The sequence below is a fragment of the Grampus griseus genome, assembly GCF_964374135.1.
Source record: "Grampus griseus genome assembly, chromosome: 4".
In the NCBI taxonomy this organism is placed as follows: domain Eukaryota; kingdom Metazoa; phylum Chordata; class Mammalia; order Artiodactyla; family Delphinidae; genus Grampus; species Grampus griseus.
The window spans coordinates 24,627,904-24,916,261 of NC_138997.1; the positions used below are offsets into that span (position 1 = coordinate 24,627,904).

A 288,358-nucleotide genomic window follows, 5' to 3' on the forward strand; every position below is an offset into this window, starting at 1 on the left:
ATCAAAAGGTCCTTAACCACATTAGTAATCAGGAAATGTAAATTAAAACCACAGTGAGCTTACTCATGTCATCTTCCAGAAAGGTGAAAATTAAAAACACCATGAATACTAAGTGCTGGTGAGAGCGTAGAACAATGAGGTCTCTCATGTACATCTGGTGGGAATGTGCATTGAATTGTTTTCTTTAGAAAAACTGTTTGGTCTTGTTTTCTAAAGTTGATGCTATAGATTTCTTAGGACTTAGCAGTTTTAAGTATATACCCAGCTGAAAGGCATTGTCACACGTGCACCAAGAGACATGTACAAGTATGTTCATAGCTGCATTTTTCATAATAGCCAAAAAACTGAAAAGAAGCCAAAGGTACGATATGTACTAGTCATCTACAGCAGAATGCACGGACAGTGCTGTGATCATACGATGCCCGTGTGAATGAACAAACTATGGTTACACCTTGTAATGACACAAACATTATATTGAGCGTTTTGAGCCAGATGCAATACATATTGTATTATTCCATTTACGTAAAATTAAAAAAAAAAACAGTCTAAGCCCAACTATAGTGTTGGGTATATCTGCCTGGGTAATAAGAAATATAAGAAGCAAAGAAATGATTCCCAAAGAAGTCAGGAAACTGGCCCACTGATTACCTGCCTCAGACCTTCTGCCCCAAACCTATTGGAAAAATAATTACTGGGGTTGGGCTCAGAAATGTACATTTAAAAAGTAATACCCTCTAGTGATTCAATCGCTGCTGTTGGTTAGGAGAAGAAAGATACAGGGTGGGCCACCAGCTGTCATCTCAGGAGTTATTAGGGCTAGTCTGTGGGCTGAATACATGTCCAGGAGCATTTTAGAACTCTTTAGGCTGAGATAATTCCCCTCGATCCTTACCTCACACACACATTCCAGGTCCCCAGAGCTCGGAGACCCTCCTCCCCCCAATCAGAGGCCCTAAAACGATGGCCACCATGTGTCGCCCTCTAGAAATTGATGACTGTGCTTCCCGCCAAGCCAACTGCTTGCCTAAAACGAGTGTCATATCTGGATTCAGGGAAACTGAACTACAGATATGTTTTGAAAGAGAGACACAGCATCTGTGAATCCCCAAGTTACCGCATTGCTACTAAGTTTTCCTGGGAAACCAACATAATTACCGTAATATTTCCTATTCCATTCACAGCACTTATCTTATTTTGAAAACAACTCTCTAGCGAAAGTCTCAGAAATCCTGTGAAAACAATTTTGAACTTAATGTTTGAGATTTTCGTGTACAAAAGTTGACCCTTTTATGACAAATCAGGGACCAAACAAATCACTAAAGACAATGAGAAAGTCCAACTTGGGTTGATTTAATGAGATTTTACGGTTGGGAGTGTGGAAAGAGAGGAAGAGAAGAAGCGTCGAAGTTTAAGAAATCAAATGAAAGGGTGAGTGAAAAGCCCTGTTAAGTCCATAGTCTGTGACTTATAAACCCATAAGCTTATAATTTGTACTTGCTCTCTTTAGGATGTCATTGCCAAACGGCTTTGCCCGCAGGGCTGGTCTCCAAGAGACCACAGATGTTAAAGGTAAGTGCAACATGATCAGTTCTGAGCACAGCCCTTTGGCCAAGTTTGCTGTCTTGATAACTTTTATATACTTGATTGTCATCCAGATGGTTTCCATTTGCCTACTAAAGGCAAGGCTTCTCTAGCAAGAAAACGAGCATGTTCCACTCTGGATCTGTCGCTCTTAAAAATAACAGTTATTCCAGGGCAAAAAAACTTCCTCCTCCATGTTAGTCCCAAATGTACCTTCTGACAGAGCTTGGAGCTCTAGGTAATGGAATCTGAGCTTTACTGGGTACATCAAAGAACTGGGAAGAAAAAACAAACTATTATAAACGACCAATTATAGTAAACTAGTAAATGGAGGAAACTCCATTTACTAATCTATACCCACCTCCACCCAGTTTTAGTTAAATCAGGATAACACTAGCTGCTATAATAGATAAACCTCCACATTCCAGTTGCTTAACACGTTAAAACGCAGTTTTTTCCTTCATCTAAAGGCCCAGGAAGGTGTTTTGCAGACAGACCTTCCACAGGGTGATCTAAGGACACAGACTTCCTTCATCTTGGGGTTCCACATCCCCTGGGGCACCAGAGTCCTTTCTCTCCATCCAGCGGGAGGGAATAAAGGGTAGGGAAGGCACCCCTGCTTTTTCACCATTTCAGCCTGGACATGACTCGCATCTCATATGCTCACATTCCAGTGGGAAAAGCGGTCACAAGACCCCACCTACATGCCAGAGAGTTTAGATTCCTGGGTTGGGTAGACTCTTCCCAGTAACAACTGCACACTGTGGAAGGGGACAGCTGGCCTTCCTGCCACACACTCTGATTTTGGGGGAAGAAACACAATAGGTTTTTCTCATACAATTTCCACCTCTCAGGGTTCAATCTTTGAAGGTTTAATAAGACTAAAGATTATCTCAAATTAGGATTTTTTTTTTTTTTCAAATTAGGATTTTTAAAGCACCTTATAAAATATTCTGTTAATACTTTTTGTAGTATTTGTTGTTCAATATGTACCCATGTGTTGTGGGAGGAGGGTGGATGGTGTCAGGAACCACCCTGCAGCCTCATGGGGTTCTCCTAAATAATGGCTATCACCATTCTGCTGGCTTTCTTAATAAAATTGAACTTTATGGGAATAGTGCATTTGAAATGGGTTTTGTGTGTCCCTGTATGGTTTGTTGAGGCAAGAGACAGCACAGCTAACCATCTGTGCTATTGTGAAAGTCAGGAAAGACTTTCTTTCCCCGTTTGCAGTAATAAACATAAAACTGAAACACACTACATAGCTCCGAGACAAGTCTGAGCTAGGGTAAGGGAAATTAAATTACTTAACCCCTCTACCATAGGAATTGCTTTGTTTTCCTATATCTCCTCTCCTGTCTTTATGGTAAAGTATTAGTAGAGGAAAGGTAGAAAGGACATAAATGTTGTATTCATAATGATGACTTACTAATGGACCTCGCCCATGTTGCCTTTTTCATTTTCCTCAAATGGTCATTTATTTTTTTTGCGGTACGCAGGCCTCTCACTGTTGTAGCCTCTCCTGTTGCGGAGCACAGGCTCCGGACGCGCAGGCTCAGTGGCCATGGCTCACGGGCCCAGCCGCTCCGCGGCATGTGGGATCCTCCCGGACCGGGACACGAACCCGTATCCCCTGCATCGGTAGGCAGACTCTCAACCACTGCGCCACCAGGGAAGCCCCTCAAATGGTCATTTTAATTTAACTGATGACTACACTCTTCATTAAGAGGTGACAGTACATCAGAGTAGAATTATTTAATTTGGCCAGAGGATAACTTCCCTTTGTGCCTCTTTTCAATGTCCAGGTCTAATTTTTGGATCATCAACTTTGTGCTAGAAGCTTCTAATGAAGGGAATTGAAACACAAAGCCAAGGATCAGATTGTCAGTACAAGCCCACTGGATAAATTTGCTCACCACTAGCGGACATTGGTCTGTTGACTGTCTCTTTGTAGAAATGTGTCCATTGGGACTTCCCTGGTGGCGCAGTGGTTAAGAATCCGCCTGCCGATGCAGGGGACACGGGTTCGAGTCCTGGTCCGGGAAGATCCCACATGCCGCGGAACAACTAAGCCCGTGCGCCACAACTACTGAGCCTGCGTTCTAGAGCCCACGAGCCATGACTACTGAAGCCCGTGTGCCTAGAGCCCGTGCTCCGCAACAAGAGAAGCCACCGCAATGAGAAGCCCTTGCACCGCAACCAAGAGTAGTCCTTGCTCACCGCAACTGGAGAAAGCACCCGCGCAGCGATGAAGACCCAACACAGCCAAAAATAAATAAAATACATAAAAATTTTTAAAAAAGAACGAAGAAGAATTGATAGCAGATGAGAGATGTCATTAAAATTTTTTTTTAAAGTGTCCATTCGTAGATATGCAAATCAGACAGGCTGTTCTTAAGTGTGATTCACATCATCAGAGGAAATACGTTCTCAAATTCTTTTTCACGACTGCCTTTCACAGAGTTCCATCTTATTTGTTCTGCCTACACTAAGGTGGGTTTTCCTTTTGTGCCACTATTAATTTTCTTTCCAAGTGATGTGGTTGTGCCTTTTCCCTTCTTTGGCCCCTCATATGCTCATCTCTCATGTTCAAAGAACAAAGCAATAGCTAATAAAAACTAAAATCAAGGATCCTAAAACTGCAATACCACAGACAGTAACTGTTCAACAATTCAACTTTCTCTGAGACAGATTCTAGCAAGTTTTGTTTAATTAAAAAGCTTCCCTCCAGCAGAAGCAATTTATGAAGAGTGAGGTGGGATGCGGGGCAGCTGGGGTAGCTCTCACGGGCTGTTCCTTTCCCTCTTCTCGTTCTTAAGGCCATGCCTGTGTCCCTCCAGGATGAGTCCAACTTACCCTTGCAGAAGGGTACACTGGGCTCTTTGATTCTTGTTCTTCCAGGAGACGTATGTACTAGGGAAGAGGTTATCTATAGAATGACCACATCAAAGCCCAGATGTGACAGCATGTGTAAGATCTTCTTGGGATATTCCCTAGCCACACATAACAAATTCCAAGTCCCTAAAGCAGCTACTTGGAACTCTATGGTATATGGCCTTTTACAAGGATGACAGGATCCAGGAAGATATTTACAAGAACCAAATAATATTCTAAGAGGGCAACATGAATATGGTTTGTCATGTTACTTCAAGAGTGTGTGTGTCCATTTTTAACATCTTTTTTCTCCTATTCTTTCACTCTCGCTTTTATTCTCCTGCAAAGCCTTCTCCAAACCTCAAGAGACTTACAAAAGTAAAAAGAACTCAGCAGACCACCCATAAGTCATGCCTTTACACAGGGAGATCTTAAAGCATAAACAAGTCATGTCTTTATCTTAAAGCATAAGCAAGATGATGTCACTTCTCTGTTTCCTGTCAAACTTGCAACCAAATCCTAACTCCTTACCAAGGCTGTAAGGTCTTGCACAAATGGGACCCTGCCTATCTGTCCAGTCTCATTCCATGCCTTTCTGCTTTTGATCACTCTGTTCCAGTTACATTGGCTTCTTTCAGAAACTTGAAACTGCTAAGCCATTTCCCACTTCAGGACCTTTGCACATACATTCTCTTTGCTGGAATGCAATGATCTCAGCTCTGCTGAGCTGTATCCTTCAAGTTTGAATTTAAATGTCACCTCTTCAAAGAGGTTTTCCCCGGCCACTACATTTAAAGTCAGTTCTTCACACTCTTTCCATTTTTAATTTCCATCTTAGTTCCTAATTTGCCATGTATTATTGTATTCGTTTACTTGTTATCTCATTCCTCTTCTAGAACATAAGCTTCATGAGAGAAGGAACTTGTCTGTCTTCTTCGTCTCTGTAACTCCAGCACCCAGGACAGGGCTCAGTACAAACCAGATGTCGTTTAACTGTATGTTGAACAGTGGTTTTTATGGACTTTCCATGGTTGACTTTTTCTTTCCCACAATATATTTCCTTATAGAGGCAGATTGTTACATAGAATTTGCCTTCCCAAAGGGAATTCATAAAGTACTTTCAAAAATTAGAATATACTTTTTACTGAAGCAACCTTTCAAAAACTTGTGTTTCCACGACCCAGCAATCCCACTACTGGGCATATACCGTGAGAAAACCATAATTCAAAAAGAGTCATGTACCAAAATGTTCATTGCAGCTCTATTTACAATAGCCAGGACATGGAAGCAACCTAAGTGCCCATCAACAAATGAATGCATAAAGAAGATGTGGCACATATATGCAATGGAATATTACTCAGCCATAAAAAGAAACTAAACTGAGTTATTTGTAGTGAGGTGGATGGACCTAGAGTCTGTCATACAGAGTGAAGTGAGTCAGAAAGAGAAAAACAAATACCGTACTCTAACACATATATGTGGAATTAAAAAAAAAAATTGGTCATGAAGAACCTAGGGGCAAGATGGGAATAAAGACAAAGACTTGCTAGAGAATGGACTTGAGGATACGGGGAGGGGGAAGGGCAAGCTGGGACAAAGTGAGAGAGTGGCATGGACATATATACACTACCAAACGTAAAATACCTAGTGGGAAGCAGCCCCATAGCACAGGGAGATCAGCTCGGTGCTTTGTGACCACCTAGAGGGGTGGGATAGGGAGAGTGGGAGGGAGGGAGACGCAAGAGGGAAGAGATGTGGGGACATATGTATAACTGATTCACTTTGCTATAAAGCAGAAACTAACACACCATTGTGAAGCAATTATACTCCAATAAAGTTGTTAAAAAAAAAAACAACTTGTGTTTCCAATGGCAGGCTTTAAAATCCTCTGTAGTAGCACATAAAATTGTAATACTTTAAAAATTGAACGAGGGAATTCCCTGGTGATCCAGCGGTTAGGACTCCGTGCTTTCACTGTCGAGGGCCCAGGTTCAATCCCTGGTCGGGGAGCTAGGATCCCGTAAGCCAAGCGCGGCCTGGCCAAAAAAAAAAAAAAAGGAATGAAAAATAGCGTTCCAAACGGCACTGTTGCATTCGGTACGTGGTTTTAGATGTACACACTGCGCCACCCCCCACCCAGGCTCTGTAACAGGCTGAACAAGGCACAGCCAGGCGAACCCAAATCTGAAACATGCACACGCAGTCGTGTAAACCCGTGATGGTGAACACAACTGGGGATGAGCGGGAGACAGGAAAGAGAGCGGGAGGAGAGCGGGTGCCTGTAGGGCCCGAGGCAGGGCAAGTACCTTCCTCTTCTTCGTGATGTGGGTGTCCTGTGGCTTCCAAGCTTTGTTCACCTTGTTTCCATAACGTCTCAGGGATGTGCCCCCTTGTGCTGTTCTAGGAGCGTTTCCAAGGCTTTTGGCTTCTGGAGGCTGGGGCCCCAGAGTGAAGGTGGGGGCAGATGGGTGAGGGCATGCCCGAAGAGAGGGACTTTTCCTGCCGGTGTGCTGGTCAGCCTGGGGAGGGAGCAACAGGCCAGCCCCGGGACGGAACAGTAAAGGGGTAAGATGGTCACCAAACCAGGCAAAATCTGCCCCAGCTGTCCTGGGAGAGACTCGCAGCTCGTCATCCAGGCTTCTCTACATCCAAACCAGCATCTCCCAGGCAGAGGCATCTGGAGGGCCGTCCCTCTCCAAGGCATCCTCTTTTCCTAAGGCCAGAATTTGGGGCCAAGAGGAAAGACTCCCCTCCTCTGCCTCAGCTACCAGGAGAAACCCCCAGATGAAACTTCCCACCCCACCAAACAGAAACCTAATTCCTACCTATCTCCTCCTGCGTGTGAATTCACGCCACCTTGTGCCTGTCACCTGAGTTGTTTATCCCTGAGGTTCCACACTTTGCACTCCTACCACCCGCACTGAGAATGTTCTAGCACTTTCTCCACCCATCCCATCCCCCCCCACACACCTGTTGCCTGATGGGGACTGATATGACTTGTTCCTGGATTCCTCCTGGTGCAAGCCCTGCAGGTCTATTCTGCTGGGGGAGAAGAGGACTCCTCAGGCTTCCACATGAATATCCTCCCTGGCTGTTCCTAGGGCCACTCTTGTGTGCCTTCCATTGTTAACACAGGCGAGCTGCCCCTGCAGGACAGCTGAGGACCAGCAGGGCCGCCGGGCAGGCCACTGCCTCACCTAATCCTTGCCCCGCCCCCTTCTTCCCACTCCCACCGTGGAGCTCGACAGCGCAGCTGCCCAAGGAAGGGAGCAAAGTGGCTTAGAACAAGCCCCACCCACCACGGGGCTCCCGACTTCACTCCTGGTGTGGGCTGTCACAGCAGAGGGACCTTCTAACGCCGGCATCTAGTTTGTTTTCTGGTTAATTTGTATGCCTGGCTGTGGGAAGCGCATACATTTCTTTTAAACTACAGAAAGAAAAAAGCTTATATTGGCCACCCACCAATCCAGGCAGCCTGGGAAGCGTTTTGCCTGGGACTGAGGTCCTCACCACACTCAACATGACAGATACGCCGGATGATGGCCAGCACACCCCAAAGAATCCCAGGATGGGCCCCCAGACCCACAGAATACCCGTGTCCCTTTCAGGAATTGGGAATTTTGTTTTCCTCTATTTGAAATCAGGCAACAGTCTAATAAATGGTTAAATGTGTTTGTCAGAAAATATTCAAGTGTAAGGCAAGAGTTTCCAAATTCCCTGCAGAGACTGGACACAAGGGAACATTGGCAGCTGAGCCTGTTATTAAGAAGGTCACAAGATGCCATCTGTTACTGTGCATACTTTGCTGTTCAAGCAAAACATCGACTAGGCGGTGGCTGCGATTGCTTTTGCCCGTGAACTTAAAAGATAGCACGACAGTGGGCACTACCGTGATTTCAGGGGCTTGTGTGAACAAACCATGGGTCTGCCTACGGAGCGGGATGGAGCTATGTGGGGAGAAGATGGGAAGAAGACACTGTTTTTAGGTCTGTCCTTGGTTATGGCTCCAATGTAATTTGGGATGCTGCTGCCTGGTTTTCTTAATCTTTTTCTGTCTTTTTAGCCATCTATAAAATATGATACTAGCACTTCCTTGCCTATAATTATGAAATTAAGGCAGATAAGTGAATGCCTTATTATACACAATTAAAGATTAAAAAAAATATTTATTTATTTATTTGGCTGCGCCAGGTCTTAGTTGCGGAGTGCAGGATCTTTAGTTGTGGCATGCGCGAACTAGTTCCCCGACCAGGGATCGAACTGGGTCCCCTGCATTGGGAGTGTGGAGTCTTAACAGCTGGACCACCAGGGAAGTCCTAATTTTTTTTTTAATTCATAGAAAAGTTGAAGGAATTGTACAACCAATATTTGCCTACTCTCTGCCCAGATTCACCAATTGTTAACATTTTGCCACATTTGTTAACATACAGCTTTATCTCAGTCTCTCCCTATTGATACTTGTATATAGTACTTCTTTGCTGAACTACTGAGAGTACATTACAGGCATAATAACAGTATATCCTTAAATACTTCAGCATGTACTCCTAGGAATTAAGAATGTTCTTTTAGCAAAAAAAAAAAAAAAAAATGTTCTCTTACATAACTGTGATACTATTATCGCACGTAAGAAACTTAATATTGATAGAAAAATTTTTACCTAATATACAGACCATTAAATACCTTATTCTTAAAAATCTGTCAGGAAAAGATTCACTCTGTCATCTATCCCAATGGTTAGCAATTCTCTCTTTGAAATACCTTATATTTTTGAGGCACTCTGAAAAGCCTGATGAAAGCTCTGGGCCCTATCTTCAGAAACACATCCATTGAGACCCTTCTACAAGCCAACAACACGTACCTCTTGGATCCCTCCAGGGTGTCCATGGACTCTTGCTTAAGTGTTGTTAATCTTTGATCTAAATTCTCCTCTTTTGTGTACATACAATTTGAGACCACAGTACTCCAAAAAGGCTAAAAACTATTTTTCTTCCCTTTCCAACATTATGTTTTGTGTTCATGAAGCTTCATTTCAAGGAACTCAAAGTTTCAAGGACCTCAGGGATGGGTAGGTAGGGGATCATATGATCCCGTAATCTAAGCTAAGAAAACGGAATCACAAATACAGCTGAGAGCAGTACAATGACAGATACCCAGCAGGTGGACTACATGATTAGAAGACCAAGAATATTTCCAAACTTGAGCTTCTCTGATTCTGAAAGAGCGGTGCTCGCAAACCCACACTTGCTTTCTTGATAATTCACTTTTAAAACCAAATACCTGTGGCATTCCATCAGGGTTGGGGCAAGATTTATGGACCTAATATGTAAGGTAGAATTTGTTGGCCGTTACTGACATTGTTAGTTTCATCAACAAAATTGCCCAATTTGGTTGCAATTCTAGGAGGAGGAAGTGGGAGCAGGGAGGTGGATACACAGTAGCAAATTAGGGTAATGTTAAATGTCCTTAATTAACAGGCCAGTTGAAACTGCCAAGGTCAAGTTGCCCTGTGGGCTCTATTTTGTCAACTGTTAACTTGCAAAGAAAAAAATCGTCAGCTGACCGAACTCCAACATATGAGAGCTTGCTGGTGTTCTTCTCCATAAACAGACTGAAGAAAATGAGAGATGTTTCTAACTCACAAGAATGACCAGGTTTGGCTACAAGATGAGCATAAACGTGTAAATCCCTCATGCAGTGGTCTAGCACAAATTCTAATGCCTGTTTTCCCCCTATAATCCAACAAACGCCTCAAAATTACTTTCTATAAAACTTCTATATTATAAAATCATATAATTTAGTAATTAATGATTATCTCATATAATTCTTGCAAGGAAGGGTGACAAAAAACGACCTAAAGCCTCTGGCAGGCCTATGGGATTTATAAAAGTCTTATAGAGCTTCGAAAAGCTAAGGATTTACAGCCAATGGAATAATCATAGCTAATTATGCAGGATCAACTTCTAATCCACATGCTTTAACTGCCGCTGTGAAAAAGTGAGTTTTTCTTGAATTTAGCTAAATAATTATTGAACTCTTTATTTGACTTTAGCTTAAGATAGCTTGTTTTTTAAAGTTTATCAGCATAAAATAGCACAAATAATGAGTATCTCCCAAATGCTATTCCTCTCCCTTGACTCATCCCTGTTGACCAGGCCCCATCATTTTATGCCAAACCAGACCCTCTTTACCTTTTTAAATCAATTTTTATTTACTTTTAATCAAATTTAATGTTTTCATCTTATAGGAAATTTATAACTTATAATTTTTTCCTCATAACAATGGCTATATTCACAAAGACAAATGTTGGTAAGGATGTGGAGAAACCAGAACCTTCATTCATTGCTGGTGGGAATGTAAGGTAGCACAGCTGCCTTGGAAAACATCTTGACAGTTTCTTTAAAAGTTAAACACAAATTTACAATAGGATCTAACAATTCCACACCTAGGTACCCACTCACGAGAAGCGAAAACAAATGTCTACACAAAGATCTGCACGTGAACGTTCACTGCAGTATTATCTATAGTAGCGAAAATTGGAAAGAACCCTTACATTCATCAATTGGTGAATGGATAACAAAATCTGATATATTCATACAATGGAATACTAACTACCCACCAATAAAAAGAACGAAATATGGAATGTGGATGAACCTCAACAAAATTGTTAAAAAATACACTAGAGCTTCTTCAGACCTTGAGAAAAATGTATAGCTTTAGCATTTCAGCATAGTCTTGGTTCCCTCCGATTCTAAGAGTATAAGCTGTGTATCACGGAAGAATGTTCCAGGCATAAATTTACCTTGACTTCTGGCTTCCAGTTCTGCATGTAAGGGGCTTGAACGGGTCCACTCCATCCTCACAGTGTGGTAAAAAGCTGAAGAGACTGAAAAATCAACAACTCTTCTTAGATCCATAAGAGAGGGGAGGACACAGGGAAAACCGCCACCCCCAAGACTGAAGAGACAGACAGGTGAATTCAGAGAGTCACCACTTAGCAGAGCAGAGTCTCACAAGTGGAAGCCACTACGGGAACCAGTGCCAGGGCTGGAATATCTGAACTGTAATTGCTGACAAACTGCTGGAGGCTCAATGTAGACGAGTCTGAGAGCGAAAAATTCTAAAAGGACCCAGGCATAGGGCAACCCCTACAGTACTGTGAGATTTACCCCAGGAACTCGACCAGGTACCCACGGTAAGTATCAGAGAAAAATCCCCTTGTGCTTCTGGCGGGGGGAGGGGAAAAAGGAACCATTTTGAAATACTCCAGAGCACTATATTCTTCTTAACAAGGTCTACCCTCACGAGAAGCTAGTTAACCAGAGCCTAATCTGCCAGGGTTGTTATCACTGCCTAACTGACCTGGGAGCAGGGAAGTACCCAACTCCAGCGTACCCAAGCTTTCCATGTGGGAAAAGAAATACCCAACGCCAGTCCACTTTAGCCATTCTGTTCTACCTAAGCAGGGAGAAAAAAACTTGGAAAAACTTGTGAAGTTCACAGTCCAGAGGCACAGGCTCACTAAATGGCTGAGACCACATCATAGGACTATAGAATGCTTCCCCTCCCCCTGCAACTTACCACCACATTATTTAAGGTCCTATTTACAGCAATTCCTTTTACCTGGTACAACACGTTCTGCTATCAAGAAAAAATTACAAGGCATGCTAAAAGGCAAAAAACACAATTTGATGTAACAGAGCAAGCATCAGAACCAGACATGGCAGGATGTTGGAATTATCAGACCAGGAATTTAAAACAACTATGGTTAATATTCTAAGGGCTCTAATGGATAAAATAGATAGTATGCATGAACAGATGGGCAATATAAGCCTACGTGGAAATCCTAAGAAAGAACCAAAAAGAAATGCTGAGATCAAAAACAGTATAACAGAAAGAAAGAATGCTTTTGTGGGGCTTATTAGAAAACTGGTCACAGCTGAGGAAAAAAATCTCTGTGCTTGAGGTTACCTCAATAGAAACCTCCAAAATGGAAAGGCAAGGAGAACAAAGACAGAAAAGACAGAACAGACTGTGGGACAATAGAAGGTGTAATGGGCACACCAGGAAAAGAAATAGAAAAAATATGTAAAACAATAATGAATGAGAATTTTCACAAATTAATGTTGGACACCAAACCACAGATCCAGGAAGATCAGGGAACATCAAGAAGGATAAATGTAAAACAAACAAACAACAAACTCTACATAGGCATATCATTTTCAAACTACAGAAAGTAAAAGTTAAAGAAAAAAATCCTGAAAGAAGCCAAAGGGAAAAAAACATCTTACCGATAAAGAAACAAGATAAGAATCATATCCAACTTCTTCTCAGAAACCATGGAAGCAAGAAGAGAGTAGAGTGAAATATTTAAAATGTTGACAGAAAGACCCCACTAACCTGAAATTCTATACCCTGTGAAATTATCCTTGAAAAGTGAAGAAGAAAGAAATACTATCTCAGACAAACAAAAACTGAGGGAATTTTTTGCCAGTAGAACCGCCTTGCAAGAAATGTTAAGTTCTTTAGCGAGAAGGAAATAATATAGGTCAGAAACTTGGATCTGCATTAAAAAAAGGAAAAGCATCGAAGAAGGAGTAAGTGAAGGTAAAATAAAAACTTTAATTTTTCTTATTAATTGATCTAACAGATAAGTTTGTTCAAAGATAATAGTAGTAACAATGTATTCAATTATGTATGCTTATGTATATGTATATGTCTTACGTATATACTTATATACCTATGCTTATATGTAAGTGAGGTGAATGACAAAAATAATACAGGAAACAGGAGGGAGGAAATAGGAGTATTTTATTATTATAAGGTATACTTGTGAAGTGCTATAGTGTTATTTGTAACTACACTTGGATTAGCTGTAAATGTATATTGAAAACTCTAGGGCAACCACTATAAAAGTAAAAAAAAAGAAGTAGAATTATTATACTAAGAAAGGAGCAAAATACAATCATATAAAATGCTCATTTAAAATGACAGAAGGCAGAAAAAGTGGAAGACAAAAATAGGAATAAGGGCAACAAGTAGAAAACAAAACAAATACGGTAGATGTTAATCCAACTGTATCAATAGTCATTTTGAACATCAATGGTCTAAATACACTAATTGAAAGACAAGAGGTTATCAGTAGATCAAAAAACAAGACCCAATTATATGCTATCTACAAGAAACCCCATTTGAATATAAAGACACGTATAGATTGAAAGTAAATGGATGGATTACTTGATTTTCAACATATGTAAGTTTTAGAAATACCATACAAAGTTAAATGAAAATAAATGCTTACAAAAAAAGAAAATAAATGCTTACAATGCAAACTAAGTAACTGAGAAAGCTTTGAGATGCTTGGTAGTATGAAAAATTAAAAAAAACACTTCAAATCATAATAATTGCTATACAAAAAGTAAATAGATGGAGAAAAATATACTATGCTAATACCAATGAAACATAAAGCAAGAATAGCTCTATTAATTTCAGACACAGCAGACTCTGAAACAAGGAAAATTATCAGGGATAAAGAGGGCATTAAATAATAATAATGATAAAGGGGTCAATTCTCCAAGAAGACATAATAATCCTTAACATGTATGTACCTAACAACAGAGTATCAAACTACGTGAGGTGAAAACTGATAGGATGGAGAAATAGATGAATCCACTATCATAGTTGGAGATTTCAACACCTCTCTATCAGAAATGGACAGATCTAGAAGGAGGAAAATGAGTAAGGACATAGTTGAACTCAACAACATATCAATCAATTGGATATAATCAACATCTATTAAATAACTTCATCCAACAACAGCAGAAAATACATTCTTCTCAAGCTCACATGGAACATTCACCAAGATAGACCACATTCTGGGTCATAAAATACACCTTAACAAATTTAAAAGAATAGCAATCATAGAATGTCTGCTTTCAGACCACAGTAGAATTAAATTAGAAATCAATAGCAGAAAGATAACTGGAAAATCCCCAAATACATGGAGATTAAACAATACATTTCTAAATAACACATGGGTCAAAGAAGAAAGGTCAAGAGAAATTTTAAAGTATTTTGAACTAAACAAAAATGAAAACACAACTTATCACAATTGGTGGAATGCAGTAAAAGCAGTGTTTTGAGGGAAATTTATAGCACTGAATGCATATATTAGAAAAGAACAAAGATCTAAAATCAATTTAGTTTCCACCTTAGGAATCTAGAAAAGGAAGAGCAAATTAAATTCATAGTAAGCAACAGGAAAGAAACAATACGTAGTAGAGTAGAAATCAATGAAATTGAAAACAGGAAATCAAGAGACAAAATAAAGGAAACAAAAAGCTGTTTCTTTGAAAAGATCAAGAAAATCAATAATCCTCTAGCTGGGCTAACTAAGAAAAAAATTGAGAAAGGACATCAATTACTATCAGAAATAAATGAAAGAAGGGAAATCACTACAGAGCCCATGGACATTAAAAGGATACTAAAGGGCTTCCCTGGTGGCGCAGTGGTTGAGAGTCCGCCTGCCGATGCAGGGGACACGGGTTCGTGCCCCGGTCCGGGAAGATCCCACATGCCGTGGAGCGGCTGGGCCTGGGAGCCATGGCCGCTGAGCCTGCGCGTCTGGAGCCTGTGCTCCGCAACGGGAGAGGCCACAACAGTGAGAGGCCTGCATACAGCAAAAAAAAAAAAAAAAAAAAGAAGATACTAAAGGAATACTATGACCAATTCTATGCTGACAAATTTGATAACCAAGATGAAATGGACCAATTTCTTGAAGATACAAGCTGCCAAAACTCACACAAGAAAAAAATACACAATCTGAATAGGCCTATATCTATTAAAGAAATTGAATTAATAATTAATAACATTCCCAAGCAGAAAGCAATAGGCCCAGATGGGTTCACCAGTTAATTTTACCAAACACTTAAGGAAGAAATTATACTAATTCTCTACAATCTCTTTCAGAGATTAAGAGGTGAAGGAATACTTCCTAATTCATTCTATGAGGCCAGCATTACCTTAATACCAAAGCCAGACAAGGACATTACAAGAGATATACAGATAAACATACCTCATGAACACAGATGCAAAAATCCTCAACTAAATATTAGCAAATAAATCCAACACTGTATAAAAAGAATTATAACCACAACCAAGAGGTATTTATTCCAGGTATGCAAGGCTGGTTCAACATTCACAAATCAATTAATGTATCCATCACATCAATAAGCAAAAAACAAAAACAAAAAACACCCCACACGATCATATCAATAAATGCAGAAAAAGCATTTAACAAAATTCAACACCCATTCATGATAGTAAACTAGGAAAGGTCTCAGTAAACTAGGGAAAGACGAGAACTTCCTTAACTTGATAAAGAAAATCTACAAAAGAAACCTACAGGTAACATATTTAACGACAAACTAAAAGCTTTCCCACTAAGATCAGGTACAAGGCAGGGATTCTCCTCTCACCACTCCTTTCAACATAATACTGAAAGTACTAGCTAATGCAATAAGACAAAAAAAGGAAATAAAAGGTATAGAGATTGAGAAGGAAGAAATAAAACTGTCTTTGTTCACATACAACATAATTTTCTAGGCAGGAAATCCAAAAGAATTGACAAAAAAAGTCCTGGAAGTAACAAGTGATTATAGAAAGGTTGCAAAATACAAGGTTAATACACAAAAGTTGATTGCTTTCCTATATACCAGCAATGAACAAGTGGAATTTGAAATTAGATTCAGTGCAAACCCAATCAAAATCCCAGCAAGTTATTTTGTAGGTATCAACAAAGTGATTCTAAAATTTGTATAGGGAGGGATAGATAGGCAGAGCACAGAGAATTTTTAGATCAGTGAAAATATTCTGTATGATACTATAATGATGGGTGCATGCCATTATACATTTGTCCAAACCTATAGAATGTACAACATTAACAGGGAACTGTAATGGAAACTGTGAACTTTAGGTGATTATGATGTTACAATGTAGGTGTGCCAATTGTAACAATGATTAACACTCTGGTGGGGGAATGTTGATAATGGGAAGGCTATGCATATGTGGGTGCAGGTGGTATATGGGAACTCTATGTATCTTTCTCTCAATTTTGCTGTGAACCTGACTGCTCTAAAAAATTAAAATCTTTAAAAATGTAGAGCATTTGAAAGGTTAACTTTTCTTTTATATGGGGGAGAGGGGACATAAAGAATTATTTTGTAGCTGAATTAAAATTTAAGAAAATTAATAAAGACTGAAGCACAGTCCCTAGTTTAGACTTACTTCAGGAAAACCTCATAGAGAAAGCCAAAGGACATATAAAACGGAATTATTCTGATAACACTTTTTATTATAGACTCAATTTCAATGTCTTCTTAGCTATTACCAGTATGGTTTTCTTTTAAAAATAATATTGAAATATGTACTATAAAAAACAATTTTACCCAGCCACCCCAGAAGCTCCAGAATGTTTACTATGACTTAACTTTTAGTTATAGCTTTGTCTTACCTCTTACTTTTCTGTTGGTCAGATTCTAAAGGGAAATAAGTGATGTGTATACAATTTGTTGGTATAGCCTAATTGGGAATGTAAGAAATTTTATTCTAGCACTGGGCTTGATCCTTGAAGAAGGTTTTCCTTCTTCATTTGCACGCAGGACTATTCCCTCATATAACCAGCTCCTTTAAAAATTCATTGATGTCAAGCATGGAGTGGTAAGTGCAACGTTTCTCAGTGATCATTTACATGTAGAGCTTAAATGATTGCATACTGCATATTATTTATTAAAAAAAAACTGGAGGGAGTTGGAGTTATTGTTTAATGTATTCATTCATTAAACATTTATTCCTGAGTGCTTATTATGTGTGTAGCTTTCCTCTAGATGATGGAGAAACAGAGATAACCAATATTATAATTGTGAACTGATGATACTGTACTTTCTTTAATAGTCACCAACTTTTCCTCTTTCCCATGTGTGACAGTAACGATACATACTACACTGACAGTTAAAAACAAAAACAGCTTTTCTCTGATTGAAAACTTTCAAATAGAAATAGAGAAATAGAGACAAAAGTAAAAGTCACCTGAAATCCTTCCCCTCTCCCCAGGGATAATCACCACTAACATTTTAGTGAACTTCCTTAGAAACTTATCTCTATACTTATGCATACATAAAGATGCGCACAGGCATACACTTAGAGTACATTGATGGGATCCATAGTCCTCTGTAATCTGCTTTAACCACTTAATGTTTTCATGGGCATCTTCAACGTTAACACAATCATTATTTTAATGGATACATAATATTCCATTGACTGGATGTATCAATTTAAAAATATGCCATGTTGCTGGGCATTTAGGTTTTTAAAATTTGTAGCTATTATAAATAATGCTGGGATCAGTAAATTTGAATATAAATTTTTATAACTGTACAATCATCATCTCAGAGTCCTTTCCCATAAGTAGAATTCTTAGGTTAGAAGGTATGCTTATTTTAAATTTTGATGTACAGCCAAATTGCCTTCCAGAAAATTAGCCTTATGAACTAGCAGTCCACAAGAGTGCCTGTTTTCCGATATTTTCTCTAACACTGGCTTTAAAAAATAATTTTGATAAAGATATTTCAATCTCCTTTTAACTTTCATTTCTTTGATTATCAGTGAGGTTAAGCATCTTCTGTGTACTAGTTATTCATAGCTCTTTTGTGACTTATAGTCAATTCTCATTATTCAAGGTAGTTATCTTTTCTAAAGTCTCCACTAACACTGAATCACTGAATACTGAACTATTATTGCTCCTAAGGGAAATGGAGGGTCAGGTTCCTGTGAGCCTCTGGTCATACGGTTTTCACCAACTGATCAATATATAAATTTGTTTTATGCATGTTTCTGGTTAACAGTACCTTATTTAATATATATTGTTGATCCATTAACGTTGAACTTACAGCACTATAACCTGTACCTAAACAAAGCTTATCTAACAGACGTATTTTCTCTGTAAGGCACATCACAGCCTTCCTGCACTTAAGAAACACTAGATAGCACATCAGCACTGCACCTGGGGGCCATCTTAAACAGTGAAGTCATTAACAAAAAAACATGAGAACGCAGAACATGTGGCATTAAATTGGCTGCAAAAAGCATACTTTGTTTACTGTCTGAGAGCTGAAACAAGAAAGAGTGTGCTCTTGTTGGACCTCCATCGAGACTGTGCACGTCAGGTGACTCAAACTGTTTGCCACTTTGGGCATGTCCTTGAACAATCTAAAAAGTGCTGCGAGTATTGACTTTGGGGTTACATATAAATTTTAGCAAGCAGGCAAATTCTCAAATATGGAATCCATGAGCAACGAGAAGTGATTGTATTCACTTCCTTTGCCCATTTTTCTACCAGGGTGTTTAGCTTTTTCTTATTGGCTTGTGTAGGCTATTTGCATATAAGGATAGCAATTTTATAAATATTTTCTCCAATTTTGTCTTTCTATTCTATTGCTAGTATCTGTTAGTATAGTGGCTGCTGACAGCAGTATCAAATGCCTTTTGAATGGGGAGGATGACACAGTGGAAACACAACAGTGGAAAAGGAATTTTATTAAGTTTCTATTGTGAATGTGGTTGGTTTTATTTTTACCTCTCTTTCACAGGCACACCAAATTCTGTCTGGGGATTTTCCTCTAGCACCTCCAAGTTATGAAAGAACCTGTAAGTCCAATCCCAAACTACCACTTTACATTCATGTTCTGCCTTTATTGTAATTATGATCTTTATCTGATATCTTCATCCATTCCAGAGTCTGAAGTCATTTAAGGCCTTTTGCATTTTTGCCTCCTTCCTCCCATCATGCACTTTGTTACGTCATTGCACGTACCCCTCCTAACTGTAAGGATGGTAGGAAGCAGAAGTAAACAGTGGGGGGATTCCCATAGAGGCACTGCTAGCAGCAGCTCTGAAAAAGAGTGCACCTGTGAAAAGGCTGTGATGGTGACAGAAGCTGGGGGTCGGGGTGGGAGGGTAGCATGTGTGTGTGTGTATATGTGTGTGTGTGTGTGTGTGTGTGTGTGTGTGAGGTAGGTAGTGTGTATGAACTATTGATTAAAAAATGGTTTAGGAATGTCTGTACAGTTCATTTATTTATACTATGATAGACTCTACCACGAGCACTTACACACTGGCTGGCTGTCTCTTCATGCCAGATGTGAGAATTAAAAAGCCAGCATCTGAGAACCTGACGAAGTACAGCTGACTAAGGAGAGAGTTCCTGAAGCATGTAAGAATCTTTTCACTTGTCACCCAACAGTGGATCCCTGGGAGTGTCAGTAATTTTGCACAGTGTAGCCGTGAGGGTGGAGAGGTGTGTGTGTTTAGAATTGGTGTGAAGGTAATCCACAATTTACAATCATGTGATAAATAGAAAAGACTATAGAAATAGGCTATTCTGATAAGCAGTCTTCCCCAAAGCATCATGAACATTTCTTGTTTAGATCTCTACAGTTATTTTGGAAACAAGCCTCAAAGAGGCTTTTAGGGACTGGAATTTCTCTCCTACGGTCCAAATTCTCATCAGTGACATCAGGGATTTGCTGGATTCCACCTCTTGTGAAAAAGGCAGTAAGTTCTCAGATTGTCCTCCCCTTCTGGGGACCCACCGTGGGTGCCCAGGGTCCTGGGCTCAGCTTCCTCATGTGCCCGTTCTGCTACCCAACATCTCCTGTCCCTGCTCCCCCTGACGTGGCCCTCCAGAGCAGGGGCTTTGTCTTGCCTTCTCAGACATTCTCAAAACCCAGTAATTTTTAACAGGATATGAAAATGGGATTCTTCTTATATCTTAAGAGTTCTGGCAGAGACTTCTAGAGAAAGAAAGAATAAAAACTGGTTTCTACAAGCACCCTACTGACTTCACCTCATTTAATATAAAAGTTACAACGATTTCTGCTATCCTATTTTGCTTACAAGATTTCTCTTTAAATTGACTTAAAAAATGTGGCCTCACCCTAAGTAATTATATTTACAATACCATGGGTTTGGTATGCTAGTTATGTGCATTAGACAAAAAAACCTGGACTTCTCTGGTGGTCCCTTGGTTAAGACTCCAAGCTTCCACTGCAGGGGGCATGGGTTCGATCCCTGGTGGGGGAACTAAGATCCCGCTTGCCGCACCACGGCGAGGCCAAAAAAAACCAAAACCTGACCATTAAAATAAAAATGTTACTCAACTACCATCTAACATTATCGTAAGAACCACCAGTATATATACATATCACTTTGGAAAATCCTAGTCTGTGGGCACCAACAGGCTTATCTGATAAATTTCGCTAATGGGACAGGGTTGAAACGGCCCACCTCCGTTCCCAGGTAGCTAATCTATTTAATGGTGGCCTTCCAGAAAGTTACCAGGTAACCTTCCTAGCACGGGAGGGCAGGGCTGTGGCAGGCAGTGGAGGGAGTTATGTGCGGGCATTTGAAGCTGGGCAGTCCACTGAATGTTTTATTATGCGGGCAGCCAGGGACCTCCCTTCCCTGTAGGGTTGATGCCTGCTTCTAGGAAGGGTAGCTGATTTCCTGAAAGTATATTTACTGCTAGCTGGCCTCCTGGGAGTTGCTTGGGAGAATCATGAACTATTGTTAAATAAATAAATCCCTCTTGCTGCACAGAGTTGTACTGATGCCAAGCAATTCCGCTGCCAGTGTCCGCAGCTGTTCCAGGGAACAGTTGCCTGTCTCTTCGAGGTGCTTCCCCGACCCCCTCCCCTAAAGTGAATTTTCTATACTCACAGTAGCTTCTTTTTAGTCAACAATTACCGACAAATTAATGACATTACATCCTGCTCTTGTTTGTACGGTGCAACAGGCTAAAAGTACAACACACACACACACACACACACACACACAGGCACACCCCACACAATTAATATGGGGTGCTTGTTTGGGAAGCCTTGGGCCTAGGGTTCTGAGTAAAGAATAAATCACAACTTGTAATTTATAGGCCAAGGCAAAAATCTTAATTTGAAAAAAAATAGGCATTATATTTGGGGGAATGGGAACAAGCACTGAGATGTAAAATGTACACATTCCTGCATCAGCAGCAAGTAGGGACTGAATGAGATTTTCAGCAATAAGTAAGGACTGAATGAAAATTTCAACCATCATTAACAGTATTCTCACTTTAAAAAGTATCTGCTTGGTGTCTAATGCTTTTGGTAACCATCTTCTGCATATTTATATTTCTGGGTCCTGTTTTCAAGAAGTTCATGATGTAACACTGGAAAGCAGAGACATCCACACCCAGGAATGTCTGGACTAAAGGGATGGTAGGGAAGACAGGGGGAAAAAAATCTTACCGCTAAAGGATGATTAAGGGGCAGTAGAGAAGCAGTGAATGGTTCGGTTATTGATTCCAAGAGTTCTTGCCTTTTTTTCCTCTCCTGCTTATTGATCTGGGCTTCCTGTCACAGACACAATACATGAAATAGGAAGGTTAAAGGAGGTGGAAGAAAATGCAGGAACAATCCCAATTCCTGCTCGTTACCGATGTCTTGGCAATTTAATTCCCAATTCTGTTCAAAAAAGTAACCTTAGCGTTTGGGCGAGTGCTGACAACCAGGCCATTTCTTTTTTCCAGCTTCGGGAACCATGTAATTCTACAAGCAAGACTAGCTCATCTGAAGACTCAGAAGCTGATCAATACTCCGTTTACAGTCTGGGAAGACCATTCTCATCATTTAGCTGAGTCGGAAAACGAAGCCACAAAGCTGGAGGCCCAGAGCTTGCTTAATTAACGCCTTTGAGGTATGAGAGGGCCCGGGAAGACCCGGACCCGGGCAGGTTAGCTTTCTTGGGCACTTGCCGGGGCTTCAAACGCCTTCATCCCTGTTTGTTTTTTCTCTTAAATTGGAAGAGGGGACAAAAGTCATCGTTATAATCATTATTAAAATTTCCTTTAAAATAAATACTTGGAACCACACTTCTCTGCAAGAACCACAGAAATGGTGGTGTGGCCCCGACAGCTGTCGTCTCCAGCGTCCAACGAGCCAGCCCCTTCCGTCCGGGGGTCCCGGGCCGGGAAGGGCGCAGGGGCGTGAGAAAGGCTCTTTTGTATTCAGAGCAATAGCCGGCAGAGCTGCAGCCTTGCACCGCCAGGTCTTCCTCCGCGCGAGGCGCCGCCAGGAAGCAAGCTGGCGAGGAGGGGCGGTCCGCGTCGCGGCGGGGGCGGAGCCTGGGGGCGGGGCGAGTCGCGGCCTTTCTCGCCTCGGCTCCCTCCGGAGTGCCCTCAAGCCTCCATAAGCCCCTCCCACGTCCCGCCCCGCCCACGGCCCGGCCCCTCCCCGCCGCCGTCTTGGTCTCCCGGCTCCTCCCGTGCGCTCGCCTCCCGCCTCTCCGCAGGTCCTCCTCCTCCCTCCAAGATCCTCCTACCCCGCTGGATCTAGTGTCCGGCCCCTTCTCCTGCTCTTTCTCCTCCGGCTCTGCGACCCTCCTCCCCCTGCATTCCCACCGCCATCCTCCTGCGCGCTGCCCCCGCCCGCGCCGAGCGCGCTGGAGGGAGGGCGCGGAGACCCTGCGTGCGGGAAGGCAACGTCGCTGTCCCGGGCGCGAAGGGCCTCCGCTGCTGCTGTCCCACCGGGGGACGCCGAACTACGTGTGGTTACGGAAGTAGCTGCCTCCTGCTACACCTCTTCCTCCGCGCCCGGCTCTCTGCCCGGTGCCCCGTTTACTCCCATTTACCAAGCCGTCCTTCTCTGTATGATTTCTGTTAAATAGAAAAGGTAATTAAAAGTCGCATACCACCCCTACATACCCATGCCCCCCCCCCCCCCCCCCGCCTTCCCAAACCTCCTAGTGGTTATTTTTGTTCTTTAGCCCAAGTTAGGCTAAATACCTTCCCGGAAAGCCATCTGGTCTGATTCCCGGGATCCCTTCGTATGGTTTTTTTAAGGTCTCCAAACCGTGCTTTGGAATGCTGCCTTGGAGCCACTCAGAAACCTTCAGGGTTTTGCCCTGGCCAGCCTCGTGGAGAGGATCTCGGGCAGAGGGAGGTGACGGCCTCTGTTGAAGGTCTAAATACCTAAGGGTCCTGGTCTTGTGCTGTAATTAATACGTTTTACTACTCCAAGAAAACACAGTTCTCTATGTTAATAGGTATTTATTCATTCTTTCTTTCAGTGTTTGTGTTTGTGTTTTTTTTTTCCCGGGATGCAAAGCATAGCTTAATAGAATACTCTTTAAATTCTAAAACCAGGTGTGAACAGCTTTACGGATGATTTTACAAAATAACCTGGCCACAGAAATTCAGTTTGACCAGAAACATTTATACGGTTGGGTCTACACCTTCTCCCTTTCTGTCCCCCATTCCTCTGCCCCCTAAAGACAAAAAAACAAATGTTAGCCTCTGGAAAAATATTCCCATACACATGGGTTGGGGTTTGTGGTCTAAGAAAAAAGGGAACAGATAGGTTCGTAGAATCATAGTGTTGTAACTGGAAAGTTCCTTAGAATTCGTCAAAAAGAAGTCTGTCAGTTTATTGAGGAGACTCAGAAAGTGTAGGGGTTTACAGAAGATCCCATGGTTTATGAGTAAAGGACTAACTGAGACCTGGGGCCTCATTTGGGGAGGAGACTGACGTCATGTGCTTTATCACATACAGAAAAATGACTGATCAAATTCAGTTCAGTGCTAGCACATTCCCTGTCTCTCTCTCCCCTGCCTTTTACTCTGCCCCACTCTCTGTCCTGCTCTGGGTCTTGCCTATTTGGGGAGTTACAGCCCTTTCTTCCTTCCCCTAACCTAGGCTTCACTCCTTTCTTTTTTTCTTTCCTTCCTACCCCCCCCCCACCCCACCTGAGCCCCGACCATGAGATTTTATTTGAATTTTTAAAATGAAACCAGGTGCTGCATAAAACAAAAGCAAAGTAATAGCAAGGAAAGACTATCCAACGCGTAAGGAATGTGCTGAGTTTTATGACTCAGGCTGTCCTGGCAAAGAGCTGCGACTTACACGGAGAGGTGGGTGGCACAGAGCGAGGACCATACATGGCAGCCCCAGCCTCCCCAGATAGGCATGATCAAGGCGGCCTGAGACTCATTGCACAAAACCAAAGACTCTTGTTCTGGTGAAACAAGATTTCCCAAGACTAGAACCAAACGATCATCAAATTTTCCCAGAGAGGCCAGTTCAGGCTGACATAGCAGAGGCCACCCTGAGGTTTGGAGGGGAAGGGAGCCCGGGCAGAAGGCCAGCCCTGGGAAAGAAACTGGCTTGGTGGACTTGGGCTAGGGTTTTGGTACATTGAAGAGATGAGTAAACTGCAAAGTGACATGAAAATTAGCATGAACTGTTGTGGAGACAATGGCTCCCGAGCTCCAGGTGGCAGGATTGCCACAGTGCCTTGGAGTAGGGGAGTATGACAGCGCTGCTGGGAGCCCAAGGGGGGTTTGCTCTTGGCGGAGGGTGTGAGGTGAAGAGCGCAGGAAAAGCGGGTCAGATGCTGGCAGGGTTTCTGGGGTGCCCTGCTTCATGCAACCAGGAGCGGATAAAAGCAGGAGTGGTGGACTTGACATGCACACTCCCAGACACCCAGACACACATCCTCACGTTCTGAGAATGCTTCTCCAGTGAGCAGAGTAGTGGGCTGAGGTGTACATTTTTTCTGTTACTAAGGCGGGCAGAGAGAGCTGAGAGCAGTAAGGAGCCGGTCTCACCTGGCAGAGGTGGTGGGAGGGGTCTGAACTTGGGTGACGTGTATCTTCTTGTGCTCCCTTCATCACACAGGCCTGGGCCGAAGGAGTCCAACAGAGCTTCCTCTGGTTTCCGCCACCCCATTGACGGCTGTCACTTTCTGAATGAGAATGAACCTGGACTGGCATAAATGAGATCTCCAAGCAGAGCCTCCTGGGAAGGAGCCTTATTTTTTCCTTTTCTTCTTTTTCTTTTCCTTTCCGTGGAATACCCGTTGAAAAGCTGCAGCGACTATTCTGTAATGGCGGGAAAAGCTCTGCTTAACTTTTTCATTAAAGTCTACTTACCTGGAAAAATAAAGTCTTTTAAGGACCATGACTACATAAATATTTATCGTGTGAAAGGCGTCGCTCTGGTTCCGCAGGAGAATGGGCTCCTTCAGTTTTATTTATGATATGACACTTGGGTGAGCGACATCTATCATCTGGGTCGGCCCTACACTCTGGTCCACTGAAGCATGTTTCTGGAGTGATTATGTCTGCAAATACTTGCTGTATTTAGTCCCTCTCTTCCCTTAACCCCCTCTTAGCCCTTTTAACTCCCCAAACCATCAAACAGCCAAGCTTATGGTCTCAGGAAGATTTGAACCCTAATGACAAGGCACAGGGGCTGGAACAGTGCTGTAGAAGCATTTGATGAGTTGGGAGGGAATGAGAGTGGGAAGGATGAGTTATTATAGCATCTCCACACTAAGTTGGTTTATGGGGCCTGTGTCTAGCAGGTGAGGGCTCTCAGCTGGGCATGATGGGTTTTGACAGGGGATGGCCACAGCCCTGAGTGATGAATGCAGATAGATCCTTATGAAACTTTCCTCAGTAGGGAACTTTCTCTGGACAGGATCTCACAGGCCCTCAGATCCGTCACCGTGCACCCCAGGGCTGTGAGGGCAGGGGTTGGTGGGAGTTCTATGACCTCAGCTGCGTCAAGGTTTCTGGTGTAACCCAAGTCTGCCGCAACTGGTCCCTGGCTGGAGGGCTGGAGCTGCCCTCCATCAGCTGTGGAGAAGGGAGGGCCCCCTCTGACTTCTAGCTTTACAGCTGCACATGGCCGCACCTAGGCATTCCAGGCTGGACCTGGGGCTCAGTGCCTGCCTCTGATCAGCTTGGCCACCTATTGTTTATCCTGGGAAGGGCCGGGTCTTGGCACAGGGGGCTGAAGTGTTGCCAGCATTTTATTTTTAGAGACAGGAAAATGTTTGCTTTTCAACAGCTGCTCTTTCTCTGGCACACACCGGGATGGCGTCAAAAAGTTCAAGCGAGAGATTCCAAGCCCTAAATTCATCGTGTGTGTCATCATAGGCAATAGCACCATAGACCTCTCAACAGAAGCCTTTGTGGAGCCTAAGATCTTTTATTAGCAGGCCTCTTGCACAGAGTGGGTCCCTTTGGCTACATCCTGGCAGCGAGAGGTTTCTAGTCCCCAGCCCTCATAGCCTGAGCGCCTAACGAGTCCCTTTTCGGTGCACCAGCTGGTCTGAAATTTTATAGTTCTTACTTCTGTTGAGCTCCTTCCCTACCAATTCATAATCTAGTCCAACTTGGCAGGCAGAGTAAGAAAAACAGTCTGCTAAACCTGACATTCATCACCCCTCCTCAGAGCCACTATCATTATCCTCATGATGATTGGTGCAAGGCAGTCAGCTTCCATGGCAAGAAGAGCATTACCACCCTCAGGAAGGGCAATTCCAGGTTTTATTGGAATTATTATTTGTTCCAACATGGTTCCTCTTAAAACATATTTTTGTAGGTCCTGTGATTGTGGCTGCTGACAGTTTATCTGAAAGCATTTTGTAAACTGTGACGACATATTATACAAAGGTAAAATGGAATGGATATAAAAGTAAAGAATTAAGTTGTATTTCCTATTTTTCTTTCTCCCCAATCTTTTCAAAAGTTACTTTTTAATTACAGAAATAAAAAATGAATATATTCTCCTGGATTCATTTTTCTTCTGGCTAGAGTACATTCTCTGGTAGGTTTTCCTTTGTTCTTCTCCTTTCTCCACCAGAGAGTGTCTGTGGATAATAAATTTTCCTGAGAATTTATTTTCATCTCCAGTGTTAGTTTGGCTGGTTATGGAACTCTAAGTCCAAATTCATTTTTCCTGAGCATTTCTAAGCTATTGTTCCATTATTTTCTTGAAACTTCTGTGGTTGCTCTCACTCTCACTCCTTTGTAGACTCTTTTAGCACTGTCTTTTCCACCTTGGTGTTCTGGAGTTTTATTATGATGTCTCTATGTGTGAGTTTATTTTTTAAGTTTATCCTCTTTGATACTGATAGGCTCTTTCAATCTGAAGACCCACACCTTTAGTTCCAGGATGTGGGGTGGTGAGGAATAAACCAGAAAGGTTAAATCGATGTATATAAAAGTTCTGAGGAGGAGAGAGAAGTGGCTATGTGGCCTGAACATTGGGCAGAACTTTAAGGGGTTCTAGAGAGAGTGAGAAGAGTAGGTTTGGAGGAGTTTGTCAATGAGGTGAGGAAAATGTCCTAAGAAGATCTTTAAGATCTTTGGATATACATCAAGAATGTACTCCCTTCTTTGGTGTTTTACTTGAATTGCTGTTAATTATATTTTTTCTGTGGGACTGTTTTTCTGGGATTTGATGCTGAAACTGAACCATAAGACTGCCTTGGGTTAATATGACTTATAGAAGACATGATTATTTTTATAAATTTTTAAGCAAATATCTTTGTTTCATTCTGTCTCTCTCTCTCCTCTCTGACCTTCCCCCACCCCGTACATGCCACGGTTTCTTCTTTTATATAATGAGGAAATGAAACTAGATGCTCCAAATTCCTGCCATTTCTCTGTAACTCTCATTCTCTCTCTCTTAATCATCCTTCAACTACCTACCTAAATATTCCTTTTTATGACGAATAGCTTACAAGAAGCATAGGCAAATAGTTTGTCCCCTCATTCCTGTAATCTAATTTGTCACTCAATGAGCTGTCCTGAATAGATCATACATTTGGACAAATGTGGCAGAACAGCGACCAAGCTTATAGCAGGTCAGGACCTTTAGCTTAAGGTCTGGTGTATGAAGCTCTGCCGTCCCCCGCCTCACCGCCCCACCCCCAGAAGCTTACTATTCTAGCCTGAGGAATTCATTCCATAAATTCTCTCAGTCCACCCATTGGAGTTTGTATGTGGCATACAGGAGAGAGGTTTAGGAAAGGCTCAACCCAGAGTATCTTTGAGCAAAGGAAAAGCAGAAGATGCAAACAAAATTATTCTTCCTGAAACATAATCATTGGGTTGGTTTTTACTTACCATGTGCGTGTCTTACCTTTTGCAAAGGACTACAGATAGTTATTAAACGTTTAAAAATATGAGGAATGCAGGTGTTGACATTGAGGTTCCGAATTCTCCTAGGAGATCTGGGTTGCATGGGGGCCGTTTCTTCGACTTCTAATATACACACTAAAGTGTTTGATGTGAAGAGACAGTAAGAGAAGAGAATGTAATCTGAATTACTCACTCTCCTAACTAAAAGGTAATTAGGGCTTGAGTAACCCCAACTACCACGTAGCCTCAAAACCCCTGACAGATACGGAGCTCCTCATTGATAGATGCTGGCATTCTCACTAGCATGTGAGACAGGCCTAAGTAAGTAGGAAAGCAGTATATCCTATTAATATCGTTTTGATGTGTCATGTGGCCCTTTTCAGATGACTCCATACGTAGCAATTGAACTTTGGTAGGTGGATGGCTGGTGGTCTTGAGTTAGGGCCAAGATGGGAATAAACTCTCAAGTACTGGAAGCCCATTGGGGTCGGCTCTGCTGACCTCCGTTATTCTAGACTGAGGAATTGTTCTTCAGAGATTCTCTAGGACTCCCCACTGGACTTGATTTGTGACATAGAGGAGAGAGATTTGGGAAGGGTTCCAACACAGCACTGATAGTCAACCAACAGTAGCACCTTGGAGCAAGTGAAGGCAGAAGATGTGAACAAAATTAAGCTCAGAGTCTTCTGAGAATATAGGGCAGGCAGATGAACACGGTCCGCATGGATCCTCAAGGGAATCAGGCATTTCTTCAAGCTGCCATCAGCGTTTCTTCTTTTCTGGAGTGCAGGGTTTCTTCCACTTTGTGTGCAACCAGTGTTCCCTCTGTCTCCAGAGACGGGGATGTTTTCCAAATTATAGATCTCCCCCTGCCTTCCTGCAAAAAAGTGACAGTGTGAGGTTTTTAAAACTGCATGAAGAACCATGCATTTACTTTATATTTTCAGGATTCTGTATTTTCAATTTTTGGTTCATCTATAATTGTGTCTTCTCTTTCCTACATTTTCCTTCATCTTCCCTCCCACATTTATGTTAAACAATGAATGCTCTATATATTTGCAGGTATATACTCTTCTGGAATTTGGTACCCAAGAAGAGAATCCAATTTTAAGGGGAGAGGTTCTGAAATAATCACTACCCCTTGTTTTGAAAATTTAAGTTTTCATATCATAGCATTTGTACAAGCTGGCCCACCTCTAGAGAAACACGTGATAAGTATCTAGCAGATGTCATGATGTCATTACTGCAAAGTACTCCCCTTAAAAACCCTTCCATTTTCACTTCCTCTGGATTCACTGCTTTAATGGAAGAGCCCACCAGGGTGACACATACACTTTGCTTGTCAAAGTGTGGTCTGTGAGGCCCTGCCAGATGGTCTCCTTCAGAATAAACGCTTTCAATATGATAATATTTATATTTGTGTTTCTGGCATGAATTAATAATTTTCTCATGATATTTAATAAGAAACAGATTATTTCACTTCCAGCTCATAAAACCCCGTACCTTTCTTTCCATTATGTCTGACGAGGGTTATTTTTTTCCTGTTGGTGAGCTGGCAGCAGGCATGGGGGGGGGGGATCACTGAGTTGTAGCTCTTTTAGCCCAGCTGAGTGGTGTGCATCCCAGAAGGGTTGGAGACCCACTGCTCTCCACAAAGGTGGGGTTTGCAACGCATCAGAAAATGACAGTCAGGGTAGCATGAGACCAGGGCTCCAACATAAACAATCACGTTTAAGCTTCAGGATTTACCCCTGAGGTCTAATCTTTTGGAATTTGGTGACTGAGTCTGTCCTCTCTGGCCATATCCATCACGTGGTTTTTTTTTTTTTTTTCAGTTGGGCTGCACTGCATGTGGGATCTCAGTTCCCCGACCAGGATCAAACCTGTGCCCCCTGCAGTGGAAGCGCGGAGTCTTAACCACTGGACCATCAGGGAAGTCCCTCCATCATGTCGCTTAAGAGACCTATCATATTCCTTTCTAAGCCTTCATCTTTTCACACTGGAATCCTTATTATTTGATCATTCTGGCCACAGTAGTGGGGGGTGGCTTTCCATCCCTTGACTATTTTTCTTTTTTTGCAATTCTCCAGACTCTTGTATTTAGAAGTACCACTAATTTTTACCCATGCAGCCCTTTTCCTGCAGATGTCTTTGACTGACAGAAACTGGTCCAGGCAGATAGCAAGAGCAGGGATGGTGTGAAGACAGACCACATGCACTTCACAGGATGAATTATACCAGAAATGATGAGGAAAATTGGTTTGAAGCACGGCTGGGATTGTAAGGTCAGCAGCTTTCTCTTCTCTTCGAAGGACTGCGAAGTAGGGATGGGGACAGGTTAGATCTCCCTGAGAGGGAAGGGATGGTTTGACATCTTTGGGCAAGTATGAGGCACGCATGATTTTTTTTTTCTTTCACTACCAAACTTCATACAAGAGTAGACTTTTCTCCTTGTCACCAGCTGCTCACCATCAATTCATTCTTTAACCTGTTGGAATTTGGTTTCCACCCCCAACCTGTCACTGACACTGCATCCTGAAAGATCACCAAGGACCAGCACATCGGTAAAGGCTGTGCAATTCAACCTTGGCCTCCTCAACCTTCTGTGGAATTGCATATGTGGCCCTCTTCCCGCGGCTCCTTCTAAGTGCTGTGCTTGGCCGTGACTTCTCTGATCGTTGTTCCTCGGTCTCCTGTGTGGCCTCCTCCTCCTGTAAAGTTGGCGTCTCCCAGGGTTCTGTCTTTGGTGCCTTTGTTGTTGTTGCTCTTGCTGCCATCGTGTAGCCACCTTCGCCGCTGGCTCCAGATACCACCATTGTGTCTACAAGTCTGATCATGAACTTTCTTCCGATCTCTAGAATACCTTCTTCACAGGCTTTTCTACCTGAGAATGTCCTGTTCAGAGAGGAAATTATTGTGAGACACCTGGCAAGGATGCCGAGGACCTGCGCCAAGATGTGAAGAGGGGAAATACAGGAGAGATTCATACAAGTCTTGGCAGATAAAATGAACAGGAATGTGATGGATTCGCGGTCCAAAGCAAGGGAGGAAGAGAAAGGAAGAGGAGAGACAGAAGGAGGCAAAGCTGACCCCAAGTTTTGGAGCTCGAGTAACTTGGAGGGTGGGTGTGCCCTTATTGGTCTAAAGAACACATGGCTAAGGGGCAGATTTAAGGGAGAACATGGTGGCTTCAGTTCAGGATATTTGAACCTACCACATCTCTCTGGTTCATTTTTGTCTCTCGAGTCCTCCTTTTGCAGCGCTGCTAGAATTATCTTCCTAAAACACAGGTCAGATCCTGCCATTCTCCTCCTCAAAATGTTTTCTTAGCTCTTATTAACTAGAGAGTCGTTTAGATGTTCAGGCTCCTTAACAAGGGATTCGAAGCCCTGCACAAGCTGGCTTTGTTTGGTTTCATTATAACCTTCTAGCACAACAGAACCCACCATGCAGTTTCTCACCTTCTTGCTTTTCCTCAAGCTGTTCTCTCAATCTGGAATGCCTTCCCCACTTTTCCCGCCTCTGAGAATCCTACTCAGCCTTCAGATTGCAGTTGGCATGCTCCGTCCCCCACAAAGCCTCCTGTCACCCTGGTTGGAAGTAGTCACTCTTTATTCAATATTTCTATAGCAATTTATGAGTACTTTTTCCTGGTATTATAATGCATTTGCTCAAACGTGCATTTCTTCTATGGGTTGGTAGATGTCTTAAAGCTAGGGAATGTATCTTACTTTATCTCTGTTTCTTACCAGCTGCCAGCACATGACTTTCCGCATATTGGTTGCTCACTTAATAATGAATGAAAAGGAGAGAAATTGGTCAAGGTTAGAGTGGAAGCGGAGTCTGGGGTTTGCGGGGAGAAGTGATTGGTCGGATGGGCTTGGGCTTGCTTTAGAACATGGCAACTGGGGTGGAAACTCTGGGTTGTGGAGAACAGATGCAGAGAATAATAATGAGGGAGGCGGTGGATTATGGGTAATGTGAGGAGCTCATATTTAAAGGCAGGATCCCGTGACAAAAGATCACATGTAAACACAATTTAGCCTTCCTCACAGGCAGACACGCCAAATTGTAAAGTCCTTCATCAACGGGAAATTATTATTCTGCCCATTTAAAAAGACACATTGGCCTCTTTGCATAACCAAGATTCCTGCATATTCAGTGATTGCTGCCATGTCTATTGTCTGATGCCATAAAGACACGGGACCTTGACCGATAGTATGGTGATGACCCATTGCTATGCCCGTTTATTTAATTGTAGAAAAGATGGGCAAGGGCATATTCTGATTAACGAGATTTCTTTGACCCTTAATTATTCTTTTCATATGTTACTCTTTCATCAACCTGTATTTATTTTCAGCAGTACAAAGGAAAAATGAAAAGTACTATCTTTTAATATTGTGAATTCCAGAATAAGAAAATTCATGGTCTTCCTTCTGGATGCTCTCACACAAATGCATATCTATAATGTTTATATCTGTACTGTGTGTGTTCTCTATGCAGTCTCTCTATGTTCTATGTAACCACGCTTAGCCAAATCTTCCATTAGTGAAAGGACTGCCAGTTGTGGGTTAGAGATGGAAAGAAACAGGTGAAATATCTGAATATTTCAATTTTCAGTCAGTTGTTTTCCATGAGGACAGATACCTCGCTGTTCAGCCCCAGCTTCCCCTGGGAGATACAAGTACAAAGAAAATGCCAGGCGAATGTAACTTTTTTTTCCTCAATGAGTTCCGGCTACCAACCCCTTTGCTGGGCCTGCATTCACGAGAAGTTGGGACCTAGGAGAGCCACCAGGATGCCTTTTGCTTGGGCTTGAGGTGGCCACCAAGTCTGGGGGATGGCCCCTCGCCGCTGGCCTCGTTCTGGGCTCTCACGGGGCTCTCCCAGGTCAACGAGGCTCTCTGAGGTGGGAGACAGCCCATGTCCCTGTCAAGTGATTTCCCCTTAATCAAGTCCTAGAAGGGCTCAATCTCATTAGAAAAATCAAAAAGCAAACCCCAAAGGAGGGAGGACTCTAAAGAGACTGCGCCATACAGGTGAGGGGGCCTTTATCTGCTTCTCATATGCCACATCTTCCCTTCCGTAGCGCCAGGACCCAACACTGCCTTGTCTCTGCCCAGCTCCCAGTGGAGGAAAGGAGAAGAGCTTCAAGCTAACCTAATAGGTTGGATGTGTAGCCAACGTTGGTTTAGAGGCTAAAGTGACGCCAACCTTTAAGCCAAATATGACCATTTTATAAGACACCTATTGTTCTGCGTCTCACAAACTCACCTTCTGACTCCAGCCTTTGCTGTAGCCACCAGCTACGGTCAGGTGGGATTGACAGCACCTTCCCTCGGCTTCACCAAGCAGCTCTTGCTTTCTGCACCACTGGCTTCTTGGCCACCTCTGTGGCTGTCTGTGGGGACCGACTCAGCCACTGCAAATCATGGGCAAAGCTGGAAGTGCAAGGGAGTTCACACTCTCTGCGGCTACTCCGGCTGCTTCTTCCTTCTCTCCCTTGGGCTGTCAATTCTGAAATACATTTACACAGCTCCGCCTGAGGTTTCCCAGACGGGTTGCATCCCAGTTGTTCACAACGATGACTAGCTCACCGATGTGCCCTGGGATTGGCTTTCCCCTCTTACTTGCTTCACTCATCCAGTTTCCCACCTTTATTTCTGGAATTTCTTTCCAAAATAAATGTCAGGGTTCAGCTTTTTAGTGGAACCCAGAAAAGAGAGAGAGAGAGAGGCTACAAATGCTGATTAAACCCATTGCATGGAGAACGTTCTAATAGACATTCTGTTTGAAGTGGGACATAAGGGGAAAGGGGACTTGATGGTCTGTTTTTTTTTTTTTAAGATTTTTTTTGATGTGGACCATTTTTAAAGGCTTTATTGAACTTGCTACAATATTGCTTCTGTTTTCTGTTTTGGCTTTTTGGCCACAAGGCATGTGAGATCTTAGCTCCTCGACCAGGGATCGAACCCGCACCCCCTGCATTGGAAAGCTAAGACTTAACCACTGCACCGCCAGGGAAGTCCCTGATGGTCCTTTGTAATACACACTGAGAAGTCTGTAGACCACTAATTAGGAATTGCAGTTAAATAAATATGAGAACACTGAAGCCAAGTGATGGCATCTCTTATCTAGAAATCTTTGAGACTGGAGAAACATCATTCTAGAATTCAGGCTGGAGGATGCCTAGATAAATTTCTCAGGTCCTAGCCCAGTGTTTACTCTTTTAGTTTTGCTTGTCTGATGACGGGGACCGATCAGTTATTTTCCTGTGTCTCTGTAAGACACATGGAGCCTTTCTATCCAATGGAAGCACCTGGAAGCTTTGATAATGTGCTTAGAGTTCTTGGGCTGAGAGTCTGTCTCAAAAAGTGGCAAAATGAGAATAGTATCAATATATTCTTTCATTATGTTAAAACTAAAATGTCTTTCATTACCTGTTAAAAGAAACCATTTGCTCTTCCCCAGAAAAACATCTGAAACATGGTCGGCAGGAGCTTAGCGGGCACAGCTGCACTTGAGGAGGTTGGAAGCAGGTGGTGGGAGAAGGAGGGTGCAGAGTTAGAGAGATGAAGATGGGCAGGGCAAGACCTTTCCATCCCCGCCTGGCTACCCGCAACTCATCTCACCAGATTAAGTACCCATAATTTGGTAAAATATGTTTAAGCCACGCTCAAGATGACTGCAGGGAATCCAAGCATGATGACTTGGTGTTTAATCAGAAGAGACACATTTTAGGCCTCCCAAACTCTGAAGCGGGCAAAAAAGTATTTTTAGTCATTGTTTTCTCCCTTAAGTCTGTTGTGGCTTGAAAATGTTGAGGTGTCATTTTTCGCTATAACTGCCCTGCAAGGATTCTGCTTTGCGACCACTTTTGCTTCAAAGACTACTGACTTTTGCTTGTTTAGAAAGAGTAGTGGAATCTGCGTATATTAGATGTTATCTGTTAGGGCGGAAGGGGTCTTAGACACCATTTAGTTCGATCTTTCTTTTTATAAGGTGCTTTCGAGTCAGACTTCAAACTCAGGTGATCAAACTCCACGGGAATGTCTTTTGTGGTTGGATAACATTATCTGTAATCCAGATATTCTCACTAAATAGGGCAGAAAGCCACCTGTAGGGGAAAATACTTTAGAAGTATGAACTGAGATAGATTCTGTGTTCTAGTTCTACAGTTCTATTGAAAACTGACAACGAATTAACTATACTTACCTTAACTCCATCAAAAAAGGAATCCTAAGGGGATACAGCAATTGATTTTCCTTTTCTCCTTTGCAGCTCCTATGAACATGAGCAGAATTTACATTTTCCTCTTTTACAGATCCAGCTATCAAGAAAGAATGATGGGGCTTCCCTGGTGGCGCAGTGGTTGGGAGTCCGCCTGCCGATGCAGGGGACGCGGGTTCGTGCCCCGGTCCGGGAAGATCCCACATGCCGCGGAGCGGCTGGGCCCGTGAGCCATGGCCGCTGAGCCTGCGCGTCCGGAGCCTGTGCTCCGCAACAGGAGAGGCCACAGCAGTGAGAGGCCCGTGTACCGCAAAAAAAAAAAAAAAAAAAAAAATAAGAAAGAATTATGAAGGGGAGAACTCCTACCTCATAAAGAAGAGGCCCTGATTGATAACCTCATATCATTCAGACCTTGGACGGGAGAAGAATGGGCCCTTAGGTCCCCAGAGCCACATTTTATTTACTCCAGGGCCTGCGTGATGGGTATTTGCTTTCTTAGTGAATTGTAATTACTTGCAAAATAAACCTCACTTTGAGTGGGATTCTTGTTTTGAGAGAGTTCTATAAGTAAAAGAGTGTTGGCTGGGGTCTCTTGAACATCTGTGGTTGACGGCTCCTTGGAATGGAGTCCGAATCCCAAGAGTATTCTCTGATCCTGCGATTTTGCTCACAGGTTCTAAGTCACCGTTGGGAAAGATTCCAGCTTTACATTCTCTGAGTGAAAAACTGATGAGATCTTGTTTATTTTGCACGAGCCCCCTGACCGTTTATGTCCCACTTCAAACAGATGAAATCACTCAGCTGCTGTCCCTTTCCGTCCCTCCCTCCCCTTTTGTATGAGCTCCTCCCCACGGACTGAAAGCACCGAGGTGACTTGATTCTGTGTTTTGGCCACTAAGGAGACGTGCCTTCCCCTGCAAGTCCTTCATGAGCCCCACGTGACCTTTGGCAAGCGAGGGTTCTAATGTGACGCCCTGACTGTGGGTACGGATGTACCGGTGCTCATCAAGCCTTGACATTTCTCCTTGTTCCCCTGTGACCAGCACTGCGGCTCTATGAAACGGTCAAGGATGGTTTCTGGTGTCCACCAAATGGGGCCAATCAGCTGTAGAGACGTTATAGAAAACATGGCCTTGAGTCTTCGCTTACAGTCTTATTTATTTAACAAGACAGTAGGAAAAGTATATATGATCTGGTATTAAATTCAAACAGGGGCCGCATAACTGCCTTGGAGTCCACATGCAGCGCTCTCTGGGTAAGTGAAGGAGGCGGATGAGGTCTGTCTTCTCATGGATGGCTCCCATCCCAGCCACTCCTCAATGCCACTGGAAGCCCATTAACAGGGGAAACAATTGCCAAACTGATGATTATTTTCTTTCTACTTCTGGCTTTTTTCACCCAAAGGGAAAATGTGAGGTAGGTGTGGAATCTAAGGGAAAAGAATACGTACACAAGATGAGATGCCATGCCTGCTGTAGTGCTAGCAAAAAGCCAAGAAGTCTGACTTACTTTAATATTTTCAATAAATACCAGCCATCCCCAAACAAAGTGAGTATTTGAATCAAGTGAGAGAACTTGATTCAATCACTTAAACACAGTTACTGGATGAACAAATGAAGGGGAGAATAGTGTCTGATAAGTGACTGGCCATTTTCAAAGTGGGTTCTCCTACATTATCTCATTTTATAAAAAGCAAATTTGATCTTTGTGAATGTTAGAGTGAAGCAGTTCATAATTTCTTCCAACAAGCCAAGGACGTTATACTTAGAAGCAGGCAAATTGTGAACCAGGCAAAGTATTCTCTTTTGCTCCTTTGTATGTTTCACCAGCCATCAAGGATTCATGGGGAAGTTCTCTAAGGGACAGAACTTTAAAATGGATTTAAAAAAAAGTTGTTTCAATGTATCAGTGTGCTTTCTCACTCTCTCTCTCTTTCTCTCTTTTGGGCTCAGTTTCTTTCTCTGGTACCTTCCTTTGAATGGGGAACTCTTACTTGCATTTGGATAGATTATTATTTAGCTTGCAAAGCATATCATTTTCCCCCTCATTACGTCTCACAGTTGCCAGACTTCATTAAGACAAATGGAATTACTCATCTGTTTCCCCCCCGCTATGGCTATGGGGTCAATAAAATGCTGTTAAGCAGGAGAGGGTAAGGCTGGTGAACACTTTTAAATGTCACTAAGTATTTTCAGGAAGGAGCCGGCCTGCAGCTGTACTGATTGATGGACATGCTCTCGATCCTAATGGCCATGAGTGATTTACATAATACCAGTTTGCGTTAGAACCATGGTTGTTCAAAACTTGCATTTTGCAATAGTTATAACTAGTAGTGGACACTTCCTGAACGTATCTAAAATACACTGAAATGTGAAAATCAGAACAAAGCAAGACAAAACCGTGAGATTAACAAGTAGCCAAAGACGGCACCCAAGAAAGAAAAAGAAACAAGAGTATAGCCAACCTTTTTTTTTTTTAATTAGAGTATATTATACTTCCAAACTGGATACACTAGAAATTGGCAATGCAACATAAGATGCAAAGGAATATACCAGTTACTGTCAAAATGACCCTGTACAGCCTTGTAATGCAAAAAGCTTTATACAATACAAATTTTCAGTAATGTACATAAACCTTGACAGTATGATCATCTGAACGTAATATGAGGAGTTAAAAAAAGGAGAGAAGAAAGTGCTGAGAACTCTAACTGCATTACTATATGGAAAAATAAGCTAGCTTTCATTGAAGAATGCATAGTGAAAACAGAATTGAAGTTAGTTGGCAGGTGACTATCTCAAAGACATTAGTGTTCTACACGGAAAGGATATCTATGGAATACATCCTTCCCTGAGTATCAAACTGCAAACCAAATTCAGGGGTACATATTACTTCGGTGGAGTCTGAAAAATGCTGTAGATTTTTCTTTATTAATAACAATAATAATAATATAAAAAGTCAAACAAACTCCAAACACACCTTTTCTCACTCAGAAAACTTTTATAATTTACCAGAAAGATTGATGACTCTTTCCAAAGTGCTAAAAAAGTTGCCCAATTACATTAAGCATGACTAAGTCATTCAAATACAAGTTCAGTGGCAAGCATCTGAGCGGCAATTGTCTCCTTCCGACACCCTTCTTGATCTTGAAAGTTTCACCCTAGGACCTCGTATTGCACAAGTGGCATGCTGTAAAATCCGCAGTTTTAATTGTCAGGGCCACCCTTCAGGTTTTTAACCTGCTGGTGCTCGCGTGGGATTCGCCCTCCTGCCAGCCTCTGTGGGATCACCATGGCCCTCTTTCCTGTCATCACTGAACTTGTAATTGTGAAAGCACATGATTAGCCAGGTGGCACATTCTCCATCATATGGGGAAAAGGACGTGACTTTAAAAAAACCAATCCACCCATAAGCCCAGTATTCTTGGAGTGTATCGTCCATAACTGTCTATAGTGTCTTTTACTGTGACATTGATATGGCGACGTTGAATGACGTTTCAAACGTGGCCAAGAACAGATGTCTCTGCTGGAAGATGACCCAGGGTGCGGGAGCTTCCTGCCCTAGCTGGCTCAGCCTCCCTGCCCCTGGAGACATCTCCTTAGTGTAAACAGGTTGCCAGGGCTGGATGACTGGCAAGGGAAGTGTAGCACACCTGCTAGGTCTGGGGGAGGAAGGGTGGGTATAAGGGAGGACCATGGTGTGGACAGAAGACTTCTGGACTTCTTCCTGTAGAACGGTACCAATCTCAAGGGGAGCTTTCAGTGAAGCAAACTGACTAGAGGAAGAAAATTAGGGATGCTTTTATTTTCCCCCGGTGGAATAGATGAAAAAAAAAAATCCCAACCCTAGGATAACACATGATGGAAAAACAGCAACGCAGTAAGAAAGCATTCCTCCTGTACACCAGTTCTTCAATAGATAAATAATATATAAACTTTTATATTCCAAACTTCTCATTATTATACAAAGCACATTTCTTCCTGCTCTTCAGCCTGTTTCATACTGGAAATTCTGTTGTCTTAAAAAATACAAGCCATTAACATGTTTAGCCAAAGATTCTTTTCCTTTTCTTCTTTTTAAATCACCCATTACTTTTTAAGAATAGCAAAGGGCTGTACAACCAATCCATATCTGCTTCTTGCCGCGATAAAGTGCTGCACATAAGTTGCCATTTTAATGACCACAAAATAAGAGCTTTAAATAAGTATAAAGTTAGCTTCCTAGCAGGTTATATCTACCAGGTGTTAACAAAATGGAATACAGAATTATTAATAACATGGAGAATACCGCTATAGCCTGACGATCTGCAAACACAATGGAAACGTCTCAGGGGCATAAACTGAACGGTAGGACAAAACAGCACCTTTTTGTTGGGTCGTTATATGTCAAAGAGGTTATGACAAAAGTTTCAAACATACAGTCTACTCTTTCCATAAAAAAGGTACATTTTCTTCCTTTTATTTTACTTTTCTTTTTTGCAGATGAGAAACAAAAACTAGTGCAAGACCAAAAGCACTGTGCAAAACTGCCATTTCTTTTTTAGTCTGAGCATTTATACCCAGAATTTATCCAAACCCCTTTTAATCTCCTTGGCTGGATTTATCAACCATAAAAATTTTCACTCATACAGTTTTTCTTTTCCTGCAAACAAATGGTAACCACTGACTTAATACATCACATACATATATATATATAATCTGCCCTTAAAAAAATGATGCACTGTGTGTGTGTACCATACACACTGCATACGTATGGACACACACACAAAACACACTTAAGTTTTGTGATGTTGGCTGCAGTGCTGCAAGCTATTTCTCCCAGATGGGGCTCTCAACGGCTCGCATCTTCCTAACCAGAGATGCGAGCACGAGGTCTCCAGGACTCTGTCGGAAATCTCAGGCAGCACTGAGATGTCTACCATTCCTTCGTCGCCTTAGCACCAGGCCCTACCACTCTGTAGCCACAAAATAGAGAGGGAAAGGTAATGAAGGAGCTCGGGGTGCGACTGTAGTGGATGCACCACCCAGGAGGGCCAAGAACGTTCATCCCTGTGAAAGAAGCCAGTACAAAGGATGTGCAAATGTTATGGCACACGACACACGGCTGTCTCTTTCCAAATCCACAAACGCCCACACGCCCCGTTCACTCAACAGAAAACAAAATGCACCGGTACAGAAGCTTACAAGTGCTGATTGCTATTAAGGACACTCTCTTTAGGGTTTAACAAGACGAATTTCCTTTCAAAGTACGGAGAAGGGCTGAGGGTGGGAGTGTGTGGCTGGGGAGGCATGCCTCTGAAGGTAGACGGATGCAGTAGGTCACCTCTCTGAAGATTGGATAAAGCAGCTTTCAGGTCAATGCAATAGGTATACACACAGAGCCAATTCTCTATTCCTCACTAAAGATATACAGTACACGTGGTCAGACCCGGGCGGGTCTGTAGGTTTTGCAGCAACGTACACCTGCTGGGGTTGTGTTTAAGTTTTGTGAGTTTTGTATTTTTGTCTCTGTCTCTTGGTTTTTGGTACAGAGCCCGGCTGCCCTCAGACAGTCTCCGCTCTCTCTCTCAGTCCGAGATAGGCGAGGAAGGAGTGTTTGGGGGACGGGATGCTGGGCGGCGCAGTCTGAGGTCGGGGAGGGTGGAATGTGAGATCCAACTGGTTCTTGGGGTATAACATCGTCAAGGGAATGAGATGGGCAAAATCCGAGTTCCGGTACTTGTCAAAGCGCAAAGGGGAGCCATTCAAGGGCAAGGCCTTGAGTGCCAGGTTGGGCTCGGAGCCGCCGCCACCACCGCCGCCGCCGCCGCCGCCGCCGCCATGGGCGGCCGACAGGGCCACGGTCTGCAGAGCCTGCGAGGCGGACATGACCGACAGGGGAGACAGGAGGTGGCGGGCGCTCCCGACCACGAGGAGCGGGGCCCCGGGGCCGGCGGCTTCCTTGGGGGCCGGAGCCGGGCCCTTCTTGTCCTCCTCGGGGCTGTCCGCGCTCTGGTGCTTCTTGACGTGGCGGCTGAAGACGAAGGGGTGAGTGGTCTTGAACAGGCACTCTTCGCAGCTGAAGGTCTGGCGCGGGGCGTGCTTCAGCTTCTTGTGCAGGTTGAGATTGTCCTTGCGTTTGCAGCTGTAGCTGCACTGGTCACAGTGGAAGGGCCGCTCCCCGGTGTGCACGCGCACGTGCTCGATGAGCTTGTTGGCGGTCTTGGACAGGTAGCCGCACTGGTCGCACTTGTAGTGGTTGCCGAGGCGATGCTCGCGGGTGTGCGTCTCCAGCTCCAGCTGGTTGGCCTTCACCGTCTGGCAGATCCGGCACTTGTACTCCATCTTGTAGTGGGTCTTGAGGTGGCACTCCATGGCGGCGGGGCGGTTGGTGGAATAAATGCAGAATGGGCACCTGTGGGCGGGGGGCGGGGGGGAAAGCAAGGACAGGGGAGGGTCAGCCATGCGGGCTCGGCGGCCGCCCGGCTGCTCCCCGCCTCACCAGCCTGCCCTCGGCCGCCCTCCCAGCTCCGAGGCCCGGCCTGCCCCCTGCCCAGCCCGGCCCTGCCGCCTCCTGCGGGGGCGACGAGGACCCTCTTCTGGAGCCGTCCCTCGGCCTGCTCGGGGTCTCCTGGCTGCGCCCGCGGACGCCGGCCCCCAGGAAGGGGAGCAGAGCCAGTGCGGGAGGGGGCGCCCGGCTAAGCTGTTCTCCCCTCCGTCCTCCCCGCCCGGCCCCTCGGAGCCCTCCCCGGCCCCCCCAGTGGCCTCGGCCGAGGGCTAACCCTCACGACCTCCCCTCGAGATGGGAGCAACACAGAGAATCGACTTTTCATGCACCACACCAAGCACACGCAGAAAGGCTAAGAGTTTTGAAGAACAGCTTATAGGGGGAGAGCTACCTCCAGCAAACAGAAAGTCGTAGGGGTCAGAATCGTGCTGATGAAAGGGTGGTTAGGACGAGAAGGCCTGGGTGTGTGTGTGGGAGTGTGTGTGTGCAGATGCAGAGACCTGTGCTCCTAAAACCTGCCTCCTACAGCCCTGGGGTCTCCATCAGGGAAGGGAGGGGAGGACCAGGGGCGGGCTCGGCAGAAGGAAGCCCACCCACCAGCCCGGTTAGGAATGGGGGATGGCGGGAGGGAGGCGACTGCTATCTGGAGCTTGAAGACATTATTAATGCGTTATTAATGATTAATGTTATTACATCATGGAAATAATCATCATCCAAAGGGATCATAAACTCTCAGCGGGCAGGACCGTCTCCCCCTTTTCTTCTGCGTTCTCTGCAGTGCTCGGTAGAGTACTCAGCACATGGTGGGCGCTGATTCATTACTGGACTGGTCTCTGCAAGTCACTTAGGCAGAGTCTGTCTAGAAGGGACGGTTTCAGTCCCAGCTCTGCCACCTTATCGGGCTGGCTGTGCCCTGGGACAAAGCCTGGGTCTCTCCATCCTAGGCAGTGAGGCTACGCTACCCGCAAGCCTCCCGGCTGTCCAGAGGGGCGGGGAGAACAGAGAGGGCAGGTTTCGCTCTGTAGAAGCTGCCGGGCTCGAGTCGGTGGCTGATACGCTAGCTGTAGCCTGTGTGTGCTCTCTTTACCAAAAGAATGCAAATGCAAAAGTGGCTGCCTCGGCTCTGGCCCGGCACCTGCAGGGCAGGGCCAGGGAGTGAATTGTCCTCGGAGGGTTTGGAGAGGTTTTCAGCAGAGCCCAACACACCCAGTGCCCGTGCGCTGCGCCTCAGCACCAAGCCCGCCGTTAGCCTCGGAACCTCAGCTCACAGAAGAGTGCACACGAGAGAAATATAAAGCCCATTCCCAGGTCAGGTGCACACACAACCCCTACGCCAAGCTGGGCCTTACCTAGAGGAGTCTGAAACTCACCACTGTCCTGAGCTACGGCAAAAGAAAAATAATAGTATAATCTTATTTGATCTGCATTATGAACAGGATATAGAGTACAAGCAGTCCCATCACAGAAAAGCAATTTAGACATCGGCAGTCTGTTTCACGTTAAGGACATTTCTGTGACCCACGGCTCAGTCTTTCCTTCGCTGCTCAGGCAGAGTGCTAAGGGTTTTCCGTGCTCCCGTTACTTATGGTAAAGACACTCTCTCAGGCAAATTAGAGCTCTGATACGGCCAAGGGAAAACAAAACAAAACAAAACAAGACTCACTGTACAGCCAGAAGGCTTTAGCAAGTTTTTCAAAGTATTCCTCTACTTGGTCATCCTAGAACATAAACTATTACATAGGGGACCATTAGTACTGTACGGGAAGTGTCTGTACCCGCAAAAGCATCAGCGTTCACTCTGCATCCTCCCCAGTGGGTCGGAGGCTCGGGACTCCTTAGGTTCCCGAAGAAAGGGGGCCTAACTGGCAAAGCCACAACTGGCAGGGGCCGCGGGTAATGGGTGTGACTGGGCTTCTGGGCAGGGCAATGAGTGTTAGTCTAACCACGGAAATACATGGCTTTTTTTTTTTTTTTTTTTTAAACATGAGTACACAAATATTTAGAAAGGGACAGTGGGAATAAACCAAATCAAATTCCCAAATAAGCTCGTGCTAGGCATTTCCCATTTACTGGTGGTCGGGAATGATAATCGCCCCTCCCCCCATCCCATTTACCCACCCCTCCCCCTCCCACCTAATCATCCCCAAGGGTGAAATAAAATGGGATCCAACAGTAGGTGCTGCTCCTCTGGGCAAGTTCTTGAGGAGGGTCCCCCTGACCCGGCAGGAGCCCGGGGAGTTCACCTGCAAGGAGCCCCCCCGACTCGACTCCCAGGCTCCTTCTGGGTCTCTCCACCCCTCACCCATTCAGGACAGTCATGCCACTTCTCTGGCAAGTTGTGAGTTTCAAAGATAAAAATGTTTAAAAACAAAAGGTTTTTTGTTCTTATATTAAGTACAATGTCATTTTTCATTCTTTTAATAACAGGATCATTTCAGCTAAACATGAATAATTATGCTTTGAAAGTGGTATGTCTTTCTGTGCCCAGTGACAGATGCTTTTCTCTTTACTAGACCATGAGTGCCTCCTGAACAGGGACTCTGATTTCAGAACCACTGGGAAGATTAAACTCTGATTGTGCTCGGACGTACATTTCCCAAGGGTGGAAATTATATTTTATTCCTTGTTTGCCCTTTAGCACCTATTATCAAGCCAGACACACAGTGCATTTGATAATAACGGATGGGTCTCTCTTCAGACCAGAGGGCTTGTTGCAAATATTGGTTAATGATGATGCTCATTGTCTAGGTCTTTGGGGATCTGTGGAGAACATGTGACCGGAAATGTCAGATCTCACGAAGCCTACACCAGGGAGATCCCAATGCCAGCTCCTGGGAAGGCGTAAGGCATATGTGCAGGAAGACACGAGGCACATGATCTTTGCATGAAAAACGGTGCCTCTTGCCTGTTCACACTGGCAAGGATCCGATATTTGGGGGGTGGGTGTGTGTATGGGGTAGCTGTAATGCTTATTTAAAAGACTTGCGGCAAATCATCTAAAAAACAGAGGATGAAGTGCAGTGTCAGTGTAATGATTTACACCTGGGGACACAAACCCCCAAGTCCCTTAAAATCAAGTCTGAGTGAAACTCAAGCCGTGTAGGATGGGTCTACCCTTGCGTGCCTGTGCCAAGCTGCTTCAGCAAGTCGTCTTGTGAAATGGAGTCTCCTGCTGATATCTGCCAACCTCCTGGGGGGCAGATCTAATTCCTATCCAGCTAAAGGCAGCAGAGGTGCCTGACTAACCACCCCCCATGCCAAGCCCCCCTTCTGCATGACCCCAAAACCTTCAGGGGAGGGGATGGGGTAGGGATGGGGAAAGGGTGTTTAATAAACAACACAGTAAAAGGTTCTGTACTTGCTTTCCTTACTTGAGCCCACCGGTGGGGACAGTGTGGCATTTCTTATGCTCCAGCAGCTGTTCGGGGGTCTTCATGAACTTGTGGCACACGTCACACTCAAACATCCGGGTGATGAGGTGGATCTGCAGATGGCGCTCAAACATGTTCTTCGTCTTGCAGACAAAGTTGCAAAAAACGCATTCGAACCCTGAAAGGACCGAGGCTGGGTGTACGGGTGCATGGGGCAGAGGGACAGGAGGGCAGGAGTAGGGCAGAGGGACAGGAGGGCAGGAGTAGGACAGAGACCCCCCACCCACCAGCTGTACCCTTCCAGGCACCGTTCCCTGCATCTCTGGGCTAAAAGGTGTTAAACATACAGCTTCAGAATCAATGTCACACTCCCCATCTTTCCACCCCATATACAGATGCCAAGCAAGCCAAAAAGCACACGTAAATTTTAGATGCTACGTACTATACTGTTCCCAGGCCTAATATCTGTTTTCCAACATCACTTCTGTCAAGGGCTTATTCTCAAGACTGGGTCATCCCCCCCAGAGTGGGTAGGGTTGAGTAGACCAGCCCACCTCCTCCCTTACCTTTCTCTGGCTTTTCCTCACTATTCAGTGAGGGCTGGCTCCCAGGCACGACAGAGATGACCAGCAGGTTGTTTCCGCTCTTGTTTTTCTGGGAGCTGTCTGAATCGTCTTTGCTGTTGGCTGAATCACTCAGAGCTGAGAGGGAGGATGAAGAGGGGCTGTTTGATTCACTGGGGGTCTTCCTGTCTTCCCCTGAAAAATGAAACAAACAAACAAACCCAGGTCTGTTATTTAGGAGATGAAAACCCTAGAATAATAGCAATTATGGGTGGGGGATTTGGGGCCTCATGTCTACATCGTCATTCAGGGAGCACAAGCTGAGGTTTCCAGCTCTCCCAGTGCTGGATCCCAGGTCCCAGTCACCTATGGTGATGACACTTGTGGTTCTCGGGCCAAGAGTAGATACTCAGTTGGCAAGTGTTTATTGGAGTCTTATAAGAATTAAAATAAAATGACAACAATAGCTAAGATGAATGTGTTACCAAGTTCTAGAAACTTCAGATGCATTAAATGGGTTATCATGCTTTAAATGCGCTATCTCATTTTCTCCTCTCAAAAATCCAATGAGGCATGACTATTATCACCCCCATTTTACAGACTAAGGAAGGGAGGCACAGCCAGGTTAACATGGCCTTGGTCACGTGGCTAGGAAGTGGTGGAGCAGAGATTTCACTAATGTCCGTACTCTTCATCAGGGCACTGGACTCTCCCTCAAAACCAGGAGTAAACAAGTCAAGAGGCCATTGAAATCTAGTGTCAGGAGACTTCTGCTACCATGCAAGATGGAGTGTCAGAGACGGGATTTACCATTGCTATTTATCAACTGACAAAAAACAGACAAAATTTATCAAACAATAGTTTTCACAACATTGGACATGAGGCAATAAAGAGGAGTGACCCCTGAGAGAGAGGAAAGAAAACAGGCAGGCTCTAGGTTTAACCTGCTTCCTGCCTTGAGAGATTTTACTTTCCAGACTGCAGTACAGGGTTGGGGAAGGGCCTGGCAGACTCACTGAGTTGAGGAGATAGAGCTGAGGGTCTGAGGAGATTGGACGTTGCAGGACAGAACACCAGAGAGGAAAGAGCAGCACAGGAGAGGAACCCGGAGACCTGCAGAGGGTCCCTCAAGGACCTTCAGCAGGGTAGGGGTCAGAGCATGTGTGTGAGGAAACTACCCAAAGCTAGAGGGAAAAAAGCCATCTGAAAGGCTTAGAGAACAGTGTCTGTTTCCACTGGCCAAATTAGAAAAACTTATAATTCCCAAGGCATTGAGTAGAAAACTGAGGAAGATCTTTGAATCGTGGGTAATGATTAGCCCTCCATGGAGCACTGCGCCAGACCTGCCTAACAAATCATAAAAGCAAGACCCCAAAAAGATCAAAGTTGCCAAGTAATTAACTGAATCCTAAGACAAAGGTCAAGACTATTTATAGGGATATAAAATGTACAGCACCTGACAAGGTAACAATCACAATGTCTGACATCCAAACGAAGATTATCAGCATGCCAAGAAACGAGAAAACACACCCCAAACGAAAAGAATAATCAGCCAATCAAAACTGACCCAGAACCGACAAAGCTGTTAGAATTTGCAGACAAAGACATAAGAGCCGTTATTGGAACTGTATTCCACATGTTTGGAAAGTTAAGTAGAGACATGAATGATATAAAAAGATCCAATCCAAATTTCTAGAGATGAAAATTACCATGTCTGAGATGAAAAATGCACTGGATGGGATTACCAGCAATTTAGACATGGCAGAAGAAAAGATTAGTGAACCTGAAGATATAGCAATAGAAATGATCTGAAATGAAACACAGAGGAAAAAGAATCACAAAAATGCAAAGGGCATCAGTGAGCTATGGGACGCCTGCAGGTAGCTTGATATAAGTTCAACTAAAGTCCCTAATGGGGTAGGGAGGGCAGAAAAAATATATGAAAAGGCCAAAATTTTCCCCAATTTGAGGAAAACCACAAACCCACAGATCCAAGAGACACAATGAACCTCAAACATAAAGAAATCTATACCAAGGGACATCATAATCAAAATGCTCAAAATGAGTGATTAAAAAAAAAAATATCCTAAAAGCAGCCAGAGGAGGAAAGCTACTTTACGTGCAGAGGAACAAAAATAAGCATGACAGAAGATTTCTCACGGGGAGCAACGCAAGTGAGAAGTAGTGGAGTAACGTCTTTATAAAGTACTGAAAGAAACAACTGTCAACCTGAAACTTTATACGCAGTGACGATATATTTCAAAAATGAAGGCAAAAGAAAGTCAAAAGAATTCATCACCAGCAGACCCAAATTACAAGAAATGTTAAAAAAGAATTCTTCAGGCAGAAGGAAAGTGACACCAAATATAAAAAAATGGATCTACACAGAAAGAATGAAGAACACTGGAAATGATAACTGCATGGGTAGATAGATGAATTTTTCTTTCTATTTAAAATCTCTTTAAAATATAATAAAAGTAATTTTGTTTAAAAAATAATAACAAAGTATTATAAGGTTTATAATAGGTAAATGTATGACAACAATAACGTAAAGGCTGGGAGAGAAGAAGTTGTTGTGATGTTCTTATACTACATATGAAGAGGTATAATATCACTTGAAGGTAAACTGTAATAAATAAAAATGGACATTATAAACCCCAAATAACTGGAGAGCTATCCATTGTAAATGTTCAAGAGACTCAGTATTGTTAAGACATCGATTCTCCCCAAGCCAATTTAATCCAATTAAGCCCATAGTTTTAGGCTAGGGTTGAAAATGTAGGGAGACTGTGCTTCCATTCCCTTCAAATCAACCAATTAAGTAATCTAGTGATTGTAAACTCTAGAAACAAAGTTCCTTTATTAGGAGATTAAAAATATAAATCATATTTTATATATAGGCATAAAAAATCCAGAAGTAAACAAAACTGTAATGGTGGCTACATCTAGCATATGAAATGATCAGCCTTATGCCTGTTTTCTTTTATTTGGGTTTTCAACATTTTCTGGAGTGACCATAAATTACTTGTCTAATTAAAAAAAATTTGTAAAAAGAGGAAGGGAAAATATTTACCGGCTTACAATGTTTTCAAGTCCAGTTCCTGTCAGAGCTGCACTTATGCCCAGAGCATCCAACCCTTACTTCAGTTGACAATTTTAATTTTCCTTTTTATTTTCCTTTTTGGGCACGCCCCACGGCATGGCATGCAGGATCCTAGCTCCCCAACCAGGGATTGAACCCGCATCCCCTGCATTGAAGCTCGGAGTCCCAACCACTGGACTGCCAGGGAAGTCCCACGTTGACAATCTTTAAGATCTTGTTCCTTAGCAGAAGTGAACTTGGTTCCTGGACAGACAGTAGGTGATCTCACTTACTGACCCACGAGAAGGGATGGAACACGCTTTTAGGATACATTCCTCCCTTGGTAAAAGGAGAGCCAGCACCATGATTGCCAGTCTCTTATCTAAATATTGAACCAGTTCAGTCACAGTTTGGAGACAAATAGAATATTTTCAGTGGGGGCCCTGAGTCCCTGACATTGCTTCACCAAATCCATCCTCTAAGACTAGTCTCATTAACAGAATATTATGAGTGATTATTTTAAATGAGTTCTTAGAATTAAAACAGATAATTTTAATTACCATCTTTAAGAATAGCTTCAAGTACCCTCAGGCTTACGGCACTGGGGAGAGCTCCCTAAATTAATACATGTATAAATATAGAGGTGCCGCGGCAAATGCTCTGGGCTACAGCATGGGGAAACAGCCCAGCCCACGCTCTTTATAATCCCTCATCTACACAGCTTCCTCTCCCCTCAGTTCACATCTCCCCTCGCTGTATCTGTAGGGAGTGAGCCAGGGTGCCCTTGTCAACCCAATCCAAGGCTTACTGCAATCCAAGCCATCACTGATTTTCAGCATCGCAAAGATTTTTGGTGAAGGACACCTGTGCACAGGTAATGCAACCTCAAACACTGGGACAGCCAATTGAAGAGAACGTTAAAACCCTAAATATTTCGTAATTTAAAATGACACAAATTGAGAGATTGAGACCAGAAAAAAGTACCCACCCTCTTGCTGCCTCAATACAAACAGCATTACATTTTTGGGGTTCTTTTTTTATTTTTGAAAAAGTAAGCATTTTTATTTTAAAACTGTTGTTGTTAACTGCATAGTGGTTAAGAATAAGTATTTAAGACAAATATCACATGATATCACTTATATGTGGAATCTAAGAAAAAGGGTACAGATGAACTTATTTACAAAACAGAAGTAGAGTCACAGATGTAGAAAACAAACCTATGGTTACCAGGGGATAAGTCGGGGGAGGGATAAACTGGGAGTTTGGGATTGACATATACACACTACTATATATAAAATAGATAACTAATAAAAACCTGCTGTCTAGCACAGGGAACTCTACTCAATACTCTGTAATGACCTATATGGGAAAAGGATCTAAAAAAAGAGTGGATATATGTATATGTATAACTGATTCACTTTGCTGTACACTTAAAACTAACACAACATTGTAAATCAACTATACTCTGATAAAAAAATAAATTAAAAAATAAAGAATAAGGACTTAAGATCCAGAATACCTGAGTTTGAATGCCATCTGTTCAACTCAGTAGCTGTATGACCTGGGACAAGGTATGTACTTTGTGCCTCCATTACCTCATCTAAAAAATGGGGACAATAGCAGCACCTGCCTCATATGTTTGTGGTGAGGCTCAAATGGGTTTTTACATGCAAAGCACTAAGGACGATGCCTGGCTCATGGTAAGCATTATTGAAGAATATATTATTATATTATAAAATATAACATATAATATTTATAAAATATAATAATAATGATAACTAACACTTTGTATTTTCCCATGCTGTTTTATACACCTGGCAGACAGCTGGTGCTCAAAAAATTTATGAAAATAATTATGAATTAATACTTTTAAATGATATTATTATATCCATGGGGTAAACTTATCCTACTCTACTTATTTCCTTAAAATTGCATTTGAAGTTAAAATTAATATTCCACTGGCTGGTTTTTTTTTTTTTTTTCCCCTACAGATAAATTCCCAGAAGCAGGATTACTGGGTCACAGCGCATTACATTTTCAAGGCTTTTGGTATATACTAATTAGTTTTCAAAAGTTCTACCACTTTGCAAGGCCATGGCCACAGGCGGATCAGCAGCTTCTGGTAACAGTGGGTAACATTATAAGACGTGCTCCTAACTTAACAGGTGAAAGATAAGCCACTTTTGAGTTTTAGTTTGACGGCTAGCGAGGTTGAACATTTTCCTGATGTTAAGTCATTAGCTTTTCTTTGTTTTATTGTGACTTGACTGTTCATGTCCTTTGTGAATCCTTTAATTGGAGACCTAAAGTGTTTCTTACCAGTTTATATGAATTTTCCATGTTGTAAATAGATTAACATTTTGTCATTTTTACAAACACATTTTTTTTCAGACTGTGGGTTTTTCTTTTCCTTCTCTTTTGCTTTGCTTTTGCAAACAGGAGAAATTTTCCTGTGTCAGATCTCTTGATTCTTCTCCTTCGTGATTTCTTCTGTCACTTAAGCTTGTACAAATCCTTCTCACTCTGGAAGTTTGAAAAATATTCTATTTTCTTCAAGCCTTTCTAGGGGTGATTTGTAAACAGGGATTGGGTAAGTCATGTGGCATTTATTTTGGTGTCAATGTGGCGTGACATACAGATGGTTGTATTTTCCAAATAGCTATTCAAATTCCTCAATGCCATTATTGCAACATTTAAAGACTGCAGCAAAATTTGCATTTAGGAAGCACCAGAGGGAATATTTTATCTTGCCGATGTTCTCTGCAGGGACAAGGAGCCGTGGAGGAAGAGAGTAAGGGAGAGTCACTGAAGAAACACTAAACAGAGGACAGTTCCTCAGATACCCGCTCAGCACTTCATTCACAGGGTGCCTCGGGTAAGAGTAGCCAGTAAGGAAGTATGAAGAAGGATGTGGATTCTAAGAGAGACTGAGTAAAAATCTGCTGTTCATTAAAGCTCATCCCGTAGATCACAACTTTACTAGGTAACAAGAAAGCACTTCAGATCTCCTAGGGTACTGAAATAAAAGATGCCCATTCCTACGACAGGTAAGTCAAATGAGGGAACAAAGGCTCACAGAATTAGAGAATCTCAGGCCTGTCTGGCATCTCCTACTCATTAAAAAAACTCAGGGAACAGATGGAGGCCCAGAGAAGTTAAATGAGTTCTTACATTCCCAGAGCTATTTACAGTAACATGGGGTCTAGAGCCAGGATCTAGAATTCAACGTGTGCTCTCCTCCATCCCAAGTAACGTCTTCCACATAGAGTACAGGCAAACCTCGGAGACATTGATGGTCCGGTTCCAGACCACACCAACAGAGCAAATATTGCAATAATACAAGTCACATAATTTTTTTGGTGTCCCAGTGCGTATAAAAGTTATGTTTACAGTATACTGTAGTATATTAAGTGTGCAACAGAACTATGTCTAAAAAAACAATGTACATAACCTTAATTTAAAAAGACTTTATTGCTAAAAAAATACTAACCATCATTTGAGCCTTCAGCAAGGCTTGATCTCTTTGCAAGAGTAACATCAAAGATCACTGATCAGAGATCACCGTAACAAATATAATGATAATGAAAAAGGTGGAAATATCGCAAGAATTGCCAAAATGGCACACAGAGACATGAAATGTGCAAATGCTGTTGGAAAAATGGCACCATTAGACTTGCTCGACGCAGAGTTACCCCAAACCTTCAATTTGTTAAAAAAAACCACCCCAAACCTGCAAAGCTAAATAAGGCAAAGTGTAGTAAAGCGAGGTATGCCCGTATATACATAAGTTAGTGGACTCTAAGGTCAGGCAAGGGCCACGTTTCAGTAGTTTTCTTACTTGGCGTGCACATGTGTGTGTAGATGTGCTTGCACACTTATAGTCATTCACTGGATGAAGGCTTACTCCCCACCTACACTGTGCAGCCACTGCTCCAGGTGCTGGAGACACAGCAGTGCCTTACATAAGCTCCTTATTCTCAGGAATATATATTGTTATCTATATTATATCGCATACATACTGCTTTATATCATAACTTTGCAATTACACAGATTACTGATTACAGACGTAGGCTGACATATTTTGGGTTAAATTCTAACCTCAAAGCAGCAGCTAAATACGAGAAACCCAAACTGTGGGGCCATAAGCTTATAACTGGGGGTCAGCAAACGATAACCCTTGGGCCAAATCTAGCCTTGAGTTTTTGTAAAGCAAGTTTTAGTGGAACACTGCCACGCCCACTCATTTGCATATCACATAGGCTACCACGCCCACTCATTTGCATATCACCTACCGCTACTTTCCATCCAATGGCAGAGTTGAATTGCAGTGACAAAATCTGTATGGCCTGAAAAGCCTAAGACAGTTACTATCTGGCCCTTACAAAAACCTTGCTAGCACCCCTGGATTATAAAATAGGATAGAACCTTATTCCTTAATAGCAGCAGCACTAAAAGCTTCTACTGTGTTACAAAAGAAACTTCTTCAATGCATTTCACTCTGGGCTGTCTGTGCTAACAAGCAAGAATGTTCTTCCCAGCTAGAGCAGGGGTCCCACCATCTCAGAGGGAACAAGATCTTCACCGTGTTCCCTGTGGCAATTAGGAGGTCAGTGACTTTGCGTCGGTTGCTTGTGAATGTGAAGTTTCCAGTGATGACAATTAAGTGGTTCTAAGTCCAACATCTTTCCAGCCATATGGTTTCTATAGTTTCCTTGAGGTGGGGTGGAGAGAGCTGTGGATAGGGGAGGGAGGAGAAAAGTTCTCAACAGGGTTTAGGCATACTTTGGGGTGGAAAGAGTTAGAAGAAAGGAAGTGTAACAGACAAGAGAAAAAAAAAATCTGAAAGCCAGTGGAAATAGAAGAGAGGCTGGCCTTTCCCTCCACTGGCTACTCCAGAAATGCTGAATTTCATTTGTCTCCACGTGGGTTTCCCAGCTCACCCGCTGCCCACAGTGCTAACATGGTTATGGTGAGACAAGTGACTGTAAAAACGGCACCTCCTCACTCAGCATAACGGTTCTCTGCAGACCTCCGAGTCATAGCTGCTCCACTTACTGACAAAAGCAAGCGTTTATTGTTGCTGGTACCACGGAGCCAAAGCGGCCAGTAAAGCACAGAGAGATGCTTCTCGGCCGTGCACATTGTCAGCACAACTGCCAGGGAATTTCCCCTTCCCGAATCCTTCAAGGGCCGAGGATGCAAGGGGCTGATCCACCGCCCAGGGCTGGCAGTCAGCAACGTGAGCTCATGACTTGTAAGCAAAACGCAGGGGGAGCTCCTCTTCACTGTCACTTAATGACGCCACGCTGGTGTCATTTGTAACCATTACTTGGGAGAGGACGATTGCGTGGTGAAGTCCAAATGTTGACATCATGAAATGGATGAAGTTAACCAGTATGGCCGGAGCTTTATAGGAAAGGAAAAGTGCTGGCAAAGTCTTGGCTGCAGGCTAGAGAGCCACTGAGTTGTTTCAGGAGAAGCTGGCTTTCTTTGCCCCTGAACAGAGCCGCCATGCATCATTCTGGAGGGGGTCAGGGCTGCAGTTTCAGGGAAGAGGGGCAGAGCCTGCAGAACTAGGTGCACAGGGCTCTGGCCCCACAAAACAGAAAGGGGCAGCCCTCTGCCCAGGGTTGCCTGGGGCTGTCAGAACAGCAGGGTCACAGAGAGTGGCTCTAGCATGAAAGTGTTCTGGTCTGAGTATCTGGAGTCACTTCCTGGTTGTAGACCTTGGAGAGAATACCTGACCTCTGTTAAGCTTCCGTCTCTCACCTATATGGTATGCCCACGATGGTACTGACCCCAGAGGGTTGTTCTAAGACTTCAATGAGATCTGGGGCACAAAGGTGCAAGCCTGGGGCGTCATAAAAGCTCCATGACTGTTACCTACAATGATGATATCAGGATGAGGAACAAGCAAACAGCCCTCACCTCTCCACCGCACCTGAGCCGGTGAACCTGTCAGATGGGCGAGGCGTAAGCCGGGCCAGGCAGTGGCCTTGTGGATACAGAGGGATGTGGCTCTGCTACCCTGAGAAAGTCCCTCCTTCGGGAAGGAAGTGTCAGCGTCGCATGGCGATGAGGACGCCCATGCCAGGTGGGGCGGCGGGGGATGGAGGAGAGACGGGTGAGAAGGGCAGACAGGGAGGGTCACCTGTGTGCTTGGTGCCGATGTGCGCCTTGATCTCCGTCTCCTCCATGGTGACGAAGTCGCAGGCCGTACAGCAGATGGAAAACATCCACTGTTCCTTGTCCACATGGAGTGACATGTGGCTGACAAACTGGACGTTGAGCTCCGTCTCAAATCCGCACACGTGACAGCTGTACGGGACGAGAGAAGAGTGAGCTTCTAAATGGAGGCTACCCAGTTGCACGCGGTACACTCCGAAATCTGGACCTTGACACGTGTCTTCCTCCCACCAAAAGGCTTTGCGTTAGAAAATTCCTTCACTTTCTGGGACACCTCCGAAGTGGTCACTGTGCCAGACAGGCTGAGTGCCAGCATGATGTAACAATCCCATTCATGCTATAACTATGCTAAATAATCATAAAGTTAATTAAAAATTACAGATTCCAGATGCTGTACATTAACCTAACTGACTCCTTCGGGCCAAGAGATGCGGGGCAGCCTTGCCAAGATATCAGCGGAGCTGGTGCGCTGATACACTCGGGCAGGATTCGAGAGCAAGCCTGAAAACTCGGGATTTTATAGCAAACAAACCAAATATTGATTCACGGTTGAATATGGAAGAGAAACATACCATTCCAGGTACTAAAGGATAGCACAGCCAGGGGAAAGTATGCAATACTTCCAGGGCTATTCCCTCAGGGTTCTCAGATTCATTTCTCCTTAGGATAATTCTCAGGAAGCAGCAAGGTGCTCAGTGACAAAGGTGGGAGCTTCCCAGCTGCCCAGACCTCACAGCTCATCACCCCTGAGCCCTGCCACTCTCTGGACTCCGCTCCACAAAGCCACCTCTAAGACCTCCACCCTTTTAATTAACTCTCCCAGGGCCACCCAAGCCAGGAAGGAGTCAGTGCCACACAGGGTTCAATCCAAGCAAAGCCAATATTGAAAGGAAGCTCAGCCCTGTGACTGAGAAAAGACACTTTGTCACGTGTGCCCTCGCAGATGGGCAGGGAGTGTTCAAGAAATTCTGGGCAGCCTGGACCAGCAGGTTCCACTGGCGCGCTCACCTGTAATAATAAGGGTGCTTCTTCCCATCACTGCCTTCAGAGGTGACGGCGCTGACGATGTCCTCGGTGTCCGTACTCACCAGCTTCACCGAATGGACGGTCAGGTGCTGGTTCAGGTTTGCGCGGCACTTAGCAGCATACGGGCACAAGTGGCATTTGTATTTTCTTTCCTCTGGGGGAGAAGGGACAGGAAAAAACCCAAACCACTCTCAGAAATGAAATCCCAACACCTTGCCAAAGACCACTTAAGGGTATCAGGAAAGGAGGGTTCAAATCTCATTTCCAATGGGGACAAAGGGAACACTTTGGAATTTTAAATATCTAAAAAGTCTTCACGTGGCAGGTCGCTTCTGCTTTCAGACTTTCAAAGATGAAAGAAAGTTCCGGGGCAACTGGACCACCTGCTTTTTCCTGGGTACCTATAGGCCCCTCTTCCTGATAACGTGAGCTCCATGCAGGCTACAAGAATAATTTGTGTGTGTGTGTGTGTGTGTGTGTGTGTGTGTGTGTGTGTGTGTCCAAGCCCTGACATGTGTCAGTCCAGGGTGGGTGCTGAGCTGAGGAAGGGGATGTGATCAGCCTTCCCAGGACTGGTGTGTAAGAGAAGCCCCTCATTTTTCCTAAGCTCCAGGCCTGAGTTAGCCAAGAAATAAACACTAATGACATTAAAGGGACTCCAGATGACATAACTTAATTGGAAATTTTCATGCTACAGAAATAAAATAAAAAACCTTTAGTTGATTTCTTAATAGAAACCCTTTCATAAAACTGACGATGTTTCAGGGCTGTTTCCAGAGTGGCATTCTGAATTCATTTGATTAATTAAGGAAATTAAAGGAGCAGGCTTTGCTTTTAGGTACAGATCAAGGTAACAGATGGTAGCAGAGGAAGGAAAGAACAACTTCCTTTTCTATCCTTAGTTCTGAATTTGTAATAGTGGGCTCACCTTAAAGAAAACACCTGTCTTATCTACATCACGGGAAAGAGTGTGGAAAAAAATTTGTCTGCAACAAAATGTAAGGCATCATTATTGTTATAGGTGGTCCCCAGCATCCGAGGTGCTGGTGGCCTGGGCTTTGCGGGGTTGGGGAGGAGCCCTACGGTACAGATAGAAGAGAGTCTTTTCTTTAGAATTTGTGCATTTGTATTAATAAGTGAGGTTGTTAAGTTTTGGTGTTAAGGTTATGATTTCTTCATAAAGTGAATTGTTGAGCTTTCTTTTCCTATCATTTGGAAAAGTTTAATAATATCAGAATTTCCTAGTCTCAACAAGTTAAAAAGAACCCAGTTGGGGGCTTCCCTGGTGGCGCGGTGGTTGAGAATCTGCCTGCCGATGCAGGGGACATGGATTCGAGCCCTGGTCTGGGAAGATCCCACATGCCGTGGAGCAACTAGGCCCGTGAGCCACAACTACTGAGCCTGCGTGTCTGGAGCCTGTGCTCTGCAACAAGAGAGGCCGTGATAGTGAGAGGCCCGCACACCGCGATGAAGAGTGGCCCCCGCTTGCCGCAACTGGAGAAAGCCCTCGCACAGAAACGAAGATCCAACACAGCCAAAAATAAATAAATAAAAAAACAAACCAATGAACTGACATTAAAAAAAAAAAAAAAAGAACCCAGCTGGGAAAGTTTCTGGACCTGATGCTTTTATTAATAGTATCTCCATCATCTTTCCAAATTCCCCTTTGGTAACTGATTTACTTAAGTACCACCACCTCCCCCCTACCCTGCTTGGGTCAATTTTGGAAATTTTGCTTAAATTATCTATGTCTTCTAAAGTTTTCAGTTTTTGTTTTTTTTGCCATAGAGTTGCCCTTATTCTCCAATAATTCTTTAACAGCATCTGTATTAAGAATGAGCCTTCCCAACCTAAATGTCCATCAACAGGTGAATGGATAATGAAGATGTGATACATATATACAATGGAATACTACTCAGCCATAAAAAAGAATGAAATCTTGCCATTTGCAGCCACATGGGTGGACTTGGAGGGCATTATGCTTAGTGAAATAAGTCAGACAGAGAAAGACAAATACTGTATGATATCACTTATATGTGGACTCTAAAGAATACAGCAAACTAGTGAATATATCAGAAAAGAAGCAGGCTCACAGATATAGAGAACAAACTAGTGGTTACCAGTGTGAGCGGGGAGGGGCAATACGGGGAGGGGGAGAGGGAGGGGGAGGTGCAAGCTGCTGGGTGTAAGATGGGCTCAGGGATGTACTGTACAGCACAGGGAATAGAGCCAATATTTGGTAATAACTGTAAATGGAAAGTAATCTTTAAACATTGTATAAAAAGAATTAGGCTTCCTTTTTCATTGCTAATTTTGAATATTTCAGCCTCCTTTTCATTTCCCTTTTTTTTTTTTTTGCTGTACGTGGGCCTCTCACTGTTGTGGCCTCTCCCGTTGAGGAGCACAGGCTCCGGACGCGCAGACTCAGCGGCCATGGCTCACGGGCCCAGCCGCTCCGCGGCATGTGGGATCTTCCCGGGCCGGGGCACGAACCTGTGTCCCCTGCATCGGCAGGCGGACTCTCAACCACTGCATCACCAGGGAAGCCCTCTTTTTCCTTTCTTAATCAGACTTAAAGTGATTTATCTATTTTATGGTCTTCTTCCTAGATTTTGTTCTTCTACGAATTCTTTAATATGAGTGCTAAGTTCCTTTATTTTTGTTTTTCTTCCCTTCCAATTAAAATGTTTAAGTCTATAAACGTCCCGTGGACCAGAGCTGTAGCTATTCATTCCAGGTTAAGGATGAATGTTCCCCTTTCATTCCTCTTAGATGTCTAGAATTTGTGATCCTTTCCTTTGATACAATTAGGACATTTTATGGCTCCTTGGTTATTTTAAATTTCATTTAAGTATGCTCAGAGAATGTGGCTTATAGAACCTCTACTTTTTATTTATTTATTTATTTTTTTTTTTGCGGTACGCGGCCCTCTCACTGTTGTGACCTCTCCCGTTGCGGAGCACAGGCTCCGGATGCGCAGGCTCAGCAGCCATGGCTCACGGGCCCAGACGCTCCGCGGCATGTGGGATCTTCCCGGACCGGGGCACAAACCTGTGTCCCCTGCATCGGCAGGCGGACTCTCAACCACTGCGCCACCAGGGAAACCTCCTCTACTTTTTTTAACATGTGAAAGTTTTCTTTGTGGTTAAGTATATGACTAAATTTTGTCTTTAGTGGTTTAATAGTTAAGATTAAAAATATTAAAAAATATATATATATAAAAAGAAATTAATCTTGCCATACTAATACTGTCTTGCTTTTTTTAACTTTGTGTGAGATACAAAACTTTTATTTTCTTTACCACTTTGTTTTGTGTTTCCTGTAAATAAGACACATTTGAATTTTTAACAAGGCTGATCTACAGTGTAAAAATTGAAATAGTTCATTTTTTATTTTCCATCTTGCTTTTTGTTTGCTATTGATTTTACCTCACTTCTTATTGTCCTTGCTTATTATTGCTGCATTGATTAAGTTACTATTTATTCGGGTTTCCGCTTCCCAGCACTCAGAATCAACCACATTTCTCCATTATTATATGTAAATAAAGACAGAGACTGTTTCTCCATCAAGGTGCTCTTTTCCCCTCTGCTTCCACCTACCGCAATGAGATGAATCCAGTAAGATGGGGTGCAGCCCCATGCCCTGCACCCTCAAGGTGACAGCAATAAACTCCTTAGAGTTCAGTAATTTTACCTGAACACACCTAAAAATGTGTATCTTTTCTCATCCATCATCCTTGAACTCAATGGACCCTTTCAATACAAATAAAAAACCCTTTCCAGAGCCTTATTTGAACATGCCAGGTAAAATGGCTTGAAAAGGTCCGGATAAAAACATTTCTACCACTTCCTGATTTAATTCTCTTAGAGACACAGCTTCCTGCTCATGGAGAAGCTGGTGGTCCAGGGAGGGAAGGCCCGGCAGGGAGACCCTGACTCACCTGTGTGCAGAGACAGATGTCGGGACAATGTCTGCTGTCGGCCAAATACTTTCCCACACACGTCACAGGGAAAAAGCTGGTCGTTGAATTTCCAAGAGGGCAACCCATTTCCTGCCTCGAGGACTATCTTTTCTGTTTCTGGGCCAAAAGAACAAAGCAGCATGAGGAATAAACAAGGCAACGTGAACACATTTCAGTTTAGTCAACATTCAGGACTTAAGCAAAGACTTCCTTCTGAAGAATGTGGCCCGTAAACTGCAAGTATTGATAAGTCCAAGTAACCTCTGGTCTTCACGCTCAGCTCCTGTCTCTAAGAAGGCCATTCTTGAAAGCTGTGGTGGCACATGGATTCCAATTTTAGTCAAGTCTCCCGTGGTTTCTCTCCTTCCTCACTGAAGGTTAGTGGACCTAACCCTCCAGCAGGTTGACAGCTTGGTTTAGCACTGTGCTCGGTATACAGTTGGCACTCCACAAATAGGTGCTGAATGAGTGAATGGTTGAGTTGCACGTTAAAATTCCAGAAATGCAGACTCTCGCCACCAGACAGTAAATCAAGGGGGCCGAAGCTCAGATTCTGATGTAAAAATAGATGCTTCCATCTCTTGAAAGGAAATACACTTTCACTGCCCTTTATGAAAACAGACTTTGCCCTATTTTCTGGGTTGTGCAGAATCCTTAATGAGGAACTTAATGTTACACAAACTCAGGGATGACAACTGCATACTGCTGGCTATGGTCTGAATGTGTGTATCCCCCTGAATTCATATATCGAGACCCTAGTGCTCAAGGCTGTGGTTTTTAGAGGTTGAGTCTCTGCGAGGTGATTAGGTCATGAGGGTGGATCCTCATGAGTGGAATTAGTGCCCTTAAAAAAGAGGCCTCATGGGGCTCCCTAGCCCCTTTGCCACGTGAGGACACAGCAAGGTGTAGGCAGTTTGTGTCCTGGAAGAGGGCCCTCACCCGACCATGCTGGCACTCTGATCTAGGGCTTCCAGCCTCTAGAACTGTGGGCAATACATTTGTGTTGTTTATAAGCTACCCAGTCTATGGTATTTTGTTACAGCAGCCTGAACGGACTCAGACACTACTCCACATAAAACTCCCTAATGCAAGAGTACACAACCAGAATTTCCCCCAAAGTCTCATCATATTAGGGAAAATGACGAGAACCACAAGGTCTTCTGTACCTAATTCATAGCCATGAATGATCTAAGTGGGCGTTAATACCTTCTCCTGTCATCTTAAAAAGTTTTTATTTTCTTGTCATCATTCATTGAGTTACCTTTAATTTTCTCACGCTTATTTCTTCTCCCTGAACTGTAATGGATTCTACAAACATTCCTTCTACAGTAAGATAAGGAGAGAGATGACAGACTACCAAAAAGAGGGAAGGGGACACTTCCACGAGGACACTTGTCTGGGCCACTAATAGGGCTTTTGGCCTCAACTCTGAAGAGAAAGACAAATAACTGACTGAGTCAATATCTTGTCCTTTACCTCAGTAAATTCTTGTGAATGTTCCTACAGCACGGTAGTGCTTTATAGAACCAGATACCACGTGGAAAGAACTTTTCATAAAAACCAAGCAGATGAAAACATTCAGACCACTGGGCAGAGACAGCATCAGAACAAAGAATTTGATTTCACACAATTTGGTTAAAACTGCTTCCCATATACAAATACAGGCTTCCACCTGGATCTGGGTGAGTCAGCTGGATCAATTTTCATTTGAATTCAGGCTTGCCAGATAGTGTGATCTCAGGAAAGAAGTAAATACGAATGTATGTTTGGAACGGGGTGGGGGATTGATGATGAAATTGCAACAATGTTTGCTGTGAGGCACCTGCCAGCAATCCTAACACTGATAAGGCACATTTATCGATTTACCTGTGTTTGTTAAACGTAACTTTTTGGGCCTCAGAGAGAAGAGCTAGTCTTCTTATTAGAGTAGGAATGTGTGACTACAAATGTCTTCAGGGGAAGGGGCGGAATTCTGGGGGAAGGAAGGTGAAAAGGGAGGTACAGGGCTCTGAGATGTGCGGACAGGAACCACTCTCAGACGACTGCCCTTGAGTCCAAGCCATGGGCATTTCCACCGCACGGCGCAAGACGGTATTTTAGCAGCTCCTTTGAAGTGTGTAATCAAAACAGTGCTTCAAAGGAGGATGATAGTAATAATTATAAGGAGAGATCAAGAGGGTACAGGGTCTTCCAATACATTCACAACAAGAATGAACTAATTGGGTCACAGACTGCAATTAAAAAGAAAGACATCTCTTAATAATATTAGTCACACGCTTGAGACATTGAAGCATCATGAAAAGTCCAATTTCCCTCCAGTGGCCTAAAAAATGGTTTGAACCATGAAGGCTGTGCTGCGGGCAAGCAGAAGGCCCACCTGCAGCCGCGGAGGCAGGAGAGGCACCACGGGGGCGGCCAGGCTTGGTCAGCCACACCCCTGGGCTTGGACCCCAAGGCTCACCCCGCTTGCTGTCTGCATTTGCTACGGCCGCCCGTTGTCATTTCACACGCAGGAGCAAGGCAACCCGGCCATAGGAGCCTCATCCCAGAACACGACTTTGAAATCACAGCGGGGTGAGGCTGGAGGTGGAGGTGCAGGGGCGAGAGGGGAATTATTACTGCCTAAACAAGTACTAAAGTAAAAGGCCTGCTCTTCTTTTCCCGGAGCTGAAATGGAGCTCAGCAGATGCTACGTTCTCCCACATTTCCTGGAGATGGTGTCAGCCACATGCCATGGGAGAAAAACACAGAATTTTTTGATTCTTCCTGTCTCTGTGTATGTACCACCAAAAGCTGTCCATCTGGTTCCAGAGTGATATCTGAATGTGATGGACACCCAGCAAGGCCAGGCTTTAGAACGACCACAGCCTGCCTTGTGGAAGCTGGACTGGCCCCATCACCGTGGAGGGCTGCCAGCTGGGACACCGGCTCTCCAGGAAGCATTCTGGAAGACAGCAGCACACTCTGTCTGCAGCTCTTGAGGATCGAAAGTTGCCAAAAATACTGAAAACTATTTAAATTGTGAACCTATTGATAAATGTTTATAAAAACAGATGCGTAGGCCTGTACTAATCTCTAGGCGTTAGCAATACAGACTAAGCCTACATTAAGCAAATCACTGCACGGACAGTGGCGAGTGTCCCCAGGGTGTGCTTAAAGCTCAATTCATAGTCACAGGTACTGTTCTCCATCTCCTTCTCGGAGGAACCGAATGCACTGGCCTGGTTACCTCTGCAGTCACATGCTACAGGTTTAACAAAAAGATATCACGATGTGATTTGTGTGTGTGTGGACACTGTGAAAGCTAAAATTGCCATATTTTAATGTAAAGGTTTCCTGTTCTTTGATTTTTGATAAACTTTGGAAACCAAAAAAAAAAAAATAAAACAATAACAAAAAACCACAAAGACCTCAAAGATCTTTCTGGAATCCCACTGCCTTAACTGAGTCATCATCACTCACCAGGACTTGCAAAAGCCTCCTAAAGAGCCTCATGGGTACCATTCCAACAGCCCCTCTCTCAATTCCAACAGCCCCTCCTCACGGGTTCCAGAATGATCTTTCTGAGGCCCAGGTCAGGTTATGTCTCGTCCTGTGTTCTAATGGCTTCCCCAGGCCAAACTCCTGTGCATGGAGCCTGAGGTCCTTCATACTCCGGCTCCAACCATCTCCCCGCTTCAGCTCCCCACTTCACCTCCCACCATCCAAGGGCTCCGCGGAGTGAGCGACTCGCCTTTTCGGGAACAAGCTAGTGCCTTTGGAGACGTCAGTGCTTTTGAACAAACTATGCCCCCCCCGCCAGCAGCCACTCCCCACCTTGGCACCTCTTTCTGCACACAAACTCCAGCTCATTTTCAAGCGCTATCTCAGACTGCATCTCCTCGGTAAAGCCTTCCCAAGTTCCCCAGGTAAGGAGTCGTTTCCAATTCTCTGTCCCAAAGCACTTTTATGAATGCTCTATTGCACCACTTTACCTGTTATATTATTTATTTACGTATCTTCTATATTATATGCATTTTTTTTTTTTTTTTTTTTTTTTGCGGTATGCGGGCCTCTCATTGTTGTGGCCTCTCCTGTTGCGGAGCACAGGCTCCGGACGTGCAGGCTCAGCGGCCATGGCTCACGGGCCCAGCTGCTCCGCGGCATGTGGAATCCTCCCGGACTGGGGCACGAACCCATGTCCCCTGCATCGGCAGGCGGACTCTCAACCACTGTGCCACCAGGGAAGCCCTATATGCATCTTTTTAATACGGAGTACCCAGCAAGTCCAACATGCGGTGGTGCTCAGTAACGATGTTCGCTGGCCTCCTCTGCCTGTTCGAAGGTGACTCATTGAAGGAGGGGGTTCTGCAGGATTTATTTGTGCATCCTCGGTATGGGCACAGTGCCTGATACATAGCAGGTGGGTAGTAGATAGTTGCTGAAGAAATGAATGACTGAATGAAAGGATCCAAGCGAGGCAGGGAATAAACATTATTCTTATATTATAGTGGGAAAGACTGAGCCCTGGAAATACCATTGGTTAAGGCTAATGGCCAATTCAGGGTGAAAAATAAGGCTGCTTGCCTTCTGAATGGTGTCTTAACCCAAGGAACAGTGATTTTATGATTTTATTAGTGGAAATGTTTGCAGTCCTGAGCCGTATGCCCAGAGGTCTTCTGTCCTTACTTCCTCCCAATAACTAGCCACAGGATTATTCTCTTCAAGACAAATTCTGTGGCAGATGCTGTGTTTTGATTAACCCAATAGTCATTCTCAACTTTCCTTCTCCCCTGTCTATTCCCACTGTACAGGCAGCTGGGGTGGTCATGTGCTAAAATTCTGGCCAACGAGAAGGCTTTTGCTTTCCTGACAAAGAGAAATGTAGGCTTGGTGTTGGCCCTCTTCTCTCTTTTTCTTGCCTTGATCACAGAGGAAATGCCTGGGATTATGGAAGCCATTTTGTGCATATGAGACCTGAGGATGAAAACCAACCTGCCAAGGATGGAGGAAGGGAAAGATGGGAAAAGTTTGGGTCCTTGATGGCATCTTCCAGTAGCTGAAAAAATGGCAGAAACTACCGCTCTGGACTTACTTCTTATGCAAGGAAAATAAACCCCTGTTTCTTTCAGCCACTGTTAATTGGGTTTTCTCTAACTTATGACATTCTTAATTGAAACCCTCCTATGGTTACTCTTGGTCTTGGGACTTTGGAAGTTAGGTCTGGCCTTTGACAAGCTTTATTCCAAAACACCTGCATCCTGTGAAGAACTCTCCATGTTCACTGTCAACAGCAATAAGTTTACAGACATCTGAGCCCATTTCCATCTTAATTGTCTTCTTTTGTTCCGCTCAAAAAACTTAAAAAGTTTTTTTTAAATTATTAAGGAATATACTTTTTAAAAACTTCTGATTGAAGCATAACACATCACAGAAAAATTCACATAACACTAACTCCTTTTCAATCAGTCCAAAGTCACGAAAAATTTTGGAATATAGGTATTATTTTTTTTAATTTGCTCTTCTTGGGCTTCCCTGGTGGCGCAGTGGTTGGGAGTCCGCCTGCCGATGCAGGGGACGCGGGTTCGTGCCCCAGTCCGGGAAGATCCCGCAGACCGCGGATCGGCTGGGTCCGTGAGCCATGGCCGCTGAGCCTGCGCGTCTGGAGCCTGTGCTCTGCAACGCGAGAGGCCACAACAGTGAGAGGCCCGCGTACCGCAAAAAAAAAAAAAAAGAAAAAAAATTTGCTCTTCTTCATCTTTATTCCCATATCCTTTAATATTTGTTTCATTATCTTAAAAAGATGCAAATGATTTTCTTCATTTCTTTTATAGCAAAATACTTATTTAATGATTATATATTTTTTATACAGTGTCTCAGAGGATTCTGTCTCCTACAAAGCATTTTATTTCCCTTTATCCTCCTATACTCTGATTCCTGAGATAGCCATAAATTTTTCCCATAAATTCCTCGCTACTTGGTACTATTTCATTAGATGTTTTTCTCTCTACTTTTCCACTCACGGTCTTTGCTTTGAATGCCATTTGGGTCTTTGCCTCTTCTTTAAATACATTTTTGTTTTAAACGAAGTAAATAGGTGTGCAGGAGCAAGCACTTTTTTTTTTTTTTTTGCAGTACGCGGGCCTCTCACTGTTGTGGCCTCTCCCGTTGCAGAGCACAGGCTCCAGACGCGCAGGCTCAGCGGCCATGGCTCACGGGCCCAGCCGCTCCACGGCACGTGGGATCTTCCCGGACCGGGGCACGAACCCGTGTCCCCTGCATCGGCAGGCAGACCCTCAACCACTGCGCCACCAGGGAAGCCCCAGGTGCAAGCACTTTTATCCCCTACAGTACAGTCGGGAATATGGGACCAGCGCATTTGGAAAGTCACCTCATCTTAGTGGTCCCAATGCAAGGCTCTTAGCTCCTCCCCTTTTTGGTGAACTGAGGCCCCTCATTCATAATGGTGAGGCCCAATAGCCAAGAGACAGGATGCCAAACTCCTCCTCTTGTGACCTAGTCATCCAAGGGGAAAGGTCTCATTTCATGCACAGATCCTGGGAAGATGAAACCCATCCATCAAGTATTTCTCCAAAAACTTCCATGAAAGAAACCCATCTGGTACATTTGCGGAGGGAGCTCCATCAAACTCTACGTGACAGAACATTGGATCCAGTAGAGGACTCAGCTTTTTTTTTGAATCCAACTCCTTCATTTCCATAAGGATGAAACCGAGGTATAAAATTCCAGGACCTCTTCCCCCTCAGTGCACCCCACAACCTGTACAGAATTGAATAATAGAATCAAGGTTTCCAGAGTCACGAAGGCTCCCTCCTGCCCCAAACCTTAGTTCAGGGAGGAACCCGAAGGATCGTCTTGTTCAATGTTCTCTTCCTACATATAAGGAAACCGAGACCCAGAGGACTGAATTGATTGCCCAGGTAACCTGGCTAGTGACGCTGGGAGAGGAGAGAGCAGACCATGGGTCTCACTGACGCTCCTCCAAGCCATATGGGATCACTGCCAAAGGTGACCACAAACAAGGAAGGGACTTTTCTTTCTCCTCTTGTGTTTTGGCCCTGAGTTTAATTTCTTGGTTACAAGTGGACATGTGTAGATTTAGCAAAAATTCACAGACACTAGAATTTCTTTCCGTCTCTCTTCTTGAAGGTGTCAGCCTAGAGTATTTCCAGCCACAGAGAAATTAGAAACTGTAATATGTCATGAAGTAGAATAAGGAAGGAACAAGAGGAAGATCAAACGGGAAAATCCTAAAAGCCAAGCCCCTCCGAGGTAAGCTAGTTATTACTACAGAAAGTTCCCTTGGGCCTTTCATTGACATTTGGGGAACATTTTTGTTAAACAAACAAACAAACAAAACGAGGGGCAAAGGAAAGGACTTGAATTTGCTTCTTCCGGTTTTAACATCTTTTAGCTCCCTGACTGGTATATCATCTGGCTTTGTCGCTGTGTTTTGCTGTGTGAGAAGATCCCTGTATCTCCTGCCAAAATAATCCTCTCAAAGAATCATCGCTCAACCTGACTTTGGCAAGAGAAACGTGGAGAGAGAAGGCTTTATTTGGTTAAAGCCATAAGCAAAAGATTGGCCAAAATGTGACCTCAACACATAAATAACTGTCCAGATTGACTAATCTGCATCAGCTGCTCAAGGAGGAAGAGGCTCTGGGGCCACATGGGTTTTCCATTATGACAGATGGTATTTTGAATCTTTCCTTCTTTCATCATCAAGCCTGGAGAGTTTCGAGGCATGTCTCAAATGAACTTCTGAAACCCTCGGCATTTAGAGTCAGTACTCTTCTATAGGGTTAAAACCTATCCAATCATTTCCAGGCAGGGCGTGTGATTTTTCTGGTTAGTCCTTTCCCTGCTGGCTCTATCCTTTGGTTTCAGGGGCTTAAGACAAGCTGCCGCCCTCTGAGGGCTGCTTGTGAGTTAAGGAGTCAGCTGTGGTTTAGGACTCTTTGGGGGTTAATATCTTTGCTCTAGTGTTTGCAGTTCTATATCCTTTACAAACTCCTTTTCTTTCTAAGGGTCACTTCAACTTAGGGGAATATGGCAGGTCCTAACACAACTCTTAGGTTCCCTATGACCACCTCTCTGCAGGTCTTAGTGCAACCAAATTCCCCTTTAAAGACCATTCCAAACACTCTGCCAAAATATAGGATTTTCTGCTGGTTAAGATGTCAGATCAAGGAACAGCTAAGATCGCAGATTTTAGTAAGAGTCAATCTGTGCTCAATTAAAAATAGTGGGTAGAGATTTTTAGGCATAAAAGAGTTCACAGCCTTGATCTTTTTTGGCCTCATTTCAAACTTTAATGCTTAACATACTTAAGCATTAAAGTCCATGCATAGGTCCAAGAAGTATTTCTCCAAAAGTTTTCATGAAATAAATCCATCTGGTAGAATTTGGGAGGGAACTCTATTAAACTCTACTTGACAGAACATTGGATCCAGGAGAGGACTCGTCTTTCTTTAACCCTAAGTGCTTCCCTTCCATGAAGATGAAACCAAGGCATAAAATTCGAGGACCTCTCTCACCGCAATGCACCCCACAACTTAAAATTTACACAGGGTTGAGTAACAGAGTCAAGGTCTCCAGAGTAACTACATCTCCATCCTGCCCCAAATCTCACTTCAGGGAGGAACCTTAACAATTATCTTGTTCAATGGTCTCTTCTTATTCAATACATATAAGGAAACCAAGGTCCAGAGAATGGAAGTAACTGCCCCACAGGCTCACTCAAGCTCCTCTCAACCATAAGACTTATGCCAACGTCTACAACCAACATGGGTTTGTGGAATTGGTTATTAGTAAACATCCTGGGATCAACTTAGAAAAAGTCTTATGGCATTTTTTGCATAATTCTGGGCAAGAGTTAGCCTCAAAGAATCCTTACTAATGGACTTTTAATTTGGTAAAGAACCATAAATGTTTTCTACACCTGCTTTTTTTCATTTAAAATCAATAGAAGAAAACAGAACCTGGATTCCTCTGGTAATGGAAAATGGCTAGGACTTGGTACCCCTAATTCCAGTGAGGCTGATCACATGAGCATCTTAGGGAACTTCTGTAAGCATCCAAAGAGAGAGTCACTGGCAGAGTTTAGCCAATAGATGTCTGTCATCTCTGTATAACTTCAGCTTAACAAGAAATCCATTGGGAATTTGGATGTTGCTTCTATATTTTCCCTCTACTTGTGTTTCCAAGATCAGTGGACCTTCAATAAATGCTTACTGAATAAATGAGACAGTCACATCACCAAGATCATGACTGGTGAACTAAATGGCAACCAAATTTTACATTGCAACAGGGAAGCAAACTGACAATATTGATTCAGGAGTGACATCTACAGGGCTTTGGTTATTATCTTGCCACTTACATACACCGGTAACCACTTCTCTTCTTAATGATGATGGTAAGATGTAAAGTCTTAGCAAATGCCCTCAGAATGTCCCAATGTTGAGAACATTTATAAATCTTTGTTAGAAAACCATTAGGCCTGGGACCTGTGTCATTCTTATGTCTTTGTGGAAGACACTGCTGATTACTTACTCAATATCCAACAGAGTGACAACTTTTTTCTTTAGGGTAGCACTGTGCCTTGTTAAAAATCATGCACTTCCCTTCACAACTTCCACTGCTGTTAGGGCCTTGCCCTGAAACATAGTTCTGGCCAATGAGATTCACCCCATTTGGGCAGCATATCTCCATTATGCAAAACAATATCAGAGTTTCTTAAAAGTATATTAAGGATTTAAGTTTAATTCGGTCCCATTTGTTTATTTTTGTTTTAATTTTCATTATTCTAGGAGGTGGGTCAAAAAAGATGTTGCTGTGATTTATGTCAAAGAGTGTTCAGCCTATGTTTTCCTCTAAGAGTTTTATAGTGTCTGGTCTTACATTTAGATCTTTAATCCATTTTGAATTTATTTTTGTGCATGGTGTTAGGGGGTGTTCTAATTTCATTCTTTTACGTGTAGCTGTCCAGTTTTTCCCAGCATCACTTATTGAAGAGGCTGTCTTTGCTCCATTGTATATTCTGGCCTCCTTTGTCATACATTAGGTGACCGTAGGTGTGTGGGTTTATCTCTGGGCTTTCTATCCTGTTCCACTGATCTATATTTACGTTTTTGTGCCAGTACCATACTTTCTGGATTACTGTAGCTTTGTAGTATAGTCTGAAGTCAGGGAGGCCTGATTCCTCCAGCTCCTTTTTTTTTTTTTTCCCTCAAGATTGCTTTTGCTATTTGAGGTCTTTTGTGTTTCCATACAAACTGTAACATTTTTTGTTCTAGTTCTGTGAAAAATGCCACTGGTAATTTGATACAGATTGCACTGAATCTGTAGATTGCTTTGGGTAGTATAGTCATTTTCACAATACTGATTCTTCCAATCCAAGTACATAGTATATCTCTCCACCTGTTTGTGTCATCTTTGATTTCTTTCATCAGTATCTTATAGTCTTCTGCATACAGGTCTTTTGCCTCCTTAGGTAGGTTTATTCCTAGGTATTTTATACTTTTTGTTGCAATGGTAAATGGGATTGTTTCCTTAATTTCTCTTTCTGATCTTTCACTATTAGTGTATAGGAATGCAAGAGATTTCTGTGTATTAATATTGTATCCTGCAACTTTACCAAATTCATCAATTAGCTCTAGTAGTTTTCTGGTGGCATCTTTAGGATTTTCTATGTATAGCATCATGTCATCTGAAAACAGTGACAGTTTTACTTCTTCTTTGCCAATTTGGATTCCATTTAGACAGCGCTCAGAATGGGAGAAAATATTTGCAAACGAAGCAACTGACAAAGGATTAATCTCCAAAATATACAAGCAGCTCATACAGCTCAATATCAGAAAAACAAACAAACCAATCAAAAAATGGGCAGAAGACGTAAATAGACATTTCTCCAAAGAAGACATACAGATGGCCAACAAACACATGAAAGAATGCTCAACATCACTAATCATTAGAGAAATGCAAATCAAAACTACAATGAGGTACCACCTCACACTGGTCAGAATGGCCATCATCAAAAATTCTACAAACAATAAATGCTGGAGAGGGTGTGGAGAAAAGGGAACCCTCTTGCACTGTTGGTGGGAATGTAAATTAATACAGCCACTATGGAAAACAGTATGGAGGTTCCTTAAAAAACTAAAAACAGAACTACCATATGACCCAGCAATCCCACTACTGGTCATATACCCTGAGAAAACCATAATTCAAAAAAACACATGCACCCCAATGTTCATTGTAGCACTATTTACAATAGCCAGGACATGGAAGCAACCTAAATGTCCATCAACAGAGGAATGGATAAAGAAGATGTGGTACATATATACAATGGAATATTACTCAGCCATAAAAAGGAATGAAATTGGGTCATTTGTAGAGACATGGATGGACCTAGGGAGTGTCATACAGACTGAACTAAGTCAGAAAGAGAAAAGCAAGTATCGTATAATAACGCATATATGTGGAATCTAGAAAAATGGTATAGATGATTTTATTTGCAAAGCAGAAATAGAGACAAAGACATAGAGAACAAATGTATGGATACCAAGGGGGAAAGGGCTGGGGAGGGAGGAATTGGGAGACTGGGATTGACACATATACATTATTGATACTATATATAAAATAGTCAAGTGATGGGAACATACTGTACAGCACAGGGAACTCTAGCTAATGCACTGTAGTGATCTAAATGGGAGGGACGTTCAGAAGGGAGGGGATATCTGTATGTGTATGGCTGATTCATTTTGTTGTGCAGTGGAGGCTAACACAACATTGTAAAGCAACCATACTCCAATAAAAATTAATTTAAAAAGTATATTAAGGAGATAATGCATAATTAAAACCATAGGCTACAGGTAGAGAGGATTTACCATTGTGCCAGGCACTCTATTATGCATGTACACATATTATATTGAAACGTATAATGGCACTATGGTTAGATACTATTGTTACCACTTCCATTTTACAAAAAAAGACGTATCAGGCTCAGGGAGGCTGAACAATGAATTCAAGGTCACGCAACTGGTAAGTGACAGTCTATCCCAAACCCAAGTCTGACTCCAAAGCCCAAACCCTTAACCATTCGTTACATGATACTACTGTACAAGATCAAAGAAGAAAATCCAAGAGTTCTGATTTATCTCACCAAAGACAAATTTATCTGCTACAATCTCGATTTGTTCCAATTTAAATTTTCCTGTATTCACCAGCCATGAAGAAGAAGCATCCGTGATTGCATAAATTTAAAGGAGGCTTTACTGGGGCGACCCAAATGCCTACCCCAGGACCTAGATGGAGAGAGAATGGTAGAATTTGGAGCCCGCCAACTCCCTTCTCTTGCCTCATTCCTCTCGGGTCTCCTCCTAGGTTTTTACGCTGATGGGTTGCTGGATATCAAAAATCTGAGCACCAGTTATGTAAATTTTAATTAAATCCTTTCAGGTCAGCTTTCAGTGGTCTTAGAATAAGCCCCTCTAATGACTGTTCTTTCAACTTTTCCCAGCGAAGTAAAAGAACAGGCATTCAAGTGTGGAGCTACCCCATGACTGTATTAGGTAATGGTGAATCTTTAAATCAAAAAAATTTTCTTCTACAAATTATTATAAAGTATGGGCACATATGAAAACACCTTGAGGGAAAACACTACCACTCCTTGGGCAAATGGGAGAATTCTCTTTTTCCCCTTGTAAATTGCTGAACTCGGTGCTCCATATTTATTTATTGAATAAAGGAGGGGATGAATAAACTAAAAGCAAATCACCATTGTTAAAAAATTTAAACTTTATAAAATATTCTAGACTGTGAAAATTCAGACCTTCTAAACTAACTTCTAAAATACTAAAAATGTTGATGTTCATTTACTTCTAATATTATATGATGTGCTATGCACCACACCTATAGAGTATTTTTAAAATATTTAATATGTTTCTTTTAAAATTCAAGTCACAGTCATTTCCAAATATTATTCAAGTAAGCCCCTAGGGATTCTGTAGTTCCCTTCACTGAATTGGAATCCGTTGGTATTCTCAATTATTCTAGTTCTCTTTTCTTATGGACAAGCCTTGATCATATCATCCATTCCTTTAAAGATTTCTAAATTTCCTTAAAGCCCTTATCAGCTCCCAGACACTGCAGTATTCTTGAGTGACTACATCCAGTTTCAAATTTTCGGTCTTCTCTCTCTGTTTCCTAATCTATTGAATTCTGTATTAACAGAAAATATAACTCTTCCAGTTTGCCTTTCTCTTGACCTTGGGTCTTAGCACATTATAAAATTTGCAATAGTTGATGGTAGATTTAACATTTGAAGGCAACACTCATCACAAATATTTTTCTCCTGGACCCAGAAATACTATCTATTTGATTAAGCTGAGCTGTATGTTTTTATATGGTGAAGATTTCTGCTTGTTGGTTTCTTTAATTATTTTTCCCCATGGGTTTGGGACATACCTTGTTAATATTTTCCTATGAAAGTGTGTCTGAATGATTGGCAACACTGATAATTTGTTAACAACAATAATAAGTAACACAGCTGCCAAACATTTTATTTTTAAAATAAATAAAACAGGCCATCTCCACAATAATATTGTTGTCAATTATTTGAATATACATGTACTTTCTTTAATGGGAGAGAAACCTGTGGATTTAGATGTAGCTGAAAGAGGAATTATACATACAACCAGTTAAGATTTACTTAGCACTTATGTTGTTCTAGGCACTATGGCTAAGTCCTTTACTTATATTATATCATTTAATCCTCAAAGCAACACATTAAGGTTGGTCTCACTGTTATCCTTATTGTACCGATGAGAAAAATCAATGCTCAAGAGGCTTAAGGAATCAGCCTGTTCTCACACAGCTGGTAAGAGGTGGAGCTGAGATCTGAACCCAGGATCCCCAACCTGGAAGAATACGTACACTGGCTTTCCTCATACTGCATGTAACACTCGGTGTGTCCATGGGATGCGTCACCCCTTTTTTATGAAGGATCTTTAATCTCTGTGTCAAAGTAGAAAAAGGCTGATAGCAGATTTTGGACTGGGTCCTAAGGAGGCCAAAGTTGTGTGTTTAATTTTTCTCTTTCCTAGATGGCAAGTGTCGCTGCATTTTATGGTTTCAGATGAAAGTACAACCTTATCAGCTGCCTTAAACACACATGTCCCTGTTAAAGAACAGAAGGTAGCTACAGCATGGAAGGTTTAATGTAAGTTTAATCCTACTCTAAACACATATCCTATGGACAAGGAGTCTGAGAATTGAACTTGAATTTGAAAGTTAAGGCATTACTATTATCAATATAACTAAATGAAAACTCGAAACCACTTCTATTTAATCATTTAAGGTTAGAGCAAATAGAGGATTTTCAGCTTACAAACCAAAAATGCAAATATCCAGTAGCCTAAGGATATGTTAAGGAACAGTAAATACTCAGTGATACAACTCCAAAGTAGCTGAGCGAGAGGAGGAGAAATCTAAAAAAAAAAGATGTTTTCCTTCCATTTCAATTTTCAAACTGAAAAGGAAATCAAATAAATTAAATACAAAAATATCAGTGCAATATTTTGGTTACAAATCAAAATAGAGAAAGATCAAATAATAAATTTGGAAGTGTGGAGGCACAACCTTAGTCCATAGTGGAAATGCAATATATTTTAACTATATGTCCTGTATTACTGAAGGTTGTATGTATGTATCTTTCTCATATATTCTGACTTGGTCATCTTTTTTTTATTCTTTAATTTTTTTTTTATTTGGTCGTGCCACACGACATGTGGGATCTTAGTTCCCCGACCAGGGCTTGAACTTGTGCCCCCTGTATTGGAAGCATGGAGTCTTAATCGCTGAACCTCCAGGGAAGTCCCTGACTTGGTCATCTTTGAAAGCATCTCTTCCTAGCTTCTTGTTTTACATAGATCTTAAATATAATAGACAATCGATAAATATTGGTTGATTTGATTAAAATTTCACTAATTATAGGCAACGGAGAGAAAAGCATTGATGCATGATATATGTAAATTAATGTAAATCACTTGCAAATAGATAAGGCTGAGAAGTCCTAGCCTGTCCCATGTTGCACCACTGCCTACCCCATAACAGAAAGTTACTACCTCAAACTATGATGATGGAGGTTCAACTTTCTTTGGAGACTTCGCCTCAGAAGAATCTTGGCTTCACCTTCTGTGAACCAGGGAGAACTGGGAGAAGGCTTCTATTACTGCTTCTAATTTATAGAGAACCTGAGGTGTGGGCCAGCTAATTGCCTGCCTGGAGTCATACAGTAAAATCCAGATTGGGAGTGAACCAGTCTTAGCTCAGTGCTCTACTCACCTCCTCCCCCTGCCTCCCCACAGGCTGAAGTTCAGGTGCTTAATCACACTACCTACCAATGGCTTTGCATAACTAATCAGTCTTCAACCTGTACACTGTCCTATAGAACACATACTACAGTGGAGAACAGATGTCACCATGATAATCTCATTTTCTATTTCCCAGTTTTGGCATAAGCACATCTGTAACCTTAACGTTGCATGAACAAAGATTCTTACATTTAATCTTAATATGGGAACTCACAAATGCTCCTCCCATCGGAATGCCGCCATATTCTGATTTCAACAGTGTACGAGCATATGATTTGCCTCAAGGTCCTTTCGGTGTTGTCTGAGATGAAAATGTGGTCACAGTCTAATCTCACAGGACATAATGTCAGGTGAAACTCCTAGAGATCTACATTTCTCATTTAAAAAACGTACACATACCCCAAACCCATAAAGGCCAATGGGAAAGCTCTTTACCTGTCAAGACCCAATTCACAGAACTATTTCTACTGTTAAGGAAACCAGTAATATCTCCAGGAGAACAGAGCACTGAAAAATGTCAAATCCCAAATACTGGTCTGGCGGGTAACCATGGGTAAAAAGCGAGTTTCCAAAGGCTTTCAAATGGAACGGCACACCTCTTTCCTCTTCCAAAGTAAAGGTTTAGCCAAAATGGCAAACTCTGATACCTAGACTAAGCCTACTCACCATCCGTGCGTGTCAAAGGATGTCAGAATCACTGCTTATGGGGAGTGACTGCGTCTGCTTCTCTCTCTGTGTTACTTATAGATAACATAACCATATTACTCCTGCACCAGGATAATCAGAAGTCTGCCCTTTTAACCCAATCATTTTTGCCCTAATTGATGGAATGTGGAAGAGCTAAATCTGATTTGACCAGGTTCATGTGTGGGGGGCAATGGGAACGATTGAAAGAAGGGAAGTGGAAGCAACTGTCATTCTTCTGAAATTCTTTGCTCTATCTGCTCAGCTAGAGTAGCGTGTCTTACGCCACTGACTCCTCCACTAAGGCTTCTAATTCCCCATCAGTGTAATTTGGAGCCAGTCAGCTAAGAAAGCATATAAAAATATGTAAAAGAGAATTGGTTGTTGATTCTGGGCACCCACATATTTGGCCCACATGCTTAAATGATCATGTCTCTATGTGGAGATAAAATGGCCTGCTGCATGCGGTAATAAGCTCCAGCGTGAACCGCCCTTTGGGGCCTCAGTGTCTACCCTGTCAAAAGGATCCTCTATATCCAATGTCCTCTTTAGCTTGTTAAATCAAGAAGGATGTAACCACTGGATTCCACAGGGTAGAAAAACTTGCCATTTGCAACCATGCAGGGAAGAGACTCTTAACTTCGTCTCCCTACTTCAATTATCAGCTTGAAAGGAGGTTCTTTATCCTTTCAAGTGGAGGGCTGTTCAAGAATAAATGTTCCAAAAATAAATATGGATACACGCAGATATACAGATACATTTTCACTTGTCTGTGCGTATAGTATCTCTGGAGGGATGCCCATGGAACTGGTAACACTGGTTGAGTGGCGGAGAAGGGGGAAGGAGGGGGAGAAGAGGGAGAAGGCAGGAGCAGGGAGCAGTGAAGTGGTGGTGGGGAGAAGGGTGGGGGGATACCTTATTTCATCAGTGGCAAATCGAATTTCTAACCAACTGTGAACATTTTTTTTTTTTTTTTTTGGGGTACGCGGGCATCTTACTGTTGTGGCCTCTCCCGTTGCGGAGCACAGGCTCCGGACGCGCAGGCTCAGCGGCCATGGCTCACGGGTCCAGCCGCTCCGCGGCATGTGGGACCCTCCCGGACCGGGGCACGAACCCGTGTCCCCTGCATTGGCAGGCGGACTCTCAGCCACTGCGCCACCAGGGAAGCCCCAACTGTGAACATTTAATATCATGTCTCCGTTTACCCTCTTAACACCTGGGCAGGAAATATGGCGGCAGCACCAATAATAAAATTTGCTACTGAGAGCTAGCAATGCATCAGGCGCTCTGTAAAGTACCTGAAGTGAATTATATCATTGGCTCCTCCCAACAGCCTCTGTGGTAGGTTCTGTCCCCTTTTCACAGATACTGAACCAAACCACGCATTCTGGGGGTGTCCTCCCAAGTCAGAGCAAGGTCAAAAGGCAGGAACCGTGTAGTGTTTTATCAAGAATTTTGGTCTCTTAGGGGCAGTGGCCCTGAGTCACACAATTCTGGGACCACATTTGCAACAATTATTAATCAATGGAATCCTTATATAATATCTCAAAACAAAACCCAAATGTCTTGAAGAGTATCCCGCAAGTAAACCGTATCTAGCTCAAGCCACGGTGTGCTGGGTACGATCTCTGTACTGGATAACAGAGACCCTACAGAACAAAGTACAGACCTTGCTTTTAGAGGTAAACTCTTTGCCTTTAGGTAAAATTATTGTGGAAAGCTTCACATTTGACCTTTACAGACACTCCGTCTACTGCTTTGATATAATAATAGCCAGAGGATTATCTTTTTATCAAGTTACAACTGTTCACCTAGTGACTCACATGAGTCTATGCTTCGTTCCAGTTGGCCAAGGAGAGGTTTGTGAAGTCCTTGAACTTTAAGAGATTCACAGCGGCTACCCCTGCCCCAAAATGCTGCATCACAGAAGTTCTTTGTCCCCTTTTTCTCTGGAGCTTGTTCACCAGTAAGGCTATTAGCCCTCATTCTCCCATGTTCCTTCTATGCCTTTCTGTTTCCTGTATTCATTTATTTTAAAAAGAAAGAGAAAAAGAGCGGAATCCTTCTGTTTGGAGGAACCCGCACTCTAGGGCTTGCTTCCTTAAGTCCTGAATAATTTTTAAAAGCGTTATACTGTAATATGCTGAGTTTTAAGAAACCAAAACTTCTATGGCAGAAATGGAAATGATTTATTCTGGAAATCGTTGTTGTATTTTTTTTTTTTTTTTTTTAGGGTTGGGCATCATTAGCTGTTGTATATTCACATTGTTAAACCCACACGCCCTCTTGAGTGCTTAAAGTTTTAGCCTGCCTAGTAAATATTTTGATACAGGTCAGTCTAAGTAACTTCCATTTCAGACTTCCCTGGTGGCGCAGTGGTTAAGAATCCACCTGCTAATGCAGGGGACACGGGTTGGAGCCCTGGTCCGGGAAGATCCCACATGCTGTGGATCAACTAAGCCCATGCGCCACAGCTACTGAGCCTGCGCTCTAGAGCCCACGAGCCACAACTACTGAGCCCAAGCACCTAGAGCCCGTGCTCCGCAACAAGGATGAGAAGCCCACACACTGCAACGAAGAGTAGCCCCCGCTCACCGCAACTAGAGAAGGCCCCTGTGCAGCAACAAAGACCCAACTCAGCCAAAAAACAAACAAACTGAAAAACCTTAAAAAATAAATAACTTCCACTTCCATGCGATTGGGTGAAATTGTTTTCTTTACCATTTTCTGTTGATACAATAATAAGAATTGCTATAATGAGTCACCATCATTCTTCCTCACTGAATTTAAGAGTAAATGGATGTAGAATCATCCATTAAATTTTATGTTGTAAGGACCAAAGGGACTTTGAGAAGAAAATCAAGACAAACGTTTGTGTACTGGAGTATGGCTGCCCCCACTAACTCTATATTCACATCAGAGTATGTTATAGCCTATAGAAGACACACCCTGCATTCCATAAACAATATACATGATTTGCATTTCTATTACTTCATATAGAGGTAAAATACTAATCTGCTTTCAAAATTTATACTAGTAAAAAGTAGGAAATGACCTAACAAAGAACATGCATGTCGTAGGGGCCAAACTATATTATCACCCACAGAGGATTTGCTCTAATACACACACGGATACGTATGTACATTCATCAGTTTAAAAATGTTCTAACCTTAATTTTAGTGATCTGCTCAGAATTCAGGGACGGATATCTGCTGTACGACGTTGACACATGAAATACTGTAGAAAGCATGATAATTACTGCCATTTGTAGATCTTCTGAGTTGCAATGTTTTTGCTGTGAGTTCGTGAATTCCTTTACTGAAAAGAATTACCTCGAGTTTAATGAAATTGATCGGATCAAAGCAGAAATCTCTGACATCTGCAGAGAAATCCACAGGTAGTTGACAAAGCCGCAGAACATTAGTTGTCTACTCTGAATTTCTAGCTTGTCCACCGATGTGACTCCGATGTAAAGTGCCGGCAGTCTACTAGTTCGTGAGCTGCCTCAAGCCCACATCAATCCTGGTCAGCTTTATTTTCATCCCAAATCAAATCCCACGTTTTGATAACTTTATTGGGGTGGGAGCTACGACTCAAAATTAGGTCAAAGCAACAAATCTGTATTAGGATTTTAAAACCAAATGTAATTGACAGACATGTATGTGTTTACTAAGTTAAGGTTCAGATCAGCAGATAGGAAATCAGCTAGTCGGGAGCAGGGATCCACCACAATGATAACAGTGTGTAGAAATCTTAGTAGGTCACTCTGATGGGCACTGGTCTGAGTGCCTTACGTGTATGACTTCACTAAACCTCACCCCAAGCCTGTGAGTTAGGTATTACTACCATCAACAATTTACAGAGGAGGAAATCCAGGCACAAAGAGTGGAAGGAAGCTTGCTAAAATCGACTCAGCTGGCAAGTGGCGGAGCTAAGATTTGAACCGTGGCAGTTCAGCTCCTGAGCTAGTACTGCCCTACGTGTGATTGAGGATTGATGTAACAGAGTGAAATAACGAGCCATTGTAGACATCATCACAGTCTGTGCCCTCTATCCTGACCAAAGGCCAGCTGGAATCATTAAGCAGTCTTTGGGTTCCTTGACCTTGAATTAACCGAAGACAAGATATCTGAAGCAGAGGCTGCTAGCTGTCTTCCCACACGCATGCTTTTCTTCTTCCTTTAATAAAGGAACCCCTGAGGTTTTGCTGGGCACATGTCTGCCCAACAAAAAAACTTTGTCAGTCTCCCTAACAGCTACATGTAGCCATGTGACTAAGTTCTAGACAATGAGATGAGCAGAAGTGATGTGCACAACCTCTAGGTCATGCCCTTAAAAGGAGGGCCATGCCCTTGACTTTCTTCTTGCCTTCCTGCCGTTGAGGATGTGGGCGTGATGGTGGGAGATGGAGCTGCCATCCTAGGTGGTGAAATGGAAGCTATATACCAAGGTTGGCAGAACAAGACAGAAGGAACCTGGCCACCCTGGGGCCACAATAACAGCCCCAGATTGCTCACACTCCGGCTGACATATCAGAGAGAAATAAACTTCTACCTTATTTAAGCCACTGTTCCTTTGGCCTTTTTTTACAGCCATCAAAACTTCATCCTAACTGATACATGTAATTTTTTTTATCATTTAAAGTAGGCTCAGGTACTTCACAGGGAATAGGACTCCCGTTCCATAATGCATATCCTCCATTTCCTGAGATTTTAAGAATTCACGAGCAAGGTCCTGTTCACGTTTGATGCTTGTTTTTCAGGCCACTGTTATAATGAAAGAGTGTCACCGTTGCCCAGTCGTCTACTATGAAACAAGTGCAAGTGTTAATCATACAGCTATTAAACAACAAAACCCTAGCTTAGAAACTTGAAAAATTTCCAGAAGTCTGTGTTTGTACACAGTGGAAGCAATACCACTTAATTTGTATATCTGGTCTATGACTTTTAGTTTTCAACATGCCCTTTAGGTACACACCCGCCAACAGCTAAGGTGGGGTTTCTCAACCTCAGCACTACTGACATCTGGCCCAGAAAATACTTTGTTGCTGGGCCTGTTCTGTGCATTGAAGGATACTTGGTAGCATCACTGGCTTCTAGATAATAGGTGCCAGTAGCACCTGCCCCCTGGTCATGGCAATTAAAAATATCACCAGGCACTGCTAAATGTCTCCTGCGGGGGACAAATCAACCCCAGTTGAGAACCGTAGATCTCATCCAGCCTAGGTCGCAGATTTTGAGAAAGCAGACTAGGACTTTAAATTCTAGCTGGGACACAGACAGGTAGGTCCTTAATATACCTTCAATGATAGTGGTACCCTGGTGATTACCAGGGGCAAGGAGCACGAGCTGATTCTTAAGTTTTGAATTAAGAAGTTCACTGAGCTTTCGATAAGAAAATTCACAAGGCAGTAAAAAAAGTCATAGGCATAATTCCAATCACATTTAACTATTAGTCCAACTTCCTCTATCCAAGGTTAAGATGGAAATAATTGCCTATGTGAAGTAAAAAAAAAAAAAAAAATCCTCCATGTCTGAATGGGATTCTTTTGTAGAAACTCTAACGACAGAAGAAAATTTGACCCTTTCAGAATGGAGAACATTGCCCTATTAAACTTCCAATTCCTTTAGCCTTTCTATGTTGTGGCACCATATTCTTCAGACATTTGGACACTGAATATGTGTAATAAGTGAGAATTATTTGCAGGTATCTTCCAATATGTAAGCCTTTTTAGCCCTACCAGTCAAGTTCTTCCACCTTAATAGCCTTCGCAATACTTCACATACATATGGATCTATTTTTTATTTTATTTTTCATTGAAGTAGAGTTGCTTTACAATGTTGTGTTAGTTTCAGGTGTTGTATCTATTCTTCTTCAGTTTTTTTTCCCTTATAGGTTATTACAAAATATTGAGTACAGCTCCCTGTGCTATACAGTAGGTGACAAATAGAAACTTTTCTATGTTCCACGGAATCAGCTCATTCCAAGCAAATAATATCTTCAAAATCTCTTTCCTATTAGAGAGAGTGAGGAGGAAGTGTACTGTAAAAAGATACGTCAGGCCCGTCACCTGTCCTGAGATGGGGCTTCGGGGGTGAGGTGAGGAAAAGGCTGTCACCTTACATTTCTTTCAGATCACTGCACTCATTAGGAAGGTCCCCAGCACCTTTGGCATAACTAATGATTGTCAGGGCGTGGGAAGCCAATCAACTTGATGTTCATTATCATCAACAGAGCAGAAGTAATACCCCAAGGGTGGGATGAAATTTCATTGTTTTAATTGAGAGAATTCTCTCTTTGCTGATTCCTGGAGTGGGTGGAATCCAAGACATATCTTTTTCTCCCTTTCAATACACATGCTTTAAAAAGCTTAGCTGATTACTGTAATCCATCATTTCCAGCAACCGAAAAACTCCATTATTTCAATCTGAGCCTTTTACCATTCATGGGGGAGGCGGAGGAGTGGGGGGAAGCCAGGAAGGGTGATCTGCTATTCATAGGAAATTATTTTTAAAAATGGAAACTAAAGGCAACATACTGCGGAGAGGGGGTCATTCAGCCCCTGTCTAACACACTGAATAAGAATCAAGGATGGACACTGTCATAGCTACTTATATGCAAGAAGGTACAAAACCAAAGACTGGTTTCAGATACTAAGGACTAGATTCAATTAATGGCTAAATGCAGAATTCAAAATTTTTCTTCTATCCTTTTCCTCCCACTTAAGTTCACTTTGCCATTATTTTAAAATTTTGAAAAGCAATCTAGAGACATTTGTTATTCAATGAGATTCACTCACATGCAAAACATCATTACTTTCCAGTTCCTACTGAGATACAAAGACCAATAGCACCAGACCACTCTGGGAAAGGTTTGGTTTCTCTTCTGTTTTGTTTGTTTTTAGTACCGTGGGGCACAGCTTCAAAGGTCTGGTTCAGGAGTGATCCAATCATCTCAATAGGATGGGAGTTTGGATCTGCAAACTGTTTGGCACAAACCAGCCTGTTGAGTCAAGACCAAAGGATTTGGGACTTCCCTGGTGGACCAGTGGTTAAGAGTCAGTCTTGCAATGCAGAGGACGCTGGTTCGATCCCTGGTCGGGGAACTAAGATCCCATGTGCCGCGGGGCAGCTGAGCCCGTGTGCCACAACTAGAGAGAAGCCTACGCACGGCAACAAAGAGCCTACGTGCCTCAACTAAGACCCAAGGCAGCCAAAAAAAAAAAAAAAAGACTAAAGGAGTTGGCACCTAGTTGGTCCTTCTTGACTTTGCCAGAAGGGAACTCAAAGGAGGAGAACACTCCCGTTATCCTTATCGGTTAGCCCAGTGATGATAAAATTGCTGGGTGTGACCCACCAGCAGATCATGAAATGAACTGGGCTCAATCAGCACTTTAAAAAAAAAAAAAGGTGAAATAAAATAGGATAGACTAGAAAATACCAGACATGGTACATGGTGAACATTGTGTCATTTACCTATCTTAATCGATCAACCAACCTATCTCTATATATTTTACACTGTCATTTAACACACACATATACATGCATGTTTGTAAACACATGAAACTTACTCTGGGTTTTTGTCCAAAAGTTTGAAGGCCACCAACTCAGTACACGTTTCCACCTATTTTGTTATGATCAAGCATTTTAAGAGTCCAAGTCTATTAAAACCAATACATAACATAGCTGCACATATCTTTTTCCTCGTGCATATTTAAAATTCTTTCTTTAAAAATCTCTTTAATCCCATCAACCTGAGCTATTGGAAAACAAAACAAAAAAGAGTCCGAGCTGGTTACCACCTTCAAGAGGGTAAGATAATCACTTCTTTGCTAGCGGTGTACTGGGATCACTCTCGTTCTTCAATTGCACAAATAAAGGTAGTCGTGTTGGAATTCAGCTGTTTGCAAAAGGATTTAGAAAGCGTCATGGATCTAATCTGAGAGGAGTTGATAGCATCACCTTGAGAATGTCAACCACACAATCTGACCTATGAGACCTCTCTGTCCTCCTTCCGAGTAGAGAGAAGTTTTTCCAGTTGATCAAAGGAATCCTTATGAATCAGTGTATATCACTCCCCAAGACTCCAAGACTGTAATAGAGACAGCAATATCATTTAGCTTGAGCCAGTAATGATTTCCCAAAGGTCTAACTGCAGCTTTATCCCAGCTCCCCAGTAAAATGAAAATGACTTAAATGTATTCAGTGCGCTAAGCACACAGGAACATCCTGGTTGGGTTATTGATGCACACACACAAAACAATCCAGTTTCTCAAAATGTATGCAGTTTTTCTCAAATTCATTTCCCTTTGTTATTACTTGTTCTAACCTATGGTGTGCTACCCTGAAAAGGGGCCACCATGGCTAGGGAACAATGAGTCAATTAAGAACTTTCTAACTATGAAATCTCTTAAGTGGACATTTCTATTTAAAAGAGCAAAGCCCTTAAGTCAGATGGAGAAAGACAAATATGGTATGATATCACTTATATGGAGAATGTAAAGAATACAACAAACAGTGACTATAACAAAAAAGAAGCAGACTCACAGACATAGAGAACAAACTAGTGGTTGCCAGCGTGTGTGGAAGGGCAACGTAAGAGTGGAAATTAAGAGGTACCAACTACTAAGTATAAAATAAGCTATAAGGATGTACTGTACAGCATGGGGAATAGAGCCAATATTTTATGATAACTATAAATGGAGTATAACCTTTAAAGATTCTGGATCACTGTATTGTACACCTGTAACTTATATAATATTGTACAGCAACTATATTTCAATAAAAAAACAATGCTTTAAAAAAGTAAAGTAGCAAAGCCCTTTTAGAGATTTTGACCAGTTTCCTCCCACACACCAAAAGAAAATGAACACACACACACTCATGAGTGTAAACAGATGTAAATGGACCGCTTGTAAAGGTTTCTCTTGTCTCCACCCTCAACCCTTCCCCCAGTGAATTCTGAAACCTGCATCACCCTGGAGGAAACTGTAATTCAGACTCACTCTTCAGCTCAATATTAAGTAGTCAACCTCACAGCTTGCCAGCAAGAAGTGGACTGCTTTTCTATCACTGAATCTTATTATCTCATTCCCTATCTCAGCAAACTGTCTCTGAACGACTTGACTGAAAAATTGTATGGTAACAGGTCTAGTCTAGAGAACCATCTACTCTATTCTGGTGGTTGGAAAGCACTTAAAACAAAAATTTAGCCAAACAATGTGTTTATATGATGCAAGTCTCAAAAAGTCTAGGAAGAATCTCCATTGCCTCAGATATTACAGATGACAAAATATTGTTAAAAAGGGATTTCAACATTTGAGGATTGCTGGAGAGAGGTGGGAAGAGGCACATATTTAGCGGGAAGGTCATCTCGAACCTGAGCTTTTTTTTTTTTTTAAAGGGAATTCCCTTATTTTTATTATTTATTTAGTTATTTGTTTATTTTTGGCTGTGTTGGGTCTTCGTTTCTGGGCCAGGGCTTTCTCTAGTGGCGGCGAGCGGGGGCCCCTCTTCATCGCGGTGCGCGGGCCTCTCATTATCGCGGCCTCTCTTGTTGCGGAGCACAGGCTCCAGACACGCAGGCTCAGTAGTTGTGGCTCACGGGCCTAGTTGCTCCGCGGCATGTGGGATCCTCCCAGACCAGGGCTCGAACCCGTGTCCCCTGCATTAGCAGGCAGATTCTCAACCACTGCGCCACCAGGGAAGGCCGAACCTGAGTTTTTGATGGTTTAGTACTTGGTCGTGTTTCTGAGAAATTTCCTTACTAAGTGCTATTTCCTTGAATGGGGAAAGGCACCCTCCCTGCTCCACACACACACCAAAAGAGTCATATTATGTACTAGCAAATATAAGCTCTTCTGCTTGTCAGTAATGTATGTAGGTAACAAACATTTAGGATTTCTGTTGTAAATAACGGATGTTATTGTCTTACACAATATAATTTGGTATAACATTTGTAAAGAACCATCATTAGTGGTTTTACGACTGTACATCACCTCTCCAATGGCAGAACTGGCAAGACACACATATACAATAGCCTCTAGGCATGCTTTGTGAGCATCTGTTTGAGTAATTTGCAGTTTTTATTGGTGAATTCACAGTTCCCTGACATAGCTCTTTATAAATAATGCTGGAACAATTCTTGGTGAAGCTAAATTCCTCTTTCTTATGAAGGCATTCTCTTTTCTACAATGAATTCTAAATAATGGATTTGTCTTGTCATTTTAAAAAAGAATTCTGATTTCAAATTCTGTGAGTTTCCAAGCGTTTTTTTATTATTGAGTTTTGTAGACTTTTTTCCATAAATATTCAGTTAACTATCTAGATAGTGATTTTAACTGATTAAGAAAAAACCCAAAACATTCAACTAAACATAATAAAATAAAAATATTTTGGGCTTCCCTGGTGGCGCAGTGGTTGAGAATCTGCCTGCCGATGCAGGGGACATGGGTTTGAGCCCTGGTCTGGGAAGATCCCATGTGCTGCGGAGCAACTGGGCTCGTGAGCCACAACTACTGAGCTTGCGCGTCTGGAGCCTGTGCTCCGCAACAAGAGAGGCTGCAACAGTGAGAGGCCCACGCACCGCGATGAAGAGGGGCCCCCGCTCGCCACAACTAGAGAAAGCCCTCGCACAGAAACGAAGACCCAACACAGCCAAAAATAAATAAATAAATTTATATATATAAAAAAATATATATATATTTTTGAGTTTTTAATTAAAAATTTAGTTTTAACAAATTTTTATTTTATTTTTTATTGCAGTATAGTTGATTTACCATATCGTGTTAGTTTCAGGTGAACAGCACAGTGATTCAGTTTTATACACACACACACACACACAGTGATTCAGTTTTATACACACACACACACACACACACAAATCTTTTTCAGATTCTTTTCCTTTATAGGTTATTGCAAAATACTGAGTATAGTTTCCTGTGCTATACAATCTCCCTTTCATAACTTAATAGTAAGAAAAATGAAATGAGATAAACATTGGGCAATATTCACCACCAATAATTAATTATTACAGGGATTGCACAGATTCCATCCACTATAAAAAGAATATCCAGCAAATTAAATTAACTTTCTCTGCCTCTCTTATCTTTATTCAGGGCCTCTCTGTTTCCATTAAGCCTTTCAGGGGACCTTATTAAGGCTTTAAAGATTAAACAAGAAGTCAGATTAACTTTTTAAAATGGAAGTGAGATTCTGTCATTTCTCTGCTCCAAACATTCCAGTGGTTCCTAGGATACTTGCAGGAAAGCCCAAGCCCTTGCTAGTCTCCTCCAGCCTCTGTAAGCTCTTCTCCCTCCCTCCCCTCCAGCCAGCCACTCTTCCTGCTGTCACTTCCCCAAGCCAAGCCCATCCTCCCCTCTGGGGCTTGTAGTAACTGCTCCCTTTACCCAGAACTGCACCTTCTCAGGGAGAACTTTCTCTGACCATCCTACCTTTGATGGTCCCTTTCCAACCCCCCTTACATAGCTTAGTTTTTTCATGTTATTAAATAATATAGAAATAAAATTATATATTCCATAAAAATATATATTATATACTTCTACAATGTTATTATATGTGTGTATATATTATATACACACTGTATAATTATTTGTATATCATCTGTCTCTATCTCTAGCACATAAGCCCCATAAGGACAAGGACTTTGTTCTGTTCACTGTTGTTCCCCAGACCTAAAAGGTACTCAGCGTATCATAGCTGCTTCATAAGTGTTTGTTGAATGAATACATAAACTTTCTTTTTACCCCAGGGGTACATACACCTCATAATAGCTCCTCAGACTGCTCATCAAATACTTAATGCTCTCAGATCCTTTTATATTTAATCCCCATTTCATAGGATCTCAATGTCCTCTGACGCTAATGGAGAAGAATGAAAATTATCTAAGGGGCAGTGAATCTGTAGCCATGAAGATCGTTTTTCTAATTGACCTCTTCTGTTAGGAAACTAAACAGATGCAACAAAAATGTGAATGCTCATTTTACTTCTTGATAAAACTACTGAAAACATTCTCCATCAGCAGCTATTATTTTGTTAATTATACCTAAGTGAATGATATTTATGAGACCAATAGTGCAATGTAACAGTACGAAGGGCTGTTCTATTAAACACCGTTTTCAGCGACCCAGTTAAATAAGATGGTGTGCACTTCTTCTCCAACAGCTGGTGCCCTAAGATAAATTTAATTCATTAATCTCCCTTGTAAGGTTGAAAATAAGGAACGATCCTCAAACTTCAATCATTCCTCAAGTGAACTTAGTAAGTAGCCAAACTGAAATATGTACTTAAAAGACTACGGTCATATTTGTATCTCATATGAGGATTTCACAGCCCTTTGTTAATAACTTACTGGATACGTAATTTAAAATTTTTGAAACAACTCTACCAATATTTATTCATTGTAACACAAGATGTTTGGGAGCCTTGGACAAAGGCCCATCTTGTGTGTGACCATGAGAATGACTATAGTGCAACTCAGAGCAACATGACTCTCATCTTTCTCCCTTAACAAACTTACTCCCTCTAATAAATTTGATTTTTTCTTTATAAGTGTTCCATGCTCATTATAGAAAACTAGAAGAACACAGACAAGTGGGGGGAAAAAAAAACCCCAAACCACAACGACAGTTCCCATCATTACCCAAAGACAACTGCTATGAACATTTTGGTGAACTTTCATTTTATTCCTTTTTCATGTCCAAATGCCTTTAAAAAAAGACATTAATTACTATGAAAGGCTTGTAATCCAAGGCAAGTCTTAGTATGACACCAGTGATGATATTTTTAAAATACCACATTTTCGAGTGATAAAAGTAACAGTTGGGAGATAGACCGGAGTGCTTTAAAAATTAACATTTTTCATAAAAATGAAAAACAATTTGGCCAAAAATAGTGTCAAAAATAACTTTCACATACCGAAAGCATGCCTACATGTTAAAAGCATTTGCAAGAGTACACATTTTTTTTTTTCCTGAGTAAAATTTTCCCCTGCTTTTCTTTTGGCAAGTACCTACACAGTACATACAAAATTAGTGAGCAAAAAAAGTAATTTGTATGAGTCATCTTGCCTTTAAGACAAAACAGTTACCTCAAATCCGCATAACCCATTAATTCCTGCCTCCACACTCCAGCAAAGATTGACAACCAGAGTTTGGACCTAATCTTTTTAATTAATTAATTAATTTATTTGTATATCATTCTACCTCTGGGTTATCTGACTCCCTAATTATTCTGTTTCCTGTTCCTATAATAGAGCTGATTTCCCTGATAACCTCACCACTGCTTTTCCTGGGACCTACTGATTCATGAATCTTTCAACTGAACATCCCAGAGTCTAATTCCATTCAAGTTAAAAGAGAAGCAACTGATCTGAGTGACTCATTCCTGGATACTTAAGGCAAGGACCTAGAATTTGCAGATGGATGAGTCATTTTGACTGGAAAGCCCTGCATCTACCTTGGGAAGAAGGTACCCAAGGGTGAATGTAACAGAGGATGAGGAAATCATGAAGGCAGGAGTTGCCAATCAGTGCAAGACGTGCGAATGGCTGGTATCCCTTAGTCTGAAGTGCTTTGATAGCTTAAGATAGGTTCTACGTTCCAAACATCCCTTACAAGACTTTTTCCAACGTTTTCATCTCTTGCAGCTGAAAATATCTCCGTTCACTTTTGTAGGTCTACCATTTTTTCTGGGGTCACATCTGAACATGGTTCTGTTGAAGTTGGTCTCCTTGTCCAAAGCTCCAGGCATTAACCTCATGATAAAAACTTCCAAGTGGTGTCAAGCATTCAGTATCAGAACAAACAAGATAGCTTCACCTTTGTTCAAATGATGTGTCTGATGATAAAAATAATGCATGTTTATGGTAAAAATGGAAGTCCATAAAATGTAAGTAAAAGTCACTTGAAATCCTAATTACCCTGAGATAACAGTTAACATTTCTATCCTTCCTGATTTTTCCCCTGTACGCACACAGTTTTACAAACCATGCGGTCACACCATTCATGCAGATTTGTAACCTGATTTACATTCTCATGAACTGTATGAAACACTCATTTAACTCTGGCCTCTAGCTGGGGGAGTTCACCGAGGGAAGATGGCTAAGAATCATTGCTTTATCCATATTTTTAGCAGTTCACTTAATTTAGAGATTATTCATTAGGGCTCCAAGTCATCATATGAATCATAGAACGATGGATTCTAAAAAAAAAAAATTGATTTGAACAATAAGTATCTCACTTTACTTTTGATAACTTTAAAAAATTATAAAAGTGTAAATTAATGGTAAAAAAAATAGAACAAAGGATACAAACTGAAAAATGAAAGAACGCCTCTCACTGACTATCCCTCTTCTCCCAGTCCTTTTCACTCCTGTGCTAATCACTGTTCAGAATTTATCTGTGGGGAAATTATCTCCACACATGCAAGCGTTTTACGTGCACATAAAATGTACCACCTCTGGCTTCCCTGGTGGCGCAGTGGTAGAAAGTCCGCCTGCCGATGCAGGGGACATGGGTTCGTGCCCCGGTCCGGGAAGATCCCACATGCCGCGGAGCGGCTGGGCCCGTGAGCCATGGCCGCTGAGCCTGCGCGTCCGGAGCCTGTGCTCCACAACGGGAGAGGCCACAACAGTGAGAGGCCAGCGTACCGCAAAAAAAAAAAAAAAAAAAAAAAAAAAAAAAATATATATATATATATATATATATATATATATATATATATACCACCTCTTTAAAAAATATATAAATGGGATCATGTCACACATATTGTCTGTAGTCAGCTTTTTGTTTTTTAAAATCTAACAATATATCTTAGACATCATTTCATATCAATTCTCAAAGATCTCCTTTACCCTTTTTTAATAGCTCTGGAATTTTCCATCGAATGTCCTATGGTTCATTTCACCAGTTCCCTACCTATGAACATTTAATTTGTTTTCATATATTTATGTGGAGAGCACAGCCTTGTCCATACACATTAGTGTTGCTTGCTCAAGTTTATTGGTAGATTAAATTCCTAGAATGGGACGTGAAGGTTAAAGTTCACAAAATAACAGGGAGCACTGTATTTCTCTGTAACTTAGAGAATTCATTTCTTATTGACATCTTTAGTAGAATATTTAACATAGGGCTTGCCTCATGTAAATCCCACAATGGCTCACGATAGAAAAAGAGAAGGAAAAGATGGGGATGAGACAGAGTGCCCTGGAGAAGACAGGTAGCTGAGGGCAGAAACGGCTGTGTATGTGTGGGAATCTCCAACTCCAGGGGGCTCATCTCAGTTGATTCTTGCAGAGGTGAGGAGAAAGGTGTAAGAGTAGGGAGGGGTGTAGCCTGACAGCTGTAGAAAACTGTTTCTCTCTTCAGGTGTAAGAAACAACTGAGGAAGTGTCAGAAAATTTGGGGGACATTTCCCAAGCAAGAGGAAAAAGCCATGTATCATTTTTTAATAATTTGCAAGAAAAAAAATTTCCCTTTCATGGGCTGCCCAAATTCCAGAGAGCGTCAGGCCTGAATTCAAATCTATCTCACACAGTTTCCCCTTAGTATGAATGAAAGACTCTTATGTGAACTTTTGCCCTATTTGGATCAAAATATAACACTGTCTCTCAATAAAATAATTTACATTAAAAGAGAAGCTTATCTCATAAAGCGGTTGGCTCACGGATGGGAAAACAATTCTATCTGAAATAATTCCAAACTTTTTAATATGAGACTAATGACGTAGGGAATTTTATGCCTGGGAAGTTTTATTATTATGCATGAAAATCAGTATTGGGTTTTCACATTAATTCCCGTGTTAACCTTTCACATCAAACCATCTAGTCTTCTTGGACCTCCACCTTCCACTCTCTGCCCTCAGAAATTTGTGGCAGTTAGATCTATACCTAAGGTGAAAAAAAATGAACACAATAGCCCTGCAATCTTTCTCCTGTCAAGCTTAACCGTTTAATTCTAAAAAGACAATTATGTCATGGCAGTTACCCACATTAGCTAGGGAGACCAACTGTATTTGAAAAAAGCTTTATTGCACACCTTACATTTATAAAGAGGTCCATTTTAACCTACAGTCAAAATTGGATCTGTGTCATAATCAAAGTCTCATCAGATATCTCTTAGAACATTTAACACTAGCTCTACAAACAACATAGTTGTTCAACAATATGCTTTCATCCAAGATTGATGAGCGATTACACTTGGTGGTGGCTTCTGGGAGATACCATGGTCAACAAGTCAGCTTATGCCCACCAAGGAGTTTACAGCTAAGGGAGAGGGCTGATGCTTAAATAAACAGGAAATTCTAAATACCCCAGGAGATCAAAGGAAGCAGCACCTAATCCAGTTTTGGAGTGGAAGGGGAATGCAGAGGCTATTAAAAAAGAAAACAGAAAAACAAACCTATAGGGAAAGACTGCAGGTGTCAGTTAAACTTTATCCTGAGGGCAATGGGAAGCCACTAGGCCTGAGCGTGAGATGATGAGATATGCCTTCTAGAAAGATTACGGCTGCAGGATGGAAAGACGGGACCATCAGGGGTGACACTGGAGACAGTAAGACCTGAGAGAGGCCACTGTTGTAACCCAGAGGACTAATGATGGAGACTCGAACAAGCTTATTGGCAGTTGGGAAAGAAAGGAAAATGTGCATTTAGGAGAGAGGTAAGAGGAAGAATCGTGCAGGGTAACTGGTTAGAAGTGGAAGGTGGAGAAGAGGCAGTAATGGAAAATGATGCAGCAAATACTGTCATTCCTGCCCCCTCTCCCGCCATCGCCTTGCCTTTATCACTTCAGCACCTGCCTTCCCACTGCCAGCATGTGCCAACATTTGCCAAGGGCTTCCTCTGGCCACGGGAGCCTGCTTTGACCACCTGTGTAGTAAGACCAGGGTGTTGGGGAATTGACTCTCCTGGGAGAAGCTTGAATCTCACCTCTCTCAGTCCCTCCAGTAGAAAGTTCTGAGGTGTGTGTCCTCCATGGCTTCCCAGAGTCCCCCAGTGACATTAATCTCCAGTTGTCTACATAGGTAACCTGTTCGAGAAGGAACCTTTTGTTGACTGTCTGCCTTTCCCTGGCACGCTTTCCCGTCCCTCTCCCAAGCTTTCCTCGTCTTGCTTCCTACAAAACTCCTTGCGTAAATCCTTGCCTTGGGGTCTGTTTCTGGAGGAACGCAAACAAATGGTATCGAACCTTATGATTTGTGCCATGGGAGGCGATGATGCTACTTAGCAAGGTAGGAAAAAAAGACAGAGCAGAGGGTTTTAATCAGTTTTAATTATTTGGGGAGGGGAGGGATGGAGAGAGCAGGAGTCGGGTGGGGAATACGTTTAGTTTGGGACCTGTTGAATTCAGAGAACTTGCGAGACCCCTGTGCGGGACGTCTCAGTAGAACTCCAGAGGAGGACGTGAGGAACCAGGGATCTCATGAAGCCAGTGCAAAGACTGTCCATACTTTTGCGCTTCTAATTCACACCTTCCTTTTCTGGATGATAGATGGAGAAGAGAAATGGTAAGGACTTTGCTAAAGGAAACACACTGCATGAGAGAGAACAGCCCCCAGCTGAAGCCCTGACAGTCATTCCAACAACCACATGGAGGAAGGGCTGTGGTGTGACGTGGGGCAGGGGTGTCTCTCTCACTGCAGAGAGGTCCCCGTTTGGCCTACATATGGGAATACAGAATGGATCCGTTTGAATGAAAAATAGATGGTCTAGTCTGTAAGCGGAATGGCTTTTCTTTTTTCTACACTGGTTACCGGAGGGCAGTTGCTGCCCTGCAAAGGAATAAACACAAAGAAGAAATTGCATGAAATGAGAATATGTATCTTTGATAGCAAAGGAATGGAAGAACGTATTGTATATACAGAAAAGGCCTTGTAGTTTGAATTAGCCGGTCCCAAACTGAAGCCAGGGTCACCACATGGCAATTTTCAAACAAATATTCTCCATCGTCCATTACACATACTCAAGAATTTGACCTTTTACAGCACTATTCATTCTCCAGGCATCTCAATGGTCTCTGCAAAAGTAAAAACACAACCACAGGCACCGCAGAGGCCTTATAAATGGCGTGCAGAAAATTTTATGTTCTGCTCACAGGAAGATATCAGGCCAGGGCCGAAGTGGTCACAGCCTCAGGGACCTAACCTGAGAAACACCTGAGAAACACAGTCCTCGAACTGGAGTTTTTCTTTTCCTGTATATTTTATTACAAGATATTGAATATAGTTCCCTGTGCTATAAAGTAAGTCCTTGCTGTTTATCTATTTTATATATAGTAGTGTGTATCTGCTAATCTCAAACTCCTAATTCCACCCCCCTTCCCCTTTCGTAACCACAAGTATGTTTACTTAGCCATAAAAAAGAATGAAACAATGCCATTGGCAGCAACATGGATGGACCTAGAGAGTATCATACTAAATGAAGTAACTCATTCAGAGGAAGATGAATATCGTATATCACTTATACATGGGATCTAAAATATGACACAAATGAACGAATTTACATAACAAAAACTGGCTTAAAAAAAACTAATTTTTTTTTAAATTTATTTTTGGCTGCATTGGGTCTTCATTGCTGTGTGCCGGCTTTCTCTAGTTGTGGCAAGCGGGGGCTACTCTTCGTTGCGGTGTGCGGGCTTCTCATTGCGGTGGCTTCTCTTGTTGCGGAGCATAGGCACGCGGCTTCAGTAGTTGTGGCTCGTGTGCTCTAGAGCGCAGGCTCAGTAGTCGTGGCGCACAGGCTTAGTTGCTCCGCGGCATGTGGGATCTTCCCGGACCAGAGCTCGAACCGGTGCCCCCTGCATTGGCAGGCAGATTCTTAACCACTGTGCCAGCAGGGAAGCCCAAAAAACTGGGTTTTTAAAAGGGCTTTTGGATGTCACCATTTCCCGCAAAGTACAAACACGAAAGAGTTGATGATTATCTTCAATACCAAGTGACTCAACCCCGGTGCTATCTGGGCATAGATAAAGGGACTTAGCACAGCGACCACAGTTTTGTCCTCTGTCTTCGTGGCTTTCCACAGATAGCTCAGGTGAGGCATCTAAACTGGAGATAAATTTCTCCTTTGGAAAGGTTACCACAATTAAACCCCTTCAGTATGTGAACACCACAACCGCTGGTCTGCAGAGACCTGATTAGTCACATTTTTGAGAAGGACTAACTCGGACACGAAGACCTTTCTCTTCAAAGAATTTTTAATGGAGTCAACAGCTCCCCTTTGGAATTCACCTACACTCTGACTGAGACCAAACTAGTCTGCTGAGGGACAGATGGAACTAGTTGCGAGCACATCATTTTTAGCCTTAAATAACATTATCTGGGTCAGGAAGCTGTGTAACAACAAAAACTTCTCCCTCTAGTAAACAGCTGGACAGACTACATAGCTCACCTTTTGTAAGTACATCAGAGAAATGCTATAAGCAGTGCAGAATACTTTCCCAATTTGAAACAGAACGGGAATCAGAGATATCAACCTATATGTCACTTAATTCGGGGCAATTTTGTGCTACGAATGGAAATGTTCCTATAAACTAAAAATTGTCTACTTGAAAGACAGCTGGCATCATCATCACTTTCGGTCTCTGAAGTGAAGATGCAGGCCACCTGGAGGTGGCCACGTGGCATCAAGACCCACCTATTTGTGAATAAGACAGTTAGCCCTAACACAGCTTGATGAATTTCCACAGAATTACCCATGCATGTAATCAGCAGCCAGATCAAGAAATGAAATGGTCCATCTTCCCAGATGCCCTTCTTGTGCCCGCTTCTCAGTCACTACCATCCCCAGTACTGTCCTTCGAGGATTATGTCCCTTCCCCAACTCTTAGTGGGTGTGGTAGAATTTCTAGTAGACTAAACTGCTGTTCCGCATACCAGCATATAGTTTTGGCTCTACAAGGAAAATAAAGAAACCTGAGTTGAGGTCACAGTACCACTACAGACGGCAGTTTTTGAAAAAGAGGGGATGTGGAAGAAGCTTGAAGCTCTTCTATTCTCTTTCTACTGGAAGCTTAGCTAGGGCTAAACCCGGGTTCTCCTGATTCCCAGTGGAGAACTTTTCCTTTTGCATCGCTGATCAGATCACCACTCACTTCAGTGTTATGTGTCTTATTTAACCAGGAGGTTTTAACCAGGTTCATGAAACTATTTCTACGGCTCAGACAATCCATTAAAGGTTACTGAAAAGCAGGCTTCCCTGGTGGCGCAGTGGTTGAGAGTCCACCTGCCGATGCAGGGGACACGGGTTTGTGCTCCGGTCTGGGAAGATCCCACATGCCGCGGAGCAGCTGGGCCCGTGAGCCATGGCCGCTGAGCCTGCGCGTCCGGAGCCTGTGCTCCGCAACGGGAGAGGCCACAACAGTGAGAGGCCCGCGTACCGCAAAAAAAAGGTTACTGAAAAGAAACATTGTTTCTTTAAGTTTCTTGACTGAAAGAAACATTCCAAGTGACTATGATTACTAGATATAGAGGCATTAAGGGAAAAAAGAAAAGAATTAAAAGGGAAGAGGACAAAATTAGCATTATATTAATAAACAGTACATTCTTATCTTGTCACTGCTTTGAAATATCTTATTTAAAGGACTACTTTTTATTCCTAACTAAAAGAAGGCCATCCATCAGTAATACTTCAAATGTCAACTGGGAGTACGTATGGGCAAACCCTGGAGAGATGTGCTGCTTTGCTCACTGCTGGTGACACATATCTGACTTAGGAGGCAGTGTGACAGGGCAGAAAGAGAGAAAATGCACCGTGGAGTTCTGGGTTTGAATTCACGGGCTGCCACTCACCAACTGGATGATTCTGAACAAGTTATTACAGGCATATCTCGCTTTATTGTGCTTCGCAGATATTGCTTTTTTTTTTTTTTTAACAAATCGAAGGTTTGTGGCAACTATGCCTTGTCAGATGATGGTTAGCATTTTTTAGCAATAAAATATCTCTTAACTAAGGCATGCATGTTGTTTTTTAGACATAATGCTTACTTAATAGACTACAGTATGGTGTAAACATAACTTTTATATGTACCGGGAAACCAAAAAAATTCGTGTGACTCACTTTACGGTAATATTCGCTTTATTGTGGTGGCCTGGAACTGAACCCACAATATCTCTGAACCCATGAAATCTGTACTGTCTCCGCAAAAGGTACAAACTTCCAGTTATAAGATAAATAAATTCTGGGGATGAAATGTACGGCACGGTGACTGTAGTTAACAATACCACACTGCAGGTTTGAAAGTTGCTAAGAGAGCAGATCTTAAAGGTTCTCACAAGAAAAAGAATTTGCAACGATGTGAGGTGATGGATGTTAACTAGACTTATTGCAGTGATCATTCTGCAAAATATGTATATCAAATCATTAGGTTGTACATTTTAAACGAATACAATGTTATATGTCAATTATATCTCAATAAAACTGGAAAAAGGGTATTAAATCTCTCTGAACCTCCATTTAGTCACCTGTAAATTGAGCATAATTCCTATGTCTCAATGGGTTGCTTTCAAAATTAAATGAGATGACACAGATCCCGGGCCTGACAATTTAGCAGGTCCTTGATAACTATTAACTTCCTCCTCTGTACAGGATGAATCTGTTTAATCAAAAAGGAGCTTAAGCCACAAAATGATACACACCAAACAACACCCAATGTTCTACTGTTTATCCATGACTTAGTCTGAATTTTAAAAGAATCTGCTGTGTTTGAAAAAGGATTGAAGAAAACACTTTGCTGTAATCCAGGAAAGCTTGGTATGTCTCTCTCTCGAGATATGAGTCGGGAAGTCTTAACATAAACGAAGGTGACATGCACATCTTTTAAACCCACTGCCTGAGAGAGGTCATTCCTATCTGGGCAGCTGCACGGCAGGCCAAGAGTCAGTCACTGGTGGCACTCTAATGCAAGGCACCATTAATTTAGATTTCAGAAAAGTGTATATGACATGGTACCACTTGTATTAGAGTGATTGGCAGAACAGATAGAGGAAAATGGATCAAGAATTGGCCTGGGGACAAGGCAGACCATTCTAAACGTGCCTTTTTATTTAACATCAAACCTGATTGGCATATCAAGTCTTGAACTAAATTTTGCCCATGTTCTTCTTGTTTGGATGTTATGAACAATAACAGCAAAAAGAGTTTCTTTTTTTAAAGGGAATTTAGCAAGTAATGGGTGAAGGGATTTACAAATACAATTGCTGACATGTTTTACATTGTCTGACTCTAAGCTCCATCTGAAATAACAGAAGCATCAGTGACTCCAAACACCGTGAAAGAGTTCCACGGAGACCTGCATTTTCCTTCACACCCGCTCTGCTTGTGTTTTTGTTTTTTGGCTTGATACAGAGCAAACATACTGTGACTTCAAATCATAATAAAACAGAATTGAAGCTCCACACTGCTTAAAAGCAGTGCCGAGACGTAAATCCTTCTCTTAATAGCCTTTGCTTCGGAAAGACGACGGGAAAACAGAAATAGATGCAGGTACATGGCAATGGGTCTACTCCTTATACAGAACTGCCCTTCGTGCCCTGAAACACACCTGACCTCAGAATCTCTCCTCTATCAGTGTAAATCTCTTACAAAGTGAGACAACTATAAATTAGACAAAGTACATTAAATTACACAGAGTCTGTAATTTTATCTCCCCCATAATAGGAAATCTCTTTTATTTCTTTTGTACAATCACCCACCAGCCCCGGCACTAGCCAGGGTGCACTCAGTCATCTATTCACGGCCTTCAGGTTATTTTGTCCTCACATCCCTCCAGCAGACGATGACAGCAGCTTTTAACTCATTGTTTTATTAAGGATTCCTGGTGTTACCTCCGCCTAAGACATTCACAGCAAGTAAAAATGTTAGGTCTTGGCTCGTGAGCATTTTTTGGTTCACAGGAAAGTCAGTCTAGAAATAGTGGCAACAACCGGGTCCAGGACACCGCAAAGCTCTGTGTTTATTCTGTTTCTCTGGGATGGTGGCAGCTGTGTGTCTTAGAGACCATCTGCCGAAGGCAAATGCCTAGTTAACAGTGCTATTCTCAATTTTTCCATGATCCGTGGTGCTACCACCTCTCCCCATTTTGCTCTCTCCCACACCGCTTGCTTCGTGCTCCACAGGCCTGAAACACAATCACAACCCACTGCGAGCGTCGCTTTGGCCTGGAGCTGCCAGGCCTTCAACGATACTCTCACGTGGTACACTCCCCTGCCCCGTGGTCTCACTCCAAAGGCGAACGGGAGAGGATTTCATCCCACTGATACAGGTGTATAAATAGATACCAATATCTATTGTTGAATTAATGCTGTGGGTTTTCAGCATTTGCAAGGGCTTTCCTGGATCGTAACTAGGCACATTAAACCTCATTAATTACGGTCTCCACTAGTTGGGACTCTGAGATCATTCTCCAGGCTGACATTTGTCTTGACATGATGTGTGGCAAGAAGTTTGCTAAGTAAATAAAGAATGGAAATAATATTTTAATGGTGACACTTAAATTACCCAAGAGAAGATGTCTAAGGATGCTGACGCTTTTATTTATATACTAACAACAAATGATTTTCTGCCTAGTCACTAAAGCCAGCTATCTCCTTCCTGGCTTCCCCATTTCTGCACAGCCACCATAGGTCCCTACTTCAACCTGCTGATGACAAAGCTAACCAAACTAGTCAACTAGCCCATTTCCTGCCTGTCCTATCCCCGTCCTCCTTTTCTCGAATCCAGGCCCTCATTAACAATGCTGTCGTAGTACTAGAGCATCTGCCTCGGACAACTCGTTCTTGCCACATCGTCAATGATTCAGAAATCTGCTGCCCACTTGGTCTTCCGAAATCTTCTATAGGAATTTATGATTCTTATACCCTAGAATCTTAAGACCTTTGGCTTCAAAATTTCTTTGTTCCCAGCGCTGCATTTAGCAGAGTCCTGGAACGGACGTATGTTCACCGTATCTATCTAAGACCCCTGGGGCCTGATGTATTTTGGGATTCATACTTTTCTGATTTCAGATGATAATATGGTGCATAGGTATTATTTGATGTAACACTCCGATGGGCCTTCGTAATCAAGCACATTGATATTTCTGCAACAAAAATGTATGGATTTCATCCTTGGCGTAATACATAAAGGCTATAAATAGCCTCCCATTAGGTTTTGCCACCAAACAACTTATTCAAAAAATTATGGGTTTCAGGATTGTGGGTAAAGGATTGGGGAGCTTGAGTAGGTAGTACACCATGGCCATTTATCACTGCCATTAACACGTCAAACACATGTTTTCTTGAAAAGTCTCCGTACTGCAGTCTTTTGTTAGTTCAGATTGGTCTTCTCCACAATTCGTCCAAATCATCAAGGTTTTCCTTACAAAATATATCTTCGGATTACGAGAACTTTGTGATCACCAGATTGTCCTTACCGCTTTTAATTTTTCTAATTTTAACTCCATTTCTAAAGCATTTTTACCTTGCTTGCTTTAAATAGGCCCTTTTTAGTTGTCTATTTTGGCAAAATTTAAATATAGTCATTTTGCCTATCCTCTACCTAAAGAAAGGCTTTTTCAAGAACAGAGACCGATCACCCCTCAAGAATGGTGCATTTACATTAAAAAAAAAATCCCGGCCATGCTGACTTCTCCCCCCAAAATAAGAGTTAACTTTTTAAGGGTGAGTTTATCTAATTTGTAATAAAAGTCTGTGAAGCGCATCATAGCAAGTTCCCCACCCGACAACACAACACACATAGTTAAACATATTACTTTTTGAGGGCGAGCTGTAACTTGACCAATAAACCCTTCGTAAAATATAGCCAAGCCGCACATTAAGCCAGCAATGCAGGGTTTCTATATACATCACGGGATGCTTGGCTGTATGGGTCACAGCATTCTGACAGGCAATTACTAGGCAGTTATTTTGACATTAGAAAGTCACAATCCATCAACTTAACAGCAGGGTGATAATTTGGGGAACAGGGAGATGGTTATTCAAAAAGACACTGTGGGAAGTAAACAGCAGTTCCAATAGCCCCTGTTTGAGAATGAAGGCATCAACTAACCAGAATTTCTTTCCACCTCCAGAACCAGGTATTATGTAACGTGTTTTTGTGTAAGCATGTTATTTATGGGGTTTGAATAGAAAAGCCCTGCCAGGCTAACAAGGCTGCAGGTACCTGGACTCTTTGGAGATGAGAAGAAATGGATCTGCCATCCCAAGACTAAAGAACGACAAAGAGTGGCCTCTTCCCCACTGTCTGTCACGGACCACTTCCAACGACCTGTGACATCCACAAGCCAGTATCTCAGAAGATGCTCCTTGGCTCTTTCCGGATCGTAAAACACTCAGCTCTGCAGCCGTTTGCACCTGTGACACGGGCTCCTTGCGTGTGAGGGGGACACTGGACTTTATTCTTGCAGGAATTCCTGGCCAACAACCCTGCTGTGAGCCCCTCGTGCACACATGTGGCCTTGGTCTCTCCTGGACACATGAACGGGTGTGGAGGCCACCAGGAGCCTCTGAAATTCTCTTAGTGACTGGGAGCTGAAAGCTTCCTGGCAGCTGGACAGGTGGCACTGGGGTGGGGGAGGGGTGGGAAGGGAGGAGAGACTCCAGGGCAGGGGTTCTCAAACGTTCTCATTTCATGACCACTCTGAGATGCACATGTTAAGTCCTGAGGGATGGCCATGCTGTTGGTAAGGGGACAGCAGGCACTTCTTTCTTTCTGCTCGGGAAGGGAGCAATGAAAAAGGAAGCGTGGATAGGAAATTGTGCATTGAGGCTGACGTGGCAAAAGGAAGTGGTAGATGGATCTATGCGGATCCTCTCAGAACAGAGGTGATATCTGGGTGCCAAGACTGTTGTAACAAGCTGTGTTGCTGCCATGGAAACCGAAGTGCTCTTTGTGGTGGCCCACCCCCAGGGTCATGATCTTCCCGGTCTGCGACTAGCGGTCTTGCCACCACCCTCCTACATCTTCCTGGCTGCCTGCCTAAAATACTGACAACGTGGAAGGCAAATTATTTCCAGGTTATACTTCGCTATTTCAAAGGAATTCACTCTGCGAATGAAACATCAGCCGATAAAGAACAATAAGCCCCCCGCAGCGGAGAGCTTTCTTACTGTCTGCTTTTTCTTCTAACAAACTTTTGTGGCTATTTAAATTCTCTCTCTTCTCAAAAGCCTAGCTTCAGATGAGTAACTTCAGCCTATAAACTGAACCAACAGTACCTGAGAATCCACGCATTCCAGAAAAGTAATTTTTAAGCAACCATTAGTAGAAGCAAAATCGACCATGTTTCCATACCTGGAGCTGATATTCTTCCGTGAAGCACAGATTCACTGGGCAGCAGGTCTTTTGAGTTGGAGGTGAATGGTGATTGTCTAAAGGTATCTTCTGAAAAGAAAGGGCTGGGGGTGGGGAAGGAGGAGGCAAGTTTAGTAAATCAAAGTTATTTAGGATACCCAGAGCATCTGGCCCCAAATACATACGTATACACAAACAACATGTGGGTCAACGTATTTTTAAAATGCTGTTTAGAGACTATAAGATTGTGCTTAAAATGGAGAAAGAGAGACTATATTACATCAGACAAGTACCATCTGCACATTCTGCCGATTGGTTGTATACTTAAGGTGAACAGATGAAACAACATCTTTGATACGTTGTTAAACCCACTGTCAGGACAGCTGAGCAGTAAATTTTACTTTTGCACTGTAGGATCTGGGAGGGAGTTGTGCCTGAATGAAGACCAAGCACATGTGTCAGATCAGAAAAGCCTGTTTTGGAGGTCTTTCCAGAGTGGTGACAGGTTTGCCCCAGCTCGCCCACACTGTGTCACCTGACCCCTCAGGGACCAATGGCACCCGTCCGAAGGGCAGATGGCTGGAGTCAGGGTCCGCCGAGCCGATGGAGACAACTCGCTGGTCCCCACGGGAACTGAGTCTGCATCCTACAACTGTCTTGGTTTGGAAGGAGTTAAAGCCAGCTAATGGGGCTGCCAGAAGGGACCCCGGGGAGCACTTTCATTTTTCAAGAAACTGAGGCTTTGACTTGAGTGATTCTAAGCTCCCCTAGTGACTCAGTGAGAACTAGACACCAGACACCCAGGCAGGGTTTTCCCCTTATACCACAGCCATAGTGAACACAAACACTTAGGCTGCTTTTAATCAGCGGATTTTAACCCAGTCATAGCCTCCATCTCCCATGCCTCTAAAGAAAACTATATTGCGATCACGTGTGAGAATACTGGAATACACAACAGAGTCCAACATGGAGCACGGGAAGCCCTATTGCTGTACAACAGAGCAAATTTCACTCGGTGCACAGGTGGTGGAAGGTTCATAGGCGCCAGCAGTGCAGCCCAGAGCTAGCAGGAAGCCACCAGCACGCTGAGGCTGGAGAGACAAAAGGCAGAGGTAAATGGAGCCCAGGGAACTGAGGTCACCTGGTGGAAGCTGGAGGCAAGGTGAGCCTGCCCAGCAGGGAGCTGGGACCACAGAGGTGCAGCCGTAGCAGGAGGCAGACAGGAAGGGCAGGGAGGGAGGGAAATACCCCGCCTCTTTCTTAAGCCCCACCCCCACCACATCAAAGGCTCTGATTGGCTGAACCTTCCCGGAAGTCAGAGACGTACAGCCTGCCGGATCGGCTGCTGCAAAACTGCAGATGGGGGAAGGAACAGATCTGGGGTCACGCAAAACTAGGACTCCCATGACTGGTGCTGCTTTTCTAAACATGCCAAGAGGCTACCGGTTACTGTTATTAAATATTAAAAAGGAAAGATTACCATAAAAATGGAAGACATATCCATCTTTTAAAAATAAAACACACAGGGGCTTCCCTGGTGGCACAGTGGTTGGGAGTCCGCCTGCCGATGCAGGGCACATGGGTTCGTGCCCCGGTCCGGGGGGATCCCGCGTGCCGCGGAGCGGCTGGGCCCGTGGGCCATGGCCTATGGGCCTGCGCGTCTGGAGCCTGTGCTCCGCAGCGGGAGAGGCCACAACACTGAGAGGACCGCGTACCGCAAAAAAAAATAAAAATAAAAAAATAAAAAAATAAAATAAAACACACAGTTAACAGTATAGTCTCACATGACTCAGGCTAGATTCGATGCAACTTTGTGTGGCATGCTTTCTGGTTTTTTTTTCGTATTGTTTCTGATAATAAAATTTTAATCATTACCCTTTCCTCAGGCTGTTTTATCTCTTTTTTTTCACACACACACTGTAGTTTATTTTTACAGGAGATAAATAAACTGACACCAAGCATTGTAAATGGATGGCCACAACAGAAGCAACAATGATTGCAATTACCAAACACGAAACACACCCATACTATGTCATAATATTGACATTCAGTCCAGTCATCCTCCACTGTAACAGCTCCTTTACTTTGCAGTGAAAACTGATTTGTATATTTTTTGCCTCTGAGTCCTTGTGGGTTTTTTTTTTTTATTCAAACAGAAAGTCACAAAAATTATAATCATCCTCATCAGTTCACTCAGTCCCATGTAATTCATTTTTTTTCTCTTGATCTTTCGTTGGCACCTTTATGAATTCATCAGTTTTCCATCAGAGTTTTGAAAATGTGTGGCATGCTTTTTATTTGTATCTTAAACATAAAACAATTTAAACAGGCTTAAAAAGTGAACTGGCTGTAGGCTAGTCAGTGATGGGGAGTGGGGAGACACGTTGTTTTGTGCCAAACAACTCAAAACCTGCAAGTGATACAGAACTCGTGAAAGGATATGGCAAGGCAGCATGGAGGCTAAGAGAGTGCACTTGAGAGTGGGCAGTTCTAGGTCCAAACTCCAGCTCCACCACTTACGGCTGTGTGACCTTGCACAAATCGCTTAACTTTTCTGAGCCTTCATTTCTTGTCTATAAAGCGGGACGTTAATAGCATCTATACCCACTCTAGGAGGACTGAGTAAGATGGTTCACGGAACGTGCTTTTCACAGTGTCTGGCAACCAGTAAGTGCTCAATCAGCGTAAGCTGTTTTTATCTGTATCTCTGTCTAGCTCAAAAGGGAGCATAAATTAATCAACCTTTCCTCACGAGTCGACAAAAAGGATAGAGTTTCCTTGCAGAAAATGCATGAAGAAAAGGTCACTCTGATATTGAAGGGTCCGTTGACCGCTGGAGAGATTCGGTTAATTTCTAACTCTTCCACAAAGAAAACTGTTTAGAATCAAAGAACTTCTAAGGAGGTAGAGCCCTTGGAGGATTGTTGGTCAGACCCAGAGTGTGAGATTTCTCGAATCCCACCTCCTTAGCTCTGAAGCATCTATACAAGGTGACAATGACATCCTCGTGTTTGAGTGGACAGTTCACATGGGAACCACCACCTGCTGGCCCAAGGGCGCAGGGTAAACGTCAGGCAATGGGCCTTCGGTTACCCTGGAATGACGCTAGAATCTGAGAGTTCAGGAAGCTCATGGAACTGTTTGGTCTGAAATGTGGAGATTTCCTTTGGGGACACCCAGATCCCCTAGAGAGGCCCCCTAAGGTACCTAGGAATATCACCCTTCTTGCCACAGAGAAAGGTGTGCACTGCCCTCCTTCCCTCAGTTTCGCAGTAACCATTTAGTGAGTGCTTGGGCATGCTAGACACTGGGAACATAAGGTCAGCAAAACTGGCTACGGCTGCAAATGTTAAGAGGGCTCAAAGACCTGCGTGGCTACCACAGCTAGACTAACGCTGTGGAAGAGAGGGGAGTGGGGTCGCAGCGTGGGCCTGGCCAGGAGAACCTTTTCCTGCAGAAGCCACAGCTGAGCTGAGACCTGAATGGAGAGCAGGGTTGTCAGGGTTCCCAGTGGCTGGGGGAAGTGTCCCCTGCACAGTGAGAGGACACAGCCAGTCTGCGGAGCTGGATGAGGCTGGAGTGCCGGGCAAGGTGGGCACACCGAGTTCAGGGATCCCGGCTTTGCCCTAACAGTCCTGGAAAGCCCGGCGGTGTGTTCAGTAAGGCGGGGACGCAGTATGATTTCAGTTTCAGGAAGCTCTGCCCGGTGGGTTGGAGAACCCAAGGCAGGTGGCCAGAGCAGCAGTCCATATGGGACATGGTGACTCTGGTGGCCAACACTGCAAAGCGGCAGCGACACAGGCAGATTGAAAAATAGTTTAAGAAATAGGGCAGGTAAAGACCAAAGGTATATTTCCAACCAACCCGAAGGTTTCCAGGTGAACCAGGCAGAGGCGGTCACGCTACGTGCTGGGAAGAGCACCCTAGGTTTTGCTAGCTCTGCATCGTCACATGTTCTCTTCAACAGGTTTTCACGCACATGCGGAGTGAAGCCCTATAACCATCTAGCCGCTCAGAAGAAACGGAGGCAATCGCTGAGGGAAACAACATTGCAAATAATTTTCTACCCTGGAGGCCAGCTTTCTCCTGTATAGAAAAGAAAAGATTTCTCCTGAAGAAGTGGAGAATTAGAAGGGAATCACGCTGGATACTAGAAAAGCACAAAAGGACTGGCAATGTTAGGGGCAAAGAGTCAATGGAGAAACTTTGACAAGTCAAAGCAGCTTTAGACTGGTGTAAGTTCTTATCTATAAAGAGAAGATACTATGTTAACAGAGCATGTCTCAGACCAGACACCCCGCTGCGATGCTCCGCGTTCGGATCCATTCACGCTGGGAAGTGAGAGTGCAGGGGTTTAGCACTGAGTTTGGAGTCAGAAGGATCTGAGTCTGAATTCCATATTGGCCAGTTAATGGTGAAGTGATCTTTGTCAACAACCTCCCTAGCCTGTTTCATCATTGGAAAAAAGCTTTTAAAATACCATCTTTAAAAATAAATAAATAAATAAAATACCATCTTTATAGGGGAGCTGTAAAGGGTTAAATAAGATATTTCATGTTAAAGTTCTTAGTACATCATACATGCTCAATAAAAATGGCAACAAACACGTGTATTGCTGACTAAGTATCTGGCCCTGCTCTAAAGGGCTTTGTGCATATTAACTCCATTGGATCCTCACAAGGACCCTCTACAGGGTGTCGACAATTACTATTATCATCCGTATGTTACAGATGAAGAGACTCGGGTACAGAGAAGGTGAGTAGTTGTCCATGCCCGTGGGCTGAGACAGGATTTGAACCCAGGCATGCTGGCATCGCATTTTGCACCCTTGCCCATTAAGCTAAGCTACACTGCCTTTTGCTTGGTCTCTTAACATCTAGGGAACACATGGACAATACAAAGTCATGGATCCTTCTTGGAACTGACAGAACAAAAGGAAGAGACAGTGGAAGAAGGGAGGGAAGTGGGGTGGGAGTACTGTTTCAGTACGCAGGATCCTAGGTCACCAAAGAAAGGCTTTTTCAATTGAGAAATAGAAGATGTGAAAAATGATTTGGTTATCTTTAACTTTCTGCCTGTGTTCTGAGAACAGAAGATGCTGTACTTATAACTTGGAACCAAGCACTGTCATTCTCAGAATGTGGAGACGGTCATCCTTAGGCCCCCTTTCTTTTCCTGTGCCTCACAGGGTCTGTAAAGTGCAGAAGCCCATCTGCTCTCAGAGGACGTCCAGCTCTGTGGTGAACAAACCGGCCCCTCGTTCAGGCCACAGGGACTGTGGGTGATGGGAGAGGGTGGCGGGCAGAGAGGGGAGGCCCCGGAGGTACCCGATTCAGGATGAAGCGGGTCTGCACTTTTCAGGGAGGAAAAGAGTCAATGAACTGCAGATTTTACGACGTACTAGACTCTGAAGCGTGTGTGTACCGTCCTTCAACTGCTTAGATAGTCACCAATTCTTCCAGGAAAAAAGGAGCAAGTTTGCGAATGCCGCATGGTTCGTGCTCCCTGACTCAATTTAGTCATTTTAGTGTGAAGAAGCCCCTCCACCAGAAAGAGAGCTTAGGAAGTGGAAAAGGCAAAATCTGTCCAGAAAATGATTTATTTCTAGTCCACAGTTTTCGGTAAAAAGTTGGTAGAGAAGCAGGTTGACTAATAGCTAATGGCGGAAGGGACTGTCACTTATTCTCATTTAACAAAATCACCACCTACCACAGTGGCTCCCCTTTGGTCCTGTACAACGACAGGCCACCTGAAGACTAGCTAACTCGTATAATCGATAAATACTCAGACACAGCATCTGGAAGATGTTGGTGTAGACTTAGAGCTGTCAAACACCCCCATTACTTTTCCTGCCTTTTGTTACTTGGAAAAGACAAAATGTTTATTTATTCGAGTTTCTTTTCTGAATAAAAATGAAACGGACAATGAATGCGTATTTTGATTTTTCTCCTGCAGAAAATCTAAGGGTTAAAATATGAAGGGGCACTGGTGTCACAGTGACTGGACAATTCCAGGCATTAGATGGCATGCGCTGTGAGGTCAACAGCTCAGCGCTGCAGAAAGAAAAGATTTACAATAAATAATAAGAGTCCATAAAAGATTATGGCTCTAAATAGGGATACATTTTGCTAACTGCTGACTGTGGCACAAACATTTCCACCTTTAACATCTGAGTGACGACAGGGAGTTCGGCTTCGTGCAAAACAGAAGGCCCAACTACTTACAAACCATCCCCCCCGGGGTGCCACCACTGAAACCAACACGTTACGGGAATTCTTGTTTTGATGGCAATAGCAAAGCAGAGCAAGACAAAAAAGGAAAAGAATAAGGTGGATATCGTATGTAAGAGAAAGTTAAGAAAAAACAACTTTATGCTTAGTAGTGGCACTATAATTTAAAAGGAACACCAAAGAAGAAATCATTTTTTTTTTCCTTCTAAAAGACAATAACTTTTAGGACTGAACTTGGGGATGGCAAATAGAAAAGAAAGATTAAATAAGACAAAAAGACTTTGCTCTGCAATGAATTTGTCCTCAGACTCTAGAAAGATCTACATATTTCAGAGTAGAATGAAATTCTATTAAATGTAAGCGTTTCGGGCAAATCATCCTGAAGTGATATTCCGACTTCAATCCGCACATAGACAAAATTTTCTTTAATCAGGAAAAAAGATGGTGTTTTTTTCAAGTAAAAGTACTTAATTATTTATTCAGCTATGTATCATATAACATAACAGGGCTTCTGGATTTTTTTCTAAGAGCTGGTTAAATACGTCCAAAAGAATGTTGGTTAATTTTTATTTCATTTCTTTTTATTTTAAGGAAATTTTAAGACCAAATTATCTGACTTAGATATTTCGGAGAAGCTATATATTGCGGAAGGAGAGCCAGAGCCCCCTTCTGAGGTGGGAAAGTTCTGTGGAAGCCAATGTTTTTCCTCTGCAGCCGCTACCTGCCTCCCAGCAGACCCCAGCCCCTGGGCCACCGCACCAGATGGCCATCTGTCCGTCCTGGTAACAGGACTGCCTCAATCTCTACTTAGCCCCAGCTCTCAAGTCAGGACACTGAAATAATTGTTTTCTGTATGGATGTATCAGGTTAATTTTTTTAAGAACTGAAATTCCATACATTTATCAACAACCATTGTACTGACCTCTGAATCACTTAGACCCAGGAGTGACACATTGCATTAACATTTTGAAATAAGCAGGAGGCGTTAGTCAAGAAAACAATCCTCTATGCCGCCAAAAGCCTCAAGCAGAGACAGGCGACAGACTAAATTCTTCCAAGAATAAATCTCACTCGAGTCCCAAGACTTTCTGACTACACGTTATACGAACGTTGCAGATTGAAATGGATACAGGTAACTTCCACATGGGATCTCCAGGTATACATCTTGCAACCAAAGGAAATGAGAACAAACTGGAAACATTGTCTTTGAACAAACCTACACCTTCCTAACAATAACAGGTTATAGTCCTTGACACAGAACACAAAGCATTGCGGTTTCCTTTTTTTTTTTTTAAAGCTTTTCAAACATATCCAGATAGGATTGTTCGAAAATAAGGAACAGGGGAAATATTTGGATTAGTTATAACTATCTTCTCAAAATTTCTTCAAGTACTTTAAGGTCAGAAGAAACTCTCTGAGAAGCTGTACTAACTTGCATGAAAATATGCTCACAACTGAAAAACAAACACACTTTATATTTAGATATTCCATTTTTTAAAAAAGATCAAATAACATTATTTCAAGTTAATTTTCATGATTAATGCAATTTTCTTTAGGTGGTGCTTATTTTTTTCTCAAAAGTTACTGTCCTTGGGTATTTGCTAATAATTTGTAATAGAATGATGAATGCTCACTCTTTCTTTTGTATATATTTACATATCTGTATGCTCTGAAACATATTTATAAATCATCGTATTTGAAATACATTAACTGCTTAGGTCTACCGATTTTTGTAAAAGGATTTTGAGCTCTCTTTGCAACCCGGGTAAGGTCCTTTTGCTCCAGTATAGCGATCTCTATGTGTCACTGCAGACAGCAGGTGGTCATCCTACCTGCCCGCTTGGGCCCTCATTTCATTTTGGATGACATTGGGTAGCTGCTTCTTCTGAAACGGGCCCAGATATCAACATTTTAGATATAAAAGTCAGTGCCAGTTTCCCTGTTAACTTTCTTGCAGTCAGTTAAAAAGGTGATCTATAATGAAAGAAAACACAGCTTTAGTGGCGCTCATGTATACTGTCCCTCCCGAGGACCCCTACTGTTGAATGATTTTATTTATTTACTTTTTTTTTTTAGTTTTTATTTTGTGGTACGCGGGCCTCTCACTCTTGTGGCCTCTCCCGTTGCGGAGCACAGGCTCCGGACGCGCAGGCTCAGCGACCATGGCTCACGGGCCCAGCCGCTCCACGGCATGTGGGATCTTCCCAGACCGGGACACGAACCTACGTCCCCTGCATCGGCAGGCGGACTCTCAACAACTGTGCCACCAGGGAAGCCCTATTTACTTATTTTAATAAAAGAACCCTGGGTGGCAGCTCAGGGGATGTGGCGGTGGAGCAGAGTGCTCGAGATTAAAAACAACTGCGAGTCCCTGACCTGAGGACAACCCTGAGCATCTGAAACAGCAAGTTCCCTATTCAAGCTTAAAAGGGACACAACAGAGAAGCCCTCTCATGACCCCAGGGGGCTAGGCCTGGAAACCCAGTCATCCATCATGTTGGGGACACACATTTTCAAAGAAAGAAGGACTGTAGTGGGTAAAGCTTGAATGAATAGTTATACACTGGCAAGCTTCAGCCGGGGCATTTATCTACAAATTGAGACTTGGCATTGCAGATTCAGTGGGTTTCTAAATGGGGCTTGTGGGCAGATGGAGAACCAAGGTCACTCCATCATTCGGCTGCGCATATAGGCACCAGATTTTCTTTAATGTTTGGAGGTCATAAGAAAGCCAAGATGTGCTTCTCCTCCTCATTGACAAGGCTGTACACTTATCAAACAGAACCTTCTTAGCAATTAAAAACCAATCGAATGTGTTGTTAATTTGTAAGGTATACAATGGTATTGCAGAAAATGTCCTTATTTTTTAGAGATATATATATCAAAGAATGTGGGAGTAAATGTCATGTCAGGGATGTGATCTAAAATATAAGGAAAAAAAGATTGGTGAAATAAGTGTAGCAAACGTTTGTTCAATCTGGGTGGTGGGAATATGGTGGCTTATTGCATTATTCCTTTCACTTTGTTTTAAAATTTTTCGTAATAAAAAAATCAATATCAACAATCAAATAAAAAGTTCAACCCAGACAAACCACCAGACAGAATAATAAGTGACGATTAAAAAAAATACAAGGGGCTTCCCTGGTGGCGCAGTGATTGAGAGTCCGCCTGCTGATGCAGGGGACACGGGTTCGTGCCCCGGTCTGGGAAGATCCCACATGCCGCGGAGCGGCTGGGCCCGTGAGCCATGGCCGCTGAGCCTGCACGTCCAGAGGCTGTGCTCCGCAACGGGAGAGGCCACAACAGTGAGAGGCCCACGTACCGCAAGAAAACCAAAAAAGAAACCAAAAAAAAAAAAACCCAAAAAGAACAAATAAAAATGTCTCTTCATGAATAAAATGCTTGATATCACCAGGAATCAATAAATGAAAAGGTTTTAACTATAAGATATACATTTTAACCTCCCAATCGGTAAAAAAAAATTTTTTTAATGATAAAGCACAGAGACCTTTAAAATATTCTCTCATTAGCTTCTGGTAAAATTGTAGATTCAACCTTTTTGAAAGTCAGTTAGACAATTCATAGCAAATGCCTGAAACCTGTGAATGCTTTCTTGAGTCAATTTATCCCAGAATTAGCAACAACTTGAAAAACCAAACCAAACCAAACCCTTGATATCCAATAATAGGAGACGTATTAAATAAATGATGACATGCAAATATGAAAAGAATAATATTGGGTTATGTTTACTGAAATGGAAAGAAATTCTTAATATATTACTAGCTAAAAGAGAACATTATAAAACTGTATATATAGTACGATCCAGTTTTGATAGGAAAGGATACATCTATAAATAGATAAAAATTCAGCCAGGATACACATCACCAACTTAGCAGTGGCTGCTTCTAGGTAGCAGGATTGATTATAAGTGGGTATTTTTTCTTCTTTATGTTCTCCTATATTCTCTGAAAATAAAAGTTTGTTTGTTTGTTTGTTTGTTTGCGGTACGCGGGCCTCTCACTGTTGTGGCCTCTCCCGTTGCGGAGCACAGTCTCCGGACGCACAGGCTCAGCGGCCATGGCTCACGGGCCCAGCCGCTCCGCGGCATGTGGGATCTTCCCGGACCGGGGCACGAACCCGTGTCCCCTGCATCGGCAGGCAGATTCTCAACCACTGCGCCACCAGGGAAGCCCTAAAAGTTATTTTTTAAACTTAAAACAAATGATTAAGATTTACTGTTCAGTATCCTTTATTTTTTAAAGAGACTCTTAGTCTTTTAAAGAGTAATCTGAAGGATGATATAATTGAAGGCAGTTGTAAAAGACACAGGCGGGGGCAACTGTATCTAAATTCTGATCCCATTCGTATCAGTCAACTTCAGTTGCAGAAGGCTGAGAGCCACGGAAGAAAAACGCTGTTTAAAATACTGTAGAAGAAAAGTAGAACATTTTAGGGAGAATTCATTTGGGTAATGTTTTTAAATTTTCTTCTCTGAAAAGTACAGATGCCTTCTATTTAGGGCTGTCCTAGAGGCAGGCCAATCCGTACAACCTAACACCACGTTTTCAAGGAACAATTCCTGTTGCTGCGGCTCGAGCATTCATCCACCGCGGAGCCAGGAAACTTCTCAGGACAAGTAGCACAATGCCAGGTCTTGTCGAGGGCGGCTGCGGCCGGGAGGCCAGACCTCGGGGAGCTGGAGCCAGGCGCAGCCGCGGAAGTGAACCTGCACGTCAGGATCCGTGAAATGTCAGCTCGTGGAGGGACCTGGATCTCCCGCAGGAATCTGACTTTGTACATAAACAAGGACAATGGGCTTCTGCCGAGGCGAGCAGAGCACAGATGAACTAACTCAGTCTTCTCTGCAGCGATGCGAGACCCTTTGTCCAGTGGAAGTTGAAGGTGACCCCAGTGAAATGTGGATGGGCCCTGGCCTGCTGCATCATCCACCAGGGCTTTCCCTGCTAAACAGAGGTCAACCCTGGAATATTGGAGATATTTCTAGTAACAACCATGGAGACACCCTTGAGAGAAAATCCCAGATTAGAAGAAGCTGGCATCTGAGCCACATGTCACACGTCACCTGTGCATGACCTGTCAAAGGAGGATGTCTACTTACAGAGGCTTACACATTTCTACCTCGTTCCTGACTGTTCTGAGCTGCACAAACAGATGGAACACAGTTGTAAGCCAGCAGAAATAAAGGTGGGAGAACCCAGGGAAATGAAGAAAAGAAAGGCACAGCCCTCTTTAGATCCTTGAAAAGAAGATTTAAACTCTTCACAGTGACACCGTATTAAAGAGTTCCGGAAGCACAGTGTCTCAACTATAACCGTTCAACGTAGAGGTCATGGGTGGGAGGAAAAACGGCAGAGCGTGACACCTACAGGACAATGGCGTATAGAAATAGAGAAAAGTACCGAGGAAAGTTTGGTGTGATAAGAAGGAAGAAACCTCAAATGGCAGCAATGCACAAAGTAGTTTGAGGCTATATGTATTTAAAAAAAAAAAAAAAGATCCACTGTTTAAAGGATGAGTTTTAACTTCTTCGAAAACTCAAAGATAAGTTGAGAAGGATTGACTGCCAGTGAAAAACTCTCCAGTCAACACTTGTGTCAGGGCAGCTACATACAGTGGTGCAGGCTGTGCACTGCACAAACGTACCTTACTGGGTGGGTGGGTGGGGGTGGGTACTTAACATCAGACAACAAAGATTTACATATTTATTATGTCAGTATTCCAGTAGATGGCAGTGTCTTGAGCAAAGGCGCTTTTAAAACTTTTCAATGGCCCACCAACCAGGTTTGACTTCACCAAAAAAGCACTGAATGTCCTAACTGGAGGGATTCCATGAAATTAGTAGCCATTTCCATTTTTTAGAAACAAAATTTTGTGCCTTTAATTTTAACGTTAGAAAATATAAAGGGTAAAGAGATTATAGGGAGAGCTACTCCAAAATCACCAATTTCATTTGCTCTGTTTCCTGTTTATTTTCTTAATTGCTTCCATCTAATCCAGTGTTCTTTATGTGTAATCTTTTACTTCTTAAGGTAATGGAGCATGGTTCTCTTACGCCTTCTAAAAAATGAAAAGGGGAAATTGCACAGATTGAAGCCGCACATCACGCTCGTACAAATTTGTGCAATTTCTATTACCGACTCATAAATATTTAAGGACAGGCACCCAAACAGTCACAACGGAAAATTCTATATTGGACACCTCCAAGTACGTATGTCTTTTAGTAAACTCTGTAAGTGCCATTATCTAAATCACAGAAAAATAGCCCACATTTCAAATTCTGAAAATTGGGCAAATTAAATGTGGGTCGGCACAGCACGATAGGACTCTACCTTTCTGATTTTCCCACTTCTGCTTTCTGTCTAGTAATGGAGAAAAAAACCAATTCAGGTAAATACTTCCTTGCTTTTGGAATAGAGCAAGCCAGGTGTGAGAAGTTTTTCTTATAGGCCTGCAATCTTATAGCCCCATGGACGCTGAATTATTAATGGGGAAGAGAGAGAACAAATAACCAAGAGAGGGTTCCTGGCAGCCACTGCTTGAAGTTCATGGTGTTACACAACATCGAGCATGTCCAATTCACCTGCCAGGAGCCATCTGATTCTTACTCTAGGGTTCCATTTTCCTATTTCGATCTTATCCAGCATCTGACTGGGTGATGGTCCATGTCAGAAGATGTAGATCTTCTTTTTATTCCATTAAACTTTGGGATCTGGTTATGATAGCATGCCTCATATATTTTCATCTACAAGTGATCATATTAGCTGGTTATCTGCTCCCAGCAGAACCTAGGGTTGCGCTGGGAAAGGAAATCGAAAAATCAAGATTGCATTAGTCTCTTAAGCATTCAGTCCTTCTGTTCTCATGGGACTGGGCGGACCTTCTCCCCATCTCATTTGTCAGGTAGAATGGCATTAAGAATGCCACCGGCTATCTCAAAGGGGACGCACAGACTTCTTTACACTTAGGTTGAATTTTCTAGACTCTAAGGTTAAACAGGCAGACGAACTGCCGTTTAGCATTTACAGTGAAGCTCCATCTGAAGGACTGATTCAATGGAGGTGCTCCTAGGAGGGCACAGACAAGGGTGGAAGGAAGGGAAAGGTCAAGGCATTGGTGAGCAGGACCATGGGACCCAATCATCCCGGCTGCTAAGTAGATTGATTTCTCTGCCTGGCCACATGGGATACCCTGGTGGATGGTTTTCTCCTTTACTTTTGGGAAGATGATCCTAACTGAAGCAGCTGAGTCTAAGCTCTTAGGATAATTTTTTAAAAAGGCGTTCTCAAACCAGTGCTTCCAATGATGTCTAGGATTTGCTTCAAAATAATCTACGGGGAAGAAGAACAAAAGGAAGGGATGGATGAAACATGAATTGATAATTATTTAAACTTGATCATGGGTACATTCTCTATTCTTGTATCTGTTTGAAAGTTTCCATTGTAAGAGTTTTTGAAAAATGAGGTCAAGAGCCAATGATCCAGAAACTTGCTAGTTATTAGTTTCAACCCTTAGCTTTACCTAGAACTTCTTTTAAAAAATGGCTAACGGGGCTTCCCTGGTGGCGCAGTGGTTGAGAGTTCACCTGCCGATGCAGGGGACACGGGTTCGTGCCCCGGTCCGGGAAGATCCCACATGCCGCGGAGCGGCTGGGCCCGTGAGCCATGGCCACTGAGCCTGCGCGTCCGGAGCCTGTGCTCCGCAATGGGAGAGGCCACAGCAGTGAGAGGCCCGCGTACCACAAAAAAAAAAAAAAAAATGGCTAACAAGGAATCAACATCATTTTCTCTTTCCATGTCTCCCCATCTTATAATCGAGGAATTAACAAACAGCAGAATGGCCAATGGACAGCTGTGACGAGGGAGGACTGGATGAGGACAGAGGTGCAGTCATCAGCCCTTATGGGATGGGGAGTTACCTGTACGCACATCCATGGGCTTCCTGTTGCCTTGGTGCCCGGGCATGGAAACCAGCACCCCCATATCTCATTGGTAAGCACATATTGGAACTGCCAGAGACAGAGTGTTTCACACTTGGGTTGCTACACTTTTTCTTCATTCTTGTGTTTGGCGTAAGAGTCAAGATTAATAATGATTAACAACAGTGGGGAAAGTTGTGGGTTGATAAAGGACAGAGAGAGAATTGGAGAGAATCAGTTTCTTTTTTCAGCATTGCACATCTCTTTTCTCCTCTGGTTCCCCTGGATCTCCAGATCCCAGAGGCAGATCTCACTGAGTGGAAGGGCTCAGGTACCCATCAGCATTTGGAAGCGCCTGATCTCAATACTGCGCTGAGGCCGGCATCCAAGGCTGCCCTTCACAAGTCAACTGTCTTAAATGTGCCCAGCAACTCTGAAACATGGACAATTCCGAACTTTGATTCCCATGATGAGCCATCGCTCTGGACAGTCAGCTTCTTCCAGGAAATGAAACGTGGGAGATCTGATAACGAACCAAACATCCCACTAAGGACTTAAAAAATCTGGAGGTATGGGAAGTTGGAGGCGCGATGTAAATCTTTCTGGAAAGTATCACAGATCATACCTTAAAACATAACCCCATTAGCTGACCTTGTGCAGACCTCTTCCAAAAATAAGAGTTTCTTCCGAAACGGGAATCAAAAAAGAAGAGAGTTGGCGTTTTTTCCCTTATTTCTGCTATCGGTTAACTCGGGTTAAAGAGGATGTCCTGGCACAAGGCAGCTTGATTCTATTCCACCTGAAGTAATGAGGTGAGAAGGTAAAAAGAGATCCCTTTGAGGAGAGGCTAATTGGGCAAGTTGCCCACTCAAAGGGAAAATAAAAACACACCAAGGATTTTGTAGAAGAAAAATAAACCAAGAAACCTATAACACGGATTTCTGCACACCACACTGTAGGGGTGGGGAAGCTCATAGGAAGCACCTCTTGTGTCGCATTGGGCAAAAGATCTGATTTGGATCTCTTCTTACGCATAATCTCCCAGCAACAGGAGAATTTAAGGATTGCTTCGTTTTTTGCCAAATGGCTAAAAAAAACCCCTCTCTTCTACCCTGTAATTATGCTTCAGCTCCAGCCAAGGCAACCGAGGCTAGGAGGTATTGTACATTTCACTTGTTTGGGGCTAGTTCAAACCTCCTCTTACCTCGTCCCAGGGAACACCTGAAAAGCATAATAACAGGGTCTCGCAGCATACCTTTCTGCTAGGTAAATATGATCGTGTAATCTTAAAGATCCGGCAGAAAGCCTCCATAGGAGATGGGGCTGGGGTCCTGCCCAGATCCCCTTTACCGCACTGGTGCACTCACCCTGCATCCCCAGGGGTGCCGGCTGCTCGTAGTGAGAACTGCCCTCCCCGTTGGAGCCCCCCTCCCTCACCTGGCAGGCTACACATCCCCTGATGAAGTTAGTGGATAATGAGGGGGCCCCCTTACCTCAAGGCAGGATTTACTCTGTGGTGCAATTCATTCTCCAGAATTCTCTGCGGGAGACAACCACCCCTAGAATCCTTGCTCAGCTCCCTTTCCCTCTCCAGCCCCATCCCATCCCTGCAGGTCCCTCTGAGAGCACGCCCTCCATAACACACCCACACAGGGATCCCTGTCTCGGGCTCTGCTTCTAGGGAACCTGACCTGTGACACTTCAGGAAGCCTAGGGAAGCAACTTAAAATGGACACCTCTTATTTTTAATCTGCCGTCTTTCGATGTCTACCAATCTGGCCCATTTCATGTGTTTAGACTCACAAACATAAGCATAGATACCAAAAAAAAAAATAGCCTTAGGATTACATGGAGAAGGCTGCTGGAATCTATAGTAGCTCACATCTCCTATTTGGGCATCCAACTGAACAAAGTCCCCTCTCCATCCCCCAGACCCATTTCCCAACACAACGCACAGACCAGATGGAAAGACTCATTCCCCATCTGCGTACTTGTACACGGAGGCAAGCCTAACACCATGCTTGGGTTAGAGTCAGGTTCTGTCCCTAACACTATATGAACCCTGTGCGACTCTGTTTTAATTACTGTTTAATATTTGATAGTCCCAAACGCCGATTCACAGAGTTAAAAAGAAGCAAAGACTCGCGTTAACAGTGTTCAAATGAACACCGTTCATGTGCCCGGTGATGGTACGAGGTCGACTCATATCACATCCAAAGGAAAAACACTGTTGATCTTCCGTCGCAAGAATTAAATCACAAAACCAAGCAACGGCTCCCAGGAGGAAGAATCTAAGTTTGCTCAGGAAAGTGAAGTTCCTTGACTTAAAGCCTGCCAAGGGGGAGACTGCCTCTCCCCTGAGCTCCCTTTCCACAGAGGTGGGTCTGCACTCGTTGGCACCTGCCTGCAACAGTTCAGGTCTGGGTGGTTACGAGCCTCAGGATGGGTGGCAGTACTGACCCGTCCTTTTCCTTTCAGGCGGCAGACTGATGGGCAGCCCAGCCTGGCTGACCTTCTCTTAAACTGCCTTTGGCAAATGGAAAGCTTCCTTAACCTACAGTTGTTAGTGATGTCAGCTTTCCTGCAATTTCTGAAAGCATTGTCTTTCTTCTGCTTTTTACATTTTTGCCCTCCTAACAATGCAGTGAGTTAAAAAGCTGGGATGTCCCTGGTGACAAGTTATCAGTCCACAGCTGCAAAGCTACTTAGGAACACAGTTCAACCTCGGTCTACCCACCGACTGAGGCTTTCCTGAGATACAGACCCAGCTCCCAAATACAGCCACCCACTTCAACCCTCCGGTCAGGAAACTTCTGTCAAGAGGATAATATTGTCTACTTCACACAATCATTGTAAGGAATAAACAATAATAGCATAAGGAAAACTCTCCAGCAAAGTGATACATTTAGATGTTTAATAACTGTGAATGGCCTTCCCCCTTGGTGTCCTTTGCGTTTTGTGTTGTTTCCACCAACCAAAGTTCAAACACAAAATGATGATAAAGGGGTGACTTTTGAACCCAGTGGGAGAGAACGGTTTGAGGAATGTTGCTCAAACTGTGACGTGGGCCTCAAGGCCCCCAGAGGGAGTCTTCCGAGGGGACTCCACAGTGGCCTACCTGGTGGTCGTCCGGATGGTGTTTTCTTTCGTGTGAGTGTGCTCTTTGCTCACCTTCTCTGTAAAGAGAAAGGATGAAACAGACACCTCTTAGGTTGTTCTGACTCGATTTGTGTGTTTAAGACTGAAGCAGAAACATCCTCCACATTCCTCTTTCTCTGTTGTGGTTTTCTTTTGGTTTCTTTTTTAAACATTCAAACCATTCCTGTCTTACTGGTAAAGACAGGCAACAAAAGCATGTCGATAGCATCCACCAAAATAGTTTATTAAAAACCAATCAAAGGGAAAGAATTACTAACAAAGTACAACTATGTTGTCTGATTTTCATCAGGCCTCAGTAAGTACATGTCCACACACACACACACACACACAGAGATGTGCATAAAGATAGTTATTTCTCTTATATTTTTCCCCAGCTGAAAATGTCTGCTTTTCTCTGATTCAGCATGAAAACTGCAGTTGTTGCAACTGTTCCGCTTCTGACTTGGATGACAACCTTTAAGCATTCTGTATTGTCAGGCCCCTTTGTGAGACGGGATATAAAAACAAACGTAAGACCTCTGGGTGCGAGAGTCATCGAGTGCACATTCTGATAAATGTCACAGGGGACAAAAAGTATCATTAGACAAGAGGAGGTAAACTCTGTCTTGAGGTCTGAATCTACCAGCTGTCAGAAATTATTTAATTAGCTTTCAGGAACACAAAAGTTGACCTCTGGTCTTCCCCGTCCAGTTCAAATGTTAGGATTCTGCCCTAACGTTCACAGCTCTGGGTGGCTTCTTTTAAGTCTCCAGAGGAAACCTGGCCACCTCTACAAGGGTTTCAGATTTCAACAGCAGGGCAAGTGAAAAACTCCTAATCTTACGGATTTGGGGGACAATTTTAAACAAAGATATACGCTGTCCCGTGTTTTTTGACACTGGTCTGAAGCTGCTGTGTGCATATTTGCGTGGACAATTCCTTTCTGTCCGTTCAACAGTGACAATGAGGGTGAATCTGGATTCACAGGCAGTGTTCTTTCAGAGAGCAGGAAATCGGGGCTAAATGACTTGCTTGAGGTCACCCAGGCAGTCGGTGACAGCGCCAGGGTGAGAACTCTCAGACACAAAGTTTTTAGCTGATAGTAGACCATGATAATGTACTGCTAGAGACAGAGACGTTTTTCAAAGAATCACACTGGCCTCACTCTTGCAGATTTGAACTGCTAAATCATTTTCAAAGTTATATTGTTTTTACAGATGCTTTCAGCCTGTTTTTTTTTTTTTTTTTAAAGCAAAGCATCTTGCACGTTTGGAGTTTTTTTGGAACTTGCAAAGATCTATGTGGCCTATTCAGTTTACTGACTTAACTCTTTCCACCTCTCTGAGCTCTGCACAAACACAGTCCTTGTTTGAGAACTCCGAGGCTGCCATTTTCGGCACCGACTGATAACTTTACAGCTATGGGGGCGTGTCATGAGGCCAACGAGAAGGTGAGCTATCACGATGCCTTGCAGATTCTAGCTTCTTTCCTCTTTTCTGGTATTTTTCTTAGGGGAGAAAAGTCAGTACTTAAATAATGAGGCATTTAATGGGTGTTTTAAATCTGTTAGCCATAACAAAACAGAGTTTATCAAATATTAGTAACAAACTCTACGGATGCCTGAATTTCAGTATGTAGGCCAATGCTTGACCAAGGACAAAGTATCTGTATTTCTATATAAGTCTGAATCTTCTATGAGTCTCTTTCATCCATCTCAATCACATTCAAGCAATAACAGCACATTAAATTTGACAAAGAGCCTGCAACAATGAGGTGATAAAGAGAACAACTTAGGTTCTAGAACCCTCACCTATTCCATCAAGACACTTAGCTGAGCTGGAATAGGTGATTCCTTAGCTTTTTAATAGGTGATCACTTAGCTGATTCCTAAACGTTGACTTCTGAGTATTTGAAGTAGAAAAAGTTGGTTTACAGGAAATGTCCTACTATGTTATAGCTGGAAAAGAGTCCTCACAGTTTCATCTTTTGCCTTCCCCTTTCCTTGATTTTTTTTTTGGCAAGCTACCGTAACATCTCATTAATTCCGACCACACTAATTTGGAATTCACGGTAACTCAGTCACTGTTGGAGTAAACTGAAGTTTATCTTTTGCACATTAGGAAAACAAAAAAAAAGGCTGTTAATCAGATCAACTGCCTAAACAAAATTAGAGGTGAGACGTTTAGTCCAGGCAACAGGGATCATTTGCACGCAGTTGAATAGGTTCCAGTTTCAAATGATTCTTAACTATTTACTAAAGAAAGTCTGGCAGGAGTCCTACCTGGCAGCCTTTGATGAACTCTTCGTTTGAGAGGTCGTATACACGTTAAAGTAACAAAATGGATTTCTGTCTAAAAAATCCTATAATGCTGGTGTTTTTACTTCGTTAGAGTGGCTTTCCCTCCAATTAGTCCCCATTATTGACTTTTTTTTTTTTTTTTCCTCGAGGAAACGTACCTGACAGTTGAAAAAGAAGCTCGGAAGCCATCTTCACAGAGATGTCCTGACTGAAGAGGTTTCTCTCTGGGGGGACTCTGCTTTCTGGCATCTTCTGTAAGGGTTCAGTTTTCTCTCGCCCAATTAAAGTGCTATAGCCAACACTGCGGCTGGGTGATATTGAGGCCTGCGAGTCCTGGATGTCCACCTCCATGGGTTCCTCTTTGATCTTCACCATCTGAGTGTCCTTGTAGCTTTCCGCTGCAAACAGGTGAATGAAGAACAAAAACGCCAGAGTTTCTTAATTCTGAACCAAACCCAGTTTCTAATCACAGAGAGAGCTACGAGCCTTGAGTCAGGGAGCAGTTTAGAAGACAGCGCCGTGGCACACTGGAACACAGTTTGAAAAACTTCTACTTTAATCGATCTGGTTTCCAGAAAAGGAAGGAACCTGAAGCTCAGAGAAATCAGGGGACTTGCCCAAGGCCACACAAATGGCAACAGAACCAGGCCTGCTGCTACAGATCTAGAACCAGGTTTCTTGACCAAAGTCTCCCAGTCACTCCCACACACTCCTTCCTCTCTGCCATGATGCTTCCAGGACTTACAGAGGACACAACGAATATCTGTCCTTGATTTATAATGTACTCAATTTCAGTGAATCAGTTAAGAGCCAGCATATTCATACTATGATTTTCTCCCTCTATTTTGAAAGCTCTGATCAATGTTTTTTCTTTCTCTTCTAGGGCACCTAAATTAATAAAGGATAAATAGGGTTGATTCAACTGAGACGTTTACACCTTGCTGGGAGCTAGTAACCCTCAAGACCACCTAGGATGTTAATTGCAGCGCAAGGATTAACACTTAGAAAAACAGAGATCTTACAAGTTATAATAACAGTTCAACTTCCTGACTGCTCTGGCTTTAGGTGTGGCCATTGAACGTTTCGTCTTTAGTTTGAAACATACGTTTACTTTGCAAGGCTGGAGTGTCTTTATGTTCATACGTTCCTTAGAGCTAATGGGAGAACATCTTGGAAACAAGGTGGGACAATTAGCGCATTAATTTGGGTCACTTTAAAATAAGGCCACACTTTCAAATTGGTAAGCATTTATTAGTTATTACTGTGTCCTCGGCATTCTGGAAAACACAGAAACCAAAAAGGATCTGATAGATGGACAAGACAGACAGATAGGGTAGTGGGTTGAATCGTGGCCCCCCAAAACGATATGACTATGTCATAACCCCAGGAACTTGTGAATGTGACCTTATATGGAAAAAAGGTATTTGTAGATGTGATTAAGGATCTCAAGATAAGATGATCCTGGATTATCCAGGTGGGCCCTAAATCCAATGACAAGTGTCCATATAATAGACAGAAGAGGACAAGACACAGACACAGTGGAAAAGGCCACGTGAGGACAGAGACAGTGCTGTAAGACTGACTGTCTGTGTCTCCCCTCCAAATTAATATGCTGAAACCTAATCACCAATGTGACGATATTTGGAAGTGGGGCCTTTGGGAGGTGATTAGGTCATGAGGGAAGAGTCCTCAAGGATGGGGGTTAATGCCCTTATAAAGAAGACCCCGGACAGCTCCCTCACCCCTTCCTGCATGTGAGGACTCAGTGCAGAGATGCCTGACAATGAACCAGGAAGAGGGCTCTCACCTGACCGTGCTGGCACCCTGACCCTCGACTTCCAGATGCCAGGACTGTGAGAAATACCTCTCTGTTGTTTACAAGCTACCCAGTCTGTGATGTTCTGTTACAGCAGCCGGAACGGACTAAGAGAGACTGGAGTTTTGCTGCCACAAGCTAAGGATTGCCTGGTGTCACCAGAAACTGGAGGGAGTAAGGAAAGATTTTCCCCTAGAACCTTCAGATTTCAGACTCCTGGCCCCCATTTCTGTTGTTTTAAGCTACGAAGTTTGTGGTAATTTGTGACGGATGGATGGATAGACAGACAGATATAACTAACTATAAGAGGCAACGTAAAGCAGGTGCTGATCTTGGGACAGTTAGGAGATACGACAGAGGAAATCTCATTGCTGTAAGCTGGGTAGTCAGAGAAAGCTACGCTCTCCTTGCCAAGGATGAGACAGGTGAAAGTCAAGTATGTGCGTACTTTATTGATTTGCAATAAAGAAGACAGTGGAGTCCTTTAAATTAAATGATTAAAGTTAATGTGGTGCTATCCGTAAGATCTCATGTAAGAAGTGTGCTAATTGTGCTTTTTTTCTTCCTGACATATTACACATGCTTCTCAGAGAAAACGACTTGTTTTTTGTCAGCAACTAAACTTCAGGCAACTGTTATATTTAATTTAAATCCTTTCCCCCTCCCTGTATTCCTGCCAAGCTGTTTTTTTCTTTTTTCTCTGCATGTCTGTGAAGCTCAGAAAAACCAAGTCCATTGATTCAATCATGCTAAAAAAAAAAAAAAAAAAAAAAAGAAGAATATAAAGCTTTCCAAGTTACATGCCTGGCTTCTCTGCCTTTATTTCTAGTCCCTGATTCTTTCCTGAGTACTGATGACACCCCCTGTCCACTTAGGGATTTGGGGACCTGACAGCCATCCTGACCTTCCCTTAGATCACCCATAGGTGCAGTCACCCCACACAGTGCCCTGTTTGTGTCCCCTCAAGCTACTTAGGATTTGGAAAATAAACAGTGGGGTCAGTGTCACAGGTACATAATGATGTCTCTGAACCTTGCAAGTCATTCCAAGGCCTGAAGACAAACACAAAGGGATACTAGAAAGAGATTCATTTTGTTAAAAAAATAAAAATCTCAACAACATAAAAAGAGCAAAGCTAGAAAGAAGCTCCATTATTTATATCCCCCAAACCCCCTTTCCCCCAGCTTTGCCCCTGGATTAAACACCACCTGGCTCCCTGGTGGCACAGGGGTTAAGAATCTGCCTACCAATGCAGGGAACACGGGTTCGAGCCCTGGTCTGGGAAGATCCCACATGCCGCGGAGCAACTAAGCTGTGCGCCACAACTACTGAGCCTGTGCTCTAGAGCCCGCGAGCCACAACTACTGAGCCCACATGCCACAACTACTTAAGCCTGCACGTCTACAGCCTGTGCTCCACAACGAGACAAGCCACCGCAATGAGAAGCCCGCACACCGCAAGGAAGAGTAGCCCCCGCTCTCCGCAACTAGAGAAAGCCCGCGTGCAGCAACGAAGACCCAAGGCAGCCAAAAATAAATACATTAATAAATTAATAAAAAAAAACCCAAAACCAAAAAACCCACCTGGCTATTTGTGCCACCGGATTTAATGAAATCTGTTTTTAAAAGCTACTTGGGATAATTTCAAATATGACTTTCCATGAAGTGCTTTCTGCTCTTCCTTATGACAACTCTTGACTTTTCAACTATGCACAAAACACTGATCACTGAGTGAAGTAAGTCAGAAAGAGAAAAACAAATACCACATGCTAACACATATATATGGAATCTAAAAAAAAAAAAAGTTCTGAAGAACCTAGGGGCAGGACAGGAATAAAGACGCAGACGTAGAGAATGGACTTGAGGATATGGGGAGGGGGAAGGGTAAGCTGGGACGAAGTGAGAGAGTGGCATGGACATATATATACTACAAAATGTAAAATAGATAGCTAGTGGGAAGCAGCCGCATAGCACAGGGAGATCAGCTCGGTGCTTTGTGTCCACCTAGAGAGGTGGGAGAGGGAAGGTGGGAGGGAAACGCAAGAGGGAGGAGATATGGGGATATATGTATATGTATAGCTGATTCACTTTGTTATACAGCAGAAACTAACACACCATTGTAAAGCAATTATACTCCAATAAAGATGCTTAAAAAACCCCCCAAACCCTTTAGCATTTGTAATCTACCCGACAGACTCCAGACTCACCGAGAAGACTTTTCAAACTGACATCTCAATGGGCAAGTGAGACATGATTCAATAAATATTTTTATAGTCCTTGCTCTTGTATGCAATAGCATCATTGCCAAGTGTTTTCTTGCCTTTTTTAAAAAAGCAGGTTTCTCAACCTCAGCCCTATGGACATTTGAAGCCAGATACTTCTTTGCTGTGGGAGGTTGTGCTGTGCACTGTAGCGTGTTTAGCACATCTCTGGTCTCTACTCTCTACAAACGAGGAGTGCCAGCCCCCTAGCTGTGACAACTACAAGTAACTCCAGACATCTCCAATGTCCTCTGGAGGGCAAAACCACAGCTGTAAAGTTTTTGCCACACTCTTGTTTTCACCCCTTCTCCTCTTCCCGCCCCCAATTAATCAGGACCCAAGGCAAAGCAGAAAGAGGCAGCTCCTCCTAAGTTCCAACTTGGTTGATCATCATCTCAGGCCAGCTGGCCGAGGATGCGGGAGGCAGCTGACTTGGGAACAGAGTTTCTGCTACAGATCCCACTTGGTCCCCAGGCCAGCTCGCTCCCTGTTGCCTGGGGCGTCCTAACATAGCAATGGTTGAATACCTCACTCCACTCACTCTTAGCCTTGACTCCCAGGCCACAAATAGGAATTCAACTCCAGTGGGCTCTACTGCTACTTCAAGAGAGAACCTGGCATGTGGGAAGAGATGAGAGAGTGTTAACAGTGCCTGATGCCTGGGAGGGGGTGTAGGTGACTGTTTACTTCAACGCTTATTTGTCTTCTGTAATTTTTCTGTGATGAATATGGATATCTTGTCATTCACCTAATTTTTTTTTAAAATGGAAAACACATACACCCATAAAAAGATGCTCTTTCCTCTTTAGAAGTGTACAGAACAGTGTGCATGTCTGGTAGCATTGGAAGAGTTGGTTCGTGGCTCCAACAAGCCCTATTCAAACTCTGCTTGGCAACAGAAGGGGAAGAAAGCAACAGGAATGCCATAATACTGTTTTCTTTCCTGCCTTCATAAACACAATATATATTAGCTATCAAACTGGATTATTTCATTCATCAGTCACTTGGCCATTCTGTAATCTTTTTTCTTTTTTTTTTTTTTAACATTTTTACTGGAGTATAATTGCTTTACAATGGTGTGTTAGTTTCTGCTGCATAACAAAGTGAATCAGCTATATGTATCCATATATCCCCATACCCCCTGCCTCTTGCGTCTCCCTCCCACCCTCCCTATCCCACCCCTCTAGGTGGTCACAAAGCACCAAGCTGATCTCCCTGTGCTATGTGGCTGCTTCCCACAAGCTATCTATTTTACATTTGGTAGTGTATATATGTCAGTGCCACTCTCTCACTTCGTCCCAGCTTACCCTTCGCCCTCCCCGTGTCCTCAAGTCCATTCTCTACGTCTGCGTCTTTATTCCTGTCCTGCCCCTAGGTGTAATCTTTTATCAATGTCTACTATGTACTCAGAACTATGATAGATGATTCATGGGATTCAGAGACAAGTAAGACAAGGTTCTTGCCCTCAAGCAGTTTAAATCCAAATGAATGTATGATCAAGACAAGTATCAACAGCCCTCTCACACAAGAAGTGAAATTAAAACACAGTGTGGGAAGAGGGGTCGAGGAAGACCACGAACCAAAGCACAAAGGTGGAATTGTACTCGACCGGGGGCGTCCAGGGAATAGATATCACACTGTCCGTTCGGCTGGAGCGCCAACGTTGAGAGGTGGAGCTGGCTCCGTGGGTGAGCGGGACTCGTGAGGTGTCAACGGAAAAGCAACTCTAGCTTTGTCTGCCGTTGTCTCTTTAAACCTGCCTGGTAGGAAAATGTTCCTCGCCTGGTCCTGGGTGAAATCTCAGTCAGGCCATAACCCGATAATTCTTAGGTAATACAAAGCCTTACAGCCCTTTAAACAGCAAAGGAACAGTCTTGATTCGGAATCCGGAAGGCCCAACCCCACAGGTTAAGCCCCAGTTCAGCCTTTCCGCGAAGGTGATCCCAGCTCTTCCCTGGAAGGGCCCACAGGTCGCCTGTGACTGGGGGGAAACAGTGGGTTCTGCACCCTCTCCCTGTTTTCTCACACCCTCCCCAGCACTCTAGCTGCCCTTCCTGAACCTACAACTGGAGAAGCAGGAGAGGGGAGGGGAGGCAAAGCTCTTCCCTCGCTGACCTGATCTAGAATGGTTTTATCCTCTGGAGGCAAGCAGACATTTCTCTCATGGGATTCTCCCATCGGGTCTTCGGAGACCTTTAACCTGGCGGTGATCTCTCCCTGCACTTCCTTTACCTGGCTGACCGGCCTCTAGCCTGGGCTCACTGATTTCCTCCACCACCTGTGGGGATCCACCTGTGGGCCTCCATCTCAAGGCAGGCAAGGGTACCATCAACTCTCTGTGCAGCACCCCAAGACAGCATTTAAGACAACACCCCTGTTGGCCCTCCTGTGGGAATCTGGTCCACACTGGGGCCTCCTTATTTGATCACACAAAAAGGGTGAGTTCAGGTCCCATGCAGCCCAGCAGCCTCTCTCTTCCACTCAGACACCAAGGCAATTTGCCCTCTCGATTCCCCAGGCTGACATCAGGCACCAGGCCACCAGGCTCCCAACTGAGGAAAACATGGGACAAACTTCCTGGATGATGTCCCTCAAGCCATGCTCTCTAGATTTGCGATGAGAGACTGGTACCCTTTCCTCCATCCCCAGTACCCTGCAGTGGGGGAATCACAGACCAGTTCTCTCCAAAAATCCCCTTGCCCTATCTTCAATAACCTCTCACTTTTATACTCTCTCCATTTGACCACGAGGTCCAAGAGGTGTGTGTGTGTGTGTGTGTGTGTGTGTGTTCAAATCTATATAACATAAGATGTATCTTTTTAACCATTTTTCAGCACACTGTTCAGTGGCATTAAGTAATTCACATTGTTGTGCAACCTTCTCCAGAATTTTTCACCTTCCCCAACTGAAACTTTACCCATTAAACACTAACTCCCCATTTCCCCCCTCTCTCAGCCTCTGGCAACCACCATTCTACTTTCTGACTCTAGGCCAGGAGTTTTTGTATTTTTAAAAATATTCTTCATGCGGTAACCTTGGTGCCGAAGCCAGATCTTCCATTTAACATACTGTTTAACAAAGAGCGTCAGATTATATTCCAGAGAAATTACACTGGAGAGGTAGGTAAGGGCAGAATATGGAAACTAAGATGCTGGGTCCAGAAGCCTGTCCTGAATGGGGAGCCGGCGGGGACCCAGCCTTTGGGGGGGTTTGCTTGGAGAAGCAGCATGATCAGATTACATTTCAGAAGGACAATCTGGCAGGGGCACTTGTACGGGATGAAGGGACTGGAGGAAACGGAAACGGGGCTGTTGATGGGGACTTGTAGTAATCCAAGCAACGAGATGCTGAGAGCCTGAACTAAAGGTCATGAGGGTAGAAAAGACTCACAAGATATTCCAGAGGTTGAATGCAGAGGCACTGGTGGTGGACCGAATAAGAGTCTGAATCAAGAATGAAGAGACCAATGTGAGAGTAATTGTGAAGAAACCTTGCGTATGGTCTGGACAAGGGAGAGGTGATATTAAAGGAAAATAACAATTCTCTGACTTTTAAGCCTCTGAGATTTGGAAAATGCTATCAATAAGAGTAGAAAAACAGAAAAGTTCGGTCGGGGAGAAACATGAAGGAAGATTTTCATATCTATTTTGGCTAAGTATCTGTAATTCCTGCAGGAAGTAGAGGTCATGATGGCTTAGAGGCAGTAAGATAAGAATCACTAGTGACAGACAGATTGGAAGTCATCTGAATCCAAGGGACTGGGTGAGATCAGCAAGGGAGGTTGAGTAGAGAGCGGTGGATGGGGAGGAAATGTTACCATCTACTCCTACAGAGGAGGAAGAAGAAAAGAAGCAAGGACAGGGACTTCCCTGGTGGCGCAGTGGTTAAGAATCCGCCTGCCAATGCAGGGGACACGGGTTCGAGCCCTGGTCCGGGAAGATCCCACATGCCACAGAGCAACTAAGCCTGTGCGCCACAACTACTGAGGCTGTGCTCTAGAGCCCGTGTGCCGCAACTACTGAGCCCACGCACTTAGAGCCCATGCTCCGCAACAAGAGAAGCCACCGCAATGAGAAGTCTGCGCATTGCAACGAAGAGTAGCCCCCGCTCGCCGCAACTAGAGAAAGCCCGCGCACAGCAACGAAGACCCAACGCAGCCCAAAAAGAAAAACAAATTTTTTTTAATTAAAAAGAAGTGAGAAGAAGCGTAGAGGGAGTGGTCCAGCACAGCAGCCGTGTGCATAGAAAGCCAGAGAGAAGGGGGGTGAGGGCAGAGGCACGACCCACTCCTGCCCCTGGGCTCCTGCACCCCTACAGTGATTCCTTAGTTCCTGCCCTTTGTAAAAGCCCAGCCCCACTCTCCCTGCAATACTGAACTACGCCAGCTGCCCGAATACGCCCGGCCATTCCTCATCTTATTCTCTCTTAAATACCCGGATCATTCCCTATATAGATTTCAAAATAACTTAGACGTCTCCTCTCTGAGCAGCCTTCCTTTATTTTCATCAGATGACACCTTTCCCTCCTCGGTCCTACCTCTAGATTGCTCAGGTCTTGCCAACATTGTACTGCGCTGTGGTTACTGTCTACAGATTTCATTTCCCCTGTGGACCGAATGCTCAGTGACAGCCTGGTTGTGATTCATCTTTCATCCCCAGACTTTGCACATTTGATGCGATTAATAGCTGTTTGTCACATGCATCACCTGAGTCAGAACACACAGTAGGTGTGCAATGCTCCTCTCCCTTCCCTGACTGCCGGAGACACTCTGTCTGCTGCAGACACTCACGTATGCTATGAACTTGAAACAAAATACGAAAGGAGGCAGCATTAAGTGGCACTGAAATAAAAAACAAACAGTGGCCATTCTCTCTCTGAACTGCCATCATGATCCTGAGCTGGTGTTTCTGAATAACAAGAAGCTTAAAAGAGCCTCTAGAAGCAATGCCAACGATGCCATCTGGAAACAATTCACTTTCTAGAGTGATACCCCTGTCAATCAGAAAAATTAAAAATCTTTTATCTCCAACTTGCCATCCTGAAAGATACAAAGTTCTGGGTTGGGCACAAAAACATGGTCCAGGTAAAAAAAAAAAAAGATTCCTGGAGGTGTCGGGTTCATTACTTAACACTTTGTGAATGACAATGCAGGTCAAAAGACCAAGTAAAGGGAAACAGATGACCAGGAACAAGAAAAGAGACTGCATGGTAACACCAGCCATGCAGGGCTTGGCTCACCGCTGGAATCTGATGAAGGCGAGCTGCTGTCTCCCTTTGCTTTCTCTTACTTAACTTTGTCCTTGCTAAAAACAGCTGCTCCATACTCTGTAATAACCTATATGGGAAAAGAATCTGAAAAACAATGGATATATGCATAGGTATAGCCGAATCACTTTGCTGTACACATGAAACCAACAGAACATTGTAAATCAACTAGACTCCAATAGGAAATAAAAATTAAATAAAAAAAATAAATACCCTTCGGACAAAGAGCGCATGAAGAGTTGGGCTGGGTTTCCTGGGTGGCACAGGGAAAAGACCGAGCCCCAGCCCTGCTCGAGCAGAAATGGAAGTGTTATTTCCCAGAAGTCTCATGCTCTCCATCATGCTTTGCATTCTCAGAGAGCAGCAAGGTGGGAGTGAAACAGCCTCTGGGCAGCCACGTCCTCACCCTATAACTGGGGCTGTGTCCCCAGTGCAAGGCACATAAACACAGTTCCGTTCTTGTTATGAAAATTAGGAACCTGATGCATAGATGCTGAGTGTGATTCTTCCTTCCCTCTCTCTTCTCCTATGCTGTCTCTCTTCAGGAGCCATCACATGGAACAGAAGGACACGAACATTGAGACAGGTCTTGAGTTCTTTAGAGGACTAGATTGGTACATGCTTCTGCATGGGAAGTTATATATTAAACTTCATTTGTCTGAATGGATAAAGGAGATGTGGTACATATATACAATGGAATACTACTCAGCCATAAAAGAGAATGAATTAATGCCATTTGCAGCAACATGGATACAACTAGAGATCATCATACTATGTGAATTAAGTCAGAAAGAGAAAGACAAACACCATATGATATCACTTATATGTGAGATCTAAAGACACAGATGAACCTATCTGTTCACAAATGAACAGAAACAGAATAACGGGCATAGAGAACAGACTTGTGGTTGCCAGGGGAGGGGGCTGAGGAATGGAGAAGGAGGCTGGGGTGAGCAGATGCAAACTATTATATATAGATGGATAAACAGCAAAGTCCTACTGTAGAGCACAGGGAACTATATTCATTATCCTGTGATAAACCATAATGGAAAAGAATATAGAAAAAAGAATGTATATGTATGTATAACTGAATCCCTTTGCTGTACAACAGTAATTAACACATTGTAAATCAACTATACTTCAATTAAAAAAAATAAACTTCATTTGTCTCTGCAGTGGTCCTTGGGGAGGTAAAAGGAAGGAAGGAAACCCATGCCTGGGGCTTATCCACGGCAGCTGCCACATCCCAGGAGAGGCAACACAGGCTCCTACTGTCCCTATCGGACACATTGGTCATCTGTTCCTGGGGAAAAAGAGAAGAAACGCTCTCCACAAAAGAAAACAGTGGTGCAGCAGTTTTTCTCTAGTTTTCCTAATACACAAGAACTTTCAAGAACAGCATTCCACTGCCTCTTCTTGGAACAGCACAATGGGAGACATTCTCCGGAATGAATAAAATGCATGGTCTCTGGACTTGAGGGTAACAGGCACAGCTGAGGGCACGGCTGCTAAATGGTGTGAGGTAGGGAATTGAATTTTTCCCCCTCAATTAAAAAAAAAAAGGAAAAAACAGTATTTTTCAACAGAAGAACCTTACAATGACCTCCACTACACACACACACACACACACACACACACACACACACGCACACACACATTTCACCCAGAACTGCACAGAAGGAACTGAGCAAATCATGAGACCAAGCCAGTATCTATGAGGAAAACACGCAAAGCTCTACACAAACTTAAATAATTCATTAGATAATTAATTGATTAATTAAATCAGACCATCTTTCCCAGGTGGTGAAACCAATCTGCACAGTAATCTAAACATTAGGAGAATCTTGTTTAAAATGATGAAACGATGGGTCTAGGTTTTTTGTATGCTTCTTCCTTCTTCTCTTTCTCTTTCTCTCTCTCTCTCCCACACACACACACACACACACACACACACACACGCACACACTCCACATTTTTTATTCCTATAACAATTTCAAAGACATTTTATCAGAATTGGCCCTTTGAATTGGATCAGCAAAACCATAAGAGAACTTGCATTTCCCCTCTTTATCAGTACACTACCTGGCAACTTAGGAAGGAGAATTAACAAATGTCTGAAGAGTGAGCTGTGCACACTAGAATTCACAATTAAGTGGACAGGGGTAAGCAGGAGGTCAACCCAGAAAGACAAACTAAGGAACACCCAGTGTTCCATTTTATTAGTTGTTCTGTGTCTGCAAGGAAAAATCTGCCCTAAAACAAACAAACAAAAAAACAACAGAACTCAAACTTTAAAGATCATAAAGAGTGAGTGAGACCTGGAAGTTCACTTTCAGGGATCCAAGAAACATATCATTTTCCATCAGAGCAAAGCACTTGAAGTTTATTCTTCTGAGCATTCTTCAATTAGTCTTCACCTCCCTGACATCAGCAAGCAACGTAAGAGGTCCTCGTCTGAGATAACTCAGCTGGGCGTTTGCCAGTGTTTTCAGACTGGCCATAAAACGGGACCCAGAGCTGCAGCACAAGTTCTGGAATTGATTCAGGGTATGACACTGCCCAGGGTTAAACTACACAGGGGGCTCCCTGATGTAAAGGAAGGTCCCTCAGACCGGCCATGGGGAAGGTGATCACAAGTCAGAATACGTCCATCACACATAACAAATGCTGCCTTCAATTTCACTTTTGTCCCAAGGACAAGAATTAAAATCCTTGAGTCACTGGGGGCTCCGGGAGATCAGCTTCTCCAACCAGCAGACGACGTGGAGGGGTCCAGTCATTATCTGTTGAACTCTGAGTGTCCCGGTGTTAAAGTAAAACCTCTCCCAATCGTCTTGTTTTCTTTTCATTTGATGATTTCACGAGGAATTAGCTAAAGATGTGCATTTAAACTATAGGTCTGCCATTTGGTAACGTTCCAAATGATCTCATTTTTAAAAAATTAACCTATTTTTCATCTAACGTCCAGAATATACTCTTCTTGTCTCACATTAAAAAAAGAAAAAAAGAAAGAAAAAGGGTCAATTAAAGTATCTGATCTAAGCCTAAAGCGATTTAACATCATTATCCTTTGCCATTTAATAAATCTAAGTCCTGTCCACCTCATCTGTTGTGATTAATAGGCCTTTATATATCTTTCTATGAACTTGAATGCAGGAAGGGTGGGGGGGGTGTGTGCATGTAGATTTTAAACAGAACTTCTGAAAGATTCAGCAGAATTCCTGCTGACATAAAAAAATGACCAAAAAGCAGGATCCATCTCTGTCCGGTGATGGGTTGGCCATTGCTTGATACTCAGGGAGGAAGAGGGAGTCTTTAATGCCCAAGGAAAGGAAGGAGCAAATGAAGAGTTTTATTTCAATAACTGAGAGTTTTACCAGACTTTTAAATATTTTCCACTAACAGATGGTAAAAGGGCTTTAGTATATGCAGACAAGTTTAAAATGCTTTTCTTAGGTGGTGCTAAATATTACTGAATCGTGTCCCAAGGATATCTCTGTTGAGAAGCCCTGACTGCTTTTCTTCCATCGGTCAGTGTTTCCAGCAGGCAGGGAAGGGCTGGTAAGATGGTGCAGAGAGCAGAACACTGCATAATAACAGAGACTGGGACCCAGGCACGACCCAGAGTAAGCACGGGCAGCTGTGGATGGGGTGGGAAGAGAACGCAGGCTCACGCAGGAGAGGACACTGTCTTGTTCACCTTGGTGTCCCTAGTGCCCCAAATGGGGCTTAGAAAATAGTAGGGGCTCAATAAATAGTGCTGAATGAATGAGTACATGAACGAAAACAACAACAACAAAAAGAAAGACCATAAAGAAGAAAAGGAAAGCTATGATGAGAAGTAGAGAAGAGCTAAGGTACAGAGTTCATTTAACCCCCTTTACAAACTTTTGCCAAAAATCAAAGCCCTCATGGCCAATGATACATGAGCCTCTGCTTACGATGGGGCAACATCCTTGGTACCATGCCTGTGGGAAACCTTGGAGTGCGGACCAGACCATGTGACGGTGGGAAACGTTCCCTCTGGGCTCTAATTCCTCATACTTCTTGGAGACATGGAGTACACGGATAGTCTCCGAATGCATTTTAGCTGGGTTTCAACCTTCTTTTCCAAATGTTCGAAAAATCAAAGCTACTTGCAAGTAGCGTAAGTGACTCATCTCAATGTCCCTTCCTCTCTCTGTTCCTGTGTCGTCTCTAGCGCAGGTGGTGAAAAGTGACAAACAGTGAACCAGGAGCATGGGGACGAGAAGGCGAGACTCCGAAGTGAGAAGTAGGCCCTCATGCTTGATCTCTCCCTGTTACACATGGGCTGAGGACTTCAGCCCTGTGCATCTCCAAGAAAGCTGAGGAGTCACGTAGGAACATCTGTCTAACGTGAACAACGTTTTGTAGGTGAAACTATGTTATACAGTATTAGGGTGGAATAAACATACACACTACAATGTATAAAATAGATAACAAGCAAGGACTTACTGTATAGCAGAGGGAACTTTACTCAATACCTTGCAGTAATCTATAATGGAAAAGAATCGAAAAAAGAATAGGGCTTCCCTGGTGGTGCAGTGGTTGAGAGTCCGCCTGCCGATGCAGGGGACACGGGTTCATGCCCCGGTCCGGGAAGATCCCACGTGCCGCGGAGCGGCTGGGCCCGTGAGCCATGGCCGATAAGCCTGCGCGTCCGGAGCCTGTGCTCCGCAACGGGAAAGAGGCCACAGCAGTGAGAGGCCCGCGTACCGCAAAAAAAAAAACCCGAAAAAACAAAACAAAAAAAGAATAGATGTACATATATATGTGTATAACTGAATCACTTTGTTGTACACCTGAAACTAACACAACATTGTAAATCAACTATACTTCAATAAAATGTTTTGTTTTGAAAAAAAGTTTTTTAAATAAAGGTAAATTTAAAAATTAAGTTGTTTTTTTTTTAAAGAATCAATTTTATTTATTTATTTATCTTTGGTTGCATTGGGTCTTCGTTACTGCACGCGGGCTTTCTGTAGTTGCGGCGAGTGGGGGCTTCTCTTGCTGCAGAGCACGGGCTCTAGGTGCGTGGGCTTCAGTAGCTGTGGCACATAGGCTCAGTAGTTGTGGCACACAGGCTTAGTTGCTCTGCGGCATGTGGGATCTTCCCGGACCAGGGATAGAACCCGTGTTCCCTGCATTGGTAGGCGGATTCTCAACCGCTGCGCCACCAGGAAAGTCCCCAAAATAAAGGTTTTAATACAAGTGATTGAAAGGAGACAACCATCTGTCTCGATTAAATTATCCCGAGTTCCCAGTTTTCTTCTTTATTCTACAGCTTTCAAAAAATAAGTGCAGACGGGGCTTCCCTGGTGGCGCAGTGGTTGAGAGTCCACCTGCCGATGCAGGGGACACGGGTTCGTACCCCAGTCCGGGAAGATCCCACATGCCGCGGAGCGGCTGGGCCCGTGAGCCATGGCCGATGAGCCTGCGTGTCCGGAGCCTGTGCTCCGCAACGGGAGAGGCCACAACAGTGAGAGGCCCGCGTACCGCAAAAAGAAAAAATAAGTGCAGAAGAAAATTATCTACATAACACACAATAGGTTGGCTATGTAAGCACTGATGAATCCCAAGTGAAGATTTCTGCCACTATTTAAAGGTGGAGTGAGGCACAATGATTCTGCTTCCAAGGTAAGTCCCACAAATCACTGCCATTTCACCTTTAGTCCCATTAATCCTTCAGCTCTGCTAAGGGTCTCTCTCCCTCTCGACCAGAGGGCGATTAAATATACATTTGGCAACGTGGACGTGGACCACAGGAAGCCTCCAGAAAGGCTGTCCCCCTGATTGCTCCGACTCCAAAACAGTAGGAAGAGTTTTGGTAGCGACAGGAGAGAAGCAAGTGTGTGTGTGTGTGTGTGTGTGTGTGTGTGTGTGCGTGTAGCTGGGTTTACGGGGCTAAGGTTGGCAGTCAGAGGACATAAGGAAACACATTCGTGATGTATTCTTTAAAGAGTGATCCTCACCACTTGATTTTGGACACAAGATAAGAGATGGTAGGTCACGTGAATATCCTAACATTGCCCCCCACCTCTCCAGCTGTGGAGATAAGTGATACAAGCATGTGGAAGCCATGAGAAACCAGGAAATGTGCTCGAATCCAAATGCAATCCCATATTTAGAAAACAGGAAGTAAATCAACTCACAGCACGAACTCAAGATGGCCTCAAGATGGGGAAATGGATACATGGGTGGAGTAAATAGAAGACTTATTAGGAAGAAGACCAAGAATGTCATAGGTTCTTGCACTTTGATAATGAGAAAATACCACTCTTCAAGCCTCCATCTTCCTATCAGAGTAACAGAAGTCAAAAGGGAGAAATAGTTCTCTTCAGGAAAGTTTTCCATTCTTGGGCTAATATAGACACTCCCCGGCCCAATGGAAATGGGTTCCATCAGTCTCACCCTGTGTGTATCTTCCGGTGCTCAATGTGGCTGATGGGCCCGAGTACCATCACCCAGTTGGGCTCCAGGTGGGATGTGGCCACTCAGCAGCAGACAGAGGATTCCCTTCTCCAGAGGTAGGGCTGTGATACCAGCCTGTAGCCAGATGGGCACAGAAACCATGGGGTTTAATTATACATGCAAATGTTCCCCTTCTTTGACATGGATAAGTTAAAGGTTAATATGGCAATGAGAAGAAAAACCATCGTGGAATGAGAATGTTTTAGATCTCTCACTGAGGAAAATAATGACCGTGCTCTCCCTCACAAGACCGTAACTGTGGTAATATATAGCCAAAGAGTCTGAGGGTAGGGTAGGAGCCATAAAAAGCAAAGAGTGGTGTAAGAGATTCTAATGCAGTGACAAGATGCACAGCTTCTACCTGGCAGGGAAATTTGTCCTCTGAGAGAAAAATGGAACAGAGTGTTTGACTGGTTACACAAATATTTGCATTCACACTGCAATCGGCTCCCTCAGAAAATAAAGCTTCTTGTTAAGAGTTGTCACCATCAAATAGTACTTACTAATGGCCTCTCTGTGCTACTGTTTGTGTCATGTCTGTAGAAATGTGTTTTTTATTTCTATCAGAAGATGACACAGGAATACGGGAGACGGGCACGCTAGGCCAACTGCGATCACATCTCCTAGGTGCCATTCTCAGTTATTTTGCTCAGTATTGTAAAGGATCTGGAACCCCTTCACCACGCCCAAGCCCACCTTGCACCCCTTGCCTTACAGCCTTCCATCCCCCAGTCCAGCCAAACAGAAACGGCATCTGTAATGAAGCTGGAGCCTATGAAATTCCTTTCTGAGCTTTTGCCTGGTTTCTGAAACACAGGCCAATACAAATTTTTGTAGCTATATTAACCTATGTGCTCTGCACCGGGGAGATGATAGTAAAACAAGAGCCCTTTTGAGTCCGGCCTTTCTGAGGCCCAGGCCTCATTGTGGGAGGTGAAGGAAGCCAGGTCAAGAAAGCAAAAGGGTGGCCAAAGGGTGAGGGCTCTAAGGGGAAAAGGAGGCGCAGAGGCGCTGGCCTGGGGTGTGAGCCCAGAGAGCTCCCCGGGAGGTGCGGGAAGCAGAAGCCGCCGCTCAGGTATATGGGCTCGGGGATTCGGAAGCTGTGTGTGGAATCCCAAAATAAGTAGAGGGGGGCTTACTAGTCAAGGAGTGAAGGTAACACCAGTTATGGTGGGAGCTTCTGTTAGAAGCAAGTCCCCTCTTCTTGCTGGGAAGAGAATGGCCCTTCCAGAGCTGCATACAGCTATTTCCCACTCTGTCCTGTCTAAACAACCAGATAAATAACACCAAGGTATACCCTCTGAGCTTAACAAAATCTAGACCTTCAAGAAAGGAATTCTCTGGATATATACACAGGTTACATTTTTATCTTATTAAAGTGATCTATTCCGTTTATGTAAGAGTTTCTGCACTCCAAACATCTGCAATTCTCACTGAGTTTTCAAGCGCTAAAAAAAAGAGCCTAATTGCTTATTTATGATTTAACTCCCCCAGTTATGGGTTGCTGTGTGTGTGTGTGTGTGTGTGTGCGCGCACACACACACACGTATATCCTGAGAGTAGCTTAGGATATATATGGCAATGACAAAGTGATCTCCTCATTAGTTGTAAGACCACTGTTGGTTATATTCATTAAAAGTCATTTAAAAAGTGGACATATGGATATCCTTTGCCATCAGCTGAGGTACAGAATGCTATAGCAAAACCAGAAATCAGGGAGGTCAAGTTAGCTTTCATAGGCTTTATATCTGAAAACTAAATATGCTGCTAATATACATAAAGACAGGTTTTCGTGTTAATATTAAACAAGTCTTCATTTTTTACCCAATTTTTGGAATTATGGAAATGCGATAATTCCTTAATTATCACAAGCAACAAGCAACGAAAGGAAAGAGAGATAAATTAAAACCTTTTGCGCTGCAAATACCATCAAGAAAGTGAAAAGACAATCAGCAGAATGAGAGAAAGTATAATATTTGCAAATCGTACATCCGATGAGAGACTTACATCCGGAATATATAAGGAACTTTTACAACTCAAGAGTAAAAAGACAAATAACTCAATTAAAAAGTTGGAAAAGACTTGAGTAAACATCTCTCCAGGAAATATATACAAATGGCCAATAAGCACATGAAAATATGCTCACCATCATTAGTCATCAGGGAAATGCAAATCAAAATCACAATGAGATACTAGCTCACACCCAGTATGTTGGCTATAATAAAAAAGACAGACAATAACAACTTTTGGCAAGGATGTGGAAGAATTCAAACTCCCATCCATTGCTGTGGGGATATAAAATGGTGCAGCTGCTTTGCAAAACAGCTTGGCAGTTCCTCAAAATGTGAAACGTAGAGTTACCATTTGACCCAGGAATTCCACTTTGAGGTATATACCCAAGAGAAACAAAACATATGTCTACACAAAAACTTCAAATGTCCCTATCAGCAAAAGTTGGGCAACAACCCGAATGTTCAACAATGGATGAATGGATAAACAACATGTGGTATATTCATTTTATACCATGTATAAAATTAGTATTGCATTATTGGTATATCCATTCCAATAATATCCGATGGAATATTATTCAGCCTTAAAAAGGAATAAAGTACTGATGCATGTTACAACATAGATGAGCTTTGAAAACATTATGCTAAGTGGAAGGAGAGACTTCTTGGGTAATTACATTCATATGGAATGTCTACAATACGAAAATCTATTGAGAGGCAGTAGATTAGGAGCTGGGAGAGTATTTGGTGTAGATGGGAGGTAAAGAGTGAGTGCTAATGGGTATAAAGTTTCTTTTTGCAGGGGATGAAATGTTCTGTAATTAGATGTGGTGATGGTTGCAAAACTCTGTCAATATACTAAAAACCACTGAACTGCACACTTTAAATAGGTAAATTTTATGGTATGTGAATTATATCTCAATAAGGATGTTGAGAAAGTGGGATGGTATTTAAAAAAGCAGTCTAGAAGTCCCCTCTGAGACATAACAATCTGAGATATGTGTATATATATATATATATATATATATATATATATATATATATATATACACATATATATACATATCATTAGAAAATTAGAGTACTGGGTTCAGTAGGTTTCTCCAGGTGCTCAAAAAAAGCTGAAGTGAAGAAAAGCATTTTTCAATTGCAGACTGATTAGACTAGGCCATTTTGACATTTTCATGCTTTCAAATTCCTCAGCACCACCTATTTGACAATGGGATAAATAGACAATATTAATTAAATAAAATACTTTTTTAACTGATGCTTCTAAATTACTCTTTAACTCTTGTATAGTTGGCTAACGTGTCCACCTGTTCACTTTAGGAGTGTGCTCTACTTTCCATGGTAAGCAAGGAGAATCACAGGAACTAGGTAAAACGAGGCCTCCCATGTTCCTTCCACCGTCCAATTAAATAACCCGTAAGTCTGAAGCAGGGAAACGAGAGATGACATTAATATAAACTGAAGACACCTATTTTCCATCCTTGCAGATAATTACTGAAGTCATAGCTTATAAAGTTTGATAGACTACGATTTTCCAAGGGAGAAGTATCAAATAGAACAGTGAATAGTTTGTGCCCTGAGAACTTATTTAGCTAAAATCCCTACTTTATCTCAAGGAATTCTTTAGAATAGCAGAGTCTCTTGTTGGGGCTGAGGGCGGGGAGCTTGTCCCTCCTAGAGGAATGCACACGTTGCCCAGGAATAATCCTGAAATTTAACAGCAAAGCACATGGGAAAAAAGCAGCATTATCTGAGGCTAACAACCATCGCTATCTTGATTTATTAGGTACATGTGCCCTTCTAAAAAAGGTTCCCAGATACCATTATTTCCTAATAAATGAAAAGGAATCTCCACTGAAGACAGATGATTCTTTTTAAAAGGCAAAATGTGCATTTAAGAGAGCTTTCTTCTCTGTCAGTTTCAACCCAACGCACTCTTTTTTGGATGGACCAAACTTATTTCTCCAATTAACCATTTCCTCAGCACAATGCTTCTCAAAACTTAGCTTTCAGAATCACTTGTAGGGTTATAAAGAACTCGAGAGTTTCAGCTGGGTCCACAGTACAGCTCAAGAATTTGCATCTCTATCACTTCCCCATCTTCTCCAACTCATGCTGATTCTGCTGGTCTGGGGACCACACTTAGAAGCAGGGTCTCAGCACATACAGAGTTGCTGCTGGGTAGGCTGAGTCCTGGCTGGGCAGTCTTCTCCACCAGAAAGGAAAGGCAAGCATCACCCAAAGGCCTAAACACATTTACATTCAATATTTAAATAACAGCAATGACCATAATCTGCTCCTCGAACTTTTGGGGTTCAGACATATTGCTTATCTTCCTGGTCTCACACTACCCTCACTCTTGCCCATCCAAGGTGTGTTTCTGGGGATTCTTCTCCTCCCAGCAATCCTACATGACAGCAGCCACGTCTGCTCAACATGCCCTTATTCGTAGATACAGCGGAAGTTTCCACTGGTAGGCCACAATTGGAGCTGAGGCAATCAGCTGGAATTTGGGATTGGGACTAAGAAATTTCTGTTTAGGGACTTCCTTGGCGGTCCAGTGGTTAAGATTTCGCCTTCCAATGCAGGGGGTGCAGGTTTGATCCCTGCTCAGGGAGCTAAGATCCCACACGTCTCACGGCCAAAAAAGCAAAACATAAAACAGAAGCAGTATTGTAACAAATTCAATAACGACTTTAAAAATGGTCCACATCAAAAAAATCTTAAAAAAAAAAAAAGACATTTCTGTTTAGCTGCTCTTTTGAACAGGGGGTATACTCAGAAGCCGATGGCAACTGTCATGTTCCACCATGTGGGCTGGATATCAGAAAATGTCCATCTGTATGTGCAGAGAAGCAGGGATGAGCAGGGACCTCCTGGGCTCCATTCGGTCTTCCAGTCCCTGGCTTCAGTGGAGGCCTGACACCCTGCTGCATCCCTACCTTTGCGTTCATTCCAGAAGTTAACCCCAAACCTGCACCTTCTATTAAATTCCTCTTTCCTGCCTAAACTAGCTGGAGAGGATGTGTTACTTACAACCAAAAGGGCCCTAATTAAAACTGTTAACAAAGTCATTCTCTGGGTACCTTTCCTCTCTGCTTCAGTTCACCTCGGAGATTGAATTCACCTTAAAACTTCATCCTAGCCAAGTTACCTGCTTCTAAATATCTCTGCACTAAAACCCTTTCTTATGTAGGTGATTCCCTGAACCCTACATCACTATGTATTTCAAATCCAGGACCTGCCTGGATTCCTCTACGAGAGGCAATTATAATTTATATTTCTCTCCAAGACTAGGTGGGGATAAATGAATATAAATCAGAAATGAATATAAATCGATGCACTTTCCCTCTGTGAGCACAGAAAAAGGAAAACCCATAGATGTGTTTTGAATCAAGGTCTAATGTGAGGTTTTATTTACCATGTTAGATCAATTTAAATGTTTCATTTTTCATTAATGTTTCTGAATAGCTCCAGCTTTCCAGCTACTTATTTTTTGTGGGATTCATCTTTTTAAATGGCATTCTTATCTACTACTTCTTGGTTCAACCATACATGTGGTACATTTTATATATGCACGACCGAGGTAGAAGAGGGCATTTCTTTGTTTCTTTGAGCGTAGCTACTTCTCTTTTTTTTCTTTATTGAGGTATAGTTGATTTACAGTATAGCTACTTCTTTTAAAGCACAACAGAGACAGAGAAGATAAAACTTTGGGTCACGTCGAGCATTACATCACATCTGTGATAACACATTTGTTCTATAAGTTTTCAGAGTCACTAGACGTTGCAAAGCCAGAGATTAAGACTGACATGATTCTCTTAGTCTGTCTGATGTTACCTAGCCTCTCTATTGGACTTCAGAATCTTGGCCTCCTTAAATCAAGCCTTCTGGAATTATCTTTGGCAAATATACACTTAGCAGAAAAGTCTGATTATCTTGGCTTTCTCATGTCAAGGAAAAACAGGTAGTCCCAGACACCCAGTGGTTTCCTTAGAGTGGGTTGCTTTCTTTATGGTAATCAATTTACTTGGCCCAGCTGTCAAGCACTTGACTGCCCAACTGACAACTGGAAATAGGAAGGAAGAAACCTCAGATTTTCCTAAACACACAGTTAATGAAAATTTTCACCTGGTTGTTAACGCATCTGTGTTTTCCCCATAAAACATAAATGTTAATTTGGAAAACAATATGCCTACAGAGACTTCTCCACCCAGGAAAGTTTCACCTGATATTTGACCTGGCCATGTGCCCAACATCCATCGTGAAGGAGTTAACATAAATGAATTTAAAACCGGAAATGAGGCAGCCAAGTTGTTGACTAGTTTCCTCTTGTTAATTCAAGGAAAAGACTGAAAGGGCCTAAACTACGACAGGTCGTAGCATTGAATCTCAAGGAAATAAGTAAGAGAGATGAAAAATCCTCTTATTCCACATGGTGGCTATTCTTTGGGTCAAAACTGAAAGAAGGAAGAAAAATGTATGAGAATACATGGGACATACTTTTCTCACCTAGCTCTTGCTAACCATATGGATTTTCCCCAGCAGGACAGAAGACCATAAATGAAAATTAGCAAGGCAGGGACTTCCACCCACAGGAATACCTGCATCAGGGCTTTGGGGTATTAGACGGGGAGCAGCCCTGACTACCTGCACAGATGCTTTGAGAAACGCATGACTTCTCTTGTCTATACAGAGACAGGAAATAGCATGGAAAGGGGGGCTTGAAGACACTGACAGGTCCTTTCCTCAGATGGCTTTCAGGGCATAAACATGGAAATTGTTAAAATTATAACTTGAGGAAAGACAGCATAGGTGGTTTTTTCCTAACATCTTCCTTCTTCCAAGAGCACCGATCCACCCGTGATTAGAAACCCTAATATCCACTTTAAACCTAATAAAGGGTGAGTCCCCTTTTACCTTGCGGCTTCAGAATGAAAAGACATTTGTTTTTTTTTTAAGTCACATTCCTATTTTTAGGGCTGACTTGGAAACTTCTTCGCAGTTTAGTGACCACAGTCTGCTAGACTGTCGAAGTATGAAGTTCCAAGGGCAAAGCACTGATTGAATGAATTCCATTGCCCTGGATGACTTCTGACTAGACCACAAGCATCTAGAAGGTAGGGTCTGTGATGCATATTTCTTTGACCTAAGTCAAAGCATACGGAGTACTGGAAAATTTTTTCAGGGCAAAACAATAATTATCTAGGTCTTCAAACAAGTTTTCATTTCCACAGCATGAAGCAGGGCAGATGCCCTTTGGAAACACGACCATGTCATCCATTCAACTATTGCCTTTCTTGTTTTGTTTTTGTGTTTTGTTTTTCTAATTTTTGGTCACGCCACACACCTTGCAGGTTCTTAGTTCCCTGACCAGGGATGGAACCCGTGCCCTCGGCAGTGAAAGCGTGGTGTCCTAACCACCGGACGACCAGGGAATTCCAGATTCAACTACGGTCGAACCCCACAGCACGTGTACTCACTAACACCCAACATAAGCATTTAGAAGAGCCATTGCTGACCACAAATATCATTAAATGTGCATGGCTGCTTAGCTATATTCTATTTTGGGAATCTCTTATTACCTAGGAAATGATTTCATACTTCATTGTCTCAAACTGCATCATCCAAAAGAACCAAGATAAAATGTTTTCCTTCGAGAACATCTTTCCTGAAATCTCATTATTGCATATTATCTTTTGGTGCCACCCTAGTTTCCTCTGCTCACCATGCTGGCTGCACAGTAAACTCTGAAATAGAAATACTGCACACTGGAATCTTACCACCAGGAGGGGATAGGAGTCACTGTTGGAAGAGCGTGAAAGTCTACGTTATGGGAGAAGCATTAGAGAGCTGTGTAACCTCTCTGAATTGACTGGAAAACCAACAGACAGATTACTGTATGTCACCGAGACCTTTTGACACAGGGGGAGGGTTCAAAGTATGTGGGCTCGAACATCATTTTTTTAAACTTGCAGTTTTTAGCAATTAGCACAATCTTGCTAAAACTCCCATTTACATAGGAGAAGCTGCGTTATCACTGCGAAGTTTAGAAAAATGGGGTGACAAGGTAACAACTGTATTATGCTTTATCTGTAACAAATCATGTCCCCCGGAGGTTCCAGTGTATTTTAAATTAACGTCAAAGGAAAGAATTCTTCACCCCACCTAATGGCAAATACAGGAATTTCAACTGTTCTAATACAACAACCCTAAGTAAATAATTATTAATTTCTTACTTTCCAACCTACTGGTCAACGAGAAACACAGAATTGCTGATGAAATTACACTGGGAAGGGGTCTCCCTAATACATATCTTGCTTTCATCCTCCAAGCACACCAAGTTACAGAACTGAAAACAGCTTTTGATTCATATTAGTATTTTGAGTAGAGTCTCTAAAAATTATTTTTAAGCAGCAGCGAACTAAGGATGGAATATGACTTGGTAAGTGCTATTATTTACATAACTTTTCTTTCCATGTTCTTTTTTTTTTTTTTTTCTTTCCATGTCCTTAAAGTCATACCTTTGAATTTTAAAACACACTAAATTTCTATCTGTTCTATCTGCAGAGAGGAGACTGGGTGGGAAAAAATCCAAAATACATGAATTTCAAATTATAACACATTTTGCCAACATTTGATAGGCTGAAATGACATTTGGATACTAATAAAAATTATTTGTTTGCCTTAAGAACTTAGATTAATTACTGTAACATTCCATTATGAGATTTTTCTATTTCTAAAATCTTATTGCTACTCTATTGGTACAGAAAAATATTTTTAATGGTCCTTAAAGAATATAGTACAAAAACACCAAACAGTGCAAGGTCCTCTATTAGGAAAGAATAGCTATTTCGATCAATTAACAGAAGTGCTTTGAATGTCATTAGAACCCATTTAAAATTATGACCTACAGCATCTTAGAAAACAGCACTGTTTTCCAACAATTTGCAGGCATAATCAGGAAAGGGGGAGTGTATTTAATAAGACAGGTACACGGCTAACATCCGCAAACAAACTCACACACAACACAGGAATTTTAGCCAAGTAATCCAATCATTCCTGAATTCACTGCAATAATGTGATATTGCCGCCATCAGGCTAATTATAACCCATGCAGGAAGCAGCCCAGGTGGCTTGCAAGTGATGGTATCAGAATGTGAATATTTTAGAAGAAATCAAGTACCTGATAGTTTCATGAGAAGTTCAGATGCTGCTTTGACTGACATATCCCGCCTTAGTACGTTGCCCTTTGCTTCCTGGGGCTTAAGTGTGTCCTCAGAGATGCTCGGGGCTGGTACTTCAGACTCGGGGCTGAACACATAGTTGGACCGAGGCAACGTGGCACTTAGAGCCTCCTCTTCCTTAGGCTCCTCTTTCACTTTAAAATTAAGATTCATGGGTTCCTTCTGATTTGCAGCTGTCAAAAGAAGAAAAGGATTACACACATATACCTGTATGAAAGGCCAGTCCCACTCTTAGCTGCTCCCAACTTAATGAAGTATGTAATGCATGATCATATCTTGCTAACACAGGAGGGACCACAACCCAATCAAAATAGGCTGAGCCCTGAGCACAAAAATACAAGTCACTCCATGAGCGTGGGACTTAGAAGAGTGCGGGCTTCTGAATCTTCGGAACCTATCATATTTTAGGAAGTGCTGCCTCTACAAAGTGTTTGGGCATTTTCTCTCTGGTTTCCAGTGTCTTCTTTCCTGTATACGCTGCTGCCTCTCTGACCTATTAGCACTCTCCCTACCTAATCCTATTATAGAATAATGCTTTCAGACAGTTATTCTGCCATAAAATATTGAATATACACGAGTCAGAGGCAAAAACCAAAGCAAAAACCTAGAATGCGGTGGTCAGGTGAGGATGGAGAATTTGCCAAAGAGAAAAGCTCAGAATGGAGATATAACACTTTTGCCTTATTATAAGCTGATGCCACTGTCCCACAAACAGTGGGGCATGCACCTGTCATTGCCTTTCTGGTCACTGTCTGTAGCCCAAGTTATCTCCGAGTCCACAATGGGCGTTTTTAAGAGAAAAAAATTTTATTTTGGAATAATTTTAGATTTGCAGAGAAGTTGCAAAGAGGGGTCAGAGAGTTCCCAGACATCCTTTACTCAGTGGTCCCTAAAGTTAACACCTTACGTAACAACATGGAGTATTTGTCAGAACGAAGAAATTCACATTACTATGATCTAAGATCCAAATTTTATTCAGATTTCACCAGTTTTTCCACTAATGTCCTTTTTCCATTTCTAGCATGGTTGGCTGGTGTGGAGTGTGTGGTCAGGGCAGAGCTAACTGGCCTATTATGGGATAGATTCTTTCTGTGGCTTGGCTACACCTTACCAGGCCTTCACTCACTGAGCTACATACTACTTCCTGGTCTTTCTTGGGAAAAACCAAGAAGGAAGACTAGCAGCCGCTTTTCCCACTTGCACTTTCACAGCCATCTTGCCCCTTTAAAGGGCCACACAGTAGGACCTTTAAGTTGGTTAATTTAGGTGTGCTGGTATTTTAAGAAACAAGATCTCATCCTAATACAGAGTTCTTAGAAAAGCTTCTTAGAATGAGCCTTGGGCTTCCCTGGTGGCGCAGTGGTTAAGAATCCGCCTGCCAATGCAGGGGACAAGGGTTCGAGCCCTGGTCCAGGAAGATCCCACATGCCATGGAGCAACTAAGCCCACGCGCCACAACTACTGAGCCTGCGCTCTAGAGCCCATGAGCCACCACTACTGAGCCCATGCACCGCGACTACTGAAGCCCGTGCGCCTAGAGCCCGTGCTCCGCAACAAGAGAAGCCACCACAACGAGAAGCCTGCGCACCGCAATGAAGAGTAGCCCCTGATCGCTGCAACTAGAGAAAAGCCTGCGCACAGCAACAGAGACCCAGTGTAGCCAAAAATAAACAAAAATAAATAAATAAATAAATTTATATATAAAAAAAAAAGAATGAGCCTTAAGCCCACTCGTGCTTAACAACAACAACGACAAAAAGGATGAAAATAAAGCCCCAAAGGGTACGCCTATCAACCCCCTGCCCACCATCTACCTCCAGCCAATACATAGACACAAAGTCCTTTCTTTATACCTTACGCCCTTCTAAGAATATCCCTTCTGGAGTCATGAGTTCACACAGACCAGCATACTTGGGAACTGGACCCCAGAGGGCTAAAGTGACACTTGGAAGTTTTACTACCAGAAAGATGAAGAGCTGAGACTAGAACCCACGTGCACAGGCTGCCCACCCTGTGTCCCCTGCCTAGCTCCACTACACCACTCCTCCATCTCTGGTCCCTGTGTTATAACAACACCTGAATGGAACTTGACCTTCAAGTCTTTGCTAAAATACCACCTTCTCAATGAAGACCGCAACCATCCTGATCAAAACTGCGACGCCCACCCCACAGTACCCGCAATCCCCCAAACTCTCTTACCCTACTCTAATTTTCCTTTTTTTTTTTTAAATTTATTCATTTATTTATGTGGCTGCGTCGGGTCTTTGTTGCGGCATGCGGGGTCTTTCGATGCCGAGCGTAGGCTCTCTAGGTGTGGCACGTGGCTCCGGAGCACGTGGGCTCAGTAGTTGTGGTGCGCGTCTTAGTTGCCCTGCGACATGTGGGATCTCAGTTCCCTGACCAGGGATCGAACCTGTGTCCCCTGCATTGGAAGGCAAAGTCTTAACCACTGGACTGCCGGGGAAGTCCGTAATTTTCCTTTTTATCCAAAATACTTATCACCAGAAAACGTCTTGTTATGGATTGAATTGTGTCTGCCCCACCTCCCCAAATACAAATGTTGAAGCCCTAACCCTCACTGGGACTGTATGGAGATAGGGAGAAAATTAGGTTAAACGAGGCCATCAGGGTGTGGCCCTAATCCAATATGACTGGTGTCCTGAGAATAAGAGAGACACAGAGGATGTGCAAACACAGCGGAAAGACCATGTGGGGACAGAGCAAGAAGGAAGCCATCTTCAAGCCAAGGAGAGGCCTCAGGAGAAACCAAACCTGTCAGCACCTTGATCTTGGACCTCCAGCCTCCAGAACGGTGAGAAATACATTTCTATTGTTTAAGCCACCCAGTCTGTGGTATTTCGCTACGACAGCCCCAAAGACTAATCCATACTACATAATTTTCTTATTTATTATGTTATGGTCTATTCCTTCAGCTCAAAGGTAGGCTTCATGAAGGCAATAATCTCTGTTTTAATGCTGATGTGTCTCGAGTGCCTAGAACTGGGCCTGGCACGTAGCAGGAGCTCAACATATATTTGTTGAATAAATAAAATAGGTTGGTCACAAATCAGTGACATCTGTTGGCACTCCATTATTACCTGTGGTAAACAAAAGCTACGAATCCCAAAATATTCCACCAAAGGCAATCGGAAGTGCCTTCCTCAAGTCTGATCATGAGATTGGGGATAAGACCTTCCAGATAAAGTTAAAAACTCTGCTACTACACCACAGCGCTTACTGAGGTGTCTCTGAACGATCACTTGGACTCTGGAATTACTAAAGGAGGAACCCAGAAAAATCTCAAAGAAAGTGCTGAAAATCTAGCCCTCTGGGGACAGTGCCATTGGCATCTGAGCCCAAGGGAACAAGGACAGTCTCTAGAGCAATCTTCAAGCATGTATTTTGGGCCTCTACAGAAGGTAGCTCCCAAGAGGATTCTGTTTATCTAGCACATTTCTCCCCTTTCAACCACTTCCGGAGGGAGGGAGTCGTTGCTGTCCACCTCCTAAGCCTTTCTTCCAGAATCCTTCATAAAACCCTAAGCCTTTCTTCCAGAATCCTTCATAAAACCCTTTCCAAGAGCATCCTAAGTTAGTCACGATAGAGTAATTAAATGGTGTGCTGTCGGGGACTTCCGTGGCGGTCCAGTGGTAAAGAATCTGCCTTCCAATGCAGGGACACAGGTTCCATCCCTGGTCGAGGAACCAAGATCCCACACGCTGCGGGGCAACTATGCTCACGTACCACAACTACTGAGCTCGTGTGCCTCAACTAGAGAGGCTGCATGCCACAAACTACAGAGCCCACGCTCTCTGGAACCCGTGCGCCATAACTAGAGAGAGAAAACCTGCACACCACAACTAGAGAGAAGCCTGTGCACCGCAACGAAAGATCCCGCATGCTGCAACTAAGACCCAACGCAGCCAAAAAAATAAAGAAAATTTTAAAAAATAATAATAATAAAAAAAATGGTGTGCTTTCTATTAAGTCTTTAATTTTGATTCTTTGGGTAGGAACAATATAAAGTGAATGGTTATATATTTTTAAAAACGCTTCAGGCTTGCATCTTTTATTTTTGAAACTTTAAAATATTCTAAGGTGAGCCTAGGAAAGAGATAAGAAACTACTAAGGCCCTAGAAGCAAATCCTAACTGCTGGAGCCAATGCTCTCTGAAGATATGAGTAGCTTCTGGGAGCATTAGTCAGAATATGTGCTACATAAGACTTAAGAAAAAAAAAAAAAGATATTTGGCATTATTGGTACAACCCAGATTTAACAGAACTGTAATAAGACACTTTTAAAAAATAATAGGCAAGCTGTATGTTGCTGTTTTATAAATTTGCAAGGTACTTCATACCTGGTTTTCATTCTGACAATGTTAAGAATGGCATAAAACTAGTAATGTGCTAGGGAAATGTAAATATGGCTAATGACATATCAAAAAATATCTGGGAAACACTCATTTGTCCAAGTTTTAGTTTCCAAACATTCGGATCTAAATAGATGATGTAAAAATAGCAATAAGAAGGCTACCCTGCTTTTTTTCAATTACCAGAAATATTTACAGAGAATAGTGCATAAAGCCCTATATTTTAAAATTAATATGACTGCATAATTGCCATCTTTTTTTATTTATCTTAATTTAAAAAATTGTTTTTCTACAGGGAAAGGTGAAACTAAAGTTGTTTTCTCTTTGGGGAAATTGCTAAGAGAAAAGCAGTAATTTATGACTCACTGCCTGGTCTTTACTTCATTCTTACCACTAACAAGAAGATCTGTGCACATATGGAATTCAGTTTGTAAAGGACTTTTCACAGCAAGTATCTTGACTTCCGTTTATGTATCGTCAAGCTTCCAGACACTCCACTTAACTCAGTGAGGAAATCCCACTAACCAAGAGGTCCCTTCTCTCACTGTTCAAACATTTTGCGACCTGAGAAAATTATGATTAAAAATTATGTACATCTGTAAGTTCATGTGCTCGATGGAGTTGGGCTGCCGTTGAAAGGAAACAAATCAGCTTTTTCTAAATCAGGATTTAGAAAGGATTCAAGACAAAGGCTGATATGCGAAAGGAACGGGAAAGCCACTGGGATAAAATGATTCCAAGTTTCTAATTCTAATAGGCCAGCATTAATGAGTTGTAAAAGGAACCCGTCTTTCCGGCGAGGTGTCCTCAGTACACTTCGAGATTCTGTCTAAGCCCCTCTCATCCCCACCCCCAGGACAACGCTGTATAACTTCCTTAAAGACCATTATTTGCTTCAATAATGCACACAACTAGCATTTGAATAGTTATACAGGAATTGATCCTTCCATCAACCACAGGAGACAGGCATTGTTACTACCTTCATCTTGCAGGGGAAGGAACTAAGGTCCTAAGAGGTTAACAGACTGACTTCTCCAAATCAGAGACACTGGACTGCAGGGCTTCTGGCTGAAAATGCACCCAAGCGCTCTCCTTTCTCTCCAAGATAGTCCAAGCGCCTTTAAGAAGGAAACTAACTCAAGCAGTTGCACTGTGGGCTCTGGGCAGAAGTGATACGGTGTGAATTAAGTATCGTGAACGAGAAATGAGGAAGGGTGGCGTGTAACCTGAAGGAAAGGCATGTTTTCTGGTAGGGAAGAATTTTATGAAGATCTAAGAGGGTGGAAGAGAAAGAAGGGACTGCGGCATGACTGTTCTGCTTTGTCTGTTTCCTCTGGGGAAGGAAAACGACACTTTCCTTGAATTTAATAAGACCGAGCTCTCTTTCAGTTCAGAGTCTGCTGAACTGGTACATGAAAAAGCTAGGCCATTGAGAATTTTACTTACTAGCTCCCCCTAAAGCAGAGCTAAGGACCCTTGGACCTGGAACGGACCGCAGATTTGGTGGTTTTCAAACAGTGTCCCAAGGAACCAACCCTAGGATAAGCTTCTGGGGTTCCAATAAATGTCGGTTTCCAATGTAAGCTTTTAAAATTATTGAAACTAATTTAAAATTTTAAAATGTGGACCCTCAGCTCTGTTATATATAAAATGTCAACTCACTGGAAACCACTGATGGGTTAACTTGAGTTAACAAGTTAATTCAGTCTTGTGTATCACTTGTGATGCAGTTCTCCCTGCCTCTTAGGAGTGGCAGAGTTCTAGTAATGTGTCATTAATAAGGAAGTGATTGGCTATACACTAATCTTTCCAAAAATTCAGGCCTGTGCATGTTAAAACTGTACAGTTATGGTACGACTAGGGTCTATAGGTATGCCTCGAATCGGGCTTTCTCAACCTCAGCACCACTGACATTCTAGGCTGGGTAATTTGCTGCGGGTGACCGTCCTGCAAACGGTAGTACGCTTAGCAGCATCCCTGATCTCTACCTACTAGATGCCAATAGCACTGCCCAGTCGTGGAAACAAAAGTTTCTCTCGACATTGCCTTACTCTCCCCTGAGCACGCCTCCGGTTGAGGACCACTGCCTTAAATTAGGTGCCAGGGTAGTTTCAAGTGTATCTGCTTTGGTGAAGCTTCTGATCGTGCCTAACAGCCACACAGAAATATGTAGATATACACATATTTGGTTCCGTTATTTATAGAGCACAAAATATGGGCCAGGGAGTATGCTGTTTCCTTGGATTAATTTATCTGATCCTCTCAACGACCCTCTGAAGTACTTACTATCATTATCTCCATCTTGTGGGTGAAGAATCTGAAACTAGCAAGATTAAATAAACTTCCAAATAACGGTTAACTGAGTGATAACCAAGTAGCTGAAATAGAATTATCGATGGCTTTAGTACCTGCTGAAAGTTTGGGGTGCTTTTGTCTGCCCTTTCTTATGATAAGGAATAAGGGCAATTGCTAAATGTTGTCAGCTTTGAGGCAAAAACTTTTTATTATTGTACTCTTCTTTCAAGCAGCTGAATACATTTAACGAAAGGGATCCTGAGATTACAAGGTGAATTGTTAAAAATCTTATCTCATTTGCCACAATGTCCCTGTGTAAATGGTATTTCTGGAAGCTGCAATCAGCAAAATAAATTTAGAAATACACTAGATGCTTATACTGCTGTAAGACCCCATCTTAACATAACACTAATTTCATGTGTGTGGGAGTATCACTTAGCAACTTTTTTCTAATTGTTGGACTTTTAAAATAAATAAATATAATACGTGAGAACCTAAAAACTAAAGTTAAATTTAAAAATACATTAAACTACATATTCTTCGTGTTTTGTACATTGAGTCTGCCCTTAAGATTTTGTTTGGAAAAAAATGGGTTTAATGTTTGAAAACCAACCAACAAAATGAAAACCATTACTGTTTTCCACTCCTTTATTTTACAATAAGAAAACACAGTCTCAGAGAATGATATGACCTTTTTAAAACCACACAGCTCATTCATGATAGAATCAGAATCAGAGCTCAACTCTCTAGATTACAAACCAGGGCTGTTATAACTACCCAAGGTCCCTTGTAAGTGTATGTAAGGATGTATGATCCGTCTGGGGACCTGGGATTTTTTTGACAACTTGATGCACTTTGGGTGAGAAGAAAATAGATTGCCTTCGGAAATCATAAGGAAAGCCGAGATTTCATTAAATAATAATTAATAACAGTGAAGCCTATTATATTCAAATAGAAAGTTTAAAACATTAGCTAAATATTTTCAAACCTTGCTCTCTTATAAGGTAAACTACTTAATTGGTCTTAAGTAGTTTTATATTTAGTGTTTAGCGGAGTTTTAACCATCTTATATTTCTCATTATATTTCATTATATCTTTCATCCGCACCTGAGCTAATCCTTGGTCACACTTCAGTGTCTGTGTCTGCAGACTAGGGCCGCGCAGGTCCCCTGTGACAGCTACTGAGATTATAGACATAGTGACAAAGGGAAGACAAAAGAGCCTTTGGAGCAGGGAGGGTAATAACGATAAGCAGTGCCACCGAACTTTAAAATAAATAAATAAGGCTTTTCTCCGTGAACGAAACTACTAGAAGCCGCACATAATAAGCAAGAGCAGCTATCTGCTGGAATCCACTTAACAGACAGGATATCTCTCTTGTCAAAAGCAGGAAGGACCAGTCCTGGAAAACCGATCAAGCCTCTAGCCGGGAGGAGATGGGAGAGAAAACTGCATTTGAAATTCACGCTATTAACACATCCAAAGAATGAGCTGTAGGAACAGCCGTGGAGTGATTTGCATGTAAGAACAGCTTGAGGTGACTTGAGACTGGAAAAAAAGAAAACCTAAAGATTGGATCATATATTTCCAACACTCTTCAGGGAAGTCGGTGACCATCTGCCCCAAATGACATCTGCTCTTGACTGTTACACTTGTCATTTCAAATGACTGTACTGACATTCTGGTTCATACATTGGTATTTTAATGCGTTTTTGTCTTTGTGGAACACCCAGTGAGTCTGAAGCACTCTGGGCGTTGCAAGGAGACTGCAAAATGGTCCTCATGGTCCCTTCTGCCTGCAAACCCACCCCCTTTGCCATGTGACTCCACGGCTCTTCCCATCAAGAGGTGGAGCAGATTATCCCACCCTTTGAATCTGGGTTGAAGTGGCTGGATTTGGTCACTGGAAGGTGGTGGAAGTGATGCCGCTGGACCAGCTCTGAGCCCAGCCTCCTGGAGCACTTCTGCTCTCTCCTTTGGAAGCCAGCTGCCATGTGGGCGAGCCCAGGCTAACACACTGAAGGATGGGACACCCTGGGGGACAGAGAGAAGCCCTCCCAGCTGGGACCCACCTAGACCAGCCATGCCCTGGCAACCTGGCAAGGTGCTGCAGATGGATGAGTCAGCCCAGAAGAGACCAGAAAAAGCACACCGGTCAGCCATGCCCAACTGCCAGTCCCCAAACTCGTAAGTTAAGTAAATGGCTATTGTGTTGAGCTGCTAAACTGTGGACTGGTTTGTTACTTAACTCCCTGTGTGACCGACTCTAGTTCCTAGATTTGGCCCCAGAAGCTGAGGTCCCGGCCAATGCCAAGGTGCTCACACCCTTTGAGGCTCCCTTTGAACAGCCTGTTTTCTTCCCATGGACCACCTCTTTCTTCCGTACTCTTTATGGCACTAGGAGCTGGTTGTGACTTTGTAAATCTTTTTTTTTTAAAGTTAAATCTTTATTTATTTATTTTTGGCTGCGTTGGGTCTTGGTTTCTGTGCGAGGACTTTCTCTAGTTGTGGCAAGCGGGGGCCACTCTTCATCGCGGTGCACGGGCCTCTCACTATCGCGGCCTCTCTTGTTGCGGAGCACAGGCTCAGCAGTTGTAGTTCACAGGCCCAGTTGCTCCGCGGCATGTGGGATCTTCCCAGACCAGAGCTCGAACCCATGTCCCCTGCATTGGCAGGCAGATTCTCAACCACTGCACCACCAGGGAAGCCCTTTAAATCTTTTTTAAGTGAAGTAATACCACAACCTCTGAAAACCTGCCTCCCAGAGTGTATATGACTAATGGAATACCTTTCTTATCATCTACCACAGAATACATTGTGGATGATACAAAGATAAAGACATTATAAAGGAAACATCATCCCCTGCCGCTGCCCCTCCCCCCCCTTAGCAATCTGAAACATAGTTGAAGAGGCAAGGCTAAGACACAAGCAGTAATGCAAGGATCAACTTGGATGTTAAGATTCTAAGTATCACTGGAGCAGGCAGTAGCGGTGGATATCACAGCAATAAGGTGCAATGTTGCTAGAAATTCTCTACAAAGATACAGAACCACTGGGGGTCAGAGGTGCATTAAACTAGTTATTTTGTGGGGTTTTTTGGGCCACACCGCACAGCATGAGGTATCTTAGTTCCCCGACCAGAGATCGAACCTGTGCCCTCTGCAGCGGAAGCGCAGAGTCCTAACCACTGGACCGCCAGGGAAGTCCCTAGTTATTTTGGTTTAAATAACATTATTAATTCTTTTTAGAACCCCCCTCCCCCATTTTACCTAACAGGAGGAAGATTTATGGAACTCCATGGTTCCAGTGACCGGACTCCTGGAACATGAGGGAAGGCAGGTAAATGGAAATGGGGGGCAGAGGGAGTGAGTACCAGCTGGTGAAGACTCAGCATTTTTCTTGAGAGGAGTGGGGATACCATTACTCAGGAGAAGGAAGCCAGGCAGGGGCACAACCTGATGCCAGAGGTATCAGAAGAGTCCATTAACACCTTGGAAGCCTGGCGGAGGGGAGGGAGGGTCCTGGGGTGGAGGAAGCATCCGGGAGAGAGCTGGTGGGCCAGGAAAGGCCGCCCTCGAGGGATGGGTTGTGGGTGTATTTTGAAGACACACAAAAATTTAACCAGATTAGTGACTGAATTAGCATGCATTAAAAACGATGTCATGGTTTGAAGCCAAGGAAAATAAACAGTGAAGCAGACGGAGGTCAAAAGACAGTTCACTCAATTGACAAAAAAAAAAAAAAAATTAGGTAATAGCTTATTAAGTGGTTAGGAGCCAAGCTTCACAGTTAGGCAGCGCTGAATCTCTGCTCTATCCCTCGGTCGCCGAAACCTACTAAGCCTCAGCTTCCTCATCTATGAAATAGGTTTAACATTAACAGGGCTGTTGGGAGGGTTAACTGAGAAATTACATCAAGTTGTTGGCACCGCCCCTGGCTCACTGGAAACCCATCTGATTAGTAATAAGGTAAGGCTCAGGATAACAATAGTAGAAGTTGTAACAGCAGTAACAACAGTAGTGAGTGGAAGAAAATGTACTTCTGAGGGAAGGAAGAAAATGACCTGGATTCAGTTGTGCAGAAACATAGAGTTTGAACAATTTTCCCAAGAGTCTATCAAGATTAAACAACCACTGTGCGGACAATTCTGCAATGAGATGAGCTCTATCCAGCACGGTGAGGAAAGAAACGTCTGGATTCCAGTGGCAACCCTTCTAACGCTACTGACTTCCAGTCTTGGTTTCCTCAACTACATGCTTGTTACGAGCCATTGAAGACACACTGTAACTGGCTTTACTGTTACTACTCTATCTGCACTAAGCAATGCCTGAAAAGCCCACAAGTATGAGCACAACTTCCGGTGGCATCTAACATATGACGTTCAGAGAATGGCTCCCTTGCCGGGGACTCTGACTCTACAAAAACAAGGGCAGAGAACAGAGCCAACCTCCAGTTTCACCACTTCCTTACTTTGTGATTTGGGGGAGGGGATGCTGGAGCCTGGCTGCCTGGATTAGAATCCCAGTCCCACCATTATTAGCTGTGTAAACGTGGGCAAGTTCCTTAACCTCTCTGTTTTCATCTGTGCAATGGGAATACCAACAGTATCTTCCTCTCGGGTTGCTATGAAGTTCAAACGGGTTAAACAGCAAGGAGCAGGCACTATGTAAGTGATTGTTAAGGAAAAATCATAAACAATGAGTCAGTGTCACAAAGTCTCCATCCCTGGAGGAGGCCTGAGCACGTGAGTGTGTCACTCCAGGTCCCACTTTCTTGTTACGCCACCTGCTCCCTTCTGTGACTCAGATCAGCCCTCAGCCCGTGGAGGAGCAAGTCACTGAAAAACAGGAAAGAGTCACACTCTCCCTCTCAAACGGATCACCCACCAGGTTCGGTAAAATCCAGGATTTCAATAGGACATTCGGGCTGCCTCACACATGAGGGCCCACAATGTGGCGTCTGACACCAGGAATTTTAGTCAAGTGATCAGTGAGTGCCCATCATGAGAAAAGCCAGGCAGGGTTAGAAAAGGGCCAAACTGAAGATACAGAGGAAGACTGCCAAAAATAAACCCACTGGGGGAAGGCACACTTGGGCGTGGGGAGGGCCCCAGCTAATGGCACTAAAGCCTGAGGGCGTGAATGGCGGAAGGCCAGCACTTCCTTGGTAGAAGGATGCTAAGATGTCTGACAGAAAGCCAATCAGAGCCATCCGGTAATAAGGATGCCTAGTTAACGGGCATCTCCCGGCCCCCTCCTTCTTCAGCAGCACAAACAAAGGTATCACAGGATAAGGAGCTGCCCTTTACAGACAAACCGTAACTACAGATGCATAACATTATGGGAAAGAGATGAAGGTGGCAGAACAAAGGCCCACGGGAAACCGCAAGATACAACACAAACATTCACCAGCTCCCCTTCGTTTATTCAAGAGAACCTTTGCCATTTTACCGCTGAGCTCCTAACACATTCGAAACAATTCAGCTTGGACCCCTCTGCAGGTCACTGTTTTCCGAAGTCCACCTCTCATGGTTAAGATGTTTCGGCCCCAATTTTATGAAATTAATAGAATATGGGAGACAGGATACATTTTTTGGGCCAGTTTCCAAACTAAAAATAGTTGAAATGACTTGTATCTTTTATTTTCAAAAAACCAAGTACAAAAAGATAAAAAGATATTCCCAGCCAACAACTGAGGTGCCAAGTTTCTGTCAACTGCTTGGTTCTAATTTGGAGAGTTAGACTTAAATGTGATATCTTGAAAAGTGTAGTTTTCAGAAAGAGAAATGATGTAAGCCCACAGCAGGCAACTTTTAATCAGGCGTCTAATGATGATACTCCCAGTTCCTAGATGTTCTAGATGAGTCTCGAGACTTTCTAATTCTAACTGGAGAACATCAAGATGCTTCTTTTAATTCTCCTGTCATGTGGCTCCACGAGGCAAAACATGGGGCTGAATGACCATGACTCACCCAGGCCTCCAGTTCATGTTAACCTTGACCTATAGTGAATGTCTCAGACCCATCCCAAACCACCAGGCACCTTTTCATGGTCTTGGATAGAAAGTGAGGGAAGAGAGTTGCACTGAAAAACTATAGGGGTACTGAAAAAACAACAAACACAAAAACAGGTACCAAATTTATCTTCCACATCAGTGGTCCTTAGTCCTGGCTGCATTTTAGAATCGTTTGAGGATTTTAAAGAAAACACCAATGTCTAGGGACGTCCCTGGTGGTCCAGTGGTTAAGACTTTCACTGCAGGGGGCGCAGGTTCAATCCCCGGTTGGGGAACTAAGATCCCGCATGCCACGCAGTGTGGCCAAAAAAAAAAAAAAGAAAAAGAAAACACCAATGTCTAGGTCTAGGTCCTATCCTAGACCAACTGAATCATAATTTCTGGCAGTGGGGTTGGACCCTGGCATTTAAAAAAAAAAAACAACTCCCCAGGTAAGTCTAATGTTAGTCAAGGTGAGAACTGCTACTGGATAAAGGAGAGAAGGCAGAGAAACAGTAGGAATTTAATCTCCTCTCCCCTGCATAGCCCCAGTCACGCGGCTACTGAATCCCTTGCCCTGACATGCGACAGTCTGCATCTGCCTTTTGGCTCTCAAGAAAGATCGATGCAAATATGCAGGGCTGCAGCCCTCAAAGGCCTGCCTCCTAGGCTGAAGCTTGGAGCAGAGTTTGCAAAATTATCTTTTCCAACAGCCCAGAAAGCCAGCAGCAGGGACTGTCCCATCCTCTTCCCTGAATCAATTATGGTGCTGAGCCTGGAAAGCCTTGGTCCTAGGGAACAAGGCTAATCTTGAAGGACGAAGGAATGTTAAGTGTGGGCTCAGGCAGAAGAAGAGTAGACGGTTCGGGGAAGGGGTTTGATTTCACAATCACAGACACTAGGAAACCTCAAAACGGGGGTAGGGAGGGAAGGATTTAGAGTCTTTTTAAAAGAAGATTCCAGGGCTTCCCTGGTGGCGCAGTGGTTAAGAATCTGCCTGCCAATGCAGGGGACGAGGGTTTGAGCCCTCTGCTGGGAAGATCCCACATGCTGTGGAGCAACTAAGCCCGTGCGCCACAACTACTGAGCCTGCGCTCTAGAGCCCGCGCGCCACAACGACTGAAGCCCGTGCACCTAGAGCCTCTGCTCCTCAGCAAGAGAAGCCACCGCAATGAGAAGCCCGCGCACCGCAACGAAGAGTAGCCCCCTCTCGCCGCAACTAGAGAAAGTCTGCGCACAGCAACAAAGACCCAACGCAGCCATAAATAAATAAAATAAATTAAAAAAAAAGTAAGCATCCTTTACACATTTATAAGGTTTAAAAAAAAAAGAGGATTCCACCAGTGATTTTTAATCCAGTGGGAGCAAGAAAGACTCCCCTTAATCACCAAGCAAGAAAGAATCAAGTGTTTTCCATCTCTCTTTTGGAAACAAGAAGGTATGGACACGCTTGAATTTGCCACTGTGCTCCGGTTCTGCAGACTGTGATGTGGCTGGCACAGAGACTCCCAGCCCCCGTGTCCACAAACAGCTGCACCCTAGAGTCCCAGCAGGTGCACACACAGAGCCCAGCTCAAAAATTCATGGCAAGAACAATGGCGCCGTTATGATGCCTAGGGACAAGGCCTGATGCTAACCCGACATCTGATAAGGGAAAGAGCTAGAAACTCAGGCACAGCTCCCCGGGATCTGGCCTTGTGGTCCCGGGATCACAGTCACAGACACAGCCAGGTAGAACACCACAATGACGGGAGCTATCAATTCTAGAGCCTGACCAACGAGAGTGAGTGGAAGAAAAAGAAATAAATAATGCCTCCCCACCTCCGGAAAATGTATTCCTTTCCTTTTCCCGTGGGCTGCGTTGCCACTGTCACCAAGTTTACATTTACATCCAAATATGCACACACACAAAAAAATTACCAATGCATCTCACTCCCCGGTGACTTTGTAACAGGTTGCTAGGTAACAGTGCACACAAGTCAGGTTTCAGGACCTCCAGTAAGCCACCATAAAATAGCTGCGCGGGCCTTTTGCATAAACAGCGTGCATTTGTTATCTGTTTTCTTATGCCAACTGATCAGTCAGTAAATACTGCGACTGCCAAACCCGTAAACAAGTCCCCATCAATAGCCGACTGAGAAAACAGATCACAGTATAAGGCCTGGGTGCACAGTTTTTCACCCCAACCTACCGACTGGCTTCTCCTCTTGTGTTTTTCCTGTCTGCAAGCCTGGCTCCCAGAAGCCACAGGCCTTATCTTGTGCTCCCTGAGACTGGGTCTGGGGCTAATTACAGCCTGATGCCGGGCACTCACAGCTGAGCTCAGCAGGAATTGTGTCCCATCACACCTTCCTCCACCCCCACTCACCTTCCTCAGGATTAAAAACTTTCTGGAGTCCTGGAGTAAAGGGAGTACCCTCTTCCTAAGAGTTACTAACCCCATCCTGAGTTTCTCCTGTCTGCTAAGTAAGGAAATGTCCCCCGTTTGTTTCTAAGCTATGCTAAGTGAATATGCTATTGCATTCCTTGGGAAAGTGCTAGAAGAGCCCAGAAAAGGAGCCCTTTTTGCTCTGACATTGGTGGGAGAGACCATCAAAGAGGAACCAGAGATCTCCCAGAAGTGAAAACTAAAGGATCAGCAGCGAAAGGAAAACCAGAAGCCTGAATTTCCCCCACGTTTTCAAAAATGTTTAAATACAAAAAGCAGAGTCTCAAAGATCACACGTCCCCCTAGGTTGGGATACAAGAGGAGAAGACAAGGGAAGACCGTTCTTCACTGCCACGGTTGAATTTCTGACACCCGATCATTTCTGGTGTAGGACGAGCTCACTCATCTTGCAGGGTGGGATGCCTCCCTGTAACATTTCCATCTCAGTTCTTTCTGCGGTGCCTCATTTCCATCCCCTGCCTTTCCTCATTTCTCCCAACCAGCGCTGTGCACTCCTGAGGGGCAAAGACCTGGGGTGGTGGGGACATTCCAGAAGACCTGACTGAAGTGTCACTGAGCAAAGGGACTTCAGAGTGAAGCAGAACCTCGAATTCACCTGGCGATGACATTTAGTGAAATGCAACTCACAGTCCATTTAAAGGAAGGTGGTGACCAATTATTCTCCATTTAAAAGGGTATTGTCAATCTCCAAAGAGCTGAAATGGCATTTGGAAATCATCCTGGGGACTGCCATCTTCACTGAAAGATAGAACCAATTCTCAGCCGACCTTTCCCCACCCTCCACATCTCTTTTAAAATTTAAAATCAGACATTAAAAAATATAATGAGTAGCAGCACAGACCCACAACATGTTTTCTCATTCCAAAACGTCAGGAAAAACAGCGCTCCCTCAGCATCTCTACACCCCCTCATTCAACTCCACAACTTAAGGAATTGAGGGGAAAAAAAAGAAAAAAACTAAAAGAAACATCATGCATAATCTGATGGTGAAAGCGATATCAATTAGTAATAAGTTTTGAAAACATACTCCATCTTTTTTCTAAAAGGCACTGGGGCAGTTGCAAAAGAATGTTTAAAAAAAAATTTTTTTTTTTAATTACACTTTACACTTTACATGAGGTACCTGGAGTACTTATGTTCATAGAGACAGAAAATAGAATAATGGTTACCAGGGGCAGAGGGGAGGGTGGAATGGGGAATTCTTGGTTAATGGGTGCAAGGTTTCAGTTTGGGAGGATGAAAAAGTTCCAGAGATGGATGGTGGTGATGATTACACAGCAATGTGAATGTACTTAATGCCAAAGAACTGTATACTTAAAGATGGTTCAAATGATACATTTCATGTTAGGTATATTTTACCACGATAAAAAAACTTTCCATTAGAGAAAACAAAATTTAAAGATAATTTTATCAGTTGCTCAAATTTTAAAACTCTATAATTCCTAATAGTAGTCTCTGTGTACATGTCCTTTAAAAATCTTTTAAATCAAGGCAATAAAGAACTTGAATAACACAACGCGAGATGACCCGTACAAGCACTTTAAAGAACCCAACGGAGAGACAAGTTAAAATGACTCAAGGTCACACAAAGAACTGTCACCAACCTGGCTCACGCTGTGGCCTGTCCCCCACAACAAGAACTCATAAAGGGGGAAAACCAGAAAGAAATCAACAATCCCTGTTGTTTTTAGACCCAAACCACAGCCATGCCTACTTCCAAAGGACTGCAAAAAACAAGTCTCAAGGAGAAAATGTATGAGCGTGCAGACAACTGGAATCTCAAGCGACCTTGAAATCACTTAGTCCTACCAGCTCATTCTATAGATGAGAATACTGGTAGAGGGATAGAGAAGAGAGAGAGAGAGAGGACAACCCTCTTCAAGTACCTGACAGCTTCATGAGAAAATCAGACGCCATCTTAACAGAGATGTCCTGGCTGAACAATGCGGACGCACTGTTGGCTGCATACTCGGAGGGCTCTCTCAGCTTCGTGTGGTTGGCCGGCCTGTCGGTAGCATTCAGAGTAAAGGAGGTTGGCAGGCCATTATCTTCCTTGGGCTCCTCCTTCACCAGCAAAGGCGAGACGCCAGCCCCACCCTGGCTAGTCCTCTCTGGAGTGCTGGACGTCATCATGGTCCCCACTAGCTCTGTCCCTCCTCCTTCCCTTTGCTGCCCCAGGCAGGCACTGTCACTGAGGTGGGGAGATCCCTTGACATCGGGGTCTGGGATCTCCTCCTTCACCTTGGCTTCTGTCCTCAGGAAGTGCTGATGGCAACGCATGTGGAGTTTCAGGCTGAAGTGACGGGAGGAAGTGAAAGGGCAGAGCTGGCACTGAAAGGTCTCTCCCCGGTCCTGGTGCTGATGAACCTGGCGGAGAAGCAAGAAGAGTGAGCTAGCCACCGTGTGCTGATGCAAAACGCCCTGCTGTACATCCGCGCTACTCAGCAACAATTTCCTCACGGTACAAAGGGCCGGCCCAGGGAATCTCATCGCTAGAGGAGCACTTCATTATGTGCTTCAGGTCGTGAGGGCCATCCCTAAACACAAAGCAGGTCCACGCAGGTTAAGAATCCATTAGTAAAGCCATACTCACGACTGAGGATGCTGTCTGCCAATGGAGGCCGTCTGGGGTAGAATCCTCCTAATATTCTAGTCATCCCATCTCGGTTGATGTCTTCAGAGAAAACATTATAAACCCAGCACGATTTGAACTTACATACTTACTAGTTGGGGGTCAATAGAGGTAACCTGTCAAGTAATATAAATACACTGCAGGGACCCAATTATTACCACCCAGAGAATTAGTTACGTTTTGCAAACATAATTTCCATTTTCAAAAATGCTTCTCCAGGTAATTAAGAATGTGGAAAATAATGCCTCCAGGGTATTCCCATTTCATAGACAGAGAAACTGAGACCCCAAAGCACGTGGCTAGAGCAAAATGACATATAAAGGAAGCAGAGGGGGACAAAAACCAGGGGTTGATGCCCACCAAGCTGTCTCAGCAAGATGGAACCAGTGTTTCCAAACGTGGTTCTGTCTGCAATGAAAGAATGCAGACTTTTAAACACAGTTCCAGCCTTGCCTGCACAGTACCTGTAAAAATGGCTAGAAACCTTTTCTTTACTTCCTGTCACAATCAAATTTAGTGCTTGAAAAAGTGAGGAAATCATTGCATTGGCCCGAGCTGGCAGGTGCTCATAAGCTTGTAACTTCCCCATTCACCTCTGCCAATGCACTTCAGGGCTGACCTGCTCCACCCTGCTATTTCAGGACTGGCCCTCCCTTGAGTAGAAACTGTCAATGGTGGAGATTTGGGCCAAGAGTTTTGGGGAGTTGTGTGATTTTGGACACACGAGTGGTTGGAATTCAAAACCCAAGTCAAACCGACCTCTCATCTTTGAGCGGTGATCTAGGCAGGATTTGAATCCAGGTCTAAGGAAGGTTAAAGGTTAAAGATTCCTTAATCCACTGGGCCACCTGGCCCCTCTGCGCGGGCTTCCTTTCCAAGAGTGCAAGTTTTACTACAGCCGTTTATGCGTTCTGAGTGCAATCCAAAAGCATTATTCACCAGCCAAAACATACTTTTAAATAATGTTGAGTGACCAACAAAAGCAAAGAAATTAAAAGTTAATGGTGAGATCCTGTCGCTACAGCACCCCACTGTGGCTTTTTGAAAAAAACAACAGAAGAGATTCTGGGTCCCCCAAAGCCTGAATTTCTCCACAGAAATAACCGTATACACTTAAATTCAGTTACAGCAAAGCCGTGCTCATTAAAAGGCTTCCCCTCTGCAACCTCGGGAGGGGCTGGAATGGGGGGACACACAGTCTTGGTCACCAGCTGTTAACTGTCTCTGTTCTTTCTCAACAAAGGGACTTCACTCTGGAGCGGAGCAATTCATTTACTTTCTCACTCACAGAATCGGGAAGATTCCCCACCCTCTCCTCCAACCAGTTCACACAGGAGCAAGCACCTTGGGGGGGGGGGCCTCAGGTCACAGCCCCAGGGGACCCTGACAGGTGCCAGCCACAGCTCGCCCCGGAACCAGGTGGCAAAGGTCATGAGGCTGAAAGCTTCCGGCGTCCCTGGGAGCAGTGCGGTGGGGCAGATTCCATTTCAGGAGTGTCCTGACATCTATTGCCCCGGGAGAGGACAGGAGCTAATCCAAGAACAGAAGCTCCGGAAGCAGCTTCTGGAAAAAGGAAAAGGACAGAGCCCATGTTCTAAAATCAAACAGGGAGCCCTGGATTCAAAAGCATCTGTGCCCAGGTCCTGTATGCGGTTCCTCTTCCACCCGATACTGGTCTGGCTGTATTTAGTGGCAGAAAAATGAGTGACCGTTGAAAAGAAAAACAGTGGATGAAGTGTTGACGGTCACACTTAGAACTTTATTAGAGCTAGACCTTCCCGGAGGGGCGAGAGCTCGCATTTGGCCTTGGAGGGAAGGCTCTCCCCTGCTCTCTCGACAGAAAGGGATCATCTGTACTCTCTTTAGCCCGACATCAGCTTAAAATCCCCTCTTGGTCGGCTACTGTCAAGAAACACTTGACTAAAGCGTGTCATTCTTTCCAGGTCCCATAGAGACCTGCTTTCTGCAGGTCATCCTTCACAGAGAGAGCCTGTCACCACCCCAAGAGGTGGGAAGTATAAGGGCTACTGCATCACTGGGTCTACCTCCTGGTAGCAGCTGGACAAACACGAGGACACTTCGGGAAACATCTCCACCTCACTGAGGGGACAAGGCAGGCCGGGAGGGGGCTTACCTAGGAGTCAGCTCCTTAGCTGGCAGGCCTGAGACTAGAAAAAGTCGGCGCCCTGACCCTTGCCTATTTCTTGCCATTTCTTCACCCATGTTCCCGATCTCAGCCCTCCTCACCTTCTCTGTTCAATTTTAGCTTATGAATTCCGCATTTAATTCCTGTACGCTCGCTCATCCAGGAAAGTTGTAAAAGACTTAATGGAAATCTAAGATAACCCCGAGGAAGCTGGAGGCATTTACAAGCTCCTTCCGCAGCAAGCCATAAAAACATTTGCGTGATATATGGAGGAGGAAAGGCAGGCTTTCAGAAAATTGTACAGTGCCTGAACCCAGTAAGTACTGTAGTTGTTGAACAAATAAAGCAGAATCCCGTTCTTCCTTAAGTAGCTTTCTGTAATCAATATAGAAGGATACAGATTAGGATGATAATGGTTATTTCTGCGTGATGGGATTAAGGGCCAGTTTCAGATTCTTTTTATCAGTTTTTCTAAATTCTCAACACGAAAGCTATGTCATGAAGAGAGAAAAGCAATAAAATTTAGAGTAATTCTTTCATGCCATGTCATCGATTTATTTCTAAATGTAAATATATATTCAGATGGCTTTCGGATAATAATTACTACAGTAGCTGCATTTATTGAGTGTTTCTCCATGCTGGGCATCATATTAAGTGCTTTGTATCTGTTATCTCATTTAACCCTTATAACAAGTCCGTGAGATAGATCGTATGATTATTATCTCCACGAGCGGAAACGGAGCCTTGGAGAGGTTAAATGATTCACCCAAAGCTCCGCAGCTACTGAAAGTCATGGAACCGAGATTCTAACTGAGGTGTTTTTTTTTTACCACACAGTTTGAGATCCTAATCTATAGGCTATACTGCCCCTACTTCTGAGGTAGGACTTGTTTTAGAAAATCTATCCATCTCGTAGCCTCTGGTGCACAGAGCAAAGAATATGTATTCCTAAGGCCACAGCTATTATGTTTCTCTGTAGACTATGTTTTCAAAATCTACCAAAATGAAAGTATGCCTCATCAAAATTAAATCATGAATTCTTTGATCAAAGCAAGAAACACGGGCCCATAAGTGAGGTGAAGAACAGAAAAGAAAGCGGACACCATCTGATGAAATTAAACTTGCATAAGCCCCTCTCACACTCCCCTCCTCAAAAGCTCAACAGGTTAGGACACCATGAGTTTGAAGAAAGTAGTCATTTCACACCACTGCTTTATTGTACTGGTTATTGATTTGTTCTGAAAGCATTCTAAGACCCCACGACCCACAGAGCCCTGGCTGCTCTCATCTGCAACGCTGTCATGGCCGACGGTCTGTATCATCAAGGCACCCAACTCATCTCCCTGTAGTTTCAGGGTCAGTAGTTCTTGCTATTGAAAACCCAGTTTGTTTGTTTTTTTCCCATGGGTTTATAAATAGGTTGTTTTAAGTGACCCTGAGCTGAAAACAGGCTTACAAGGTGTCAGGCCAGATGCAAGTTTTCTGCTCACTGAAGCTTTAAATTTGCCAGAACTGATTTCTAAACACAGAGTAGGACACGGTAACAAAAACAAATTTTAGTTTTAAAGGCATTTCTTTGGAAGGCTCATCCTGCTAATCAAATCCACTTTGCAGGTGTAAAATACAAGATTTTACGCTGGGAAGAGTTGACAGAGGATGAGAGGGATGCAAGTAAAACACTGAGTCAGCTCAGTAAAATTCAACCAACCAGAACCCCTGGTTAAATGGATTCTGAAAATGAAGGGCCTGCTACTCCCTGGAGACAAAGGCAAATGGTAGAAAACAAATTATATCATGGCTTTAATTTATTTTTTTAATTTTCCAAGCAATTTCCTAAAGTCAGTAGAGGTTCTGTCTGATCATACATTTTTAGATCCACAATTCTAAACAGTGATTACTGATCTATTCAGAAGGATAAGACTGCAACATTTTGAAAAAAGCAAATACCTCAATTATGTACACATGCTCTTACGGCAGGAAAGTAAACGCTTTATAAGTAATGTCAACAGTGAGACAATATTGCAAACATCAGTGAAAATGATGGTTATTATTATTAAGGTGTTCAACAATAGCTATTGAAATGAAATAACCACCACTGAACACTTCTGTGTCAGATACTTTGCTAATACCTCCTTAAATATTAATGATATCCCTTTCAGATGAACATAATCATTCCCACTTAACAGATGAGATCATTCCCACTTAACAGATGAGAAAATTAAGTCTAAAGACTCATTTGCTCACCACTTAGCTAGTAAGTTATACAATAAGATTTAAAGGCAAGCCTGTCAAATTCAGAAGCCATGCTTTTTTGATCTCTTGGGTTTCCTCTTTGCATTCCTTAGCATTAATAGGGTCTGCTAAAAAGACTGCTAGATGACTAAGTTTCCCCCCAGCTCACATAAGAGTGACACATAGTCTAGTCAATTCCCTATATGCTCATTACAGGCGCAAGCCCCCCAGTTGCTCCTAATAGGACACTGAAAACAACCTCTTTAGATGTTTGCTAAGTGTGATCCCGGGAATTATGACGACTCAAACACTGTCAGCCCCAAGGGGACTCAGTCTTGTCAGGAGTGGCCCTCAAGCCTCCCACAGGGTGAAAGTTAAAGCCCAGGTGTCTTTCAATGTCCTCACGCTCCCTATAAGATGTCTCTGGGTGTGTAAGCTGGACGGCAAAGCAACAGCAGAAGAGGGCATTCCTTCCTGGAATGGGGGCAGGTCCAGCAATCCTTCCTGAGCCCGTCTTTCCCTGCTTCTTGCTCTTCCCCAACTTTTCCTCCTAGTGCCCCAAAATGCATCACCGTGCAAGGCCAGTTAGGCTGTTGCTTCCCGATAGGAAAGGATGGCTCTACACTACGTATATTATTTGGATACTGAAGCTGCTCTCTGCTTTAAGTTCTGGGTTGTCGGATGGACTTGAAGACGCTTATAATGAAATCCTTTGCAAGATCCTTTGCAATGGGCTTCATTTGCATTGCAATCTACCTTTCAACACGGAGCTCTGGGCATGGATTTGTGCAAGGGGCCGGGCTGTGCCTGCCTCTCCGTGAGGCCCATCCGCAGGTGGCTTACCTTCATGTGGGATTTGAGATTGTCCTTGCGAGCACACCGGAATGGACAGAGCGGACACTGATGGCTTTTTAAACCCGTGTGAATCACCATGTGCCGCTTCCAGTAACTCTTCCTTTTTATAACCAAACCACATATGGGGCACTGGAAAGGTTTTCCGCTTTCCTCTTCTGAAGCTTGGAAGAAGGAGAAAGACAGGAAAATTAAGGAAAACAAACAGGCACATTGCGTCCAGCGCTAATTCACATGCATTGCTCTATAAAGAACACTAAGAAGGAACTGGGGGGCTTGAGGGGGTTTTTTGTTTGGTTTTGGGGTATTTTGGGTTTTTTGGGTTTTGGGGTTCTGTGGGGTTTTGGGTTTTTTTGTTTGTTTGTTTTTGCTTCGTTTTGTTTTGTTTTTTGCCATTCCAAGACTTTATATCTATGAGGAAGCTTTATTACTGCTTTTCTTCAGGTAGAAACCCACGTTCACCTCATTACGTCCATCTGGGTTCCATTTTTTTAGAATCTGATCAACCTGCCTGGGGAAAGCCCTGCTTCCAGAGGCCATCCCACACTTCGGAGGGCATCTGTCCCAGCTCAGCCCAGAGAAGACTGGCTTCAGAGCCTTTGTTTCCTGAAGGAAACTGCCAGACTCAAGTTCACATCTGAATTCCTGAACTTGGAGAAGGGTAAGAAATAAAGACAAGTCAAATGGGACGGAGAACAACACCACAGTGAAAACCAAACAGCCGTCATAAACCTCACAAGCCCAGCTCCAGTGGAGACAAATTTCAGGCTCCTACTGCTGACTTGTTTAGTTTCGGCTCCAGCAGATGCTGCTGCCAATTTGGCCATCAGGGGGTCTTAAGGTCAGGGGTTGTCACCCTCTTATTTCTGTCCCTCGGGTGGCCACTAAGATGCACTGCCCTCCTCTGCACAGAGACTGGGCCCCACCACTCACTTTGGGAAGAGCTACAACCGGGCAGCTGCCAATGCTTCCATTTTTCAGGAAATCCAACAAACCAACTACTTCCTCCAAGGAAAGCAGAGATCACTCTCTCCTCCACCAGCCCCCAAGGGGAGGGTGTCCATTGTGACACTGTGTTGCTACACATCTAGTCTATCAACTTATACTGCTCAGGGCCACACTAGCCTCTGCGATTTAGGGATATAGGAAAACGAGTAGAGTTAAGGACTCAGACTGTCTGTTCTTAATCATGAGGAATCAGGAATATTTCCAAACTGATTAAATAAGTTGTAATACGCCCATGAAATAGAACATGAGAAACCATTTTTTAAAATGAACTAGATCTATAGATGCTAATATAGAAACATGTCCAAGCTATTACACTTAGTGGATAAAGCAAGAATTGAAACTATGTATCTAGGGAGATTCTATTTTTATTTTCTAAAAAATGGGAATCAATTGCTTCTCAGACCATTAGGTGAAAGGTTGGTAGGGGACTTTCTAAAGGATGAATCAAGCTGACAACACCTAAAACCATTCATCTCAACAGCACTAAAAATGGGACAGACATTGTGTGCCCTCTGATAATCTATCTATGAAATATTCTTACAAAATATTTAATCAAGCTTCGACATAACTAGTAAATTTACTGGAAATACAGGTTGTTTTTTAGAAATGTTAAACACACCAAGAGGGATGGAATCAGACAAATTCAGAATGTGGGACGTTCTGTAGGACAGATGACCCAGTTTCTTCAACAAGTAACTGGCATTTTAAGAAGGGAAGAGGTTATAGATGAAAAGACACTTAAGAGACATATAAAGCAAATGCAAGGTGTGAAGCTTATCTTGCTCCTGATTTGAACAAAGCATTATAAAAAGACACTTTTGAGATAATTAAGAAAATACTGATTATAGCCCGGGTGTTCCATAATATCATGTAGCAATTGTTGATCCTCTTAAATGTTGTAATAGTTATCGAGGCTATTTGTTTTTAAAGCCCTTATATATATGTAAATATTTACAAGCAAATGAATATGAGGTCTGGGATTTGCTTTTAAATACTTGAGCACAAAAAGAAAAAAAAGAGGGGAATAGGAAGAATGGGATGAATAAATGAAACGAAAGAAATGATATCTTATTTTTAAAAAATGATATTTTATTTGTATGAGAATTGTCTAGAAGCGTACCCAGGAAAACATTAAGCAGTTCATTTTAAAGGACTGTGGATTAAAGGGAAGGGGTCATGGCGGGAAACTTTTGTTTTCGTTGTATATTCGTCTGTACCATTTGAATTTTTTAATCTACACATTACTTTCATAATTTTAAAAGGAAATATTCCCAAGTGTAAACTTTAAAATAATCATATAATGTATTCATGGTCAACTGAATCTCCACATGCAAAGAGCCACTTAAAATGGATGGAATCAGAAGAGTTCTGGAATAAAGTCGGGGCATCCCAAGATGCCGTTTTTACAGGTGTAAGCAATATTGGTTAGCTCAACCAAGCACCTGGAAAGAGAATCCTCTACCTGAAAATATACCCTTCAAGTCTGGAAATTCTCCTTGTGATGTGTTCCATCACAAGTATTTCCTTTTTTTGATTGGGGGATGGGGTGGGGACTGAGGATTTCCTTTTACTTTAGGAGAAGCACACTTTGCAGAGGTCTATAAACACGCTTTTTATAAACCCACACGAGCTTTCCTGCTGTGTCTCGTTGTTGGTGGCCTCTGCTGACCTCTCCTGACCTATCCCTAATTCGGCCTCTCACTTTCTATCCTGCATTGTCATTCCCTCCACTCTGATATCCTGATCACAAAGATGACATGTTGACCAACAGATTTGAGAGAAAAGACTGAATCAGGCCCCTAGGTGAGATTAGTGTCATAAGCCAGAGGGGGGGAAAATGATGACGATGTCTACTTGGGGTTGTAAGAACATCAAAGTAGGCTTCCACTAATTCCCATCTTCAGGAAGTATTTCCTACCGTCTAAACCCTAAATGGCCTAATTTTACACGATTGTCTGGGAGAGGAGAGAAAAACTGAGATGTCCTCCACTGACCTGAGATTTCCTTGCACATCATAGGAAGGCCATCAAAAGCCATTTACTGACAAGAGGAACACTGCTGGCTTCCCCCAGACAACTTGCTTTGCCTAATGTGATCTATAGGCTTCCTATTTTTTCTGATGCCCTCCCAGCCCCTACCCTAATCACCTATTCGACATAGCAAATGGATCACAGACTACATACACTACATTGAACCCTGCATATTCATATTTCATATAAATATATTTTATTTGGGAGCTATGCTTCCTGAGCTTTAATTAATATCAAAATATATATGCATCGTGCACAAATTAGGGTGTCCTTGGATTGACTGGGAAAAAAGAATTCAAATACTCATACTGAAGAGAAACTAACAGCAAGATAGGTGGTCAAATAGCTACACTACTGTAACTGTTTGACATTTTTAACTGATCGCTGCGGGAAAGGAAGACAGAAGCCAATGATCAAAGTAACCAGAATACAAAGATCGAGTTTAAAAATTGGCCAGTAACTTCCCCTGGTAATATTTGCATTTTTATTTATTAAAAAGATTCATATTTTAGTAGGATGCCCTCCACACATATACGATGTTGTTAACTACTTTAGAGAAAGGCGAAGTAAGGATGGACTCTATTTTGTATGCCAAAATATTTTCAAGGAACGGATAGCTGTAAATTTCACTCAAATTTCGAGCCTAAGGAAATAGCACCACTTCCTCAGAATGAACCACACATGCTCGAGGCGACAGGATTGAAGTGTTCATAATTTTACCTAGTTCACAACTGTCCGATGAACAACTTCCCCCAGATACACCACAAGTTAGTACCACTGCAAACAAAACTAAATTCCACCAAATGCTACTAGACCTGGTGGGAGGGATAGCTGCTAATTTGCTCCCTTGGAGAAAACATTTTCTCTTTATAAGCAATAATATTATTGGAATAAAAAGCAATACTAAATGTGTGTAAAAGGCCTGTCATGCAGTAAATGGAGGCTATTCGTAGTAGCTATGGTAAGAATAGTAGTGACAATAAACTCTTCCCTCCAAAGCAGAACGCTTACCACCACAACAGATGTAAATTTTTTTTAATTAATTAATTTAATTTTGGCTGTGCTGGGTCTTCGTTGCTGCGCGCGGGCTCTCTCTAGTTGTGGCAAGCGGGGGCTACTCTTTGTTGCAGTGAGCGGGCTTCTCAATGCGATGGCTTCTCTTGTTGCAGAGCACAGGCTCTAGGGCTCACGGGCTTCAGTAGTTGTGGTGCAAGGGCTCAGTAGTTGTGGCACACGGGCTTAGTTGCTCCGCGGCATGTGGGATCTTCCCAGACCAGGGCTCAAACCCGTGTCCCCTGCATTGGCAGGCGGATTCTTAACCACTGCGCCACCAGGGAAGCCCCCAAGCAGATGTAAATTTAAGCAATTAACATCACATGAGAAATATGTAGCTCAGGGCTTGGCCCAACATGGCAGATTATTCCTGGAGCCAAGAGGAAGTAAAATTCAGCAGCAATCCACTGTGCTATTCAGGGAGGTCCAGCTCAGCCTGTGCAGAACTCTGATGGCCAAATTCAGCTCAGCAGGGGAAACAGAAAGATGGAAAAGATGGAAGGAGAAAAGAAGAAGGGAGTGGAGGCAGGAACTGGCTAGGGCAGAGCTGGAAGTCCTTACCTAGTGTCTCTAGCATCCAAAACAATGCTGGGGACCAAGTACAATTCAGTCATTGTGTGTTGGGCCATAATGAACTTAAGTGGAAGGGGCTGGGTCGAGAGAGTATCAGAAAATGAAACATGGGCTGGAAATGGAAGAAAAAGGTCCAGGAAGCTGCCAGTAAGTCCCAGCGGAAGTATGTTAACCTGAGAGCGCATGCTTTTCACAGAGTATGCCCATACACATCTTGAAAGAATGAGTATATAAACCATGATGATCACATACTTATAGAGATGTTCACATGCTCATAGCTCACTTATTTTCAAAATGAATTATGGAGCAACTAATGTTAACAATGCATGGAGTGTGACTACCTCATTAATAAAGTACAATGATATGTGTCATCTATTTACAATGGACAGGATCTGTCCAAGGCAGAGAGACAATCTTGCAGAAGGTTTGACAGGGAATTTTAAGAAGCAACATATTTCATTCAAAAACAGAAAAAGTTTTATTTTGAGTTGATAGACAAATAAAGAAAGTAAGAGCAAGGAATTTTAAAGCGGGGAACAGTCTTGGAGGATAAATTCCGAGCAGTTCAGTGTACAGTTGAGGAAACTGAACTGAGATTTATGCTTAGTATGGTCCCTCTGCTCATTAGTGGAAGGGTGGGGATGACAGCCAATCTCTTCATGTCCGGTTGGTGCTCTGCCCTATTGTCTATACATAAAAACTTCATTGGGTTAAAAAAAAAAAAATCATGGAGGGTTTTAACTAAATCGCTGTAACTCAAGGTAGGTAATTTTTTAAACAAATGTAATTGTTTTGTAGGCTTTGAAATCAAACTTTGCCTTGTTACATCCTAAGTGGCAAGATAATTTGCAAGTGGGTCGTTTCCGCAAACAGACCTTTCCATACACATCGAAGGAGTTTAAGACGCCAGGTGGCCCTGGGTGTGTTTAATCCCTGCACCATCCGTCCCCACTCTAGGCCCACTAACCTACTAGTGCGTATCTCCGTAGGATGAGCCATCATCCTCCTTCCTAGCAATATACATGGATTTAACATCTTTCCATGGAGTTTCTTGGGCATGTCTCTCAACTCCTATTTCAGGGAAACAAAACCTATGTTGGCAATGGATGTCACTGGGTCTTTCTGCTGTTACTGACATCAAGATAATCGATGCACATTTTAACAACTGGTAAGCATTCAGTAAAACTAAGAGAGAAGTCTGATATCTTGAAGCAGTCTAAGTTTAAATCACTGGGGAAATATAAGTGAGATCGGTGACAGATAGTTCTGAATCTTGATTAAAAAGTGAATTTTCTAAGGAAGTCCCTCTATGCCATCATCCCCAGATTACGGCTCTAATAACGATGGACCTAAGGGGAGTATCAGAAGAGGTGACCTGACTTTCTGGACTTTCTCTGCTTTTGCAATAATGTTAATAACATCTCATAAACAGGGATAAAAACAGCAGCCAGAAAACCGTATCTATTGACCCAGGAAATATTCTTAGCTCTCAGCTATATGAGACCAGCTTGCTTCTAAGCATATTTAAATTTTACTCAGGAAAATAAGATGCTTTGGAGACACTCTCTCGGAAACTCGCCTAATGATTTCTTTTAACCAGGAGCCTGGCATCCTGGGAATCTTGTCGGGCTTCTACAAGAAACTTTGTCTTTAAAATAAAAACCATTTATTTTGTTCTGAGCTGCAACAGAACAGTAGCTTCAAAGAGAATTGAGTCAATGTGTGACATTTATCTTTAGAGCAAATGGACATGATCTTCTGTCTATCGTGTCCCCTTTCAGAGGAGCAGTGTCACATGTGCCGGGGCACAGGGTCACATGAAAGAAACCTCCTCCTCCAGTGTCACCTCTCCTTGCAGGGGGAAAGGCTATCGAGTGGTGGACTCTTTAAGGAATTAAATACACCATGACCTGGCAACAACTGAATCCTGTTCAAAAAAGACAAATAAGGGCAGACCTAAAAGACACTTTCTTTTTTTCATGGTTTGGACTTCCCTTGACCTAAAGAAGGTCAAAGAAATGCTAGTGTCTAAATGACTCAAGACAGGACTGGCTTTTCTAGCACATCTCCCTTTGTAACTCCAGAATCAACTTTATGCGCCCTTTCTGCAAATTTTGAGAAACAGCTTTAAAATGTAAAGCCCCACTTGAAATCGGAATGGTGTGTAACTTATTTCTATGGTTATTATTTGTTTATTTAAGTAGTAGGCAACAGAAACCCTTTCCCTGCTGTGAGGAGTCGGTCCACCTGCCTATTTTGAATTAAACTAAGATTTCTTTCTGAAGTAAAGGAAAAAAATAATCACGAGAACTGTTTAGAAGCATGGGTGACAGCTCTCACTGCATTCCCATAATGCTTTTTAGGTAAAGTCAAGTCACATCCAAATCCAGCCCCCAGGTGGCCCTGAAACCAACAGTGCCGTGTGGAGAAAGGGAGAGGAGGCGGCAGACAGAGAAGACCCACCTTCCCTTCCACTCCTCAGATTCAAAAACCAGTGATTCAAGTGACCCCAGCCAAATTATCTCTCCATGGTACAAAGTAAATAACAAAATCAGATATTCTATCAACTTCTTAACCCATAATCCAGTTAAGATGCTGGGAGGCGATGACATTCACTTTAAGTGAAAAGTGCACAGAGGCACCCCCTCTCCTATTTCCAGTCCATGCAATAAGGAACAGAACTTGTCCACCAACCTAAATGTCCATCAACTGATGAATGGATAAAGAAGATGTGGTGTATGTATATATATATATATATATATATACACACACACACACACACACACACACACACACACATACACACACACACACACACACACAATGGAATATTACTCAGCCATTAAAAAGAACGAAATAATGCCATTGGCAGCAACATGGGTGGACCTAGAGATTATCATACTAGGTAAAGAAAGTCAGACAGAAAGACAAGTATCACATGATATCGCTTATATGTGGAATCTAACTTATTTACAAAACAAATAGACTCACAGACATAGAAAACAAACTTATGGTTACCAAAGGGGAAAGGAATGGAAGGATTAATTAGGAGTAAAGGATTTATAGATACACATCACTATATATAAAATAGATAAACGACAGGGATTTACTGTATAGCACAGGGAACTATATTCAACATCTTGTAATAACCTATAATGGAAAAGAATCTGAAGCTGTACACCTGAAACTAACACAATATTGTAAAGCAACTATGGTTTAATAAATAAAAGTTTTAAAGAAACATAACTTGAATTTAGGATGCGCCCACATGGACACACAGGGGATCATTTCAAGAGCCCTCGTGTTTCTCTTTGCAGCGATCTTTTCTCTTGCGTGAGTTTTACAAAATGAATGTTTTGTTTTGTTTTGTTTTTTAATGCAATCACTCAGTCAATGGAGCCACTTTGCCAAGTCTTGGACTGTGAACAGAGGCGTGTGGAAAACAGGGGACACAGGTCCCTGTCCATCAGCAAAAGGGGTGGCAGAGCCCCATTCTGAGAAGTTCTTTTCCCTCCTCTTTCAGTTGGAACATGTTCATTGATTCAAATATTAAGTGTTTCAGCAACAGAATAAATTCAGTAAAGAAAAAAGAAAAAATCAATTTCGTATAGATCTCCATATTCAATTCCGCTGAGAAGCCTGTGGAGGTATGGGCATGGATTAAGTGCATTTAAACCAAAAAGGGAGCACATCTCATCCCTAGAGTGTAGATCCTACAATGAAACAGGCAAACAGTCTATCGCCCACCCTGGAAGCTCATGACCTTTCTTCCATCTTCACGTGCATCTAGTCACTTGAGTGAAAAGATCACACTTCATAACTATTGCTGGTTACACCCAAGACACTTGAAAATGACAAAGCCATTAGAGTCTGCCGTCAGGAGACAGTTTTATCAGTTCCCTCTTTCCAAGCCTTTAGCCAACTAAAGTTTATTACTAAATTTGTGTAAGCTTTTCCTAGTAACTAATGTCCAGGTGAATTTACAGGAGAAACATCATTAATGCAGTTATTTAATAACCAGATGGAGAATACTTATAAAGTGACATTTTACACAGATAGCCATACCTCTCTTTCTGCTGCTACCCCTAAATGAAATTTCTATAAACCAGGAGTGATTTATTCCCTTGCAAAATTACCCCACTCCCTCTGCTTGTCCCCCTTTTCCTAATTTTAGCCATTTTTCTCTTTATTTCCCCAGATGGCGAGTGAGAAGTGAAGAGTAGGGAAACTCAGAATTGATCAACATTCCAGGATTTTACTGACACTTCAGAAACCCTGGACTGAGCAGTTTGGATCACTGAAAGAGTCATAAAAGTTCCACATATCCATTTGCCTAGTTCTGTTCTGCTGTTTACACAAGTTTTCCAGTAATTATAATGAGTGCATATAGCTCACTCAGCAATTTAAATGGAAATTTGTCATAAATGCATCAAACTGATGTTAGCTGTGATTGTTCAGTCAATTATTTGCCATTCTAAGCCCCTGTCATCAACATGGCTGCAAATAATCAAAAGTTGGCTAGACGCACACAATGGCAGCGTTTCTACTGATGAGGACACACATGGCCCACTTCCTGTTCCAGTCTGGCAGGATATCCTCAAGAGACATCCGAAACTCCATATATCCATCTCTGGGGCCCTGTACTTACCATGGGCATAATTTAGAAACAAAGCAGTACAAGAAATGATGTTTCCACTGTGAGGACTCAAGTGACTAAGTTTCTCCCTCAGATGAATAACTGTGAATGTCAAGGCTCTATAAAACGGCCACTTCTCCTTTGGAAAGACCGTCTCCACAAGAAAAACCCATGATTCACATTTTCCACATGCACATTCCTTCAGAATCTGATTGGACTGGAATAAAATAAAGCATTTGCAGGAAATGCTTTGATTACATCTGAATGACAATACTCTTTAGAGTTCTTGTGTGACAAGATATTATGGAAGAACACGATAAGTAAAGGCTTACGTTCCACGAAAAATTAATATAAATACTAACATGAAAGTATACAGTGTGGTAAATTAGGGCAGAATAGCTACTGATGATACAAAAGTCCATTTGTCATGGAGGCAGTAGGACGGTAAGCTCTCTCTTGTCAACTGTTTCAAAAGCAGTGAGTTTTTCTTCTCCCCTCTGTCAGGGATGCCATGCACTCCATGACAAAGGTGCTTTGATCTTCCCCTATTAAATACATCTTGTGTGGACCTAGCCTGAACTTGGTAAGAAAAAAAAAAAATCATTTCTATGCAACGGAGGAGTACCGTATGTCTCTAAGATTATTCATTACCTTTCAAAACTAAAGCTATTGGTGAAGTTTTTTGTGTCACACATACATGAAAGAACCCCCTAGGCTGCTTACTTAAAGTATTCCTGCTTTTTTCTTCCTGCCTCAGATCCGATGGGGAACCCAAGTGAAGAAGGCAATGAATTAGACGTTGCAACTGACAGGTAAAAAAAAAAAAAGACTTACAAGATGATGGAAATGAAAGCATCCATACCTGAGTTGGAGGGTTTAGACACTCTTCCCTTAGGAACTGGGAGTAACAATAATTCCAAGGATTGTGGCGGAGGTGGCGGCGGGGTCACTTTGTCTTGCTTCTTCTCTGAAGGCGGTGGCGGGAGAGGGTCCTCAGGCACCAGTGATGATTTCTCAGCCAGAAGGGTCCCGGCAGCCCTTGCTGCGACCTCTTTCAGAAGGGCCGCCGAGGAGGTCATGGAAGCCAGGGAAAGGAAAGAGCTGGCCGGGGGCGGGTGTTCCTGGCCAGGAGTCAAGCTTCTCTCGCTGACTTTCTTGGATAAAGCTGCCAAGGTGGAGCTGGCAGACTGGGAGCTGAAAGGGGAGGAAAAGGACTCAAATCGCATGGTCTCCTCCGTCCTGGTCAGCGATTTGTCCTGCAGGACAGCATTGGCTGCAGCTTTCAGTTTGAGGATGGCTGAATCCGGGGACAAGCCGCAGGTGGTGGTTGAGTTTGGCAACCACTTACCTTGATTCCATATGAAACGGTTACTTGGAGTGTATTGGTCATTCTGTTCCTGCTTCTCTGCCAACTTCCTGGCCAGCACGCTGAGCTGTTGGGCATGGTGGGACGGTGGGGAAAAGGAGAGATTCGAGCCGACGTTGACAGGGGACTCCACCCTGCCGTTGGCCGTGGCCGTGGCATCGAGTTTGAGGGACCCGGCCTCTAGCAGCCGCCTCAAGTTGCTGCTCAAGGGCTTGGTGGAGCCCACGGGATCGTCATCACACAAAGAAGACACGCCGGGGGAGAGGTGATCCGGACACTGCAGTGGGTCTCGCAGGACCTCACCGTCAAGGGCCACCAGCTCCAACGTGTGACTGCTGGGGGTCCCGCTTCCCAAGGAGGTGTCGGGGGAAGTGGACTGCTCCTGGATCCGGTCCTCCAGGGACAGCTTATAGTTCTCCTGGACTTCTCCATAGGATGCTTCCGACGGCGTCTCTGAAGAGTTCCCATACCAGTGTTCTCCTTCACTGAGTTCTCCCTCCGCCTCGTCCTGCCTACTAATATCTGGGGGAATTAAGAAGATCAGGTTTACTCCCAAAGCGAGCAACAAGCAAGCCTGAAGACACTCACACGGAGTCGTGGACATGCTTCCTCTGCCCTTCCACCCACGAACCACACGAAAGACAGACACAATTTTAGAGCACGTCAGGTGCTGGGTCAGACCGTCTCGGCCTAAGCCTGAAAGGATGCTGAACAGGCCAAGGTAAAAACACACCCACCTTCTACATGTGTTCATCGTTCTCATAATTATTCCAGATAAAGTGAAATGGAAACGGAGGAAAGAGAAAAATGGATCTGGTAAAGAAGAAACCGCTGCTTTCAATGATGGGGGAAATGGGAAGAAGCTTGTACCCTGGTGAAAAATCCCAGCATGACATCTTTAGGATTGCGTGGGAATGAAAGAGGCAGACTGGCAGAAGGAGAAACACAGTGTGATGAGACCCAAGGCAGTGGGAAGCCGCTTCTCCACTTTCTAACTACGAATCACTTCGCTGGCTTGATACAGTAAAATGCAATTAACTTTAAGTTGATCAAATCATGTAAATAAAAACCTGCCTATTAGCTATTATACCAACTTCACATAGTTGTTCTGAAGCCTCCATCATAATAAACATGTGACCATGTTTTGAAAACAGTCAAGTACTATATAAAGATGAGATCTCATTAGCAAACACTATTCACATTCCTGATTTCTTAAAAGGGACAATCTCTCCCTGATTTCTTAAAGGGACAACGCATGCTGCTTGTTTGAGATGCCAACTCCCGACTCGCCTGCCCTCTCAACATGGACAGTGATTAGTAATTTGTTCCCTCACTCCACCCAGAGTCCCCTTTCGTTATTCTTCTATCCATTAGTTTATCTGTCCACCTGTCCACCCTTACTGCTCTCACTGGCCCCCGGCACCGGTCACTTGGGACTCTTTGCCGTTCCAGGAGCACAGGTGAGCTCTGCCACTTTTCTGCCTTTGCTCAAAATATGCCTTTGATCTGGAATGTCTTTCCCCAGAAAACCCGACGGTCCAACTCTGCCCATCCTTCAACAGCCACCTCAAAGGATTCTTCCTCATGATTCTGCCTAGAACTCTCAGTCAGCATTAGTCTCTCCTTCTCATTCATTCACTCACTCATTCAACAAATAATGAGGGAGTGCCTGCTGCATGTCAGGCGTTGTTCTAGATTGTTCTAGACTGAACAATGTTGAACTAAACAAAGATCCTGCCTTCTTGGAGCTTACATTCTAGTGGAGAAAGACAGATGTTAAACAAAATGAATAAATGAGTAAATCCTACAGTAAGCCAGAGGGTGGTAAGTGTTATGGGAAAAGATACAGAGCAGAACAAGGAGGGTTGGAGGTAAGGGGCAGGAGGTGAGTTGTCGTGTTAAATAAGGTAGTTGGGGTGAGGCTTCACTGAGGCGGTGGTGACATTTGAGCAAAGACTTGAAAGACGCCAGCAGCTGGTCAGGCAGCCATCTCTGGGAGAGGGGCCCAGGCAGAGGGGGTCACTGTAAACGCCCTGATGTGGGAACTTGCCTGGTATGTGCATGGACCAGCAAGGAAGCCAGCGTGGGGAGAGTGGAGTGAGTGAGTGAGTGTCAGAGCAGTAGGATAGAAAGAGAAATAATGAGAGAGAGAGAGACAGAGACAGAGACACACAGAGAGAGAGAGAGAGAGAGAGAGAGTGTGTGTAAGTTATAAAGGAGGGAGGCCATGCCTATCAATCAGTAGGACATTGTAAACAACTGAAAGGTCTTTTGCATCTGGTGCAACTGGGAACCACTGGAGGGGGAGGGGCAGGGCAGTGACATGCTGTGACTCAGGTTTTCAAAGGTTTGTTCTGGCCGCATGTGGAAGAGAGCGCAGGTACAAGGTGGGAACGGGGAGGCCAGCTCAAGGTGATCCCAGGTGGGGAGAAGTAGCCGTATTCTGTGCATATTTTGAATGCAGACCCAACACTCCCATTTTTAAAATATTGGTGTTATATTACTCTAAATGAACTGTCTGCTACGGACCTATCTTCTAAAAAATTAAGGGGTGGTGTTCCTTGAAGGCGGGGATTTTCTTATTATGTACAGATCCCACCTATGCCTAGCACAGTGCCTGGTCCCTAGCAGAGTTCCGTGAAGGTTTAGGGATCGAGGCAAAATGCCCCACTGTGCCAAGCTTTGCTGTATAACATGCTGTTTCCTTTCCCAATAGAAATAGCTGCAACTACAAGCTAATACACTGATCTTCCCCTGCTCTTTAGAGGAGAAATGTCACAAATGACAAATTCTCTTTCACTAAGTTAAAGTTCTGCAACTCCTTCCTGAGATTCCTTATTAAGTTATCAAGAAGATATAAAATATCAAATGGAATTTGCTGGAAAAAAGCAGACAAAATTGAGTTTTCTCTGTTAAGAACAGTCCGGCTCCTTGTGATTTGCCACATTTCCTTCTTCCCATTTGATTTCAACATTTTTTATCTTTCCTGGAAGCGGCGGGACACAGAACGACCCATCTCCCCCACGGCTTCTCGTAGGGACGCTTTTACCAAACAGTCAACATCCATTTCAACAACAGGGCTAATTTTACGTTCCTTTGGCAAAGCCCCTGTCTTGATTTCCGATTAAATACCTCATCCTTCATAAAAATCACATGGGAACCATCTTATAAATAGTAAGAGAGCTAAAAGATTTAAACATCACTCCAGTAAGAATCGTTGAAGATCTTGTTCAAGGATCTCTCCTTTGATCTTTATTAACACTCACTATATGAACTAACATAGGAAAATGTATGTTTCAAAAGGCAATACTTGTAGATTACGTTTTTTGTCAAACTAGAGTAGCTACAGATGGTCAAGACTGGTCCAGAACTTTGTAGTATGAGGCAATTAACAAGGTACAGAAAATCGGGGTTTTGAGAACCACAAAGAATTACAACCACATCCGTGTCCAGTCTTGTCATTTTACTGAGACTATTAAATACTGTAAAGGTTACCTGGTTGCATCAAAGGCACACAGCTAACCTACTGCTAACACTGGAACCCAAAACCCAAATCTCTCAACACCCGGCCCAAGGCTCCTTTTCAAAGCCCCTGCCAGATGCCCTCTGAATAGCAACTTCTAGAAAGCTCTGAGCAGCTGTCCTCCCACCCCCAGCCAGCTATCCTTCCACCCTCTGGAAACAGAAATCAGCAAGAGAATTCTCAGTGATAAGGACTGTATTTACTCTTTATTTTAAGATAAACCATTAAGAGGTAAATATCCATTATTCCTATACTCTGATCTCTCCATTCCCTCTCTGCCTCTTCTCTGTTGCTGTCGTCAAAAATTGACTTCGAACGCCTGAAGAATTCAACACATCTATTGGCAAAGCCCCAAAGGCAAAGTTTAATTTCCTGCCCCCTCCAGACCCTAACTGAGTAAGAATATTCCCCCTCCAAACGTGCTGAAGCCAGTGAGTGGGTCAAAAACTAAAGAATTCAGGCTCTAATCCCATCAAGCAGTGATAAGGAGATCCAAACGTTCAAGAGTGTTAAAAAAACAACAACAAGGACCTACTGTATAGCACAGGGAGCTCTGCTCAATGTTATGTGGCAGCCTGGATAGGAGGGGAGTTTGGGGGAGAATGGATACCTGTATACGTATGGCTGAGTCCCTCTGCTGTGCACCTGAAACTATCACAGCATTGTTAATCAGCTTTACTCCAACATAAACTAAAAAGTAAAAAAAAAAAAAAAAAAAAAGAGTGATACAAACAGTTGATATCCACTTTTAAAGCAACTTCCTCAACCTCACCAAAACACAGCTCAGAAAAAGCAAACAATCAAACAAAGCATTTCTTAAACAGACCAATTTATGTCCTTTAAAACCCCGGGATATTTCTTAACCATTCATTTCTCCCTGCTTTGCAGACACGCTCACTGAGATACATACACTCTCTTGTGCACTGCAAGGAAACTCGGCTACCTAAAGAATATTTTAAAACTCGTAATATCTATTAATCACTTTTCCAAAAATGCTGCTCCTGAAATCGAGGTTATTCAAGTAATAAACCAGCAAACAATTGTAAGGCATGACCTAGAAGAAGCCAGACCAGAGACCCGAGGAGAAACATCTCCGAAATTATTCTGTCATCACCTGAGTTCAAGCAAAAGGTGGGAGATGCACGCAGAGAAATGAATGCAAGAGAAGTTGGGACCTGCAGAGGTTTAGAGAAAAATCCTGACAGGCTTCGATAAATAGGCTTTCAGTTCATAAAACGGCGGCAACAAGGATTTTTCTCCCACAAATATTAATTTTGTTTCCCTTCTTCTGGGCTGTTGTTCTATTTTCACATTCAGTTTCATTCTCCCTGGTCCAGTTGCGGGGAGCTCCGCTTCAGCGGGGTCTGCACGGCCACCCCCTAGCCCCCCACCCCCACCCCCCGCCCCAAGCCTTTCACACCGCATGATGAGAAAAGGTTCTCTCGCTGGGATGCTCCAATAGCATTCCTGCAATCTAGGGGATTAATCTGCCGGACATCACGAACTTCAGAACAAGTGAGGCTTGACTTTTGACGCTCTTTCCCAACCTGAGGCTCCCCCCACGCACACACCCCATCCCCCAGCCCCACCCGGGGCCGCGAGGCTGTTCTGTTTCCTGGTCTGTCACCAGCAGGGAACAGTGGCACGTAATCACAGGGCAGCGTACAGGCCACTCTCCTGCAGACGCTCCCCGCACATCCAGCCTCCACCGTGGATCTCACAGCTCTCCTGACTGAGGCTCCTGGGGAAGCCTCCGAACTGCCCGTGTAAATAACTCCCTCCTAGATCCATTATTTTTAACCTCCAGAACAGGAAGCTATTTCCATTGCTATGTCTCTGACAGCCAGGTTCACACTCATTCCTGTCAATTTTACACAACAGTCTGTTTGGGTGTTTTTCCCTTTAAATCAGAAACTCGAAGAATTAAGAATAGAAACGGTGCAATTACAGAATGAGATTATGCTGAATACATTTTGTTTCCATGTGGCAAATACTTCTCCTTTGGGGAAAACAAAACCAAATTTCACTACCTAACACATTTATTTACAATTCAGTCCTCAAGCTGAGAAACTGGGGAACTTGAGAGCCACAACTCTCGCTGCATTTTTTTCAACTCACTTCCCTTTCAGTTGACAATTTTAATCAGATGCATTTAATTGGACTGATAGTCAACTCAGAAGGTCCTCATTCAGAAAGATCGGTAGGAGAGAGAAAAAAATATATAAGGAGTCGCCTATTAATTTTCACGCCTTTTGGCTGAGGTGAAAGCAAAGTGGAGATGGAAGCCAAAAAGCCTCACTTCTAAATCTACCCACAAACCATTCCCACCAGTCGGTCCACATGAATCTCACCAGCAGGTATTGAAGAGAACGAGGATTAAGCTCTCAGGACTCGCCTGGATGGAGCTGACTCATGGTCAGTCCTCTGGCAGCCAACACCCTCTTCTTGTGACCACAGGTGTGTTCACCTGGTCCCTGACCTTCTGGTTCATTTTCATCTACAAATCTTCCATGTTTTCACTTTCTACCAGGCCACACATCACTATCACTATTATCAGTTATACCTGGAATACAAACCTTAAACCATACAACTGACTTTTCCTTGTAACTGTATACAAAAGCAGTTTGCAAAGTTTATGGAGCCGTGTACAAAAGTTATTAATAAAACCAATGCTGATAATTGGTTTAATTCAACATTTACTGAGCATTTACCATGTTCAGGGAACTGTTCTCTGCAACAGGGCGCCTCGAATTTCTAGGCCAACAGTTTGTAATCAACAGGGAAGCCAGGAATGCACAATCCTATGAAACACAATGACTAGTACCATCAAGCAAGAGTCGTGTGTGCGTAAGAGAGCAAATCATTCCAATTGCGCAGGTGGCTTTGGAAATGGACCTCAGAGGATGAAAAGGATTTCAACAGACGATGCTGGAAATTCACTCATAAGAGGGCCCACTCCTCTGCCAGCTATCAAACAGGAAACAGCCCAGTTGTGGAGTAAGCTAATATTCTGGTGACCAACGTTAGATAAACTCACCTAAGGAAAATGTTTCCAGATTCTTCACATTTTAAAAACTCACCATCTATTGATTTGATAAGGGCAGATTTGACCAACTACCTTACCCTACTCACTACTTTGGGGGTTTTTTGTTTTATTTATTTATTTACTTACTTACTTGTTTATTTATTTTTGGCTGCATTGGGTCTTCGTTGCTAGATGTGGGTTTTCTCTAGCTGTGGCAAGCGGGGGCTACTCTTTGCGGCGCACTGGCTTCTCATTGTGGTGGCTTCTCTCGCTGCGGAGCACGGGCTCTAGAGCGCAGGCTCAGTAGCTGTGGCGCACCAGCTTGGTTGCTTGGCAGCATGTGGGATCTTCCCGGACCAGGGATCGAACCCGAGTTCCCTGCATCGGCAGGCGGATTCTTAACCACTGCACCATCAGGGAAGTCCCCACTACTTTTGAAATCAAACTGTTAGGTTGTACATTCCTGGGGCAGGACTGTGATCAAGTCACTTTTGTATTTCCCCTCAAAGCCCTGCCCGTAGTAGGGGTAGGTAGTAGGGCTTCTCTGGTTGTGAATGACAACCGGGACTGCAGGAAGCCATAGGTAATATTCTTGGTCCCTACATCACGGAGAGGGACACAATGTTGCTAGCACCAGAGAGGGTGTGGAAATGAGAGGGAGGGCTCCCTCTCACTGGCCTCTAGTCTCTTCTCGGAGATTAACATCCTCCTCTCGGGCCACCTTTCCCAGGAGGCTAAAACCCTGGCCGCGCAGGTTCTGGGTTCTCACTCTCAATGACGTACCATGGGAGAAAGGTCTTTCCTCCTCTGATTGACTGCTGCAGGTCATGTGCCACTCCCTGGACCTATCGCTGAAGCTAGAGGGCAGGCTTAACAATGGCTCAATGTGGGTCACAGAAGAAACGAGAGGAAAGAGGCACCAGGAGGACAAACGCAGTGACCTCTCTAATGTTTCATAAAGGTTTAGTATGCTGCACGTCAGGCGGTTTGGAACCCGTTTTGTGATTCTGAGCATAAACTATATCCTCCTTTAGGCCGATTTACTTGCCAATTTTTCAGTTGTCCCTTTGTAGCCTGAAAGCCTCAGCACATCCCCCCACACCGGTTCTGCCCTCAACGGAGAGATCTTTCAGGGGTTCGGGGCTCCAAGTCCACAGTCTGAGTGACAGGCATGGACAGGTAATCGGCTCTGCAGGGCCAAGCCGCGGAGACTGTAGTTACAGGACACCGATGCCCGGGGGCACCCATCCGCTGTCAGCGTGGCCAAGAATAAAATGTAAGAATTGCTAGTTATTTTAAACTGCCAGGGTGGAGAAGACAACCAGATCCCTGTCACCAGTCCAGCTGAGGAAAAGGTGACGTGAGGGCATGGGGAAGTGAGAGGAAGTCTGGAGAGGATAAGCGTCCGCAGACTGAGATAGCAGAGCGGCCTCCTGGGTCAAAATGAGCATTTTGCCCACAGCCGTGTTTGCAAATTGTTGTTGGAAGTGTCCACGAGGAAAACAAAGGTATCACAAATTAACACATCGCTCCTTATCTTCACAGTGAGTTCCAAACAGTATCTAAGCCAGTTTCAATATTCTCATATAAAGTGGCCAGGTCTTCCAGTGACCGAGGAACTACCCAATCTCCTCCATCAAACTGCTCATCTCAACGTGAATGGCAACTACTCCATCCCTGCAGCTGCTTAGACCAAAACGCCACAGCCAGTCTCCTCTATCCTCTTTCTCTCACCACCACCCCCCATCTAATTCATTTGTGGATTCTCTTGGTTCTACTTTCAACATACATCCCAAATTTTGCCACTTTTCACCATTACTACAACTCCCACCCTCGTATACAGCCCTGCGCCCTTTGCCTGGACTATGGAAGTAGCCTTTTTTTTTTCTTTATACGTCTTTATTGGAGTATAATTGCTTTATAATGGTGTGTTAGTTTTTGCTGTATAACAAAGTGAATCAGCTATACATATACATATATCCCCATATCCCCTCCCTCTTGGGTCTCTCTCCCACCCTCCCTATCCCACCCCTCTAGGTGGTCACAAAGCACCAAGCTGATCTCCCTGTGCTATGCAGCAGCTTCCCACCAGCCATCCATTTTACATTTGGTAGTGTATGTATGTCCATGCTACTCTCTCACTACATCCTAGCCTCCCCTTCACCCGTGTCCTCAAGTCCATTCTCAACGTCTGCATCTTTATTCCTGCCCTACCACTAGGTTCATCAGTACCATTTTTCTAGATTCCATAGATATGCTTTAGCATTCAGTATTTGTTTTTCTCTTTCTGACTTACTTCACTCTGTATGACAGACTCTAGGTCCATCTACCTCACTACAAATAACTCAATTTCGTTTCTTTTTATGGCTGAGTAATCTTCCATTGTATATATGTACCACATCTTCTTTATCCATTCGTCTGTCGATGGACATTTAGGTTGCTTCCATGTCCTGCTATTGTAAATAGAGCTGCAATAAACATTGTGGTACATGACTCTTTTTGAATTATGGTTTTCTCAGGGTATATGCCCAGTAGAGGGATTGCTGGGTCGAATGGTAGTTCTACTTTTAGTTTTTTAAGGAACCTCCATACTGTTCCTGTTCTCCATAGTGGCTGTATCAATTTACATTCCCACCAGCAGTGCAGGAGGGTTCCCTTTTCTCCACACCCTCTCCAGCATTTATTGTTTCTAGATTTTTTGACGATGGCCATTCTGACTGGTGTGAGAATTGTAGTTTTGATTTGCATTTCTCTAATGATTAGTGATATTGAGCATTTTTTCATGTGTTTGTTGGCAGTCTGTATATCTTCTTTGGAGAAATGTCTATTTAGGTCTTCCTCCCATTTTTGGATTGGGTTGTTTGTTTTTTTGATACTGAGCTGCATGAGCTGCTTGTATATTTTGGAGATTGGCAGTAGCCTTCTGACTGGTTGCCTTACTTCCAATTCTTGCCCCACTATTCTTAGCCAGCAGCCAGAGTTAAGCTTTTAAAAATATCTCCAATTCCACTACTCCATCCACAAAGCCTCCACAATGGCCTCTCACATTTCTCAGAATAAAATCCAAAACCCTTACCTTGACCTCAAGGCCCTACATAATCTGTATGCCTCTGGCTTCATCTGCTACCACTCTGCCTTGTTAATAAAGTAGGCTCCTGCCTCAGGGCCTTTGCACTTGCTATTCTCTTTGCCTGAAAGCCTTTTCCCCCCAAAAGAGCCACATGGATGATTCCCTTACTTCCTCAGGTCTCCCCTCAAACATAACTGTTTATTAGAATAGAAGTTCCATAAGGGAGAAGGCTTTGTTTTGCTTGCTGCTGTACCCTCAGCACTTAGAATGGTACTCACTGGAGCACATGTTCAAATATTTGCCACATGTATGAATGAGAAAGAAGAATGGGCTTGGGACTTCCCTGGTGGCGCAGTGGTTAAGAATCCACCTGCCAATGCAGGGGACACAGGTTCGAACCCTGGTCTGGGAAGATCCCACATGCCGTGGAGCACCTAAGCCCGTGTACCACAACTACTGAGCCTGTGCTCTAGAGCCCGTGAGCCACAACTACTGAAGCCTGCGCACCTAGAGCCCATGCTCCGCAACAAGAGAAGCCACCACAACGAGAAGCCCACGCACCACAGCGAAGACTAGCCCCCACTCACCACAACTAGAGAAAGCCCGTGAGCAGCAATGAAGACCCAACGCAGCCAAAAATAAATAAATAAATATTTTAAAAAAGAAGAAAGAATGGGCTTAATAATCAGAAAGGTAGCCCATGTCTGTACTGGAAATGAGAACTGTTTTCCAAATTACAAATGACAATTCTATTTTTCTCATGTGAGTCAAACACAGAATAGGGAAAAGAGCCTGTTTTGCAAACTTTTCCACCAGAGCCTCCCTGGTGGCCAAGAAAAGACAACAGTAGCCTAGGGAAACGTGGGACTGAAGCTGATGCCCCCCCCAGGAAGCCCCAAATTTCTTTGAGTTTTAGCTTAACATTTCAAGTGAATTCTGCACTCTATACTATGGCTGTGCTTGTCCTTACTTAATAATATGGGGGTATTTCTCACAAACCATCCAGAAACATTTATTCTCCTGGAAGGTGCACCATTTCCCTCTGGATACCCACCTGCTTTGGAGAAACATGTACCCTATTTGGAGAAGCAAGAATGTATGAAAAGTATGTAGCACACTGTCAAGAGCTCAGTAAGGGGTGGCTGTCAGTGTTACTATTATTGCTATCAGAAAACAGCACTCATCCTGGTACGCCCCACTTCAGAGAGCAAAGCAGAAGCCCAGAAGGTAACTTCCCGGGATGATACAATGGACCCGTAGGATATCAAGAACTACAACTCTATTTGTTGAAACTGAATTTTGTTATAGGTATTATTTTAGAGATGGAAAAGCCTTGGAGATGGAGTTCATAGGTCTAGCCTCTAGGCAGAGGCCTAGAGAGAGCTGGTGATATGTCCGAGGTCCCATACTGATTCACAAAAAAGACGGGACTTGAGCTCAGATGTCTCAATGCAGAGGTCAGTGCCTCTACTACTAAATCGCTAAGTGATCATCGCTGAGTGACTGAATGAATCCTAGAATGAAGCCTGGAACACTGCAGGTTCCCAATAAACATTTGTTGAACGAGTAAACAACCATGTATAAAGCACTGGAAAGGTACCTGTTTCTATATCGGGTGTTTTCATATTCACCAGCAAATTTGATTCTCAAAGTAATTTTACGTGGTAGACTGTACTCTCTTCGCTTTACAGACCAGGAAACCAAGTTTCCAAAAGGCTTACTTAATATACACACTTAGTGACAAAGCGAGGTTCAAACTCATACCTTCAGAATATGAGTAACCTGACAAAAAAGTCATATTTCAGGTAATCAAAAAGTACCGAAGTACCTTGATGTAGTCAGCATATTTTTATTTTGTTTTGATGGGATTTAAAAATGCATACATCCTCAAACAGGATGTGTGAAACATAATCACTATGTTTGTAACATGATTATTATGTTCTGAGATGTGTCTCAGAAACTCAGAAACTTTCAGCAGCTTGCCTCCATATTATATAGCCCCAAGCAATGGTATTTTAAGTTACTATTCCTACTTTAATAGTCTTTTGACTTCTTTTTTTTTTTCTGTTATGCCCTACACAGAGTCCCTTCCTTCTAAATTTGAAGCTTTTTTGTCTGCCATAACTGAAAAAACAATCACCAGGCTTATTAAAACTGTGCACACTGAAGATGAAAACCAAGTGTCATAGGTTGAATTGTATCCCCCCAAAAGACCCCCAGTACCTGTGAATGTCATCCATTTTAGAAATAGGATCTTTGTAGGTGATCAAGTTGAGATGAGGTCATTAGGGTGGGCCCTAATCCAATATGACTGGTGTCCTTACAAAAAGGGGAAATTTGCACACAGAGACAGACAAGCCATGTGAAGACTGTAGTTGTGCTGCCACAAGTCAAGAAACTACCAGAAGCTGGGAGAGAGACCCACAACAGATACTTCCCTAGCACCTTCAGAAGGAGCATGGCCCTGCTGACACCCTGATCTTGGACTTTTGGCCTCCAGAACAGTGAGACAATACATTACTTTCGTTTGACCTTCTTTTGAATCATGGGAATACACTATCTATTTGCTTTGCTTGTATTAAATTATTGCATATAATTGTCATAGGAGTTTATCGATGAAGAATAATTATTAGAAGAAATTTTTTTCTGTCATTGAAGCCATCCAATTGGTGGTACTTTGTAATGGCAGCTCTAGAAAACAAATACACTTACGTTTGAATGAAGGCCTGAGACTTTTTTCTGGGGTCATTCACCTCTGGATTCTAAACCATAGCCTCAGCTGGTACTGTAGTTTTTGTACAAGCTGGGTTTATCGCACAAAACTGACCACCCTGCCACTCAGTGTGAAGTCGCCTGAGGCTGCAGAGATTATAGACTAAAAGGTTATTTTTGCTTCTCTCTAAACTTTAGCCAAATTTCTGTCAAATGTAAGATTTTGAAAAAGACATTAAGCAAGAGAAGTCTTTTATTATTAGAGCAACTTAGAAATCTCCAAACAAACAAACAAATCTATCTATCTATCCTATCTATCTATCTATCTATCATCTATCATCTATCTATCTATCTATGTGTGTCTATATGTACTCATCACCACATATGTTGTAGCAAATTAAAAAAGAGGGGATACTTGAAAATAGAGTATGAACCCACTGGCCAGGAAGCCAATCGAGAGACCCAAACAGGACTGGTTAGTCCACAGATTGATTCCTTGATGGTTAACCCTTTCAGGCACCTCCATGTATAGAATTTGTCCCCTCAAGCAATCAGTAGTAAATTTACCATGGCTACCATGGTGTTACCAGAAAAATTGTCTGCTAAGGCTGATAAATAGGTTGATCATCTGCTTCCTTGACTTTTATTTCCTCTTGCATAAATGTTTTCATCCCAACATTACCAATAACTGTTCTAAGATGAACGATAAATTACCAAACTACTGAAATCACCAGGAAATTCTTAATAGATCAAAAAAGAACTTAATAACAACAAAAAGCCGTAATAACATAATAATGCACTCTGTAGTCTAAGAACAGCCCTCTATAGAGAGATAAATGGCTACTTAGTAAAATCTTAGCTTATACATAAAATGATACATTTCTTTGTGGGCACATTTACCAAGTGTTGACAGCAGGCACCTTGGAATGAAACATATCACAGTCATAATTGTTCTGACTGCCACAGAAAAGTTCACACAGTAAGCCCTTTATTGACTAAAAATACATGTATATCCAGAAGGAAAAGAGCCTTAGGGGATAAGAGATTTAGCAAGGGAGAGGAAATTGCTTTTTATTTAGTGATTAAATGCACATAAAACAAAAGCTGCAGAGGAAGCAGCTCCTAGCTCCCACATACTCACAAAAGGAGATGGTGCTATGGAACTGTGGGAGAATAGTTCTTTGGGTTATGCATGAGAATCCATGACACCAAAGAACACCACTCACAAGGACAACCCTAACTCAAAAGTCAACTTTAAACACTGATTTAGGCCAACAATTTTAACCTTTACTGGAACCAGGCTTTGTGCCAGGGCTGCTATCTAGGGGTCAAATGTTCTCTTATTTGTTCTCTCCCTTTCTTTTCCCTGCCCACCTTCTGGCATACACATACGAAGTCAATGATAGAAGGGCAAAAGACAGTGGATACAACAAAATCTACAAGCAACCAACAAACCAGGGCAATTCCAAGGGCCAGAATACCCTGGAGCTGGATTAAAAGCCCCTTAACAACCCGGAGTCCACCGGTTTCGTCCACTTAATTCTGTTTGAAGAATTCCAGGGGTGATTTCCTTTCTTCCCGGGCTTTCCTCAGGCATGCCCACTCAGGGTTTCACTAAGAAAACTTTGCTAAGTCTTTCATCTGAAAGAAACCTGGCACTGTTTTCTAGTTGTCTGTCACCAGGAGCAATGCTCCAGAGAAGAAAACATCCATTCCACTTCCCAACAAAGCTCAGTCCTTCTGGAAATGCATCGAGTGATAAGGCTGAGGTCAGGGAATATGTCTACTGTTGCTTCAGATGAAGGTTCAACCCCAAGGTAAGTGCTCAACAACAGTAATAAACCCCTCTGACGCACAGATGTATGGCCCCAAAATGAGCCTGGCCGTTTCCCGGGAGTGACCTCTGACATTATTCGTATGTCAGCTCCTCTCGTTGTTAAACTTTTGGGAGTCTGTAAGATGCCCCAATTCTCTATTTGAATAACCACACCACTTCTTTTTCATCTTCTAGAACTTAGAACTCTCTGCAGCCCTCTGGCTGCAATATTCTCCCACATGTTATAAGAACTTAGTTACCTAGCTTATCCTCCACCAATAACTGGTATTTGAAAAGGAGGATGAAAAGCTATAGGGCCATTTAAAGCTTTCATTTGAAAAGCTTTTTGATATAAATATTCTCAACGACTCAGGCTTTGTTTTCAATCTACGTGGTTTGAAGCTCCTTAGAAGAAAGCCAAATTCTTTTGGTATTTCCACACTAACGTCAATAGTAGTGAATCCTGTAAAGCAGGGTCAGCAATCTTTTTCTGTGAACGGCCAGACAGTAAATATTTTAGGCTTTGTGGTGCACATACGGTCTCTGTCCCATATTCTTTTTTTTTTTTTTTTTTTTTGCCATTGCTTATTTTTTTTAAACAACGCTTTAAAACGTAAAACCATTCTTAGCTCAAGGGGCTGCAGAGAAACAGGCAGAAAAATAGGTAATTTTCTTTATAGTCAAAGCAGAATGGTGCTTAAAACAATACTGGAAATTCGGACAGATGGCAACAAGTTTCATCACCATCTTCCTGATTCAGCCACTTCTGTGAGTCACTAAGGACCTTGGTGCCTCAGTTTCTTCATCTATAAGGGGGTTTAGAATAGATCAGTGATTTATAAACCATATCCTCAAAAACCCTAGGACTCCAGGGAAGGTCACGGTTGTGTGGATCCATTTATCTTTCACCTCAGCACACGGCTAACCTGCAGCCCAACTTTGATCTTATCTATACGGGAGTGCTCTCCTTAAAGACAAGGGTCCACTAATTTTTTTTCTTTTTAGTTTTAAAAACACTGCCTTAGATGATCTCGGGGATCTTCCTGGTATGCATCCTCCACGAGTCTATTATTGGATAATCGATCCTTTTCCAATCATTGTACTGAGAAATGTCAGGTAGATAGGAAATGATTTTTTTTAAATATCTTTATTGGAGTATAATTGCTTTACAGTGGTGTGTTAGTTTCTGCTTTATTACAAAGTGAATCAGCCATACATATACATATATCACCATATCTCCTCCCTCTTGCGTCTCCCTCCCACCCTCCCTACCCCACGCCTCTAGGTGGTCACAAAGCACCGAGCTGATCTCCCTGTGCTATGTGGCTGCTTCCCACTAGCTATCTATTTTACACTTGGAAGTGTTATATATGTCCATGCCACTCTCTCACTTCGTCCCAGCTTACCCTTTGCCCTCCCGTGTCCTCAAATCCATTCTCTACGTCTGCGTCTTTATTCCTGTCCTGCCCCTACGTTCTTCAGAACAATATTTTATTTTTTTTTAGATTCCATATACATGTGTGAGCACACAGTATTTGTTTTTCTCTTTCTGACTTACTTCACTCTGTAGGACAGACTCTAGGTCTATACACCTCACTACATATAACTCAATTTCATTTCTTTTTATGGCTGAGTAATATTCCATTCTATATATGTGCCACATCTTCTTTATCTATTCATCTGTTGATGGACACTTTAGGTTGCTTCCATGTCCTGGCTATTGTAAATAGAGCTGCAATGAACATTGTGGTACATGACTCTTTTTGAATTATGGTTTTATCTGGGTATATGCCCAGTAGTGGGATTGCTGGGTCATATGGTAGTTCTATTTGTAGTTTTTTAAGGAACCTCCATACTGTTCTCCATAGTGGCTGTATCAATTTACATTCCCACCAACAGTGCAAGAGGGTTCCCTTTTCTCCACACCCTCTCCAGAATTTATTGTTTGTATATTTTTTGATGATGGCTATTCTGACCAGTGTGAGGTGATACCTCATTGTAGTTTTCATTTGCATTTCTCTAATGATTAGTGATGTTGAGCATCCTTTCATGTGTTTGTTGGCCATCTGTATATCTTCTTTGGAGAAATGTCTATTTAGGTCTTCTGCCCATTTTGGATTGGGTTGTTTGTTTTTTTGATATTGAGCTGCTTGTAAATTTTGGAGATTAATCCTTTGTCAGTTGCTTCACTTGCAAATATTTTCTCCCATTCTGAAGGCTGTCTTTTCGTCTTGTTTATGGTTTCCTCTGCTGTGCAAAAACTTTTAAATTTCATTAGGTCCTATTTGTTTATTTTTGGTTTTATTTCCATTTCTCTAGGAGGTGGGTCAAAAAAGGATCTTCCTGTGATTTACATCATAGAGTGTTCTGCCTATGTTATCCTCTAAGAGTTTTACAGCCTTACATTTAGGTCTTTAATCTATTTTGAGTTTATTTTTGTGTATGGTGTTAGGGAGTGTTCTAATTTCATTCTTTTACATGTAGCTGTCCAGTTTTGCCAGCACCACTTATTGAAGAGGCTGTCTTTTCTCCATTGTATATTCTTGCCTCCTTTGTCAAAAATAAAGTGACCATATGTGCATGGGTTTACCTCTGGGCTTTCTATCCTGTACCATTGACCTATATTTCTGTTTTTGTGCCAGTACCATACTGTCTTGATTACTGTAGCTTTGTAGTATAGTCTGAAGTCCGGGCATCTGTTTCCTCCAGCTCCGTTTTTCTTTCTCAAGATTGCTTTGGCTATTCCAGATCTTTTGTGTTTCCATACAAATTGTGAAATTTTTTGTTCTAGTTCTGTGAAACATGCCAGTGGTAGTTTGATAGGGATTGCATTGAATCTGTAGATTGCTTTGGGTAGTATAGTCATTTTCACAATGTTGATTCTTCCAATCCAAGAACATGGTATATCTCTCCATCTGTTTGTGTCATCTTTAACTTCTTTCATCAGTGTCTTATAGTTTTCTGCGTACAGGTCTTTTGTCTCCTTAGGTAGGTTTATTCCTAGGTATTTTATTCTTTTTGTTGCAATGGTAAATGGGAGTGTTTCCTTAATTTCTCTTTCAGATATTTCATCATTAGTGTATAAGAATGCAAGAGATTTCTGTGCATTAATTTTGTATCCTGCTACTTTACCAAATTCATGATAGGAAATGATTTAAAACCCTATATTGAAGTATTTAAAGGAAAAGCAACAAAAACAAGAAAGAGATCTTATTCTAAGGGGCCAGATGTGCTTATTTAGATTTGTGGAAATCCACCAGATAGCCTTATCAGAGGGTTTCCAAATGCCACGCAGGCCAATGAGAGTTCACTCTTGTATCTCTCTGCTTAGGGCTCTGGGAAAAAGCAGGATGGTTTAGCAGCGGACAGAGCACTGAGCTCAGATCCGGGGACCTGGGTTCCAGGCTGAATTTGGAACTTACCAGGTATGTAACTCCTGATGTTTATTTAACAAAAACTGGACGGCCTACTAAATACCAATCCATAGACTGGATGTTATGACCACAGAGATGAACCAGACAGTTATGGGACACTCCCTCCCATTACTCAGATCCCTTGTCTGTAAAGTAGGATAATAACACCTGCTCCCTCTCCCAGGCCCCGTGGTCCTGCAGAGATGGCAAGGCTTGTGCAAACCGCCAAGCACAGACAACACTGAACTAGACAACTACAGATTCTCCTCCTTTTAAGTACATAACATATATGAAACTTCAAGAATTCACCCAGTTGATAAAATGAGGTGACAATAGGTTTTGCCTAACCAAAAAAACCACATTTCTAGAACATGAAGCAGCATGGCAAAACAGAAAGGGCACAAGCCTTGGCACCAGAAAATGCCACTCGAATCCCACTGTGCCTCCTACTAGACCCTACCAACATCTACAGGCCCACTGTCTCATGTGTAGAACAGGATATTAATACCTGCAATTTCATAGGGTCATTGTCAAGGTAAATCAGAATTATGTAAGTAAAGTATTTATATAGAGTTAGCACGTAGTGAATATAGTTTTCCCTTTCTCTCCCTCCCAGGCACCTAGAAATCTCAGATGACAGAACAGTGTATTTTAAATAGCAGAGCTTACCTCAAAATTGTTGCTATTGCTACCCAGCTCTATATCATAATCACCTCAACCAAAAAGGGCAGGAAACTTCTGGTTGTTATGACCATGGAATCCAGATGCAGAATATGCCCCGTCATCAGGAAAATCTTACAGTCTTGGCACAGATTGAGGACAGACATGGAGAGCAGCAGCCAGTAACAGAGGGGAGACTCTACAGTCTGGAATGCCACAAACTTCCAACCACAAAAGTGCTCTCTGGCACTCAGATTGTGGTACCCCCCTGTGGTGCAGGCCATGGCCCCTGTTCTTGTCGGCAAGTCTCCTCCAGAAGCACATGACTTTCTCCAGTCATCGCTAGGCCACATCCATGGGAAGGTTCGTGGCACTGTTCATCACCTCCACCCAGCCCAGTTAAACAATTCAGGCGAATCGTTTTCTCATTTCTGAGAGAGGAAGATAGCAGGAGATAGTCCCCCAAGTCCTTTCTACCCTATAACCCTTTGATTCTGTGACCCGTTCTTAACTTCTCCATTCGTTCATTCAACAATGTTGATGGAACACCTCCTATGTCTTGGATTCTGTGACCCATTCTTTCATTCATTCATGCATTCATTCACTCATTCATATATTCAATAATGTATATAGAACACCTCTTATCTTTGATTCTGTGACCTGTTCTTAACCTCTCCTTTCATTCACTTATTCAACAATATTCACTGACCACTTACTATATACCAAGTACTGTTATGTGCAAGGATGTACAAAAACGAGTAAGAAATAATCCATGCCCCAAGCTTATAGTCAATAAGGACATAGACGAATAAGCAATTATAATGTGACATGGGAGGTATTATGAGAGATCCATGGGAAACATGGGAGGGGATGCCTAATATGCCTAATTCTGGCTGGGAGGTGGGACAATGATGGGGGGAGGGGAGGCAGGGAAGGTTTCTCAGAGGACTGAGTGTTGAAGGATAAGAAGAAGGTTATCAGGCCAATCAGATGGGTTGAAGACATCCCAGAAGTAGGGAAAAGAATATGCCAAGGTAAGGAGATAGAAGCATGGCGGTCTGCAAAAGAGATCACTCGATATGACTGAAATAAGGGATATACAGGAGGGCATACAGGAGGGATATACAGGAGGGCAGAAGAAAGGGGGCTCAAAAGATGAAGCATCTTCTATACTTTGCTAAGAATAGCAAACTTTATCCTTTCAGGGAATGCCTAAAAGATCCTAAATGAGGATTATCTGGATTACATGAGTCTTTTAGAAAGTCTACAGTGTAAAGACTGGATTATACAGAGGCTGGGGTGGGGGAAGAGGAGATGAGACTGAGGCAAAAAAGATCTTAATTCTTAGGGGAGAAAATAACAACATAAATGAAAGCAGTGGTGGGGAGGGTGCGTGATGAATGCTAGAGATATTTTGGAAGTAGAATTAAAAGACTTGGTGGTCCATTTGATGTGGGAGGAAAGGAAATGGGTCGCATGTAGGATTACACCCAGGTTTCTGACTTGGGTCGGTGGGTTCATGAATGGTGGGGACAGCAGCCCAGAAAGGGATCACAAGAAGACCAGAAATCCTCCCAGCTCCCCAGGCCTGAAAATCTCAGGCATCTCCGTACGCAACAATACACTCTCCACAATAAATCATGCTGAACCCGTGGTATCCACAGGAGTTCTCCTTCTCTAAGGGGGTACCAGGAGGTCACAGGATGAACATGGACATCTTCATAGATCAACGTTTGGACATATGTATTTGTGGGGAAGAAAAGTAATTTAACTGCTAAGTTTATTTAAAACATTATTTTAAAACAACACATGTTATAGAGTAAAATGCCTATTTTCATCCAAATTTGCAGATGGAACAAAAGACTTTGAAGATACTTCAAAGAAACCTCCTAGAGGCTGAGAACCCTTGCGAGAGAAGGGTCCCCTGCCTTTGGGGTTCTTCAGTGCAAACAGCCACAAAGTGCTACATTGTAACATTATCAAGCAAAGCTGAGGAAGCAGAAACACGGAGACTTGGCATTCCCGTTCCCGTGCAGGCACCTTGGAGAGGTGGTTCTCAAAGTGTGGTCTGTGGACCCCCAGGAGTCTCTGAGACCCTCTCAGGGATCCTCAAGATCAAAACTGTTTTCATAGCAATACTAAGATATTATCTGCCCTTTTCACTCTGTTAACATTTGCGCTGATGACACAAAAGCAATGGTGGGTAAAATGCTGCCACCTTAGCTCGAATAGAGGCAGTGGCACCAAAGCATCCTAATAATCACTGCCCTCTTCACCACCACACACTCACAGTAAACACACACACACACACACACACACACACACGCACACACACAGAAAACAAAACAACCCTGCCAGTTTCACTTAAGAATGTCTTTGGTGGGGGACTTCCCTGGCGGTCCAGTGGTTAAGACTCTGAGCTTCCAATGCAGGGGGTGTGGGTTTGATCCCTGCTCATGGAACTAGGATCTCACAAGCCGTGCAGAGTGGTCAAAAAGAAAAAAATTAGGGCTTCCCTGGTGGCGCAGTGGTTGAGAGTCCGCCTGCCGATGCAGGGAACACGGGTTCGTGCCCCGGTCCGGGAAGATCCCACATGCCGCGGAGCGGCTGGGCCCGTGAGCCATGGCCGCTTAGCCTGCGCGTCCGGAGCCTGTGCTCCACAACGGGAGAGGCCACAGCAGTGAGAGGCCCGCATACCGCAAAAAAAAAAAAAAATTATATATATAAAAAAAGAGTATCTTTGATGAAGCAGCAGTAGAAATTATTAATTTTATTAAAGATTGACCCTTGAGTAAACTTTTAAAAAATATTAAATGTAATGAAATGTGTGCAAAAAGCACTTCTGCCACGACTGAAGTACGATGGCTGTATCTAGGAAAAGTACGTGTGTGATTGAGTTGGGAGCAGAACCAGCAACTTTTTTCTTGGAATATCACTTTTTTTTTTTTTTTTTGCGGTACGCGGGCCTCTCACTGCTGTGGCCTCTCCCGTTGCGGAGCACAGGCTCCGGACGCGCAGGCTCAGCGGCCATGGCTCACGGGCCCAGCCGCTCCGCGGCATGTGGGATCTTCCCGGACAGGGGCATGAACCCGTCTCCCCTGCATCGGCAGGCGGACTCTCAACCACTGCGCCACCAGGGAAGCCCTGGAATATCACTTTTAACTGACAAACTTTGCTCATTCAAATTTGGGTATGTGGCAGGCAGTTTCTTGGAAATGAATGAAGTAAGGTTGATACTTCAAGGAAAAGCTGACAGCATTTGTAGCCAACGATAAAATTCAAGCTTTCAAGCAAGAATTAAAATTTTGGAAAACCCGTACCCTACACTGTGAACTTGACAGTTTCCCAAAAGACTTTTCAAATAAGACCAGTGTTGACATTAATAAATTTTTTATACTGTATAATGAAATGTTTCAACATTTGGTAGATCTACAGAACTTAGTGAAACAATCCTTTCCAAATAACTCACGTGTGATGGTACATACATGATGATCCATTCAAACTGCAGTATAGACCAGTAGGTTTTAATGAAACTGAATACAAAAAATTCATGGAAATGGTTTCAGATTCCACATTACAATGAACTAAGCTAAGGGATAGCTTTAAGAAGCTCCCTCTTTTTGAGTCTTGGCAAAGTACCAAAGAATAGCCGTAATTATCTGAAAAGGCTATTACACATCTGTGTGAAGCCAGATTTTCTTCCTATATTCCATCCAAAACAACACGCTGCAATTGACTGAATGCAGCAGCAGATATGATCATCTTGTCAGACGTTAAAGAGATTTGTAAAATTATGAAATGATACCACTCTTCTCACTAAAGTTTTTTGGAAAAAGGTATTTTTCATAAAAATATCCTATTTATAATGAACAGATAATGGGTTATAACCATTATTTTTAACAATAAAAATATTTAATTTCTTTTTTTTTTTTTTTTTCGGTACGCGAGCCTCTCACTGTTGCGGCCTCTCCCGTTGCGGAGCACAGGCTCCGGATGCGCAGGCTCAGCGGCCATGGCTCACGGGCCTAGCCGCTCCGCAGCATGTGGGATCTTCCCGGACCGGGGCACGAACCCGTGTCCCCTGCCCCGGCAGGTGGACTCTCAACCACTGCGCCACCACGGAAGCCCTAATTTCTCAATTTTAATCTCTGTTATGCTATATAGAGATGGATACAATGCATATACACAAAAGCTCTTCGAAGTCCTCAATAACTTTTAGGAGGTCCCAAGACCAAAATATTTGAGAACCAGCGTCTTAGAGAAATTTTCACTCAGGCCAAAGAGATATATACTTGTATGCTCACAGCAGCACTCTTCTAACAGCAAAAAGTAGAAACAAACCACACACCCTGTGGTATGTTTCTACAGTACAATACTAGGGAGCAGTGAAAATGAATGCACCACGGCTAAATGCATCAACATGAATACATCGCACAAAGGTAACAGTTGGATGAAAATCCAAGGTGCGGAATGCGTGTTATTTGCCAACTTTTTAATACATTTATATTTTATAAATTTCAAAGACAAGCGAAACTAAATATGGTAAAGCTATAGAGAAAAAGCTAGAGGAATGATCAACAGAAAATTTAGGAAAATGGGAACAGGTAGCGGGAGAAATTTGCTAGCGTTGAAATCTGTTAGATTGGGCAGTAGGTTTATTAATGTTCGTTTAACCATAATGCTTCATTATAGATGTATGAATGTTAGATACATTATTTTTTGTAAATGGCACATACTTTGCAACCTCCAAAGGGAGACGCTGCATTAGAGCTTTCTTTGCCAAAGGAAACCAAAGACGTACGGAAGGGGTGGTTGGAGGAGGGGCAGGGACTAAGCCCTGGCGGAGGGTCTGCAGCACCGGCCCCAGAGAACCCCATCACTGGGGCAGGTCTCTTCTCGGGCACCTTCAGTGGTCACAGCCACTGCCATCCATCTACTTTGGTTTTTCAATAGCCCTCCCTACTTAAAAAGGCCATTTCTTCCTTCAGGCCATCATCCTCCATCTCCATCTACAGCACAATGAAAAACTACCAAATTTCACTGTTGATTTTGTGCTGTATCCAAAACACTAAACGTAACCAGCAGAATCTCTTATCACCTGGGCCAGCTCCTACTACATTTTTCCTACTTCCTATCCTTACATCACCAATATGCCCGCTCTGGCTGAACGAAGTTCCTTAGTGTCTCCTGCCTACTTCTGGTTTATTTCAACCTCTTTTGGCTAATGTTATTTCTTCTGCTTGGAACGTTCTTCTCTCGTCTCAAGATCTAAATCCATCACATCCTTGAGGATGCTTTAGGTACCAATCCTCTCCAAGAATCTTCTACCCATCACTCTTCCTCTGAGTTTCCTCAAACATTTACACACCTAATTCATATATTATTGTCTTGTACCTGTTGGCATATTGATTTGTACTTATCCTCTGTGATTGTTTCGTGTCAACATTTGAAAGAACTGTCAGCACAGACTGCATTCTAGACAACTTTTATGAGCCGGGTAAATGCTCAAAACTTTTTCTTAATGAATGAGCACCAAGTAGGGACTCCAACCCTCAGCTGAACAAATCCTCGCTGCTCTAATGTGTGTCGACATCCACGTATCCTTATTCCCAAAAGGCTTTCAACTCACCATACTGAAAGATGTTCTCTCCCCGCTGTAGGAGCAGATTTCCTGTTTTATAAGAGAAACCAAGCAAAGAAGCATTTGCTCGATAGAATTCTCAACATTTCTGCACCCCGTCTCACCCCCTCTTTACTTGCAGTCCTTAAAAACATCACCCTTGACAGCTGGTGGAACCAGCTTCTTTGTAAACACAAGATCTTCTGTTTCATTTGTGGGCAGTTTTATTTATTCAACAGGCCCTTATCTTAAGAAACCAAAGTTATCTTCCCTATAACTTCTACCCTGTGGGTCCTAGTCTCTGTTTTCTGCTCAGCATTTCAGAAATCTATGAAAATACTTTTCAAGCTGAATTTTAGTTATTTGTTTCCATCTCCTTCTCTGCCTGCTTGGCTCTGAGATCCTTGTGAGCCGGGACCATGCTCTGTTCAGCTCCACAGATCCTTAATCCCTGGCACAGAAACACTCAGTTACTGCTGCCTGAATGAATGAATGGATGGATGGATGGGTGGATGGATGAATCAAGTATCAGTTAGCAGACACAAGGTGAGAATTTAGGATGAGTGACAATTCAGAGTAAGTTTACTCCCTTTTTCACTTGACAGAACTTCATATATTTCAATGTAGCTACCATGCACAATTTTTATCCACCCTCACTTTTTTCTTCGAATTAAGTACTCCCAATTGCCTCAATAGTAAATTCCTCACATGATGATTTCAAGAGCCTGCAACATTCTAGTTGCCTCCCTTCTGGTGAGCAGTTTATCAATGTCCCCCTTTAAATCAGGGCACTCAATCTGGGATTCACTATTATGCATGTGATCTAATCAGTTCACAAGGCCAATGTTATCACCCTTGTCCTGAATTCAGTACTTACATTAATGTAGCCAACTCTGCTGAAATGCATCCATTTTTCAAATGATGGCTGAATTTTAAATATTGTTTGTTGATTAATAGCAGTTATCTCTGGGGGTGTAAGTTGGGAAACGAGACTTTCACATCTTACTATAAATATTCCTGCATTGCTTTAATTATTTATACTAAACATGCACTCCTTTTGTCATTAAAAGCCAATATGGATTTTTAAGAATAAATTAATAAACAGTTAATATCTGTGATTTCCATGGTTCCAGTCTCATGGAGTACACAAGTCATATTTAAAATACGTGTACTCTCTACTACGTATAAAATAGATGACTAATAAGAACCTACTGTATAGCACAGGGAACTCTACTCAATGCTCTGTGGTGACCTAAATGGGAAGGAAACCCAAAAAACGAGGGGATATATGTATACGTATAGCTGATGCACTTTAATGTACAGCAGAAACTAACACAACATTGTAAAGCAACTATACTCCAATAAAAATTAATAAAAAAAGAAAGGAAAAAAAATAAAATAAAATACATGTATTTTTTTCTTCTCTTTTGTATATATTTCTCATCTATCAACATGTATTTGAGTAGCCACTGGTACACAGCACTTCTAACTGTGATCTAGCCATCCAGCCAACCCAAGCCCTACTTCTAGATTATGAAATTCCTCTCTTCCTATAAATGTCAGAAAGCAGTTCACTATAATTTGATTTCCCTCTTTCTTAAGGTCAGATTAAAACCCAGTAAGTTATTATTGGAGTTTTGCTTTCCCCTAGAAGGGAGAAATCCTATAGCACATTTCCGGAAAATTTCCTGAAGCATAGGGTGTCCCACACTCTGTTTCCTTCCAAATACAGCTGTGTTTCATGCTCCAGAGAGGATTGTTGGGTTAACAAGTAGGGCCAAACAAGCACAGAATAGAAAACAACTCACAATTCTAGGCCATTACATGAAGGCAATGTTCTCCACGTGGAGCACATAATTCAGACCCCAGAAAGTACATCGCTGCATGTGACTCTATTCTATGACCCTCTGCTTAGTCTAAGGTCAAAATAAATCTCTGAGGAAAGAAATATGATTGGTGGCACAAGTTTTTGTGAATCACAGGGCAACGTATGTGTTCCATCAGCACCTAGGGGGCCTCCTGCAGTGGAGGGTCTGAGAGGAGGTGCAGGTGGTGAAGGTATATCCTTCAAGCTTGAGACCCCGTGAAGGTTTCACAGACCTCAGAGCAGCTCTGAGCCCAGAGACCCGCCCTTCACAGGGCTCCAGCCTTTCATAGTACTCGCGCCGGTGACCTCTCAAGCTGGTTTCTTCCTCCCTGTGGCCCAGTTTCCAGGTCTGTCCAATTGGTAAGAGGAGGGGCTCTTCCCTGCCTGCCTCACAGGCAGATGGTATCGACGAAAATGTTTATATAAGCATTATATAAAAAGAAGGTGTGGCTAATGTACTGTTACCCATTTTACAAGACGGCACTCCGCCAAGTACAGAGAGGCCAAGTGACTTACCCAAGGTCACAACGCTAGTGAGAAACCCTGGTGATTGTGGTGGGAGAAGGTGACAGAGAAGACTAGAATCTGTGTCTCCTGCTTAGTACAGGTCCTTCCCTGAACCTCTGGTTTCTGATCCGGAGGAGTTGGAGTCAATTATTCAGATCCATGAGCTATTTTTAAAGGTTTTAAGAGTTTAACAGATTCTCATCAATAAGCTGCCCAGACTCAAAATCATGCCTTTATTTTTGGCTGACATGGCATCAGCCCAGAGTGGGAGTTCTGGTTAGTTCAAGGGTCCTCAACTCTTGCTACCCATTTGTATCACCTGGGGAGCTTTTAAAGGATGTCCATGCCCAGACTCCACTCTGGGCCAATTAAGTTTAAATATCTGGGGGGTGTTTGCATTTTTAAAATCTCCCAGGTGATTATAATGGGCTACCAGGGTAGAGAACCACTGGGTTGGCAGATTATGATCAGAAACTGAGAGGCAACAATAGTTGTCACTGACTGATTACACAGCACAGTTAAAGCAATCGTACTGGGATCCTTAGTTGAAAAAAATTCCCCAAAAAAAAAAGAAAAGAAAGAAATTCACACCTCGGGTGTCTTCACGTGGCCAGCATTTACTGTGCATATACTATGTGCCAGACACGAATCAAAATATCTACACGTATGAACTCACTTTGTCCCCATAGGACCTACGACGTTTTCCCAATTTACAGATGAGAAAACAGGCAAACTGTAGAAACGTGCAAAGGTCACAGCCAAAATGTGGGACAGCCAGGATCGAACTCACGTGTCTAGCACCAGGATCTTAATCCCGACCGCAGACAGATTCCTGATACTGTCATAGGATGTGGTTTATAGTGCCCTAGCTTCAGTGATGAATTAAAAGATTACAGAATATTGGGGAATATAGAACAGTTTCTAATCCAAACGCCTGTGGGGGCTGGGAGATAAGACACTTCACGGGGGTGGACAGATGTACATGCAGACGGGGACACGGCAGCCCAGTGGCAGGAACTGTGGCAGACTGACGAGCACATGCCAGGGAAGGGAGACAGCCGCCACCGACGGCAGCAGATTGTTGCCATGTGGGGAGGTGGCCTGGTGCTGCTTGCTCGTCCAAGTTTTCAGAAGAAGCTGGAAATCTGGATTTGTATGTGAAACCGACCACTTCCAAATGCTGTCTCGAGTTTTTAAACATACTGTATGGGGCAAAACATATCAGTGGGCCACTAGCTTGTGACTTCTAATATCATCCATAACACACACACAACACACACATACAACACACACATACCCCAATCCTTCTTTTAAAATTCTTGAAAAATAGATACATGTATATGTATACCGGAATCACTTTGCTGTACACCTGAACCTAACACAACACTGTTAATCAACTATGCTCCAATATAAAATTAAAATTAAAAAGAACCCTAAATCAGCTAATGTTCTCTTGGTTTGGTCCTCTGCAATTAGAAACAGCAGACCCTGTCTTTCCTTCTTTCTGTGCAAAATGTGAACTATTACCTATGGAACACATAGAAAACCCAATGGAAATTTCCCCTGGGTAATTTTAGTCAGTGGACTGACTGGTAAATCAATGAATAAATAAACTTTTATTAAACACTTATTTTCTCCTTTGAATCTCAGTGAAAGTCTGGGAATGTGGATTTACTATCATCACTTTACAGTAAAACCCAGTCAAAATTCATATGATTATTACACAATTTAGATATAATTCAGTCAAATCATACACACAGAGGAACTTGTTCCTCTAGTAAAAGTCTAAAGTAATATTGTTGGCCTATGAAACAAGTACTTGTCAAGCCCTATTATATAGCCTTATAAAAGAATTTTACCATATCGTATTATTACTCTATGAGATACATGGAAATTCTTTTTAAATAATAATAAACACAGACATCACCAAAAAGTTCTGAGGCAGATATGCCTACAGTGTAATCACAAACTAAGCAAATGGAAACATTTCATATACTTAATAATAGCTAATCTTTCTTGAGCTCTTTCTACAAAGCAGCCACTAATTAGGTATGGCTTTGTGTGTGTACATAATATTGACATTTATATAGGTATTCAATTAATACGTACAATATCCCTATGATATAGGGACTGTTATCACTATTGAAAGATGAGGAAACCAGAGAACAGGGAAGTTAAGTAATTTGCCCAAGGTCACACAGCTAGTTAGTGTCAGAGCTCAGATCTAAACAGCTTGGCAGCAGAGCCTGTACACTGGACCACTACTCTATGACCTTAAAAAGCATGTACGGTCTCCATTTTTTACTTAAGATGTACTGTATACAGTAGACATAGTGAAAAGAGGGCAAAAATCACATGATATTTTCTCTCTCTCGTTACAAAACAACAACAAAAACTTTTAAAAATACACCACCAAAGGAAACCATAAGCAAGACAAAAAGACGACCCTCAGAAAGGGAGAAAATATTTGCAAATAAAGCAACGGACAAAGGATTAATCTCCAAAATATACAAACAGCTCATGGAGCTCAATATCAAAAAAACACAAAAATCTCAATTAAAACACGGGTGGAAGACCTAAATAGACATTCCACCAAAGAAGACATACAGATGGCCAAGAGGCACATGAAAGGATGCTCAACATCACTAATCATTAGAGAAATGCAAATCAAAACTACAACGAGGTATCACCTCACACTGGTCAGAATGGCCATCATCAAAAAATCTACAAACAGTAAATGCTGGAGAGGGTGTGGAGAAAAGGGAACCCTCTTGCACTGTTGTGGGAATGTAAACTGATACAGCCTCAGTGGAGAACAGTATGGAGGTTCCTTAAAAAACTAAAAATAGAACTACCATATGACCCAGCAATCCCACTACTGGGCATATACCCAGATAAAACCATAATTCAAAAAGAGTCATGTACCAAAATGTTCATTGCAGCACTATTTACAATAGCCAGGACATGGAAACAACCTAAATGTCCAACGACAGATGAATGGATAAAGAAGATGTGGCACATATATACAATAGAATATTACTCAGCCATAAAAAGGGACGAAATTGGGTCATTTGTACAGATGTGGAGGGACCTAGAGTCTGTCATACAGAGTGAAGTAAGTCAGAAAGAGAAAAACAAATATCATATATTGACACATATATGTGGAATCTAGAAAAATGGTACAGATGAACCTATTTGTAGGGCAGGAACAGAGACACAGACGTAGAGAACGGACCTGTGGACACAGAGTGGGGAAGGGGAGGGTGGGACGAATTGGGAGATTAGGAATGACGTATATACACTACCATGCGTAAAATAGCTAGTGGGAACATGCTATAAAGCACAGGAAGCTCAGCCCGGTGCTCTGTGACCACCTAGATGGGTGGGATGGGGGGTGGATAGGAGGGAGGTCCAAGAGGGAGGGGATATAGGTATCCATATAACTGATTCACTTTACTGTACCGCAGAAACTCACACAAAATTGTAAAGCAATTATACTCCAATAATAATAAAAACAAGTCAATAAATAAAATATACCACCAGACAACCCAAGACACTGGCACTACGTAACTTTAGAAAAATCTCTCCCCCTCCTCAAGTACAGCAGCTTGTTTCAAAAGCACAGATAAGCAGGCTGCTGCTGATCTGTCGTGGAAAAGACCATCTTCCCTGGGCTTCTCCGTTCCCCTTTGAAAGCCAACCTCTTCAGAGCACTCCAAACGATTCATCCCGAGACGCACATTTCTCTCACCCTTCGTCTTTTTCCCTTCACAGCTCACTTCTAATGGGGCTCTAACCACTTTTCTGACCCATGGAGAAATTACAGGAAAGAGGGAGAGAGAGAGAGAGGGATTATTTTGGGGTTGGCTTTTTCAGGCGCAAGCCTCGGAGAAGGTCCACACATTCCTTCCTTGCTGGGAGATAGAACTTGGCTGAATTTGGAATTTCTTAAAAACAGAAGCAAGAGTACCTAAGCCTTAGTCACTTAAGAACTCAAGGGAGCTTCAGTGGTAGAAGTTTTTTAACAAGAAGGGAAGGGAAGGCTGGAAACAATATCCTTTTTAGGCACACAGAATCTGCTGCATTTACTATAACTCTGGGTCAGTCTGTGAAAAACAGAGTGGCTAAAGGCCTCATGCTGATTTCAGACCGTGGGCGTGTATCACTGTACATTTTATAAAATTAGCTACAGGGCAGCTTCTGTGTATGTGTGTGTGTGTGTCTGTGTGTGTGTGTGTACACAGGCAGTGAGGCTGACTTTTATAAAATAAACAACGATATGCACCCATGCAGCTAAAGATTAGTATCAAGCCAGTCTGATTTTAATTTATGAAACTACCTTGTAGCTAGAGTGATTCTATCCCAAGGTGGGTCCTTGGGGAATGATAAAGCCGTCTGAGAGGCCCCTGCTTCAGCACGTAGACATATATACTATTCTCTAATATCATAAAAATGTAATGTACAGATGGAGGAGAGAAATACAAAACTTGCTCCTAAACAGAAGGGGGAAAGCAGCTAGAAACTTCAGCCCATGAAATCTCTTACCTATTTCTAAGGTTTGTGCTTTGCACATTAGTTTCTTATAAAATATGACGAAAGACATTTCAGCTACCATAAACCATAAAGTATTTTGTACACATGGCCCTAGATGGTGTGCATTACTGAGCTACACCTAGAAAGTAGGAAATAGAAAAGAGCCCATCAGAAACAGGACACAGCATCTTCCCTGACAATCTGCATCTCTAAAATGTGACTCTAGAGTGCCTTTACTGAGGCCAAAGCAGTAACGAAATCTGATGGATAAAAAACCAAAAAACAACCCCCCCCACCACATGTCTTCCCATCACTAGGCCTGGTCTGGATTTCTTTCAGATAAGAGGAAACTCAAAATCTACTCCTTCACCACAAAGCTCATGGTCTTGTAAAAACCTTCTGCTAGAAAGCCTTTCACGCCCCCAAAAGTCCTATTTTGTAGGTCACACTCTCATTATCTTGTTCTGCGATCAGTCTGATTAAATTATAGAAAATTACTAACACATCACTCAGAATAGAGAGATAAGCTCCAGCCTGTTGTGTTTGTTTTTCGGTCCTCCTGTCCTAATACTCCAGCAGATATTTAAAAAGGAAGCGTGGAGGAGAGACGAGGCAACTTCAAACGAGGAAAGCGAAAGGATATATTAACCTCCTCCCAGGACTAAGCTGCCCTCAGCTTTCACAGAGGGCATTACTGACCAGTCACGGAAACCAAGAGAGCTTGTTCCACTCTGACAATCTGGGCTCCACCATCATTTCCTTCGCACCTTACCAACTTTTGAGTCCAAAGACACCACTTTGCACGAAGTGACCAGGGTTAGTGCTACCGGATGAGTTTTTCTCTTCCGGGGAAACGAAGTCATTCAGACACAATCTGAACTACTGGGATTACTAAATAAACTGCTTTACCTACACATTTCGAATCTGGTCTTTCCTACAAGGACATCTTGACATTAATTAATTAATCCTTGTATTGTAAACCAACTTGTGACCCCAGGAGAAGCCTGCCTGGTTACTCCATCAGTACAACAAGATCCCTTGGCTGTTTCCACAGCCTTTTTGTCCATCTAATTTTATAAGCCTCGCGAGATCAAGACTTTCCACACCTCCCTAGGAACTCTCCTAACAGGCCATTCAAAGACTCTGAAAACTCAAATGCACAGCAAGCTCTAACACTGGCCGAAAGCTGTCCAATTTCTACTTCCCCAACGTGATTTATTAACACCTGGTGCAGGAGACTCGTCAGTTCACACCAGCTGTGTCATCCCCAGAGCGAGATGGCAACACGTAGACAAATTAAAAATCAATTTTTTTATTACAAACTATTTTGCAGCATTAGAAGGAAGGCGATTTTGAGCTATCTTCCTTATTTTAACAGCAAAGCTCAGTGGACCCTACTTACTGTATTAGGAATACATGGATTTCTTTCAGGAGAACAGATAGACACTTCTGCCCAGCATCAAGCTTTGTGGTAGCCCAGAACCATCCGAAGTGAAATACTTTTCTATTTCAGATTTTAAAAACTTCCCCATGGTTCCTGTCCTAGTCAGGAGGTACTGTCTGGTCACTGAAAAACTTTAATAAGAATAAGTAAGGGAAAGGGTTCAATCTTCTACCTTCTATCTTTCAATAGACATAGAAAGACCCATAAGAATATAAAAATAAGGGATCCTGTCACTTTTCAGTCATCTTGTTTCCCAATTTTACTAGAAAGCAAGAAAGAATTTTTAAAGTTTTGTTCATGACGAACACAATAACCTGTTCTGGTCTTGACCCACAACTGAGTAAACAGTGAAAATACTGGAATAACAAAACAACTGTTTTATGAACTTTTCCTTTGTGCTCCCCCTCGGGAATAGGCATCGGGCAGCTTTCCAATGATAAACAGAAGCGAATCTAAACTCATACCCGTTTAGGGGTAAGTTGAAGCTAATGAGGAAATCTTAAAAGTGCTGATGGTACCGATGGTCAAAGGTTTTACAGATGCAACAAACACACCCCTTTCCCTCTCCAGTCTGTGATCCCAAATGGAACGATGTTCACAAAGGGCCGAGCCCCGGGCCTGGCAAACAGTCACCGTATCAGTTTCCCTCTCTTCCTCTTTCTCAGGCTGACAAACATTTTTAAACTCTGCAGTTCGGGATTCTGCTAAAGATAAGCACATTGTATAGCTCCAAGGACCTCTAGGACATTTTTTTGGAACATGGTATCGGACCCCGTTAGTGGAAAGAACTTTTGTAAAAGAGCCATCAATTGCAGCAGAGTCGTATTTAAATCCCAAAATGATAATTACTGCTCTAGGCCAAGAAATAAAGGCTTTAGTTCGAATAATAATTTTGAAATCCACTTCTCAAAAATAGTTTAGGTTTAACACCCTTGGTTGGGGGTCACCTCCGAAAGCTAGCGCCGCTCGCCTTTTTGATTGGCAGCCAGTAGGATCACCATTCAATTGTATAGGACAGTCCATTTGTTTTTCTGCATATGTATGAGGCCCACATAACAAAAACAAACACACACACACTTACTTCAGAGGCCCAGGAGGAAAGGACTGTGTAGAATTTTAAATCAGAAATCTAACGCTTAGGTTAGTAGTGTCAGGTTAAAGGCTCGCCCATCCCCAAAGCTAATTCGGTTCTGAACAGTCCCATGGGTGTCTAGTTGAACAGAAGGAGCTAGGAAACCTTAGCAGAACGAAGCCCAGCCTGGGGAATTGCTGGGACTCCGTGCCAGGGGCTGAGGCTCACCCCAGACTTGGTATCAGATAATACCAAGTGCTAGTCTGGATTTCCAGGACTAATCTACTGGAGGGTGGAACTTCCAGGTTCCCTGGTGTCTGTGCTATAGGGTGGGAGGACTGTGGGCTTTGGAGGTTCCCCACTGTGGCTGGCTAGTATCATATTTAATAACACATAGAGTTTATTAGTAGCAATGGTTTATGGGGGGAGGGGTACACAGGCAAGGGGGGGGACCTAAGAGGAAGTGGAAAGCATCCTAAATTTTCTAGAGATGCAGTTATCACAAGTTTCTTTTCTTGTATTCTAATTTGAACTTCTTAAATGGGTTTACAGGTTCTCTAAATTCTAAAAACGTTACATCAATAGTGGCTCTTAAGTACTTGTGTTTACTCAGAAGGCTTTTTGGTTTCAAAAGCAATGCTCCCCATCTCATTCCCCCTCCCACCTTTCCCACCCTGAAACCCACGCATATCACTCCTTTCTTTTATGGAGAAATGTTAAGTCGGCCCCTATATAACTTTTTAAAAACTCAGGATGACAGTCTATCAGAGCAATCAACTCCCAACGCTCTATATTTTAACTTTGATACAAAACGGTTCTCCAGGGAAAGAAAAATCCGGCCGCCCCCCCCCACCGCACACAAATAAACAAACAAATAAACAAAGAACTTAGCATTAAAACTGGAATTTAGGGCTACAATTATATTCTACATTAAATACAAATTACCACTAATTTGACCAAAGTCCACCCCACTGCAAGTTCTTTCAAGACTCACTCAGCACTTAGCAAGCCTTGGGTTACTATGTCTGAATTGCAAAATACACCATTTGCCCAGAAATTGCTCTTAGCTCAAATGCAAACTGCTCACAAAACATGTGTAAACTATGCTTAAAACAGGCAGCACACATCCACAAAAATCCATTCAAACCAAAGGTAAGTGGAGAAAGCTTCACAAATTAGGCTTCTCTTTAAAAACCGGAGGGACTTTTACGGTGTTTCCAAAAGGTTATTGCTTTTTACTTCAGTAAAAGTGGCTTTATGTGACTGAGAGAAGGAGTTGATTTTTTCTTTCTCTTTTTTTTTTAACTTGAGTGGATAACAGTATTCAATTAGAGAACAGGGTGGGAGAGACCACTCTCAAAATATAACTTAATCACCAGGCCCCAGCGCACTGGAGAGGCCCACCAAAACACACGAGCTAAAATGGAGCCTGAATTTCCTCTCAGACGGAGAGGGTAGTCGCACGAGGTCAGGGTCAAGGTCAGCAGCAGGGCAGGCTGCAGCTGCCCGACTGCACTACCCACAACGGGAGGGAAGGCGTTCCATCTCCGTCACAACCGAGCAGATAAATCCCTTCTCCCCTCCTACCCTCCCTCTCACCCCGCCAAGATTTTTTTTTAAGAAGAAAGGAAAATGACCAAATAACCTCACCGCCCTGGTTTTCGCACACAAGCTCATCAGCGCCCAAAGTTGCCATCTAAGGGCAAGTTCGCAGAGAACACTGAAGCCCATTTTGTCCGAGCAGGGCAAGCCTCCCCCGACGCCCCCCCAGGATTCCTGCCTCCTCTCCCTGCCCCCAAACGCCCCCGAAAAGAGCTGGGAACTGCGGCCGGCCGGCCATGTGCACGCACACACTTCCACCAACTGCTGCGAGTTTTCTGTGAATCGCAGCGCGGAGCCTCCCAACTCGCCCTCCCCGACTCCGCCGCCTTCTCCTTCCTCGCACAAAATTTCCCTACACACCCAGGCGCCTGCGAATGATTTTATGTGCATATATATTACATATGTGATATTATCCTCAGAACCTCTAGCGGGCAGGCGAAGAAAGGACTGCACAGGGGCATTTTTTTTTTTTTTTTAAAGGAAGGGGAAAAAAAGCACAACCCAAGCCCTGTGCGTCGACTCCTGCGTACCGGGAAGGGGAAAGAAAGAGGAATGTTTGCGGAGCGGGCTGCCTGCGAGTGCCCTTGCTCGCCACTTCGGCCGCGGCCCGGGTGACACGGAGGCACGGGGGCGCCCGGCCCGAGCCACCCGCGCCCCCTGCCCGTCCCCCGGGCAGGCACCGCCGCGGAGATTTCGCGAGGGGGAGATCGATCGCGCTGCCTGTCTGCAGCGGAAACGCACACGCTCACACACAACCCCAGCCCGAGACACCATAACCTTAACCCTTCCCCCACCCTCCGTGAACTTCAGGTGACCGACCACGTCGGCCTGACACCCGGGCGGGCGGGCGCTCCGGCTCCGCTCCCGCCCCCAGCCCGGGTTTTGCAGGATCGGGCTCCAAGCAGCGCCAAACCGCCGGGAGAGAGGAGCAGTGCGGGGGGAGAGAAGAGAAATTGACCCTCCGTCTCCCCCGACCCCTCCCTCCGGCGCCTCCGGCGTCCCCTCCTCCCCGTCACCCCGCCCCACGCCTTCTCCCCTGCCCCCTCCTCCCTGCATTCAAGGAGCCGGGCGGCCCCGGGGGATATTTTTAGTTGCTTCTTTCTCCTTCACTTTTAGCTTTAGCAGCATCTCGGAACACTCAAAGCGGAGAAAGATTGGGGGGGGGGGTGTGAGCTGGAGAGGGAGTGGGGGAAAAGTTAAGAGTCTCGCAAAGAAAAGCCGGAGGGAGGGCGGAGAGGGACCAGGGGCGCGGGTGGAGGAGGGGAAGGGGACCGGGCCGTGCCGGCGGTGTGTGTCTCCAGTTGGTGTGTGGCTGCAGCCGGGGAAGGCTGTGATGCACTTTAGTCCTGGACTCTGCTCAGGCTCGCCGGGGAGGGGGGTCTGAGAGCCCGAGTCTCGCCCGGCTCCGTCTGCTCCGACTGACCCCGCATTTTATTGCGGCCAGGAGCCCTGCTCCTCCCTCCCCTCGGCTCTGCAGGGACCTCGCGCGCCGCGAGCCGCCCTGCCTCCTGCCTCCGCCTCGGCGCAGCTCCCGCACCCCACATCCGCCCGCCGCTGCCGGGCCTCGCCCCCAGCCCGGCCGCCCCGCGCCCCCGCGCCCCGGCGCGCCCCCTCGCCCCGGCGCCCCGGGAGCAGCCGCCCGGCGGCGCGTGTGTACCCGTGTGTTTGTGTGCGGTGCCCCCACACCCTCCCAGCCGCTCCCGCCTCGCCCGCCCCCGACTCCCCTCCTCCGCCGCCGCCTCCTCCACCTCCGCCTCCTGCTCCTGCCGCCGCCGCTGCCGCCGGCGGCTCCGGGCCCGACCAGCCCCGGCGCAACCTTTAGCCGGAGACGGACCTCTCCCTGGATCCCGTACTCGGCAGGCGGCCGCGCGCCCTCGCCCCGACACCCCCAAACGCCATGTCACGGCCCCCAGCCCTCCGCGCGCCCCGACCCCCGCACCCTCAGGCACCGGGATCCGCAAGGAATTTCTTGTTTAAAAAGATTCCAACCTCTCCCACCTCCCCTCCACCCCCGATTAAAAAAACCCCGGCATCCACACTACTCCCCTCCTCCCTTCTTTTGCCCCCTCCCCCCAGCAACCCGGAGTGAGGAGGGGGAGGGGCAGGGAAAAGGGAAAAAAGCCCGATCTCAAGGAAAAAAAGGGTGGGGGGGTGAGAGAAAGAAAGAAAAAGAGAGAGAGAATAGAAAGGGCACGGGGCTGATCATCACCAACATGGCTGCCTCAGCATAGACCTAAACGAGGAGTAACCCGGGCTGTGTCTTTGTCAGTTTCACCTCTGTAACCCTAAACTAATGCAGAAAACAACGGAGGAGGCTGCGGAGGGGAAAGAGGAGAGGGAGGGCGAGAAAATGGCACGAGAGGAGGTGGAGAAGGGATGACTTACGTGAGGGAAGGCGCTTGGGCTGCTCCTGCTTCCTCCTGGGCATTTTCCCCCTTTTCTCACATTCTCCTCCTTGGTTAATGTGAGATCAAATAAACCCCCGTGGGGGCAGAGAGGCAGACACTGGCAGGAGCGGGGAGGTAGTTGGGGGGCGCGCGGGCGGGCAGGGGGAAACCCCTTCTCTCCGGTGTGTGCAATGGGTTGAAGCTTGTTTCCTGGAGCCAGAAGAGGGGTTTTCTTCTTTTCTTTCCTTTCTTTTTTTTTTTTCCTTTTTTTTTTTTAATTTTTTGGTCGTGCACCTGGCTTGTCCCCGAGCGTAATATTCTTCAATGGAAACGGATCTAATAGGTGTGAGTGTGTGTGTGTCCTATGCTCGCGTGTGTGATGGGAGGTATAAATAAATGAGTGCCGGTGCGTCGGTGTCTATGGCCGCGCTCTGTGTCTCCGAGCCCCTAACACTAATGTCGGGATCAAAGGGCAGCGGCGGCGGCAGCACAGCTCACAGCTCGCTCTCTTGCTCTCTCGCTCTCTCTCTCTCTCTCTCTCTCTCTCTCGCTCTCTTTCTCGCTCTCTCCTCTCGCGCTCTCTCTCTCTCTCTCTCTCTCTCTCTCTGTCACACACACACACACACAGAGGCACAGACTGAAGGAAAGAGCGAGAGCTAGACACACACACACACACACACACACACACACACACACACACACACCCACACACAGCAAAGAGGAAGGTGCCCTAAGGCTCCCAGGGCGGACTCAGGCTGGGATTTGCAACCGCTCTGTCTGGAAAGAATGGGGGGCGCGCGTGCGGGGGTGGGATGGACTTATTCAAATTTATCCCGCTATTCGCCAGATCTAGGGGGAAAAAAAGTTTTTCCCACTCTTGAAACAACGATTATTTCATTATTCTTACTGATTTTTCGAGAGAAAATAGGTTTCTCTCGTAACTTTCTTTTGTTGATTAAACTACATAAATTCTTCAGGGTTTTGGCACTCAGAGAATTACTCTCTCACACATTCACCTTAAGTCTGTGGAGGTGACAGTCTTCCACGCACTCTCCAAAAACATTACAATAAAAATAACAAAAATAAAAATTAAAAAATAACATATGGTGACATCAATAACTAGGTTGATGGAATAAGTGCCCCGTTTTGGAGTGTCCAGTGGAGTTAAAACTGGAAAAGGCTGCCTAAATGAAAATTACAGCTCCTTGACAAAGGGGGAAAAATAAGATTAGGTCACTCCTGATGGTCGATTTAACTGCTACGTGATACTCCTTCGGCAATCTTGACTTCTGAAATTTACTTTTTTCCCTGCTTTAATGCAGGTATGTGAAGCTTACCCTGAAGCAATTCCAGTTTGCATTGTGAGTTCAATATAGCAGTTTTCATTAACTGATACATACTTTCATTACTTTACAAATCACACATCTTTCTTCAAAGAGAGACATAAAGGGGAAAAATAGAAAAGGACGGGTCTCACTCCAGCACAAAAGGTACTTGGTGAAAGAGGACTGTTCTCTTTGTGACTTGCAGTCATTTGGATAAAAGTTCACTCAGAGGTTGTTAATGATTTAAACTCCAAAACCTGCTACTATAATTGAAGTAAAAACCAGTCTGAAGAAGAGTTGTTTCATAAAACTCTCTTTGTAAGACAAAACTTTGAACTTAGCCGCATACATTATATGTCATGAGTCAGATGTAGCTAAAAAATAAAAAAGGTGCATTATTTAACTACATCTTCCCTTTTTAGCTTTTTCAGACCTCTGACTCATCATCTTATTATGTTAAATATTTTCTTAGAAATTTTAAAATAGACTTTTTCATCAAAGAAGGTGGAGGCACGGCAGAGATACAGAACATTAAAATGACACTCCGTACGCTTACACGGGTAGCTAATGCCTCTTTGAGGTTCTGACTGAATTATCACACCTGGAGTGGTGTTCAAGACAGTCATGGGGGTTAAATCCCTACACACCCCCTTCAAAAATAACAAGAAGCTTTCGCATTGCACACTTTCATTGGAGAAGCTTAAAGAGTGTTATATCTCCCAAAAGATGTTTTTCATTGATAGTGAAATCTCAGGGTGAAACCCTCTGTGCCACTCCCCGGAAGGATCTAGCTTCCCAGTGACAGGTAATGCTATCTGACGCAGGTTTTGAAACACCTGCTTGAATTCAATCTAAAACCAAACAGAGAGTAGTCAAGTTTGAAATGGAGCATCACGCTTAAACCAACTCTTCCTTGAAAATTGGCTTAAGTAAACTGGTAGTTAAGTTTCCCCGAGTTCTAATTTGAAATAGAACCACCTTCCAACTCAGATCAAACTCAACTGGTGGCATGATTTTGACTACTGTCAGTAGCATTGGACGTGAAATTAGTGTATGAATGATAAATCAGAGCCTACCATTCTAAACAGAGTCATTGCCCTGAGTGTGTAGCATCTTTAAACCTAACACAAGGTCAACAGAACGGCCACAACACTTCGCCATCGCTCCCTCAGAGCCTTTAGCTGGGATATGGAGAACTATTACTCTGCACAGATACACCACTACCTTTTCCTGAATTGCTGACTCTTTCCAGTGCTTAGTACACTATAATTGAAAACACACTTTAAGGCTTTCTTCGAAGTAGAGTACATTTCCTGAAACCTTTTAAAGGCATGCAGGCAAATGCTGTCGACGTTTAATTATACAGGTGTTCTATCGACAGCCAAAAGCATTTTTAATTGAATTTGTTCATACCTCTACGTCTTTCCAAAAATTATTTGAAGTAGTACACAACAAGAGAAAATGGAAATAAGGACAGAACAACTTCTGTTTCAATCTCAGCTTGGTATCTCTCTCTGCTACAAAGCACTCTTCGAGGGCACTGGCATCTCACCCTTGATGCCTAGAAGTTTAGGGAACACAAGCTAATTTTAATGCTAGACTAACCTAAAATATTAGGAAGATAAATAGCTGGAGGTTGCTACAATGGATTTCAAAATCGAGTGGATAAATGATTTGGGGAATGCGTGCCATTTGGATGCACGTACCCATGAACTTGGATTACTGTTGACCGTAGTCATTATTGTGGAATATTCTATTTGATTCACCCCCATGGCCCAAGCTTTTGAAAGCATATTTTATCTTAATAATTATAGTACTCTCTCCACCTCCATCTCCGTCACCTCTCAAATGTAAGATTAAGATAGATTTTCTCAAAATTATATATTCTAAGACCATGTGTCATAAACCCTCACTCTCACAGGATTAATTCTATCCTTTCCCAAGTACCACTAAGGGTGGTAGACAGGGGAGCCCCGCCTCCCCTAGAATCGTGTGGGCTCTAGAGGGGTCCTTGAGGTCAAAGTCTTTTCAAAATATTATTTGCTCTTTTATCTGTGTTGACACTGCACTGATGATTAAAAGCAATGGGAATAAAATGGTGGCAACTTAGCAGCTCAGATCAAGGCAATGACACCAAAAAAAAAAGTATTAGTAGTCATTCTCATCTTCGCTTAAAGAAAGAAAGATTCATTTAAGGATATCCTTGATGGAGCAGTAAAAATTATTAATTTTATTAAATCTCTACCCTTGAGTGCAAGACTTTTAAATATTCTTCGTGACAAAATGTTAGGTACATAGAAAGTACTTCTGCTGCATACTGAAGTACTTCGTTATCTTAAGGAAAATCTCTCGTGAGATGGTTTGATATAGCTGCTTTTTCCATGGCATATTATTTTTACTTGAAAGAAAGACTGACACGCAAACTATGATTATTCAGACTTGGGTATTTCTCCAAAAATGAATGAAGTGAGCCTGTAACTTCCAAGAAAACAATTGGTGGTATTTTTTGGCAATGATAATATTTGTAGTTAGAAGTGAAAATTAGAATTTTAGATAACTTGTATCCATCACTTGTGACTTTAACAGCGTCCTGATACTTACATATGTTTCTGATGAGATTCATAGTGATATTAATGAATGTGACTTTTTGATATTGTGCTGACGTTTTGGAAGAACTATGGAGCTCAATATTTTCCAAATGACCAATACATGATGTTACAAAATCATGCTGTAGTAAAGATCTACTTAAAGTACAAGATAAACCAGTGGATTTTAATGTAAGAGTGTAAAAAGTCATTGACGTGGTTTCAAATTCCACACTGTCAGTAACTTTTAAGAAATTAGCACTCACCAAGTTTTGGTGGTATGTCAAAGAAAAATATCTACAATTATCTGAAAAGGCTACTAAAATGTTCCTCCCTTCTTCCAGCTACATATCTGTGTGAGGCTTGATTTTCTTTCTGTATGTCTTTAACCAAAGCAACATATCACAACAGATGGAAAACAGAAGCAGGTATGAGAATCCAGCCTGTCTTCTAGTAAGCCAGACATCGTAGAGGTTTGCAGAAATGTAACCCAATGCCACTCTTTTCACTAAAGTTTTTGTTTTGAAAAATATAATTATTTTTCATAAAAATGTGTTAACTTGTATTCATTATTGTTATTTATATAGGAATTAGTAAATAAATATTTTAGAAATTCCACAGTTGTAAGGTGTAATGCAGTAAACATCAAGTCGTAACCCACATAAACAAAAGTTCTTTGGGGACTTCAATAATTTTAAGAGTATAAGGAGTCCTGATTCCAAAAAGCTTGAGAACCACACTGCCCTAGAAATAAAGAGAAAAAAGAACTTCTATGGGTGTCTTACTAGTCTCGAAACCCATTGTAAATATTGGTACACTTCTCAAAAAATGAAGCCCACTTATCTCCAGGAACGGAGAGTTGGTTTTGTGTGTCCCAAGATTGGCTTCTCTGATGAGATTCCTTATGAGATGCAGAGAGGATGTATATTCAGGGTTCTTCAGAGAAATAAATATTATTCATTCATTTATTTACTTATTTACTATAAGGATTGGCTCATCAGGGTATAGAGGCCAAGAAGTCCCATGACCTGCCAACTGTCAGACAGAGAACCAGGAAGGCCAAGAACGTAGTTCAGTCCAAGTCAAAAGGCCTGAGAACTGGGGGCGGCTAATGGTGTAAGTCCTGGTCTGAGTCCAAAAGCCCCAAAACCAGGAGCTCCAGTGTCCAAGGTCAGGAGAAGAGGAGAGTTCAAGGAGAGAGAGTGAATTTGCCCTTCCTCCACCTTTTCTATTCGGGCCCACTGTGGATTAGACAATGCCCACCTTCACTGGCGAGAACAATCTTCTCTACTCAGCCCACAGATTCAGATGCTCATCTCTTCTGGAAACACCCTTACAAACACACCCAGAAATAATACCAGCTATCTGGGCATCCCTTAGCCCAGTCATATTGACGCATAAAATGAACTGTCACAGAGGGCAAGTAGGATATTCACCAAGTGCTCTTGGTACAGGCTGTCCAGCCACGTGGAGAGGCTAGTTCCTCTGACCAGAGGGCCCAACCCTCTTCTGACCTCAGACCCCTTAGAACAATAAGACCAGCTCTCTCTCTTTCCCGGGGCCTGAGCTATTAGCCTCGAGAGTTAAAACAGGGACGCTCTTAACTCCCAAAGCCCTCCACGTCTGACATTTTAAATAATGAGTGCCTGTCCCAAGGCAGAGATATGGGTCTGCCATCTCTCCTGGCCTGGACCTCATGTGTTGTAAATCAGTATCTGATGACGATGACCAGCCATCATGTACGGAGGGGGGGAGGCTTTTGCTGTCATCTGTACATGTGTTCTTAGGAGGCCAGGGCCTGGCTGGGATCTGCAAGTTTTTTCACAACTTGGATTAACCATGATTTCAAAAGTTGCGGATGGACAAGCTTGTGACCTGACAGAGAACCTGGCAGAGGTAATGTTTCTGGGCATTTTGGAGGTCTTCCATCCAAACTCTTTTGCTTGGGATCTTTCCCTTAAATTTCTCCCCCATAGCTCTTCATCTCAACACCATCTCGGAGTACAGGTGGTATTTAGATTTGGTAAGTTCCTGATCTCCAATCTCTATGATCTATGTTTCCCTCACCTTCCTGTCAGCTGTAATGATTGGATCACTCAGTCCCTCCTTATTTATTCCAAACTCGAACCCCAACTGAGTCTTAAGCTCCTGTCTCCCAAGCCTCATTTGCTGGTATTCTTAACATCTCTATCAGTGTAGCTTCCCCGGGCCTTGTTTTTTTATCTACATGGATGAAAAACTCCCCTAAGCGGCAGCTCCCACTTTCATGCATTTTTCCAACTGATTTTGTCTGGTCTCTTAATGTACTTCTTTGCTGCCTGACTCAGTCACCCTCTGACCTGCCTCAAATCATACTGCTCTCTTCTTGCAAGACCCCTCATGCCTTGTGGCTTCTCTCACGGCCCCTCTCTGGCTCTGATTCAGTGTCTCTACAATGTCTGTCTTTCCCTTTCTTGATTCTGCTCCCCATCTTCTTCTCCCACTATGGGACACCCACCCGGGGCATCTTGGTAAGGTTGTTTATCCAACTCACAGGTCAAGCAACTCCCTCTTTAGATTATAGCGCTGTGTGGCTACAAGAATTACCAAAAACAGAATGATAACAACACACCCCGATTCATGACTACTGGTGATCAGCAAATAAAATAGGAACAGAAACCTATCAAAAAGCTTTCTGTGGATTTCCCTATACTCTTTCCTCCATGATTCCTATCTCTGTGGTCTGTAGTCACACCAATCTGCCTCCATCCATTTTTTTTTTCCAGATTTTATGTAGTTAGATAGCTCATGAGAGGAAAGACCAAGTTACCCTAAGCTCCAACTGTGTCTTCATGGTTATTGAGCAGTTGGCTATGCCTTTTCATTGGATTACAAGTCCTTTTATATAAAACAGCAAATGATAATGCCATGGGAATTAGCTATTGTATGCTCCCCCTCTTACATCACTTAATCTTGTACTTTAATATTTTTAATAAAGAGGGAAAAATAGAGCTTCAAATTAGAATCACAGGACTTTATGGTCAGAAGGTACCTTGCAGATCACTTAGTTTAGTCCTGGTATTTCACAGACGAAGAACTAGAGGGACTGAAACGTTGGGTGATTCTTCTAGCTGAGTTCTCACTAGTGACTGCTATTCCAGAAAATTAGAGCTCAAACATAGGATAATGTGAAGGTATATTTGTGCATTCTATTGGATTTAAGTAAACCTACCAGAACTTAGAAACATTTGATTTAGCAACATACAAAATGAGAGCACTGAGTGCCTTTAAATATTGGACCTGGAAAACTCAGCGTAGGTTTGATATTATTTTACTAGCTTCTGGAAGGTTCTTTTAAATATGAATAAAGGGTAGTTATGGGGACTACAAGAAACTTTTTTAAATTACAAAGAAAAATTCACAAATTGTAGAGATAGACTCCATTGAGAATATACTGTTGATAAAAAATTGGAAATCTTCAAAATAAAAGCAGAGCATAAGAAGTATTACACTTCTAAGCAGAAACATTGCAGACATTTCAAAATCAAATGTTTATACCTTCATGAAAAGAGTGCTTATGAAGCCCAACTTCAGATCCCATTCCAGTGTTAGCCCGTGGAACACTTGGCCTTGGCTAATTGTCTTACAGAAGTCTTTCAGTGAGGGTCACAGGTATCTTGGAAGGAGGTCAGTGTACCAGTGCAAATCTATTACCCTAAAAGCAGAAACCATGAGTCACCAACCCAGCACCCTAACGGCAGGTCAAAGGGTCGCTTTCACATTGGAAGAACAGGTTCTCTTACAGCAGCAGCTTCTGAAACCTCATCCTCCCTCCACGTTGCATTCAAGGACAATGGGGAAAGTGGAACTTCAGGACCAGAAAAATACCTACTAATTGCTCAAAACAACAGGAAGAAACAGAAAGCCTAAACCACAATACACACACTTGTCCTGGCATCTGAAGCTCAACTGGTTCAGCAAGTGTCCTCTCAGTAAACAGACTCTGGTGAATGGATTAACAAGTTCGTGTGGAGTTACACTCTGACGGAGGAGCTGCACCGGGACATTGTATTGTGGGAAAGCCAGGGACTCAGGGAACTGGCTGCCATACAGCTCCTGGCAAAGATGTCCTGAAAAACAGACTACAGGCATCGCAGGAATTACTGAATTTCCAAAGGTCATGTCTCTAGAAATTTGCACCCCAGGAGGTGCAAGCTCTGTTTGTGCCAGGTTGTTTGAGAGAAAGGTTAGGTTGTTGATGGCTTTTTTTTTTTTTTAACAGATTCCAACTCCTTGGAGAATTTGCTTCTTTTTAGGGTGTCCATGAGAAGATTTGTTGTGCATTTTGCATAATGTAAATGTTCTGTCCAGCAGTATTTCTGTCTGAGATCAACACAGTGACATATGGCGAGGTCTTTGACCCACTTCTTTTTTCACTTAATGGCTGGGGAAACTGAGGCACACCCAGTTAAGACCCTGCTCAAGGCCCCTTTCACCTGGGGCTATGGACATTATAATTCGATGACTAGTGTTCTCCTTCAGCCCCAGTTATCTCCCTCCATCAATCCAGCAGAAACCCGAGGAACAGATGGGCTAGGCGTCATGCCCTAGAAGCCAAGAGACTCAGGCTTTTTTTTTTTTTTAATTGAAGTATAGTTGATTTACGATGTTGTGTTAATTTCTGCTGTACAGCAAAGTGACTCAGTTATACATATATATACATTATTCTTTATATTCTTTTCCATTATGCTTTATCCTAGGATATTGAATATAGTTCCCTGTGCTCTACAGGAGCACCTTGTTGTCCATCCATTCTATATGTAAGAGACTCTGCTTTTTGTCTAGGAGAGAAGGGGTAAAACAGATGCCCTGGTACTCTCTCCAGGAAATGTTGCTTCCGGTTTCCTGAAAGACAAGTATGAGCTCCCACGTAGACATCCATTGTTACATTATTAAAGAGAGCAAAGTCATCTCTGCAAGTAACCAGAATGGAGACAAGCAGTGCCTTCACTGTGCCTTGTTGAGGTCTCACTGCGCTGGCTCTTCCACCTTTGCCTCCTGCATTCTCCTCCCTCCCTGCCCTATTCTGAGCCCTAAGAACTGACCTCTAGTGACTGCATCAGCCAAGCTCTCTGGCTGGCTTGATGTACAGCTGGGCCAACCAACAGGAGGTACTTGTGGGAGGGAAAAGAGTAGGAGGGCAGAGGGGTAGGGATATTTCTTCGTTCCCCCTCCCTGCTTTGATGCTTTGTCTCTGGCTGTGACTCTGTCCCTCCATGAATACAGCTTCTGAGCATAGCTCAGACATCACCGGACTTGGGATACACTATTTCCTCCCCTTGTTTTTTCAGCCTTAGATGTGGTAATGGCTTTCCATCATTGCCAGTCTCCGGATGCCTCATCAGCCCTCATTTATTCCCATGACCTCACCCACACCCCAATAAGTAGTCCCTTGGTTAAGGGCTCTTCATTTGAATCATCTGAGGTGAATTTTGCTCACGGCCCAAACGTAGACTGATCCAAGCTCCTTTCATTCATTCGCCAAATATTTAATGAGCGCTTCTCTGTGCCAGACACTGAACAAGCCACTGGGAATGCCATAGTGAGCAAACAGAGATATTATCCTTGACAGTGTAGAGTTTGCAGAACTCCAGGGCTTATTTTAGTTAACACTTCTTTGTTATTTCCCATGAAACTAGGAGGAGTTTTTTTTCCTTTAAAGTATAGAAATTCTCCAGGCCAGCCAAGAACTCTGAGAACAGGGAACAAAGCTATGTGAGAGGTAATAATAAGCCTTGACCCAATATTAGACACATAATTAGTAAATGCTATGGACTGAATTTTGTCTGCCTGAAGTTCCTATGTTGAAGCCCTAACACACAATGTGATGATATTGGGAGATGGTGCCTTTAGGAGGTAATTAGATTTATATAAGTTCAGGAGGGTGGGGTACTCATGATGGGATTAGTGCCCTTATAAGAAGAGACACCAAAAAGCTCTCATTTTCTCTCTCTGTCTCTCTCTCTTTCCTTCTTAGGAAAGGCCATGTGAGGACACAGCAAGATGACAGCCTTCTGCAAGCCAGGAAGAGAGTCCTCACCAGAACCTGAGCATGCTGGCATCCTCATCTCAGACTTCCCAGCCTCAAGAACTGTGAGAAAATAAACTGTTGTTGAAGCCACCCGGTGTATGGTATGTTGTTATGGCCATCTCAGCTGACTAATATAGTAGATGGAAAAAAAAAAAAAAAAAAAAAGAAAGCAGAATCAGTTGCCCAAAGAAAAGTCTTTTGCCCTCACGCTCTAAGACCATCTCAGTTCCACTCTCTGAATAAATTTGGGGTGACCTAAACAAAACTGCCAAGTGGGTGATGTTTTTCTCCAGGACCCATTCCTTACATCTTCTGTCTTTTCTCCCACCCCCATTTCCACATATTTAGTGCCCATTTACCCTCTCAGCAGTGCTGCTCCCTTTAGCACCCAGGAGTACCGATTGCACTGCCCACCAAACCTACCCTCTACTTTTTTTGTTTTTTTGGCCACCCAATGAGCATTCCAGATCTTAGATCCCTGACCAGGGATTGAACCCGTGCCCCTTGCAGTGGAAGCACAGAGTCCTAACCACTGGACTGCCAGAGAAGTCCCAAAACCTACCCTCCCCTGACAGGTGGAGCCCATAGTCTTTCCTCATTCAAAATATACCTGCTCCTTTTTTCCCCCACCTCCCAAGGTGTCTTCATGTTTTTATTCCCCCCAAAATGATAGCCAATGGAATAATGAGAGCTGTTCATTTTTTTCTTTTTTACTGTCTGCATGATTAAAATATATTGTCATAATTAAAGATTTTTTTGAATTTAAAATTTAAAAATTTTGAACAGTTAAGTATATTAGCTACTCTATGCCAGTGTCTTCAGCAGTACAAATAGCTTTTACTTGTGTTTTTTCCGATAGGGATACACATAAAGTAGTCTGAAAGTACAAGATAGCACAGAATAAACATGTCTGTCTTTCTGGAATGCTCCTTTCACTCAAATATTTGTTGGCAGAGAGTTATGTAATTTAACTTTTAAATAATTTAAAGCATACTTTTATTAAGATATATTTGGATATACCAGGTGCCTTGGTTTTTCTCCTGGAAAGTGGGGGTAATGAGAGCATTGTCCTTACCCTAGGACATTGGGATTTAAATGAATCCAGTGTGTGAAGCCCTAAGCACAGTAACTGTTCCTGATGGCACAGATTATGCTATGAGGTCCAAACTCTAAGTGCATTTTAAGTGAAAATGCAAGGTCTCAAAGAAATGTTTCCCGGAAACCTCTTCAGGCTCTATCCCTAGATTCCCGGAGGATGAGTTTTCATTTTCTTTGGCTACTAGAGGAAAAGTTTGAATATATTACCTCTGCTTTCTAGACTCCCCATGCTTTATCCCAGAGCAGCAACTTTAATAGCAGGAATTTTAGGCATTGTGGCATTCATTCAGTTATAAATTTCACTTATAAAACATTTATTGAGGAAAAAAAAATTTATTGAGGTTTTCAATAAAAGATTTGATTTGTTTTAAACCAACCTATTCTCCCTCTTCCACCCCCATCATTGTGCCCGAAACAAAATAAATGACCCAGTATTATTTGGCATTCATCTGACATAAATCATAACCCACATTGGATTACTTACAAGTCTATGTTATAGTCCTATGGAAAAAGTATATTTCTGAATGAGGACTACCCTTTCCCTTTTAACACTTCTCTTTGTCTAAAACAGGTAGGCAAACAAAATCTAAAAATATAATATCAAAAATAAAATTTATTTTATAAACCTGGACTTTCTCTGAATTCAGAGAAGGAATGTTATACCAGAAAACCTTCCCAAACCCAAACAAAACAAAGCCCACATATACAAAGTTTGATAATGTTTAACCAAGTCTTAGGTTGGAATCTTATTCTTGAAAGAACTAAGGTCACAAGACAAGTCCAGTTGTCTCCATGTGCTTTGAATGAATGAATGCTTTTAATTATACACTATTTCAAGTACCTGTGTCACTCTATTAGTTACAAAGGATTCAACTCGCCACAAAACATATGCAATAATTAATAATAATAACATTGAATGCAGAGTAATGGCTAATATCAGCCTAGGCCACCTATGCTTTGGGTATACAGTATGATAAAGGAACCATGGTCCCTGCTGTCATGAAACAAATATAATGACAAGTTACTGTCCTTTTAATAAAAAAGCTCTAATGGTAACACCTTAGGTTTTAATCCAGTTACTTTTGTTTAAAAATCAACAAAACAGGGCTTCCCTGGTGGTGCAGTGGTTGAGAGTCCGCCTGCCGATGCAGGGGAAACGGGTTCGTGCCCCGGTCCGGGAAGATCCCACATGCCGCGGAGCGGCTGGGCCCGTGAGCCATGGCCGCTGAGCCTGCGCGTCCGGAGCCTGTGCTCCGCAACGGGAGAGGCCACGACAGTGAGAGGCCCGCGTACCGCAAAAAAAAAAAAAAAAAAAAAAAAAAAAAAAAAAATCAACAAAACAAAATAATTGAATTATGAACCTCAGGAAAAATGATAAATGTGATAAAATCTCTTATTTCAGATGCTTTGGTCAAAGAGCTTGTATCTTATTGAAAGTTCTTTACATAAATCACCTAAATTCACAGTCCATTTATAATTGAGAGGTTGTCTAAACGAACAGCAGGGTCTGGGGATGGGGAGTGGGTTGCACACAGTTGAACAGAGCAGTGAGGCCACCTCCTGTTTCTCCACTCCAGGGACTGTGGACCCTCTCTCACATGCCTTCACATCTTTTAAGAGAAGCAGGAAATCTAAATTTTGTTGTGAAATCTCTAAGCAGGGGGACATATATACCAAACAAATTACATCGTAGGTCAAATCTGTGAATCACCAGTTTTCAATCTCCCCTTTATACATACATAACTCTCAATAAATCATTGCAGCTCATACATTGTTCTTATCTTGTGTACATCAGACCAAAAAATAAATAAGGCCCTCAAATACCATGGTGGATCACAGATTTATACACTCTCCACATGGGGAGTGGGTTAGCACTTACCTAGCCTAACTTCTGATTTGATCATCCCAAATAATGAGGAAGACTCTATCTAACTGACAAAACTTACTGTGAGATAGTTCTTTTGTAGAGTCAGTCAAAATCTAGCATTTCGCTCACACTCATTAGGATGGTTATTATCAAACAAACAAAATAATAAGTAATGGTGAGGAAGTGGAGAAATTGGAACTCTGGTGTGAACGTGCAGCCACTGTGAAAAACAATATGGCGGTTCCTCAGATAATTAAATATAGAATTGGCATTTGATCCAGCAATCCCACTCCTGGGTACATACCCCGAACAATTGAAAGCAGAGACTCAGCTATTTGTACACACAGGTTCATAGCAACATTATTCACAGTGGCCAAAAAGTGGAAACAATCCAAATTTCCCCTGATGGTTAAATGGCAGTGTATACATACAAATGGCATATTACTCAGCCTTAAAGAGGAAGGACACTCTGACACATGCTACAACATGGAAGAACCTTAAAGACATTATGCTAAGTGAAATAAGCCTGACACAAAGGGGTATATATCGTATGCTTCTCCTCATATGGGATTCCTAGAGTAATCAATTCATAGATACAGAAAACAGAAGAGTGAATGCCAGGGATTGTGGGGAGGATATTGTTTCCTGGGTACAGCCTTTCAATTTGGGAGGATGAAAAATTTCTGGAGATGGATCATGGACGATATGCACAACAAAGTGAATGTACTTAATGCCACTGAACTGTACACCTAAAATCGGTTACGATGGTAAATTTTATGTTGTATACATTTTACTACAGTAAAAAATGTGAAAAGAAACCTAGCATTTCCACTCTCTGTTCTTTCTTCTGCTCTCTGAAGCCATACTGCACAGGTCTGCCCTTTTACATGACTATTCTCCAAATATTGGCAGAGAGCGGCCCTGGTACTTCCCAGATTCCCTTTTTACATCTTTGCTACTTTCCCCTGGAGCCCTTCCAGTCTCTCTGGGCCCTGTACCCAGGCCAGAACCTAGTGCGTGTGTAAAAGGTGGAGCGGGGAGGGGACGGGGGGCAGGAAGATTACCACCCCTGATCTATTGCAGTCTCTGGGAGGCTGCCTCTGATTACATGACTCAAGTGATTTAGGTTTTATTTCATTTTCTTTTGGGCCTTGGAAGTTGGCTCACTTATTTGCAGATGCTGGCTAACCTCGAAGGGAAGAAGCAGAGAAAAGGAGACATCCAGGACTGTTATTCCCTGATCAGACATTTTCAAAGCCCATGTATAAGCAATACTTTAATTTGTTTCTGAATTCTGGGACTGCAGCTTGGATGGATTTGCATTTTCACTGCAAATTAACTTGCAGTTGAAAAAGGCCCCAAAGGGGGCTTTCTGGGTCATCCGTGGACTTTGCTTTCTAGAAGCTGTGTCCATCAGCGACCAGATGAGCCTCCAAGAGGAGGGACACTGAAAGATGCCACAACAAAATTTGTTTTTCCCTCTAGACCTTGCCACCCCCTTTCCTGGCACTTTCAGTACTGAAAGATAAAGGCAGTCTTGCACGTTTAAAAGTTGAAATTTCCAACAGGCCTCCTCCTCCCCTTCGGTCTCAATAAAACCAATTGTCATCCTTCCAGTAAAACCCTCCCTAACCATAGAATACAGCGACTTTTAAAATATTATTTCTAATTTGCTATTTGCCCATCCAGGAGAACGTAATAAAAAGTGACTTTCTAAAGACACTCTGACAAAATCCGTGAGCCCTTTTGACCTCACAGACTTTAAGGCATCTCAATGTATTTCCTTCTAAGAAGAAAGGCGGAAAAAAGGCTTCCTCGCTCACACACAGCCCGCTTTGCAAAGGACCTTGAAAGGTCTGGGGGATGCTGGGAGTTCCCAGCTGGCCAGCTCAGGCTCCGGTTCCACTAGGTCATGTTCAATGTGAGTGTGCACACGAGAGAAGGGAGGTGACCTCAATTGTCTCAACAGGATGTAGGACAGCACAGGGGCGAGGCAGCGAGTGGCCCAGGCCTTTGCTATGAAGAGCTTTAAATATCACTGGTATTAGTAAATGAGCAGCTACAAGCAGTGTCATAAACTTTATGGGTTCACAACACACTGTGACAAATCCTTCTTGAAATATTGGTTGTGGCTGAGGGATTCCTGAATGTGCTGGGTACGGACGCAACGCAGATGAACCAGCAAGAAAGGTCATTTGTCTCTCAGCCAAAGTCCATCCCTGGGCAGAGGCATTATTACTTCTTATTATTCACTCTAATGACAGCAAGACACGTCTTTATGGCATTTGAATATTGCAAAGTACTTCAACGTCATTCTAAGTTATTCTACCCCACAATGAAGTCGGTACAAGGGCAGAAGGAAAATACCAAGCTTAGACGTAGCAGAGGCTGATCTCAAGATTCAGGTGGAGTTGGTAGCCCACAAGAAGTCGTTGGTGAAAAGTTAAAAAGTCAATGAGAGCAGCTTGCTTGAAATGGCCAGAAATGTTCAATGTTGCAATTGCAGACTTCAACAAAGTGTCAAAAATTTGAGCGTTGGGGTTTTTGCTTTGCCTCTCCTTTCCCTTTTAGCCATTCACTCTGCAACTCCCAACTTCAAGCCAGGACTCGAAACTCTCCCTGCCTATTGACCTAACCTACCTCTCTGAACTCACTTCTGGTCCCCCTCCCTCCGCTCAGACATGTCTGGTCACATAGTCTTGCTTCTCTTCCAACAAGCCCAGCTCTTTCCTTCTTCAGGGCCTAAGGTTGCATCATGACTTTTGCGGGCACGTTCTTCCATTAAAAAAAATTCAGATTATATTTTATGACTGTGTTGGTAGAAGGATGAATGTATAATGTTATACATTAAAATAGTTCCTTTGATCTGAAAGTTTATTTTTTCCTTCTGATTTTAAAAGGAATTAAGACATTTTCACGGACCCCTAAAATTATTGTGTCCCTGTGTCTACTGGGTCTGATGGAGAAGTCATCCTTGTCAAGGTCTTTGCATTTGCTGTTCCCTCTGCTTGAAATGCTGTTCCTCTGGACGGTCACACAGCATATTATCTCAATTACATTCATGTTTCTGCAAAAATGACATTTTTTCAGAGAGGCTTTCTCTCATCACCTCATCTAGAACAGACCCCACACCTCAACTTCTGCCGATCATCTCCATGCTTCAACTCTGCTCTACTTTTCTTATAAGCATCTGACAACATATTAGATATTTATTTATGTTTTACTTGTTTGTGGTCTGTATCTCCCACTAGAATGTAAATTGTGTGACACTAGGTATTCTGTTCCCAGGGCCTAGCACCGTGCCAGGCACACAGCCAATGCCCAGAAATGTTTGTCTATGTTGAATGAATTTGTGCCTTCTTGATTTCAAACACTTTGTCGTCCAATACAGAAAGAAAATTAATAGTGAGCATGAAAGGAGAAGGAAAAGGCTTTCTTGATCAGATATCCAACCTTACAGAAGATCTTAGAAAAGCTGGGCACGTGCTGGGATCGCCCAGCTCTTCCACGCAGGCCCTCTGCTCTGGGCTCTCCATAGCCTTGTACATTTCCCTCTCCCGATCACACCACCTTGTTCTGTAATTATGCATGGTTGCTGAAGCTGAGGTTTTCATCCCTCATGCCGCCTCCTCCTCCCCTCCTCCCCCTCCTGCTCTCCTTCCTCTTCTTCTTCTTCTTCTTCTTCTCCTTCTCCTCCTTCTCCTTCCTCTTCCTCTCCTTCTCCTTCTCCTTCTTCTTCTTCTTCTTCCTCTTCTTCTTCCTCTTCCTCTTCCCCTTCTCCTCCTTCTCCTCCTCCTTATTCAATTGCATTTTATTGTGGTAAAAATACTTAACATGAGATCTACCCTCAATGAATTTTCAAGTGTATAATACAGTATTATTAACTATAAGTGCAATGTTGTACAGCAGGTTTCTAGAACTTATTCATCTTTCTTAACTGAAAATTTATGCCCATGGATTAGTCATTCCCCATTTCTGTCCTTCCTCCACTCCCAGATTCTAGCAACCACCATTCCACCATCTATACATTTGCCTATTTTAGACCCTCATATAAGTAGAATCATGCAATATTTGTCCTTCTGTGACTGGTTTATTTCACTCAGCATAATAACCTCAAGGTTCATCTGTGTTGTTGCATATTGCAGAATTTCCTTCTCTCTGTTTTTTTTTTTGGCCACACCATTTGGTTTGTGGGATCTTAGTTCCCTGACCAGGGATTGAACCCAGCCACGGCAGTGAAAGCACTGAGACCTAACCACTGGACTGCCAGGGAATTCCCCAGAATTTCTTTCTTCTTTTAAGACTGAATAATATTCCATTGCATGTGTATACACACTTGCTTTATCCATTCATCTGTTGATGGGCATTTAGTTTGCTCCCACGTCTTGGCTATTATAAATCACGCTGCAATGAACATGAGTGTGTACAAATACTTCTCTGAGATATTATTTTCAATTCTTTTGGATATATACCTAGAAGTGGGGTTGCTGGATCATATGGTAGTTCTATTTTTAATTTCGTGAGGAAATGCCATACTATTTGCCATTCTGGCAACACCATTTTGCAATCCCACCACCAGCTTTCAGGGGTTCCAGTTTCTCTACATCCTTGCCAACACTTGTCATCTTCTGCTTTTTTTTGAAAACAGCCCTCCTGAAAGGTGTGAGATGATAGCTCATGGTGGTTTGGATTTGCATTTCCCAGATAATTAGTGACAATGAAAGTCTTTACATGTATCTGCTGGCCATTTTTATGTTTTTTTGGAGAAGTGTCTGTTTAAGTATTCAGTTTATTTTTTATCTGGGCTATTGGTTTTTTTGCTCCTGAGTTGTAGGAATTCTTTATATATTTTGGACATTAATCCCTTTCGGACAGTTGGAAAATATTTTCTCTCATTCCATTGGTTGCTTTTTCACTTTGTTGCTTACTCCCTTTGCTGGGCACCTTATGACTTCTTCTTCTTCTTCTCAGTACTCAATTTATTGAGTACTAAGCAGTCAATAAACTGTTGCTGAATTAAAAGTGAATGAACACAAAGGAGAGAAAGATACAGAAGATTCTGTAAAAGTGTAAAGAGCTTATGCTTTATGCTTATGTTTATGCTTATGCTGTAACATTAGATTGCACAGAATTAACGAAGATGGCTTCAAAAAAATGGGGACATTTGTTGGCGGATGTGAGAATCATTTAGTGTGCAAAAAAAAGAGAGCTTATAAATATCACAGATATCTAGAAACAGGTCTCTGGAATGATGCTCAGAGTAGCAGGTATGACTCTTTTGGTTGCAAAATTCTCTCTTAAGTAAAAAGGAGACTTCGTGGTTCTTTGAAAAGTCCGAGGATAGGTTTACTTCCGGCTTCCTGGATTCTGAGGTCTGCCAGTTCGCTGGGCTGTGCTGCTGTCTTTTCCCAGCCCCTCCTCCTACTGGAGTGGTTTCATGGCAGCCTCCAGATTGTAGTAAAATGGAGGCACTGCTCCAAGCTTTTTGTCCTCTCAAATCCAGCATGGGAAGTAGGAGGGACTCTTTCTCAGAAGTTATCCCCGAGGTCTCACTGTATTTCATTGCCTTTGGTTTGGCCATTTACTTACCTTTGGCCAATCACAGTGCCTTGGAGGAGTGTGCTGATGTCCTTAGGCCTGGGTCACCTTGTGGAGTGACCCGTGGTGTGGGGGAGGGTGGTAGGAGTGCCCCTGGAGCCACAGGGAGCAGGGATGAGTGCACTGGGGCTCCCCAAACCGCAGTTACAGGAAGTAGGGTGTATGGACGCTGAGTGGCCAAAAAACAAATGTCCACTACTCTTGGCTCCAGAAAGAAAGTGTAATGGATTGGTTTGGCATCAAAGGTCAGGACTTGAACTAAGAAGTTGCAGGGAAGTATTCGAAGTATTGGAATCCCCTGGGACAATGAGAAAAGATCATTAGCAATTGTGGAGGAAAAGTAGATTCCCTTCCTCACAATTCCTGCACCCTGTTATATAAACAATTCTTATGATCTAAGGAATGAAGAGGTAGAAGTTCATTTTACTGAAACATTTCACACACACACACACACACACACACACACAAGACATTAATTTTGTTTTAACCCGGCTTCGACCTTGAGACTTGGGTGTGGGTGTGAATGGGGAGTGAATTACCTTTCTTCATGGAAGGGAAGGAATCTTTCCCCGGGAAAAGCTGCTGTATAGACCGAGTAGTTGGTTTTTCTACAGCTGCTTCTGACCGGATTATCTTAAGTAAGTCATATCCATGCCTTAGAGAGGCTGGGTCAATGCCAGATAACTTTCTGCCTAGGCTTAAGTGTTAGGCAAGAGAGTTTGGTAGATGTCTTATTTTATTTATTTTTTTGAAATTGAAATATAGTTGTTCCAGGTGTACAGCAAAGTGATTCAGTTTTACCTATCTATCTTTTTTCAGATTCTTTTCCTTTATAGGTTATTATAAATATTGAATAGAGTTTCCTGTGCTATACCATAGGACCTTATTGTTTATCTATTTTATATATAGTAGTGTGTATATGTTAATCCTAAACTCCTAATTTATCCCTCCCTCCCTTTCCCCTTTGGTAACTGGAAGTTTGTTTTCTATGTCTGTGGGTCTATTTCCGTTTTATATATAAGGTCATTTGTATCATTTTTTTTTTTAGATTCCACATATGAGTGAGAGCATATGATATTTGTCTTTCTCTGTCTGACTTACTTCACTTAGTATGATAATCTCTAAATCCATCTGTGTTGCTGCAAATGGCATATTTCATTTCTTTTTATGGCTGAGTAATATTCCATTGTATATATGTACCACATCTTCCTTATCCATTCAGACGTCTTATTTTATTACGTCTTATTTAGTAAAGAGAGGAGACAGATGTTCACCTAGGCCCCCTCGTAGCCACAGCCCACTCACACAAGCAAACCCGCCTTCTTCCAGTTTTATGGTGTTGGAACCAGAGGGGCAAGAATGTTCATGTTTCTGGGAAGTACGTCAGATCATAGGCTGCACAGAATTGAGAGGTCCACTCACCTCTCTGCCTGCTCTAAGGCAGAAGGCCACTGAAGACCAGATTGAGCAGATAGACGTGCCCATGTTCTTCTCTTCAACACTGTGAATCGTTGTTCCCACTGAGTAACAAGTTCTATTGAACCATAATTGGTGTATTTTGCCTCTTAGGAGGAGAAAGAAAAACACAAAACAAAATAAATAAGAAAATATTTAATTCAATTCAGATTGCAACCACCCTATTTCCTTGCCGTCCTCTTTTTTTCCTAATGAAAAAGAAAAGTGTACTTTCTGTTCCAAAGTTAAAATATTGTAAAAGCAGCAAAAACTAAAAATCAGTAAGTGTGTTCCTTTTAGAGAGTGGGGTGGGGGTGAGGTACCAGGTTAGGAGCTGTGCTTTCTGCTGACCTATGTCATAGAGTAAGAGAGCTGAGTGTGTGTAAAATACTTGGTAATCCTTGGGCTCAGGTGTGTAACCCAAACAAACAAACGAACCCGTAAATCTCTGAAATAACACGGTGTTAGTTCTGTTTTGTTTTGGCCAACAAAAATGTCGCAGAATGTCTTACTTCTTATACCTCCTTCCTTTACTTAAAAGAGAGAGAGTGAGCGAGCATGGTTGCACCACGCGGCATGCAGGATCTTCCTTCCCCGACCAGGGATTGAACCTGTGCCCCCTACAGTGGAAGCTGAGAGTCCTAACTACTGGACCACCAAGGAAGTCCCCCAGGATGTAAAATCTTGACACCAATCTGGATCAGATAACATCCACCATCTCTCCCCCCTTGAGTGGATGAATGCAAGCAAGAGCAATAGTTCCATCTTACTTGCTAATGTTCAACTTCTTCCCTCCTGGTATCCCTCTTATATCGCCCTAGACAACACTCTCCCAGCAAATCTCTATTCCCACCTCCATTAGCAGGATTTCAGTACTACTGTTTACCCAACGGCATCTTTCTGCCATCTGCCTTTTGCCATGGGGAATCCCTCTATTTTGTTTACATTTTTAATTTGGTCCCTTATTCATCAATGCAACCAAAACCTGGGTTTCTGTCATGATGCAATTCTCTTACTAAATTTCTCCAGCTGAAGCCACTCTTCTTGCTCATGGGCTGAGAAGAGGGGATCCCCTCCCTGAACTCTGCTAATTGCACTCAGTTCCACTGCTTTCTCTTCTGAAGTCTACCATTCACTTATGCCAGCCTCTCTCCATCCTTTCTGCCATCATGTCTCATCTTAGAGAAAGCTTCCTTCTTCCCCAGCGACTTCAGATCTGTGTTCCATGGAATACCAACATCCATTGGCATTCTGGTATTCGCGTTAATGAAGACAAAACCCTTCAGGCTCTTGACCTCTTAGGCTCTGGGGATGATAATCTCCACTCGGCCACTGATGTGGTCTCACCTTAACCTTGGACTTCATTGTCATGTAGGATGTTCCTTTCTAAGCCTTCATGATAGCTAGCCTCCAAAAATGGCTCCCAATAAGCTTCTCTTCCCCGTAGGTTCAGGCTGACTTACACACAAGAAGTATAATTTAGTTCTCCTTCCCTGGAATCTGAGGTGGCATTGAAACTCATTTTGGTAAATAGAGTGTGGCCGAGGAGACATCGGTATCTTCTAAACCCAGGCCTTAAGACACCTGGCAGCTACTACTTCCTCCCTTCAGGGAATCAGCAAGAAGTCTGATTACTCTGAGACAACTATGTTGTGGGGGAGCTCAAGCTAACTATGTGAGAGCCCATGTGGAGAGAGAGAGGCTGGGCCAGTCCCCAGCTGTTCCAGCCATCCCAGCTGAGGCTCCAGACATGTTGGTGAAGAAACCACCGTGGACACTTCCCCAACCCAAATTGCGGAAGCGTGAGAAATGATATACTGTTATGGTTAAAGCCACTAAAGTGGGGGATGTGCTAAAAAAACAAATTCGATGGAGTAAATTTTAAGGATTGAGTTGGGTTTTTTTTTGCACAATTCATGACTTGGGCAACACCCCATCTAGCAAGTAGAGAGGAGCTCCAAAGGGTTACAGAAAAGGAGAGGTTTTTAAAGGCAACACAAAGAAGTCCTAAACAAAAAAGATAATTTCAGGCTTAGGTAACTTACCTACAGGGAACAGAAGGGGACTATGTGGCAGATGACCTCATCCTCCTTTGGGGGCTGGAGAATGCCATGTGACAGATTACTTCATTGGTGCTGACCAGAAAATTCCTGACTGAGCAGTAAGACTGCATTTCTGGGGGGAGGTTGAAGTTTCAGTGAGGTTAGGTATGAAGCCCCAGTTTGGTGGCATGGCCGAGCATAACTGACTCCATTTTGGGCCTTTGGTTTTCTCTTTTTTTTTTGCGGTACGCGGGCCTCTCACTGTTGTGGTCTCTCTCGCGGAGCACAGGCTCCGGATGTGCAGGCTCAGCGGCCATGGCTCACGGGCTCAGCCGCTCCGCGGCATGTGGGATCTTCCCGGACCGGGGCACGAACCCGTGTCCCCTGCATCAGCAGGCGGACTCTCAACCACTGCGCCACCAGGGAAGCCCTGGTTTTCTTTTTAAGGAGTGATTTGTTATGTAGCAATAGACAACCCACACCATCTTGAATTGTGAAATTTCTCTCTAGTCATATTCTAACCCCCCAACTCTCCCTCAGTTTCATTCCTACGGAACATCTCAACTGCCAGTCCTTAGAGTCCTTCCTGAAACTCTATGACTGTTGTGGCTCCAACGTATCTCTCCTTTTCCCTCATCAACACATTTCTTGAAAGAGTTGTCTGTTTCCTAACATTATTTCCTCATCACATACTTCCTTTTTGTTTCAATCTTTCAAAAATACTTACTGAGCACCTACTACACACACTCTTTTAGGGATATAACAGCGAATAAAATAGATAGTATCTCTGCGCAGCCCTTATGAAGATTACATTCCTGAAGAGGGAGTCACAAGGAGACAGAAAATAACAACAATGAAAAAAAGAAAACTTATAATGACAGGTGGTGACTTGCGCTTTGTAAGAAAAGCAGAGTTAAGGCAGAGAGGTCAGGAGTTTGCCTCTGTGAGCCCTGAGTCTGTCTCCTCAGCTCAGTGTTTTGCTTGGGTTTCCCGCCAGAACCAGGGTCCAGTAAACATCTCCAGGCAGAAAGCTCGGGCTCCATTGGGCTTACTCCTCCTAGGGATGACAGTTGCCCAGTGTCCAACTGATGTTGATTCATACGATTCGTCCAGTTTTCTAGTTGTTTATGGTGGGAGGGCTAGTTTGGTGACCAGTTACCCCTTCATGCTCAAAAGTGGAAGTCTTGTGGCTTAAATTTTAGAGGATGGCTCTGACTGTTGTTCTCACTACCTGCTATTTTCTGCCCTGGCTGTGCTGGTTGAATCACTTTCTCATCAGCTCTAGCCACCAAATCCAGTGGGCTCCTCTTAGGCCTCAACCTTTCATTAGCGTTTGATTCTACTGGTCACCCTCCCCTTCCTGAAATCCTCTTTTCTTGTGGCTGTTGTAATGCTCAGAGTTATTTTTGTTTTGCCTTTTGTTTTTACAGTGACACTCCACTTCACGTGCTCATTTGAATACATACCAACTTCCCCGCCTTGACTGCAAGCCCCTTGCAGCAGCGACACCGAATGTTCATTTTTGTGTACCAGGGCTAGTGTAGTACTCTTGACTCCAGCAGGGCTCTCAAGGAATGTTTATTGAGTGAATCTGAAACCTAGTCATAAAAGACAGTGTATAAGAAACACTGTCGGTCTGAGGGGCACAGAGCCGGTTAGAGCTTTCTCAGAGTGGTTAACCTTCCCTGTAGGCCCAAGTGTCAAACTCTCAGTGCTAAAACTGGGCAAACCAGGGTGATGGGTCATCCTAGCACTTCCCAACCTTGTCAAGTCATGGCACGTGGAAAATGGTTACCTTTTTAAAGCATCCTGGAGTTGATGGGTGAGACCAGCCTTGGCAGGAGATGGCCTGGGGACTCTCAGCTTCTCAGGCTTGCAGGGCCCCTGGGAGGGTCACAGGGACCTACCAGCTGAGCAAGGAAAGCGTGTGTGTCCTCAACAGGCGGATAGCCCTGCTAATAGCAATTCCAAGGAGGAGGCGACTGGCTGGCAGGATGGGGCTGAAATTGGAAGGCTTCCATTAGAGTCCTTACTCAGCCACTCATCACTTGTGAGCGTGGGCAAGTCCCCTTACCTCTCAGAGATTTAAAAGTGGGAAAACAATAATACCTATTTTTTTAGATTGTAAGGATTCAAAGGAAATTATGTACACAAGAGCATTTTGTATACTAAAAATTCCATACCGATGTTATTTCTTATTGTTGCCTCTATTACAGAATATGAGTTTCTAGAGGGAAAGGAGCTAGTGGAAAGGACAGAGCCACAGAGAAAGTCTTCAGGATCAAGGGGGACGGGTGAGGCTGGAACACAGGAAAGGGCACCATCTTTCCTGAGATAGGGGGAAAAAAGAAGAGAGGAAAACATACTGAGGTGGGACACGTTAATGGGGGGCCGTTTAAATCTAACCACTTTGAAGTTCTCAGGAAAGTTAAAAAAAAGTGTTGTTTGTTCAAACTTAGGTGACACTGGGAACTGAAGGCCCCTGAAGAGGGTTTGCAAGGACTTCATTGTTCTTCTTTTTTTTTTTTTCGGACGCGAGGCATGTGGAATCCTAGTTCACCAACCAGGGGTCGAACCCGTGTCCCCGGTAATGGAATCACAGAGTCTTAACCACTGGACCACCAGGGAAGTCCCCTGGAATGACTTCGTTTTATTAACCCACGTGTGATGGTGGGTGGCAGAGGAGGGAACTGGGGCTGTTTGTGGGGTAGGTAGAAAAGGGAGACCCCCGCAGGCCTTCACATGTGGGCGGAGCAGGGAGCAGAGCCTGGGAAGAAAAGCCATGGACCGAATATAATCATCCTATTTTCTCTACTTTCGTTCATTTCCTCAACTTTCTCATGTCCCTTCTTTTTCCCTCCACTGACCATAATAGGGGCAGTTTTAAAGACATTAGTCTTATGACTTGTATTTATCGAACTCACTATTCCTTTAAAAGCTTGGAAGTTGAATGCTTTGTCTTCCTCTCTCTCAGAAAAAGAAATTAATAGTGATAGTGTTTTCATTTCCATGCAGCCAGTAATGATTTTTTTTAGTGGACCCTTTATTACTCTTGTAAGGGAAAAAAAAATCTCCCCACCTTGACTATTCCTATAATGGTTAAAGTATGTGGCATCAATGGTTCTTCTTTAATATTCATTTACCACATGGAGTGCCGTTTTCAACTTTTATTTCCTGGGCAGCATTCTTTCTGGAGAGGCAAAAAATCTCTCTTTTGACCATCTTTCCCTAGATGCTAAGGGCACACCATGGTTAGATCCTCCCAAAGGTCATCTGCCTTGTAGTCTGTCCTGTAGCCAGTGCTGTCCTAGGAAGAGGAGGGTTTAGGTTCAACAGCTGTTAAGCACCACTGTCCCAACTCTGAGTACACTTTGAGTGGTTGTGATGATTCTCATAAATACTAGATTTCCTAAAACTATTGCTTTGGTCCTCATGCTGTAATTTCATTTGTCCCTATTCTCCTGACCATGACTGCACCATTTATTTATTACGAATACCTTCACACAAGCACACTTTCTCATACGATTTCTGGAACAATCAGGACCGCATCGCTGTCTTTGGCCTCCAACAAGCAAAGGATTAACCCTCTGCCATCTCTCTGTTTATTGAAGTCTAAGCCTAGAGATCATTTCTGAAGTTGAGTTTACTTATTTGGCTTTGCTGTTTGAAGTTAATTTATGACATGGCCCAACTAACTTATCTCCTTACCAGCCCACAGTGGTTTAATTTTGCAAAGTGGCAAGGGAATAGTATGTAAGTACAGAATGGTCTTAGGCTTTCAAGTGCTACATTTATCTTTCTTCCTATGGCTTTAAATATCAACCATCAAGTCAATAAGCCACTATTTGGCATTATTATTCAATATGCAAATGTGTCTCCAATGAAATGGGCATTTCGATGGCCATAGATTAAGTCAAGCTACTGGGTTATTTGTTGAATTCCACATTTACACAGAAAATCAGTTCAAGACATTAATTGTATGGAGTTTCAAAATACCCAAATTCAGATATTTGCATAAGTCTATTCAGTTTAACCCATGATTCTCTATCAAGATCATATTCCATAGGAATCTCATTTGGTATCAAAATGAATGACTGTCAGAAAGTTAGACTAAACTTTTCTCGTTGCAGTGCATTTAGTCTACCATAATACAGACAGTTTTAAAACTTTCTCCTAAGAATTTGAAGATTCATAAAAAAATTTGTAACAACTTTGCCTCCTCTTCCCATTATTGTTTGGTGCAATCTTCCAATGTCCAAGTGAGCCTCCTGCTTTTGTGGAGCAATTGGAAGTACTATTTGCTGTTTTGCTCTCCATCCCAATTCCTGCCATCAGCATGGGTTACGTCATTGACCAGGTGAGGATCCATTAAACACCCTACCTCACAACTCCTTAATCTCTTGTAGGCCAGTGACCTTGGTCTCTCTCTCTCCAAATTTTTACTAAGACCATCTTCTGGACTTCGTTAGCGTCAAGGATCACCCCATCTCTGAAACACCACTGTTCTCTTTTTAGACTACAATCTCCTATTCTTTCAGCTCTAGTTCTCATTCTGTACCTTGCAAGGCTCTTTTCTCAGTCTAACTCACTAATGCCACTTTCTCTATTTCTTACCATGTTACTGAAAAAAGAGGATATTGATTGTAAAATACATCATCATTTTACAACCACTAGGGAAAATAACGATGCCAATTAAACAACAGCACAGTGAGTTCTTACGGCTTAGAAAAATTTTTAATATTTATTGAAAGAGCTTTTCTAGACTTAGGCATAGTTTTTATTATGTATCACTCTCGTGCATCTATTAGTAAGGGAACTTGACTACAATAGTGTCTGAATTTTCTGAATCACTTTTCAAAGCAGAGTCATTGATACCTATGGTTTGCCACACAAAATCTTCCTCTGTGTTATCCTCAGCATTGGTGATGTAGCAATTTTTAAGAGAGAGAGAGTGCCACTATTGTCTCTGTATTTTTTTCCAAGACAATGACAGCCACTCTGCAAGTTTCGATGCTGACATATTATTGATCTTACCAGAAAGTATCAATGGAAGGTTTTTTGACAATTCTAAGGGCTTGTATTTCTTCCTCAAATGGTCTTCAAATGATTTGTTGACTGAAATGTCAAGGAGATGCCATGTCCTGTCATGACACCAGAAATAACAATCATATCATTACTTTGTAGCAAGCTTCTCTTTAACTGTTAATATACAAGTCCACGAAATGCATCAAAAGCTAATTATTGGGTGGGTTATGTGAGGTTCATGGAGGGCTATTCCAGATGACGTTAATGATTTCTACTTCTTTCTTTCCCTGTGCCCTGGGGGGATCTCTTTTGGCCCAGGGAAATCCCCTTCCCTTAACTCTGAGAGGACCTCTTCTGTCTGTGAATTCCTTTCCCCTTTAAGTTAAGCCTGTATTTTACATTCCTCTTTTTCTTTCTCTTCCCTTCCCCTCTGTTCCTTTCTTTTCTATGCTCTTCTTTTCTCTTCCTTTGTTTTCCTGAACAATTTGGTCCTAAAGCTGTTAGGTGGGGCAGAACAAGGTAGGTGTCTGAACCTAAGGTAGGGGGTGTGTGTGTGCCCCAGAATGGGCTACAGGAGCCTGAGCAGGGTACTCATGGGGGCAGCCTGCAGCCAGTGTCATAGACTGAGCCAGGTGAGGAGGACACCCGTGCAGGGGAGGGGACAATAGGAGAGCTGGGGTTTGGGTTACACATGGTAGACTGACCAAAGGTAACCAGAGAGCCAGGTTTTTTACTTTTGGATAATGGACTTACAGATGTGGAAAAGGAGAAAATTAGAAGGAACCCAGTGCCATTACACTGGAATCAGCAGTATCAATATGTGTCAAAAAATGTGAATAGATTAACAAAGTAGAGATACAGAGAATTCCCTGGTGGTCCAGTGGTTAGGACTCAGAACTCTCACTGCCGTGGCGTGGGTTCAATCCCTGGTCGGGGAACTAAGATCCCACAAGTCACGTGGTGAGGCCAAAAATAAATAAAATTAAATAAAATAAAATTAAATTAAAAGTAGAGATACAAATGTGTGTGAGAATGTATATATGTTTGTGTGTGTGTGTGTAGACGGATATGCACAATGCACAAATATATTCCCTAGTTCTGTACACTGAGAGGGCCTAGAACACTCCAATAATATGAGCACATCTAGCTCCCAGGATGTAGCTTCTAAATATTATTCTCCACAAAAAGGGACCAAGGATCCTTAGAGAAATGACCGATTTCAGGGCTGGTAGGGAAAGTACAAGATTAGTCTGGGATATCTTAATTTATGCCAGAAATCAAGGAGGTGTTTCAAGAATGACACATCCTTGTCCAAAAGATACAGAAATTAGCCTGAAGGGGCTGCCACTGACCAAATCTGAGATGGTTTAAGCACATCCATAAATAATAACAGTAATGGATTATAACCAACTGGGTAAAGAAATCATGAATCCATTCTGATATAAACTAATGAATGAAGAAATTGAAAGTTTGATGAGAAATAGCAGGTGTACTTATTCATTACATAGGGGAAAAGAGTAACTTTAAAGTGAAGAAAACTGACAGATACCACCTTAATCAAGCGATCAAAGCAAACAACACCAGTAATGGGATAAACTGAAATCATGTACCACCTGATAAGATGCAATAAAAGAAGGTAACATCACAGTGATTTTCCCGCCAAAGACGCATAACCTGAATCTAATCACGAGGGAATAACAGACAAACCCAAATTGTGGGACATACAGCAAAATAACTAACCTGGAATCTTCAAAAGAGTCAAGGACAAGAAGTCCAGGAAAGAATGAGGCCCAGTTCCAGGCTGAAGGATGCCTGACAACTACATGTAGCCCAGGATTCTGGACAGGATTCTTTTGCTAAAAACGATTGATGGGACATTTGGCAAAACTTTGCTGCGAGTGGAGGAATAGATGGTAGTAGTGTTGCAAGTTAATTTCCTAATTTTGTGGTTATCCTCTGCTTATGTGGGAGAATGTTCCTGTTTGTAGGCAATACCTACTAAAGAATTATGTATTCTTTACATAAGGTGATGGGGCATCAGATCAGCCACTTAGACATCATTAGTAGGGTTAAAGGGGTAAAAGGATTTTTTCATTTGTACTGTAATTACAGCTTTTCTATATGTTTGGGATGTTTCAAAATTAAAACAATAAAGAGAGAGAAAGAAAAATATTGCCACCTGCTTCAACCCCAGGTATTTAAAATTGCATTTATCTCAAATAGAAATGACCACTCTTCCAGTTTGTTCCTTTCCTCAATTCTCAATTTTGGTTATGGGTATTTTTACTTAAGTATTTACTAAAGCTGGGAACCTTGGAATCATTCCTAACGTCTCCTTCTCTCTCACTCCCACATCCAAGCTTTATCTCTTCTGCCTCGGAAATATCCCTCAATTTGAACTGATCTTTTCCACCCCCATTACCATTACCTTGGCCTCCTTCTTTGTCCCTGACATCACCCACCAGTCTTCCTGCTTCCAGCCTGTCTCTTCCACAGCCCTGCTGGCAATGATCGTACTAAAAGGGAATCTTTTCATGTCATCCCACTGCTTAGAAACATCATCTGGCTGGCAAGGGCTTTCAGGATAAAACCTAACATTAGTAGAGTAGTTTTCCAAGCCTTTGTCAATCCCAACCAACCACAGTCATCTTCTCTCCTATCCCTCCTGAGACACTGCCGCCAGCTACCCATACTTCTGTACCTTCTCTAGACATACCTGCCCATCCTTGACTTTGTGTTTTTATGGATGTTGTCCCACTCCCTAAAATGCTTCCTGTGCCACCTTTAAAGTAGGGGGCATGAATTGGAAGGCCCACACACTGAACCTGGCCCCCAGAATATTTTGTCTGTCTCCCCGCTAAAAGGGGGAACGCGCATCCATTAGGTGGGGAACTTCGTCTGCAGCTCATCACGAAGCCATCCACGTGGACTTCACACCTTCACCTGAGTTGGATCTTTCAACACTCATCTCTTTTGAAGCCCTTCCTGACTTCTCCCTCTTCAAGCCTCCGTTCATCACCCGAAAATAGCACTAATCACATCATCCTGAGGTTTCTGCTGCGTGTTGCTCAATTCTATGGGCGTCTCAGCAAGAACTGTGGCACCAACCTAAATTCTACAGAGGGAAGTCTGCACAGATATTGGGAAACACTAGATAGGGGTTCAGAAGTGATTTGCTCCTTACCTGGAACATTGAGGAATTCCAAAAGTATAATACGGAACATCCCAGATCATACATCTTTTAGAGGAAACTTCCAGAGGGAAGACTACTTTGAAAATTTCTTTCATCTTCTTTGGGAAAGTGGTGATCCTAAACATTTGGCCTGGATGGCAGATTTTGCCTAATTATGCCTTTTGGTGAGTTGTGAAGGAGAATGTGAGCTTTTTCTTAATTTTGGTGTTGGCTAATTCCATTTCTGTTTCAGGTCTGCCGGCCTTTGGACAGAGAGAAAGCAGATGAAGAAGCATTATCTCTGTATATGATTATCCCCATCTGGCGGGGCAGCAAACATATTTCTGTTACAATAATTAAAAAGCCTTTTTGGTTATCTGAGTCAATATCAAACTTTGGCTCCCATAGAAATGAGCAAAAGGATTTGCATGATTCCACCAATCCTATGTGAATGTTTATTTTTTGCTAATTTTTTTGGATTTGAATTATGTTCTCTCACAACACATTTTTAGAGGGTTTGAGAAATTAACAAGCACAACAAGCAGACGGATAGAAATGCAGAAATGACAAAAGTACTCACCACGTGTATTCCCTGGATGCATTCATAGTTCTGTTTGCTCCCATCAGAAATTAGAACTCATAAAAGCCAGCCACCAGCACAGGGATGACAAACAGATGCCAGACACATGTGGTTCGCTTTAAGAACCGTCTTCTGTGGGGTGTTCTCTGTGCTTCTGACAGTCCTATCTGTGTGTCCAATTCTCAGATTCCTTAGACGAAAGCAGGCTCTTTTCCTTCCTGCAGTGGGTAAGAGGGAGATGGGCTGAAAAGAGGAAGGAGGCGTGAGAGACTGCGGCTTTTGTAGTCATCAGGGAGTGACACTCAATTCCTAAATCAGGTCCCTTGTCCATCTACGGAGAAAGCCGTAAGTTGCTAAGTCAAATTCTGGGGATGGTCAAAGTTAGCAAACTCTGTTTCTTCATTTCATTGTTTTCTATTGGATAGAGTTGGTAGAAAGTTTCAATTTCTCGAAATCTAGAAACAGGGTTTTAAAAAATTCATTATGTGTAATTAGGGATGGTGGTGTTAATCCCTAATTATGTTTCAGATGGGACAATCTGTATATAGACCTTTTGGTGACAAGTGGGCTTACTGGTTTAAAAATGTTGAACTCAGAAACATATAATAAGCCTTGTCTCCTAATTTGTTTTTTTTAAATTACCCCCAAATTTGAATTTGTTATATATACACACACACACACACACACACACACACACACACAGTCTACATGTCTAGCTGTCTAGATGTCTCTGCCTAGACCCATATATTAGGACCCTCTTAACCTGTGGACATGGGGGTAAATAGCATGCCTCTGGCCAACCTATCTGGTTGCCTTCATTGATGTTCTATAGACTCCAGTTCTGAGATGCCATCACATGCAAGATGTACCATCAATCTAGTAACTTTTCAAGGGGAAACACCCCCATTACATTTAATATGCATTGGATTTTATGATAAATCCTTATTTTAGAAATTTTGTTAAGTGGCAGGGAGAAGGAAGGAGAGATGCATCTTAAAATGGGGGTAGAAAAATCAATACTTGGAGAGAGTTTGTTCTTACCAAATTGGTTCAACTACAAAATAGCATAAATTTTAAGGACATAGAAAGATCTCCTAGAACCCGGTGGCAGGAAGTACAGGAAGACTTCATAAGAACCAGGCAGTCACCGGGCAGTAAGACTCAAGTGCTGGTGAGGTCTTCTCTCTGCATGTCTCTCTAGTTCTTTCTGCCGACCTTCCCATTTACCACTCCGAATTTCTGCCCGCCCATCATTTCAGCTTTGACTTTTCATGGTGCCAAATTTGGACTCCATCTGACTGATTCCTGCTGATCAGAGACTTATTCTTAAAGTGTTCCAATATTTAATAGGGGGAATCAGATTAGCTCAGCTTGGGTTCGGTATTCTCTCTTTGTCCAATCAGGTTTGGCCATGGAGTTGGGGTCACCTAATAAAAACAGAGGCACATAGACTTACTTCATCAAGGTATGGGTGGATCTAGGATCTCTAAATATGGGAGGGGAGATAATGATTATCATTGCATGAAAATCATGGATGTGTAAGGAAATTTTCAAATCCATAGATTTTGGAGATAAATGAAAGGTGGTCATAAGCACCTCGGTTTCTATGTAAAAATAACCCAAACAGTTCTGTTTACTGCTCACCTAACTAGTGCCTATGGTTTTAAAATGTGAAACTCCATCCTCTAGGCTACAAGCTAGATCCTCTGATATCTAAAGTGTCAGATATTTAAAACTACAGGACTCTGGGTTTATATAATATACAACTTGTGTGACACACTCTCTTTACTTAAGTTTGTCATTTTAATGCAAAACATAGAGTGAGACAGGAATTTTCTTCCAGTGCTTGTGGGAGTGCCAATTGTCTGAATCCTTTTAGAAAGCAATTTGGAAACGTGTATGTATCAAGAACCTTAATGGCCCATAACTTCATTTTGAATTTAATTTGAGTCTTCTTTGAGCTGGTCACACAGTTGGTACTCAATGAAAGCTTGTTGAGAAATTACACTTGGCCCTCTGTATCCACGGATTCAACCAACCAGGGATTCAAAGTATTTGAAAAAAATTCTGGAATGCTCCAAAAAGCAAAACTTGAATTTGCTGTGTGGACACTATTTACATTGCATTGGATATTATAAGTAACCTAGAGTTGATTTAAAGTATACAGGAGGATGTGTATAGGTTATGTGCAAATACTATCTCATTTTATATAAAAGAAATGAGCGTCTATGGGTTTTGGTATCCGAGGGGTTCCTGGAACCAATCCTCCTCCGACACTGAGGGACGACTGTTGTTTACAGTTTATACATCGTATCCTTTCACGCTTTTCTGTTTAACTGGCCTTACTGTGTACGGCATATTGAGCTTATGTTTTAATGAATAAAACAACATTTGCGAGAGCAGGATAAATGTGTGCATGCAATTGAATCTAGATCGCATGAAAATGGAGCTCTGTGCTCAAGTTGGCCTGTGAATACAGGTGTCCAATGTGAGCTTTAGGATGTGATGATTGAAGGCAAACTTGGGGAAAGGGCACTGATGAGAGGTTGAGGTTTTATTATGTCCACTCTTGAGTGAAATTTCATCATCCCAGAGTTTTCTTGGTCTGGCTCAACTCACTTTCACGGGCAGCCAGACCTCAGCACCTTACCCACCGTGCAAAAGGCCCGTCTCTTTCCTTCGACACTGGCTCTTTGTCAGCAGTTGGAGAGAAGGCTGTGAAGTAGACTATTTCTTCAATGCTATAGGCTTAAGCACTCCTCTCCTGTTCTACTCTTGCGTCCACGTATCTTATGGTATTCCACCTACACCATCTTGCTTCTGTGGGATTTTCACTTACAAAGTCTTCCAAGAATGAGATCATGTGTTTGTCCTTCCGGGTTAATATGGTAGATCTTTTTTTTTCTTCCAGTTTTACTGAGATAAAATTGACATGTAACACTGATTCCTTTTAGGTGGACGACATGATGATTTGATATATGCATATACTGCAAAAAGATCATCACGATAAGTTTAGTTACCATCCATCACCGCACATAGTTACAATTTTTTTTTCTTGTGATAAGAACTTTTGACATTTACTCTCAGCAACTTTCAAATGTACAATACAGTATTGTAAACTATAGTCATCACGCTATGCATTATATCCCAAGAACTTATTTATCTTATAACTAGAAGATAGATCTTACAGATCTTATAGAAGACAGATCTAGTTATCTTATAACTAGATCAGGTCTTATGACCTGATTCTCGGCAACCTTTTACAGAATTGCACAAAGGTGGTCCCTGATTTTGGAAAGAATTTGTCATCACATGTTCTTGTGCACCCAGCAAGGTGTAGATCTTTCCTTGTTTACTTTAGGACTGTTGTTCCCAAGGCAGCAGTGGAGATTGGTGAATGCCAAGATTCTGCTTCCTCATTACAGACAAGTTCGGCCAGATGCCATCTTTACACGTGGTTTGCCAGAAGTGAGACAAATCTAACTTGAAATCCCCATCCTTCTGGGTATGCAGACATACAAATGCATGGTAATAACATTTTCTGTTTGACATATTAAATTTAGATGTTTGTAAAATAATGTGGAAGTCATCACTGAGTAGAAGAACTCAGTATGTGACCGTGAAATTACTTAAAATAACTTAAAAATTCAGTATTAACTGACTCAGATTTTTGATTAGGTTTCTGAGATTCCAATGAAATCTTTAACAAGATCTGTCATGAGAAATGCCAGCTGCCTCTGGCAGGTTTGCATGATCTATACTAAATAATACTTTGCTAAAGGCCACTAGAGATCCCATACACGTACTTCTTTTTTCATCAAGATTCCCATGTCTTTATGTTACAAAAAAAGCCAGTTAGATTGGGGGATTGAGGAGAATTTGGGAAGAGGAGTAAGGAAAAGAAGACAATGATTTTTTTTTTTTTTTTTTTTGCCGTACGCGGGCCTCTCACTGCTGTGGCCTCTCCCGTTGCGGAGCACAGGCTCCGGACGCGCAGGCTCAGCGGCCATGGCTCACGGGCCCAGCCTCTCCGCGGCACGTGGGATCTTCCCGGACCGGCGCATGAACCCCTGTCCCCTGCATCGGCAGGTGGACTCTCAACCACTGCACCACCAGGGAAGCCCCACAATAATTTTACCTACAATGGTTTTGAAATAAAAGTTCCAAGAAGACCCCTGCCAAACATCAGCATAAAGGTGAGTTGGTGGAGTTCAATTTACACTCAGTGTTTAAAGTGTAATTCTAACTCCTTTCCTGCTAAAATTTGTATTTTCTAAGAATTAATGATAGAGTGACAAGATGACCCTTCTGGTCTCCAGTTAGTTCTAGGCCTTAGTGTACAGAGCCCTTTTCTCCCAAGGCCAAGGGGTAATTTCAAGTTTAACTCCCCATTCCAGACACTTTAGGGCTCCAGGAAGCCTTGGCCTTGTGTCCCTTTGTCCTTGAGTTCCCACAGAACGGCAGGCAGATCTGTCTACTGGGTCACAATGCAGAATGTTAGCCTGCCAGAAAGGCAGGGAGACTTCTATTAAGATTTCTATCACCCACCTGTTTTTGTTGTCAACTCCGAAGTTCAGCAACAAAGGGGAACTTTCACTCCGTGCCTGCACCGCATTCCTTCCTGGAAGTGAGAAAGCCGTTGGCATTAGGACAAGAGGAGCCCGGCTTCCCTTGAGTCTCGTGATCACTCAAGGTGTAGCGGGTGACCAGAGAGCTTTCCCTGGGAATCACTCTGAGGCACTGAGACAGATTTGAAACTAGTCCCTTATTGTGCAAGGTCAGGAGAATAGCAATAGCTGACGTCAATGCCAGCTGCACGTGTGAAGTACCCTCAACCCCACATTCTGCATTAATAGTCATAGAGAAACAAGTCAGAATCTCACATTTGGGATACCATATTTTTCAATCCTGCTCAAGTAAATAGTTTTGGAGAAGGTAAACATTTCACTCTTCCTGCCAACGTTAAGGCATTTCAGTTTCTCCTTTCTGGTGGATACAGCAAGAGACAAAGGAAGTGCTGGTATTCAGCCTGGACCGTGGTTAAACATCTATACTTAATGTCATTACTCTGTCACCAGGAAAAGTCGTAACAGAGAACATTGGATTTTTATCTTAACTGCTTGGTAAGCTACATAAATACTTATAATCCAAATAGAGATATATTAATGTATATAGCTACAGAGGGGGTTTTGGGGTTTATGTTTATTTTGTTTACTTCTTTGACTTCAACCATTTTTCATATATAATATTTTATACATGGATATAAAGCCACCTATTTTTGTATGTGAAAGTGTTTATTCTCTGGAAAATTTTAAATGGATGCTTTCCTGAGTTTTATGTTTTTTAGCAGTTTTTCTTTGTAAGTTTTCTATTTTATTCAGCAGAGGAGAATTCAACAAAGTTCTGCAAAGCATTGTTGAACTTGCAATTGGCTGTGATTACACTTACAATGCTTACTTTCTCTTCAGTTAAATGCATTAAATACTATTGTTTCAATGGCCCTTGCTGTGTCAAACTGTTATTTCTGGCATTTCAATATAAGCATGAGGTCAGGAAGAATAGAGAACACCAAATAAATTTCTCAGCAGGAATTCCAGCTTCCTTTCTCCTATATGTTCAGACTTCTGATTTCCAGGAGGAAAAAGGGAAATCTAGGTAGATAAAATTTCTGAATTCTTCTATCATTTCTGCTCATGGCTTTAAGAACACTAAACGTATGGTATTCTATGCCGTAGCAGATAGTTTTGTATAGTAGAGGCTAACTAACTATAATTCTTCTTGGCTTCTACAGAGCCAAATAAAAATTCTAAAATAAAATGTATTTTAAGTCCTCAACTCATACTCTCTCTGAATCCTTTCTTATGTAATTCTCCTACAGGAAAACCTGTCACCACGACATCTCATTTCCAGAGCTCCCATCGACTGGTGCTTTCCAAACTCTGATGTCTGAATGTCTTTAAAAATGTTTAATCTTCGTCACACATAAAACAATGTGGAGCAGTCTGACATTGTTTGTCTTTGTGTGGTTGAAAAAATGCAAAAATAAATTGTTTGTATGGTGCTGAAAATGGCGGTTGGGATTAAATTGACCTCAGGTTAATGATAGGATGAAGATCAACTGTCAAGTAGCAAGAAAACGCTATAGCCTTGGCAATAATTAATGTTGAACAATGATTGGAGTTCAGATTTTTGTAATGAGAGATGATATGATGTAATGAGAGATGTTCTGACTGTCCAGAGGTCAATGTGACTTGGTTTCCTATGGTTAGGGGTAAATAAGGAGGACTTTCTAGTAAAAACAATGTAACTGGATACAGTGAGCCTGCAGTGACCCAAGGTTCATGGGAGATATTGTTAGTATGTATAAAGACTTTATAAAATATGTAGCAACCAATATTTTATGGAATTTGGTGCCTGATGGGGTGCAGAGCTAGGGAGGTGTATATCTAACTGTAGGAAACAGACCAAGATTACAGTTTCCAGAGTCGCCACGTGTTGGCTATTATCCTGTAATTCTAATGAATCTTTTCTTGAATCCTTCATTTTCTGAATTGCACCATTCTTCTCATCATACATCATCAGTTGTCCTTGCTCTGATAATGTGTTACATCACTATATCATTAAAGCAACAGATGTATTAGAGTAATACATTATCAGAACAAAGCACTCTGGTGGTGATGTATTTCATAAAAGATGGCTCTGTCTTGGGCAGAACAGGTCCGGAAGCAGAGTCAGTTCAACAAGACAAAGGTGAGTCCATGGCACATGTTCGTTGGCACCTAACACTCAGTTCCAGTTGTATGTTGTGACCCGAGTATAATGCTCATTCTTATTTCTGTTGGCCCATTGACTCTTCATCAAAATCCTTGGGTATGGTGAGTCTCATTTCTGAAAAACAGAGTGGAGTGAAAGTCTTCTGTGAGAGCGGATTGTTTGTAGGCAATGGATTGCCTACACAGAATGGCAGCTGTATTTGCTTTCCCTTCCACCTCACCATAAGCATCATTTTCCTTCAACACTTTATCAAGTCCTTTAACCAGGACAGGTGCTTTCCAAATCAAACATTTGGTCTACAAGTAAAGAGAACAAGTTTACAAGATGCTCAATGTCTCCAGAAAAACTAAAATAGAAAAAAAAAGGTAAAGAGAGAAAACCAATACACTTCCTCTAAGATGGGCATATGTGAATTCTGCCACAAGTGACCAGAGAAATGGTACCCAGATGGGAGCAGATATGGAGAACTTCAATACTTGCTTAGTGCACTTTTAGATAAAGATGGATTTTTCTTTAATAGTTTGTCTTTCATCATCTTCATTCTCACAATAATTGGTTTAGGAACTCAGGATATGGGGAGGTTTGGACCAGAAAGGCATTCAAATCACATTTGGTATGTTGACATGTTTACAGGCAGATAGGGCCATGGCTGGTACCACCATCAGTGCTGGGATTTTTTTTTTTTTTTTTTTTTTTTTTTGCGGTACGCGGGCCTCTCACTGTTGTGGCCTCTCCCGTTGCGGAGCACAGGCTCCGGACGCGCAGGCTCAGCGGCCATGGCTTACGGGCCCAGCCGCTCTGCGGCACGTGGGATCTTCCCGGACCGGGGCATGAACCCGTGTCCCCTGCATCGGCAGGCGGACTCTCAACCACTGCGCCACCAGGGAAGCCAGTGCTGGGATTTTTATGGCAAAACCCCACTTGCATTATTGCTGTCATGGTACAGAAATCAGATTTTTTTTGTTTACCGTTACCCTTTGCAGCTACTAGGCTTGACTTGCAAAAAGTTCAAGGAAAGGAACAGAATATGTATAATACCTCAGAGGCATACTGGCTAGAAACTGCAACTGATGGGAAGTTTCCATTATTCAGGGTGTGAGTGATGGGGGGGGGGTAATACTCTCTAGGTACTGACCTCTTCCACCTGAGGGAGCCTGAGAGAAAGGGTTATTCATTTCAATTCTTTCCCTTGCAGAATCCTCTCAGGGCTGTGAGATTCTCCATCCCCTCCCTCCCCCACACCATTCCAGGAGAAAGCAGTAATCACCTCCTCCTAAGAGCCTGCGGCAGCAGTCAACACCTTGAGAAAACAGCCACAGTTTAGAGAATGGCATCTCATAAGGGGTTTCCTTTGGCACCTGAAGGAAGGATTTGGGAGTGTCCAAAGCGGGAATATATGTACTTGCTAATGTGGTTTTACCGTAATTGCTGTGACTCTTTGTCACATGACCTTTGCCTAGCCCCTTGGGGTGAGATGTTTGTTAACTGGGCATTTTCTGAGTGGATGACTTAGATGAACAGATGGATTAATCCCTTAATGGCTTGACTGTCTCTTTGTAGATTACAAGACATCCCAGGAGAGAGGAGTAGAGGGAGAGAGCCATTGTTTTACTAATTCTAGTCCCTTGTCTGGAAGTTATAGAGCAAAATACACATGAGTTCCATGCTTGAAAGAGAAAGAACTTTGAGTAGGACTCATTGGAAAATGCCAGCCTTAAATAGAAGACACAGAAACAGGCTTGTGAGAAGAGACAATTATCTCCCACAGGAACTTGGGTTCCATTGTGTGTGTATTTGCAGCGACCTTGCCACTGTCATTTACTACTGGATGATATGAGAAATAACTGAGTTCCATTCGTTACATTTCAACAGAATAGACTCAGTCCCCACAAGGGGACTGATACATCCAGTCTCTGAGGCACCATAGATTAATTCATTGATTTTAAATATTTTACAAAACGTACCCATCCAAAGGCTAGAAGCATATATCCATCAATTAAAAATTAAACAATCAAGGCAAAACAGTACACATACACATACGAACCCAACCATGCCACCCATTACTATGAATAAGCCATCAACAGGAGACCAAGGAAAGACATAACTTACACCAGGCCTGCTAGTGAAATACATTTATCAGCCCACTTAATAAATGCTTTTTTGACATTTAAGAGCCTGCTTCTATGTGGTCCTGTACCAAGAGAGATGTACGCATACATACCGTGTACATTCTCAGAACTTATAGTCCAAGAAAGAACCGAACAGTCCACTGAGGGCTCCATGGCATCTTCTACTAATAGGAAGTTATTTTAAAATATAACAAATTAATATGGTGGCCTTTGGGGGTTTTCCTTACATCATAATCTGAATTTGGAAGATAGATGCATGAGAAGATAGACGAATGAGAAGGCTCACGTCAAATGGGTATGCAGGGACTCACAGATATGTCTAAGGGGAATGCAGATAGTTTCCAACTTCTGGGGCAATTTGGCAATGTGCCGTTAAAGCCTTGACATGGTTCATCCTCATTGGTCCAGAAATCCTACTTGCAGGAATTTATTTTAAAGAAATAATCATGGAGTTTGTAAAGGTTTAGCAACAAGAATATTCATTTCAGCATTGTTCACGATAGTTGCCATTTGTGAACCGTCTAAATGTTCAAAAATATAGGATCCTTTCAATCTATGAGAGGATACTCATATAGTCAAAGCCTATCGAGTTCCTAACAAAATAATGAAGAACGATTAATGACATTATAAGATGAAAGAAGTATGCTGCAGAACAATATTACTGAATCATCACTTTGTGGTTAAAAAATTACACACACAAATTTACATATATGCTCTGACTTCTGTGTTCATGTAGACAGCACAAGACTGCAAGGAAACACAACCAAATATTAATAATGACTATCACTGTGTGGTGAAATTGTTGATGAATTTCATTTTATTTTTGCCTACTTCTTGTATTATCTTCATTTCTGAATTGAACTATTTAAAACTAATAAAAGTGTACTAAGGTAGGTGAAAACAAGTGTCAGTGTGGCTGGGGAGGGGAGTGCCAAGGAGAAAAAGTTGGAGATGGAGATAGAAGCTAGAATAACCTCGAAGGCTAAGCTAAGAAACAAGACATTTTCTCCATATACAGGGCATTTTATTGAAGTTACGTAAAATTGAACAAGTGCTATGTAGAACATTGGCAGTCTCACCTTATGTTCAAAACTGAAGATAATTGGAATCTCCCTCTCCCCCCATTAAAAACCTTCATCAAGAATCACACACTAGGGCTTCCCTGGTGGCGCGGTGGTTGAGAGTCCGTCTGCCGATGCTAGGGGACACGGGTTCGTGCCCCAGTCCGGAAAGATCCCACTTGCCGCGGAGCGGCTGGGCCCGTGAGCAATGGCCGCTGAGCCTGCGTGTCCGGAGCCTGTGCTCCGCAACGGGAGAGGCCACAACAGTGAGAGGCCCGCGCATAGCCAAAAAAAAAAAAAAAAGAATCACACACTATCAGCACAGGGAACTCTACTCAATACTCTGTAATGGCCTATATGGGAAAAGAATCTAAAAAAGAATCTAAACAAAAAAAGGAGAGTGGATATATATATATGTATACATGTATATATGTATATACATATACATGTATATACTTATATATATGTATACATATATATGTATATATATGTGTGTGTATATATATATATACCTGATTCACTTTGCTGTACACCTGAAACTAACACAACATTGTAAATCAACTATACTCCAATAAAAATTAAAAAAAAATTTTTCTCACCTGTAAAATGTGGATAATAAAGTCTTGAGAGTTTCATGAGATAATCAGGTAGTTGAAAAAGTATCTCAATAAATGAAAATATTATTTATTTTCCTCAAAAGAAAAAAAAACAAAACAAAAATACCACAAAAGAATCACACACTATCAGAGGTGGCGGGCTGAGCTGTCGGGATGCTGTGTTCGCTGTGTGGTCATGGGGCGGCAGCACCTTAACCAACATCCTTTGTAAGTGCCCGCTGAACCACAGCTCTTTACCTGCATGCGGGTCTGTGAGAGACCTGATGGCTTCTCCTCTGTTATTTTAACATTTACTGCCATTATAATTTAAAATTTTCTTCATATCCAACCTATAATCCTGTAACAAGGTCACTCAAGAGTTCATTAAGTGGTAGAGCTGTAAAACACTCAGGAGAGTCAAGGACTTTGGTACAGAACGTGGATGTGCTAAATCTCCATTGAGAAGGCCAGACAACTCTCATGACGGTCTGTGCTGTTAATTTAAGAGAGAGCACTTCAAAATATTAGAGAAAATACAGGGAAAATAAAAAGCAGTCTTAAAGCAAATATACATTACCACGTTTGCAGATTTATGCACTTCAAGATTCATCCCCCTCCTGCATGCACTTTATATTCAGTCCTGTGGGAAAAGCAGGCTTGAATTATGTAAGTTTTGAATTATATGAGGTCTCCAGGAATACATTCTTTGCATGAAATGTAACCATCTTGCGCAGTGGGGATGGGGTAGGTTGAGGGTGGTGGCGGCAGAAGGGAAGGCAGAGGGGACGCTGAAAAGAGGGTGACAGGAGTATAGGGATTTAGAAGCTCAGAGGGGGAATTGGAGGGAAGAGAAGATGGGGGCTGGGAGCCAACTGGGAAGGGGCAAGAAGGAATGAAAAGTGACTCAAGGCACTGGAGGAATCGATTTACAGGCATCACGTGGCTTAACTTTCACAGCCATGAGATGTTATTTCTTCTTGGCGAGAGAGAAAAACAAATGGAGACCCCAAAGAGGCTTGCGTGGAAAGATTCTTTTATTTATTCATCAATTTCTTTTTAATTCTTTAATTCTGTTATTGTCGTTGTTGTTGTTATCTCACGGCTTGTGGGATCTTAATCCCCTGACCAGGGATAACGAATCTGGGCCCTCGGCAGTGAGAGTGCGGAGTCCTAACCACTGGACCACCAGGGAAGTCCCTCTTTTCATTCTTTTGAATGCTCTAAAATGAAAATTTTGATTATAAAAGTAACGCATGCTTCAAAAAAACTTTAAATATTGAGGAAGTATTTAAAATAAAAAGTGGAAGTCCACCATCCAAAAACGTCCTCGCCTCCCACAATTCAATTCTGCTCCTTAGAAAGAACTGCTATTAATGGTTGAGTTATGACCTTCTAGATATTTTTACACATGCAAAAAGATCGTTCTCTACCAGCTGTCTGAAATCTGCTCCCCCCACCCATCTAATCATAAGCTGTGTATACTGAGATATGAAACACCTTATCCTTTTTCTTTTTTTAAATTAATAAACTTTATCTTTCAGAGAAGTTTTTGGGTCGCAGCAGAACTGAGCAGAAAATACAGCTAGATCCCATATTGCCCCCAGCCCCACACGTGTACAACTTCCTTGACTATCCACATCCTGAAGCACAGTGGTCCACATGTTACAATCCACAAACCTACACTGATACATCATTATCACCCACAAGTCCACAGTATATATTAAGGTTCACTCTTGGTATTGTACCTTCTGTGGGATTGGACAAATGTATAATGACACGTATCCACCGTTATATGTTATACAGAATAGATTCACTGCTCTAAAAGTTCTCTGTACTCTGCCTATTCATCACTCCCTTCCCCCAGCCCTTGGCAACCTCTGATCTTTTTGCTGTCTCCATAGATTTGTCTTTTCCAGAATGTCGTGTAGCTGGAATCACACAGGTTACAGGTTTCCCTTGTATCCGAAAGTAGTTCCTATGAAGCCTTTTGTAAGCTGAAATTGTGTGAAGCAAAAAAGCATTTACCTTAAGACACATCTTGCTAATGGATGCACGAAATAAATTGAGATGAAGCACAGATGCTCACAGACACAGTTCAAAGCAATGGTGGCTTGTTACCGAGTTGCTGAGTGTGGTTCCTGGGAAGGAACTTGTTTGCTACAAAACAAACGCAGAACGCTATTTTCACTTTTCACTTTTCTTCATAAAAGTGAAAATCCTCTTCGGATTTCTTTCTGTTAGTGAAAGCAGGTACTAATGCAGGTCTTTCATAAAAATGAAGTAGCATACAGGGAACTTTCAAAAATGAAGGAGACCTGTACAGCCTTTTCAGATTGGCTTCTTTCATTCAGTGATATACGTTTAGGGTTCCTCCATGTCTTTTCATGGCCTGATAGCTCATTTCTTTTTAGCATTGAATAATATTCCACTGTCCGGAGGTACCACAGTTTATTTATCCATTCATCTACTCCAGGGCGTCTTGGTTGCTTCCACGTTTTGGCAATTGGGAATAAAGCTGTGGGGACTTCCAGTTTCCGGTTCCACCTGTAAGGAGCTTGGAAGTTGCCGCTCTTCCCTAACAACAAGTAAAAAGCTGAACAGACTACAAAATCAGCAGTTCTTCTTGGATTCGCTAGGGAGGGGAGGACACAGAGCAAACTGCTGCCCCCAAGACTGGAGAGTCAGACAGGAGAATACAGGAAGTTGTAGCGTACTGGAGCAGAGACTCCCAATGAACTATGCGCCATGGGTCGGAACACCTGAACTGTAATTGGCAAACAGTTGGAAGTTCAGAAGTTAAAAACTCCTGGGGCACCCGGTCATGAGGAGACTCCCACAATATTCTGAGTTATATCTCCAGGAACTTGACCAGATTCCCACAATAAATATCAGAGAAAAATCTCCTCATGCTTCTTGCAAAGGGAGCTGGGAAAGGAACCATTTTGAAATAATGCCAGAGACCTCTGTTCTTCTTAACAACCAGATTCGGGAGAATCTGGTTAACCAGAGCCTAATCGCCTGGGGTATCATCAAAGCCTAACTGATCTGAGGAAGGGACATACCCCACCCACTCTAGCCATCCTGACACACTAAGGGGGGAGAAAAAACTGAGACATACTTGTGAAGTGCACAGTCCAGAGGCACAGGCTCACTAAAAGACTAAAATCTAATCAAAGGACTATGGAATGCTTCTATGTGTACCTTTATATTTCAAGTGGGTTTCTTGTAGACCACGTATAGTTGGGTCTTGCTTTTTGATCTGCTCTGATAGTTTCTGTCTTTCAATTGGTGCATTTAGACTACTGACATTCAAAGTGATTATTTATAAAGTTGGATTAATAGCTATCATATTGTTACTATTTTCTGTTCATCTTGTTTTTTGTTCTATTTTTATTTTCCATACTTTTTCTGCCTTTCGTGGTTTTATTTTTTTTTTAACTTTTTAATCGTTATTTATTTATTTATTTATTTGGCCATGCCGGGCCTTAGTTGTGGCACTCGGGATCTTTAGCTGCAGCATGTGAACTCTTAGTTGCAGCATGCATGCTGGATCTAGTTCCCCTACCAGACCGACAAGGGATTCAGCCCAGGCCCCCTGCATTGGGAGCTTGGAGTCTTACCCACTGGGCCACCAGGGAAGTCCCTGCCTTTTGTGGTTTTAATTGAGCATTTTATATGATTCTGTTTCTTTCATTTCTTAGCATATTAATTGTACTCCCTTTTTTTAAAAACTTTTTTAGTGGCTACCTTAGAGTTTACAACATACATTAATAACTAATTCAAATCCACTTTCAAATAACATTATACCCCTTCATGACTCATGTAAGTACCTTATAGTAACAAAATAATCCTGATTCCTCCCTCTTGTCCCTTGTATCATTTCTGTCATTCATTCACTTCTATATAAGCATACATAAGCACATATATATGTAAGACATATACATAAGCATACATAATCAAATATATAGTTGCTATTATTATTTTGAACAAACTTTTATCTGCTAAGTCAGGGGTTCCCAACCCCTGGGCCATGGACCGCTTCCTGTCCGTGGCCTGTTAGGAACCGGGCCGCACAGCAGGAGGTGAGCAGCAGGCGAGCGAGTGAAGCTTCATCGGCCGCTCCCCATCGCTCCCAATCACTTGCATTACTGCCTGAACCATGTCCCCTCCCCACCCCCATCCTGCCGTGAAAAATTGTCTTCCACGAAACTGGTTCCTAGTGCCGAAAGGTTGGGGACCGCTGTGTTAGATCAATTAAAATTAAGAAAAACAAAAGTTTTATTTTACCTTCACTTATTTATTCTCTGATGCTCTTCTTTTCCTTATTTAGACCCAAGTTTCTGACCTATGTCATTTTCCTTCTGTCTGAAGAACTTTTTTTTTTTGCGGTACATGGGGTCTCTCACTGTTGCGGCCTCTCCCGTTGCGGAGCGCAGGCTCCGGACGCGCAGGCTCAGCGGCCATGGCTCACGGGCCCAGCCGCTCCGCGGCATGTGGGATCCTCCCGGACCGGGGCATGAACCCGTGTCCCCTGCATCAGCAGGCGGACTCTCAACCACCGCGCCACCAGGGAAGCCCCTGTCTGAAGAACTTTTAACATTTATTGCAAGGCAGGTCTACTTGCAACAAGTTCTCTCAATTTCTGTTTGTCTGAGAAAGTCTTTTTTCCTCCCTCACTTTTCAAGGATAATTTTACAAGGTATAGAATTCTAGATTGGTGGATTTTTTTCTCTCAACACTTTATTTTCCTCACCTCCTGTTTGCATGTCTTTTGAACAGAAGTTGGATATAATTTTTATCTTTGCTTCTCTATAGCTAAGGTCCTTTCCCCCCGCTCTGGCCTCTTTCAAGGTTTTTTTCTTTATCTTTGATTTTCTGCATTTGGAATATGATATGCTTAGGTGTGTTTCTTTTTTGTATATTTTGGTTTTGTTTTCTGTTTGGCATATATTCTTCTTGGTGTTCTGTAAGCATCTTGGATCATGGTTTGGGGTCTGATATTAATTTGGAGAAAATTCTCAGTCATTATTGCTTCAGTGATTTGTAAGGGCCCAATTCGCATTTTAAATTCCTTCTGTTTAACACATCTGGGTAGTTTCTGTTTCTAGCAATGGATCCTACTAATTCCAAAACCTATAAAGCATTACCTGCTAATACAAGATAGTCAGGGTGTCTGGTTCCAGCTCCCCAGGAACAATTATTTAGTGAGATAAGGATCCATGAGCAAGTGATTTACTAAGGAAGTTCTTCCAGGAAAGGTTAATAAAGGTATGGGAGAAGCAGACAGGGGAGGGAAAGATACCAAGCAAGCATGGGATCTCAGTAAAGACTGGCAGAGGGTGGTTTCCACCAATCCCACTGAGGAAGTTATGCTGAGTGTAGGGTAAGTGATACCTCAGAGTTGTCTTGCCCCCAGGCAAGGGAGATGGGTCTCTTATTCCCACCGCTGTCAGTCATTGGTTAAGAGCTGCCCCAGGGGGTGGGAGTTTTCAGGCATTTCCAGCTTTCTGTACTTGTGGGCAATGTGGTTCCAGTAGCAACGCTAATCCTCCAAAGAAGAACCGCTGGTGATGGCTGTTGAACGTGACAGCACATCAAAGACAAGAAGGGTGACATGGTAAGAAGGGGCTTGAGGGGGTCTGGGCAGTGCCCAGGGCTGCACTGGGCTTGTTGTTAGACTGGGGCTGAGATTTTGGAGCATGGGCAATCCTCGGGTATAGCTGGTTCCCTTTTACCTTGGTACAGTTTAGGAGTTAATCATAAAAACAAAATTGATGTCAAGGGGACAACATGAGCCACAAAGACAAGAAACTTGACTCAATCTTTACTTTTTAATTAGTTAGGATTTTCTCAGCCATCGAAGTTTGTTTGTCTTCTGTTTTGGTCTCACGAACCATTAACAAGTATTGGGCATCTGCTTTTATCAAGACACTCTTAGGTGTTGGGGATACATAAAAGATGTAGAACCCAAGCTCACTGGCAAGGCCCACAGAAGTCATCATGCTTCAGCCCTGCCTTCTCCCACTGTTCCCCATTTCCCTGTTCACATCCGGGCTGCAGTCGCATGAACTTGTGTAAACAGTTAGAATACGTTGCTCTTTTCCCCCAACTCTATGACTTCTCATCTGTCATTTCTTTATATTGAATACCCTTCATTGTCCATTTTGCAGTTTCTTACATTCACTAGGATCCAGTTTATGGCAGGTGCTTGGAATGGACCCAACCATGTTCCCAGTTCCTCCTCCCTTGTTCATTTCCCCTGTAAACGAGAGAGATGGTCTCTTCCGCAGCCTCCTTGGTTGCCATGGTTGGCCACGTACTCAGTCCTGGCCAATGAAGCAAAGGGGAAATCTACATCCACTTGGGAGTCTTGGGAAAGTTTCTGCTTTCTGATAAAAAGGACAAGCACAAGAATAGAGCTGCTGGGGCTGCCTCTTCCTCTTTCTTCCTGTCTTGATCATGGGTGGACCCAATGCTGGAGCTATTAAAGTCATTCTGTGTCATGAGAAAACAAGCATGAGGGCAGGCAGAGCTGATAGATGGAAAGAGCCTGGGATCATAATGGCAACCAGGATCTCCCAAGCTACAACCGATAACCACACATCTCTGAGTTTCTTGATATATATATATATTAGACTTCTATTTGTTTAAACTAAGGGTTGGCCAATTATGGCCCCGGATCTGATTGCCGTTTTTTTTCTATTATTTGAAGCCAAAGAATTCTTAATTGAAACATGACTGAAGGATCACCTCTTCTGGGATCTTCTTCTGCTCCTCCATGCTATTAATGCATTGTATGTCTTTATAAATTATTTTATTGTTCTTATCCCATGGAGCTGGAATAGCTGCCTAATTCCCTCTCCTCTAAGCTTTGGAACTGTGACGGGGAGAGCCTGCGTGTTATTCATCCTACATATTTAACATCATTCCAGCCCCATGCTCCATTCTCAGAAAATGATTGTTGAATGAAGGAAAGACATAGTGTCCCCTCTGTGGTGTACACTGAGGGCTGCCTCCCCAACAACCAAGTCATCTCGTGGCTGCGGCGTGTGTGCTTTCCAACATGCTCGATGCCTAGTTTGGTCGCTCTCCCTCCTCCTTCATTCCCCAAAGCACCATGACCATCAGGCTGTAGGGTAGAGCCACTCACAGTGAGAGTTTTAGGGTAAGGGATGAAGAATTTTAGCACAGCTCAGAACAGGAACGAACTTCAAATGAAGTTCCATATCAGACATCATTGTCTGAAGCTCTTCAGTGACTGCCATTGGGGAACCTCACACTGGTTGTCTTTCCTTTCTCGCTGTCTTTCTCTTGCCCTGGAGACCTCCTCTTTTTCTCTCCCCTTTCCCCCATTCTAGAGCTTGCTACCTAAATATATTAACCAACTTAACACTCAAGAGCTTTCCAAGTGGCCTGGATTTACTTTTGGTTATCAGTGGTATCTAGCTAAACAAAAATGCCCTCTATCTCTGATGACATTCAGCAGAAGTTCTGAAATTCATTTTTCTTCTACTTCCTTCAATTTCTTGGGCAGGGTTTCCTGCAGTCTATAATCTGTGCACTAGGGGGTGGAAAGTAGGTGGAGTGGTTCTTATTCTTGTGACAGTGGGGTAAAAAATGAGATGATTTATTCTAGAAAGGAGAAAGCTAAGAAACAATTTAATAGGCTTCAAGTAAAAATTTTATTAGTATCTTGAGAGAGGAGAGTGGTAGCTCTGATCATCTCAGATTTATGAACAACACTGAAATGCATATGTTTGCACACTTGATTTAGCTAATTTTATAATGAGTTGGCATTCACCTGCTTTTTGAGAGTATACTAGCTGAGTCAGAAAAGGAGATGATGCTACGGTAATGTGTAGGATGGAGGGGGAAATTTACCTAGGATTTTTTTTTAATGCCACAAAGTGGGTAATTAAGAGTTAACTCTCCACAAATGAGATTATATAACCATTCTTCAACCCCAGGAAAGAGAGAAGTGGGATGGGAGAGGGGGAGAGGAGCAGAGGGAAAACACAGAGGGCAGGAGCTAGCTGTTCTATCTCTTTATGCTTGTGGAGCTAGAATTTCCGGCTATCTCTGCTGAGGGTCTCTCCTGTCCCCTTAAACAAGAGTTGCAAAGTCTTTCCATGCCAGCTTGTGATGGCTTAGTTCCCTGCTAAAACTATGTATCCAGAAAGTGGTAGCACAGTCTAGATATATATAGCTTACTTCAGCCAAGGCCAGGGATCCTTGGAAAAGCTTCCACTGTGCTTCTGAGGACTAATCAGAGACCAAGTTATCTTGTGCTCAACTTTCCCCTTACTTCCTCCTCAGTGTTGTTTTCCTGTGGATGGCACAGAATGACTGCACAACAAGAGGAGGAGGAAAAGGAAGACGCTCCACTTCCCCACAAGAGGAATAGCAGTGACAAAAATCTTGGGTTGCAGGGATACTCATTACAGCATACTCACTGCCTCCACCCCATGTGTCTGCCTGGTTTATGAATGATCCAGGCTCCACCCAAAATTCAGCTTAGCATGGCCCTGAACTTGACTCCATCCAAGACAATAGGTTTTCTAAATTCTAAAGAATTAAAGAGACAAAATGAAGGTTTCTTTGAGGGAAGGGAGGCAAGGGGATTAGGTAGGTGGGTGCAGAGGAGGGAGTGTGGGAACCGCATGATACACTGTGATAAAGGCTATCATCCAGGTCCTAGCTTTGGTTAAAGGTGGTGGGCTCCTAGGTGCTTATGATATTATTAAAAGTAATTATTTAACCAACTAAGCAAAAGCAGGTTATGCATGACCTCCAAGGATGACAGTGTCATGAATCAAGGATTATGATCTATCTGATGCCAAGGGGATCAGGGATGAAAGGGGAAAAAGATAGATACTGGTTCTATCTCATGGCACTATTCCTGGCCCATAGTTTAACACTTCAAATTATTATTTAAAAACAAACAAATAAAAACTTCAAATTATTGAAAGGGATTTAGGAGGGACAGGGGCACTGTTGATTGTGGTGGGTGATCTCATAATGAGTTCTATGGCTATGCATACAACACAATCCCACTCGATCCTGGCAGAGTCCATGGATTTGGCATGAGAGCCATTTCACTGATGAGAGAACTGGAGCTCAGGGAGATTACACGGTGTGCTTGAGGTTGCACCAGTTAGGAAATGGTGTCATCGGGTTTGGAACCTGGGTCTGACTCCCAGACCCTGAACTTTCCCTCTGCTGTACCACACAGCAGTCCAGGGGGCTGTGGAGAGCGAGGCTGAGTACCCGCTCTCCAGTGGGTCCCAGCCTGGTGCCAGGTTAGTGGACGGTTTTTGTACTTTGATAATGATCTTTTAATAGGGTGAAGCACAGTAACAATAATCCTACTCCATGCCGTGGACTGGCTCAACATACCCAGTTTCCCAGAAATCGTTTTTTTGAGTACTTAAACTGCTTTTTCTGGGAACCACATTTTATGTTTCTAATACTTAATAATATTAAAATCATGCTACATTATCATCTGTTAACCAAAATGTCAAAAAACAACAGCAACAGAACAGCCCTAGCAAAGCCTCAGAGTAGGCAGAAGTCACACTTAGGACTTGCAAGGAGAAAATATGGTGACAAACAAGCCTGGGTACACAACACAAGTCATGGGGCTTCTAGGCACAGGGCTCACAACAATGTCTTAAAATAGCCAGTCTTGAGTCCTTAGTGAGTTCTGAAATCAATCTAGTAGGTCTCAGTCGGTATTTTCTTTTTTAAAGAAAAAGAATAGAATAGAAAATAGAATTAATCTGTATAGTAAGGGTAAGTATTGCTTTATAAGGGTTTTTTTCGGTCATATAGGTGTGTGCGTGCTTTTGCATGTGTGCACACGTGTGCATGTATATGCATTGGGTGGTGGACTTCTTACTGGGGGTGGAGGTCATAGAAGGCCCTTCTGTGTGAGCCCCTCAGAGCATTAATGAACGCCTCTGAGGGGTTAACGGGAAGGGAGCTGAGAATATACCCTGATCTTGTGGGCTCACAGGAAACATGAGCAGGCTCGTACGCAGGATGTATATCCATGACCTGTGTTTTGCAGGGTTAGAATTAGATATTGAGGCAAGTCATGAATGCAGGCCGCTGTAAAGCAGATGGCACCTGGGAGAATTTAGAACACACATAGTCAGCGAGAGAGTTGGGCTGGACATAGCCATTTGGACCAAGTAATTGCATGAGTTATAAGAGGCTAGAGAATTGCAGGTCCTTAGAAATATTGTGGCTTCACTGCTACCTTACTGCCTACAGATAACGTTGGGAAAGAACGTCTCCTATTATGAGAAGGAATGCCTCCTACTTACTATGGACAGTAGTTCTTTACTACTCCTTTTAAGTGTATAGTGTATACTGGTTTCAGGATGCCTGAAGATACCAAAATCCATGGAGCCGCAAGTCCCTTATATAAAATGGTGTAGTATTTGCATATAACTTACACACATCTTCCCATATACTTTATTTTAAAACATTTTATTTATTTATTTTTGGCTGTGTTGGGTCTTCACTGCTGCGCACGGCCTTTCTCTAGTTGCAGTGAGCGTGGGCTACTCTTCGTTGTGGTGTGCGGGCTTCTCACTGCGGTGGCTTCTCTTGCGGCATGTGGGATCTTCCCAGACCAGGGCTAGAACTCATGTCCCCTGCATTGGCAGGCGGATTCTTAAGCACTGGGCCACCAGGGAAGCCCTTCCCATACATTTTAAATCATCTCTAAATTACTTATAATACCTCATACAATGTAAGTGCTGTGTGAATAGCTTTAAGTACAATGTAAATGCTAGCTAAATAGTTGTCATCATGTGGCAAATTTAAGTTTTGCTCTTCGAAATTTTCTGGAATTTTTTTTTTTAGTATTTTTGGTCTGAGCTTGGTTGAATCCGTTGATGTGGAACCCGCAGATATGGAGGGCTGACTGTAATTCAAGACATGTATAGTTATCTCTAAAATGCAAACAATAACAGCAATAACTCCCATATTTATTGTCTACCTGGTGTCAGACACCCTCTTAGGTGCTTTGTCTGCATTATCTTTCCTCCTCTCAGAGTCTGTACAAGGTTATTCTTGTAGAAGTTTTACGTATAAAGGGACAGCAGCTATTGGTACTTCCAAGGGTTAACAGGAAGCTGGTTGCCATGCACAAGCTCACAGGATGCCATTAATTTGGTGGCAGGTACCCATTCCTTGGCTCTGCAGGCTCAGATGCCCACTTTTGTCAGCAACCTGTGAGTCGGTCTCTCAGACACAGGTCATGCCGTCTAAAGCTCCCAGAGGCGTGGACAACCAGAATGTCTGTTGATTAACTTATGATGAGAATAACTGTGCCACAGCCTGGACCACCAAAGCAAGCATAAGTATAAACATGGGAACTCAAAACCCAATTGAAGCTTGCTTGGTGAACCTGGAATTAGAAAAGGGCACAGGGACTGTATAGCACAGGGAACTCTGCTCAATATCATGTAACTACCTAAATGGGAAAAGAATTTGAAAAAGAATAGATGCATGTGTATGTATAACTGAATCACTTTGCTGTACACCTGAAACTAACACAACATTATTAAGCAACTATACTCTGATATAAAACAAAAAGTTTAAGAAGTAAAGATAAACAAAAACAAACAAAATGAATAACAAAAAAAAAAAAAAGAAGAAAGAAAGAAAGAAAAAGAAAAGAAACAGAAAAGGGGACGGGGTAGGGGTGGGAGGATTGAATGTTTTCAGGTCAGAACGGCCTGAAGCATCTCTTGGAGGTGAGGGTTGCCAGTCCTCACCCTGCACTCATGTAGGGGTCTCAGTGAGAGGAAGAGGCCCAGGGAATGTCTAAGAATCAAAGCAGTGCCTGTCTCTTGAAGCCCCCAGGCTCCAACTCACCCAAACTGGCATGGCCAAACTGACTTACCCCTCCATCCCCTGCCCTGCGCCCCCAGATGCATCCCAAGAAGCTAAGGCAAGAGAAGGCAGAAGGCAGCCTAGTGAAGACGTGAGGCTCACGGGCCGAGGCTCACGAGCCCCAGGGCTGGGCAGGCTGATCAAAGAGAGCAAAAGAGTCCGAGGTGCAGGAGCTGTGCCCTGACTCTGTGACCCCGCCCCCGGGCACACGAGGCCAGGAGTTGATAGGCTGTCCTGAGTCTGGGTAACTCCTCCTCCTTTGGGGAGAAAAGAATAAAAGGGTGGAGAAAGCGAGCGCAACTGTTCTCTGCAATAGTCTGCAAGTTGGATGGGTGATCGTCTATGAGCATCAGATGGCAATACAGGAAGGGCAATAACATTCATAGCCCCAAATGCGCGAGCCCAAGGCCTGGACTGCCTCTTTCCCCCGAGTTATTCTTAGATGGATGCTGTGAGCTTGGGATCCCATGAAGGCAGGGCAAGTCAGATTTGTTAACTGTCCTGAGCACAGTGCTTAGCAAACTCTCAGAAAGCAAACAGAGCGCATGAATTTGCCTCTCTGCTCTCTCCTTTTCCTTCTCCGATAGTATCCAACACGACTTCAAATTGACCGCTATTCTGTTAGCTGTGTTAATATCTTCCATTAAGTTATTACGGTCAATGTGATGGCTTTGCATATCTCTGCTCCATACAATATATATTGATGTTTAAAAAACTGAAGTATAGTTGATTTACAATGTTGTGTTAATTACTGCTGTACAGCAAAGTGATTCAGTTATACACACATACACACACACATATATACCATCTTTTAAAAATTCTTTTCCATTATGGTTTATCCCAGGATATTGAATATAGTTCCCTGTGCTCTACAGTAGTTGATTTTGTTGTTTACCTCTTGGAAAACAATCTCATTTTCCTTCATTCCTGATACCAATTTCTTTAGGGGGACATTTCCCTGCAGCTGGCAAGCGCTTACCATCTCTTGCCCATTCTATAGTCACCTAAGGGCAGAGGCAAAGTTATGATCCAAGGACAGAGGGAAGAAAAAAATTACTGGATGTACTGTTTCAGCCACCCCTGTTAGATATTTGTGTTTCAAGAGAACGCATCAGAGAAACCCAAGTCTTCACAAAACTGCATTTTCTCTGCCGCCTGCAGTAGTCAACTTGCCCAAGAGAGGAAACTGTTTCCAATTTACACTTGGTAAAGGGCACCTTCTGGAAAATTTCCTTTGAGGCCCAGAATGTAATCTTACCTAGAGGTTAATACTTTTATTGCAGCTACTCCTTAGCCTGAGTAAGGGAGCAACGCTTCCTCCGCCACCCCTTTCGTAATGTCGGTGAAAAGAGACTCTGGTGGGGTTGTTGCAGACGCAGCCCGGCGGATCCGGTGCAGTTACATCGGCTGCCTGAAAGCAAAGATGCCAGTTCCAGCTACTTCAGCCCCAAACCACCAGATCCGGTCACCAAGGAGATGAGCGGGGCGAAGGCGGATGTCTCTTTGCCTTTTTCTTCCACTTCCTGTTCTTCCACTGCTTCCATTGCCTTCACACAAGTTACCCGGGCTGCCGGCTTCCTTTTCTCTTCTCTTTTCAAGTTCTCAAATGACAGGATAACTTTCAAAGCCTTTGTTTCTCTCCTCATTCCATCCACGTCCCGTCCCCTCAGCTACTCAAATGCACGAAGTTCACCAGCCAGCTAAGGAGACAGTGCACTTTTCAGGGTCAAGAATGTAGACCCGGAAGCCAGACTTCCTGAAGCTGAATCCTAGCTACCTCGGAGAGTTATTTAATCTCTTGGTGCCTCAGTTTTCACATCTGTAAAGTGGCCTCATAGGGTTATTATGTGAATCAAATGAGTTAGTATGTGAAAAGTGTTTAGAAATGTTGCTTAACACATACAAGAATGTTTGCTGGGGGAAAAAATAAACAAAATCTGGGGGGGAAGAATGAATAGGAAAATGAAAACGGGTCTCAGAACACGAACCATATTCCACACCTAGAACACGAACCATATTTCACACCTTGTTCCTTTGATTGAGGACAGGGGATACCCTTATACCTAACTCTGTATCTATTCTTTTTATGAAAGTTGAATTTAGTCCAAAAGTATTTGCTCATTTTCTTTTTTTAATTTGTTCATATTTGCTACCATTTTCTTTTGCCAGAATGACAAATCTGGCAAAATGACGTATCTCTTTTGTGAAGAGATATCTCTGGCCAGTTTTTTAATGGTGTTAATATTAATGACTATTTTTTATGTCCATGTGATATGTAACCTAAATGACTACATTATATAATTCATGTCCCAGGTATGGGGAGAAAAATGCCAGGATATTATGGGGAAGAAAGAAGTAAACATCACCAACCCACCAGTAACATCCCCCTCCTCCCATATTCACTCCTTAATTACAGAACTGTATTTATGTACATATTTAGATAATTACATGTTTACATGTCTTGTCTCCCCTAGATCACAAGCTGGTGTCTGTTCCATATTATGTAGTCTCAGTGCTCAAAACAGCGCTATATTTACCTGTGGGTGTATAAGTACAATTTGCTGACAAACTGAGGTTGTTGGGACAGATCAATACAAACATACCATACATCAAGCAAGTTTTATAAATATAGAGTCCATCAAATTTATGAGTTTTAAATGACAAAAATGAAAGGAAAGAATTAAAATGAGAGTGGTTTGCATTTTTCTAATCACATTTTCTCCAGAAAAATCTGGGAGGCAATCTTAAACATACTTTTGTTCTCATATGCATACAGAAGGGATATATATATATATATTCATGGTGTATATATGTGAGTCATATATACATGTGTGAGAGAGATACATGTATATGTATACTTACACACACATACACACACACAAACATAGTTACACACACACACCTACCTAATGTGTGAATTAAGCAATTGAGTCGGTTCACCCACAAGGAGAAAATCATGATAGCCAAACTTACCTTAGAAAATTGCATATATATATCACTTGGGGCTCCATCCTTGGAAGATTAAGAAAAAGAAGGGTTAGCTTCATTTGTTTCTATTTATATGTTCTTTGTGACCTTGTTATCTTTGGAGCCCCAGAGTCTAGAGTCTCATGTGAAAGTGGGGTCCATGTAATGGGATCCAAAAAATAATTTTTCTTTTTTTTGTGCACTGAGATTTATGAGCAGTCAATGCTTTTATTTTTTATTTATGTATTTTTTTTGAAAAGTAAATGCTTTTAAATGCAACTTTATAGTATAGGTATGTGTATGTGTGTATACATACATATACATATATGTGTGTATACATATATATACATATATGTGTATGTGCACACACACACATATATACATATATAAGTGTGTGGTATATTATATTTTAAATTTTCTTTTTTTTTTTTTTTTTTTTTTTGCAGTACATGGGCCTCTCACTGTTGTGGCCTCCCCGTTGCGGAGCACAGGCTCCAGACGCGCAGGCTCAGCGGCCATGGCTCACGGGCCCAGCCGCACGGCGGCATGTGGGATCTTCCCGGACCGGGGCACGAACCCATGTCCCCTGCATTGGCAGGCGGACTCTCAAGCACTGCGCCACCAGGGAAGCCCTTAAACTTTCATTTTTATTACTTCATTTCATTCTTACAATAAACCTGTAAAGCAAAGTTTCCATTTACAGATCAGGAAGCTAAGAACGCTGAAGGGATTTGCTCACAGCTGGTAGGTAGTGGAGCCCTAGGTTGGAACAGGAGAAAGCTTACATGTTGATGCTTCTCCACTAACAGTACTTCCCGAAAGCTCATGAAATCATGATAATGAAGGAGCTTTTGAAACTATGGATCTATAACATCTTTTTATAGCATCATGTGGTCACAAGACTGGAAGGCCCTTAATTAAATCCTCCATTTACAGAGGGGAAAACGGAAGCTCAGATATGCCAAGAGACTTAGCCCAGGTCATCCCTTGTTGATGGAAGGACTAAGAGAGCAAGTCTGCCTTTCTACTCCCAGCCTTTTCTCCACCCCACCTCCTTTGCCTCAACCAAGGGGCTAGATCTCAGAATGCAACAAGACAAAGCCTTCCTTGATCAATAGTAAGACTGTAATGCTAAGAAGGAATATTAACAACTCCTTGGAAAATGACAAAGAGCATGCATAGCTAATTTATGAAGGAAGGTGCGTATATATTTTTTAAAAGCTTGACTTACCTTGTAAACTAAGAAATGTAAATTAAAAGAAAAACCATTTTGACCCAGTTGGCGAAGACTTTTTTAAATGCTAATACTCATTGTTCTGAGGGATGGGATCTCACTGTGACAGACGTTCTCTTAGCTGGTGGATGTAAACCATTTCAGTCTTTCAAGAAAGCAGCTGAGTACTGTGTATCTAGAACCTTAAACATGGTCGAGGCTTTGGATCTAGCAATCCAAATCCTAGGAAAATTTTCCAAAGATAATCAGGTACGTGGCCAAAGGATATTACTCACACCATTATTTATAATAATGAAAAATTGATAATTGTGTATATTCCCAAGTAGAATGGTTTAATAAATTAGTGTAAATTCATGTGATGTGATATTATGCAGCTGTTAAAATCATTGTTTTGAATATTATTTGATAATCTGGAAAATGTTTATGCTATGTTAAGTGAAAAAGAGAATCCAAAACTGTATATAATCTGATTCCTATTTTATTATCAAAAGTGTGTTGAGAAAAGGGCTGGAAGGAAAGCAATTGGAAGTTAACATTTCTGGATGGTGAGCCTTGAAATGTGCTCTGCACATAGGAAGGTGTGCAATTTTGTATATGTGTTACTCGAATGAGCAAATGAATGACTTGTGGGATTATGGATAATTTAAATTTTATTCTCCATAGTTTTTGGAGTTTTCCTGATTTTATAAAATGAGAATGCATTCTTTTTATTATTATAAAAATGTATCATTATAGAAAACTTATAGTGTGTTGACACTGAACAAGACAGGAAAAACTAGTTTTTTTGTTCAGATCCTTCATTTTTATTGTTTTCCAAAAATTCAGAACATGAGGACTCAACATTGGCTCGGTGCCCTTTTCACGGAGAGGCTGGACGGATCCCTTTAAAAATTAGTTTGCTCTCCATTTTTACCTAGTGATCCTGGTTGATATAATTTCTTCTTTCAAGACTGTCTGAAGACAAATATCATATGGTATCACTTATGTGGAAACTACAAAATAATACAAATGAATCCATATACAAAACAGAGACAGAGTCACAGACAGAGAAAACAAACTTATGGTTACCAAAGGGTCAAGGGAGGGGGGAGGATAAATTAACAGTATGGGATTAATGAATGTAAACTACTAGACATAAAATAGATAAGCAACAAGGATTTACTGAATAACACAGGCAACCACATTCAATGTCTTATAATAACCTACAATGGAAAATAATCTGAAAAAATATAACTGAATCACTTTGCTGTACACCTGAAGCTAATACAATACTGTAAATCAACTGTACTTCAATTTAAAAAAGACCATCTGCTGAAGAGTATCCTTGTATTAGTCAGGGTTCCCCAGAGAAATAGAACCAATAGGAGATGATATAGGTGTAGGTACAGATGATACGGATAGAGAGGTTTTTTATTTTTAATTTTTTACACAATTTTTAAAGGTTACTTTCCACTTACAGTTATTGCAAAATATTGGCTCTATTCCCTGTGCTGTACAATACATCCCTTAGCCCATCTTACACCCAGCAGCTTGCACCTCCCTCTCCCCCTCCCCTTGTTCTCTAGAGATACAGAGATTTATAATGAGGGATGGGCTTACATGATTGTGGAGGCTGAGAAGTCCCACGATCTGCTGTCTGCAAGCTGGAGGCTTAGGGAAAGCAGGGGTGTCGTTCCAGTGCAAGCCCTGTGGCCCAAGAATGAGAGCAGGGCGCCAGGGTGGACGTGGAGGTGATGGCATAAGTCCCAGGCTGAGTCTGAAGATCTGAAAATTAGGGGCACTGATGTCCGAGGGCAGGAGATGGATATCCCAGCTCAAGCCAAGAGAGCAAATTTGCCCTTCTTCCGCCTTCTGTTCTATTCAGGCCCTCATCAGATCAGGTGAGGCCCACACACACTGGTGAGGGCGATTTTCTTTCCTCAAGTCTCCTGACTCAAATGCTAATCTCTTCTGGAAACACGCTCACGACACACTCAGAAATGATGTCTGAACAGCTATCTGGGTATCCCTCAGCCTGGTCCTGTTGACATATAAAATGAACCATCCCAGCCCTCAGAATTAAAATCATTATAAAAGGCTCTTTCCAATTTTGCAGAGATTTTTGTTTTGAGGCATAACTTTTAGACATACCCAAGGCCTGTATCATTTCCACACGAACAGAGACATGTATATTCCAGAGCGCAGAAGGTAGTTGGGGCTATGACTGTGCTATGGGGTCTCTCTCTATACCAACTGTCTTGCATGGAAATAGGACTTTTGATCTCAGGCTCCTTAGCGTCATACGTTAACCAAGTGATTTTCCATGTGCTAGCAGTCACAGTGGGACTCAGTGTAGGGCTATGGATGGCTCAGCTCAATCTATTTCTTGTTTTTGAAAAACAATTCTAATCTTGAAGCCTAGAGCTGGAAGCCAGTTGGGTTACATTCATACAAGGGCAGCCCAATGTCCTTCCATGTTATCATTTCTTTAGAGAGTAAAAAATAAGTCGCCGTGTGTCATTACCAAGCATGGGCAAATTGGGGCAGAAATCATAAAAGAACATATCTCTTTAGTGAGACCCATCTCCTACTTATTTTTTATACTTTAGTAATTTTTCATAATCTTTCAGAATTTAGTAGGGCAGAAATGATCCCCCAAATTACTAGCAGATTATCACTGACTTTCTTGCAAAGGCAAATGGAGAATTTTAAATTTTTACTAGATCTGGGGTTTCAAATTGGGAAATTACTGAGGAACTAAGGGGAACATATGGACCTGTTCCAAGCAGAGAGATCATATTAAAATAATTCTGACATTAAAAAAAGAGAGAATCAGTTACACGACTGAATCAGATACATGGCTGAAGTCAAATAAGACATTCTCATGTCAGCACATAAAGGAAGATTCCACTTAGTTCCTACTGTCAGGGAGTCAGTCCATTAGAACTTATTGAATATTTTATAAGTAATCGAGCTATTAAGATTATTTTGAACAGTGAGGTTATCTGCCACTGCAGGTTATTTAAAAATCTCTCTCTATAAATTAGCTAAATATGATATTGAGTTTGTTTTCTATGACCATATATGTAGGAGTCAAGCTGAGAACAATATAGAACATTGTGCTTGACCCAGTCATTTAAAATGGAAACACGTGGGACTTCCCTGGCAGTTCAGTGGTTAAGACTCTGCACTTCCACTGCTGGGCAAGGGTTCCATCCCTGGTTGGGGAACTAAGATCTTCCATGCCGCACGCCTGTGGCCAAAGAGAAAAGAAACACATGAGAATGAGTTAGGCATCTCCAAGCCACAAACACTAGCTAAATATACTGCTGCTTTATTTCTGATCAGAAACGAGCTGTCTTTTGCATAAATGGTTACCTGTACAACCAGAGGATGAAAAAGTTCCCTCTAATGGAGAGAGTACTCACTCTGGGCAAGTCTCAGCACTGAGTGGTTTACCTCAATGACTTGTCAAATAATGAAATTGTCCACTGTGATCATCTGTCCTAAAGGCCTTCTAGACACTTACTCATTTTCTTTTAACTGCCATATAAATTTTTGATGAGCATCTCCTAGGTGCTAAGTGCTAGAGGAAATAAATAATTAAGCCATGACACAAACCCTAATTCTGTCCACAGTGTGCTTTCTCTCAAGTCTATAAGAGGACCACACATCCACTCAAGTAATTATAATCCAAGAAGAAAGTGTTCAGTGTAATTAGTAGAAGACAAAACACAGTACCTTCGAGTTACAGCTGCGGGAGTTTGAAGGAAGGAGAGATCATATTTTAACCGGGTTAAAGCATTAAGTTATCCAGGAAGATCACCAAACTGACGAGGATTACATTATTTTATTGATAAATTACTACAATCTTCTATCATCTTCAGCAATGATTTCTAAACACTTTTGATTGTACAGGCCACTAGTAAGTAACATTTTGAGTAGAAACTCTCAAGGATGTCTATTTATATTTTGTTCTATACACACATTGCTGTATTTATATATGATGCACATCATAGCATACACAAAATAGATGTTTTCAAAGGATGATCTAAGTTGGAAATTAACAATATTTGAAAATATTTGTTCATTTTTATTCATGACATGAATTTTTCGCGTGAAAATGCTATGTTTAATCAGTGCAATGTGTTTGAATATGCTTCATTATTTTTGAAAATTGTGGTGTGACGTTTTGTGATACAGCAATTCAAAGGTCTCCTTCTAAGTTCAGTTTGTTTTCTCATTAGTTTTAATGGCTGTCACAGTTGAAAAAGACATTTCACAGATGCAATAGAAGCTCGATAGATGCACCTAAAGTGAAATTTAGGTGCATGATGGTAGATATCCTTTCATATTTCTGGTAGTCTTCTGGTTATTTTCGGTTTGGTGGGAACAACTTCTTGTTTGGTACCAGCAGATCGTCCTGATTTTTCCTGTGTCATGTAGCTGAGGAAACCTTGTCTTAGGACCACAAATGTCAGCTCTGCCTTTACCTGGCTTGATTCTGCCTTAGTCGCATCTTCAATCAGAAGAGTGTTTTTTCTTTCCCCTGTAATCTTTTAAAGCTTTTTGTATATTTTGTGAGGCTAGTTTACATAAAATTAGATACTATGATCTCTAAATCCACTTAACTGGCGTAAATAAACGTCCGTGTGTTGCCAGACACTGGAAGCAGTGGGATGCCACAGTCAGTGCCTACAAGCAGTGAAGCCCCTACTCTTCCGTAGAAAGGTCCCCTCCTGGGAGTGAGGTCTGACCATCAGACATCTCTACCTCGTGTCATTGCCGCTGTCAGTCCATATATTGAAAATTCGGAAGGCATATTTCCCTTTTTGGAGGGGGCCACGTGGCATGGCACGGCACGCGGGACCTTAGTTCCCCGACGAGGGATTGAACCCTTCCCCCCTGCAGTGGAAGCACAGAGTCCTAACCACTGGACGGCTAGGAATTCCCTCCCTTGCTTTTTTGTTTGTTTTTGTTTTTGCGGTACGCGGGCCTCTCACTGTTGTGGCCTCTCCCGTTGCGGAGCACAGGCTCCGGACGCGCAGGCTCAGCGGCCATGGCTCACGGGCCGAGCCGCTCCACGGCATGTGGGATCTTCCCGGACCGGGACACGAACCTGTGTCCCCTGCATCGGCAGGCGGACTCTCAACCACTGCGCCACCAGAGAAGCCCTCCCTCCCTTGTTTTTAAGATACTCGAAGTGTTCTAACATTTTCTTCTCACAATGCAATGACTGCTCTGAGAATCCTGTGAGGGGCACCCACTTTGGAGAACTTCCAACTATTAGACAGGCTCTCCGCTCCACAACAGAGGCAGGGGACAGGTGACCTAGACACCCAGGATGGAGCCCCAAAGTGGTGCTCTTTCCCTGGTCAATAAAATTCCAGGTGTTTACAAAGCCAGATAACCATTATGTTGCAACTATACCACTTGTTTTTGCTTTGGGGTCCCTTTGGATGAAATAAACCGATTGACTCTGTCCTAATCTCCAAGTCTCTTGAAGTCTTAAACGTGTGTGGGTAGATTCATTAGACTGATGGATTACAGCCCTGCTCCACTCTCACATCAACCGTGCAACCCAGAACATGAGGTTCCCATTTGTTCGTCATCGGCATTGGGAGCTTGATAAACAGTTTTAATACTAAATGCCAAATATCTGCGTTTGTAGATCTATCAGACAGATGGTCTATGTTGTTCTTTTCTTACTTCTCAGACTCAAAATGAAACACTGCCCTCTCTAGGATGTCACTTACTCTGAGGATGCCCCCGTGGCTCAGTCTCTGGGGGCCCGAGACCTGAGCCCTTCCTGCTTCTTCAAAGGCTGGACAGCCTATGCCTTTTGCTATGTAATACTTGTCTCTGATCAGCCCCTGGGCTCTAGCTGTGTCCCCCCCAGCCCTTTTAACTCCATCAGGTAGTTTTGGTTTGGCCTGAGAATGTTTGTATGAAACCCAGTTCAAATTCAGTTAGATAAGTTGTTTGGTGTCTTCCAAATGGGCACGACACCTAGATCCATGGTTATTCGCTTTTTGGGGTCATCAACTCCTTTGAGGAGGTATGCAGCATTTAACCAGAAAAAATGCACAAACATTTTGCATAAAATGTTTGCATAAAAATTTCAAAGAGGGGTACTTTATATCCCTTCTGAAGTTCATCTTAAACTAGGACTGTTTTTAAAAGTAAATTTACGAGGTATTTCCCTGGTGGTCCAGTGGTTAAGACTTCACCTTCCAATGCAGGGTTCGATCCCTGGTTGGGGAGCTAAGATACCACACGCCTTGTGGCCAATAAACCAAAACATAAAACAGAAGCAATATTGTAACAAATTCAATAAAGTCTTTAAAAATGGTCCACATCAAAAAAAGCTTAAAAAAATAACTTTATTTTAAAAAAAAAGTAAATTTACTGAGTTGATGTCCTACAAACCAATTGAGTTGAACTAATGTTTTAGGTTTAAAATTTTTTATTGCCATTTTTTCCAATGGCTTAGCTTTAAACAGTTATAAAATGTTTATGGTATGTCTATTTATATTGCCTTGAATGGTTAAGTACTGTTCATTATGGCATAATGTTTCTCCTTAAAGACATAGTTACAAAGGTCCCTGCTTTATAATTTGGTTGTCACTGAAGTCTGTACACAGGCTGCTAATTGTTTACCCAGAATTGATCTCTCCTCTTTTTCTTCACTAAGAGAACCCTGTTTTTGAAGGGGATGTCAATGTAACCAGCTGAAACCCTACATTTTCCAGCCTTCCTTATGGACAGAGATGGCCACGTGGCTAGATTATTGCCAATGCCAATTTAAAGAATGTTCCTTAAAAGGGGCTGACTCAGCTGGAATGTGAGGCACTTTCGCCTCCCCTTCCCACCTTATTCTTTCTTTTTCTTGCCAAGAATACAGTTATCATGGCTGGAGCTCCTGTAGCCATTTTGTAGCCATGAGGCAACTTTGGGAGTGAAAGCCATGCTCTCTGCAAATGGCAGAACAAGAGACTGACAAGGAGACAGAGAAACTTATAACGTTGAAGCCTCTGACTAGCCCTGGGCCTCCTTCCTTTGGACCTCTAGTCTTCAAGTTACATGAGAGAAAAAGGAACACTGACCTTCATCAAATAAATAAATAGGTACGTTTACACACATACAGACACACACACACATCCATGCAACTTAACACATTCTTTGACTAATAAAAGCTTCATACATATGCACACACTTTTTTAAAGTCTATGAATATTAAGTAGCAAATTCTTTTTCCTTAAAAAAACTGATAATTTCAGCAAATTCAGCAAAGTATTCTGAAAATGAGTTATTTGTAATGACCTGTTTGTAAAGTATCATCAAAACACATATATTAGTGGTTAGCATACAAATGATATTCTTGCAAAAATTCCCAGTTTACAAGTATTCATGTCCTTTGATGTCTCCTCTCACTTCCCTCTCCCCCAAGACCTTCTTCCCCAGAATAACCACTTGCATCAGTTTCCTGCTGCTGCTGTAACAAATTACCACAATCATAGTGGCTTAAAAAAAATCCCCCATGAATTTATCTTACAGCTCTGGAGGTTGGAAATCCAAACTGGGTCTTGCTGAGTGAAAATCAAGATGCTGCAGGGGCTGAGTTCTACTCTGGAGGTTCCAGGGGAAAATGCATTTCCTTGCCTCTTGCAGCCTCTAGGACTGCCTGCATCCTTGGTTCCTGGCTTCCTCCCCTCTCCAAAGCCAGCAATGGCTGGTCCAGCCTTTCTCACACCTCATTACTCTGACACTGACTCTCCTGCCTCCCTCTGTCACTTATAAGGCACTTGTGATTGTATTGGGACCACCTGGATAATCCAGGATCATCCTCCCATTGCAGATCCTTAATTTAATCATATCTGCATAGTTCCTATTGTCATGTAAGATAGTATATTCACAGATTCTGGGGAATAAAATGTGGACACACTTGAGAGACCGTTACTCTGCTTACCACACCACTATTACAAGCTTGGTGCGTATGCATGAAGACTTTTTGGTAACGTGTTCAGTTATATTTGTATTTTAAATATTTTATCAAAATGACATTCCATGCTATTCTGAAACTTGCTTGTTTTCACTTAGTGACATGTAACATACAACCTTCCACGTCAGGATGGATAGACCCAGTAAGGAAATGTTTTAAAGAAAAGCCTCCTTCTGGAATTTTGAGGTTTTTTTTTTTTTTTCTGCTGAAAAAATGAAAAGAAGGAAAAAAGATTCTAAGCATCCCTCCTAAGGCTAACTGAAGTGAAAAATGTTAGTGAGAATTTCACAAGAAACATTCTCATCTATTTACATATTACAGGTGAATGTGATATTTCACAAAGCAGTGAATATCCAATTGTGTTCAGTTTAGCTCTGTTGAAATGTTGCAAGCTGTCCACAGTGGGCATTTCTGGTTATTTAACTGCTTGGCACTCCTTCCTCTTGACAATAGCATCTGAATTCCCTTGGAAAATTACCACTTCCTAATGGATAAAGTTTGTTGGGATTAAAATAGTTGCCCATCTCTTAGCCAAGGGTGGCCACATGACCCAAGCTAGGCCAATCAAATATTCCCTCTGCAAAATCCAAACTTTGATCAGAGTGTTATGGACTAAATGTTTGTGTGACCCCCCCCCACCACTCCTCCTAAATTCGTATATTGGAGCCCTAACCCTTAATGTGATGTTATTTGAAGATGGGGCCTTTGGGAGGTAATTAGGATTAGATAAGGTCAGGAGGACCAAGTTCTCATGATGGAATTAGTGGCTTTATAAAATGAGGAAGAGAGAGAGATTCCCCCCTGCCCTGTGCCCACATACCAAGGAAAGACCATGTGAGGACACAGAGAGAAGGTGGCCATCTGCAAACCGGGACGAGAGCCCTCATCAGGACCTAAACATGCTGGCACCTTGACCTTGGACTTCCAGTCTCCAGAACTGTGAGAAATAAATTCCTTGTTTAAACTACCCAGTCTATGGTATTTTGTTATGGCGGCCCGAGCAGCCTACGACAATTAAGAGTGACAATTAAACTGAAAATGGCTGACTCTCATGCATCATCACAGCAACTCTAAAAAGATTAAAAGCAGGGGTAGTACTCAGTGAAATAGAAAACAAAACCCCTAAAAACCACATTGAAGCAGGTCTGCAGAATTGTATCCAAAACATGTTAAGAATTGTCAGTCCTGTAATGTTAGATCAGAGCTATTTGGTGAGCTCTCTTGCATTTATCCTTGGGGTTACAAGGTCAGGATAGTCCTAGGAATGGCTTGGGTACTCCTGAGAGCACTGAGCTTTCGTAATGCGACAATTTAAGGAGATGTGTTCGCTATTGCCCCGAGAGGTGGCGTCCACCTACCTCTGTAATCTGCAGCCAGACCCACAGCGTTGAACAGCTTCAGTCAATGTCTAAGCTGGGGGTGGGGAGAGCAACAGGTAAGAAAAATCCCAGTAAGGAAGCATCCAGGCCTGAGAAGTCACTGACTGAGAAATCAAAATGGAGAAGTAATAGAACGCTTTGCCTAATTAGGTAGTGATTTTATAACTATTTGATCAAATAAACAAAAGTAAATGCCAGACATTCATCAGAGCTCTTGGTTGTAAATACCAGAAACTCACTTGATTTACCTTGAGCACAAAAGAGGAATAATGGGAAAGATATTAGGGGACCTCCCAGAATAGAGGGAAAAGGGGGACGGCCAAGCCCCAGAAGGCAGTGGAGGCCAGAAGAGGGCAGTGGGGACCTCAAACATTGGAACCAAGGACTTGAACCTTTGTATCACCTGTCTCTGAAACTTGACTTCATTCTTACCGACCAGCTTTCTCCATGTGGTGGAGTTCCCTCGCTCTTTCAGGCATCGTCACTAGAAGAGAAAGGGCTCTCCCTCCACTCCTATCTCTTCTTGGAAAACCCTGGAGAAGACCTCTAATTGGTTTCACTTCCATAGTCTCTTGGAGCCACCATGAAAGACAGTGGATAATACATGAAGATTAACCACATTCCTGCCACTATGTCAGGAACAGAAAATCGGGGCTCTGCAATTAGAAGGTCCCACATGGTTGAAGTAAAGAAACAATTCTTCCAAAAAGTGGGGGAGTTGTCACCAGAAGAAGCAATAAGTAGTACTAGGTAGACAAAAACAATAGAGGTTCAGGGAAGCCTGGATGGGGGCAACTTGCCAAAGACACAATTTAGGTATTCCATATGCCTACGCGAAGAATGAATCTGAATATCATTTGGTTTCAGAAACTAACATTCCATCGAAAGTGAAGACAAATAAAGTGGGATTTATTCAACAAATTATCTGTATAGTTTAAATTGAGCAGAGACTGTTTATTCCTGACGTCTGACCACTCTCTGGCTTTCTCAGGACAACACTGACATTTTTTTGCTCTCTGTGAATGTGGAGGTCTTAGCAATGTCACTTCTGGAGGGTTTCATACTATGTGCAGGAGATAAAGGAAGAACTACCGTACACTCGCCCCCAACACAGATTTCTTAGTAAGCTACGTTCTAGGGGAAATACTGCATGTGTTACCAAAGTTAACATGTATGAGTCTGTAGAGCTACCCTTTGAAAATGTGTAAAATGTGGAGATGTGTGTGTGTGTGTGTGTGCATGTATATGAAAACCCTTCTGTAAAGTGAAAGATAAATGGGCCCTGAGTAACCTAATAGCTCAAACAACTTTTAAAGTAAAAAAGAATACCTATTAAATTTGAACTGTGATGTTTATTTCTCCTGCAAAATGTTGATTTCATTAATCATAGTAGTTGGCCAGTGATAGCAATTTCAAAATAATCCCTTGATAGTTGACAGCCCTGCCAACTCTTTGCATAGTTATTAAAATATTCTTCTTCTTATGGTATAAGTATGTATTACTGCATATTTTTTCAAAGTTCAATTTCCTCATTCTTTATAAACTAGTGGAAATAATGTACTTTAAAAACTGTTCTTGGGCTTCCCTGGTGGCGCAGTGGTTGAGGGTCCACCTGCCGATGCAGGGGACACAGGTTCGTGCCCCGGTCCGGGAAGATCCCACGTGCCGCGGAGCGGCTGGGCCCGTGCGCCATGGCCGCTGAGCCTGCGCGTCCGGAGCCTGTGCTCCGCAACAGGAGAGGCCACAGCAGTGAGAGGCCCGCGTACCGTAAAAACAAACAAACAAACAAACAAAAACAAAACTGTTCTTCACATTTTTACCATCACTACAGTATGTATTACTTAGGCCTATCAGCTAAAATGGTATTCTTTTTCTCAATAAAATTTTTTCATAGTAAATAACAAATAAGTACAGGTAGACAAACTTATAATGAAAGCTCACCATCTTTGTTTGGGCTTTCCAAAAAGTAGATTCTGTGAGAAGGACTGGACTGTGGGTTGTTTAGTTGGTGATCCCAGAAAGCTTGTGGGACGGAGTGGACAAACAAGAGAAGGAAAGGGGGAAAGTCAAAAAGGTGCACTGATAAGCAGACTACCACTTTGGACAACTGGGGTTCACCACCACTGGGGGCGCTCTGAGGAATCAGGTAGAATATATCCCAGAACTAATCCACGGAAGGGTAGGGAAGTTGGAGCAGTAACCTTCTGGCGCTTGAACCTCATTGGTAAAGGGTTGATCTTGGAGCCAAAAAAGGTTGAAAATAGCAGAATTCGTGAAACAAGCCACACTCTTCCCTGCTGTGGCTGGTCCCAAGGCCATCATCTATATCCATCATCTCTCCCCTCTGCCACCTAGTCTAGATTTCCTTTACTCTTAGCCAACACTTGCACTAATCTGACTTGCTTGCATGTAGAAGGACCAGACCTTCATCTCTGGGCAGTTGGCCCTGGTTATCTTGCCCGTGTCAAGCCCTGGTTGCTTGGATTGCCCTTTCCCCTTATCACCAAACGTAGAAGCACTAAGGAGTGTCCCAGCGAACCCTCCAAGTTCCAGACATCTTCCTTCCCATCCCCATTATGAAGCAGCGACTCCAACTCTACAAGATAATCAGAGTCAGAGATCCCCACCAGTATAGTAATTCCCATCTTTACCTGCTGATCTGTCAACATAAGGATCCCCCAATCATCAGGGGGGCAGTTATTGTTTCAGATGCAGTGGAATCATTACTATATTCCTAGAGGAAATACCCGCTACTCTACACACATATACTGAGAACAAGGCCTTTGATATGGAAGAGCCTAAATTACAAGGATTAAAAACACAAATTTCACTAATGAGTCCCTGGGAGTGTGGTGAATGGGGTCAAATCTACTTGGATCCTTTAATTGCCATTTCTGTGTGTTCCAGATATTAGGATACAGCACATAAAGTGATTATAGATAGTGATCACTGGCTTAACATACATGTTCCATCCTTAAGGACAGTGATTTGACCATGTAAGATGTCATCCCTATGCTGATTCCTTAGCCGAGTCTTTTTTTTTTTTTTCCAGTACGCGGGCCTCTCACTGTTGTGGCCTCTCCCGCTGCGGAGCACAGGCTCCGGACGCGCAGGCTCAGCGGCCATGGCTCACGGGCCCAGCCGCTCCGTGGCATGTGGGATCCTCCCGGACAAGGGCACGA

General features: G+C 42.8%; 1 protein-coding gene across 2 annotated transcripts; it reads right to left on the minus strand.

The window, feature by feature from the left end:
* Nucleotides 1-38,226: 38,226 nt before the first annotated feature.
* On the minus strand, nucleotides 38,227-218,949 carry ZNF827 (zinc finger protein 827). 2 transcript variants are annotated; one of them, XM_082652946.1, is made up of 15 exons: nucleotides 218,330-218,949; nucleotides 180,577-181,602; nucleotides 170,406-170,578; nucleotides 164,439-164,919; nucleotides 147,384-147,617; nucleotides 122,505-122,744; nucleotides 120,028-120,085; nucleotides 102,744-102,847; nucleotides 60,356-60,493; nucleotides 56,398-56,569; nucleotides 55,355-55,521; nucleotides 46,125-46,316; nucleotides 45,559-45,736; nucleotides 43,537-43,569; nucleotides 41,973-42,094 (listed from the first exon to the last, which is right to left on the minus strand). In XM_082652946.1, exons 1-14 carry the CDS (start codon nucleotides 218,370-218,372, stop codon nucleotides 43,554-43,556), a joined length of 3,222 nt encoding a protein of 1,073 aa, XP_082509072.1. In that variant the 5' UTR covers nucleotides 218,373-218,949; the 3' UTR covers nucleotides 41,973-42,094; nucleotides 43,537-43,553. The 2 variants fall into 2 exon arrangements, with proteins under 2 accessions (XP_082509073.1, XP_082509072.1); XM_082652947.1 differs by lacking the exon at nucleotides 43,537-43,569 and having other exon boundaries at nucleotides 38,227-42,094.
* Between the last annotated feature and the right edge of the window lie 69,409 nt (nucleotides 218,950-288,358).

Excerpts from the sequence above, each read along its gene's own strand:
- ZNF827 (XM_082652947.1), bottom strand. The coding sequence starts at position 218,372 with ATGCCCAGGAGGAAGCAGGAGCAGCCCAAGCGCCTTCCCTCAC. Across the intron at positions 181,603-218,329 it reads GCCCAAGCGCCTTCCCTCAC|ATATTAGTAGGCAGGACGAG; the intron begins GTAAGTCATCCC and ends TAATTCCCCCAG. Across the intron at positions 45,737-46,124 it reads TGAGGAAAAGCCAGAGAAAG|GGTTCGAATGCGTTTTTTGC; the intron begins GTAAGGGAGGAG and ends CGGTCCTTTCAG.